At 34.8% G+C, this 288,358-nt stretch overlaps 8 protein-coding genes across 8 annotated transcripts in view; 2 read left to right on the top strand and 6 right to left on the bottom strand.

The window, feature by feature from the left end:
- The window catches only part of LOC132554852 (uncharacterized), a 13,928-nt gene extending 667 nt beyond the window's left edge, over positions 1-13,261 (bottom strand). The window contains exons 1-16 of the mRNA XM_060219178.1: positions 13,195-13,261; positions 12,441-12,520; positions 11,903-12,026; positions 11,155-11,257; positions 10,138-10,307; positions 9,501-9,631; positions 8,684-8,936; positions 7,892-7,944; positions 5,674-5,735; positions 4,215-4,467; positions 3,157-3,320; positions 2,488-2,598; positions 1,889-2,008; positions 1,396-1,537; positions 873-1,023; positions 1-139 (exon numbers count right to left, since the gene is read on the bottom strand). The exon at positions 1-139 is cut by the window's left edge and continues 667 nt beyond it. Of these exons, the coding sequence (XP_060075161.1) occupies positions 61-139; positions 873-1,023; positions 1,396-1,537; positions 1,889-2,008; positions 2,488-2,598; positions 3,157-3,320; positions 4,215-4,467; positions 5,674-5,735; positions 7,892-7,944; positions 8,684-8,936; positions 9,501-9,631; positions 10,138-10,307; positions 11,155-11,257; positions 11,903-12,026; positions 12,441-12,520; positions 13,195-13,259 (2,061 nt within the window). The 5' untranslated portion in view covers positions 13,260-13,261 and the 3' untranslated portion in view covers positions 1-60. The remainder of the gene's footprint in view (positions 140-872; positions 1,024-1,395; positions 1,538-1,888; positions 2,009-2,487; positions 2,599-3,156; positions 3,321-4,214; positions 4,468-5,673; positions 5,736-7,891; positions 7,945-8,683; positions 8,937-9,500; positions 9,632-10,137; positions 10,308-11,154; positions 11,258-11,902; positions 12,027-12,440; positions 12,521-13,194) is intronic.
- Positions 1-19,858, top strand: part of LOC132554782 (hyaluronidase-like) — a 23,202-nt gene extending 3,344 nt beyond the window's left edge. Inside the window, exons 3-5 of the mRNA XM_060219097.1 lie at positions 16,933-17,073; positions 18,462-18,687; positions 19,508-19,858. Coding sequence (XP_060075080.1) covers positions 16,933-17,073; positions 18,462-18,687; positions 19,508-19,858 — 718 coding nt within the window. The remainder of the gene's footprint in view (positions 1-16,932; positions 17,074-18,461; positions 18,688-19,507) is intronic.
- Positions 19,859-20,090: 232 nt separating this feature from the next.
- LOC132554863 (putative tRNA (cytidine(32)/guanosine(34)-2'-O)-methyltransferase) lies at positions 20,091-29,857 on the bottom strand. The gene is made up of 12 exons (XM_060219188.1): positions 29,779-29,857; positions 29,370-29,532; positions 27,331-27,494; positions 26,930-26,999; positions 25,956-26,058; positions 25,503-25,581; positions 24,745-24,797; positions 23,679-23,732; positions 23,278-23,380; positions 22,041-22,124; positions 21,725-21,828; positions 20,091-20,417 (listed from the first exon to the last, which is right to left on the bottom strand). Exons 3-12 carry the CDS (start codon positions 27,449-27,451, stop codon positions 20,112-20,114), a joined length of 1,077 nt encoding a protein of 358 aa, XP_060075171.1. The 5' UTR covers positions 27,452-27,494; positions 29,370-29,532; positions 29,779-29,857; the 3' UTR covers positions 20,091-20,111.
- Positions 29,858-31,487: 1,630 nt separating this feature from the next.
- On the bottom strand, positions 31,488-39,887 carry LOC132554948 (basic phospholipase A2 caudoxin-like). The gene is made up of 5 exons (XM_060219280.1): positions 39,803-39,887; positions 38,466-38,529; positions 37,098-37,239; positions 36,055-36,167; positions 31,488-35,551 (listed from the first exon to the last, which is right to left on the bottom strand). Exons 1-5 carry the CDS (start codon positions 39,806-39,808, stop codon positions 35,388-35,390), a joined length of 489 nt encoding a protein of 162 aa, XP_060075263.1. The 5' UTR covers positions 39,809-39,887; the 3' UTR covers positions 31,488-35,387.
- A 3,218-nt stretch (positions 39,888-43,105) lies between these two features.
- On the bottom strand, positions 43,106-45,180 carry LOC132554762 (craniofacial development protein 2-like). The gene is made up of 3 exons (XM_060219075.1): positions 44,293-45,180; positions 43,603-44,209; positions 43,106-43,275 (listed from the first exon to the last, which is right to left on the bottom strand). The coding sequence occupies exons 1-3, from the start codon at positions 45,178-45,180 to the stop codon at positions 43,106-43,108; spliced, it is 1,665 nt and encodes a 554-aa protein (XP_060075058.1).
- Positions 45,181-71,017: 25,837 nt separating this feature from the next.
- Positions 71,018-84,507, bottom strand: LOC132554751 (bromodomain-containing protein 4-like). The gene is made up of 6 exons (XM_060219064.1): positions 84,499-84,507; positions 83,751-83,873; positions 82,308-82,338; positions 81,930-81,958; positions 75,666-75,719; positions 71,018-71,937 (listed from the first exon to the last, which is right to left on the bottom strand). Exons 1-6 carry the CDS (start codon positions 84,505-84,507, stop codon positions 71,044-71,046), a joined length of 1,140 nt encoding a protein of 379 aa, XP_060075047.1. The 3' UTR covers positions 71,018-71,043.
- A 2,550-nt stretch (positions 84,508-87,057) lies between these two features.
- On the bottom strand, positions 87,058-269,480 carry LOC132554742 (uncharacterized). Its single transcript, XM_060219054.1, has 214 exons — positions 269,319-269,480; positions 260,056-260,146; positions 258,894-258,927; positions 257,701-257,830; positions 257,098-257,158; positions 256,731-256,837; positions 255,782-255,864; positions 255,095-255,153; positions 254,457-254,578; positions 253,377-253,467; positions 252,257-252,368; positions 251,786-251,960; positions 250,931-251,120; positions 250,055-250,263; positions 249,449-249,567; positions 249,087-249,301; positions 247,979-248,124; positions 246,759-246,935; positions 246,064-246,222; positions 245,565-245,707; positions 244,633-244,703; positions 243,803-243,969; positions 243,040-243,206; positions 242,010-242,199; positions 241,331-241,495; positions 238,997-239,197; positions 238,260-238,407; positions 236,461-236,625; positions 235,937-236,088; positions 233,584-233,722; positions 232,745-232,957; positions 232,255-232,485; positions 231,798-231,925; positions 231,050-231,191; positions 230,135-230,386; positions 229,656-229,698; positions 228,901-229,058; positions 228,444-228,535; positions 227,882-227,927; positions 227,239-227,487; positions 226,250-226,304; positions 224,934-225,106; positions 224,318-224,494; positions 223,967-224,197; positions 223,222-223,264; positions 222,612-222,778; positions 221,983-222,156; positions 220,559-220,780; positions 220,038-220,077; positions 219,462-219,628; positions 218,428-218,601; positions 217,475-217,684; positions 217,110-217,152; positions 215,671-215,837; positions 215,031-215,255; positions 214,543-214,795; positions 212,748-212,911; positions 212,036-212,212; positions 211,543-211,752; positions 211,200-211,242; positions 210,762-210,916; positions 209,979-210,152; positions 209,084-209,302; positions 208,246-208,288; positions 207,316-207,482; positions 206,359-206,532; positions 205,938-206,150; positions 205,639-205,681; positions 204,968-205,137; positions 204,243-204,416; positions 203,526-203,738; positions 202,969-203,011; positions 201,936-202,096; positions 201,256-201,429; positions 200,216-200,462; positions 199,640-199,806; positions 198,113-198,268; positions 197,140-197,392; positions 195,432-195,598; positions 194,682-194,855; positions 193,845-194,097; positions 192,834-192,997; positions 192,372-192,545; positions 190,708-190,963; positions 189,654-189,820; positions 188,336-188,509; positions 186,274-186,523; positions 185,757-185,920; positions 184,491-184,667; positions 183,920-184,175; positions 183,036-183,199; positions 181,900-182,070; positions 181,394-181,664; positions 180,699-180,859; positions 179,040-179,207; positions 178,102-178,354; positions 177,485-177,654; positions 176,410-176,583; positions 175,830-176,082; positions 174,825-174,988; positions 174,172-174,348; positions 173,592-173,807; positions 173,082-173,124; positions 172,528-172,688; positions 171,982-172,149; positions 171,146-171,401; positions 170,147-170,307; positions 169,284-169,457; positions 168,949-169,152; positions 168,366-168,408; positions 167,988-168,151; positions 167,553-167,729; positions 166,676-166,928; positions 166,074-166,246; positions 165,532-165,708; positions 165,019-165,228; positions 164,806-164,848; positions 163,850-164,016; positions 162,713-162,889; positions 161,759-161,968; positions 161,443-161,485; positions 160,791-160,954; positions 160,281-160,454; positions 159,847-160,056; positions 159,060-159,102; positions 158,512-158,675; positions 157,892-157,902; positions 155,803-155,926; positions 155,469-155,511; positions 154,907-155,076; positions 154,382-154,558; positions 153,233-153,442; positions 152,722-152,764; positions 152,292-152,452; positions 151,477-151,656; positions 150,561-150,776; positions 150,134-150,176; positions 149,831-149,994; positions 149,131-149,301; positions 148,650-148,862; positions 148,236-148,278; positions 147,444-147,613; positions 146,165-146,341; positions 144,062-144,274; positions 143,505-143,547; positions 143,086-143,249; positions 142,410-142,586; positions 141,828-142,058; positions 141,393-141,435; positions 140,953-141,113; positions 140,560-140,616; positions 137,758-137,961; positions 137,397-137,634; positions 136,880-136,982; positions 136,220-136,373; positions 135,410-135,636; positions 134,644-134,803; positions 133,854-134,079; positions 133,142-133,364; positions 132,252-132,440; positions 130,451-130,754; positions 129,600-129,832; positions 129,052-129,235; positions 128,792-128,915; positions 128,304-128,398; positions 127,806-127,991; positions 127,418-127,598; positions 126,334-126,506; positions 125,713-125,840; positions 123,956-124,208; positions 122,145-122,316; positions 121,571-121,814; positions 120,869-120,986; positions 120,070-120,248; positions 119,137-119,296; positions 118,652-118,849; positions 117,609-117,842; positions 117,263-117,422; positions 116,646-116,887; positions 115,994-116,124; positions 114,496-114,649; positions 113,243-113,464; positions 112,142-112,235; positions 111,542-111,659; positions 110,960-111,108; positions 110,262-110,395; positions 109,509-109,781; positions 108,486-108,770; positions 107,885-108,033; positions 107,098-107,239; positions 104,365-104,468; positions 103,669-103,875; positions 102,911-103,085; positions 101,687-101,961; positions 101,048-101,203; positions 100,413-100,641; positions 99,335-99,489; positions 98,849-99,157; positions 98,136-98,319; positions 96,999-97,201; positions 96,231-96,417; positions 95,317-95,487; positions 94,467-94,883; positions 94,087-94,237; positions 93,202-93,341; positions 92,562-92,650; positions 91,696-91,903; positions 91,267-91,384; positions 90,733-90,940; positions 90,373-90,576; positions 89,541-89,763; positions 88,430-88,739; positions 87,568-87,658; positions 87,058-87,183 (listed from the first exon to the last, which is right to left on the bottom strand). The coding sequence occupies exons 1-214, from the start codon at positions 269,478-269,480 to the stop codon at positions 87,058-87,060; spliced, it is 35,430 nt and encodes an 11,809-aa protein (XP_060075037.1).
- Positions 269,481-285,331: 15,851 nt separating this feature from the next.
- The window catches only part of LOC132554812 (peroxisomal membrane protein PEX14-like), an 11,098-nt gene continuing 8,071 nt past the window's right edge, over positions 285,332-288,358 (top strand). Inside the window, exons 1-2 of the mRNA XM_060219130.1 lie at positions 285,332-285,352; positions 288,005-288,058. Of these exons, the coding sequence (XP_060075113.1) occupies positions 285,332-285,352; positions 288,005-288,058 (75 nt within the window). The remainder of the gene's footprint in view (positions 285,353-288,004; positions 288,059-288,358) is intronic.

Genomic DNA, 288,358 nt, shown 5'->3' with positions numbered 1-288,358 from the left:
TATAAAATTGCAATAGAGTCGTCTTTTTGACCGGAATATCAAAAGAAAACTGCTGTATCATTAGGCCTGCATTTCTTGTATCCGTAGTGAGGTCTCTTGTATTGTCAGGCTTTGCGTTGCTGAAATCATTTCTGTACATCTGAGGAGAAAGAGAAGCATTTGGATAAAGGCTGTAGAATATTTATCTAGTAGTCTGATCATCACCTAATTCTTTCCTTGGAGGTAATTAAAATATTTACATATGTAAGTTGAAAGTTCATATGACAAACTTGAATAAAGTATATGAAAATCACCAGACATAAGAACATTTTGGACAAGGCCTTCTACAGAGATGTCAGTAAACATTTTACCTACTGTCAGAGTTCATGAGGTCAGTAAACATTGTACTTACTGTCAGAGTTTGTGGGGTCAGTAAACATTGTACCTACTCTCAGAGTTTGTGAGGTCAGTAAACATTGTACTTACTGTCGGAGTTTGTGAGGTCAGTAAACATTGTACCTACTGTCAGAGTTTGTGAGGTCAGTAAACATTGTACTTACTGTTGGAGCTTGTGAGGCCAGTAAACATTGTACTTACTGTCGGAGCTTGTGAGGTCAGTAAACATTGTACTTACTGTCGGAGTTTGTGAGGTCAGTAAACATGGTAATTACTGTCGGAGTTCATGAGGTCAGTAAACATTGTACTTACTGTCGGAGTTTGTGAGGTCAGTAAACATTGTACTTACTGTCGGAGTTTGTGAGGTCAGTAAACATTGTACTTACTGTCAGAGTTTGTGAGGTCAGTAAACATTGTACTTACTGTCGGAGTTTGTGAGGTCAGTAAACATGATAATTACTGTCGGAGTTCATGAGGTCAGTAATCACTGTACTTACTGTCGGAGTTCGTGAGTTTGAGCGTCCACAGCTTTCTCCATGGCGCCCAGAGCCTTAGACATTGCTGTTACTGTAGTCACTGGTTGTCTGATCATCACTGATAACTCTCCCAGCAATTGTTCACTTGTTGACAGTTCCTTTTCTAATTTTCCTAAAACAAAGTTTATGATAATCACATACACATCCATAATTATACTTTGCTATATTTCCATTTTTCCACATTTACCTTAAATAATGACCTTATAACTTGATAGTTATATGATGATTAAAATAACCAAATCAACATATTTAGAATGCAGGAGAATCATTGTGATATCATTTTTTGAAAATATAAAATTTTGCACAAATACATAATTTAATTTTTACATCCCTATTTTAATATGTCCATATGATTTCAGTATCAGTTTTAAAAAACATATTTGTTTTAGTATTTTAATATTCATGCATTACATACATTACAAATGAAAATTTAATTTCACAAATAACATCAGTGTGAACAGTTGCCTAATAAACCTGAACTTACTTTGGAGTTGTTCTTCATCATCAGGCAGATAAACACCTTGGGTAGCAATCTGGTGACGGGTGGTGTCCAGAGCATGGGCTAAACTCTCATACTCCCTAGACAACTTGGGTAAATTGGCAACAATTGGTCCTAGTAACTGGCGCTAAAACCAGAGAAATATTGACTCAAGACTCATCTCCCCCTTTATAGTGTTGTTTACTGTGATATAGGTCAGTACATGAAATGTATGTAGATTGAAAAAAATCTGGAGACCTTAATTCTTCATTTTCATATTATCTGAATTAAATGAAATAACATTTTTGTCCTTTTTTCAAGGCTTTCAGCAACACATTTTTTCTTTTATGGAAGTCCCAACTTTGTCTAAAATAACCAAAAAACGTCCTAAAAAGCACAAAATTCAGGGAAAAAATGCAGTTGAAAGAACCAAACACACAATTTCTAGTTCTGTATGAAAAATTGAACTACCTGTGTAATTGTATTGACCAATACTGACCTGTTGATCCACTTGATCGTCCACCAAATTCAGGTGTTTCTGGCGTGCAAGTCGGATATCCAAATCATGTTTTTTCTTGCGGAGTTTTTCAACTTCCTCATGTAGACTGTTTAACTGGGCCTATTCAATAAGGATAGTGGCCAGAGGATGATAGCTATTCTGTCGTTAGTTCAAAGTATTAACTTGTGCCTGTGTGGCCTTATTATTTAACTAAACTTACCAAAAAAAGTAATCTTTTTTCTTTATACTAACTAACTACACTATTGACATCCTAATATTTTAATCTACTAAATAGACAAACAGAAGAAATCACACTTTATACTGTGCGAAAAAATTCTCAGTTTGTTCAAACTAAAGTACCAATATTTCCTTAGTCTGTATTTTGCCCTTGCTTCATCAATTTCAAGTGGCGATTGAGATTCTGTTGACAAGCCCGTATTTTCTTGTCATTTTCATGAATTCATGACCAACTTAGTCCTAGTTATTACAATCATATCATAATCTGCTTTAGACCTAATGTTCTGATATTGCTATCTCTTACACCAGCTACCATTCGATTGGTCCATATTTTAAAATATTAGATTTTATATAAGGCCTACCATTTCCCGTTTCTCCTGTTCTTCGCGTGACTTCTTGGCCTTGGTGTACAAGTACAGCCACTGTGTGTACCGCATGTATAGCAAGTCCATCTGACCCTCGGTCAACTTTGACTGGAAAGTACACACAAACACAATAGGTACATAATTATACTGCCTCATCTAGGCACACACACAGTACATAATCATATGGCCGAGTCTTGGCACAAACAGTACATAATTATACTGCGGTGTCTAGGCACACAAACATTGATACTGCTGTGTTTAGGCATACACAAACACAGTACTTATTTAAACTGTTAAATCAGAGTGCATATGAATACAATGCCTATTTATGCTTTCAAGCCTGGACACACAAACACAATAATTAATCAAAAGTGTATGTATGCGCAAAGCAACCAAAAGTTTATCAGTAGAATGCTGATTTGTTTTTTTTACATTAGAAGTAAAAAAATTACAACAATGATTTAGAAATATTTCTTTATCAACAAAGTTGCTCTTAAACATGAATGAGTTATGAAATCAGTCACTTTAAACTTGAATGAGTTATGACATCAGTCACTTTTAAACGTGATAACTTGTGACAGAGATACAAACATTCAACATTGAATTTAGACATTTGAATGCAACATTTTGAACAATAAGAAAATTTGAAATTTTCCTTAAACTGACTTTGGTAGGCTGCTTTCTGTTAGAAACGTCCATCATATCAGACATCACAGAGGCGTTGGAAAGGATGGACTGTGAAAAAGGGTCATGGATGTCCCGCAAATCGGCACGTACGTCTCTTCTACCTCCATCTTTCGATGGTGTTTTTATCAACTGTGACCTATGTCCTAAAAATATCCAAATTATAAGAAAATCTAAAATAAAATTACATGAGTGATGCTGGGGTAATGAATTCAGTATTTTCATAAAGCCAATTCATGATTTTGACATTCATGAAGAGCACTTCATTTTCACAAGACCAGAGTTCTTGGGAGGGCTAGGATCGCTTACAAAATAGGCAGGGCTTCTGAGGTATTTCAGAGACATTAGATATACACTCATGTCTGGATGTGTGTCTAGAAAAATGTGATGTTTTCTCACACAATTGGCCCAGTACTTAATGAGTATGTTAGACATACCAGAACAAGCGAAGTATCTACACTCAGACGAGGTAAAGGAAATGAACATTCCTGTTGTATATCAGCGATAAACTTGATACTATCAAAGTGATGTCACAGGCTAATAACTTCAACTTACAATTAAGTTTACTGATAACTCGGTAAGAATCAAGACTTGATCATTAAAGTGCCCAATTCCAAACATTAGTAATAAGTTTACTTTTTACATGCAATACTTTACTGATGACATATGACACTTAAAATGTTACTTTTTCTTGTGACATGTAGCACATTTGCCTTGACACTTTAAATGAGACATGTGGAATGTGACACTTTGCCTGTGACCTTAACATTTGAAATTTTCTTGTAACATGTAACAATTTACATGAAACTCTTGATTTATTTACATGAAACTCTTGATTTATTTACATGAAACTCTTGATTTATGAAACATGACACATTAACAGTGACATCTGAAACTTAACCTGTGATCCTTATCATGTGACATATTCTTGTGTCAAGTGTGACTCATGACCTATGAAATATGACACATTGCCTCTGAAATAGGAGATTTTATTTATGGCATACAAAACTTTACCTACAAGTGACTCTCTGGCACTTTACCTGTAGATAAGACAGAACTATCGGCCTGTATAGCTGAGGCATCAATCTCTGTTGGGAAGATGGAGCTGTCCATCGTAGGTGTAGAGGTTTTGGCTCCGGTAGATAAGTGGGAGTTGTCAGGGGTATGGGGTCGTTCCTTTATCGTCCTTGTGGCAGGACCAGTTGTCTTCTTGGTCTTTGTATGCCGACTTGTTGGACGAGTGGAAATATCCATACTCCTACTGCCTTTACTAGACTTATCCTGTCTTGTCGACTGAAACATTTAGTAAGTACCCAATCATTACTGAGAAATAAAACATTGTTACTATGGAACAATAGGATTCATTTTTTTTTTAATGGTCGTGTTATAAAAACACATATTTTACTTATAACCTGACAATCCAATGACAAGAACTGTAACTAGTTCTCATGACAGGATAACGTATTTCAGGATATGTAATGTGAAACAAGAACAAGAGGATGTGAAGTAGCAGGAGTTTACCTCATTCTTGTCGTTTGTAAGAACTGTACATACACACATACACACAATGTTCACACACATAAGAATTGTTTCTTCTCTTACACAGCCAAATTCATAACCTTTGACCTCTGTGATCTTTGAACAAAGTATTGATACCCAGTCATCCAAGTACCTATACTGGTAAGCTACACTACAGGTAATATCATGCATCTCAGATTTTTTTCACAAATACAAAAATGTATTCTTAAAATGCAGGTAGTGTATTGGAATCTTGTGACTATAAAATGTTTAACAATGATATCATTCATCAGATCAGCAGTGTGATCTTATATCAGAAAGTCAGTCAGAAATTGTCTTTTTTTTCATATTCTGAAAACCAAACTGATCATCCTAGAAAAAGTAGAAATGTAAGCCTTGTCATTTGCAATATACAGTTTTATACAATGTAATTTTAATAAAAATACTGACTGGTTTCCATGGCAAAAAAAAAAAAAAAAAGAAAGGTTGCATGCACATCTAACACATGGTCCTCAACACTCCTGTGTAGTTTCAATGAAATTTATTCAGTAGGATAGGAGAAGCTGTCCGCACAAAATTTTTTCTATGGACAGATGGACGAACCGTACAGTCGCTATGGCAACCAGGCAACCAGGCAACCACACGTCTTTTGGGAAAAATTGTGCATTTTCATCCCTACATTGTCTCTATTATCACTATATGTAATTTCACTGTTCAGGTGAAGTTGTCCTGACAAAACTTACGATGAGAAATCCTACTTATGATGACCTGTTATTGAGGAACCACACATCTTTTGTTTGAAAAGGGATGCAAGCACATTTACACATTGTACCAAATATTTACATGTCATAAAAATGAAACTGATGCATTAGGTAAGGAGAACTTGTCCAGACAGGTATAATAAAATCCTCATATCTCTTCATGACATATCCAGTCTTACCAGACACATCAGGTGTTTTGTAAGCTTTCATACTTTCTTACCTTTTCAGCAAACAAAGAATGAGATGCTGCTGCCTGTTTGTACCTAGAAGGTATAATTCTCTCTGAAAAAGAAAAGATAACTTTTACTCAATTATTCCTCATAGTCAATAAAAACGAAGATATAGGACACCCCTAACCCTGTAAACTAGAATTTATTTGCAAAGTGGTCGAGGGTGACCTTTGACCTTTAACCTTGACCAATGGCCATGAACATCTAATCAGGTGTAGACTCTGTTGGTATAGTGTTATGGTGTGAATATGAACCAAGTCTGCTGAAGTCATTATTTTATCACAGACACATGAACAGAAAAAAAAAGATTGATATATCCGACTCCTCAACCTACCCTAAGATTTAGTTTAGGGTAGGCTAGAAGCTGGCTGGTAGGTTAAAAGACTGAAGTTTTTGACTAGGGCAGTGTGATTTTCAATGGGCACGTCTAAGAGTGAAGGTTTAGAATAAGGCAGTGTGATTTTTAATGGCCAAGTCTACTACTGAAGGTTTAGACCAAGGCAGAGTGATATTTAATGGCCAAGTCTACTACTGAAGGTTTAGACCAAGGCAGTGTGATATTTAATGGCCAAGTCTACTACTGAAGGTTTAGACCAAGGCAGTGTGATATTTAATGGCCAAGTCTACTACTGAAGGTTTAGACCAAGGCAGTGTGATATTTAATGGCCAAGTCTACTACTGAAGGTTTAGACCAAGGCAGTGTGATATTTAATGGCCAAGTCTACTACTGAAGGTTTAGACCAAGGCAGAGTGATATTTAATGGCCAAGTCTACTACTGAAGGTTTAGACCAAGGCAGTGTGATATTTAATGGCCAAGTCTACTACTGAAGGTTTAGACCAAGGCAGAGTGATATTTAATGGCCAAGTCTACTACTGAAGGTTTAGACCAAGGCAGTGTGATATTTAATGGCCAAGTCTACTACTGAAGGTTTAGACCAAGGCAGTGTGATATTTAATGGCCAAGTCTACTACTGAAGGTTTAGACCAAGGCAGTGTGATATTTAATGGCCAAGTCTACTACTGAAGGTTTAGACCAAGGCAGTGTGATATTTAATGGCCAAGTCTACTACTGAAGGTTTAGACCAAGGCAGTGTGATATTTAATGGCCAAGTCTACTACTGAAGGTTTAGACCAAGGCAGAGTGATATTTAATGGCCAAGTCTACTACTGAAGGTTTAGACCAAGGCAGTGTGATATTTAATGGCCAAGTCTACTACTGAAGGTTTAGACCAAGGCAGAGTGATATTTAATGGCCAAGTCTACTACTGAAGGTTTAGACCAAGGCAGTGTGATATTTAATGGCCAAGTCTACTACTGAAGGTTCAGACCAAGGCAGTGTGATATTTAATGGCCAAGTCTACTACTGAAGGTTTAGACCAAGGCAGAGTGATATTTAATGGCCAAGTCTACTACTGAAGGTTTAGACCAAGGCAGTGTGATATTTAATGGCCAAGTCTACTACTGAAGGTTTAGACCAAGGCAGAGTGATATTTAATGGCCAAGTCTACTACTGAAGGTTTAGACCAAGGCAGAGTGATATTTAATGGCCAAGTCTACTACTGAAGGTTTAGACCAAGGCAGAGTGATATTTAATGGCCAAGTCTACTACTGAAGGTTTAGACCAAGGCAGAGTGATATTTAATGGCCATGTCTACTACTGAAGGTTTAGACCAAGGCAGAGTGATATTTAATGAGCAGTCCAAGACGGAAAATTCTCAGTGTCAGTTTTGATTTTTAATGGGAATATCTAAGACTAATTTTTAGACTTGGACAGTGTGATTTTTAGTGGGTATGTTTAAAACTGAAAGATTAGACTGAGGCAGAGTGGTATTTAGTTGGTATGTCTAAGACTGAAAGAATAGACTAAGGCAGTGTGATATTTAAAGGACAGGTCTAAGACTGAAGGTCTAGTATAAGGCAGTGTGATATTTAAAGGGTAGGTCTAAGACTAAAAATTCTAATTGGGGTAGTGTGATATTTGATGGGCAGATATAAGACTGAACTTTAGTTCAGGGCAGCCTAATTCTTGATGGGTTAATATAATACTGAAGAACAGGTCGAAGTCTGGACTTTTAGTTCAGGACAGCCTAATTGTTGATGGGTTGATAATAAACTGAAGAAGACTTGGGAAGTGTGATATTTGATGGGTAGGATGTAAATGATGTAGTATTGGTGTTGAGGCTTTCCATTTTATCAATGTGACATACCTCTTTTCTTCACAGATGATGGTCCTTTTGTAGGTCCTTTCTTTGTGGTAGTTCTAAAAATAAATAATTTTTTGTATAATGAAATGACATAAATCAATTTCATAGCTCTAAGTATGTGTCATACACAATGCATCACAGCTATATGAGAGCAGTAGCAAGTATACAAATATATCTGAAGTTGCAATCTGTGCCATCATTTTCATATTTCAAACTTGCTTCCTAAACATTCTCTTGACCATGTTGGATTTTTAGTTTTGCTGCCTCTAAAATGATGCAATGAAACTGCCAGGTACCTGGAGAGATTCCTGCAACCTTACCAGATGAATTACTGATCACTTCTTTGAAATATAATTCATGTCAAACATATACAATAAAACTGTATATTTGTCTTAGCACTGCAATACCATTATATAAATAATCAAATTATGTGGGATTCAAGACACAATAAATGCTATCCAACATGTGACTATAATGATATTGTGAACATAGAAACAGGGACTATTCACCGGCAAAATTGCTGACAGATTACTGGAATGGATTATTTGATTTAGTTTAAATCAATTTGAAATTGGCATATAAGACAACGAAATGTGCCAAGAACATAAATATAAACACTGAACTGTCTTTTCTTGGCATTTATTGCGTTTGTAAATGCCATAGTTTTAATGGCAAACACATCATATTGCACTAGCGTGTAATATGATGTTTGTCAGCAAGGACATGGCATTTATATTAACCATAATTGTAGTAAGACAGTGCAATGATGAAGTACTTATTTCTATAAAATCTTACGTTTTAGTCGTCTTTTTCCCCTTAATGACATACTCATCCAATGAGCATACATCACTAACATCACTGACAAAGGACTGGGCATCATCTCGATCATTTTCACCCAAAATATCTCGGACTGGATTGCCAGCAATGGAAGAGACAGAAGAGTCATCAAAATTGGGCTGGGGGAATGTCTGTCTGTACTGAAGATCCTTCTCTATCTGCGTCAGTAATGGTAAACTGTCAATCGATGCTTGGTGGTGCTGTCCAGGTCCTAGATACAGAAGATAACAAAGTATTACCATGATGTCTTTTACCTCTTTGATAACTTTTGTGTCATACAACCACATTTTTAGTGACATAGCTGAATACAACACAGTTCCTTCAATACTGGTTTGGAAACAAACACCAGAGTAAAGCATCATCTCATTATGGTTCATTATTCCCTGCAAGGCTGCAGTATATTTGGTATTCAACACCATCTCCTATGGGTATTATGGAACAGAGATGTTGATGTACATTGTGTCAGGTTTTTCAATAATCAATTTGTATACAACCTATAAAAATGATGCTACCTCTGGCACCAGTATACATATGGTAGCAACATGCAGCTATTAGAATGCTGCTTTTACTGCATGAGGATATGATAAATTCTGCCACCCAAATATTAAAAGGAAACTTTCATGGAGAACACATCCAAAAAATTGGGAGAATTTTCTTAAAGAACACAAGAGTATGAAAATCATATTTAATAACTTGCTTTAGATATCCTCTTTTACACAAATGAACAATTTACAAAATACATTTCACAACCAAAGGTAGACAAATGTAAACAAACCTGAGTTTGCTTTCTCTCGTATCACAATAGGGGTTTTACGACTCTGGTTTCGCTCAGGCTCCGATAGAGAAATAGCACTACGTATGGACACATTTTTGTCATGGGTTTCCCTGGCCTTTTCTGCTGAGGCTCTGAAATGTACCATAATACAGTGTAAAGTTAATTTTGCAGGAACTAGAAAAAAAGGGATTAGCATGCATTCTTATACTTCATGTATATCATGGCCCTCTTGTTTTTTAACAAAAACTTCAAAATATAAAAAATTTAATTTGCTCATAAAAGAATGTTAAGATTTAATGACTATTCATTTTGCTGCAGTTAAAATAAAGACAGTTTCAAAATGTGACATTTAGTTTTCAATTATCCATAGAACTTTTTTAATCTAATTTTTCAGTGTAGATGTAGAAAAAAATGATTGACAGCACTGCAGAATAAGTCTGTAATCCAAATTCTTAGAATTTTACATCAAATTCTGAGAGACAGATTGAACATAAAAAAGAACATGATATGGTCGCGCAGATAAGTCAACAAAACGAAAATACACTTTTTATATAAAAAATCAACATTTACGATTGAGGTTGTAAAACCCAGTTCAACAAGAAATAATCAAAAATATACTCATAGGCTTTTTGAATACCTGAAACTAGATTCAATGGCTGAGGGTGAGTGACAGATAATTCTGACAGGCGACCTTTCAAACCCAATTTGAATGTCCACCTCAGATTCATTAGGATCCTTAGTCTGGCGTGAAGCATCAATCAGCAAGACCTCTTGTGGTTTCTGTTTGTGTATCCTTGTGGTCGGAGACTACCAGCAACAACCATAAAATGTACAGGATTATAATGACAAGTAAAATATGTAGTGTGCATTAAACTTTTTCAAGAAAATACAACTGTAACACATTAGAGATGAAATTCCACCAGCCAAGTTGAATGTCTGTCTGGTTATCATTTAACAGCCATCTAGAATATAATCAATGGATTAAGTCTTATGCAGTGTGCTTTAGCTCACTAAAATATCATATATCCAAAAAACAATGAAATTAAGTATAAAAAATCCTAAATGCACCCAAAACCTGTTTGAAATACATACATGAAAGAGTTATCAACAATTTACAAAATTTGCCAGTTTCATAATTTTCAAAATTCGACCAATTTCTGAATCTGAATATTGATCCTTATTTCAGTTGTATTTGTTTATAACTCAACTTAATATACCAGACTTAGTAACTGCTGTACTGATACTGAGAGAATAAACAGTTGATGTAGACTCCAACATTTATATCTAATCCATCGTAAATGCTTCTCAAAAGACACATTGCATCTAGTCTGACTGATGCTGTGGTAAACTCTAATGAGGAATTCTCAGGTTAGTACAGTTGCTATGTGTGTTGGGCTCATGGCTTTTCAATTTTCCATATTCCTGGTATAAAGGTTCGTAGGAAGATTACTTAAAAGGGAAACAATATTTTCAGCTTAAATTTCTTGATCTATGAGATAGAAAAATCATTTAAAAAAGATGAAATATATCATAATCAGGGTATGATATTCAGTATGATATTCAGTCCCTGGTAATCATTGAAAATTCACAAGCAAATCATTTGTAGTAAAACTTATTTAACTTGGTGTTGTAATCAAAGTACATTTTGTATTACCTTGTATTGCAAGGAAAGGTCAAGGTCACTATCAGAGAGGTCGAGATTCATGGCAGGATTGGAAGGTGCTGGAGATCGGTGTTCAGTGGCACTAGGGGCCATTCTGTAACATTAAAAAGGAGGTACAATTGTTGTTACATTAAGGATTTTTTTTCTCTCTTTTAGTAAACCTAACGATCAATAATTCACAAGATCTACATGAAGTTATACCGGTAGTTTGTTTACTGGGTTTAACACTACATGAAAGCCAGGGTCATTTTATTGTGAGTCCCCATGAGGTAACAAGTGGCTATATCTCACGATCAGTGAACACTGAACAATGGACAGGAGACCTATCGAATATTACTGTTTAAATTTCAACAGGTAACTAACATTGTAATATTACAAATATAAACATCATTCTGTCGTTTACATTTCAGCTGATATTCAATGTAACTTTTGAAAATTTCATGATTGAAGGAGTATTTGGTGTCGTCATATAACTTGATACGGACTGGTTTACCAATGAGATGCAACAGGCATGTTGATTGTGCTTAACCTATGAAGTGAAACTAACAGGACTATCTTGATAATGCCAAACTCCTATGCACTTTGCTTGTCACAACTTAGTATGCTCTATATAAAACAACAAAACTTTGGAATTACTTACATCTTCCTGAATGCTGCACATTTTTAGGTTATCATAAACAACTTTTAATTGAACAGTTTTTGTTTTTTGAGTTTTTCTTAACTTTTGATTGTACTTTACCTGCGAGGTGTAACTGTCACACTCTCAGGCTCCTGCCCAACTCGTGTCACTGAAGTATCAAGGATCTGTTTCCTTGTTGACTGTTGTGCTCTCTCAGAACAATTGCTGCTTGTTGGTGCATTTTCTGCATATTTTGTAGAAAGAAATGAAAACATGATTAATATCTCATTTGATTCTTTTATCTTCAATGATGTCATGAGTTATAAATTATTTCTTGATCAAAGATCCTAACACCTCAACCCACATAATTAGCTGTTTTCTTAATGAAACAGAATGAATAGATATTCAGAAGTTTTTACATATTATTCACAAAATTCTTGCAGATTTCCTTTTTTAAAATTACAAATAAACACCACATATGACAATTTATTAAAGTTAATGTGGACCAAAACACCAGATTTATTCAACACTTTGGTCTTGCTTTCTCTTCCTTTGACAAGATGCACCCCATTTCAATCAAAATTTTATATCGCAGACTGAAAATCTTCACAATGAAAACAATGTTTTGTGCAGGTGTTGGGGGTTTCTGACATTGTACCTTCAATTCCACTGGCCAATACTTTCTTCTTTTGACCTTCACCCCCAGCAGAAACCAGACGGCCTTGTGCAAGAGGTTTTCTGGAAAAAAATCAAGAAAATGGAGAATTAGTTTTGAACCAATGTAATTCTTGAAAAGCTGTTTTTCAGTATAATTATCTAAAATGAAATGGTATATATCATTTTTCTCTTCCCTTTTTAATGTCTTCTCTCAACGTGTCCTGGACATTTTGGAAAATGGTTATCGCCTAAGAGAAATTGGAAAGGTTTTATGTGGAAATAGTAGAAAACCGAGGAAAAAAGATGATACCCCTTTTTGTTACAAATTCATCGAGGAAATGTATGGGTTTTTTTCAGAATGACACTGCATTTGAGTAAATAACTGATTTCACAAAGCAGTAACTATCCCATGTACACCCGTCCCTCAAATTCAGGACTGTTAACTATGTGAGAGATTGTGCCCAACTTGACATCTGTATCATCTATGTGATTTTAATACAGCCGAAAATGCTTATGGAGATATCTCTCCTAAGTGTACACAACAATAATTGAAATAATCAATAAGCATTTATATCAACAAAGAGGAAAACTATATTTTATGTTCGATCACTGGTAAGGTGAGCCAGCCAACAGCGATTTTTTTTTCCCAATTTACGGAAGTTTCATCAACAGTTTTATTTTCATGGCGGGCATGATTGTTCGGAATTATTATAACTTTTTGAAACATCAAGAACTGCATAAACACAAATATACACCTGTTTCTCCTCGGTACAACATTTTGCTGTGGTGCAGGTCTGTACAGAGATCTTTTCGACGCCATTTTTCAAGTTACCCGCCATTGAATCTCGATCGGGAAAATGCTTGCTTCCAGTGTGAGAATGATTAAAACGTTACACAGCATGAGACTCATAACCACGCTAATGCGGTCGCTATCTCTAATTTGTAACGTTTGGCAACGTAAATCATTGTCGACAAAACGAAAAAGGCCTACAGGGCCTGGTGGAAATTTCTTACAAAATGTGGAAAAATAGCAGGATTATAAGTTGTATTAAATCTCTTATATATACTTTTCTCATAATGCTATGGTGAAGAATTACTTTACCAATATACTAGACTCAATTCAAACAGACTATTAGTTGTTTTTAGGTACTGCCCTGGAATGTGTTGAGCTTTGACCAAAATGATTAATGATAATAAAAAAAAAAAAAAAAATCTCTTTAATGTTCGGCATTTTATGTGTCAAGCATGCTTTGCTATATCTGCCAATTGTGAAATCTTTCAGTAGCATTCTTAATATCTTTACATCTTCAGAATTTCAAATAAAACTTTATCAGTTAGAAGTGTGGCATCTTGTTATGACCTAAATGCACCAATGCTATAGCATAAGTTTATTGACACACCTATCTGAAGGACAAGTGAGTTTTTCCTGTGGCTTGACTTCCATCTGTCCACTGGTCCATCCATTCAGTTCAACCACACATTTTCAAAGTCATGTGAGCAAAGTGTGTCTAAGTCTTAAACAAATTTTGTTCAAGGTCACAGGAATCAGTTCCTAATTTGGTAATCCAGAACCCCTGAATATTTCATCACTTCAACATATATACTATGAAGAAGAGGTATGTTTGAGATGTACATGAGTTACCAGAATGGTCTCCTTTCAAACAGAAGGCTCTAGGCATGTGTTTCAAGCCCATTGATAATTGTTTCCTTAAGGGATTTTGATAAAATAATTAGATAAAGGTAAACTACAACAATACAACAGAGGTGATAGTGCTTCAGGGTTCTGTAACACAATGGCCTTATTACGTAATGATTACATGATCATTACATGGTCCTGTTTCATTACTATTTCAAGATATGAATTTTATATTATATATATTAGTGCAACATAATCATGTTTTCCTGTGGTAGCGTAAACAATGCTAATACTGTGTGTATTGTGCATTAGGGTAATGGGTTAACTGGACGATAATGGACCATGGAGATAACACAGGCTAATAAAATAGATGGGTAGAAAGAATGAACGTACGTGGCAGTTGGTCAAGAGCCAAATAGAGTACCATTTCAAGATGGTCAAAGTATCAATTAATACAAATCAATTAAGTTCAATTTACACATTTGATTGTATAGATACAGGTCAGCCGACCTGGGGCAGAAGAAAATCAATTAAGTTCATTTACACAATTTGATTGTATAGATACAGGTCAGCCGACCTGGGGCAGAACAGGTATGCTGACTCCCGCTGGAATGTTGTGGGCAGGGGAGTTGACCAATCGCTGACATTCATATGTCACAGATATTATAAAAGCAGCCTTGGAGACTTGCGGAGTTAGTCAGCTCGGAGAACCTTTGCTGACGCCAACCTGCGGTCTCCGGCTACTCACAGTCAGCTCGGAGAACCTTTGCTGACGCCAACCTGCGGTCTCCGGCTACTCACAGTCAGCTCGGAGAACCTTTGCTGACGCCAACCTGCGGTCTCCGGCTACTCACAGTCAGCTCGGAGAACCTTTACTGACGCCAACCTGCGGTCTCCGGCTACTCACATTCGGCCATATGAAACTTAAATGTTATAGGAACTTTCGAACTTTTCGCCAAGAAAATTACTTAGTTATACACCAGTGTGACGGGTCGTCGGTCCACTGTTTTATTATAGTTGTAACGTATCCTGTTGTTATTCTCGTGGAGCCATACCTGGTGAATTATGTTAAATAAAACTTCGAACCTTTGGAACTTGGGTTGTTGAACTTTTGTCATTTCAATACGCATATGAACACCTGAAGTGTTATAGTTCCAAGGTCAAGGTTATCTCACATCTATTTAAGTCAACTACAACAACACATCAGAGGTGGTACTGCTTCTGGGTTCCAAGGTCAAGGTTATCTCACATCTATATAGGTCAACTACAACCATACATCAGAGGTGGTACTGCTTCTGGGTTCCAAAACATTACATGTCTAAAAACCCTTTTTGAAACTGTTTGGATTTTTTAAATTCTACATAACCTGAAAGATGTTGGCCTATATAATACACTATGATGTACCATTTTATTCTTTTGTGATATAATACCCATATAAGATTTTTAGCATTTGTCTTTTACCTTTTAATTTGTTTAATGCTATTTCCTTTTTTTGGATCACTGTGTTTTACTAGTTGATGGCCTTAATGACCTTTTATGTGTTGACAGGTCGTTAAGAATGTCCTAATAACAATAACCAGCTAAGCTGTCTTGTGGTGATGTTTCCAATTAGAAAATATTCCTTATTTTTTGAGAAAGCAATAAACAAAATACTCCAAGATGTTGTTTTCACTGAGGTGTAGTTTTACCTAAGATGTTGTTTTACCGGAGGTGTTGTTTTACCTGTGGTGTTGTTTTACCTGAGGAGTTGTTTTACCTGAGATGTTGTTTTACCTGAGGTGTTGTTTTACCTGAGATGTTGTTTTACCTGTGGTGTTGTTTTACCTGAGGTGCTGTTTTACCGGAGGTGTTGTTTTATCTGTGGTGTTGTTTTACTTGTGGTGTTGTTTTACCTGAGATGTTGTTTTATCTGTGGTGTTGTTTTACCGGTGGTGTTGTTTTACCTGAGATGTTGTTTTACCGGTGGTGTTGTTTTACCTGAGATGTTGTTTTACCGGTGGTGTTGTTTTACCTGAGGTGTTGTTTTACCTGAGATATTGTTTTACCAGAGATGTTGTTTTACCTGGTGTTGTTTTACCCGAGATGTTGTTTTACCTGAGGTGTAGTTTTACCTAAGATGTTGTTTTACCGGAGGTGTTGTTTTACCTGTGGTGTTGTTTTACCTGAGGAGTTGTTTTACCTGAGATGTTGTTTTACCTGAGGTGTTGTTTTACCTGAGATGTTGTTTTACCTGAGGAGTTGTTTTACCTGAGATGTTGTTTTACCGGAGGTGTTGTTTTACCTGTGGTGTTGTTTTACCTGAGGAGTTGTTTTACCTGAGATGTTGTTTTACCTGAGGTGTTGTTTTACCTAAGATGTTGTTTTACCGGAGGTGTTGTTTTACCTGTGGTGTTGTTTTACCTGTGGTGTTGTTTTACCTGAGGAGTTGTTTTACCTGAGATGTTGTTTTACCTGAGGTGTTGTTTTACCTGAGATGTTGTTTTACCTGTGGTGTTGTTTTACCTGAGGTGCTGTTTTACCGGAGGTGTTGTTTTATCTGTGGTGTTGTTTTACTTGTGGTGTTGTTTTACCTGAGATGTTGTTTTATCTGTGGTGTTGTTTTACCGGTGGTGTTGTTTTACCTGAGATGTTGTTTTACTTGTGGTGTTGTTTTACCTGAGATGTTGTTTTACTGGTGGTGTTGTTTTACCTGAGGTGTTGTTTTACCTGAAATATTGTTTTACCAGAGATGTTGTTTTACCTGGTGTTGTTTTACCTGAGATGTTGTTTTACCTGAGGTGTTGTTTTACCGGAGATGTCGTTTTGCCCAAGATGTTGTTGTTTTTACCTGTGATATTGATTATTTTTTTCACAACAGATTGCTAATGAACCAGACATTATGGAAAGCAAAAGGGATACGTGGGAATGGCAAATGGGGATATTATGGATTTCCACGGTGTTACAACTACCGGCTAGGACAAGATCAATGCGCCAACGACACAATACAATATAATAATGAGTAGGTATTTCCACTAATACTCTCAGCTTGGAATTAATTATTAGGTCTAATTCTTGCTTCAATTATAAATTATGCCCTCAAGTCAAAAGAGAATTTTTGAAAATCACTTATATCTATTTTTTTGAGCTGACATTGCTTTGAGACCTTATTTCAATTTCCATGGGGTTAAGTCTTGATGATTCAGATTAGTCTGAAGACAAATTCAATATAACAGGTAAACCAAATCATCTAATAGAAAGCATGTATTTTTGAGACCAGCTTAACTCATATCCATATGACCGTCTAAACCTAATTATAGTATTGGGACACTGCCTGCCTTCATCAGGATATAAGAGTGTTTCTAGAAATCAAATCATCGCCCTCCCATCCCTACCCACCTCCTTACTTATATAATAATTCGTATACATGTACATGTAACTACTTTTTATAAATTTTGCCAGCTCTTCAAAAATGCCATTATCATAGGTAAGTAGTATACATGCATACAAATTGTAGTTGATCAACCTTTTATTAAAAACTTTTTTGTTATACTGAAACAAGAAATACTGTCAGATTTTATTGCTGTCCGTATCAATCTCATTATTTCCTGACATATTTTTATCTAAATTAATACAAGCAAGTTCAATTATAACACACACCAAGCGTTACCAGTGTGTGAGATATTTATTATTGTTGGCCGACTAATTTTTGCCCCCTCCCCCCTCCGGTGCAAGGCTTCATCAGGGCCTTGTTTAAGCCTGATGTGGCCAACAAATATCCAACTTATGGTGATGCTTGGTGTGTGTTGAAATTGAAACTTACTTGGATTTATTTTGATATTTTATTTCACTGCCCTGACATACCTTTTGGTATCCACACTGAAGGCACAGTGCCCAACTTATCAATCAATTGACTCTAAACTGACGTTTTCTCCATCTTTTTTTGTTGAAATTTTTATTAAGTTTCAAGCTTGTTATGTAATAAATTACAATTCTCCTCATTGCTTGTCATTACTTTCCTTTCCAATGTGATTGTATAGAAAGCTAAGTTTATCATGAAAACTGTTGGTGAATTCTTTGGTTGCTGAAATTAGAATTATTTCATTACGATCTCGTACACTGTATACATGTACTACCCTGCGTGATGAAGGTGTCAGTATTGCCTTCACACATAGTTTTCTTACCACTTGTGATTTAGAATATCAATTCAACAATGTTTCCATACAAATTGGTTGTAGACTTTCTGGGTCAAGGTCATCAAGGTTATTCAAGGTCATTAAAGATTGAATCCTTAACATCAAACTTGTTCAGAGTCAATTCTTTTAATTGTCATATTATATTTTGTTTGTCTTTTTCGTTTTGAAGACTTTCTTGTTCTTTCTTTAAAAATGACTGTATTTTTGTATCCAGACTGTCCTGGCTGTTTAATGCTAGTTCAGCACTCTTTCCCTCGATCTACCTGGATAAAGACTTGTTCCCGACTATTGAGGACAGGGCCCTAAGGGTACAAGGGATCATCAAGGAGTCATTGAGAGTGAGGGAGTCGCTACTATGCCGTAATTGCAAACCGATCAGGATGAAGCCAATTTATGCCTACACCAGATATCGGTACAGACAGGAAGACTTTTACATTACCGTAAGGAGAATAATATTGCCAATACTGATTTAATTATCAAACCTGGTATGTTATTATAATATGTAGTAGATTATAAGATATAATATACATCCAAAGCCAGCTGTCCCCAAGAGCAATAAAACCTACATTTGAATCTGACACTTATGGCCCCAATTTGTGTTGGTTTTGATAGAGCAGAAGAGCTTTTTAAAATCATTTCTGTAAGAAAAGTGTCAGAAAAAAACTTCATTGTAATACATCTATTCTACCCCAGGACTGCAGGTTTTGTTTAGGACTAACCCTGTAAAACATCTATTCTACGCCAGGACTGCAGGTTTTGTTTAGGACTAACCCTGTAAAACATCTATTCTACCCCAGGACTGCAGGTTTTGTTTAGGACTAACCCTGTAAAACATCTATTCTACCCCAGGACTGCAGGTTTTGTTGAGGACTAACCCTGTAAAACATCTATTCTAACCCAGGACTGCAGGTTTTGTTTAGGACTAACCCTGTAAAACATCTATTCTACCCCAGGACTGCAGGTTTTGTTTAAGACTAACCCTGTAAAACATCTATTTTAGGGCTAATCCAGTAAACATCTATCCCATCCCAGGATATCTGGTATTGATCGATAATTTGCTTAGAAGTAATAGACTGGAAGAAATGTATTTTGGAATCCCAGGATCAAGTAGAAAATTTACTGGAATAGACCTAGATAGAAAATTTGTGTTGAAATGCAAAACTGCAAAATAAGTTGATATGTGAACAACAATCCATTAATAATCAAGTTTATCCTGCCATTGAATTGACTTATGGATGACAGTTTTTATCTTGTTGACAGCCTGACCTGGAGAATACTATTGGCCAGTCCTTTGATGCTGGGTTGGATGGTGTGGTAGTGTGGGATAGCTCCTCAAACCTCAAGAACAAGTCTGATTGTCTTTCTCTGAAGGACTACTTAGAACAGACACTTGGGCCCTATATCAATACCATTACCAGCTTTGCAAGCCAGTGTCATACAAAGTGGTGTAATCGTCATGGACACTGTGTTCGAACAACTTGGCCTACAAAACAGAACAGAACTACAGACTTTCAAGTGGGTTCGGACTTACAGACCAGACGTGAATTCTCAATGTATCAGTGTGTCTGTTCCCAGCCATGGACTGGACAACATTGCGATCAGCAAACATGAAACAGAAGTTTTTGATGAAATCAAGTAACATTCAAAGAGTTTCACCACAATATTAGATTCCACTTGAAATTGTGTGAGAATAATTGAGACAAATCTCACAGCTATGTGATAAACCTTAAACATGAATTTACAACACTGTCACACAGTGATGGTAAACAACTTGTAACTTTATAAAGGATGTAGTTCGCCAAAATATAAGTATGGTTATGTATGCTTTTTGTTTTGTTTTTATTAATGATAAACATAACATCAATTAATTATCTAAAGTCATATCATTTAGCTGTGATTGAACAGATAAGTCCTGGGGTATTTTCTCCTCACACGAAATGTTGTCATCAGTTCTATTATTATCACTTTTGTGAGAATGTTCTTCACCACCACAAGCTCCTTCCATGGCGATGTCTTGGTTATTTACAGTTGCCTTGGCAGCAGGACAAGTTGTCTGCACTTCCTGCTTGGCAAGTTGGTCAGTCTTTCTAAGATGGCATGCCTCTTTGTATGGAGGACTGATGGGAGACTGTGTAGGGGGATGATAGACATAACCCTTTCCTTCCTCCAGCTACCAAACAAAAAACAGATATTCATTTCTCTCATATCACCCTCCAGCTGTGTATCGATCAACAATGATTCATTTCACTAACTCCTTCAAGCTTTTAAACAAAAAAACATTTTCATAAACTCTCCCACAAGTTGCTAAGCAAATATCATACAGTGAAATTTCAGCAAGCTGTTCATGTAAGGGGCATGGACATTGGGTGGTTTAGGGAAAGCTTGATTTACAGAAGTGAACAAAGTTGAATGTTTCAGATGCTGATACAGTTTTTCTTTGTACATGATGTTTTCCATGCCTTAAACTCACATTGAACATTTATATTGCACATGCCCAATTTACTGAATTCAGAATGAAACTTTTTTAACTTAAATTTGATGAACTGGTGTTTTAATTTATCAGGATAACCAAATCTTTACAATAACATTCCATTACTGTTTCCATGTGCATTTTATGCACAAAATGCAATACAGCAGTTTTCTAGCTCTGGGTAAGTACTTGTTTTCACAGTGTGAAGATAGCCTTTACTGCATACTGTAAGAGACCTACAGGTTTCTCCTTAAGTAATTGGTTTATTGGTGTTTTATGTCCCATTAACAGCCAGGGTCAATTAGAGACCTGCCATTTTCGAGTGATGGGAGAAAGCTGGAGTTCCCAGAAAAAAACCACACCATCCTGCAGCCAGTACCTGACAAATGCCCCATATAGGCCTCAAAGCCATAACCCAGAGGTGGAGGGTTAGTGATGGTCTGATGCCTTAACCACTCACCTGCCAAACAATTAACACTGACACTAAACGATCAGATTGATCTCTACTTGGACAGTTACTTTCATTCTATCTGTACCATTGACTGTCAATTACTGCATATTTGATGGGTATTTAACAGAAATTTATAAGCCACATCTCATTCAACTACTGCTACTCTTAAATTACACTTTGTAGTATGGACACCAACCCAAAACAATTTTGTTTTGTAAAATTTGTTGTGGTATAAGACCATATATCACAGTATACAAGTATGTATGATCTTGCATCACACCGTTATCAATATACAGGCAAATCTCCAGTAATGTACTTGTAGAATTTTGATGGGACTTACAGAACTTCTTGCAATACTTAAATTTTCAATTGTGGGACCCCTTCATTTTAGCAATCAAGTTGAAATGGACTCAGGAAAATAAATTGTAAATTGATCACTGACCATATCCTTTGGATAACTGACTGTAAAATGGTATTTATTTCCAAGTACCAATAAAAACAGTTTTTACCACTGAGGCTTGGGTGATGATAGATAAAGGGAGATAATAACACTTACCTGGAGTGGGTAGGTTCTGTCGGAGTCAAACCCACTGAGGTCTCCACAAGCCAAGAAAGGAACTATGACCCTGTTAGGACCCTCCAGATTGTTAAAATCTACATCTGATGAAACACAACATGAAATGTATCTCAACTGAAATTTTCATGGCATTATTTGTGACTTACATACAGACAAATTTATTTGTAAAATTGACCCAAAACGTTGAAAGTTTGACAAAATACATTAATACCAAAGTATGATGTATTATGATATATGATTATCCTATACAAACTTGTAATATCAATTTTAACCATGACCTGATGGAGGTAGTTACCATAACGATGATCCAGAAGTGGATTGGACATATTGGGTTGGTAGCCTTCTGGTGGAGCATAGCCCTGACAAACAACAAACGCCTCTGAAAACAAAAGAAACTCATAACAGATATTATATAATTAAACTTAACAAAAAATAATATCTTATACAATTTTACCAACAATTTGTGTATTAAAATATAAATGTAAACAAACAAATTTTAAAAGTTACGAAATATTTTTGTACTAGGTATTATGTCACGTTATCAAAAGTGATCCAGACCCTGTGATTTAAATAGGACTAGTGAGATATTGGCAGTTATCATAGAATTTAAACACTTATTATACTTTGGCATTTAAGCATCTAAACAAATATTAGAACATTCATTGACATCCCTAAAATATATTTAAATTGAAATTTCACCAACATCCCGAAAATATATTTAAGTTGAAATTTCACTGACATCCCTAAAATATATTTAAGTTGAAATTTCACTGACATCCCTAAAATATATTGAAGTTGGAATTTCACTGACATCCCTAAAATATATTGAAGTTGAAATTTCACTGACATCCCTAAAATATATTGAAGTTGAAATGGGTCATATATCTAGATTGTGTATACAGTTGGACCCAGACTATAAAATATGTAATGTGTATAAATGAAAGTGATTGTACAGTGGATGTATAAAGTAAGTGTGCAAGTTGTGAAAACTTATGTTACTGTGATTGAATGATACCAAATTTATTTCATGGTCATATTTGTATATATAATGATGTAACCGGTATCAATTACTAAACTCTGACCATTAAAAATTACCCACTACTAAAATATTTCAATGCTATCTTTGTTAATTTTTTAAAAGTATGTCAAGTGAATGACCTCCATTCCCTTTACAGTTAATGTAAAAGGATTGAACCCAGGGCCCTAACCCTGGCAGATCTCGTCCTGCTATTGAAAATAGATTTTATTTTTCAAAAGAGAAAATATTTTTGAAAGTGTTCTAACTTTACTGACTGTTGTCATCAATCTTTATTTGACTAAAATTTTTCATCCAATCATTAATAGTGTTATTAAAATGAGTCAAGAGATTGTGAATGATTGTCTTTCTCATGTATTTGTGTATACCAGTATATATAGACGATTTAGAAGTTAATTTTTTTTCTAAACTTAAATGTTATTTTTCTATATATCACATGTCAGGCTATTCTCTTATCTAATAGGCAAGATATTGTAAATGTGTAACTCAGTCTTACCTATACTAGAATTCCGGCTACTTCTCGGCTTAAATATAGACACCAGTGGAAAAAATATTTTCAGTTGTGAATACAGCAACGTGACATCTTTGCCTCTAAATATCTGAAATATATGTCATCTGTGATTATAAAGCAATATACATATAATACAGAGCTCTTCTGATTCTACTCATTGTAACAAAGTATTGTACTTAATGATATTCAATGACTGTACTTTATGATAATCAATGTCTGTACTTTATGATAGTCAATGGATGCCAACATCACAATGTATAGAAATATGTATTTTTGGGAATTAAGATGTAACGAAAATACATCTGGTACATTTGTGTACTTGATACAGATAACTTGCAGCTAATTGCTACTGTTGCCAGTTTAATTTTGAGATCTGGTAAGGTTACCTTGGCAACAAATGTTCCTCCAGTCTTCAGGACATGAGTAGTAATGTTCAGTGCCTGAGGATATATATAAACACAACAATGATAAATGTCAATATATTTTCATATAAAGGTTTAAGTTGCTATACATTACAATTTTTTTCCCTAAACATTATTAAATCTTTTTACCCTTAGTTAGGTCTATCAAAAATGCCATTTAATGTCATCGTCTCATTACATTAAAACAGGACTGTACTGGAGACATAGACCTGAAACTTATTTACTTCATGTACATTTTATTGCAACGGGAAAAATGGTGTAATATAAACAGAGTTTAGAGATCCTTTCCAAACATATATGGGTACAATATAGTCAGTAAATCTGCTTTTGTCAGCCAGCACACAGATATCAGAATACCATAGCACTGATGTTATTATTGAATCTTACGGGTCATACAGAATTGAAAATAATTGCAAGCATTAAAATGTTATAATACTCAAAAGTCTTATAAGACAGAATATTGGAATAACCTGGGACTAGAGTAGACAAGAGGTAGGTACACTCAGAAGTCAGACTAGATAGAATATTGGAATAATCAAAGGCTAGAATAGACAAGAGGTTGGAATACTCAGTCATCAGACTAGATAGAATATTGGAATAATCAAGGGCTAGAATAGACAAGAGGTTGGAATACTCAGTCATCAGACTAGATAGAATATTGGAATAATCAAGGGCTAGAATAGACAAGAGGTTGGAATACTCAGTCATCAGACTAGATAGAATATTTAAATACTCAGGGGGTATAACAGACAAGAGGTAGGTATACTCAGCCAACAGACTAGATAGAATATTGAAATACTTAGGGGCTATAACAGACAAGAGGTTGGAATACTCAGCAATTAGACTAGATAGAATATTTAAATACTCAGGGGCTAGAACAGACAAAAGGTAGGAATACTAAACAATCAGACTAGATAGAATATTGGAATATTCAGAAGTTGGAATAGACAAGCAGTTGGAATACTTAGTGTTTAGATTAGACAGGAGTTTGGAATACTCAGGGTTGAATTTATACAAATTTCATACTTACAGCCAACAACAATTGTGCTTGAATGTATTCATCGATATCATGAAGTCCAGTGACTAGAAAAAGGATAAAACAACAGATATAAATTTTCTTAACTACTCTATATAATATTCTAAGAATAAGATGGATGTCATTCATGTCAAAACTGTAAAACCATCAATTTTTGTGGGAGATTTATTTTGTTGATTTTTTATGCACTCATGATTAACAAATAAAAATGTTCACATATTGTTAAAATTAGAACAAGTAGATTTATTGAGCTATATTACCCACAAAATCAAATATCCATGAAACAGTAATATCTTGAAAACCACAAAAATTGAACCCACAAAAAATATCTGATTTCATAGTATATATTTGTTACAACCATGGTTATTACCCCTCCCCCGCCCCATCCTTCCGTTATCCCTGTATGTAATGTATCAAGTTTTAACAACAGAGACAAAGCAAAATAAATCACTTTTTGAGTAATGTACAAAACATGTTTGGTAACTTTAAAAGGATTGAGTAATTTTCTTTATCACAACCCACATCAAAACCACTTTATAACATGCTTCAAAATTTGTGTGGGGAAACTGCTTTTCTGTTCTTTTTTAAAATCTAAATAATCACCTGCTTGACATCATGCTTGTGGGGAAAGCTACAATGCTGTTTCAGTGTTACAATGGAAGTTTCAAGAAAATAGCTAGCCAATGGCATTATGTCTCCACATAAGAGGGTGGCAGGTTACATGTAATCGGGAAACTAGATTGATTACATACCGTCTGGTGCTCCATCACATACGACAAGATCAGCATGCTCCCCTTCAAAATGGCCTATTATTTCTTGAGCTGTTGATTTCTTTAAAAAACATTTTTGAAGAAAATTAACATCACTGAATTAAGTACTTATCAGGCTATGTGTAAGACACCAAATTCTAAGGCAGAAACACAATCCTACAGAGACCAGCAAAATGATCATATCACAGGTGACAGATTTAATGTAAATCATCTTTTACTTATCATAGTAATAAGAAATAGAACTGCAAGTGCTCTCGCAGTTACATATAATTCACAATTTATCTATTTTAGCATTAATTCACCACTTTGTAATGTCCTCTTGTCTGGCACTAGGGGCTGGTGACATAACTTGGTACAATCCACATCTTATCTTTGTAATGTCCCCTGTCTGATACTTGGGGCTGGTGATCTAACCATATACAATCCACATCTTACCTTTGTAATGTCCCCTTGTAGCTGTATCACCCCTGGGATGGGTGCCATTGCCTGTAAGTCTACAGCTACTATTTTAACATCCTCATCTTTCCCGTCCTCACCTCTGTAATATGTAACAAAAGATAAGATAATTGATATTATTGACAGTTTCAGCTGCTTACAATATCATTCATATAAAATAGTAGAGAAAATAAGCTAACAAATGAAATTACTGTCAAGTTGCTGCCAATATGATTATAAACAGTTTCATGGAGTATGTTCTCAAATTATCATTTTTTTCATTTTGATTACATCAACAGCAAAATAAAGACTAAAACACAAAACACAAGAAATATAACTGTTAAAATATCAATCTTAGGCTTCCAATAATAACTGTATATCCCAAATAAGATGAATGTGGCATGTATCCTTATGGAATAAGAAGCCTTTCAAATACCATTCCCAAACTTTTATAGACTTTGAGGTGTTTGGGGGTGGGATGTTGACGCTTGGGGAATGGCTTTATATAGCTTATGGTAACACATATCTGGTAGGCTAACAAGGGCTGTCAGAGACAGGTTATGCTCCACAAATGGCACAAAATTTAAGTGTAAAAAATAACAAAAAGCAAAAAAAGAGTTATGACTTTTGTACACTGCCCCTCCATCTCGTTTAGATCTCTCTATCTATGAAGTTTCATGTTGATACTTCTTATAGTTTTAGTGAAATGCTCCAGACAAAATTTAAGTACGAAAAATAACAAATAGCAAATAAAGCCTTAATTATGCAAAAGAGAGGAATGGTTCTGATGCACTGCACTTCTCCTTGTTGAGATCTATCTACCTGTGAAGTTTTATGTTGATACCTCTTAAAAGTTTTTGGGGTTATGCTCTGGACAAAATTATGATAGACGGACAAACATACAAACGGACAGGTGAAGCAGCGACTACATGCTCTACCTTCAGGGAATATAATAAATATAATAAATTTACTACCTGAGTTTCCTTGACAACACCTGACTCCAGCTTCCTGGGGCTGCACACAAATCTACCACTTTTTTCACACCTGTAAATCACAAGTAAAATACTGAAATATATTGAACATCCTTCATATAGATCTACCCATGCCAGGATTTCCAAGGATTTTAATAAAACTAGTTGTTTGTGATGTAAAACCGGGTACCCACAGATTTTAGCACCCAAACTTTTTTTAATTGCTGTTTTGAGTGTTTAAGTTATATAACTTGTGTAATAGTACATAAAACTTAGAACAAACAAAGCTATGACAATGAATTGCTTCCTTTTATACAGAATTCAAGATTTGTTCTTGTTTTCTAATTTCCCTTATATTTGCCTCGAATCACATACAGGATTTTATCACAGCATAGTCAAATTACCTTGAAACAGGTTGAAGTCTTGATTAATCTGTAGTAGTTTAAATGCACTACGAGCTCTCCAGCCTTCCTCCTTCGCCAGTCTGTAGTACACATCTCTTTTGTCTTTACTAGACTTCCCCATACCTCAGTCCTGTTTTCACTTCCTCCACTTGCGGTATACCTTTCTAATTGAAATATAACATACATTACATGTTACAATATTAATGTTTATATGGTTTAACATTAATCAGCTGACCAAAACTTTTAGTCCAACACCAAAAACAGGGGGCCTTTGTGGCAAGTGGTTTTGGCTTCTGACAATCTTTATCACTCGCCCTCCCTCTCTGGGTCGTAGCTTTGAGGCCTACATGAGGCGTTGTTGCAAAAGGTACTGGCCGCAGGTCAGTGGTGTTTTCTTCAGAAACTCTGGCTTTCCTCCATCATACAAACCTGACACATCCTTAAATGACCCTGCTTGTTAACAGGAGGTTAAGGAACAATAAACTAAACAAACAACAACAGACCTGGGGACTGAAGCCACCATCAACAAGCTAAGATCCCTGTTAATGCTAAATACTGGTTACAGACCTGTAAATCAGGATGTCATCTCTTATTTTTAGAGATTATTTGTTTGTTCCCTGGGGTTTATCTAGTCCTGTGAACTGCTAGAGTCATTTTGAGGTGGGGTATCAGGGCTCTCACACCCCATTTTGGGACTGGGGCCCTTAGAATGATGGCTTTGCCTTACTTGGGGTTTAAATTGGGAAAAAAGATAATCTTTTGCTATCGGCCCCAAATCTGGCAGATCGAGAGCCCTGGGTATACTTATAGTAGCTGAAGGCTTCTTTACTGAACAACAAACAAGAAACCTGATTCATGCCATCCAGAGAAACTAGTGTAAAGAGTCTTTCCCAAGGACACCACCAAAATAGCACAGACTGTTCTGTTTCTCAGCTTCCTGTAGGTTGGAAGCACTGAACCCTGAACCATGAATCTTAAACCTACACCTGACATAGGTAGGTCAATGCTCTTACTGCCTGAGAAAGGAAACAACTTTATAAATAAGAAATCCACAATAAGCTCATAAATACTATCATGGCTATGAGCCTACCAACATGTATAACAGATTCATGATCACTGGAAATGACAATAACTGTTTCATCATTCACTGTAATAATATAACACCAATTCCATACTTTCCATACTTTGAGATTTGTGAGTCCAGTGGGCTTATTACAGGATAAATCTGTGAAAATTACCAGTAATAACTAAGACCTAATTTGAGAAATATCTTGGAATTGTCTATGTCATCAGGAATGTAACTCCTCCAGTGGTTTCCTTAATTTCTTTCACATCTCTACAAAGTGTGACCAAAGAAACATGTCTAATTCTACAGTAACAGAGGTCATTTTTATTTACTTAGTTCTTCCACTCAAATTTGAACCTGGAACATCAGACTTTCTAGTCTTACGCTTAACCAATCAAGTTAAAGAGAATTCTCTCTGGCTGAGTTGTATATTTTAACTACTGTTAAGCAGAGTTGCACTTACTTGAAATAGTGTCAAATTGAAATGATATGATGATATCATGACACTGGGACTGGATATTCTCTTTACATATCTGTTGATGAACTTTATTATGATATACAAAGTGAATACTACATGTAGCCAAATATCCTGTAATATTTACACAACAACACAATTTTCTCTTCATTCAAATACTCAATCATGCCTGTGTAAAAAGACTAGGCTTCTTGTCTATTCAAGTTACAGTAAATATGTAGATATCCTTAAAAAACAGGATTGCTGATCTTCATAAAACTTATTGCTGTTTAAATAAGAGTATCTGTGAAACTGCTGCATGTTCCCCCAAAATAACTTTACTGGACACAAAATTTTAACAAAGAGCAAACTTTCTGCAGTTGAGGGGTTCCAGGCATACACTACACATCCTCTCAGAGCATTTGTATGACCAATGTATACACCAAGTTTCATTATTGTAGCTTGTAAAAGGAAAGCAAAGAATGTTCTAGACACAAAAGGTTCAACAAAGGTCAATACCTAATCAAGGAGTTGCAGGCCTTGAAAAAAGCCGTGTTTCTGTTTCAAATGATCCCATGTTTTGTAGCTAATTGATTGCTCAAACCAGTAACAATCCCTCAAATGCAGACCTTTTCCCGTATGTGGGGTTGTGCCAAACTCGCCTTGATAAAAAATGATGTCTCTAAAATGATAATTTAATATCAGTTATTATGCCGTTATCCATAATTACATTTTACTGCTTCCTAACCAGTGAAAATGTAAACGTCAATATCAGCATGATAAATGTGAATATTAACTTAATTTTTGTCCAGAAAAAAATTTCGGACCAACACGACAAGCTGCAGAGTTAGCGGCGAAAAAGCATGTATGATTCTGTTAACAGTCGCAGTGATCGGTAGGGTTATGTTGACCTGGGATATCTGCTTACCAGTCTCGTATTCGTTGTTTTAAAGGAAGAGAGATAGGCTAAAATCAACTACAAAGAGAAGATGACTCCTTTACTTCAACACACATGCTGTGTACTGTTTTCATCGACTGACCAAACTTACCTCCAACATTGAAGAACTCTGGTGATTAAATACTCATTATCTCCCTTAGACAGCATATCCATGAAAGATACATGTTTAATAAACTTTTGCGAAAAAATATATGAAATTGTCTTTTATTGTTTTTTTTTTGTTTGAAAGTTCCTTCCTAATTTTATATCCAATGAATGTTTTCATTTGATACTTTGTTCGTTTTTGTCCTAGTTACCAACACGTAAACACAAACATAATCCAAACTCAAATTAAAAAAAAAGACAAAATCTGAATAAAAGAAAGATTATCATGGAGACTCCTGAAAAAGCAAAATGACAATAAGACTGGGTGTTCTGGAAGTGTAAGCGTCTTCTGCTTCATCGACGACACCCAGCGTGTAAATCCAAGCAAGAAATGTCACCTTCTCAAACAGGAAAACTAGTGAGCATCAAACATGCTCAGTTTCATATCGCACACATGAAGTATTTTTCAGTGAGATCATTACAATGTCCTTCAGACTTCCTTCTTAATTTTCATAGGCCTGCATATTTTGAAACCTTGTGTTACGAGTTTGTCCGTCATGATCAGTTGACCATTTCTTGTAAGAAAATCCTGATAACGGGAACAGACCCTTGAATATAGAAACAACTGGGATAGGTAAGCACCATAGGTTGGGAATGCTGGATGTTGCTATACAGAAATGGGAAAATTTCACAATAGCGAAATGAAACCATGCTTATCATAGAACTTGATGTAAAGACGTCCATGGTGGTTTCATTGCAGGAAAAGATGAAGATAAGCAGTTGGTAAAGAAGAGTTTGTTGTGTCCTTGACTCCTGACTTTGGGAGGTGTATGTACAACAAATGTGGTCAGTAAATTTCTCTTTTAAATACAAGACCTCATCACTATATCTGAAAATGAAATCAAAAGACTTTGCATGGTCCTTGTGACCTGTTTTGATAACCTCATGGCAAATTCAGCCTCCTATGAAACTAAAAACAAATCAACCAAAAGTGGGGCACAATTTGTTTCCAATGCTTTGCCAAGTCTGTTGGAAGTTCTTACCAACAAACTCAATGAAGATGTTGTCAATTACCTGGTAGAAACTCTATCATTTTCATGATTTCACCCTTGATATATTTCTTCTTTGATTTGAAAGCATTTTTTGTAAAAAACATGCTTCAGAATAGTTCACAACCATATATTTATACCACCGTTCATGATCACCTTTCTTGGAAAAGAAAGCTTTCATAACAAAATAATAAAAGTCATGTTAATATATTTTAAGTAAGAGCTTCCCTTTATATTCGTTTAGTTAGATACTGAAAACTTAACAATTTTATTATTTATTTAGTTTCAAAAAAATTGCTTCACAATCAGTGCAGAATGAATATGGTCCTTTATCAGAATCAAGATCGGTATTTTGTATGAACCTTTTTCTCTGTATTGATTATGAGTCAGTGATTTTTCTCAGAATATATTCACCAACGCATGTCATATAGGTCAAACTATCAGTTGTTCAGGTTGTGTGAAAAAGTATATATGTAAATAGTTGAAATTTAATGGAAGATATCATGAGAAAACAAATAACACATACAAAAGAAAATCAGAACAACATTTGAAAGAAAAGAAAGTTTATTTTGAATCTGTATAAAAATAATTCAAGAAAAAACAGGAACATCAAACCTGAAATTAAAATATCCCAAACAGCAATTTTACCTTGATCTGATAGGTGGACTGAAACTCTACCACATAAACCATTAGCCTAAAATTAAACATATAAAATTCTGTCCAACTCCAAACCATAGGTGGGGAAATTTTTTATTTAAATCGTAGTAAAAAAATCAATACAGTAGGGACAAAATCTTAATTCATTCATAGTAAAAATTTATAAGGCAGACAATTAATTTTCATTTAAATCATATTTAAATTTTAAAATACAGGTGGGACAAAGTTTTATCAAAGTTTTATCAAAGTTTTAATTCCAGGTGGGATAAAATTTTATTTCAATCGTAGTGCACTTTTGATATAAAATAAACTAAATATAATACTAATTTAATTAAAATTGAATATGGTATTAAAATTCAAATTTAAAACAATCATCAATATGGTAAAAGACCTGTCATTGATATAAACTTAATTGTTCTGGTAGTTCAAAAGGAAAAGGTAAAAAAAACCAAAAAACTATTTGCTCAATTCCTTCATCTTTTTCATAGCAACCAAACAAATCCAGACCAATACCCAAAACCATTAAGCATTAGCTCCCTTTGATTTCATAGTCAAGCCCCACAAAAATCATTTTCATGTTTGCATTACAAGTTTTAATTTTTGTCCAAATTATCAGAACAATACTATATTTTTAAGTTTTGTTTTTATTTTACCCGTACAGAACTATTAATTTCACTGCTGAAACATGCCTTCTTACAACATCAATGTTTTTAATTCATCTTTACTTGTAATGCAAACAATCAAAGGTATCAAGTATAATTGCAAAGATAAATATTATTGCCATTTTTATGAATGATAATGAAATTAACTTGTCAAACAAACCACTAAAAATTTAAAATTTGTTATAAACAATTGTAAATATGAAAATAAAGACCAGAACTTTGTTACAACTCGTAATATGTATTGATATCTGCAGTATGAAATCTTATTTACAATTTTAATACTTTGAATAGCCAGAAGAAATGCTGCCAGCATTGAAAAACTCAACAATATAGATAATGTTATGTACAAACCATTCTGTTATACAATATTCAGATAACATTTACATGTACATCCATTCTGTTGTACAATATTCAGACAGCATCTACATGTACAATCCATTCTGTTGTAAAATATACAACATGATTACAACTGTTGTGGCTCTTAGTCATTCACACAAATAAAAAAAACCAAAAAAATGTACACAAATCAAATGATCAAATCCAAGCCAAAAATGTTCAAATATAAAATGATGTTAAAAAAATCATATACTTTTCAGTAGTGACCCATTTCTACCACTAAAGTTTGCTAGTATGTACATATATTGTACTTTGCGGTACAACTGTGGCATTAGACACGTTCAAATCAGATGAAATTATAAAAAATTTTTTACTTAAAAATATAAGTACTAAGACCAAAAAAATGAAAGAAAGCCATCTCCACAAATAACGTGAATGTGATCTAAAACTCACCAAATATAAAGTGCTTCCTAGCAAGATCTTTAAGTACAAAATCAACATTATATAAACAACTATTTTATCAAAAATATTTTAAAACACGGTTAAATATGCACCAATTAACTGTAACTATAAATGTGAGATTCCTGTGTAAGTTTCAGGGCATTGCTGTGAGATGTAGACAATGTTAATATCACATACTATTCATCTACAGGGTCCTGTAACTCTCATCAATGATGATATATAAAGTATTGTATCATGTACCCATCATATAAATAAACTAAACCAACATCTGATGTATATTCATATTCTCAAAATACAGAAAAAATTGTAAGAGAGATCTAAGATCCTTTAAGCCCAGTAGATATTAGCTGAAATTCTGAACAGTACATATACAGATCATTAGAGAGAGATATGTCAGATTTTAATATTACATTTTTTTTCTTACCAGGTCCCTTCAAGTTCCAAGAATTTCACTCTCAAAATACTACAACCGTGATTCCTTGTCTCTACAATGTTTGAAGATAGTGCCAAAATCAAAGGCTCTGTGCAAGCAATCTAACAGATAAAACCATTTAACTGACTTAACATTCATCTCTACATGTGATTGGGTTAAAATGGTAGCATAAATATTTAAACTGTCAGTTTTTTCATTTGTGATACTGTGCAGCTCTGACATGACAGGGGATTTTTATTTCTTTATGTCTGGAACCAATGACGATGATTGTTAAACTTTACCATGATAAATTAAAACCCTTGGATTTAGAAGATGTGAAAGATTTTACAACTGCTACCAAGTTCTCATTTCTAAAAAACATGTTCTAATACATGTTGTCAGCTTTTGATACGCAAGTAAATTACAACAAAATGACCACCAATTTTTGTCACAAGAAGTAGGCACAAAATCTAGATCCCAAGATCCATATATTTGTGCAGTAGAGTGAATTCTGTGTAAAGAATTATGAATTAACAAAGACTGATAATTTCTTTATGTAAGTTGAATTATTAAAAACTTACAACGAATATATTTTTTCACTAATATAGCTGTGTATATATCTTAATACAATTTATATACCCACTTCTTTCAAAATCAAAATTATTTGTTAAGAAGGTTGAACCAAGAACCTTATTAACATTATACAGTAAATAAAAGCACTTAGGGATATTCAACATCATATATATATTGATACAAGTATTACTATATAATTTTCTGAATCCTCTGGACACATATATATACTTCATGTATAATGTAAACTGGTTATTAATCTGAGGTGTAATAACGGGAAGTTCCAAGCTAATTTAATGCATGGAAACACATAAAAACCAATTAGCCAATCAGGAGTGAAGTTCCTAATTAATTATGCATACACATCAACAAATGACAAATAGTCACTTACTAATCAAATCTGATCAAATATATTCATATCAAGTGAGGTTATCGGACGGAAACCGATTAATTTTGCATCAATGTCAATGAATGACAGCAGTAGTCAGATTCCGGCTAAGGGATTGTAAAATACCCATACAAACCAAATTTTATAGAAATCCATTCATACTAAGTAAAGTAATCACATGGAAAATAAAGCAGGATTGTCTAAAATAATCAAATAATCATCTGTCCTTTTCTTTGAAGAGTGCGAGTGTGTGAAGACTTACCATGTATTTATGTGGGTACAGAAATCATTAAACTTACTATACTCAGCTCATCTTATAAAAATATTTGTACTATTGCTTTTCAAACAAATAATGAAATCATAAACAGTTTCAACCATTATAACAATAAAATTTTTCTTGTTTCATTAACATCTCATTCCCTCAAATAGTCCCTAATGAATGGTGATGAGGACATTCAAAAATTAAGTACAGCACAAACACATGGAAGTACATTACAAATTACTGAGAAGTGAATCAAGTAATTTTATCACAAGAATTAAATACCAACAAGATTCTCTAGTACAACACTGTATTTACAGAGTCTGGTTAATAATATCACTCTTTTGAAAGTAGAAGAATATTTTTTCTCTTTATTGCATCTAATGGTTTTGATAAAGTTTTATATAAAAACCTAATTATATGTGCTGACACCGCTTCTTCGGAGAATTTTAACTCTGCTATCTTTAATATGTATTCCTGAGGAACATCCTGGCATTCTCTCTAACTCTGATATGTAATAATCTGCCAATCTGAGATATTACAGTTCATGGAAGAGTTTTGGGGATATTAACGAACCATTACAATTTCATAAAAGGTTAGGTGTGGGATAATTTGAATTTGCCAGTTTGGTAGAAAGTTGATGAGAATTGACAGGAATGTTGCAGATGAGTGAAGGGGTTGTCAGAGATTGGTTGAGATATTACAGTTTTGTGAAGGGATTTTTAGGGACTGGTGGTGCCTTGGTTTTGTAACAGGAAACCTGCGACATATCCTTATTTCTGGAGTGGTACTGAGCTTTAGATACACACGTGGCCAGGGCTGCATCACACTCACAGGTCTTCTTGTAACAGGTTTCCTTTTTGTCTGTTGAAAAAAAAAACTATCGATAAGGGAAACAATAACAAAATACATTATCCTTCCAGTATGAGACTTAATGACTATATAAAGATTTGCCATTTAAGTATGCCAGCCACAATACAACACATTAGAAAGTATTCTTGGTAAGCTGCTACATTAATACTTTTACTTCCTGGAACAGACCTTTCTGTCTAAGACACATTTACAAAGCTCTGTACCAGAAAATCAAATGGGCATCAATCAACATGTCAGATGTCAGGTTACATGATGAAGAAGGTATCATTAAAATTTTATTGAAGCAGTTCTTTCAATTAATTTTGTTTTAATGTCACAATGTTTTCCTGTGAAGTCCTGCAGTAATCATATTTGTAGAAGTAAGGGATAGATTTAAAGATGATACATAATATTGTCACAATCCAAAGAGTTTTTAGAGTCACTTTCTATTTAAATAACATTATCTTATTGATTTGTAATATGAGAGAGATATAAAGCTCTGATGGTGAAGTTACCTTGACAATGTAAGACTCTCTCTGGATGGGATGCAAACTCATACTTGTAATGTATCCACTTTGGGTAACAAGCATCTACTACACCATAACAGTTGTCATGCAGCATACAGCACCTAGTCAAAGAAACAAACAAAAACATATCTAATAAACCAATTGAAAAGACAATATTTTGTGTACAAACTATCAATTTTATTAATTTATTAAATAATGTCAAGAGTACCATGGGCAGAACAATATACTCCTATCCCAGACCAAAGAAATATTCAGGATTTGTTGTATCGAAAAAGATTACAAATATGGAAATGGTAATAAGTCAAAATGTCTGGAGGGCAAAACAGTGGAAAACTTAATATAATCTGCAGACAAGATTAAAATGTTGAAAGGAACAAAGGGAAATAACTCAAAAATTGTTGACTCATACTACTGTAAGTAAAACATCACTATATGTATGGGGATTTAAGCTTCATTTAAATCTTCTAAGTTTGAAAGAAATTGACTGAATATTTAAGGGAGTAGTTCTCCAGACAACATAAACATTATAAAAAAAAGCAAACAAACAAATAACAAAGGCCAGTTACTCTTTCAAATACAGTCAAATCAAACTGCAGTTCAGGAAAGTTTCAAGCCATGGTGATTAACCCTACCATATTTGAAAGAAATTCGCTGGGGTATGTCAAGTCATTTTTGACAGGCACATAAAATATTTTATACCAGTTAAGTCAGGTTAACTAAATCCTTGTTGGTTGATTACTAAATCATTGTCTTATTCAACCATATGGTTAGATCTAAATTCCTCTTCTGATACAAGTGAAGTTAGGCTAATAACTATTACATCTTATACAACCATATGATGTAAGTCCCTGCTTCTGATATAGGTTAAAATATTGTCTAACTGATAAATCCAAGGCAGCTGAATGGGTTGCATGAAACATGTTGATTCCTAAATCAAAATCTGTGATACGCCATAAAGTTTAATTATAACAGTAATTAAATAAGCATTTTCTCAACAAAATTTGTACATATATATATATATAAGTTTGTACCTATCAACAGCATCCACAGGGGCACCTTTACCTCCCCAGCCACAGTAACAACCATAGTTATTGAAGTCTAACCCACTCTTATTGGTCATCTCTTCAAGTAGTTCCACCAGCTGCAGCAGATCACGCTTTTCCCTTGGAGCACCTGGTTAAAACACAAATCTTTCCTAGAGAGGATATTTCATGTGTCAGTGAAGCAGAAGTGAGCATGGCCATCCACTAAGATTCAGAGTTTTGGATGAAGTGGATGGGATTTTACTATATAACATATGTTGTTACAGATTTACCTATCCACCTATAAACATTGTTATCCTTAATACACCAAGTAACTATAGACATTTCCTTGTATTACATTGTTCTCATTTGGAAACATGACATTACTTTCTTTCTGAATTAGCTAAAATTTACATTGCACATGCTGTAGATAAAGCAGATGAAGCTTAAACACCTGATCTATTACTCCTTGTACTTTTTTGAGGTCTTCATGTAATTCTTCCTATTTGTTCATAATGAGGTCTATGCACAAAGCCAATTATAAGGCTTCACTTTAAAAGAGTCTGTTTCACCAAGACCTAGCTATTATCATCCCGACATCCCTACCATGGTCTTTTGTCAAACAATTACTGAAGCATGACTTCTCAGTCGCTAATCTAAAATTGTTGATGTTCAAAATATCGGAGTAAGAAATAATCCGATTGGACAACAACAGCTGACATTGTTAATTACCAAAGGTCATCGGAACAATAATCCAAAATTGACTCCAACAAATCCCTGATTAACAAAGAACAGGAACCTAAGATATCCCAGAGGGATCTTCGCACCCAGCAATGCTTGATGTTTATTTGGATTTTTTAAGTAGGATTTTTTAATCTCTTTCCTCTTCTCTTCTTTGTTTTTACTTTTAATGATATAAAATTGAAAAATTTCATTACAACATAACGACATTAATCTTTAATTGCAAAATCTAAAATGGTCGCCTATCAGCCAATTTTGTTTTTCTAATCAGTCGCAAAATTAAATGGCCACAACTAGGGATCAAGAGAAACTGACAAATAAAATTTGAGAAAAATCCATCCAGTACTTCTCAAGAAATAGTGATAACAAACTTTCATTGTAAAAATCCAAAATGGCTGCCTGTCAGCCTTTTCTTTCTCTGATCATTCTCAAAATCAAAGAGGCACAACAAGAAACCAAGGGGAAAGAACATAGGAAACTAAAGAGAGATTCATCTAGTTCTTTTCAAGAAATAGCAATAAGAAAAATACAGAATGTAGTTTACAGATGGACAGATAAACCACAACCATAGGAAATTTGAATTTTTCTTATTTGATTTCATTAACACTGACATGAAGGCTGTCTTATCACCCTTACCTCCAACACAAGTGATAATCACCAGGATGACAGCTGTACAGCAAAGTGCCAAGTGTATTTTTTTCTGTAACAAGAAAAATATTCATGTTTATAAATGCTATAGATGCTTAATTCCATGCACATTGATAATGTTCCTGCATAATACAGCATTTTAGATTTGAAATGGTCAAATAAAATCAAACATACGTTTAAACATGAAAGAGAACCATTGTTATCAATATTGCAGAATGGTGACCCTTATCTAGCTACATTGGGGTACTCCACACACATTAATTTCAATACCTAATAATGGATTTTTTGGATGCAGAACATTAGTGTTAAATAATGGCCACACTACATACTTTTGTCAAAACATGATGTGATTGACCTTGATTTTTTGTCTTACCTTTCACTCATCATTATTATTACAGTATATATTATGCCTTTTTAAAAGAAGATTTTTTATTGAAGAAATTAACACTACTTACATAGAAAAATAATAATCTTATCCAAACAGCTGATTCCAATTTGGTGGGAAAGGTTGTCAGACTTGACAGTAACCAAAGAGTAAGAATTCATTTTTTGGCAATGCAAAACAGAGAATACACACAGAAAATGTAAATTTTACATCATAACATAAACAGACTTGCGGTCAAAAACCTGCCCAAAGTAAATGACAGAGATAAAAAAAAATGTATAAGACACTTGGCAAGGCTTGAACTTAAGTTTTGAACGTATGAGCAATAATTTGCTTGTAGGTTTGAAAGTTTCAAGCAAAATTAAACATCCAACAAGCAAAATAATTTAGCGTGAATATTTTATTAGTTAATTAATTTTAAAGACATTATTAATTGAATAAATGTAATTTTGTAGGGGTTATCTCCCTTCCAAAACAATATCGGAAGCCGTGATTTTAAAATAGTAGGTCTTCTTACCATATGAAAACAATACATTATTGTTTTTCCGTCTTCTGTGTATTGTTTCGGTTATCATATACTAGTTTCGAGAGTTTAAGTGTAGTAATTGGGTATTTTGGGTTTTTTCGGGATAATTCTGGGTGTTTTGTGTAAATCGTTCCGTCTTTCTTGTACCATATGAGCAACGTTTATGTTGTTTTCCCGTTTCTAGGTGTTTGGAAGTAGTTTTGGGATGTTTTATGTAGTTCTGAGGAATCTATGTGTATCGTTCTGTCCTTCAAAACATATCTGCAGTAATTAGACTTCAAAACCAATGGACCAGGATGTATCCTGCCAAGGACGGTTCCTGGATACCGTCTTCCAGATAATAACAGAAAGGATAAAAAAACATCATGTCTAAGTCAGTTTGTTAAAGAAGTATCGTTTCAACCTTTTACATACCTTCATTTTCTTTGGAAGTGACAGTCACTAACAAATCTCTTTCCTTGTGCCCTAGTCCCGAATGGTAGCCCACCGTCAACGTTAATCGTAACCGGATGTTACCTTCGAAAACGTAGAACATTCACACGCTTCAAGCGAAATGGAACATTGAATTGTTCAGGTTATGTGGCGTGACGACCCAGTTAGGATTCCATGCTTGCGATTGTATAGGTACATTTTACAGAATTTCAATAATGAGTCATTTGCATAAATAACTATTTCTAAATACGTTATCACAGAACCACACTCAGAACATCTGTAGAAGATTAATTACTTTAGTTATTTTTTCTTCTTTTTTTTTCGCAATGTGCATCAAGATACAACAGTAAGAGAATATATTTCACCATTTTGTGAAAAAATACCATTTTTTTGTGAAATTGACCAATTTATTTAAAATGTTGCTGTAAGTCGATGTCTATTAAAATAATTATTAGCTATACATAGTACATTAAACATTTTCGCTTTTGTTTTTCTCGAGTCAGTTAACCTTAGGCAGAGACGTCTCTGCCTTAGGTAATGGCTATAATGACAAATATATTCGCATTTGAAATTTATTTCATATCCCACTTTAATGAACGTACAGTCAAGCAGAGACGTATATATCACACATATATGTATGTGTGTTATATATGTCTCTGAGTCAAGTGAACACACAAACATGTAGGGAGATACCGAGTAATTTCAGTAAATTCTTCTAAATTCATTATATACCGTGGCTATTTCTACCCCCCTCCCATGAACGCGTGCCTTGTCTCACTCCTCTGAAAGAATGATTATTTTCTCACAATATTGCCATTATATGTGCACAGCTCCCATTTCAGCCGTTTTGTCTTCACCACCCTAAAACGGTCCATGTGCCACTTGGCCCATCACCATGGATTTTACCTGTGTCCTAGACATAAGTACTAATTGCTATACGCCCCAAGGCGTAACACACCTCGGCGGCAGGCCCTTTTTTTAATCAAGCGGTACCCTTTTCTTCCCAATCAAACATTAAACATGCATTTTGCCCGGGAACCTATCACAGGAGGCAGTGTCTGCTTTTCTGGTGTTCACTCTTGTGTTTGTTCATTGAGCCGTGAAAACCGTTCACCTCAAAATATATGTTGTCTTCGCAGTGACCGGCCAGAGCCAATTTGACGAACAGTGAAAAAGGGAATCTCACTTTCGTTAAAAAAAATACCAGTAGATGAAAGTGACGAATAATATAAATTACATTGGTCAAACAGAAATTTTGGAGATTTTAATGCAACGGATTTCCAAATGACTTTCTCCAATATTGGATGATATTTAAGTGGTGAATAAATCAAACATGCGTTTTGTTTTTAAAAACTAATCTATAGTAAACAGAAAGTATTTGGTAAAAAGCGAGATTTCTACTGTACTGTTTATCAGTTTGAAAAGATTAATTATGAACGTTTGGATAAAGCAGGGACGTATACTGGATAAAGGTAGTGTAAACAACGGTCATTAGCTCTAATTGATACAGTATTTTAATTCAATATATTCCATAATGCAATGGTCGTACAGAAAATATCAATTTATACGTTATAATTAGCACGTTTCTAGAAAATCATAATAATCAGATATCAAAATAGATAAAAACCTGCATATTCTAGCATCTGAAACAATCAGGAAGCAGGAAAAAATCCTTCTATGATACGTGTAACATGGTGAATTGTACATCGTATATATTTCCTTGTAGATATTCGTTCCTTAATGTTTTATCAGTATAATGCTATATAGAGATTGTCTATGTCACATGCCAGCCACGTGATAGAAATGTACAATGTAGGTTAATACTACATGCATTTCAATGATATTAATTATTATTGTTATTATATTCCACGGACTGGACCCATTCTTCCTGTGGGCTGTCGTGCCTAGGAATCGGTAAACACTAAGGGGACGTAACGCATGGTATCCCGTAGAAATACATATATTGATAAGCTGCCATCATATATTTGAGGATTTTAAGGATGAACCCTTACATCACTATTTTCATATATAGAGAGAGAGAGAGAGAGAGAGAGAGAGAGAGAGAGAGAGAGAGAGAGAGAGAGAGAGAGAGAGCACAGATTTTTTTTTGTGATTGGAGACTATGTAAGAATTATTAGATTGATGTTGACATTTTATATCACATCTCAAAACGATTTAATTGTTTCATATCTAAATGTTTCCTTTCGAAACAACTGGAAAAATACCTTCAATTACAGAGAGAAAAAAACAGCAGGAGCACTCGGTCCAAGAACCGATAGCAGGGATCTCACCACTGTGCTATCGTTACGTTATTGATTTCATCTACATTAAGTGTAAAGTTTGAAATGTCTTTTTTTTTCAAAAAGGAAATTACCTATTACCTATCCACTTCGTGCCTCGTGGCACATAAGGCCTTCACAGAAGGCTTCCATCTCTGCCGGTCTGTTGCCACTGTCCGCACCTCGTTCCAGGATTTCCAGCTTGCTTCTTCTCTCCCTTTCCACTGTTCTTCTCTACGTCATCGTCGGTCTTCCTCTTTTCCGCTTCCCTTCTGGGGCACAGGTTAAGGCAACGTTGCAGTCGTTATTTCTGTCCTGTCTCAATATGTGTCCAATCATTTTCCATCTGCGGCATTTTAGCTCCTGGCCTCATGCTCGCTCTTTTCAATATTTCTTTCGTCTTTATGTGTTCTTGCCATTGTATGCTGAGAATTCTCCTCGGGCACTTGTTGCGGAAAACATCTATCAACCAATCATCACCCATATTCATTTTCCACGTTTCACATCCATATAGTAGGACAGGTATTACTAATGCCTTGTACAGTTTCAATTTTGTTTTCCTCGGGATGTTGCTTGAGCTCCATACATGCTTGAGCCGGATAAATGCTCCCCTGGCTTTTGAAAGTCTGTTCTTAATGTCTTTCATTCCACCACCCTCTTTGCACACTTTTACTCCTAGGTATGTGAACTGCTCTACATCGTAGATGTCCATACCTCTTAGTTTGATGGTACTCTCGTTCCGTGCATTGATTCTCATCACTTTAGTTTTATCTTTGTTGATCTTAAGTCCGACTCTGCTTGCTTCTTTATCAGGTCTTGTGGTTTTGTCTTGTATCTGTTGTCTAGATGAGGAGAATAAGGAGATGTCATCTGCGAAATCTAAATCCTCCATTTTTGTTGTCAAGCTCCGTCTAATGCCGTTCTCACCGTTTCCAACTGCTTTCCTCATCACCCAGTCCATAATGACCAAGAAGATAAATCTGGACATATTGCACCCTTGTTTTACTCATGTCTTGATGTTAAACCATTCTCCTGTCTCTCCTTGGTCTTCTATTGCACACTGGAAATCTTCATAAAATAACTGTACCATTCTTACGATCTTGTCTGGTACCCCATATTTCCTCATGATGGTCCACTGGCTTTCACGTTGGATGGAGTCGAAAGCTTTTTCAAAATCTATAAAGTTCAAATACAATGTAGCCTGCCACTCGTTTGCTTACTCTGTGATGTTCCTAAGTATAAAGACCTGCTCCGTCGTGCTCCTTCCCTTTCTATATCCTGCCTGTTCTTTCCTTAGCCTGCTATCGATTCCTTCTCTTATGCGATCGATGATGATTCTTCCGAGCAACTTTCCTACTACTGACAGCAAAGTGATTCCTCTTGAGTTCTTGCATTCCTTTAGGTTTCCCTTTTTTGGTAACTTGATGATGAGCCCTTTTTTCCAACTATCTGGAATTTATTCTTCTCTCCATATTGCTTCCATTAGCTCATGGATTTTTGTACTTGAAAAGTTTGTATCTGCCTTTATCAACTCTGCCGTGATTGAATCTATTCCTGGTGACTTTCCATTCCTCAACTTCTTGATAGCCATCTGCACTTCTTCTATTGATGGCATGTCGACTGAAATTTCTTCAAATATATCATCTAATTCTACTTCATGATCTTCTGTAATGGGATCCTGTGGTTCTTCTCTGTTCAGAATTTCCTGGAAGTGTTCTGTCCATCTTGATAACACCTCTGCTTTGCCACCAATGAGGTTGCCGTTCTTGTCCAATACCGCTGTACTTCTCCTAGGTCTTTCATTGCAGAGTGTCTTTGTAAGACTATACAAAGTTTTAATGTGCTGACTCATTGCTACCTCTTCAGCGTCACTCGCGATGTTTTCTATCCATTTCTTCTTGTCTGCTTTCAGACTTCTTTTGACTTCTCTTTCTTTAACCTTGTACTGCTCTTTTAACTGTCCTTTAACCCTCTCTGAGAGTGTATACAACTTTTTCTTGTTTATTTCTCCTCTTTCAACTGCTAGCTTCCATGAGGCGTCACTGATCCATGGTTTCTTCTTCTTCCTAGGTCTACCCAATATCTCTTTTGCTGTCTCTGTGTATGTCTTCTGGATTACACTGAACTTTCTCTATACCTCGTCCTCTTTCTATCAAAGTCCTCGTTATCCAATACCTGAAACATATTTCTTACTGCAATGTTAAACCTTCTCACTGTATCCGCATCCTTCAACTTCTCTATGTCGTACTTTACCCTCTCACACCTTTTCTCTTTACATTGCTTCCTTAGCCTCAGTTTGACTGTTGTGCACACAAGCAGATAATCTCTCCCGATGTCTGCTGATCTGAATACTCTAGTATCCTTAACTGAATTCCTAAAATGCCTGTTGACTAACACATGATCTATCTGATTATTGGTGGTTCTATTTGGTGAGATCCATGTTTCCTTGTGGATGTTTTTATGTGGGAATAAGGTTCCTGTAATAACTAATTCGTTGAGGTCGCAAATTTCACACAGCCTTTCACCATTGTCGTTCCTCACCCCGAGTCCATGTCTTCCCATGATTCTTTCGTAGTGCTCGTTGTCGCTTCCCACTTTGGTATTCATATCACCAGTGATGATCAACATGTCATGCCGGTTTCTTCTTTCCTGTACCTCCTGTAATCTTGCATAAAACTCATCTTTCACTTGATCTTGCACAACCGTCAGCTTGATGTGCTCTGAGAAAAATCTTGCTAGGATGATCCTTTCGTTTACTGGTGTCCAATCTATCAGCGCAGTTGATGCTTTCTTTGACATAAGTATGGCAACACCTTCTCTGTGGATGTTATCGTCCCTTCCGGAGTAGATGATTGCCTCTCCTTCTGCTATCTGGATTTTCCATCGTCCGGTCCAATGAGTTTCACTAATGCCCATGATATCTGTATCTCTTCTTGTCATTTCTCTTGCAACCTGTGCTACATTGCCACTTTGGTAAAGTGTACGTACGTTCCAGTTGCCTATCTTCGTTGTAGATTTGGGGTGTATTAATGGCCTGGTCTGCTCGAGGGTTTCCTCTTGGCTTTCGCCCTCTTGCGTCATGGAGTCTCCTCTGATCGAAGGCAAGGCCGTATCATTCCCTGAATTTTATGGATTTGTTCTGCTTTCGGTTTCTGTAATACGTATATTTTTTAATGGAGATGGTTATTATCCCTCTGCCCAACCCCAACCTGGAGGACCAGGGGATCACATTTCGTCTGGCCCCTACCCCTCGACCGGCCCTACCAGGAGCAAACTGCCCCACCACGATAAGGTGGTGATCCCTCAGAGGCTCTTAAACTTATTATTACACTGGAAGCGTAACACGAGGGGCAATTGTCTAGTATCTTTCGATCACTTTGGATTTGTTTTAGTCGTCTCTTGGGCTTTAAATTTTCAGCCTCTTATTATCACTGACGAGAGGAATGAGGGTGAAACTATTGTGAGGTGCAGTTTAATTCATTATTTGGTTCTTCTGTATCTTACTTTTTATTACAACCACCTTCATCCGGCGTCGTGTATCGTGCGTCCGTAAACAATTTTACATTTTCGACTTCTTCTCAAAAACCCCTGATCTGATTTCAATGAAATTTTGCAGAAACTTTCTCTGGCCTAAGATGAACCAACAATTTTAATTATGCAATCCCCACCCTACAGGGGCCTGAAGGTCGGGGCTAAATTAGGTCAACTTGTCTCGGATACCCAGATTTGGTAAAATCAAATACTCTTCACGAATGGAAGCATCTTAAGGTACTTTTTCCAAAATTGTGCTTTTCATGGCCACAGGATCTCACATTTCCCCGTAGGGAGTGGGTACAACATACTATTATAGTTATTTAAGAAAACTAGATTTCCGAGCTTCATTTATTTAATTTTCATTGGAAACATTGATCCTGACTGTCCCCAGGGCCGGATAGGCGGGCCGAAAAAGGGGTAAATTGACTTCAATTTAAAAACTCTTCTTCTTAACATTAAGATATGGTAGAATCGAATCCTCTTCATTGATGAAAGCATATTAGGTTGCTTTAATTATCAAATTGAATCTCACATTTCTTTCTGGAAAGGAAGATTTTTAAGACTTTACTGTAATTTTCAAAGAAAAATAGAATTTTGAGCACAACTTTGCTTATTTCCCACTGGAAATAACTGTGTAAGAATTATTAGTATGAGATGACTGTTTTGAAGGTCAGCACGTATTGACGCTGGCTTGCTATATTTTGTGTTTCGATTTCTGTTTCATGACACCTGATAACTTCTTTTAACCTTAATATTCAATATTGCTTATCTCAGGTGACTATCAAGACTACTTCTTAAAGGACATCGTGGCGTTTGAAGGCCTGCTTTTGTAGCAGAGACACGTATATTTCTTATATGGGTTCCATAAAGTCGTGTGGGCGTACACTCATTTGCATACATGGAACACAGTTTCACTTAAAATTCAATGCAATTAATAAAACCAATCTATCTAGAGGTATTCATGTTTAAAATAACAAATTACGTAGTAATGTTTTCACGAAAAAGCTGAAATATGATGAGATTTTGAAGCTATCGTGTTCATTTGTAACTATATTTATATACGCCCCACACTAAAACTTTTCGGGTTATTGTACCAGAAACACACGTTGGTGCTGTTTAGGTATCGCAATGCACATACCCATCTGGGTTTTGATATTTATTTCGACCAGTTTGGATTTTCTCAGCGTCTTTTCAACCATTTAGGCCCTTCACCGCTAATTTCTCATAGGACGAAACAGCTGCCGGATTCATTGGGTACCAATACATATACATGTAATGAATTAAAACAAAATGGTTCCGATCCGATGGTGATAGAGTGACAAACCACATCATCATCCGAATGTCGATAAAAAGACATTTAATAACTAAAGAATGTCAAATGTCTTACTGTATGATTTACATACTTCTTCATTCCAAGACGTATACTATACTTCTCTGACTTACTTAAACCATCAAACTTTTACGACAATTAAACTTTAAATGATGTCATAGGGACATTAATTAACATCAAAAAACGTTTTCCAACTTTTGATACTGTTATTGCGATTAAGGTGTGTATAAATTTGAACAAATATAACGACAGAGACAAAACTGTAAATGATATTGATTATGATCGTGATATGAAAATATGGGCCAAGGCCTTATGTTCGCAATGTATGAAGGGCAAAGTAATCATGAAGCAGGTATATAAATACACACAGCCATCACGCCGAATGTTTGTTGATAACAGATAACGTAACATCAAATACAGTTAAAAGGAGACCGATTCCTTATCAGAACAGACCCGTTGCAGCTCTATAGGAACCAGCACACCATGAAGGGCTCCATCATCTTTGCCATTGGCCTTGTTTTCATAGCTACCTGTAAGTATTGCTCCTTAAAAATCTACATCATTATAAGCGTTAAGTATGAGATTCATCTACTTTGTTACCTATCTGCAAATATGTTGTGATGAATAATGTACAATTAGTGTTTTTGTAATCGGACCTATTCTATGAGCTGTGTTGTTTATTTAACATTATGATGCTATACGACAGTCACAGGTTACGAGAGAATTATCCAATTTCAAAACGTAAGCGCAATAGCTATTATAAATCAATGATCAAGGCAAGGAAGATGACTAAAACAGTGGTCTATATTGTAAGATGATATATATTATGTATTTACATATGTTCTATTTTCAATCTCATCAGTTTACACCGCCATTACTGAGCATGTAGCGTGCACAGACGACGCTAATTGTACTGCACCCTGTCACGACCACGGTCATTTGCACACGGAAAATCAGTGTGTAGACTCCTTTTGTCACTGTGTCACTGACCGCACGTGTTCAGATGACAAGCCCTGTGTGTGTACAGACGGATTTGTAGCAGAATGCTTTCACGGCCACTGCCATTGTACGTATACTACAAATTAGTGAATGATACATATAGGCAACCCTAAATAGGTTACAATGTCAATTTCGTACATTGATTTCAGGAGTGAAAAATATATATAAGATAAAGTTGGAGATATGTTTTTACTTGTTTAACTGAAATTGAATTAGACTAGTCTTAATTTCCTGTCATTTTCTAATTCGATTTAATTTGATAGATTATCTACAACAATCATTCTCGGGCCCCCATTGACAAGTTGGGAGGAGGGGAAGTAATTCTGGGAGACTAGATTGGCAACAAGCTAATTGTGTTCTTGTTTCTATTACTTACAGGTCACCATTAACATTAGTGACGCTAACGGGGCTCTGTGAATTCGTGAAATAAACTAATGTAATATATCTTCTGCAGTTGTTTCTTGAAATTAAACAAACGAACTTACTGTAGCTTGTACTTACCTAACGAACAGTGTACATAATTCCTCCGGCAGATCGTACAATCCTGTCGTATAAAACAGGCGATAAAACAAAACGACTGGTCTTGCTGCTAACTTGCGGTAAAGGTTCACTCAATGCAATCACAAGCAATATGTTCCCTTTCAAACATGTTGATTGACAAATACCATGACCCCAGGCTTCTTGGATAGTTGGAAGAAATGATAGATTTACACATATTTTTATGACATTGAAAGAAGTTCGACACCCTCCTTTGAGCCTGCATCGCCCATTCTGTGATTTCGTCAGACAAAAGAGATATATTATAAAGAATGTGCTATTTTCGATTCGCCTCTCAGAACCATACATAATTTTATTTTGGACTCGATTGCCTGCCGTAGTTTTCTCTACTTTCTGACAGACTTGCTTCGAAGATTAGTTCAATGAGCAAAGTCTAATAGAGGAAAGTAGTACTTTGCTAGGTGATCTTGTCTAAACTTAATGAACTTTTCAGTAAATCACCACGTTTCTGAAGATAAACACGTACGATGTACATCTGTTCAAAATTATAAAGTTTAATGAATTATGAGACAAATGCGCCTGTAAAATCTATATTTTGACAATTTTTTGACCAGTTTTCATACTCGTCTCCTAGGTTTAATCACCCGCGACACTTATCATAAATGATCGTAGAAAAGAGACACACGTGGATACCGTAACACCTTGCAATAAAAAAGAAGAAAATACCAACATGTCAACTAATCATAACCCACACTGAAAGTATATAAAACAAAGGCAAAATATGAACAAAAGAATGATTCATACAGAGACTCCCAAAAAAGTATAAAGGGAATAATCCAATGCGTTCCGGAAGAGTAAGAGTTTTTTGGCTTCATCGACGACACCCGCCATGTAAATCGTGGTCAATCCACGTAGGTAATGTCACGTTTTCAAAAGAGGCGTACAACAAAGGAACCAACAGGCAAACTAACGAGCATCAAATAAGCCTTACCTCACAAATAAAATATTTCGCACTGAGATAACTATGTTGCAAGTAAAACTTCTCTATAATTTTCATCAACTGCATTTTTTGAAACCATTTGTTAAGTGAAAATGGGAACAGACCCTTGAATATCGATTCCAGTGCGACATGTAAACACCACAGGTTGGGGTTGCAGTAATACTGTTATCCAGAAATGGAAAAAATTACGATAGGGATATTGAAATAATCACGCACCGTTAAAAGCTAGCCATGTTGGTTTCGTTGTAGGAAAAGATAGAGTTAAGTGGCTGATGAAGAAGAATTTGTCGTGTCCATGATCTTCTTGTGTTTTGACTTTATCTGTCTTCAGTCAGACAGGACAAATATTGTGACTTACTATTTGTACATTGTACCATAGTCAGGTGCACGGCCCCAATTTTTCCTTTGAAGTTACCGTGGAATATTTGTAGCAAACCAACATTCTTGTTAGCTCCGCCCCTACCGACGTGTACGTGGGACTGTCAAACTTGACAGCTCATGCAGTCTTTCCTCTATTTTAGCGGGCACAACAAAAAGTACGGGTTTGTAATAGATACATAATGGGCAGGAGTAATGTATCGGATATATGTCATACTAGTCCGAAGGATACATTACGAGTGTCAGAGATGTTGGAGCTGGACAACGTATGGAAAGACTTTAGAAACATGTTTTCGGCGATCTCGATGATATAACATTGTCACAGGCCGTCGACAAGTATGTGAACTTTTATTCAATGTAGGGCTATACAGTGTTCATGTGCTGATCTCTGTTCTCGCGTAAGTAACGGATTGTACCTTTTTTTGCAGAACTGTTTGAATGTATTAACTAACGTCAAAACGACGAATATCAATTTAACAAAATCTCTCTTGTTTTTTTGAAAATAGATTTTTTATGCATTAAAGATTTGTTCGAAATCTTTCCTATGTCTTTGTTTATCTGTCTCGCCCACTTTTTGTGATCTACGTCCCTGACCACGGTAACTTCAAAGGAAATATTGGAATCATAAAAAAACATTTCCTTTTTTTTCTGTCAATCTTTAATGAAAGAAAGTACACAATAGAAAAAAACTATATGACAATTATCAAAAAATGTTTATGAAACGAAAACTTCCCTTCCTTTTTTTTACTGAAAAACGAAAACAACTTATCATACACAGTTTTCTCCGACGATGCCGACTGAGTTTCGTGGTGGCACGATTCGTTTTGCCACGTTTCAATCCAGATCTGAATTCAAGAACATTGCAACATTTACTCTTATCTTGTTCCTCAAAACCAGTCTGATACAAACCCGTCGCACGCGTATGTTTTCCGGAATTATTTGTATAGTACCCTTCCAACGCTGCTTCGGCATGCATGTATTTCATCAAAGTTGACAGTTAATTAATACCAATACGTTGCTTACTAAACTGTTTCTTGTCTTCAAGAAGACGCATATAAAATTGATGTTCATTCTCCGATTTGTATTTCTTGACCAAATCAATGTACCCCTTGTATACGTTGTACAGCAAAACGTCGTTTAAGATGTATTTTATAGTTTTGGTCTTTTTATCCCACATCAATCGTTCGGCTTTCCAAGTCAGGGACCTGCCTTTTTTCTCGAAGCTGACACCTTCCGATGTTAGTTGCGACATTCTAGTACAAGAAACATTCCAAACTTCGAAGAACTCGAGGTTCTTGTCGTCCAGAAAGAAGAAAACCATGGTGTATCTGATGGGAAACATATTGGATAACTAATACTGAAATTGTAGAGCCATCAACCAATAATGTTCCGGACCAAATCCGATGAATTTATGGTCCTCGCAACGATCTAAATATGCCATTTGCTTGGGTGCTATGGAGTTGTGCATGCTTCTTGTTATTGTATGCTTTGTGGTCCCGTTCTTGTTGACATTGCTCTCATTTTAGAACGTGGCCTTGATTGACCAAGATTTAGTCGGCAGGTGTAGTGGATGAAGCAGAAGACGCTTTCTTTCAGGAAAACTATTATCCTTGAACTTTTTAAAGAGATATTCTGCAAAAGTTGTCTGGGCTGTTTCGTACCGTTTAAAATTTTTTCTAAAGACTTGTAAAAATTATGTCAGCATCAAAAACCTGTTTCCTAAGGCCAGTTTCGATAAACGAAATTGGTGGAAAGATCCCATGCCAATATAAAATGACTGTCTAAATATAGGACGCTGGGGAAATCTGGAACTAACTATCACGGACTCCATCATTATAAAGGGTTGTATACCGTTCACTTTGAATTTCTGCTGGGACCGGAATTCCATTGCTTTGTTTGGGTTTGGCTTATTTCTTACCGATTTTAGAATATTCTCAAATATTTCAAACTGTTCGGCTAATAAAAAACGAATTCGTTGTGGCTAAATAATAATAGAACTGATGTTTGTAAATTGGGTTGGCTGTACTATATCTGAATAAAAGTATAAAAATCAGATGGAATCTTGTCCTCAAGGGCATGTGGTAATTCGTATTTGTTGGTTATACAAAAACAATGTTGATGTTAAACAGCCACCTATTTGAGACGAAAAGAGATGGAAACATATGTATTACGATCATGATCAAATCATTTCTTTCAGTGCCTGTTACAGTAGTCTACATTCTCCATATATCGGCATAAGATCAGATCCATGGCTTATACAAAATTGAACCCTCTTCATCCGAGGATGTTCCATACCAAATTTGGACAAATTCCTTTAATTGATACAGAAGGTTTTTCAAAGAATATGCAAACATTCTCCTATTGGGGGCGCTGCCCCTCCGCCCAGGAGGGGGTGAGGCCAACATCTGTATTCATAAAACAAAAGGCACAAGTACCGTAATGGTTATCTGACTATAAAGACCTAAATATGATAAACAGACGTTACAGCAGTAGTAGAAACAGTTACTAAATGATTAAAACACTTTGGAATTATTTGGAAATATTAGCAGTGAAAGCAAACAGTACCACTAACTTTCAGCTCAGTGCCACCAGTGGAATTGAGTTTATACATTTATACAAATGGCAGCTATAATGGATTACAGATTATCAAAAATTAAGATTTCAGGCAAGCTTCAGCTCAATTTTAAAATGGGTATTGTTTTAAAGAGGCTGAACAATTTAGTTCCATAACAAATGGAATGGAAACGGTGTACTTTAGAAGTTTAGAATAAGTTGATAAGATGGTGGCCATATTGCATTCTGAACCGACCCCAAAAATAGCAACATTTGCATTGGTCAGGACCACTTCAAGATCATTTCAGGCCTGTTTTAGCAAAATACAGCTGATGGTCTGGGACTTGACAAGTTAAAAATGTCAAAAGTTGATGGTGCAGGGCATGACAGCTTTTTGATCTTGAAATGGTTTCTCCTTCCCAAAGGATTTTTCAAAACAAATCTAGTAATATTACTTTCATATCCCAGTAGGATTGTAGTATGTAGACACTTCCTTATTAATTCATCTTTATGTTTTCCCCTTCCCATCCCCCAATGATTTTCTTATTAAAACACATAGCATGCATTCATGCATAATGTGGAAAAAAAATCATTGTTTCCACCAAATCAACCCCATTATGACTATGCAATATATAAAAAGTAAAGGTAACAATGAACAAATCAACGTGAATGAAATAAAACAATGTCAAGTTCTGAATCTGTTTATTAAAAGTTTTTTTCCTATAACACACAAATTTCATTTTTTTATTTCATTGACTGAAGACAATTAAACTGTACCTGGGTGTTGCTTCTACCAATGCACTTGAGACAGCCATCATCATTTTTCGGAAACTCATATTTTATTTTTACACAATTGTTCATGAACAGTCATCATTTAAAATCAAAATTCATGTTTACGAACATATCTGTAAAATTAAGATTTCCACCTGAATGCTGTCTAGGCGAGCACTGATTGAGCTACAATAAACTGAACTTTATCTAGAAACAAATATCAAACTTTACCAAAATAAACACTTCAAAAACTTCGGAGAAATTAACAAAAACAGGGAATATAATTAGTATGTACCAGTTTTCTATTTTTAATGAAAATATTGAAAACTTCAAAGCATTAAATTCTTACTTGAAGATAACGATTAAAAAAAGCAGTTCAATTACTTTACACAATTAACTGCACACATATTCTATCAATTATTATTTAGGCGCTTTTTTGCTGAAAGTATTGCAATAAAATATGATTACATAACTTGCTGTTACTATGAATTGTTCATAAACAGCAATTATTACTGAAACGCTTATTCATCAACGCGTTAAATAACCAACCAATGATAAAGGACTAAAGTTTGATATCATTATATTACGTACGTTTATAGTATTCTGCATTCGTCTAATAGCTATTATCTATGCAAAAATAGATGAGTTAAACAAGTGGAAACAAAAATCATTTTGATGATTCAATATATCACAGAATAAAATATCACAGTAAAGCATTATAATATAAAACCTTTATAGAGAAATGTATCATTACATTCTGTTTTATAAAAAAACAATATTTCTTCGAAAGAATTTACATTAATGAGTCAGAAAATATTCAAACATTTTTTTATATAACCATGTTGATAAAGAAACCATACAACTGAAAAAGTCATTTAACTTATCACTTTATTTTATCACAGAGCAGATCATAATACAAAAGAAAGCATTCTATTTGATTATTTTTAAGAGTATCAACATAAATAAATATATTTTACTCCAAATTAATATTTCTATATCTGTCCAAGTCTTAAAGATTTACACAAATCCAGCACTTATCCGGTAGTATGCAAATAAAGTAGGCTGTTTGCACAATTTGTGTATAAATTTGAATAAATATAACGACAAAACTGTAAATAATATTGGTTATGATCGTGATATGAAAATATGGGCCAAGGCCTTATGTTCGTAATGTATGAAGGGCAAAGTAATCATGAAGCAGGTATATAAATACACACAGCCATCACGCCGAATGTTTGTTGATTACAGATGACGTAACATCAAATACAGTTAAAAGGAGACCGATTCCGTACAAGAACAGACCCGTTGCAGCTCTATAGGAACCAGCACACCATGAAGGGCTCCATCATCTTTGCCATTGGCCTTGTTTTCATAGCTACCTGTAAGTATTGCTCTCTATAAATATAAGCGTTCAGTCCTAGGCGGAGCGAAGGACAGGTGGTAAATATTGGACTGGTAGATGTTTTTCTTTTAAATTAAATAAGGGAACTCGTCTTTAAGTAATTTTGAAAGTATGTTTTGAGTAATATAGTATAAGACATGTGTACTTAGCAACACTGATGAGTCCTAGAAGGACCCAACGATTGTGTGATACAGTTTAGTTAATCACTTGGCTCTACTATTACTAATTGCAGGCGTGTTCACTCATTTTTGTGTGCAGTCATCGTAAAGACATTTTATAAGATTTTTCTCGAGGTCTTATTGAATTTGAATTTGGGTTATGATTATGTTGATATTTTTTAAAATATTTTCTGGTTTATTGTTAAAATAAAAAAAAAACAAAACAAAAACAAAAAACACGTGAATAACAAATCTCCTCTTCTAGCTTTTGATTTTCTTTCGATTTTCCTGAGTTGCCGCTTTTACTGCAAAATTTAGATCTTTAGCATCACTGACCAGTGCCAGAAGGACGAAACAGCTGTATGATGTAGTATCACTGATGAGTCCTAGAAAGACGAAACAGCTGTATGATGTAATATCACTGACGTGTCCTAGAAAGACGAAACAGCTGTATGATGTAATATCACTGACGAGTCCTAGAATGACGAAACAGCTGTATGATGTAGTATCACTGATGAGTCCTAGAAAGACGAAACAGCTGTATGATGTAGTATCACTGATGAGTCCTAGAAAGACGAAACAGCTGTATGATGTAATATCACTGACGTGTCCTAGAAAGACGAAACAGCTGCATGATGTAGTTTAATTAATTTTGGACTCTATTGTATTTAACTCTTTCAGACACAAGCGTGTATTAAAAGGTGCTGCTTGTTTGTGTGTCGTTTGAACAAACATAGGACCAGCTTATCATCTTCTTAAATTTTAGTTTTTACAGCCAAGTTGGTGTTAGCCGTTTGTTAAGACCACAAACGTTTTTGGAGGAAATAGTTTGTATTGTTCACGACTTAACTTTTTAGTAGGTATTCATTATGTATATATATATATATATATATATATATATATTTTCAACAAATGATGTAATTCATTGTGTAAAATAAAATAAAAGCAAATACAACATATTTGCTTCAAGTGTGTCTGGAAAAAAATTTAAAAAAAAAAAAATGAAAAATGTAAATGCAAATCATTATAATATGAACAGTGTTTGGATATCGTTTATATTATATATGTATTGTTTTTATACAATCTATACTTATTCACAGTGATAAAAGTATTCAAAAAGGGACCTGTGAGATTCATCTACATCTGTTCCCTGCCAATATGTTGTGTGAATAATGTATAATTCGTGTTTTTGTAATCGGACCTATTCTATCAGCTGTGTTGTTTATTTAACATTATGATGCTATACGACAGTCACAGGTTACGAGAGAATTTTCCAATTTCTAAACGTAAGCGCAATAGCTATTCTAAATCAATTATCAAGGCAAGGAAGATGACTAAAACAGTGGTCTATAATGTAAGATGATATATATTATGTATTTACATATCTTCTATTTTCAATCTCATCAGTTTACACCGCCACTACTGAGCATATAGCGTGCACTGATGACGCTAATTGTACTGCACCCTGTCACGACCACGGTCATTTGCACACGGAAAATCAGTGTGTAGACTCCTTTTGTCACTGTGTCACTGACCGCACGTGTTCAGATGACAAGCCCTGTGTGTGTACAGACGGATTTGTAGCAGAATGCCTTCACGGCCACTGCCATTGTACGTATACTACAAATTAGTGAATTATACATATAGGCAACCCTAAATAGGTTACAGTGTCAATTTCGTGCATTGATTTCAGGAGTGAAAAATATATATAAGATAAAGTTGGAGATATTTTTTTACTTGTTTAACTGAAATTGAATCAGACTAGTCTTAATTTCCTATCATTTTCTAATTCGATTTAATTTGATAGATTATCTACAACAATCATTCTCGGGCACCCATTGACAAGTTGGGAGGAAGGGATGTAACTATTGGAGACTAGATTGGCAACAAGCTAATTGTGTTCTTGTTTCTATTACTTACAGGTCACCATTAACATTAGTGACGCTAACAGGAAGGCTCTGTGAATTCGTGAAATAAACTAATGTAATAGATCTTCTGTAGTTGATTCTTGAAATTAAACAAACGAACTTACTGTAGCTTGTACTTACCTAACGAACAGTGTACATAATTCCTCCGGCAGATCGTACAATCCTGTCGTATAAAACAGGCGATAAAACAAAACGACTGGTCTTGCTGCTAACTTGCGATAAAGGTTCACTCAATGCAATCACAAGCAATATGTTCCCTTTCAAACATGTTGATTGACAAATACCATGACCCCAGGCTTCTTGGATAGTTGGAAGAAATGATAGATTTACACATATTTTTATGACATTGAAAGAAGTTCGACACCCTCCTTTGAGCCTGCATCGCCCATTCTGTGATTTCGTCAGACAAAAGAGATATATTATAAAGAATGTGCTATTTTCGATTCGCCTCTCAGAACCATACATAATTTTATTTTGGACTCCATTGCCTGCCGTAGTTTTCTCTACTTTCTGACAGACTTGCTTCGAAGATTAGTTCAATGAGCAAAGTCTAATAGAGGAAAGTAGTACTTTGCTAGGTGATCTTGTCTAAACTTAATGAACTTTTCAGTAAATCACCACGTTTCTGAAGATAAACACGTACGATGTACATCTGTTCAAAATTATAAAGTTTAATGAATTATGAGACAAATGCGCCTGTAAAATCTATATTTTGACAATTTTTCGACCAGTTTTCATACTCGTCTCCTAGGTTTAATCACCCGCGACACTTATCATAAATGATCGTAGAAAAGAGACACACGTGGATACCGTAACACCTTGCAATAAAAAAGAAGAAAATACCAACATGTCAACTAATCATAACCCACACTGAAAGTATATAAAACAAAGGCAAAATATGAACAAAAGAATGATTCATACAGAGACTCCCAAAAAAGTATAAAGGGAATATTCCAATGTGTTCCGGAAGAGTAAGCGTTTTCTGCTTCATCGACGACACCCGCCATGTAAATCGTGGTCAATCCACGTAGGTAATGTCACGTTTTCAAAAGAGGCGTACAACAACGGAACCAACAGGCAAACTAATGAGCATCAAATAAGCCTTACCTCACAAATAAAATATTTCGCACTGAGATAACTATGTTGGAAGTAAAACTTCTCTATAATTTTCATCAACTGCATTTTTTGAAACCATTTGTTAAGTGAAAATGGGAACAGACCCTTGAATATCGATTCCAGTGCGACATGTAAACACCACAGGTTGGGGTTGCAGGAATACTGTTATCCAGAAATGGAAAAAATTACGATAGGGATATTGAAATAATCACGCACCGTTAAAAGCTAGCCATGTTGGTTTCGTTGTAGGAAAAGATAGAGTTAAGTGGCTGATGAAGAAGAATTTGTCGTGTCCATGATCTTCTTGTGTTTTGACTTTATCTGTCTTCAGTCAGACAGGACAAATATTGTGACTTACTATTTGTACATTGTACCATAGTCAGGTGCACGGCTCCAATTTTTACTTTGAAGTTACCGTGGAATATTTGTAGCAAACCAACATTCTTGTTAGCTCCGCCCCTACAGACGTGTACGTGGGACTGTCAAACTTGACAGCTCATGCAGTCTTTCCTCTATTTTAGCGGGCACAACAAAAAGTACGGGTTTGTAATAGATACATAATGGGCAGGAGTAATGTATCGGATATATGTCATACTAGTCCGAAGGATACATTACGAGTGTCAGAGATGTTGGAGCTGGACAACGTATGGAAAGACTTTAGAAACATGTTTTCGGCGATCTCGATGATATAACATTGTCACAGGCCGTCGACAAGTATGTGAACTTTTATTCAATGTAGGGCTATACAGTGTTCATGTGCTGATCTCTGTTCTCGCGTAAGTAACGGATTGTACCTTTTTTTGCAGAACTGTTTGAATGTATTAACTAACGTCAAAACGACGAATATCAATTTAACAAAATCTCTCTTGTTTTTTTGAAAATAGATTTTTTATGCATTAAAGATTTGTTCGAAATCTTTCCTATGTCTTTGTTTATCTGTCTCGCCCACTTTTTGTGATCTACGTCCCTGACCACGGTAACTTCAAAGGAAATATTGGAATCATAAAAAAACATTTCCTTTTTTTTCTGTCAATCTTTAATGAAAGAAAGTACACAATAGAAAAAACTATATGACAATTATCAAAAAATGTTTATGAAACGAAAACTTCCCTTCCTTTTTTTTACTGAAAAATGAAAACAACTTATCATACACAGTTTTCTCCGACGGTGCCGACTGAGTTTCGTGGTGGCACGATTCGTTTTGCCACGTTTCAATCCAGATCTGAATTCAAGAACATTGCAACATTTACTCTTATCTTGTTCCTCAAAACCAGTCTGATACAAACCCGTCGCACGCGTATGTTTTCCGGAATTATTTGTATAGTACCCTTCCAACGCTGCTTCGGCATGCATGTATTTCATCAAAGTTGACAGTTAATTAATACCAATACGTTGCTTACTAAACTGTTTCTTGTCTTCAAGAAGACGCATATAAAATTGATGTTCATTCTCCGATTTGTATTTCTTGACCAAATCAATGTACCCCTTGTATACGTTGTACAGCAAAACGTCGTTTAAGATGTATTTTATAGTTTTGGTCTTTTTATCCCACATCAATCGTTCGGCTTTCCAAGTCAGGGACCTGCCTTTTTTCACGAAGCTGACACCTTCCGATGTTAGTTGCGACATTCTAGTACAAGAAACATTCCAAACTTCGAAGAACTCGAGGTTCTTGTCGTCCAGAAAGAAGAAAACCATGGTGTATCTGATGGGAAACATATTGGATAACTAATACTGAAATTGTAGAGCCATCAACCAATAATGTTCCGGACCAAATCCGATGAATTTATGGTCCTCGCAACGATCTAAATATGCCATTTGCTTGGGTGCTATGGAGTTGTGCATGCTTCTTGTTATTGTATGCTTTGTGGTCCCGTTCTTGTTGACATTGCTCTCATTTTAGAACGTGGCCTTGATTGACCAAGATTTAGTCGGCAGGTGTAGTGGATGAAGCAGAAGACGCTTTCTTTCAGGAAAACTATTATCCTTGAACTTTTTAAAGAGATATTCTGCAAAAGTTGTCTGGGCTGTTTCGTACCGTTTAAAATTTTTTCTAAAGACTTGTAAAAATTATGTCAGCATCAAAAACCTGTTTCCTAAGGCCAGTTTCGATAAACGAAATTGGTGGAAAGATCCCATGCCAATATAAAATGACTGTCTAAATATAGGACGCTGGGGAAATCTGGAACTAACTATCACGGACTCCATCATTATAAAGGGTTGTATACCGTTCACTTTGAATTTCTGCTGGGACCGGAATTCCATTGCTTTGTTTGGGTTTGGCTTATTTCTTACCGATTTTAGAATATTCTCAAATATTTCAAACTGTTCGGCTAATAAAAAACGAATTCGTTGTGGCTAAATAATAATAGAACTGATGTTTGTAAATTGGGTTGGCTGTACTATATCTGAATAAAAGTATAAAAATCAGATGGAATCTTGTCCTCAAGGGCATGTGGTAATTCGTATTTGTTGGTTATACAAAAACAATGTTGATGTTAAACAGCCACCTATTTGAGACGAAAAGAGATGGAAACATATGTATTACGATCATGATCAAATCATTTCTTTCAGTGCCTGTTACAGTAGTCTACATTCTCCATATATCGGCATAAGATCAGATCCATGGCTTATACAAAATTGAACACTCTTCATCCGAGGATGCTCCATACCAAATTTGGACAAATTCCTTTAATTGATACAGAAGGTTTTTCAAAGAATATGCAAACATTCTCCTATTGGGGGCGCTGCCCCTCCGCCCAGGAGGGGGTGAGGCCAACATCTGTATTCATAAAACAAAAGGCACAAGTACCGTAATGGTTATCTGACTATAAAGACCTAAATATGATAAACAGACGTTACAGCAGTAGTAGAAACAGTTACTAAATGATTAAAACACTTTGGAATTATTTGGAAATATTAGCAGTGAAAGCAAACAGTACCACTAACTTTCAGCTCAGTGCCACCAGTGGAATTGAGTTTATACATTTATACAAATGGCAGCTATAATGGATTACAGATTATCAAAAATTAAGATTTCAGGCAAGCTTCAGCTCAATTTTAAAATGGGTATTGTTTTAAAGAGGCTGAACAATTTAGTTCCATAACAAATGGAATGGAAACGGTGTACTTTAGAAGTTTAGAATAAGTTGATAAGATGGTGGCCATATTGCATTCTGAACCGACCCCAAAAATAGCAACACTTGCATTGGTCAGGACCACTTCAAGATCATTTCAGGCCTGTTTTAGCAAAATACAGCTGATGGTCTGGGACTTGACAAGTTAAAAATGTCAAAAGTTGATGGTGCAGGGCATGACAGCTTTTTGATCTTGAAATGGTTTCTCCTTCCCAAAGGATTTTTCAAAACAAATCCAGTAATATTACTTTCATATCCCAGTAGGATTGTAGTATGTAGACACTTCCTTATTAATTCATCTTTATGTTTTCCCCTTCCCATCCCCCAATGATTTTCTTATTAAAACACATAGCATGCATTCATGCATAATGTGGAAAAAAAAAATCATTGTTTCCACCAAATCAACCCCATTATGACTATGCAATATATAAAAAGTAAAGGTAACAATGAACAAATCAACGTGAATGAAATAAAACAATGTCAAGTTCTGAATCTGTTTATTAAAAGTTTTTTTCCTATAACACACAAATTTCATTTTTTTATTTCATTGACTGAAGACAATTAAACTGTACCTGGGTGTTGCTTCTACCAATGCACTTGAGACAGCCATCATCATTTTTCGGAAACTCATATTTTATTTTTACACAATTGTTCATGAACAGTCATCATTTAAAATCAAAATTCATGTTTACGAACATATCTGTAAAATTAAGATTTCCACCTGAATGCTGTCTAGGCGAGCACTGATTGAGCTACAATAGAGTCATAACTGAACTTTATCTAGAAACAGATATCAAACTTTACCAAAATAAACACTTCAAAAACTTCGGAGAAATTAACAAAAACAGGGAATATAATTAGTATGTACCAGTTTTCTATTTTTAATGAAAATATTGAAAACTTCAAAGCATTAAATTCTTACTTGAAGATAACGATTAAAAAAAGCAGTTCAATCACTTTACACAATTAACTGCACACATATTCTATCAATTATTATTTAGGCGCTTTTTTGCTGAAAGTATTGCAATAAAATATGATTACATAACTTGCTGTTACTATGAATTGTTCATAAACAGCAATTATTACTGAAACGCTTATTCATCAACGCGTTAAATAACCAACCAATGATAAAGGACTAAAGTTTGATATCATTATATTACGTACGTTTATAGTATTCTGCATTCGTCTAATAGCTATTATATATGCAAAAATAGATGAGTTAAACAAGTGGAAACAAAAATCATTTTGATGATTCAATATATCACAGAATAAAATATCACAGTAAAGCATTATAATATAAAACCTTTATAGAGAAATGTATTATTACATTCTGTTTTATAAAAAAACAATATTTCTTCGAAAGAATTTACATTAATGAGTCAGAAAATATTCAAACATTTTTTTATATAACCATGCTGATAAAGAAACAATACAACTGAAAAAGTCATTTAACTTATCACTTTATTTTATCACAGAGCAGATCATAATACAAAAGAAAGCATTCTATTTGATTATTTTTAAGAGTATCAACATAAATAAATATATTTTACTACAAATTAATATTTCTATATCTGTCCAAGTCTTAAAGATTTACACAAATCCAGCACTTATCCGGTAGTATGCAAATAAAGTAGGCTGTTTGCACAATTTGTGTATAAATTTGAACAAATATAACGACAAAACTGTAAATAATATTGGTTATGATCGTGATATGAAAATATGGGCCAAGGCCTTATGTTCGTAATGTATGAAGGGCAAAGTAATCATGAAGCAGGTATATAAATACACACAGCCATCACGCCGAATGTTTGTTGATTACAGATGACGTAACATCAAATACAGTTAAAAGGAGACCGATTCCGTACAAGAACAGACCCGTTGCAGCTCTATAGGAACCAGCACACCATGAAGGGCTCCATCATCTTTGCCATTGGCCTTGTTTTCATAGCTACCTGTAAGTATTGCTCTCTATAAATATAAGCGTTCAGTCCTAGGCGGAGCGAAGGACAGGTGGTAAATATTGGACTGGTAGATGTTTTTCTTTTAAATTAAATAAGGGAACTCGTCTTTAAGTAATTTTGAAAGTATGTTTTGAGTAATATAGTATAAGACATGTGTACTTAGCAACACTGATGAGTCCTAGAAGGACCCAACGATTGTGTGATACAGTTTAGTTAATCACTTGGCTCTACTATTACTAATTGCAGGCGTGTTCACTCATTTTTGTGTGCAGTCATCGTAAAGACATTTTATAAGATTTTTCTCGAGGTCTTATTGAATTTGAATTTGGGTTATGATTATGTTGATATTTTTTTTATATTTTCTGGTTTATTGTTAAAATAAAAAAAAAATAAAAAAAACAAAAAAAACAAAAAAAAAAAAAAAAAAAAAAAAAAAAAAAAAAAAAAAAAAAACACGTGAATAACAAATCTCCTCTTCTAGCTTTTGATTTTCTTTCGATTTTCCTGAGTTGCCGCTTTTACTTCAAAATTTAGATCTTTAGCATCACTGACCAGTGCCAGAAGGACGAAACAGCTGTATGATGTAGTATCACTGATGAGTCCTAGAAAGACGAAACAGCTGTATGATGTAATATCACTGACGTGTCCTAGAAAGACGAAACAGCTGCATGATGTAGTTTAATTAATTTTGGACTCTATTGTATTTAACTCTTTCAGACACAAGCGTGTATTAAAAGGTGCTGCTTGTTTGTGTGTCGTTTGAACAAACATAGGACCAGCTTATCATCTTCTTAAATTTTAGTTTTTACAGCCAAGTTGGTGTTAGCCGTTTGTTAAGACCACAAACGTTTTTGGAGGAAATAGTTTGTATTGTTCACGACTTAACTTTTTAGTAGGTATTCATTATGTATATATATATATATATTTCAACAAATGATGTAATTCATTGTGTAAAATAAAATAAAAGCAAATACAACATATTTGCTTCAAGTGTGTCTGGAAAAAAATTAAAAAAAAAAAAATGAAAAATGTAAATGCAAATCATTATAATATGAACAGTGTTTGGATATCGTTTACATTATATATGTATTGTTTTTATACAATCTATACTTATTCACAGTGATAAAAGTATTCAAAAAGGGACCTGTGAGATTCATCTACATCTGTTCCCTGCCAATATGTTGTGTGAATAATGTATAATTCGTGTTTTTGTAATCGGACCTATTCTATCAGCTGTGTTGTTTATTTAACATTATGATGCTATACGACAGTCACAGGTTACGAGAGAATTTTCCAATTTCTAAACGTAAGCGCAATAGCTATTCTAAATCAATTATCAAGGCAAGGAAGATGACTAAAACAGTGGTCTATAATGTAAGATGATATATATTATGTATTTACATATGGTCTATTTTCAATCTCATCAGTTTACACCGCCACTACTGAGCATATAGCGTGCACTGATGACGCTAATTGTACTGCACCCTGTCACGACCACGGTCATTTGCACACGGAAAATCAGTGTGTAGACTCCTTTTGTCACTGTGTCACTGACCGCACGTGTTCAGATGACAAGCCCTGTGTGTGTACAGACGGATTTGTAGCAGAATGCCTTCACGGCCACTGCCATTGTACGTATACTACAAATTAGTGAATTATACATATAGGCAACCCTAAATAGGTTACAGTGTCAATTTCGTACATTGATTTCAGGAGTGAAAAATATATATAAGATAAAGTTGGAGATATTTTTTTACTTGTTTAACTGAAATTGAATCAGACTAGTCTTAATTTCCTATCATTTTCTAATTCGATTTAATTTGATAGATTATCTACAACAATCATTCTCGGGCACCCATTGACAAGTTGGGAGGAAGGGAAGTAACTATTGGAGACTAGATTGGCAACAAGCTAATTGTGTTCTTGTTTCTATTACTTACAGGTCACCATTAACATTAGTGACGCTAACAGGAAGGCTCTGTGAATTCGTGAAATAAACCAATGTAATAGATCTTCTGTAGTTGATTCTTGAAATTAAACAAACGAACTTACTGTAGCTTGTACTTACCTAACGAACAGTGTACATAATTCCTCCGGCAGATCGTACAATCCTGTCGTATAAAACAGGCGATAAAACAAAACGACTGGTCTTGCTGCTGACTTGCGGTAAAGGTTCACTCAATGCAATCACAAGCAATATGTTCCCTTTCAAACATGTTGATTGACAAATACCATGACCCCAGGCTTCTTGGATAGTTGGAAGAAATGATAGATTAACACATATTTTTATGACATTGAAAAAAGTTCGACACCTTCCTTTGAGCCTGCATCGCTCATTCTGTGATTTCGTCAGATAAAACAGATATATTATAAAGAATGTGCTATTTTCGATTCGCCTCTCAGAGCCATACATAATTTTATTTTGGACTCGATTGCCTGCCGTAGTTTTCTCTACTTTCTGACAGACTTGCTTCGAAGATTAGTTCAATGAGCAAAGTCTAATAGAGGAAAGTAGTACTTTGCTAGGTGATCTTGTCTAAATTTAATGAACTTTTCAGTAAATCACCACGTTTCTGAAGATACACACGTACAATGTACATCTGTTCAAAATTATAACGTTTAATGAATTATGAGACCAATGCGCCAGTAAATCTATATTTTGACAATTTTTCGACCAGTTTTCATACTCGTCTCCTAGGTTTAATCACCAGCGACACTTATCATAAATGATCATAGAAAAGAGACACACGTGGATACCGTAACACTTTGCAATAAAACAGAAGAAAATACCAACATGTCAACTAATCATAACCCACACTGAAAGTATATAAAACAAAGGCAAAATATGAACAAAAGAATGATTCATACAGAGACTCCCAAAAAAGTATAAAGGGAATATTCCAATGTGTTCCGGAAGAGTAAGCGTTTTCTGCTTCATCGACGACACCCGCCATGTAAATCGTGGTCAATCGACGTAGGTAATGTCACGTTTTCAAAAGAGGCGTACAACAACGGAACCAACAGGCAAACTAACGAGCATCAAATAAGCCTTACCTCACAAATAAAATATTTCGCACTGAGATAACTATGTTGGAAGTAAAACTTCTCTATAATTTTCATCAACCTGTATTTTTTGAAACCATTTGTTAAGTGAAAATGGGAACAGACCCTTGAATATCGATTCCAGTGCGACATGTAAACACCACAGGTTGGGGTTGGAGGAATAATGTTATCCAGAAATGGAATAAATTACGATAGGGATATCGAAATAATCACGCATCGTTAAAAGCTAGCCATGTTGGTTTCGTTGTAGGAAAAGATAGAGTTAAGTGGCTGATGAAGAATTTGTCGTGTCCATGATCTTCTTGTGTTTTGACTTTATCTGTCTTCAGTCAGACAGGACAAATATTGTGACTTACTATTTGTACATTGTACCATAGTCAGGTGCACGGCCCCAATTTTTCCTTTGAAGTTACCGTGGAATATTTGTAGCAAACCAACATTCTTGTTAGCTCCGCCCCTACAGACGTGTACGTGGGACTGTCAAACTTGACAGCTCATGCAGTCTTTCCTCTATTTTAGCGGGCACAACAAAAAGTACGGGTTTGTAATAGATACATAATGGGCAGGAGTAATGTATCGGATATATGTCATACTAGTCCGAAGGATACATTACGAGTGTCAGAGATGTTGGAGCTGGACAACGTATGGAAAGACTTTAGAAACATGTTTTCGGCGATCTCGATGATATAACATTGTCACAGGCCGTCGACAAGTATGTGAACTTTTATTCAATGTAGGGCTATACAGTGTTCATGTGCTGATCTCTGTTCTCGCGTAAGTAACGGATTGTACCTTTTTTTGCAGAACTGTTTGAATGTATTAACTAACGTCAAAACGACGAATATCAATTTAACAAAATCTCTCTTGTTTTTTTGAAAATAGATTTTTTATGCATTAAAGATTTGTTCGAAATCTTTCCTATGTCTTTGTTTATCTGTCTCGAATGGAAATGAACCCACTTTTTGTGATCTACGTCCCTGACCACGGTAACTTCAAAGGAAATATTGGAATCATAAAAAAACATTTCCTTTTTTTTCTGTCAATCTTTAATGAAAGAAAGTACACAATAGAAAAAACTATATGACAATTATCAAAAAATGTTTATGAAACGAAAACTTCCCTTCCTTTTTTTACTGAAAAATGAAAACAACTTATCATACACAGTTTTCTCCGACGATGCCGCCTGAGTTTCGTGGTGGCACGATTCGTTTTGCCACGTTTCAATCCAGATCTGAATTCAAGAACATTGTAACATTTACTCTTATCTTGTTCCTCAAAACCAGTCTGATACAAACCCGTCGCACGCGTATGTTTTCCGGAATTATTTGTATAGTACCCTTCCAACGCTGCTTCGGCATGCATGTATTTCATCAAAGTTGACAGTTAATTAATACCAATACGTTGCTTACTAAACTGTTTCTAGTCTTCAAGAAGACGCATATAGAATTGATGTTCATTCTCCGATTTGTACTTCTTGACCAAATCAATGTACCCCTTGTATACGTTGTACAGCAAAACGTCGTTTAAGATGTATTTTATAGTTTTGGTCTTTTTATCCCACATCAATCGTTCGGCTTTCTAAGTCAGGGACCTGCCTTTTTTCACGAAGCTGACACCTTCCAATTATGTTAGTTGCGTTTTCAATGTAAATCACTGTACAAGAAACATTATATTTCAAACTTTGAAAAACTCAAATGGTTCTTGTCGTCCAGAAAGAAGAAAACCATGGTGTATCTGATGGGAAACATATTGGATAACTAATACTGAAATTGTAGAGCCATCAACCAATAATGTTCCGGACCAAATCCGATGAATTTATGGTCCTCGCAACGATCTAAATATGCCATTAGCTTGGGTGCCATGGAGGTGTGCATGCTTCTTGTTGTATGTTTCGTGGTCCCGTTCTTGTTGACATTGTTCTTATTTTAGAACGTGGCATCGATTGGCCAAGATTTAGTCGGCAGGTGTAATCGATGAAGCAGAAGACGCTTTCTTTCAGGAAACTTTTTAAAGAGATATTCTGTAAAAGTTGTCTGGGTTGTTTTGTACCGTTTCAAACTTTTTCTAAAGACTTGTAAAATTATTGTCAGCATCAAAAATCTGTTTCCTAAGGCCAGTTTCGATAAACGAAATTGGTGGAAAGCTCCCCTGCCAATATAAAAATAATGACTGTCTAAATATAGGACGCTGGGGAAATCTGGAACTAACTATCACGGACTCCATCATTATAAAGGGTTGTATACCGTTCACTTTGAATTTCTGCTGGGACCGGAATTCCATTGCTTTGTTTGGGTTTGGCTTATTTCTTTCCGATTTTAAAATATTCTCAAATATTTCAAACTGTTCGGCTAATGAAAAGCAAATTCGTTGTGGCCAATTAATAATAGAACTGATGTTTGTAAATTGGCTTGGCTATACTATATAGCTGAATAAAAGTATAAAAATCAGATGGAATCTTGTCCTCAAGGGCATGTGGTAATTCGTATTTGTTGGTTATACAAAAACAATGTTGATGTTAAACAGCCACCTATTTGAGACGAAAAGAGATGGAAACATATGTATTACGATCATGATCAAATAATTTCTTTCGATGCCTGTTACAGTAGTCTACATTCTCCATAGATCGGCATAAGATCAGATCCATGGGTTATACAAAATTGAACCCTCTTCGTCCGAGGATGCTCCATACCAAATTCGGGCAAACTCCTTTAATTGATACAGAAGGTTTTTCAAAGAATATTCAAACACTCTCCTATTGGGGGCTCTGCCCCTCCGCCCAGGAGTGGGTGAGGCCAACATCTGTATTCATAAAACAAAAGGCACAAGTGCCGTAATGGTTATCTGACTATAAAGACCTAAATATGATATAACAGACGTTGCAGCAGTAGTAGAAACAGTTACTAAATGATTAAAACACTTTGGAATTATTTGGAAATATTAGCAGTGAAAGCAAACAGTACCACTAACTTTCAGCTCAGTGCCACCAGTGGAATTGAGTTGATACATTTATACAAATGGCAGCTATAATGGATTACAGATTATCAAAAAATAAGATTTCAGGCAAGCTTCAGCTCAATTTTAAAATGGGTATTGTTCTAAAGAGGCTGAAAAATTTAGTTCCATAAAAAATGGAATGAAAACGGTGTACTTTAGAAATTTAGAATAAGTTGATAAGATGGTGGCCATATTGAATTCTGAACCGACCCCAAAAATAGCAACACTTGCATTGATCAGGACCACCTCAGGATCATTTCAGGCCTGTTTTAGCAAAATCCAGCTGATGGAACTTGACAAGTTAAAATAATATTACTTTCATATCCCAGTAGGATTGTAGTATGTAGACAATTCCTTATTAATTCATCTTTATGTTTTCCCCTCCCCATCCCTCAATGATTCTCTTATTGTCTGGATATCAGTAGTTGAAAGCGTGTACCAAAACACATAGCATGCATTAATTAATAATGAGGAAAAACTTTGGGAGTTTGTAAATCATTGTTTTCACCAAGTCAATCCCATTATGGCTATGCAATACATAAAAAGTAAAGGTAACAATGAACAAATCAACATGAATGAAATCAATGTAAAATTCTGAATCTGTTTATTAAAAGTTTTGTTTCTTTTTACACACAAATTTCACTGTTTTTATTTCATTGACTGAAGACAATTAACTGGCTGTTGCTTCTACCAATGCACTTGAGACAGCGATCATCATTTTTCGGAAACTCATATTTTATTTTTAAACAATTGTTCATGAACAGTCATCATTTAAAATCAAAATTCATGTTTACGAACATATCTGTAAAATTGAGATTTCCATCCGAATGCTGTCTAAGTGAGCACTAGTTAAGCTACAATAAAGTCCTAAATGAATTTTATCTAGAAACAGATACCAAACTTTACCAAAATAAACACTTCAAAAACTTCGGAGAAATTAACAAAAACAGGGAATATAATTAGTATGTACCAGTTTTCTATTTTTAATGAAAATATTAAAAACTTCAAAGAATTACATTCTTACTTGATGATAACGATTAAAAAGTAGTTTAAGCACTTTACACAATTAACTGTACACATATTCTATCAATCATTATTCAGGCGCTTTTTTGCTGAAAGTATTGCAATAAAATATGATTACATAACTTGCTGTTACTGTGAATTGTTCGTAAACAGCAATTATTACTGAAACGCTTATTCATCAACGCGTTAAATAACCAACCAATGATAAAGGACTAAAGTTTGATTTCATTATATTACGTACGTTTATAGTATTCTGCATTCGTCTAATAGCTATTATATATGCAAAAATAGATGAGTTAAACAAGTGGAAACAAAAATCATTTTGATGATTCAATATATCACAGAATAAAATATCACAGTAAAGCATTATAATATAAAACCTTTAGAGAGAAATGTATTATTACATTCTGTTTTATAAAAAACAAATTTTCTTCAAACGAAATTACATTCAGTCAGAGAAAATATTCAAACATTTTTTTTTTATATAACCATGTTGATAAAGAAACCATACAACTGAAAAATCATTGAACTTATCACTGACCATGAATTACGGACGGATTTTGTATACAAACAGCGTATATAATTTGGCAATGTAAATGAAATTTGATCACAGAGCAGTTCATAATACAAAAGAAAGCATTCTGTCTATTTTTAAGAGTATCAACATGAATAAATATATTTTACCACAAATTAATATTTCTATATCTGTCCAAGTCTTAAAGATTTACACAAATCCAACACTTATCCGGTACTATGCAAATAAAGAAGGCTGTTTGCAAAATTTGAGTTTTTTTCATATGCTTTGATTTCCATGACTAATACACAAAATCTGATCTTTAAAGTATAGAGCAAAAGAGCATTGGTCTGATAAGACAGAAATCTTTTGAAAACTCTTTGATGTAAGCGAGGGATAAATAAAATAAAATCATATATACAAATTGATACCAAAATACATCTGAAAAATCATAAATACTGTTCTGTTTGAATTGCTGATCATCATTCGAAAATAGAAACAAGGAAAGGGAAATATAAGAATTTAAATTATTTGAAGAATATATTTTGAAGTCTCTCTCTTATCACTTCACATGGTTTTGACCAACTAAGCCTCAGATTCAGGGGAATTTCGTTTGCCTTGCTCAAGGAACGGCTGACTTGGTGAAATGCCACCACCATCACCATCAAACGCTGGGTTGTCGATTTCCTCGATTCCGTACGTGCTATCTGTATCCACGTCAATATCAATAGGCTCTCGCTCTGGCTTGTCCCGCATGTATAGGAAAGGAGAAGGAGCACGACTCGATTTTATTCTTGGTTGAGTCTGTGATGTTGGAGACGTTGTTTGACGCTGACTGCTGAAAGAAGCAACTCGTTGGGAAGAAGACGGCACTGATGGAGTGACTGTTGGTGACTTCATAAAGGCTTCCTTAGGACGTACCACAGGAGGGAAATCTTGAAGCGGTTTGGCAGCTAAGAAAGAGATGGCCGTTGGTGGTGATTGACTGCTCTGACTCACATTTTCGATGGATTCACTATCGCCTGGACCACGGCTGCTACCGGAGTTAGATCCCTTAGGCTGTGGAGAAGCGTACGGAGGCGGTGATTCTGATGGTATACGGGACATCTCAAAATCTATAGGCGTGTGAATTTTACTTGGAAGTGGTGTTTGTCGTGCATGTCCCATATAGACGTCAACATTATCGTCTAGAGGTGCTGTTCGTGCTTTCATCTGTCTGCGTTTCTTCGTTACCTTTTTCTTCTTTTTCTTTGCATTTGCTTTCATTTTCTGCATGAAGTCATCCATGGAATATGGAGGGGGTGGTTTGACTACCTTGCCCCCAGGTTTGATTTGATAGCCAGACCCTCCCATAGCCATTGATGAAGTCTTGGTGTCTTTCAGAATTGGAAGTGGTTTGAAGTTTGAGCGTGTGTATCGTGGCAAGGTTTGGTAGTCATGGGTCGGGTGTATACGTTCTCTCAAAGGCGGTGCTGAGTTCTGTTAAAAAAGTAACAAAATAAAAAATAGGTTTAAGTTAAAAGAATGTTTTGCATAAAAACAAACACTTCATTAGCTGGCATAGAGCTCAACGTAATGTCAATGTAGTAGTAATTTTTCCCCACTTTTCCCCTAAAGAGATAAATTATACTTACATAATGCTGAAACTAAAAGATATTTCTGGGGTTTTTTAAAGATAAATACTTATGAATTTTCAAAAGAATAGAAATATTTTTCCACTCTATTTTCCCTTCATCAAATGAAATACCAATCTAAACACACACAAACTGTAATATACACATAACATGCGTCATTGATATACCATTCTGTAACAGAATAAAACAATAAATGAAGTGACATTTTTTAATTTGATCACATTAACCACAGCATGTATATCAAGCTCAAAGTAAATTTGCATGCAGCACTACGGAACGGGACCTGACAACAATTTATTTCACCCGACAAAAAATCAATTGAAAATCAATTAGAATTGAATTTCCCTAGTGGCTTGGTTTTGGAGCGTGCGCATCTGGCAAGTACCATATAATGTCATCTCTTCGAAATATTCTGAACTTTGGATCGATATTCTGCATTTGCATCGGCATTGTGTGTACTTATATTGTATATCTAAATGTTTTCTTTCATAATACTTTTCCTAGTCAGTTCTTTATTTTGGAAAATTAGTTCTTGGTCTCTGAGTACATGATTGTGTGAAGAATTATATTCATGACAACACCATCTTGCAGGTATATCCATAAATTTGATAATAGATTTCTGTTTCTTTAAAACCGTCTTTAAAACAATCCCAACTTTGTGGGTTTGTATATTAACCATATCATAATACATCGTATTATAAATGCTGAATTTCTGCATATAAACTGTTGAAATATTCACCAAACTACATATATTGGATAAGCTATGTGTAAAATTTACATAATTACTTAATTGCATTCAACATTGAAAACCAAATTAGATATATTATTGCATTACTCTTGTATAATGGAACCTGATGATATGTGCGATTGCATTCATGTTTGTACGGCAATACAAACAAAAGCTAGCATGCACATGCCACCATATACATATTCCTTCCCATAAATAATTGTATCTTTCTTACAAAACTGCGACATTTGGTGCGGAGGTGAAGTTCTTTTAAGATGGCGGTATCTACCCATTCCTTCATAGAGGAGTAAATTAGGTAAAGAGTTTTTCGTCCTTCTGGGTTTCAGCTGGAAAGATGTTTTTTTCATTTTGTTTATCATATTTTAACATACTTTTCAATGATTTCAAATTTATCCTGAAAAAAAGACTAGTGTGATAACATCTGAAAAAAGAGGCAGAAACACCTGATGACAGGAAAATGATCTAAGTTCCTAGTGTTAATGATATTACTAAAGTTAGTCTCTGAAATTTTCACTATAAATATGAATCAACAAGTTACCAACCTACACTACAGGTTACAAACTGCAATAAAATGATGCATCAACAAAATTCAAATGAAATCTAGATTGTGTTCGTCTCTTCAATTGACATGCGCTTAAGAACAAGTCAAGTCGGAAATTCAAAACAAGATAATTTCATAAAGACATCAAACGACACTCGAAACATGCATGAAAACTTCATTTCAGGACCAACCTCAGACAGCAGGTAGGCTAACTGTTCCTCTCGGTCATAGTCATACTATTGAAGAAAATATCGGAGTGATAATCTTAGTCACATTTGGTTGTCATTGAAAGTCGCAGATGGGTTCTTGCTGACATTAAGTTGAGCAGCTAGGTATTATGATCTCATTTAAAAAAATATTTTGAAGATCATAATTGGATTATATTTGTTTAATTCAATGTTAGAAAGTATTTCATGTGGACAGTATCCCAAATGTCAGTGGGAAACCCTTGTTAATTTTGCCCTCTTTTACAATACATGTATCTCAAAGGGATTAGACAATCAATGCATTATTGGACAAACTTTATCAGTATATAGTCATAGGTTTATAATGTTTATGAAGATTGAAAATTGTCTACCTACAATGTCATTTAAGTTGCATTTATGGTATGGTGGATGATTTTTTTTTCATTATCTCTAAAATTGCAAAAACATTTCCTCTTCATTCAGATGGAAAATCGAACATAAAATTTAAACAGAAATGTAGAGATGAGCTAATAATATCAACCTCTCGTTGAGAATATTTGTGAAACATTGCATCATTTATATCCCCTACAACTACTTCTTGTGGTATTAACCACAACTTCTCTTGTCATAGAAAGGAGAAACTCATGTAGATCCCCCAGGAAGACTGCATCGACAATTCAATACTGAAATAGACATTTTAGAGAAATACAAAACTTGAATTCTCATCATAGTGAAATTTGGTGCTGTTCACAAAAATGTGCTCCAGACCTCTTGGAACTGTGATACTGATTAAATACTGATTATGTTTACCACTATAGAATACAAAGTGTGCCATGTAAACGAAATCTTGTGTTTCAATACATTCTGTATAAATACCATCCTTGATGATTGTCTGATTTTTTTTATCCGTTTGTAATACTAAATACATGTGCAACTAGTGTCTGCCTGTATATCCAGACATTTTCTACAGGAAGTGTTATCATACTTACGTCTTTTAACATATTTCAACGCGTGGAACACGATAATCAATTGTTTCCTGCAGTGTTATTTTGGAAATAGAATTATTGTAGGGAAATGTCAAACTGCATTCTAACAACTATCCATGCCGTAATAAATATTTACGTCCATCTATTATGGATAAACCAGTTTTTTTAAAAAACTATTCAAAAAATTTACCTCCTGGCTTTTATGAACTGTAAATGGGTATGGACTTAAGCAAAAGTTATGATTATTAAGATTATCAAGCATTTCCTAAATATCTATTAATTCCTTCATATTCTTTTGAATCTAGAACCCAGTTATACAGTTACAATTAACAATCTCGAAAATACGAACATAATAGTTGTCAAAATATCGAAATAGAGCAAGGAATGCATTATGGGTGGAAAATTTACAAGCTAAGTGTTATGAAAACCGAAAAAATCTTTCAAAAGATACACGAACAACATCAACTGAAGAGGATATCAGATGAATAGTATGAAACATTTGTGAATATGACATAACATTTCTTTCATTACGAGTACATAAAAAAGTTTTCTTCAAAATAACCTTGAAAGAAAATATTGCGAAAATACATTTTTAAACACATAAACAAATTAATGTTCCCATAAATGTTCACGGAGATTAATTCCTCGACTTTGATAAACTAGGAAGAACCAAACATTTCTCATACTATAACTATTGGTAGTACCCGTGTGTGCTGAACTTACCCGCACATCTTGATAATAAGGTGTTTGTTCGATGTACTTAAATGCATCCTGTTGAGTATTTTACAATATAAAATAACTTTACTAACCAATATACTGTTTACTAAAACAGCAAATGAAATATAATTCAAGCTGTATGGAATATAAGTCAGTGACTATTAGTAATATCATTCCTTATAACGTTTACATTTTGATCCAAGAAAAAAATATGAAGGCTTTGAAGTGCATTGCAAGCAATCAAAGTTAAATGAGTAGTACTTCAAAGAGAAAAGTGATATGTGAAATGACAAATAAGCTGAAAAAATAGCTATCAGTGTACAACATAGTACAATAAGTTTACAACATATCACCATAAAACAACTGTCTAAAAGTACATGTTCGTGCGGAGCTTACCGGTACAACCGACTGCTCTAGATGATGTGTCGGTGGAATGTATTCAAACGGATCCTGTGAATATTGATTTATTTTTTAATTGAAATATATTCTTGAAAATAAGAGATTTCATATAAAAAGGAATAGTAATGACTCATGGAAATAATTTGACAAGTCACAACATTGTGCGGAAAGGATCATACATTTGATCAAGTATAAAAATAGTCTACCAGTATGTTTTATAAAGATGGCGGAAAGGGAGAACTTCAATTTCTAGAGAACTATGATGACATGAGATTGAGAATTTCATAATAACAATAACATGTTGTTTTTCTTTTTTTAAAGCACTCAGAGGATTAAGATTTTCAGCAATTTTTTAATAAATGATATACGAATTGCTTTTGTGTTATAGAACACATTCATATCTTAGATCACAATGATGAGTGATAATTATAAATAGTGAATGAAACTAAAATTAAGGAGAAAAATGTTAGATCCCTTGGACAGTAATGTAGACAAAAATGAAGTTCCTCCAGGAAATATACTGTGCTGGAGTGACAGAAAAAGAAAAACATGTTTATTGTAAGTGCTGTTGTCAAAATTATAAAACTTTCAGATAATTCTGTATTGTAATTTGAGTTCAGCTTGTATCATCTATCACGTTGATCCATATTTGCTTCAAACTGTTGTTATATAACTTCACATCTAATAGTGAACACTTGTATTAATGTGTGCCGATTATGTTGTCTATTAAACATTTATTCGACACTTAATCTTGGCTGAAAGATATTACCAGGGGTAACTTGTTTCATCCATAAAAAACAATATGTTGGATTCTACTGGACAATTTTTTTGATACACTCACATAATATCTCTAAAAACAGAACAGGTATTAGGTGACCATGTACAAGCATGAACACTCTTAAATAGAATCAGCACAGGTGAGTATTCATGTGGAAAACAAAGATATTATTTCTAATTATAGTAGTTTACCCTTAAATATGGGTTTGTAATAGGCTATAATCAAAATTAAGAGTATAAAATTTCCAAAAACAATTATAAATAGCTATCAATAAATATATCCATCCTTAGATGATTCTCAACATGAATTATCATGAATGAACTTATCAATGCCCAAGATATTTTACAATAGTTGATCATCGTAAATTATTTCTGGTATAAGTCATATTCTGTCTATACAAGCCAATGTGACTAAGCTATGTAGGTGTTTAGAAAAAAGATTGGGTAGAAATGAGAAGTTCAATGACGAATACATAAAGCATCAGATTACTTCCGAGCTTTGAGAGACAACATTTACATGAAACGTAACGAATATGCTGTAAAACAATAATAAAAATATTGAAGGAAATATATGTTTGTGAATGTCTTACCGGCACCTGCTCAAGTTGTTTTGACGGATAACTTGGCTATCATAGGAGAAGAAATTGGTATACCGCTTACTTTTAATATGTTAATTTAAACATAAAATGACGTTTAAAAGATACAGACTTCAATATTATCGCTGATGAACAGATCCGTGACAAAAAATACAAAACAAAGACTATCTCCATCAGTATGTAAACTTCAGGAATGATGTAAAAAGGCAACAAACATCAATTAACATTAAGAAGCACACATTATCCCAATTCTCTTTTGATACATTGTACATTGTAAACAGTATCCAAATTGTGTTATAATGTATTCTCTCACAAATCAAATCGGGATTTCTCATAACAACAAATTCAGTAGTATCAGGTTAAATATTAAATATGACAAATTTATACAGATACCATTCCATAACCAATGACAACAAATAAAGACTTACTTCAAAGACGGTACTATTTATCAAAACACACAGTTAAGTTTGTGCACAGACAAAAATTCTTGATACCAAATATGGTAAAACTAGTTAAAATCCACAGCATTAAGCAAAACAGTAATATGTTGATAATGAATAATAATAACAATACATTCAATAACTTGCAGTCTGTGGTGTATTACAACAAATATGGTCACATACAATTGAAAGTCTGTGACATCAATATGGTCGATTAACTTCACAAAGATGGTAAGCATTACAACACCAAAACGTTTGCAACAACACCCAAACTCACCGTATATTTCGGAGGGTCCTCAAAGACTGCCTCGACTGGTGGCTAAAGTTTATATATGAACAATATCAGAACCATGCATACTGCTAATGGATATCATTTATTTAGGCATGAATATGCAAATTAGTTGATGAATATTTATGAGTGACTTATGGATATGTAGATTCAAATATGAAATTTTAGAATATGAATATATGTTTCTGATAAATAGGGAAATTAGACTAGAGGGTAGCACTTGATACTCTGTTTTCAAGGACATTAGATGTAGGCTGTATTGACCATTGGGGGTATCAAATGATCTTTGATTGGCTCTAAATTGTTTTATGGGTGTATCAAAGGATCTTTGATTGGCTCTAAATTGTTTTATGGGTGTATCAAAGGATCTATGATTGGCTCTAAATTGTTTTATGGGTGTATCAAAGGATCTATGATTGGCTCTAAATTGTTTTATGGGTGTATCAAAGGATCTATGATTGGCTCTAAATTGTTTTATGGGTGTATCAAAGGATCTATGATTGGCTCTAAATTGTTTTATGGGTGTATCAAAGGATCTATGATTGGCTCTAAATTGTTTTATGGGTGTATCAAAGGATCTATGATTGGCTCTAAATTGTTTTATGGGTGTATCAAAGGATCTTTGATTGGCTCTAAATTGTTTTAAGATCACTTTTCACATGCGGTGTGATAAAATTATAAAAAGAAAGTACAAATCTGTCAACAGAATTTCAATTCAAACGCAAATTAAAAAAACTGGGACAGAACATGAACTAAAGAAAAAATTACATGGAGACTACTGAAAATGTCGGAGGAGAATCAGAGAACAATACAAAAGATCTTCATATTAAGTTATAATAATGTTTGGAAACATTGAAGACGTGATTTCAAGGGTTTTTGTAACATTACTCTGTCATTTAAATATTCTACAAAGGATCTCATTATTACTGAATGGTGTTGTACATATATTTATCTTATATTATGAAATATTTCAATATGACTAAAAATATACTTCCATCATAACAATGAATCTTAAATGAACTTTAAGAAATCAGACATGTAAATGGAACATTGCATAGTGAGCAAACACTTGTTTGGATGCTCAGATAATATATATTCATATTATTTATTCATCGTTGCAATTATTTTGTCAATAAGATTTCCTTAACAGCATGTAAATTATGCATAATATTGCTTACTTTTTTTTGATACAATAACACATCCATACACAGATATTTTGATGATAAATTACACCTGTTGAATTCCATAATGTACATTTTCATGATAAATTACACCTGTTGAATTCCATAATGTACATTTTCATGATAAATTAAGCCTTTTGAATTCCCTACCATCTTTGTTAACTATACATCAGAGATTAAATATCACCATATCAATCATCTAGACAAGTCTTGTTACATATGTTAAATTTTCTGAAAATGAGACATATCAAACATCCACATGGGTATGTGTTAAGGTTCTAGTACATCAGAACAAGACCTCCTTTACAACATACAAGTATCATAATCCTTCTAAAATATTGTTATTACACACATTTTTCATTCCATTTATCTTCTAATGCCCAACTGCTACAAACTACTACATGTTACTTCTGATTAGTTACAACATGTTTTTCATCGTCACAAATAATGGGATATTGTTTCTGTGAAGGGATATTGCCAAACAATCAGAAAATTGTAATACAAAAAGGTAAAGTTCACTTTGGTGGTTTAAGATGGTACATTTGATGTTCAAAACTGTCAATGTAATCATACAAATACAACATCAAAGTATAAGATCAATGGTATCAATCATCATAAAAGTGATCGGATATTCTCCGAATGTTTTCAAAATTGCGTAAATTAGACCTAACTAAATACCATTACCAGAACGCCGGCAGAGAACATCACATGACGTTCCATTATCTTTGATTAAACGTCATGGCTTGTAAAAAAGCAATTAAATTTTAATCTGTGTCTAGTCATTATTTAACCTTGTAACACAGATCGGGGCGAAAATACCTGTACATTGCAGGTAAATGTTTGTTCAAATTATGAGGTGTCAATGACTATGTTATCATAGATTACGATCCGTTAAAAACTTTGATACATCGAACAGTTTGATTTATAAAAATTTGATTCATAACAGGTAAGTTAGTAGTAATGTATAGGAATATATTTTTCCATACATCAAGGAACTGATTCATAGAAGTTTGACTGTAAGCTAAATATTATGTTTGAGTTTGGTACTGAACACAGCTGACAATTTCTGTAAAGTTTAAGACAAGTGTTATCAATAATAATTTTTTTCCAGTGTTTAAAAACATGTACTATATCATATTAGAGTTTGGTACTGAACACAGCTTGGTACTGAACACAGCTGACAATTTCTGTAAAGTTTAAGACAAGTGTTATCAATAATAATTTTTTTTCCAGTGTTTAAAAACATGTACTACACCATATTAGAGTTTGGTAATGAACACAGCTTGGTACTGAACACAGCTGACTATTTCTGTAAAGTTTAAGTCAAGTGTTATCAATAATATTTTTTTTCAATGTTTAAGTACATGTTCAATATCATATTTGAATTTAATACTTGATCCTGTTGGCCGTTTCTGTGACGTTAAAAGAGAATGTGATCACACCTAGTCACATAATTATATGATGACAACGATTACAAATAATTATAATATAGTCCTATATGTTTTATGGCATGCTACATGTTGTATATGAGTTTGGTATCCAAAGTCGATCATTTCTGTAATCAAATCCAGAATGTCACGGAATTTTTGGATATCTTACAAACAAACTAATATCAAAATCAAGTTTAACTTTAATTTTAACTTATAATACACCAATGTATACATTAGATCTAAAATTACACCAAACATCTACCTATTAATACTGCAACATTTATCTAATAACTAATTACCTGTTTCTCATCATCACAAACAGCAGGTAACTGTGAAGTTATAACAGTCGAGGTAAACAACACAAATTATATATATAGTGAGTCATGGAATACGTTGTAGTATATAACGTTACAAAATTGGTGATTTAAGATTTCCAATATTTTAAGTTGTTAACATATATCTGTGTGAATGATACGTAACTGAAGTGGAAATGCTTTAAAAAATGTAATGCTAACACTCACATTAATTGAAAAGAAAAACATGTACAGTTCTGTACTCTGTATAATTGTCTATATATATGACAACAATGTTAATAAACAATAACAATACGATGACGAACAACATTCCTTCATTGATACCACATTATTTGAAACACAACACAAATTTGAACATTTCAGATGTAACATTACACCAACCTTCTACTGAATTAATAGCTACAACTATCTATACTTAATTACCTGTTTTTCATCCTCATATACAATAGGTAATGGTTTCTGTAAAGTTAGAGCAGTCATTGGGACAATATATCACACACATTTTTAGTGAACAAATGAGATTTTTTTCCCCCTCTATTTTTTTGAAGGAGATTTTTTCTACCATTAATTTCCCACTTACTGCACATTCTCTGAGTTATTGATGTGATAAATGTGATTTTTTAAAATGTTTTTCCTACATCATCACTGCAAATGATATACAATCTTGGCAGATGTCCTTCTCTAACCTAAACCACTACTGTTTCAAAGGAGCTATAATTTATAGTACGATTCACAAAACTAATACAAGCAAGAACAAAGTCAAGGAAGGAAGAAAAGACACAAACTGATCAAAGGTTATTTGAATTTAATACATATAAGATTAGAATTCTGTAAAGGTTGAACTTTTAAAGGTGTTCTAATTTTTCACAATTTGGAAAACAAAATCAAAGAATAAATTAGTTTTGAAAATAAGACATATTTAGCGGTTATGGTCCATTCCATAAAATGTTATCCTTTTTCTTTCAACTTTTGATAAACTAGCAAAAATTTTGAACCCGCAAAAAAAAAAAAAGAAAAAAGCAAAGCAAAAATTATATAGTATAATGTCAATACATATATATGTATATATAATTTTACAATGTTGTAGAAGGCCTGTGATCAGTGATAATTATGTAATGGGGAAAGGAAGCAAAGGAACAAAGGTAGCTATACAGAGGTCGAGAATAACGATATACAACTAAGCATTGAATACACTATTGAATATTGCATTAATGAAAAATAAAGTAATACATACCTCGTTTGCTCCATCTCCTTCTTCAAGGACTGTAAATGATAGAACCAGTTTCAATTTTACACAGTGCAAAAGGATGAAAGAAAAGTTATTACCTGAAGGTTTGTAAACAACTGTCTACCATTTATTTCCTAGCAATTCTTAATCTTAAGAAATCTACATATCACATTAATGTAACCCAACTAATAGGTAGTATTAATCATACAAAAATGACAGTGGATTCATGGTAGAATCAGTATCAAATTTACAACCATTAACAACTTCACATATAACTAATATCAAAAGGCACATTACAGAGATCTTCTTGTCATTCAAGTGTTCTATTACACCATGTGTGCAAATATCTAATTACTAAAATTCTTTGAAAGATATTTTACTCACCTTTCTCAAAAACAGGTGCCCCTGAAGCATCCTGTAATGTCAAGAAAACAGGCTAATATCACTTAAGATTTTATGATTATAAACTATATGTCAATATCAAAACTAACTACGAAGAACAGGAATTACTTATTGAAAAACAAATATGTTTCATAAAAAGAATTCTATGAAATTTTGATAGAAACTGTTTACCAGGCAATTAAAAATCTGAAAGAAATATGTGCAGGAATAAAATCTTTTGAAAACTGAAGATAACTCGATCAAAGCTAAACTTGTAAATATGAACCTTCACATGGATTTCAAATAATATGTTATTTATTTACTTTTTTTATATGTGCACAATACACTGATTATGAGATGTTAGAGATGAAAACAAATTACTGTCAAGAAACTAGCTATTTGCGGACTGTATCAATTGTTCCAGTAGCATACAAACAATTCCAACATCATACAGAAATGCGGGGCAGTATCAATGTTCAAACATTGTATATAAAATTTTGAGCAGCATCATTGTTCCAACAGCATACAAAAATTTGGGGGCAGTATCATTGTTCCAGCGTTGTAGAAAAAATTTGGGGGCAGTATCATTGTTCCAGCGTTGTACAAAAATTTGGGGTGGGGGATGGGGGGGCAGTATCATTGTCCCAATGCTGCACAAAAATTTTGGACATAATCATAGTCCCAACAGTGTTAAAATATTGGAGTTTGAAATTATAAACTGGGCATTGTTGGTTAAGTTATTTAAATTCTATCGCATTTGTTAACATCATTTTAAAATTTCAAATATCTCCAGTTTAATACCCATACTGCTAGATATACAGAATTAAACTAGAGACTTAATGGTATGCAATTTTTCTTTGATAGAGGGATCACATTATAATTGACACTTACAAACACATAGTTATGAATCATTGTTCAGCCTTGATTAGGTGACAATATTTGTAGTGTTTAGTTGTATCAATACTTCAATATTGGTTGATCAAATTCACAACACCAATATCTTCAATAATTAGTAAAATCTTCCTTGGCAAATATGTGCCAACAAAAAAACTAAATAGTACAGTAAAGTGGTATAAATTACCATACAGTAAACTCAAAACACATCACACATAATGGTACACAATATTGTTGACCATGGTACACAAAATTGTTGATCATAATACACAAAATTGTTGACCATAGTACACAATATTGTTGATCATAGTACACAATATTGTTGACCATATTACACAATATTGTTGACCATAGTACACAATATTGTTGATCATAGTACACAAAATTGTTGACCATAGTACACAATATTGTTGATCATAGTACACAATATCACTGCCAATCAGTCATTAAACACAATCCAAGTAACCAAGCAACTCTGTGACAAAACAAACATTCCCTAATGGTTAATTTTAATCCAGATCACCACAAAATAACACCATCACTCAGTCATACCGACTGGAAAGTATGATCTGGGAATACTTCAGGTCCCAGGTCTCCTCCAAATGGATTTTTCACTAATTGGTTCAAACCATAAGGATCATACTCGTCAAAGTCATCATCTGATTCACCCAATGACTACAACATCAGTAAGTTCAAAATCTGGCTGAATGTTATCAAAATAATGTAATTCAAAGTTGAAAGGTAAAAGTATCTATTGCAAAATGACTTTCCTTTCAATACTGAATAACAATTTTAATTGATATTTGTGCAGAAGCCATGAAAAAAGCCTTTCAAACATATGACATGAAATTGATTAGGATGCTTAAAGCAAATGAGTTGTTCATTCTTGATAAATACTTTCAGACAGGTGCTCCAATGAACATTGAAAAACATAAAATATTTACAAGCATGAAATTACAGAGAATTAAATACAATGATTGAAAAATGTCTGATTATAAACAACTGTATCTGATTCTTCAGCTTTTTTTAAAAAGTCAACCAGAAGAAAACCAGTTTGAGATGATAAGTGTGATAAATGCTACTTGTCCAAAACACTCACATGCCTGTTGACTCTCTATATTTAAATCAATTGTGTTAGGTGTTAACAACTATAATCTGCAGTAATATTATTATCTCCCCTTCGTATCATCTCTTATGTAACCTTGGTTACGAACACTGTTTTGTGTTACTTTCCCATACAACATTGTTAATATTTACCTTCAATTAAAAGTCCTATATTCAGGTACCTCACCTTACTGACCTGTAACATGATACCTCCCTTTAATGTCCTGTATTGTGTCCTTTACTACTTTTTATTGTGGTACCTCCCTGTACTGTTCTCTATTGTGAAACTCCCCCTTTCTGCCCTGTGTTATGAGCTTCCCCTTACTGTTGAGTATTTTAATACTTCCCCCTTTATGTATTGTGAGACTTTCCCTTTCTGCCTGGTATTCTTTACTTTCCTCTATTGTCTGGTATTGTTACCTCCCTTTACTGTCCTGTATTGGGAGACTTTCCATTCTACCCTGTGTTGTGTAACCTGCTTCTATTGTCACCTTTCTGTCCTGTACTGTTTTACTTCCTTATGCTGTCCAGTAGAGTGTTACCTCCCTTTACTGTCCTGTATTGTGAGACTTCGACTTTCTGTCATGTGTTGTGTTACCTTCATTTACTGTCAGGTATTGTGTTTCATCATATTACTCTCTGGTTCAGTGTTACCTCCCTTTATAGTCGATACTGTGCTACCTTCACTACAGATGTATTAAATGAGTGTCCTCTTCTTACGACCATGTATTCAGTTATATCCCCTTTCTTTCCTGTTTTGTGTGTTACCTTCCCTTACAGCCCTGTTAAAAGTTATTGCCCTATTCTTTCCTGTTTTGTGTGCTTCATCCCCTTACAACTCTGTATTCAGTTATATCCCCTTTCTTTCCTGTTTTGTGTGTTACCTTCCCTTACAGCCCTGTTAAAAGTTATTGCCCTATTCTTTCCTGTTTTGTGTGCTACCTCCCCTTACAACTCTGTATTCAGTTATATCCCCTTTCTTTCCTGTTTTGTGTGTTACCTTCCCTTACAGCCCTGTTAAAAGTTATTGCCCTATTCTTTCCTGTTTTTGTGTGTTACCTCCTCATACAACTCTGTATTCAGTTATATCCCCTTTCTTTCCTGTTTTGTGTCTTACCTCTCCTTACAGCCCTGTTTAAAAGTTATCGCCCTTTTCTTTCCTGTTTTGTGTGCTACCTCCCCTTACAACTCTGTATTCAGTTATATCCCCTTTCTTTCCTGTTTTGTGTGTTACCTCTCCTTACAGCCCTGTTTAAAGTTATCGCCCTTTTCTTTCCTGTTTTGTGTGCTACCTCCCCTTACAACTCTGTATTCAGTTATATCCCCTTTCTTTCCTGTTTTGTGTGTTACCTCTCCTTACAGCCCTGTTTAAAGTTATCGCCCTTTTCTTTCCTGTTTTGTGTGCTACCTCCCCTTACAACTCTGTATTCAGTTATATCCCCTTTCTTTCCTGTTTTGTGTGTTACCTCCTCTTACTGCCCTGTTTTATGTTACCTCCTCAACATTTTCCAGGTCTGCTTGATCTGCTTTAAGTTATCTTTCCTTGCAATTATATCTCTTTATTTCCACTCTACCTGACTCACTACAAACCCATTCTAGACATGATTAATAAACCAACTTTGCACACAGCTAAACAAATGATCATTAATCCTGGATTAGAGAAAACAAATATATATCTTATCAAGCATACATTTTAATCTATTATAAAAACTAATCTGATTTTAAAAACATACACTGGTTATGAAATTGTCTCTATTACAACATGTTAAAATTTTGTTCATCAGATACATTCACATACTACATATAAACAGAAAAGAAAATTGGGGTTAAATACCTAAGACATAAAAGAGACAACGATACACAATATATATGAACTGTAAATAACATAAATCTATTGGCCTTTTGTTTCTTTGTTTTCACTAATAGATGTATGAAGACTACTGTAACCAATTTCTAAGACGAGTTGTATATGTACTAGTAGAATTGTCAATGTAACATTTATAAAACACTTCCCTGAGATCATCACATTAAAGGGCCTACTATAAAGCCACAATATGAACTACAATGTTAAATTAAACAGAAATTCTTTAGAAAACAACTGCTTGTCAAAGAGCCCATCTCATTAAATTCAATACTTACAAGATTTATATAACATAAGATATAAAAATGAGTTGGAGTGTGACAAATTGTTCATTCTGTTTATCTAAAACCTACAACTAAAAGTAGCATTGTTTTTATTACATGGTTATAAACAATTACGACAGTTACTTGTCAAACATGCTAATTCATAACAAACAATTTATATGTTATACCCTCTACAGATACATATACACATTAAGTACATTTCTCACCACAAAGGGGGCATGTTTTTCCAAAATAAATTCCTGAAAATTAAAGTTAATCATAAATCAGTTCAATTCACTAGACTAAGCTTACGACAAACTTCATAGTTCACCAGACTGACTTGAAAAAAGTTCCTCAGTTTACGGCAGATCAAGGAAAACAACTTTCAATTATTCCTGATCATGTTAAGTATGTACTTACTACTGTATATTCCTCTGTTTACTAAAAATAGAACATTTCCTTATTCCTCCATCAGAAATTAAAATTGGCTTTGTGGCAAAAGGGCTGAATTTTATTTTTTTAATTTTTTTGTTATTTGCAAAATTTAATATTTCCATATGTTGAAATTCTACACCGGGCTGAAAAAATCAAATGGCTGAAAACAGTTGTCTTTGTTGCTCACTTTGCCAGGTCAGGACTTCTTTCTCAGTTCATCTGAATGTGAACTTAACATGTCTTTACCAAGTCTAGCTAGAAAATTGACCTCTACATCAGTCAGAGGTGCAAAACGACTTGAAGACAAAAGGGCAGAAACTCTCTTAAAGGACGAAAATTGAAAATTTGCATATTGTTAAAATACCAAAAAAACTGAAAACAGCTAAAATGTCATCTTTGCTCAGTTTACTATGTCAAAGAGTAGAATCTGAATAATTTATGCATTTTATCAGGATTAACATAAGACTATTCTTCCATTTACTATCCCAAAGGACTGTTAACAGACACGCAATCATTCCTCATATTTCCAGGCAGAGAATAGAGACTTCAAACTATTTCTTAATTCTAAAGGCTTTACCTGGAATACAACTGATTATGAATAACTTTCAATTGTTAAAAATAATATATTTAACTTTTCTAAAACAAAAACCCATAGGAACAACAGAGAGTGAAAACCCTTGTCACCACAAGTATCCCATGTACTTACATCAGACAAGTCACTATCGCTCTTCAAAGACACCATGGAGTCATGTTTCTGTCGACACAAGATGTATTTTTCCACCCAAGCAAAATGACCACTGAAATATATAATATATATGTAATTGTCAGAAACCTGTAATAATGAGATTCACATTAAAGTGAAACAGAATGTATTACCTTGAGAGAGGATTTACTATGTAAAATAATGATTCCATCTGTCCAACGGCCCATGTTATTACTGACTTGGTTGTGTCCTCGGGCAAGACATGTCTATGCCAATTGCTCTGGATGGCATGCAATTGGTCTCCAGTATGTTATTAAACGAAGTAGCCACCAGCTACTACAAGGAAACCACCACACAAATGACCCTGACTGTTCACGATGATAAGTCCAATAAACAGACAATCTCTCAGTCTGACAATCTGAATCAATATGTATCTTATCAATTCATTTACTGTATATATACTTGTAATAAGTTCATCTCTGGCAATAACCCCATCACCATGTATTACAGTTTCTAAAAATGTCACCAGATGCTATTTTATCTATACCATAAAAGCTACGATGAATTAGAGATAATTTCTTGCTTTTCTGGACTCGTAAAAGAATAGGTATGACATACATAGGTAACACTGACAAGAAGCTATGCCAAATGAAGTCTGTAAAATGTATTAATAACCTATCAATTATCTTCAATAAGGAGAAAATTTCTGCTGTAATAATAAAATAAATATCAGTGGTACTTTTCACTTCAACTCAAAGTAAGGGTTAATTAAAAAAAAAAATGCAAATGTAATCAGAGGACATAAAATTATACTACACAATGTCTTTTTTTCATCTTCACCATGCCTTCCTTAAATATTTCTTACCTCTTCTTGACCTTTCTGATGTATAGACATAGAAGAATCAAGATGATGATGAGAATACAGGCAAAGACAATCAGAGCTATCATCCAAGCCTCAAATTTACAGCGGAGATCTCCATCTTCACACAGGCACTCGTACTGGTTCACTAAGTCTGTGCATACAAAAGGAGCTGGACAAGGAGAGCTAACACACTCGTCAATGTCTATCTCACAGTATACACCTGTGTACCCTGGCTGACATTCACAATCGTAATACTGGTCAAAATTACTGATGCGGTACGCATTCTGGCACGGATAGCTACTGTTGCTCTTTGCTGTAAAATGAAGGAAAACAATGAAGTTAACAATGAAACTGATTCAATTATTAATTCTTTCTTTCAATGATAATTATTTCGATGAAACTGGGTATACTCTTAAAGCATTCATCACATTTATATATATATTTCTAGACCATTAAAACATCTCTGTGATACCTAAATTCAAACATCTACTGCAAAACCAAGATTTAGGCGTGACTTTCATGGTCAGATTCAAACATCTCTGTGATACCAAATTTCAAATATCCACTGCGAGACCAAGATTTAGGCATGACTTTCATGGTCAGATTCAAACATCTCTGTGATACCAAATTTCAAACATCCATTGTGAGACCAAGATTTAGAAATGACTTTCATGGTCAGATTCAAACATCTCTGTGATACCAAAATTCAAACATCCATTGTGAGACCAAGATTTAGAAATGACTTTCATGGTCAGATTCAAACATCTCTGTGATACCAAAATTCAATCATCTACTGTGAAATATTATTCAAACATCTCTGTGACACCAAACATCTCCATGAGACCAATATTTAGAAATCTCTTTCATTCTGAGCTTAAAACAACTCGTGATATAAAGGATTCAAACCTCTCTGTAATTCTCTTTGTTACCAAATTTCGATTATAATGTCACTGCTACATGGATATTTAACTGGTATTGAAGCAATGTGATTCAAATGATTCAAAAGTACTAAGACTTAAACATCGCTGCAGCATTAAGATGAAGATATCACTATAACAAATGAAATGTTATTGTAGTAAAAAAAACTTTAGCTGTCATAGAGCAAATCACTTACGACGACATGAGCCAGAATTGTGACAAGGAGATTCCAGTATTGTAAATTGTACAGTGATGACGTCTGATGTCTTGTTTGCAGTGTCATTGAAATAAAACCTGGAGAAAACTAATCCAGAGAATCCATCCGGCTGTGAGTAGTTAAGTGTAAAGTACAACCAGGACATATTAACAGGATCATGAGGGATCTCGATGCTAAAGTTTCCACACGGGAACATTGTCGCCTGTAAAATGAAAATGATTTTTAAAATCAATCCTTACTACATGTATACCATACAAGCTATGCACTGATGACGGCCTGCCTAACCAGCTGTAGAAGAAATCAGAATGATACTGTTTAGAAACCTGGCTTCTGGAGTTGGTTCTCGTCTCTCTTTATTCAGATAATTTTTAAAAAGATTGAGTGTGTAAGATACTCCTTTATATCTTCATGGCAAATGGGACCTAACATCCCATTCAAATTGTTATTGAGTTAGAAGTCAGTATTCAGGAAAACTGCATTTTGTACTAAATGCAAATACTGACAAATATTAAGCATGATATCTGACATCCTTTCTGTAGTGTACAGCAGACAATAACAATATTAATGTTACTTTTGTGTAACTCAACTGAAACAGTCAAGGTGGCATGGCATTCTACACGGATAAACAAATGCACTTGTACCAAATGTTGAAAAAGTTTTATATAAAGTTATGTTTTGGAATTTCTTGTCTGACACGAAACATTATCCCAATAAAAGAATTAATACCTTCCATTTGATTCTGTATATAATATCATAACATTTCTGGAAATATGTGTACACTTATCCTGTTTTATGCAGCAATTAAACGTACTGTTCTGTCCTGAGGACTTGCCGGACAGAGGCCAACTTCAGGAACATCTGTATAATGTGTAGAGGATAGTATAGTGCCCACAGCTGGTTCTGTATAGGAAACGCTGAGGTCTTCCATCTCTACATCATATGCTCCAAGTAACAGGTAGGAGTCAGTAGTTGACCATTTTTCAGAGTTCCAGCTGTTCTTCTGTTCCAGGTATACCTAAAATAATTGGTAAGATTTCTGTGTTAAAAGATCTACATACTGGAAATTTTTAAATTTCAATATTGATTTCATATAACTATCATTTAAAAAATAATGTTCAACTGACAAAATAATAACAGAAAATAAACCTCTTCTTCCTTATTAAACACTTACAACAATAGGTTCAGTGACATCTTCATTAAGGACACTGTCACCAAACTGTGACACAAAAATCACTGGAGGATCATTCACATTCGTGATGTTTACAATCAGGATCACCGAAGTGTTTGCAGGTGGTATTTCTGGGTCGGATTGGACCTCAACCAATGTGATGTAAATATAGTCTAGGCCATTGCAGTCTAAACAAGGGGTGTAATACAACCTGGAAAAAAGATTAATATGAAAAATATATACATATGTGTAACAGAAAGTACTGATTCTTACAAAGCCATTAAAAATACTAGATTTAATACAGTACACTATGAGAGCTCTGCAGCCAGCAAAATCTTTCCAGGGAGTCTGCAACTCTGGTTAGCTATATGAAATAGCAAGTACACATTTTGTGGAATTTTATCTGTATTCTCTTTAAAGAGGTTCTATCTAACCATGGTGCTTCTGTAGGACAGGTTCCAATATTCCAGCAGAGTAGGCTCTTTATAGGTGCTTTCACAGAGAACTGGTAAGTTGTTGATAAAAAGATTTACTTACAAACCACTTGTAGATATTTGTGCTGTTCCCATTGTCTCATTCCCAGAGGGGATGTCAATAAAAAATTCCACAGTGTCATTCTCCAGGTCAGATGAGATTAACTGGTACTGAATAATGCCTGTAATAAAAATAATTTTTTTTATACTCTTGTATCAAATCATTGATGTTTAAACTGCTACTTTCTATTATGACCTTTTGGCTTTTTTTCATGTTACTTTTCCAAAGCTTCATAAAGAATATTGAATTAATTCTACATAAGATTCTTTCCAACTTTTTTCAAAATGTAGGGTTGATGACCAGAGAATTTCAAAATATTAATATCTTTGCTTTGTGAACAATGTAGTAGAACTTGATCAGCAGTACCTATAAATAACAGGTTTACCCTGAATCAGGTTTATTGTAACATCTACTCCATCACTTTGTACCTACCTTCATCCTCCAGCATCAGTATGTTGGGGTCACTTTCCAGGACTGGAGGCGAGTTGAATGGTTCTGCTGCCGTATTTGCTAACACAAATTGTGTTTCTGAACTAAAATAGGAGTCTGCATTTACAACTGATCGTCGACGCCTACGACTGGAGCTATCAGGGATGGAGTCGGTAGCATTTTCAACAGCCTCTCTGTGTGTTTCACAAACCTTGAAAAGCAATTCAATGATCATCCTAGTGTATTCAGTTTACTGATGAAAATAAATGGTACTTTGAAGGGCGATGTCATGTGGTATAGTCAGAATATTATCATTTTTCCGATTAATTTTGATGATGTTAAGCATGAGATGACTGACACATAATTCTTATTATATATAGTATCATGATATAACCAAGAGTAGGTCGATCAGAAATAGTTTCAGATCCTCATATTGTTAACACCAGATCAGAAATAGTTTCAGATCCACGTATTGTTAACACCAGATCAGAAATAGTTTCAGATCCACGTATTGTTAACACCAGATCAGAAATAGTTTCAGATCCTCGTATTGTTAACACCAGATCAGAAATAGTTTCAGATCCTCGTATTGTTAACACCAGATCAGAAATAGTTTCAGATCCTCGTATTGTTAACACCAGATCTACCAGAAACATCTCAGGTGACCAAACAAAACCTCTGAAAATTAATGGTTTTACAATATTGCATTCACAATATGTCATTACAAGACAATTTATATTACTTCCTTCACAATGCCTTGCCAGGAATCAAATGTTTTGTAATTATGAATGCATGTCAAACAAAATCTGTATTTGTTCCCATTTCTGCTCTCTGTATTTATTATTCTTGTTTATATTAGGTATATTTACCTTGACTGTGGCGGTGCCATCCCCGTTAAATACTTCGCGGTCAATCTCGTACTGGCATGACTCACTGCTGATTTCCCACTGGTTTTGTACTGTAAGTGTACGAGAATATTACAGTAACTAGAACAAGATCTACAAAACTTCTCCGTCTCTAATACCGCTAAGCTAGATCAAGATTTCACAGTTTAGAATGAAATGAAAAAAATATTATTGTATAACAGATTTCAAGCATAAAATATAATTTGTTTGCCTCATTAACAAAAACGAAAAAAAAAATTAAATACAAAATTCTTTTACCTGGAGACCTGATCTGATAACTTTCAACTATGGTAAGAAAACCAAAACTTTTTTCACATTTCTTTTTTTGCCCTCCCAGATTTGAGCTGTGAGGAAGTGTCCATACTAAAATGCATTTTCAATAATATGTGTGCATCTATGAGCTACAGCATTAGACTATTCATCGGTCAAGGAATTTCTAAAGAAGAATAAACTTTTCTTTTCATGCATTTGATAATAAATTTAGACTCCCACTTCATTATAAAAGCAACATGTTTTCTTTGCAGAGTCAGAAGAATAAAATCTCTTGCTTGTGTTGCTATGAATTCAGAAGTAGTTACACATATGATCACCCAGTCCTACTTACATTTGTTCCAGTGCAGCAACATGGTCCTGTTGCCACTTGTAACGTTTCCAACAGTGTCTGGGTAAGTCACCAGTAGAGGTCCTGGTAACTCAATGTGGCCAAGGGATCCTATCGCAAAGCTATCAGAATATCCGAGGAACCTACAGGATAAAAAAAACCAGTAACATACATTGTTTTAGTATTCGAAGGTCAAATGTCATAACCAGCTGTAAAAGAGAGTATATTATACTGTTTGGAAACCTGGCTCCAGGAGTTGCTCCTTATCTCTCCCTTTTTATTTAGATTACTTGATTGAAGAGAGCCCTGCATACCACTAGGTATTCACCTGAAATCCAGCACACAAACCACAGCTTCATAGGGCATTGGTTCTTGGATAATTTCTTCAACAGGAGAATTTACTCATCTGTATTACATTCAGTATTTTTCATATTTCTGTTCATTTTTCTGTAGAAATGACATATAAAACTGGCCCCAAAGAATTACTAGTTTGTCTTGAATCAAAGTCAGCGAAACTGGGGATGGTAGAAGAACAAGGACAAAAGAAAACTGAAGTGCCATGTTTACTTATATTTATAAAGCCTGAGATAATTGATGATAAACCATATAAAACATCAATGAAATAAATCAGGAAACATGCAATGCTAGAGTGTTATATACTAATCAACGAAAAGAAATTTTAGATGAAATGTTGAGTTTATTTTCTCAGTCTTATATTCCTTCTAATTTCCTTTGAATGTAAAACAAGTTCCTTTCCATAAAAACTGACTTTCCATTATGTATCAAACTCTGAAACTAATTAAGTCAACCAGTCAACATCTTAAGTTTTTTTTGCTTTTCAGTGAGAATTGCTTATCAAGATAAGCCACTTAATGAGGTAGAAAGTACCGTTTCCGTAGCAATCGTTCCGTAAGGTCATTGGTTGTTGCTGGGTCGACTATGTAAGGTACATAGGAAAGGGAAGCGTCTGACCGATACTCCTTCTGTAACGCCGCATCATCCAAGGGTGACACAACAATAGTCTGGCCTGCTTGTAACCCTGGCAACATAGTAATTAAACATTATATAATCCATTCTATCACAGAATTAAAGAGTGATGAATGAAATGTTTCCTGTTGTTAATTCAGTATCATGTACAATGTATGTGTGAATGTTTACATTTTAAATTTTTTGTAAATTTTTTAGCTTTATTAAATATGGAAGGAATATATTTTCTAGTTTCCATTTGGGTGACAAGATTGTAAATCAATCTTTTCATATATAAATACCTCCAGAAGTGTGGATATTGATGTCGTTAGTGGCTCGTTTCCTTCGTCTTGCTGATCCCAGTGTAAAGGTAATGACAACACTAGACCCATTGGAGGAGGTACCACTCATCATACCAGCACTTCCAACCACAGTGGTAGCAACAGTTTTGTTGGTACATAGCACAGCTTTATTACAGATCCTTAGATACATAACTGCTTGTCTCATTGGCTCCAGTTGAAATTTGCTGTTAGAGGGATTTGACTGATTTGCAGCACTTTCTCCAACCTTCGGAGGTCGTAACTGGGAAAGAGCCCGTATCTGCATGCCATTGATGTAAAAGTTACCATTTTTCACCTCCACCTTTGTAGTTACATTGATGGCTGAGTATGTGCATGGGAAAATGTCATCTTCTTCGTCTGTGCTTCCCACACAGAAATCTACACAATCCAAATGGAATAATAAAACACTGGATACATGGTGTCATTCCTACTCTAGACTCAACTATTAGGATCTATACTAAATTAAAACCCTGTCCAGCACTTTATGTCACCAAACAAATACAGTGACACACAATATCCTGTTATTATTTGTTTCAACAGTTTAACACTTCGCAGTCTAACAAAAACTTGAAATGGAAAAATGTATTCTTCACGAAAATCCTGGAATCTCTCTATCAATTTTTTTGCCAGGTATCTTTTTATTGCATTCATCATATTTCATTATCAAAAAATAAGAGTCTGCGAGAAACAATAATTACCCTTTCAAGCACACCTGTTATTTTCTAGTGTTCTGAACAATGTGAGACATTACTGAGTTTATCAATCTTTTAAATTTTATTAAGTGGTATTGGTAATGTGACTCATAACTTACCATAACGGTCCACACTCTCATCAGCTGTCATGGAAAAGGTACATGTGAGTGAGGTAGAGTCATTTAATACTTTTGCATCGGCAGGTATAACCGGTAGAGGGAAAGGCTCTGTTCCTTCCAGGACTGTGTTAACATCATCTATAACCGGTGGCTCCAGCAACACTGTGGTACCTACAACACATACAACAATGTAGCATCACTATGGTAACTACTATAACAATTTAGCATCACTATGGTAACTACTACAACAAGGCAAATCAACAAATTACAGTCACCTTCTCAAGGTAAAGATTCTCAGAACAGGTGATCAATTAATGCAGGAACTAATTTTAGACAAACAAATGTTTGATAAAGCCCAATACATAAATATATATGGTATAAATTTAGATAAATTAAGTAAGATTCATCTTGTTTGTGAGGTAAGTATTTTTTTCCTTCAATGCCAATAAACCCCTGCCCCCAAGTGACATGCACCTCTGCCCAATTCACAAGTTTCAGTATAAGCAGTGCAGGAATCAGGTCTGAAAAATCTGTTTTTATTTTATAGGTCAAAAGTCAATGTGACCTACTTTATTACCTTGAAAACTGCCTCACCTATATTGACACATTCCCCATGTATTAAGTTAAAGTGACAAAATCTGTTGGAAAAAGGAGTCTGGACACATTGTTTTGCATGTAGGTCTCAAAATGTATGTCAAAGAGCCCAAACAACCAATTTTTCATTGATGCAAGTCAAAGGTCAAAGGTCACAATGTAGGTAAATCTGATCATGTCGTGGCATTGTGATATTGTCAAAATATTGATCTAATATTGAAAAGTTATAATTGTTTCAAAATAAAAAAAAAAAAAAACATTTAGAATCTTATGGACAGAAGGCTTAGGGTTTATTGAACTGTATTCTGAATAAAACAAACCTTTAGTGTCATTATAAGTCACAACACTTCCTGCTCCATTAGTACACTTGACGGACACATAGTAAGTGGTGTTATGTTCCAGCAGCCCCTCAAATGTTGCGTTGATCCCAGTAGGATTCACTCCTACTGATTCCCAGTCCTGTAGATCCTGTCCTCCTACTGTTGTACCAATTGACCACTGATATTCCTGTACAATTTCAATAATCAAAAAGTTATATATATACAGGTATTTACTGTAAACATACTCTTACAGTGGACTTAGCAGCCTCACCTCACCTGTAGTATATAAAAATTACTTCCCTGTAGGAGATTTTCACTTATCTGTACAAGATTTACCTGAACAAAATTTTTGCTTACTTGTATAAAACTTATTCATCTGTAGGGACTTTCAATTACATGTCGAATATATAGAAATTACTCATCTGTAGGAGACCTCCACTAACCTGCTTACCTGTACAACACTCAGCTTTAACTTTCACTGTCCGGGCACAGCCAGATAAGGACTAGTTTTAACTTTTAAGACATTCAGCATTTTTTTCTTTTTTGTTAAATATTTATGAGACCTTCATTGTCCTCACACATTCTGGTACAAACTATTTTCAACTTTATGACACGAGGACATTTTTTAGTTTTCTACTTAATGTGACTTTCCCTGTCCACACACATTCAGCATTTTTTTTTACATTTATGAGACCTTAATTGGCCTCACACATTCAGGTAAGGACTATTTCTAACTTTACAACACAGGGAAATTTTTTTGTTTTTTACCTTTATGAGACTTTCGCTGTCCTCACAAAGCCAGATAGCCTTGATAGTGCTGTTGGAGGACTGGAAGTAAGTAGGGGTAAATTCACCCTGATTGACATCAATGTAGATAAATACATCTGTGTCAAAAGCTGGTGGTGTTTCATCAATGTAGAATCCGTTGGAAGACACCACTGCTGTTTCTCCAGAACCAACCATGGCCCTCACTGTACAAACACATGAATTTTTCATCAGACAGGTTTTTTTTTTCATTGACCTACAGTTACAAGAATCCTTATTAGTTAGTTTTTTAATGGTCAACTACAAAACTTTATTTTATGTCCAAACATTTGAATTTGTTCTCTTAGTAGTGCCTGCTCCTACATGCTATGTAAAACCAACATCACTTTCTCCTTAAATTAAATAAATGTCATTAAGTCTGGCATTTAAATTACTTTGTTATTCAATCTGGCATCAATATTACTTTGTCATTAAATCTGGCATCAATATTACTTTGTCATTAAATCTGGCATCAATATTACTTTGTCATTAAATCTAGCATCAATATTACTTTGTCATTAAATCTAGCATCAATATTACTTTGTCATTAAATCTGGCATCAATATTACTCTGTCATTAAATCTGGCATCAATATTACTTTGTCATTAAATCTAGCATCAATATTACTCTGTCATTAAATCTGGCATCAATATTACTTTGTCATTAAATCTGGCATCAATATTACTTTGTCATTAAATCTGGCATCAATATTACTTTTGTCATTAAATCTGGCATCAATATTACTTTGTCATTAAATCTGGCATCAATATTACTTTGTCATTAAATCTGGCATCAATATTACTTTGTCATTAAATCTAGCATCAATATTACTCTGTCATTAAATCTAGCATCAATATTACTTTGTCATTAAATCTAGCATCAATATTACTCTGTCATTAAATCTGGCATCAATATTACTTTGTCATTAAATCTGACATCAAAATTACTTTGTCATTAAGTCTGACATTAAATGTCCTTTGTCATTATGTTATTTCTCAGTAAAAACTGTTCCAACTATTTTTAGAAATGTAGCATGTGACCTCATAAGAAGGCCATAGTAAGTAAGATAACAGTATAATTTATCTGTGAATTATTTCTTACCTGTGAGATAGTATGTGACATCCTCTAATTGACCATGCCCTGTCTCATTTTCCACATACAGCTTTGGTTCAAGGGTGAGATTGGCGAGTGTGAAAGTTTTTAATATACGGTCGTCAGGGTTACAGGTGCTATTACAGTTGAACCGGGAACAATCATCAAAGCATGGGATACAAGGAGTGTCGATCTGAAGCATAAATACAATCCTCAAGTAATATATGGCCAGCCTTGAGCCACAACATGTCATATAACTGACCTTACACCTTTTTTTTATTATTAACTTTTTGCAACTTTTGCAACTTTACCAAATGCTTGAAGTAGTTTTAAAAATATATTTATCATAGAAGTCATGAAAAGTCCTATAATTTCCCCTACCGATTTCATTTCCAAGGCATTTATTTTTCTCAATTTCGTTCCGTCATCAAAATTAGTGAAAAACAGAACCTTTCAAAAAATAATTCATAGCTAATAATATCTTAATTCAAGAGCTTTACAACTCTGATTTCGAAAACAATGTTTGGAATTTGTTTTAACACTATTTATTTTAACACTTTATCTTACATTGTAATATACTTTGAATGTTAATGGAAGTTTTCCACTCAATAGTGTAACATAATTGGTATGAATGGAATTATAACCTGACACGAGCTTATTGCTGGACAATCCTGGAAAGACCAACGGTAATATACTATAGACAGATGTTATTAAAGCCTTACCACTCTGAATGGCTCTGCTTCAGTTCCAAGTTTAGTTGTCCCTATACCCGCTTCATACTGAAGGATTGGATCTGTTGCTCCTCTGAAGGGAATGCCATAACGACAAAGAGAACCAGGCTCTGGAGGCATAATCAGCTCCTGGATGTATGCCTTGGCTGACCATGGTTCAAATGTTGAGACAATAGGTGGGATGAAGTTGTTTTTGTTGAACACATGGAAGACTAAAAGTGTGTCAAGGGAGAACTCTGTGATTCCACACAGCTGGGCCATATATTCAGAATCTACAAACACTTCCATACACCACTGAGTCTGTTGGGGTAAAAAAAAAAATACATTGTTATGTTACCTGTATGGTTCAAAATCAAAATCAAAATTAATTTTTTTTTTTTAAATTGATGTTTTTATTTATCAAGTAAAGGATATCTTACAAACATTTATACTAAATAGTTGATGCCATAAATTCTTTATTAATTAAATATTCCTTACGTCAACAGCTTCCTCCTTGATTCCTACAAAGTTCACTTGATACTTGTGGTAGGCGGTTGAGGGGTTGAAGGTTAGATCAACAGCGGTCTTGCTGAGTTTTTCTGTGTCATTGAAATCTCGACACCAGATAACCAGCTGGTTATTAAGTCCTTCATCTAAAAACAAACTTTTGTGTTATGTTTGATCTAGAGAGACAAAGAGTAAATATTGCCTGAAAACTGTAACATAACAGATACCAGTGACAAGAGGCATTATTGTTTTTCCTACACATCACCTAGTTTAGAAGAAGCTTAAACCTTGATATGTTAAGGAGCATTTTATACACAATATAAACTCTGTTTTTCCTGCGACTGGCACTGCCATTGTTGGTATACACCTGCCACATATATATTTTTTCTGCAGTGATGGAAAACAGCTGTATTTCAGCATGTGTGTCAATTCGACAGGACTACTTTCTGAAATTACTTTAAAATTACATTTAACAATAAAAATAGCTGTTGAAATAAGCAATTTTATATGCTGTAATAACAAGGTTATCTATGGAAATTCATAAAATTGCTCTCATAATCACAGAAGTTTGCAGTTTCTGCATTGAGCAATTCTTTTGGAGTAATCATCAGGCAAAATTAAAGCATCATGTCAATGTCAGGTAAACAGAAATGGAACAACAAAATGTTGAATTGTCTGATTTTTTAATTAATGTTTCAGGAAAAACATCTGTATCTGAAAACATAAGCTGTATATTGGCTCGGGACAGAAAGAAAGAGGCTTGTCGCTTTTGTCTTTCTTCACTAATATTAATTCTTCACCCTCACCAAAATACAGCTTATATTTTAAGACACTGACCAAGTATTCTCTATATATCTCCACATATATTTCCCAGCACATATTGTTGTCCTATATGTGAACCTGGATGACAAAGGATCTTTATATATCAATGAAATTATTACATATCTTGTTCCTTTGTTTGAATTTAGTGTGAATCTCTACCACACATGATCTCTGTATCCAAGACATACAATTATACCTTTTGGGTAAAACTGGACACCTAGTGACTCTGTATCTAGGTATTACATACCTGGGTCTTCAGCATGAATCTGTACACCACATGACTTCTGAGTGAGAGGGCAGCTGGTATCTATAGCATTAACACCGTCTACGACAGTGTTGCTATCAATGACATCATAAGCTGACGTTGTGGTAGTGATTGTTGTTGTGGGGACAGGAGTAGTAGTAGTGACACTGGCAGCAGGAGCTGCTGTTAGATTATTTTGTTGTAAGTAGTAGGGACAATTGCAGGCACAGTCCTATAAATAAACATTAATATTGAGGCATCATGCATCTTGTCCCAAACGGGAAACGATATATTCACTACAGTTACTTCTTAGTGAGTTGTCTCTGCTGTTGATAACATATAAACAAAAATAGTGTTTTAATGGAATGATGTCAGGTAAAAAATGGCTCTGAATATACAATAAAATAGTCTTTTTACAATGCCAGGTACAAGTTACCCTCACCTTACAGGTTATACAGAAATACTATCCTTACAATGCCAGGTAGACGTTACCCTAACCTTACAGGTTATACAGAAATACTATCCTTACAATGCCAGGTAGACGTTACCCTAACCTTACAGGTTATACAGATATAATCTCCTGACAATGCCAGGAAGACGTTACCACACATTTACTATAAAAGTGCCAGATATCTTACAGCAGGAGGAGGATCGATAAGACAACACAAACAAAGTCCCACGGTCCAGTCTGGGTCCTCATAGTAGTCTAGTGTAGCAATTTCATTCACTGGTCCATCCCAGAACAGGATCTCAGTCACTGCCTTTCCACCACCTCCAGCAGCTTTCAGTTTCACCTAAAACCACAAGTTATATACTACTCTTATAACCACCAATTATAATATCCTGTAATCACAAATCACTTATGACATCTCCAGAACCTCTACCCTCTTCTTCAAGTAAGCTTGTAAAAAATCAGGCTGTGGTCAAAACAATGTGGATATGTTCATGCTGAAGTTATTTTGTGTTAACACAACGGTTCATGATCAGTTCTCTTTTGTATATGAAAGAGTCCTTTATTGTTTAAATTAAGGAATTCATTTAAGGGGCAAACATTTATGAATACCACAAAACATTACACAAAATGTTTTTGTCTGAATCCTGGTAGCTGCAGTTTATTTTCTAACTTTAAATTACATATTTTATTTTTTAGAATTGTATTTTACTGCAATTAGGCTATGTTCACAAATGAGCCCTAAACGAACGTTTGGTCTACCGTTTTTCACATGGGGAGGAGGATTATTTGTGATAAAATACAGTATCTTCTTTCTCCAACTGACCTGATAGTCACCGCCATTTTCCATATCAGCATTTCGGTAGTAGATACCAGCGTTGACCTTTTCTTCCTTGGAATCTCTGGCCACTTTCAGGGTGACAATGCCATCATATATGTCCTTAATAACAAAACCTGGCTTCTGGGCTAAATCCCACTCCAGACAGGTTGGATCCTTGAATCCGTTCTGTTCCATCTTAAACCACCCAGAAGCATTTACCATGTTTACTGGACGTGGTGGACAATTCTCAGCAGTTGGACTAGCAAGGTGTAGGAAAGATCCTGAACAGGATAAAAAAGATTTGGTGTAATAAACTGACATGCAAATGATGTAAAAATAAAAACTATTTATTTCACAAAAATTGTGAAACAAGCTCTCAGCTTATAATAATCACTCATGTTGACCCAGACAGAAGCAGGTGGGGGTTCTTACTGTGGAAGGACACCTGTGTATCTCTGGAGAATCAGTGTGGTCCTGTAGGTGACTCTATACCTTTTCACATCTCCAACAGCATATTCTTGAGGACATTTGTCTGTCCATCCATCTGTTGACAGTTGGTATATCAAGAGATTCCTGACTGAAGTTTTATACCCAATTTCAGATAAGTATCACTAACAGCATATTCTTGTGGGCATTTATCTGTTCATGCATCTGTTGACACTTGGTATGTACCTTGATTTAAGTTTTCAACTAATTTTCATTAAGTTTACAAAATCATCAATTTGTTTTGTTGGGGTTTAACTCCTGACACAATTATTCAATTTATTCCACTAACATTTTACACAACTTGTTCATCTTCCATTTTCAATTTTTCTTGTTGAAACATTTTTCCTCTGTGACAGGAGAGTTCCAAACAAACAATTCCATTTAAATCATCTTTGAGATATCTCCTCTATATACATACACAACAGTTTGCAAAAATATATACATTTAATTCAGCTGATTTCGTTCCATCATCTATCAGATTAAAATCATTGTATGCTTTCAACATCAGGCTCTTTTAAACACCACCAGACATGAAAACATCTATAGTTGTCTTTGTGCTGTTAGTGAAATTTTCCACAATGTATCATATCAATGAAAATCAGACATTTTGGGAATCACCCAGGTTTAAATATAGTAACTAGTAATTAGTATAGTTAGAATGATTTCTTAATATTGTGTCTACATCACAAATTAAAATCAACAGGAAGCATCCCAGATTTTTAATGTCTGGCCCAAGATACACACCTGTCATTGAAATCTTTTCATTGAACCAGACACCATCATATTGAAAGTCCAATCCATCAGACACCCGTCCTGCTTCAGGGACTGATTTGTCATACAAAATAGGTGAACTGGTGACGGTGACAAATAGGCCAGCACCATTAGTAACCTTCAACTTGACCAGGTATGGGGTACTCGGCTGTGAAATACATTATGTTATAATTCTATAGTATCTTAAATATGGCAAAAGTGTATAACAATTAACTTTTTATAATATGATAGGTGATACTCCATAACAAAATAAAGTATGAAAATAGTGCGGAAAAAAGTACAAAAAAGTACACTCAATTTGGAAATGAAAGTTCAACACGGTTCCAAATTGAGTAAAAATATGTACAACAGTACACAAAAAAGCTAATACAGTAATAATATAGTACAGACATAGTAAATCAACAGTACAGAAATAGTATCATACTTAGAAACCAAATTTTTCCTAGTGATATGGTACATGAGCTATGTCCCTGACATAGGCAAATTCTGTGAACAAAGGGGGATAACCTTGCACACTTAATTTATATATATATACAACATACTTTCATCTTGCGAAAAAAAAATAAAAAAAATTACTGGCAAAATGTAACATTTTGTTAAAAGACTTTCTATATTATAGTGTTTCACATTTGAGTAAATCATTTATTATATCTTAATGCAAACATTCAGTAAATATTTGTGAATTTGCAAATATTTACCACTAGCTATCAAGCCTTAAGTGAGGCACTCACCTTTAGCTCCAGGTCAACTAGGGTAAATTCAGAATTATTACTGGAGAGTGAAATCCAATCCATGACGAGTATTTCAGTGTTGTCGGTGACGCTACAGGAAGCATACTTGTACAAGGATAGAGAGTAACTGGTGATGTTTGATTCATTATCCTCAAAGCCTTCCCAATGGATTGTGATGGACTTGTTATCAGTTGTGTAAGATACAGGCTAGAATGAAAGATCAGGAAACAGGTTGAAGATCTGTCATATTCCATATATAACAGTATCTTTAAACACTGGGATTTCCTTTGCAAACTTTTGCTTGTGAATCGACCACTTTTCTATGCAACAATTGGAATCATCAGTTACAAAGAAGGATAAGACCTTTCTTCCTTTGTTTTCCCCTTTGTTATTATCATGACAAACTTTTAAATGTACAGCAATTTATGGACAAAAACATTGAATGTCTTAGTCATACAGCTGGTAATGGGAAATTCTCTTGAGATTTTGATAGACTGAACAATTTTAGAATATAGAGTGTGAAAATTAATTAAATGATGTTAGTAGCCATAGCAACCAATTTGTCCTATCCACAGGAAAGATAATCCTACATTGTTAGGAAAAACGACAAAGTTTTCATCAACTTAAACACAAGTGTATGAAATAAAGCGTGTCAAGTGGTTGTAGTAAATACTTCTGACAAGAAAGAAAAATCACCATATCATAGAATATGCCGGCCTTCATGCGTCCTATGATGGGAGGGGTTGTATCAGTAGTGAACTCCTTCATCGTCATTGCACATTGTCCAGACTTGTCAGTGGCTGTAACATAAACACAGTGTATATCAAAATCATTGTCATTGTACACTGTCCAGACTTGTCAGTGGCTGTAACATAAACGCAGTGTATATTAAAATCATTGTCATTGTACACTGTCCAGACTTGTCAGTGGCTGTAACATAAACACAGTGTATATCAAAATCATTGTACACTGTCCAGACTTGTCAGTGGCTGTAACATAAACACAGTGTATATCAAAATCATTGTCATTGTACATTGTACACTGTCCAGACTTGTCGGTGGCTGTAACATAAACACAGTGTATATCAAAATCATTGTCATTGCACATTGTCCAGACTTGTCAGTGGCTGTAACACAAACACAGTGTACATACATTGTACACTGTCCAGACTTGTCAAACACAGTGTACATTGTACACTGTCCAGACTTGTCAGTGGCTGTAACATAAACACAGTGTACATCAAAATCATTGTCATTGTACACTGTCCAGACTTGTCAGTGGCTGTAACATAAACACAGTGTATCATCATCATTGTCATTGTACATCAAAATCATCATTGTCTGTAACTTGTCATGGCTGTAACACAGTGTATATCAAAATCATTGTCATTGTACACTGTCCAGACTTGTCAGTGGCTGTAACATAAACACAGTGTATATCAAAATCATTGTCATTGTACACTGTCCAGACTTGTCAGTGGCTGTAACATAAACACAGTGTACATCAAAATCATTGTCATTGTACACTGTCCAGACTTGTCAGTGGCTGTAACATAAACACAGTGTATATCAAAATCATTGTCATTGTACACTGTCCAGACTTGTCAGTGGCTGTAACATAAACACAGTGTATATCAAAATCATTGTCATTGTACACTGTCCAGACTTGTCAGTGGCTGTAACATAAACACAGTGTATATCAAAATCATTGTCATTGTACACTGTCCAGACTTGTCAGTGGCTGTAACATAAACACAGTGTACAAAATCAGTCAAAATCATTCAAAATCATTGTCATTGTAACACAAAATCATTGTCATTGTACACTGTCAGTGGCTGTAACATAAACACAGTGTACAAAATCATTGTCAGTGGCTGTAACATAAACACAGTGTATATCAAAATCATTGTCATTGTACACACAGTGTCCAGACTTGTCAGTGGCTGTAACACAAACACAGTGTATATCAAAATCATTGTCATTGTACACTGTCCAGACTTGTCAGTGGCTGTAACACAAACACAGTGTATATCAAAATTATTGCATTGTAAACACAGTGTATATCAAAATCATTGTCATTGCACATTGTCCAGACTTGTCAGTGGCTGTAACATAAACACAGTGTATATCAAAATCATTGTCATTGTACATTGTACACTGTCCAGACTTGTCAGTGGCTGTAACATAAACACAGTGTACATCAAAATCATTGTCATTGTACACTGTCCAGACTTGTCAGTGGCTGTAACATAAACACAGTGTACATCAAAATCATTGTCATTGTACACTGTCCAGACTTGTCAGTGGCTGTAACACAAACACAGTGTATATCAAAATTATTGTCATTGTACACTGTCCAGACTTGTCGGTGGCTGTAACATAAACACAGTGTATATCAAAATCATTGTCATTGCACATTGTCCAGACTTGTCGGTGGCTGTAACATAAACACAGTGTATATCAAAATCATTGTCATTGTACACTGTCCAGACTTGTCAATGGCTGTAACATACGCACAGTGTACATCATAATAACTACCGGTATATCATTTCATCCAATAAGGCACTTAAACATGAAGATATGAAGTTTCCTTGGGCAATTTTTTAATCTCCCTATCTGAATAACACAAACCACTTTCAGTTTTATGAATTCCCCTTCTCAATTATTATAGAAGCTACACAATAACAGTATGTTGCAGATTTACATTTGTTCCATTGTCTTGTGTAATAAAGACATCACCTTGATGGCAGAACTTGTCTCTCTAACATCTACATTTCCAAAGCCATAAAGACAAACATTATTTCAACAAAAATCCTAATAAAAGAAATGCAATGTAACAACAGAGAAATTGTCACAGATGTCATATACATATGTACAATTCCTACATTTGTTCTCCACCTTCCTCAGTGTGTATAATAATATACAGGATGGAATTCTTGGACTCAGCAACATACCCTGCCCTGTAGGTAAGACAATTTAGGAATGGTGCCTGCTGCCTCCATTGTATGATCATAAGAGACAACTAAAGTTGGAATTGTAGTAATTTCTTTTGTTTCTAAAGACCCTTTTTACATATGCATCATTTGAAACTGCCCTCATAAAAATCATTTCAGCCTTAAGTTGAGCATTCACCACTGTGGAGAAGGCTTTGGATTCTGTCCCCTGTGTAACAACTTGTTGGCCTGTTGTCAGTATAATTTGCTCAAGTGGGATGTCCTGCTGGAGGTCTCTAGCAGTATGTCTCAGTCTGGTATAATATAAAGCTGGCCTCAGTTCTGCATTTTCACAAAAACACTTTCAACATATCCACTCACCTTCCACACACTAGGAAGCCATCCTTAAATGACACTGCCTGTTGATAGGATGCTAAGCAATATAAACCGAACAAGCAACACCTCACTATATCTTCCTTAGTACTACTACAACTTACCCATGACATACAGGAAGTAGGATTCTCCCTGTGTTAAGTTTAAGGGCTGTATCTTCATGAAGGAGTTCTTGCCTAGGTTGGTCACATTGTATTCGGTAAAAAGTTGCTGCTTCATTTGCTGTGTGGCCTTACCGCCTTCAATCTACAAAGCCATTATAAATACAAAGTAGGTCATCGAAAAACCGGGAATAAATTTTATAAAGACGTGTACTACATTATATATACTGTAAAACAATATATTCTTTCCAGTGTAATCTACTTCTGCACAAAAGTTAACTGCCATGAATTAAAACAGGGATGACTTTCATAATTACTTTGAATTCATAGGATAAGACTGGTATGTAAAAGCAGAGGTTAACTTGGTGTCACAAGAGTTAATCCCTACAAATCATTGTGACACTAAAAATCACTTAAATTAGTAGCCACAAAAGAAACTTCACATTAGGAGATTCAATACAGAAACAGGTTGTTTTATCCAGCATTATTGTGTCTTAAAAACAGTTTGTGTCACTGGGGGACAATTGTTTCTTTTACAGTTGGTGGTCAGTGTCTTTGAATGGAAACAGTTTACATCTGTATCAATTGTAACACTGGTAAACAGTTTACTTACATACAGTTTACAGTCAGTGTCACTGGTTACATAGGTAAGGAATTAACTGTTTTACTTACATACAGTTTACAGTCAGTGCCATTGGTTACACAGGTAAAGAATTAGCTGTTTTACTTACATACAGTTTACAGTCAGTGTCATTGGTTACACTGGTACAGAATTGCCTATTTTACTTACATACAGTTTACAGTCAGTGTTGTTGGCATCAGAATTGTTGGACACAGCCACATAATACATGAGAATGTCCAGGTTTGATGTGAATTCTTCCCACTGTGCATCCAAGTACTGGTATGTACTCACATAGGTTGTCAGTACAATTTCTCCCGCTGAAACAGGGCAAAATAGGGTTATACAAAAAGAGGTATCAGGTTCTGAGAAATAAAAATGTTTATAATCAGGCGAAATAGTTACAAGATTTGTTATCAATATAGATACAGATTTGCATTCTTACGTAAAGTAGAGCTGTCAAATAAATAAAGAGCTACACAAACAAAATCTTTACTGCCACTGTTACACATGATTGTGGTAAATTCTTCCATCTTTTATAGATATTGGATGATGACATAAGAAATTTTTCCCTAAACAAACTTTTAAAAGATATAACTCACAGACAATGCAGCATCACACTGTGTCACAAAGAAATTCCAATGAATTAATTTGGAAAATCTATCTGCACAGAGTCTTATTGTTTATAAAATTTATTCATATACTTCTGAATAATTGTACAAATTTACTTATATACTTACAAATAATTGCACAAATTCATTTGTATACTTACGCATAATTGCACTATCATATCCCACTCGGAAGCCGTTAGATGTGACTGTAGCTTCAGAGTAGGAAGTACTTGTTCCTTTCACTGTGACATAATACACAGCTGTTATTGGGGTCAGGTCAAGGTCATACAAAGTCACAGTTGTATTTGGACCAACATTTGTAAATGGTACAACATTGTTTCGGGTATTTGGAAATCTTCTGTCTGTTCCTATGGCAACTTCATAAAAGGAGATAAGCTGATTACCATCCTGTTCCAGGTCATTGCCTACCTGTAGACCAGGGTTACCTATGGAAGACAAGTGTTAAAACCTTTAACTTTCATATATCATTAAATCAATTCTTTTTTTCTATTGATCAGAAATCATTCATCAACATTCTATTTATTTAAACTTTATGTCATCCAGTTATGGAAACTTATTTAAAATGGTAAAATTCCTTCATTTGCATCAGCATGTAAAGGTTGCTCCAATTGTTAAATTTCCTTGATGCATATTCAACTGCTTGACCCCCAGACCAAGAAGACCCAAAACTCTTTAATGCAATAATTGATTTCTTACAAGAAAATCTTTTTTCTGCATGAAATAGTTGATTTCTTCGGTCCTAGGACGACTGATGCTAAAACTCCTGTGATGGATTACAGTGGTTATATATTTATAATATATCATGATGTTTGTATTATTAGGTAGTTAACCATGATTCTCAGTTCTGCCTCAGTTCTTAATCTATGAACCAACTAGCATTGTGTTGAAAACCAAGTAATCAAAAAGATTTCTCTAATACTGTATACAGGAAAACTTCTGCTGCATTTAGCTCTGCCCATTTTGCCTGTTCGTCAATAAGGCAAAGTAAGACAGTGTGGAAAGTTTGAAGTTATAGCAGAAATATAATGGTTATTATACTTTTCAAGCAAATTCAACACTTGGCAATTACAAATATTTTGATGAGAAAAGCCTTTGGTAAATGAATGTTTCCCACTCTGCTTTGATTGCATTAAGACTTTGAATAAAGGGATGGATAAACGTACCTGATTCAACATTTATCTGTACAAGAGAGTCAGCAGGCTGACCAAAACCCATCCAGTTGGCAGAGATGGTTGTCCTGGAGGGCAGGAAGTTAAGGTCAAAACCAGTAATGTCTCCATCAAACACTTTGCCTGGCAGTAGAGGATCTTGTTGTATGGTGACACCATCAGACCGTATAACATATGTATAGTTAAGGGCATTGGTGACCCTCAGTTTAGAGAAGTACATTTCTCGGTCCTGCATTTGTAGGCCGTCATTCACACCTACTGTCTGAGCTGAAAACAATTTACAAAATTATGTATTTCTTTTTTTAAGATTGTTCAAAAGAAATACAAGTGAATAGCACTTTTTAATACAAATTTAAAGTTAGATACATTAAAACTAAACAATGAATTAAATGCATCATAGAGCTGTTTCTTCCTTCTAAGACTCATCAGTAATGGTAAGGACCTTAAATTTGAAGCGTAGGAGGAAATAAAAAATGATCGGAAGAAAAACGTCAAAATCTAGATGGGAAGCTGCACTTACCCTATAATTCGATAAATTTCATAATTTTCATCAATCAGAACTAATCAATAAATAAATAACAACGTCAGATCTATGTATAATCTGACCTCATTAGTGATCAAGTAATTCATTGGTTGGAACAGAGGATGTGTTAGTGTCATTACATTTAGTACATAACCACAGTATAAAGGAAGATTTTACAAGTGTGAATGCCATTGATTATGGAACTGTTATGTAGATTTACTGACTCTGCATGTCCAGATAGGGCATGATGATGGTTCCATCTATCCGTTCTAACTGCCAGTAGTAACTAAGTATTGGGCAGGGATCTCCACTGACGTCCCACTCTGCTCGCAGTGTTCCTAAATCTGTCTGATAATTCCTGTCAGTACAAACACAATGATGTAAGTTTAATCAATGCACATACAACCTCAATACACTGTCCCTAAAACTGTCAGGTAATTCATGTCAGTACAAACACAGTAAACAATGTGACAAATACAGACTAACTAATACACATACGAACTCATACAATGAACAAAGGGGTATAAATCTGTGAAGAGTTGGAGACTCTGGATCCACTCATATCTGTTTTAGCAAGTGACATTCTGACATTCTAACGCAAACTTTCACAAAACAACATTCACAGAAAAACAATTATGCATAATACTATGTTCGGTCTGTCATCACGCTTTTATTAGTTTTATACATTTGTAGCAAAATGCAAAATACACTAATATTTATTCCCCTTTTCCTCTGAAAATCCCCCCTCCATTTTACATTGTTAAACATAAAAGAAAATTTTGTCAATATCTTTATAGCTCCAAACTTCACTCAAAATATGGTATTTTTATCCATTGACCAATCATTTAACAAACTATCACTTGAAAACTTATATACTACTTCTCAATAAAAAAATAAATGTAAATGAATTTTTCAAACATACACGTCTCCTATGGAGTTTTCCACAGCATCAATGATGGCAACAGGGCTAAGGGGAGGTAACCCTTGACTGAGGTAGGACATGTAAATTCCATTGGATGTTGCTACTGTTGTCAATCCTGCTCCATTTATAACTTTAACTGACACAAAAAGCTGTAAGAAAGAAATATCTATCATCCTGCGACTATTTCCAGTTTTGTGTAATATGTTGCTTATTAGTATCAATGTTCACTCCATGCTTCATATAATTTAGCTCCTGTATGAAGTGCAATATTAAATTTCTAAAACCATGACACTGGTCAAACATGTTATTAATTGTGACTATGAATCAACAAAGAAATTATTCTTAACAGAAAGTGCTGGATATATCTATAATTTTTCATATTTCTTTTAGCTTAATGTTCTACATCAAATGAGTATGTCACTTTAGAAATATATGCATGACAGCCTTTACATGTTGATGTATAAGAAATGGCAAAGTTTGGTTTCAAAAGTATTTTATAAAGCAACAAAATCATGATAAAACACAAGTTCATTTTAAAAAAACAAACTGTATCCTAGATACTGGTATACCACATGTACATACCTGTGTTTGACCCTGAAGATCAAGACCACTGACAGTGTAGTGTTTGGAGTCATTAGGTATCTCAAAGAATTGCTTCACTTGACCTCCACCAGGGGTCGTTCCAATAGCTATCTGATGACTGTGAAAAAAAATCATATCTCAGAACTGATGAATTTTCAGCCTTGGTACTACTCTCCTTTCTTACTATTATCCTCATCCTCCACATAATCTTTGGTTCAAGGTCAAAGGTCATGGTCTTATTACAGGAATATGAAATGACATCAGCCACTTACTAACTAGACAACAGTAGAAAAAGGTTTGCATATTACCACACACAAGCTTATCATTGGACAGATTTGGTACCAGAAGTTAACCAATCCTCTTCTGTTTGAAAACTATACATTTCCAGCTAAGGATTGTTTCATTGAAATATATATCCAATTGGAGGACTCCAGAAAATCCATGCATGACAGCTGTTAGAGCTGTTTGTATTAAATCATTGGTCCCTATTAGACAAACCGAGAGTTCTCTCACTGAGTAGATATCTTACTGGAATAGCCCTTAGTTAATACATCTACTCTTGAGTCAGGTTATATTTAATAGTTCTCTGCTTTAACCTACCTCACAATGTTAGATTCTGGGTCAGAAAATGGTTGCCAGGTGACTGATAGTGATGTCAAGGACTCGGTACAAACAGCATCCAGGGCCAAGCAGTCTATAAAACAGATGTAAATGTAGATACATACAGACAGGCCTAACTCCAAACTCATGTGACACCTCCAATGATCAATACTGATCAAAATATTATACATGTAGAGATTGACATGTCCTATCAGAAACAATATAATATTGTACTCCCCGTAATGTTTGTCCTATCAGAAACAATATAATATTGTACTCCTCCTAATGTTTGTCCTATCAGAAACAAGATAATATTGTACTCCTCCTAATGTTTGTCCTATCAGAAACAAGATAATATTGTACTCCTCCTAATGTTTGTCCTATCAGAAACAAGACAATATTGTACTCCCCCTAATGTTTGTCCTATCAGAAACAAGATAATATACTACTCCTAATGTTTGTCCTATCAGAAACAAGATAATATTGTACTACTCCTAATGTTTGTCCTATCAGAAACAAGATAAAATTGTACTCCTCGTAATTTTGAATTTCAAACTTTGCATTTCGATCCTGCCTTTGGATCCACAGATTTCCCTATCAATCTATTTTTACATGCAAGAGTTTATAATAAACTGATTTCCTCTTATCAGGCAGTAGTGCCAACACTGTGCACTATTACGTGGTGGATGAATAGGTCCTTTACCTCTCGCCTGGATATTCAAACGTGTGCAAGCAATTGATGAATTCAGGTATTTTAACTAATATTTATCCTGATGATGCCAAATAGTGTGAGTGAAACTCGTAGACAAACTAATAATTAACAAAGCACCTGTCAGTAAACTGTTGTAATTGATTATTCTGATCTGATTTTCTTTTCTGACAACTAACTTATAAAATCACTGCATCATAAGCTTTTGGTAATAAAATTTTGGGAAACAGAAACTATACTTACAGAATATTCACCATTCCTGTCTAAATTTGTGATTATCTACTTTCCAAATTTTGTTTTGAATTCATTAATTTCTTTATGTAAAATCCATGCCGAACCAAATTGGTTTACATTTAACTCACGGTTTTCAGTATACAAATTATATTACTCACCTTCAGTTGTGTTGCAGACTTTTCTGTTGTAAGCAACGGTGTTATCACCATTGTTTACATCTACACGGTAAACGGTGTGGAGGTCCACTACAAGACCAGCTACAGGTGGTGTTGTATCAATTCCTATTTCATTGGAGAAAGCATATATCTCCAGTCCTACTTTGTTGACAGCAGTTACTGTTACAAAGTAGGTGTTGCCATGCTTCAGCTTGCCACTTAGACCTAAGAAAGAAAGTCATAACTATCAGTTGAACAATCTCTGAGAGATATTGAAGCTAATATATTGAAGAGTCAGAACTGTTTTACTTCTAAGGGCTATTCAAGTAAAACATCCAGTTGACCCCAAAATAAATTACTTCTATCCATGGTTCATCATTTTTTTACTGATCGTTTACTCCTAATCGAATTATCAATAAAATTCTATGGGTGGTTTCTCCAAACAAACCCTGGATTCTTGGGAGGGATACAAGTTTTAAAGAAATAGCCCTTATTATTCAGTCAACTTCAGAGACAATTTCAGTAGAAGATTCTCATAACCAGACCTGTCAACATCCAGTCATTTGACTCAAAAACTATCGTTACCATCATCTTCCATGAAAAGCCTTTAGAGATTGGTGGCAACCCTCAACGAAAACTGAATACTTTGGGTATCGTACAAGGTTTACTGAAATATCACTTATTATTTAGTTAACATAAGAGGCAATTCTAATGAAATACTTTCCATACTAGACCTAACAAAGCCATTGCCCAATCAATTTTACAAGCCATGGACACAAGAGATACCTTATACATTTGTCTATCTAGAAAACCACTAAAATAAGGTCACCACTAAAATCTATAAATTCACAATTTTCAAACTATCTGTTCAATTCTAATTTTAGGGGGTATTGATTTTAATTGCCATAGATAAAACTATAATTGGCTGACCTAAAATTCAAAATGTGAATCAACCATTTTGACAATAAGGTTCATGCGAGTCATGTCCATATTCAGAAATTTTTCCATCATTCAGTTATTTGTAAAAAACATTCTAACATAATTTGAGACAGATCTCTATTCTTGCAGTATTTAAACATTGCTACTTATATAATATCTAAATTTCTTTCTACTGCTTGAGTAAGTACTAATACTACTTGTAGAGTTACTAATCATTATTCATGCACAAAATGTTGAATATATATAATTGTGAAGGTATGTAATTCAATACACCCAGTGGGAAATACACTGTCTCTGGTACACATTTGTATGTTTACCTGTGATGGAGTAGCTGGTGATGCTGCCCTCCACCTCGCCGCCATTGAAGATGTCGTCAGAGCCCTCTATCTGTCCCATGGTTATGAGGTACTTGTCTATACCACTCTCCTCATCAAAAAAGCCCGTCCATGTACACAACACAGGCGCATTCAGCTGTAAGTAGTAGGTCAACGTGACATCATATTACAACTTTTCAAGATTTCAAGACAGGAATTCTCCTGTCCTTTGCAAAGCAGAATCAGATGTAGAATCTGACGTTATGATAGGTAGGGTAAATATGAGTCAAATCTGTTGGGAGGTTCTGGACATTAATTGCATTTAATGGAATAGAATGAAGGGTCATGGGTAACACTATATATGTACAGTCCCCTTAAGCCTGAAATGGCAGGGATATAAAAACATTTTCAAACTATACAAGACATAAAACCTGTAACTAATAGCAATAGATAAATGTATTTTAAGTGTATGCAAATGATGCTACCATCCCTCAGTAGAATGGATAACCTATGGCACAATTCTGAAGTTCTACCACACTACTGAGGGACAGACCTTTTCATTTCAACAAATTTTATTGACAAAGATGGTACAGTCAGTGTGGATTGAATAACAGGCAAAGCCTATATAAATTCTCTCCACGAAGCCAAAGTTAACAAAGTTTAAGAAAAATGATGTAAATTATATAATTTGAAATGAAAGTGAATTTATAAACACAGAAAGCGAAAAAAACAAAGAAAAACAAATAAAGGGATTATCTCCCTTTATTTGTTTTTCCTTGTTTTTATTATTGTTATTATACAATATTTATATATATATAAATATAGTATACAGCAACCTACAGTTTTATACACTTGCAATAACACATATCAATGATAGATTTTATATCAAATAGATTGACAGACCTTTTGATCGAAATAATCATGAAATAATGGTTTTATTTACAATTATCTTCCCTTTTTTCCACCAAATTGTTAGATTTTTTTTATATCTTGCTACTATGATACTAAGTACTTGTTGCATGCAAAAACAATGATGCTACACAAACAATGATGCTACAAAAACCACAAACAATGATGTCGTACTATTGTTCATAGTGCATTCCTTTTGTTGAGGAAACGGTTCATTTGAAGAAATGAAACAGATTACTGCCTCGTCTATTTATCAAAAAATTTAACACACATTGACAAAGTTCTGAGGAACAAAATTATCAATTTGCAATCAAGTAGATCATTGAGATATTTAATAAAGCACCAAAACATTCAGCCGTAAACTGCAGGCTAATATATTTAAATCAGGGATAAACACACTGACCACAGAACTTGTTGTCTTTAGGATTCTGGGTATACCCTGGTAACAGTACCAGCAATATCAGTCTTATGGAGTGCAAAATTGGTTTCATTGTGTGCTTTTATTTGAAATTTCCTCCAAGACCCTGCTACATTTAAAAATATTTTTATGCACAAATTAAATAAGACATTTTCAATCTTCCTAGTACCTTACCTGTACATAATCTGGACAGGTTACGTCACCTAACTGTGGTGCAGTACTGTCAAACACAACCGAGCCAGAAGCCACACCTTCTATCATCCCTGCCTTGTTCTTTGCCCACACACTTAGAATGTTGGGCTTTCCTAAAAGTAAGGAGACTTTTTCAATAATGCATAACATTCACTTAACATCCAACATTGGTAAAAGTTTTGCAATTATTGATAATAGGAAATTCTTTTTAATAGAGTTCAAATAACATCATTCTTGAATGAAGAAACATTGGTGAAATTTTGTTGTTTGTCAAGTGAAAAAGGTCCTCAATAATTGTATTTGTCAAACTTAGCACAAAATATTTTCATTTTAAAAGTTGATAATATCATGCTTTCATGTATGCAAAATATAATATTGTTCTTTCCTTATGAAAAATATAGTTTGAAGTTAAGAAATTATGAACGAAGAACTGATCTGATGTTCAAAATTAAGTCTAACGAATGTTGAGAAGTTTATATGACTACAGAAAAAAAAGATATCAACAGAACGCAAATTAAAACAAGACACATAAACATTCCACATAATTAATTGAAATAAAGACAATGTTCTGAGAAAAAATAGACATTAAGGAAAAAGTAATATTATCATAAAATGAGGGGAAATAATCACATACCTGTAACCTCAGGTGTGATTGACCCAAGGGGCATTGAACTTAATCCAAGTGAGGTAATTTCAGCATACTGCATTGTTTTGATGTCATCTGCGAATGGATAAGTGCCCACAGTGTACCAGCTTTCCATCACTGGACTTTCTGTGTCGTTGTACTGCCAACTTGCTGTCATGGAGTCCGGGGACTCCTGGTATATGGTGGCACCCTCTGTTATGTCTGTATCGGATGCGAATTTGTCGGTCAAGCTGTCAGAAAAAGAATCTTTGTATCATATCATATAAGATACTTTAACAACAATGATTCAGTTAATAACTTCACTATACTTCTAATACACTGTGTCATCAACTTATCACACTTTGTCAGATTAACCTGATATTGGTCAGATTATAACATCCTCAAATCGTGAAAAAATTAGAATCGCCTAACATTTCTTTAATTATGGTTAGTATTAAAAAATTATAAAATGAATATTTGGATTTACTATAGTAAAAAAAATGTTCAAATATTACAAGGAACATCATCTACATAAATAATGTAATGACTATACAATAGAATTGATTATACAGTCATTTTCCAGGATGACCCTGTATTTCAATATCTATGTGATCAATGTAGTTTACCTTTCCAGTACTATACTGGGTGGAGTGAGATCAATGGTGAAACCATCGGTCGTAGACTGTAGGATGTTTCCTCCATTTGTCCTTCCTCGAATGGTAGTGTAGTAAGTCTTGTTGGCTGTTAACTGCACAGTGGCCTGAGCAAATCCACTACTGGCTACACCTTATATCATAAAATTGACACAAGAAATTAGTTCCTATGACTCATAAACTATCGACCAATTACAAATAGTTTTATTGTGAGAATAAATCTTGTATTAACAATAGTCATCACCTATATCTTTATTAACTGCATTCTCTCAAATAATATATTATAATTTTTTTATTTGGTTATTTTCTTTGAACAAACCATCTCCAGGAATGTTTTCGTCCTCCTCATGTACAATTCCTGCAGTCATGAAGGGCTGGACCTCCTCACCCCCAGGGCTGGTACCAACAGCCCACTCAAAAGCCATGACCCCATGGAGGTCACTTGTGAAGCCCTCAAACTGGGTGGTTACCACAGAGAAGTCCATTGTGTAGTCAATATCCATAGACATGATATTCTCACTCTCCAGACCCTCGGCACCATCTATAGCATAACCTGTAACAGAATATACATATGATGAAAACTCCATACCCTCAATACTCTCAGCTTATATAATTTTTTTTTTTTTTCAATATTGAACTAGTTATTAGCCAAAGGTCTGTCATACTGACCTGAGGCTGAAGACCCAATACAACTGACCGAGGTGAATCAATTAGGCCAACATTATGATTATATTATTAATTTACCCCTAATTCATAAGCGGCCTTAAATAAAACATCATTGATTGGACTTTCTTTATGATCTGCTATATTGTTTTCTTCCTTCTAATTCAATCTAATTCAAAACCAGTCACTTGATTCAACATTGGCATCTGTTGCAGTAAAGCCCACATTGAGGCAATATAATAGTTAATTTATGATACATATATATCCTGCATTGTGTCAGAGAAATCACCATTTTGGGCACTTTAGGTTTCATTTTGGATTATTTTTTTTACCAAATTCTAAATTTGGATTCTTGTTTCAATTCGAAATCCAAATTTTAGCAACATTAATATATTTCCTGAAAAAATTGTGGCAATATTTGAACATGTCTGAGGTATGTCTTCAATGTGTATGTGAATATCATTGCAATTGCTATATTAGGTCCATGGCTGAAAGACCAGTGGTTTTTTTAACCTGAATTTTATCATGGCTTATGCCTACATCAACTATAAAAGTTTAGAAATATTTCACTAATAATTGAAAGACATTTTCTTCATTGTGTGAAAATGAGACTTGTATATAAGAGAGAAACTGCTGATTTCACTTGTAAAAATATTAAACCAATCCCTACAGAAAGTAGGTGTCTTTTAGAAAACATACCTGCGGTATCCTGCTCCACGACTACAATGGGTGTAGATGTTATGACATTTCCACTCTCAGTTCCTGCACCATTGATGGCCTTGACAGAGACGTAATAAACTGGACTCTTCGTATTCAGGTCAGTAAGTTCAAGGTCAAGGTTGGCAATGTACACATCATTGTCGCTAACTTCTATGTAGTCAAGCTTGTCTGTGCCATCTAGTTTGTAAAATGATATTGTAACTTAGACATTATAATAAAATATCAAAAATACAAAATATAACACTTTTAAAAAATGTAACTAATCGTCAAAGATGTAATATGTATATGTTTTTCCATTAGAATTAATCATCAGAAAAGTACTTTGTGTTATTCTAAATATTCCTCAACAAGAAAGTATCAAAACGAGAAAAAAATATTTGGTTATCATAAAATATTTAACAGATGCTGCTGTGTTATTCTTTCAGATAAGAGTATTGATATCAATAGAGAGTTTTGTCCCTTACATTGAGTGGTGCCAACTGCTACTTTGTATCCAATGATTCCTGACTGAGGATCTGTAGCAAACCACTTGGCTTTGATTCCAGTGCGATCAGCCTGCCACACATAACCTTCAACCTTTTCCTCTAAATCATTGTTGAGGATTCCTACCCTAACCCACAATGTCTTAAAAAAAGAAATTCCGAGTATGTTATTTACATAAAATCAGACCATGCCTTGCAATAAGCCCACCTATATCTGTTATTATTCAGCATAATAAGCATACAAGTAAGAGTCAGAATTTGTATGTCAGCCAATCGGGATTATTACAGGATATTTTCATAATGTATGCATTTATTACCTTTGAATATAAATAAATTAAGCTACAAGCTGAAGTGCAAAACCCAAGGGATGTGTTTTGTATAAGTGCTATAGACTTAATTTCCTGTTAGCCCAAAGGGAAGTGATAAGGAGGAGTCCATGGTACATTGGTAAAAACACATGGTTAAACAGGTGCCCCCTTTACCTTTTCATGTTCAAATCAAGCCTCTGGTAAAAGGTAAACATGTTACCACTGCATCACCTGATCTTTTTAATTAATTATTTAAAGTTGATTCCTTGACAACAGGCCAGATTGTTTCAACAATGTTTTACCCTCCATTATTTCTATGTTACTGCTTTGTCAAATAAACTGAGTTTTTCAAATATTCCTTTTTCAACGTTCTATTCATATACTGATATACATAGTAGCATTTCTTTCAAGTATTTAAAACTACTGGATGTTACAAGACTACATCTTGTATTTAGCCCATGCCTCGTATATATTTCTGTTCAGTGAAGTCAAACTCAGACCAAGAGAAATAAGTAATAAGTTTGAACTTACTGCATGTTTAGAATGATAGATATTATTATCAGTTTAGGTTCATATAGAGCTGTAAAGAGATCTAGAATATAGATACCAATGGTGCTGAGACGTCGATAACAACACCGTCCGTTTCAAACGCTGCCACAAACCCGGCGTTGTTGATAGCTCCGACACGAATGCTGTATCTGCTTCCAGTACTAAGTGAAGATGTGGTATGAGTGAAGACAGTTCGAGCTGGGTCATCATTCAATTCTAGCCACTCCCCTTGTGTTACTGTACATAGAATGAAATATCACTCACAGTAGGACTCTGACTAGGGTACCTTCTACTGTTTTGTAAGTGAATTTAACTGATAGCATGACGAAGTCAAAACCAACGTAAAATATTGGAAATATTCATATAAGTTCTTTCCAGGCTGGAGGAAAAGTCTGTTGAAAATTTATTTCAAGAATGGTCAAAGGCCTAAGCTTATAATAACCTTCATATCTTAGAGTTTACTGTATAAAGAGAAATTTTTGCCCTCCTTTAAATTTCTCCCTTTTTGTCCATGAACCAACAACATGGGGACAAAAGTTTATTCACACATATATAAACCATTTATATAATCCTCAGAGGTCATAATGAACATGAAGTGAATCTGTGTATAATGATACAAGCAAAAAAATAGCTATTGGGACACAGTAAACCCTAATGCTTAAATATGTTTCAGGATATTTACTATATCATAAAAGATTAATAGCAGAGAAGCAAGTAAGATTTCTTGTCCATAAAAAAGCAAATGAAATTTTACACAGCCAGATTGACATATTTGTATTTAAGGATTTTGTCTGTCAAAGCAGTTCTACCATTGTGAATATTCATAGCTAGGATTATGGTGCATAACTGAGACTTGCCTGGGTAAATCTGAGTGCGAGATCCTCCTTTCTTTTCATAGATCTGGAACTTGTAGTGGTTGATGTTTGACTCGACATCCTCAAACTTGAAGTTAGCAGATAAACTGTTTGCATCAGCCTGTAACAAAAGGACATCAAATGCAGGATTATGATAAGCTTTAAAATGCATGCACAGTTTGGCATTTTAATGGCTTTATAACAAGCATCCTAGATCCTGGACTGGACCCTCCATAGATACATGTTCCTTTACCTGTTGCCTGTCATCTATTTGAAGTAATACAATTTTTCACTTTCCTAAAGATAAAACTTCCTGCTTTTTTTTAATGTGGTGTTTTCTATCTAAAACTCTCTCTGATCATGCCATTGGTTTCCTTTCTAAATAAATGACCTTAGCTGTGTCTTCTTTTAAACCAATGTTGTCATCAAGCTGTACCCTCAGTTTTCCTTTAAATTACCTTAAACTGTTGGACTAAATGACCTCTTACTGACTTCAAACAATGATGACCTTCACCCTTACCTGGAAATCTTGGTAACATTTTAACAATGACCTCAGATTTACTTCAAATGCTGACCTTACCTGAAACTCTTGGTAATGTTTTACCATTGACCTCAGACTGACTAAAACAGTGACATGGACTTAACTACAGCTATGACCTTTGATCTTTCCTTAAGCTGTAGGTCTCAATGAAACATTGACCTTACCTGGAACTGAATGTCCATTCCAGGGTTCAAACCGTCCCCTAGATAGAACAATTTGGGAGGGGTGAGGTCTACAACGTAGCCATCAGTCTCATTCTGGATAGTGTTTAGGGCTCCATTGGTTGTATTCAAAACAAGCTTAACCCTGTCTCGATGGTTCAGGTGAAAGTTCAACCACTTCACACTGAATGTTTCGTTATCAAATGTAGTCCAATCCCTCAGCAGTTCATAGTCCATACTCAAATTTCTACAAAATGTACATTCCATGTAAAAGTAATTTATTCCTACCGATTCAATAAACTAATGTCAAAATTATACAGACATTTTCAATCTATGAATAAAATCAAATTTTTGTACAAAAGCTAAATGGGCACTTACATGAAATTTCATAGTAGTATATGTTCTATTTCCATTTGTGTACAAATTATAATGTATACAAATAAATACACCATATATATAGTTGTATAATACAGCAGAGTGCACCATTAAGACAGATTTATAAAATGGCTGCAGATTTTTCCTTTATATATTTACAGATATAGCACAATAATAACACAATAAGATTTCCCCTACTTACACTGCTCTCTGCACTTGCACTTTATAGTCCTTGATATGTGACTCAATGTCAGAGAAATCTCTCCATTGACCTTCGACCTTTGCTCGTGCAGCTGTGTAAACTTGATCTTCAAAGTTCTCTATGTTACCATCAACCACTTCACCAGGTACAGGGGGAGTTAGGTCACAAACAACTGTGTAAAACCAAAGTACAAATTAGAGTACAATATTTTGAGTGCTTTATGTTTTGTTCAAACATGATATGAGAGCTGGAACTGGATACAAAATGTTGACCAGTGCAGTGCATACAATATATATATTTCAAGGCTTTTTTTCTGAAATGTTGGTGGTACATAATTATCATAACCGTTTAGATGATTATCATTTCTATAAAAAAGAACTCTTTAAAACAATAATTGTCAGAGATGGGTTATGTTCTCAGATTGGGACAAAATTTAAGTATGAAAAAATAACAAAACATAACAAAGGGCAATAACTCCTGAATTATGCAAAAATGAGTTTTTGTGCACTGCTCTTCTCCTTGCTGTGATCTATCTACCTATGAAGTTTTTATGTTCAAACCTCTTTAGTGTTTGTGTTATGCTCCAGACAAAATTATGATGGACAGACGGACGGACAGCGGGACCATTGACAGACAGACAAAGTGGAGACTATATGCTCTCCTTTCCGGGAGCATAAAAAACTAACCAAATGGGAACTTCAACTAAGTAAAACTTAAGTATTCCAAGTAGATGATAAGGTGATGTAGAAATTGAGTACATATCATGTTACTGAGCCTTAGCTAGTCGCAATTTTCCTTCAGATGAGCGATAGAGTGTCCCCCCTACAAACTGAAGGATTGCTAGTTCAAACCCCAATAGCGGAGTGATTTTCATTACTCATTCCTATTACAGTAACATTGCATGCAGTAAAACACTGATAATATTATATTCATGAGTACTGAGAAAGCTAGACAAGGCTAGCTATTCTAAGACCTCAATCAATTATTGCCAATTTTTGTGGTCAACTATCTGTTTGTTTTTTTGCTTTTGTTGTTTGTTTTTTGGCTCCCTTTTTTTGGATTATTTTGTCTCTTTATTACAGTTTCAGTCACACTACAGTGTCAGCCACTTTTAAGACTATTCAATGACTCCTTCAAAGTGTCATGTGACTGAAAGGTTATATTTATGTAGTAACTATGCTGAACAATGTAGAAACCACAGAAGGACAATTCTTACACCTACAACAGAATCGAATCTGAATCTGAGATCCTTCAATGGGTAAGAGTTGTGTAGAAGTACATTTTAAAGAAAATAAACATATATGTAGTACCAGAGAATGTCGGTAAGACAAGAACACCTCCATTTCTATCCAAACCAAAAACCTGATAACGTGTAAAAATTTGACGTCAGATACTATGGAGTAAATATGAACCATATCTGAGGAGAAGTTCTTAGAATCTGACATTGACTCAATCAGAACAGAACAGGATGAAACGACATGGAACAGGATGGGAGGGGAGGGGAGGGGATGTAACAAGTGGACATTATATCACTTTATACACTGTGCCCACATAAAATGGAAAGCGGCATAAAATGACAATTGTTTGTGAAACTGATACTGACTGCAGCAGAACAGTTAGATGGTTTATCTAAGACGGATGTTGTATATCAGAATACAGATAAAAATTGATTGTAATGTCTGTGGGACTGTAGGAAAACTTGGGGATAACCCAGTACTCCATTTAATTGAGTTTGAAGGGTTGGTTGCAGGGATTGACAAAATTGAATGGGGTTTTCGAGATAACAAAGTTTGACTGTAATTGTATATTACCTCCATCCGATATCTTTGCTACTGCTAACTGCTTGTGTCCTCCATTGTATGCCCACACAGTGACAAAGTACTCTCTGTTATGTTGTAGATAATTATCCGGACTCAGAGTGACACATGCTTCGTGGTCAAGGCGAGTGTATTGGGTAAGATTTGCTATGTCAGTAACGTTGATGCTGTCGACTGATCCCATACTCACTTGGTAGTAAGCTATTCCAGACTCTGGGTCATAAAATCCCTGCCAGTTCACACATAGCTGGTAACAAAAATAACAGATGTTTTGGGGTTTGACTCAATTTTACATACCGTACCACATCACATGTTATTTTCGTAATACCAGAATAACTTAATATATGATAATCTGATGATATAAATTTTGCAAAGAGAGGATCTTACAAGAGTGTTGATATAATGTGAAATTTCCCAACCACATAAACTTACTTTAATGTGGATGGTACGAGTTTCACTATTCAGACAATTATGGGGCAAGAATAGTGTTATTACATATGTTTTACGATACTGAATGGACTGTACAACACATGACACAACAGGCCGGTTATGTGACAATTTCAATCATTCTTGGTCATTTGATCGATAACAATAAGACTGTGGAAATTATTTCAATAATTGTAATGCAATATGCACTGTTATACTTGTGTGATATAGTTAATCGTAGCTTAGTGATTTCAAAAGTCAGTCGACATGGTCATGGATGTCACAGTCAATTAGCTTTTATTTGATTCAATTGTCACTGGTAACACATATGTATAATGTCACTGTCAACTGGTTTTTACTTATTCAATTGTCATAGTTAATCCAAGTAAGTTTCAATCACAGCAAACACCACGACTCACCAGAGCGGGTTATATTCATTGGCCAATTAGTTCCACCTCTGATGCGAGGCTTCACCAGGGTATTTTTTTTTAATCTTCAATTGTCATTGGTGCTACATCTATGCATGGTATGTAACTGTATAAAGCTGTGTTAGGTACAAGTACAAGTATGTATAAAATGACATAAATCTGTGTCTCACTATATATATTTCACGATTTCAATGTTCAAAATTTGTCAAGAGTATTCAGCAAAAAATTAGATAGACACAAAAACATCTTGTCAAATGGTAACAAAATATTACACCCAAGACTGAAAACTATTTGGTCTCTTAAAGACACAAGCTAAAGTGGTGTTGTGTTAACTTGATTATTGTTTATGGATTTAGGCTGAACCCGTTACCTTAAACATTGAGACAAAATAGTTGTGACTGATGGAAACATTGACTTATACTTTAATTGAAAAGTTAATCTGTCCTCTAAAACAGAGACTAAATTCTGGTAGCTGGTCTAACTACTGACTTCAGCTTTAATTGAAAAGTTAATCTGTCCTCTAAAACAGAGACTAAATTCTGGTAGCTGGTCTAACTACTGACTTCAGCTTTAATTGAAAAGTTAATCTGTCCTCTAAAACAGAGACTAAATTCTGGTAACTGGTCTAACTACTGACTTCAGCTTTAATTGAGAAGTAAATCTGTCCTCTAAAACAGAGTAAGTTTATATGACAAGACACTTTTGGTATATTTCAGAAAGTAAAAATGTGGATCACACCCTTTATCAAAACATTTAGAGGGATCACTGAATTTGACTTGGATTTCATGTGCATGTTTTCACAATATTAAGAGTTAGTCTTAACAGGTCTTTAGAAGAAGAGGTTTCAAGCACTGCTATCGTTCTAGAAAACATGGCTAAGTAGAATAAAATACATACAGAATCAAAGTCCTTTGTATACTCAAGGTCAACTCCATAGATAGGTCCGTCATTCACAACTCCAGGGAACGGATGTGACGTGTCAATGATGATTGGGGAGTTGGCCACTTTGATGGTTCTTAAGTCCACTGTAAAAATATTCACAAAATTAATTGATTGATTTTCATTATATAGTAACAGGTAATAATTACTGTTGTCTCATTTTAAACACCTGTTAAAAATGTAACAGTAGTAGTAGAAGGAACAGTTATAAAGTGATTAAAACAGTTTAGATTCACTATATTTTCAGCAGTAAATACAAACAAGAGACCCAATGGGCAAGAATTGTTCACCAGCTACACAGACATTCCACAGCTTACACAAAAGACTTTATCAGTGTGTAAAATAATTTCAGCAAATCTAAAATCCCATTCCTCAAGCATGCTACTACATGACTCAGGAGCTATTGCTTATTGAAAGAAGAAAAAATTCTCCACACATTGGACCTCTGTGACTTTGAAAGTGGGTCAAGGCCAATCATTTGAATTAACTAATTAACTCAATGGAATGATGATGTTCACATATACATGTATCCCATTTAGGGGCATGATGATGTAAAGACATTGTTTTTTATCTACATACCGTAATTGATGGCCTTGATCTTCACCCACACTGGAATTCCATCGGGTAGCGAGTAGTAGTGTAGGATAGAAGGGCTGTATGAGTAGCGCTCCCAGAGATTATTGGAGACATAACAGTCCCGAGTGGTTCTACCTAGACATATGTCATTATACTCTAATCCTGACTGTGGATCTCTGTAATCAAAAAAAGGTCATCTATTAGTAATCAGTTCTGTAAAAACCAATCAATCTTTGATTATAATTGGTTTTAACAATTAACTCTGTAGATACCCTAAAACCTGACAGTGCAATTTGAATAGTTTTTTGTTATAAGATAAATCTTTAAGTTAAGGGAATGCAAGTTACAGAGATGAGGATGTTTTTAAGTGGGTTTTTTTACAGGAAAAGATTATTAGTTTGCAATGTTTCTGTCTTGGAAAACACAGTATACAGAAGTTAAGGACAATAAGGCACATGTGTTTAAATATTAGAAATCAAGTAAGTTTTTTAAAACATTGGTTTTATCACATTTAGTCAACGATGTTTTGAATCTGTATATTTTTATTCTAAAGTGAATACTGATCAAAACATTCCAATTAAATGGCATGAAATAGCAATCTAGCCTGGTAAGATTATAGTTGAAATAAACCTAGGAAGAAACATATATGTTTACTATGCATTTTTGAGGAAACAATTACTTAATGTCATTATTAAACCTATTGATTCCTTTAAATATTGGTATGTTAATCATTGGTCTATTACACTAACTTCCAAACTCCATTATTTATTCTCAGTTAATTGCTAATTCAGTTTATCATCTTTCTGAAAACTTTAACTCGAAATGATATGCTATTATTAACCTTGAAATTCAGAAGATTACCTAGTATCCTGAAAAGAGTATAAACACAATTATTTTTAAATCAGTACTCAAAGTATCTGAAAAATGAATCAGCACATTAACATATGGACAAACTTACTGAAGGCACAACTATAATTTTGCACACATCATGACATATTGAAAATGTTTAAAAATTGTACAATGATATGTCCTGATGAAATAGGTGAGTATCAATCTTAATTTAAATGACTTAAATTCTATAACTTACGTAGAGTTATGCATGGCTGTGAGCAGTGTAGTGATTTCATTGTAAGTGATGTTATAGATTTCGTATATAATTGGTGGAGAGTTATCAATGATGTATGGGGTTGTGTGACAGATAGTTGTTACCAACGGTCCACCATACTCCACTTTGTTCAAGGCACGGAGGGAAATGAAATATCTTCCGTCTGTAAAATTATTCAAAAACAATTTTTTTTTCATTCAACATAGATATATTATGTTCAATCTCAACACACAATTAAATATCTGTAAAATTAATATGTTCTAATTAGCTCCAAAATAATATTATTACTTTACTGGAAATAATCTTTCGAAATTTTCTTGAACCAACTAAAAAATCTCTTTGCAGTAAACACAATTGACTAAACTCTCACCATCTAAGGGATCATAACCCGCAGGAAGTGGATATATCATAGCTTGTAAGGTCCATTGTGACTCATCAAACAGGTGCTTCTGGGGGTCGTGGTGGGGGTGAATCATGTCCTCACAATAATGTAGTCCCACTGTTATTGTGTAACCAAGTATACCTGTCTCCTTATCATTTGTACCATTCCAATTGGCTGAGAAATAAAAACAAAATATCATTATAATGTTTCTGGATTACTGTAACAGAGGTTTCTATACTTAAAAACCTGTTTTTTTATTGGCTTGCACTGCTTTACAAAATTAAGTCAAGATTAGTAACATTCAGGGAAAACATGAATGAAGAGTGATAAGTATTTATGTGATAGTTTGATACCTGGAAGTAGAGTAAAAGGTTTCACACATGATTAAATATTCATAGTTATTGATCCTCCTTTAAATTCTTAAAGAAATATAATTTTACTGAAGTAGAATCAAGCCATATTATAATAACAAAAACAAAGACATACCAGAGATGTAACGATTGGCTCGTGTATACAGCGTCTCGTCTCCAGGATCATTGCCATTGAGAATTGTAGTAGAACCTGGACCATCAATGATATTCCTGTGGGAAAAAAAAATCGTAATACAAAAAGTTTGCCATATAAAATTCATCACAGTTAAGAGGGTTAATGGGATATCAGTGTCTGCAAAAATTATAAAGGCTGACCAGACCGTAATGTTAAACAGTTATATCTTCTCTCTTTGCAGTCAACACACAGGATACTTTTATCTGACCAAACAAAATTTTACCAGACAGCAAATGTATTTAATACTATATATATGTACATGTCATACTCGGCCCATCCACAGAATTTTCTTGCTAAAGATTAAGATAATGAAGTAACAACACTGATTTGTGAAAATTTCAAGGCCATAGTTTGATTTAGAAAGCAGTCTTTTCAATTCAGAGTTCTTAAATGGAAAAGAAATGCACATTGAAATCTGATTTTCTCACCTGTGGTTATTGACTCTGTCTGACATGCCGACACAACGAGGCAGCCAGTCAGGTCTGTCTTCAGGTATCTGTGAAGAGCATGTCACGTACTCAAGACGGTCTTCCGTGGCATTCATTATGACACCTATTAACAAAAAACATAGATGTATCCCAAAACTAAATTGCTCATTCTGGTTATCTGATATGTTGAATGTTCGACTCACATTACTACATACATTATTGAATGTACCTTTGCCTGAAAGTATGATGTTGATATTTACCTGGTTCAGGAGGTGTGAAATCCGATAGGATTGCCTCGGTGGAGATTATATTCATGTATTCCAATGCGTTGACAAGGCGCAAGTTGAAGTAGACTGTCATGTTATGAAGCAGTGAGAGACCGCTGTAGGAAAACTCAACTGCAAGTCCAATTCCTAGTCTCTCATAGTGGGAGTACAGCCCAGACTAAAACAGATTGGACAGAATTCAAAGACAAAAAAATAGGTCAGAGTTCATAGACTAAAATACAAGTAAGAGTTCATTGACAAAAATACAGGTCAGAGATCAAAGACTGAGACATAGGTCAAAGGTCAAAGATTAAAACATAGGTCATTACTGTTCAGAGATTGTAGACCATTGTTTTTTCATCAAAGGGAGCATTACTCAAAAATATTTGTCAAAATTTCAAAATGCACAATGAAGCATAAAAAGAAAGAGATTATATCATGCAAAGTTTGAAGAATTTTTTTTGTGTAACTAGGCAGTCTGACGTTATCAACTCCCTTCCTTTGTTGTGGGCTGAGGTTGAAAGTAAGTCGATACAACTCACCACAGACACTTTATGATCATGTCCTTCAATAGCCTCCAGGAGTTCACAATGGCCACTCGTACCGAAGTCAAAGTTTATACTAAGGCACTTGGTGTCTGGGTAGTTGGCACATTGTCGCATGCAGTCCCCAACTGTGTTGATCTGATTCAGCTCCATGAACACTGGACCAATCAAACGTCCAAACCGACCACCATTAAACAAACCTAGTACCTTGATGTTAAGTGGATCATTGCCTACAAGGAAACAGATTTGTCAGTCTAGAGAACAGAATACTAAATCTTTTTAAAACTTCTAATCTTCATTCTGAGCTCTTTGAAGACCAAATTTCTTCTTGAAGGCCAAAGAAATCAATGCATTTGTAAAGGTTAACATCCTCCTGCATCAGGACTTGATCCAAGTAAACTTACTTATATCTACATCATGAAATCTCCTGTACAGGATAACAACCTCCCACATCAGGACTTGGTCACCGTAAACTTACTTATATCTATATCATGAAATCTCCTGTACAGGATAACATCCTCCTGCATCAGGACTTGGTCACCGTAAACTTACTTATATCTACATCATGAAATCTCTTGTATAGGTTGACATCCTCCCACATCAGGACTTGGTCACAGTAAACTTACTTATATCTACATCATGAAATCTCTTGTATAGGTTAACATCCTCCCACATCAGGACTTGGTCCCAGTAAACTTACTTATATCTACATCATGAAATCTCTTGTATAGGTTGACATCCTCCTGCATCAGGACTTGGTCCCAGTAAACTTACTTATATCTACATCATGAAATCTCCTGTACAGGATAACATCCTCCCACATCAGGACTTGGTCACCGTAAACTTACTTATATCTACATCATGAAATCTCTTGTATAGGTTGACATCCTCCCACATCAGGACTTGGTCACCGTAAACTTCACGTCCGTATCCAATGGATACCTCTGCTGAATCAATCAACGAATCGTCAAATACAACCACAGATGCTTTCATGTCCTCTGGATTACTACTGGATGAGAAATCTGCACGGAATTGTCCTCCCGGGATGGTCACATCATAAGTTGGAATCCAGCACACTGCCTTGATTGCTGTGCCAGCGTCATTGGCAACAGTCACAGTGAAATTCAATGGTAGACCAGTAGGATTCATACGCTGAGAATAAAAGTCCATATTTAAAGGTGAATCTTTAATGTGAAATAATTTGGATCATGTTCTGTACATAATAAGAATATTCTGTCTGTAGATAAATAATCGTAAGCATACTAACCAAAAGTTCTAAAAACTAACTCAAATAAATAAAAGAGAATTCCAATTTCTAAAGTTAATATGAAAAATGGAAGAAGACAGACTGTTCTGTTTTGGAGTGATTTTAGTACATGTATAAGTTTTCTACCATTATTTCAAATTTAAAGACTGAATTATCTTTATAGGTTCTTGATCTTTATTGGTTCTAATTCTGACTTTTTTTCTCTACTTTTCCCTTCTTTCCCCTTCTCTATTAAATTTGATAACGAGGGAATGCCACATATGAAAAGATCTAAATAATTTCCAGGATAAGCAATAACAAACTTCAACTTTCAAAAAGATAGTCTTTGGTCTGCCATTCTGTTTTCTTGAGCAGATGAAAATAGAATGGGCACAAACTGGAACTAGGGAAACCTGCATATCAAGTCAGATATTTCCCTGTTCTTTTTAGGAAATAGGAATTATTAAAACAATATTTAACCATCAAAATCCAAGAAATAGCGATAACAAAAATTGCTGGCAGGATGACTGACTAATACTCCCCAACCTCTAATAGACAATAGTTTAGGAGAGGTTGTCTGAACAAGATTGCTCCAAGAGGCCTTCGTTTGGTCACTATGGAAACCAAATGGCAACCATTTCTTTTTTTGACCATTTTCCAAAAATAGCACATTATATTTGTCATTCCCCTAAACCTTTTTCTACCAATTTCAGCTTAATCAGATAATATCATAATTTTGACTGTTTCATGGTAACAGATTTGAAGCACCTAATATGTCAAACTATAGGCTATAATTATCTTTAGCACCTGATCAAGCTTGAATGAAATCAACTACAGGACTAAGAATTATGGCACATTATATCAAAACCATGGCAACCCAAATGCAAATCTACTCATAGTCCCTTACATTCCTGCGTAATTTCTTTGAAATCAGTTCACAGGTTTAGGAGGAAATGACCCAACAATTTTTTTCTGATCAGGTCAGACAACTGATTGTTTTAACATTGGTTTAAATATAAACCAAATCTGTTCAGAGGTTTCCAAAATTAAACACTGATTTGGGAAAGGATGCGACAGAATGGACCTCAAAAATTATATGCTCCTTCAAAAAATTACAGGGCATGAATATCTCGAGAGTTCTCTGTATAAAACTAACTAAATTTCCAACGGGACGTAAAGACTCATTAAAAAGCTCACCATCATCAGAGGGTTGGCTTAAAATCTAACCAAACACTAACAAGCCATAGTCAAATCCTGAAAACCTGCGAATAGTGACCAATTATCACAACAGAAATTGAAACCTTTCAGAGAACAATGGTTCAGTGCAGGTAGAAAGAAAACTAAACAATACCAGCTAAAACTGTTATAAAGATCTACCAAGCAGTTTGCCAAGGTAAACACACCTCTTCAATTTGAACTAAGGGTCCTCCAAGTGGTTTGCCTTCCATCACATCTTTCGCTCCAGCCACAGTACCCACATCTAACGTCATGGTGACTTCACTTTTGTCGTCATCGGCCTGGAGAGAGATCTCTACCATTGGTTCTGTATAATCTCGCCCAGACAATTGATGGACTGAACAGGAACCTGTTTCCTGAAAGTTGAACACAAGGTATTTTAAACAATTGATATACCTTTAGACCATCAATATATTTATAGGTAAAAACTCCTTCTAAATCAGTCACAAACAAATTTGACAGCTTGAACAGTAAACAAATGTATCAAGTGAAAAAGCATTCAATCATCAAGTACTTAACACAAAGAAAAAAAACAGTGGGTACAGATAAAAAAACGAGAATTTCAGATAATTTATCAACCGCATTCTAAATTTCCAGTGAAATTTTATAAACTTATCAATTAGCCTACCCTTGTTAAAAAGATGAAAGTCTATCCCTTTGTAGTCATCAGTGAAACTTTTTGATATAAACCTACCTCAATTTCATCATCAGTGAAACTTTTGATCTCAGTCTACCCCAATGTCATCATCAGTGAAACTTTTGATCTCAACCTACCCCAATGTCATCATCAGTGAAACTTTAGATCTCAACCTACCCCAATGTCATCATCAGTGAAACTTTTGATCTAAACCTACCCCAATTTCATCATCAGTGAAATGTTTTATCTAAACATACCCCAATGTCATCATCAGTGAAACATTTTGATCTAAACCTATACCCCACTGCCATCATCAGTAAAACTTTTGATCACAGCCTACCCCACTGCCATCATCACTGAAACTTTTGACCTAAACCTACCCCATTGTCATCATCAGTGAAACTTTTGATCTCAACCTACCCCACTGCCATCACCAGTGAAACTTTTGATCTGTGGTGGAGAATCATCTGGGTCTTCCTTTGTATTGTCAATGAGTTTCTTCGAGATGGTTGGTGTGGAGTAGGTGAACAGCCTGGTCTTAAACAATGTCTTAGTAAAGGAAATGAAGGCAAGGTCAATCTCCAATGTCACCAAGGCATACAGGTTGAGTGTGATCGGGGTCAATTTAAGATACATTATCAATCTGTCAATACAAAATACATTATTATGAGAAAACTTTCACTAATCTGATGTTTAACACTAGAATATCATAAGAACATGAAAAACTACAAAATAATTTTTGACAATCAATTTTCTCGGGGATGTTTTAAACCAATCATAATAATTATGAAAGCAATAGAAAAATGCTTATAACCATTACAGCATTTATTAAAATCATTAAAACTATTTTTTAACATATTTGATACACTTCCAAACATTTATCCACATGAACGTATTTTTACTATCATATCTGAAACAGTAAAAGAATCATATTCTAAAGTTTGTTCTAGACTTTTGGAAATCAAAATATAGGTCACAATGACTTATTTATTTGATGGGCCCAAAATTTCACATTTATCTTCAGTGATATGTGAAGAATCACCACATTTTATAAATGCCCACAAAACATGACACAATACAAGAAAGCATGACTAAACACAGAGCCAGTCCATTGCTACTAGCATATACTTACTTAACATCTATAGGAAACTTCTTGAAACCAATTTCAGCTGTAGTAGGGAAACGCAGATCCATAAGGTTTCCTTGAAGACGTAGCTTGCCAACCAGGCCAAAGCCAACACCTAGCTCACCCCAAACTGTCAGTCCTCCATATGGCTCTACGCCACATATTGCTGCCATGTCCATTATTTTGGCCCCAACCTCAAACTTCATCCCATAGTAACCACCAGCACCAAAACCTGACAACACAAAATCATAAATGTACATTTATTCTTTTTAAGAAAATCAAGAAATATAAGACTACAGACAGTTTAAATAGTTGAAATTTTTACAAGTTGGGATGATTTCAGCAAAACATTCAACGATTCAATGTTTGATTTAGGAATGCTCACTTTCAAAATCAAATGAGTAATCTACATTAAGATATGTCTATTGAGTATATATCAACAGATTTTTGGACAAAATGTTTCTAATTAAGAAACCCTCAAACCACTTAAATCAACATTTGTATATTTTTACAATGGTAACAATAGTATTAGAACTCCATTCTAAATGAGGACTGTCTTGCTGTACCTACAGTTATAGCTGAATGTTTCTAAAGCTACTTTGAAATAAGATATTTTCGTAGTTTTTCGAAAAATATACCATTATGCAGACACTTGATTATAAAGGTAACTATACATCAACAGGTCAACTCACGCTACTTTTGATATTTTATGGACATATGAATTAATGGACAAGAGTACCGACAAAAATCAAACACTAATCCCCCAAGGTACTTAATGTTTTTATAGGGTACTTACCAAATGTCATAGGAACCAGTCCTCCTACCAGGAAGAACTTAGAAAAGCTGAATAGTTCAATACTTTGTCTTGGAAAACTGAAATCTCCTTTCAGCGTCACATCAAATGATTTGAAGATTCCTTCTGAGTCACTGAATAACTTCTCGATAAAGTCAGAGTACTAGAACAGGAAAATATCTATTGTTTTGATAAAATTTCACACATATGATAGAGGCCCAATGGGCCTGAATCGCTCATCTGTTCTACAGCTAACAAAGAATCATAAAAAGTAAATTTCTGTAAACTTGAAATCCTATTCCTTATACACACTACTACAGTAATAACATGACCAAGGTCCAATTGCTTTTTGAAGAAATTGTAGTTCTCAACACATTTGACCCAAGTGACTTTGAAAGTGGGTCACGGTCAAAAAGTTTGGTACCCTTTCATCAAATCATGTTACAGAACCAATATAAATAGCCTGTATCTTTTAATTTTTAAGAAGTCATTTGAAGATTTGAATATATTTGACCCTTGTGATCTTTAAAATTTGGTCAAGGTCATTCATTTAAATAAACTTGGTAGCCTTTCATGCCAGCATGCGACAGGCCTAATATACACTGGGGCTTTTGCTTATTGAGAAGAAGTTGTTTGAAAGTTTATACAGAGGACAATGCACCATGACAGATGAAGCACAATAGCTCTAGGTCAGATGGCCTAATTAACATTATCATACATATTTTAAGTCTACAAATTAAAACAGCTATGGGAGAAGTTTGATACAAACCAAAGCCTTCCCCAAGTCATTCAAGTCTTTCATCAGCTGAGCAACTTCAAAGGGGTCCACATTCTGGGTATCTAGCATAGCCTCAAGATCCCCGATAGTCATACAGGCAAGTTTACGACCAAGCATACGAACACCTTCTTGTGATAGACCCTGGCCCGCGACAAAAGCTTGTTCTGCATGACCAGCAATATCATTTACTTTCCCCAGCATTCCTGTGATAGCATCACCTAATATGGAAAAAAATTATTGGTTTATAATCCCTGAATGTATGCTGGAATCAGCAGTAAAGTTACAGCAATAGAAGGCAGGTCATGGAGAAAGTATAAATATCTTAAAACTGACATAAATATAACATGTATTTCACATTTAAATTCCATATCTGTCTATGAAGTAATTATTTGCCATATTGCATATCAGTCTTAAGTGTTCTTAACCAAATAGCTATGTGATGTCTTGACCAATTAACTAAATAAAAAGAAAACAAAACCATCAGTTCAGGTCTGTTTAAAATGTGATTATGACATTGAATTATCCTGCTTTAATTCCTACTAAATCTCACTCTCCTCTATAAAATCCATACCCATTTGGAAAATCTATTGATGTGATGATGTTCATTTGTCCACTATCATACCATTTAGGGTAATAGGCAGATCCCAAGTAATTTTAGAAATAATATTCTTGTGGTGATATTTGAAACTTACCTCCTTGAATGTTAACTTCACTTTCCAATCTTCCAGTGGTTGCTAAATAAATCCAAATTATTTAAATAATTAAGGAAACAATGTTCTTGTGGTGATATTTTAAACTTACCTCCTTGTATGGTAACTTCACTTTCCAATCTTCCTGTGGTTGTTATGGTGAGGGGGTTGCCTGTGCCCATGGCTTTGATGGCAGACTTAATCCCAATTTTATTGTCATCATCTCCCACTTCAGCTCCTTCTAGGTTAGCAAGTTCTTGTGCTTCCTGTCCAACAAAGAAAAAATCCTTACTACGTACATGTACACTTCTTATCCAATATTACATACACACTTTCTGTTAAAAATAGTGCACAAAATTCTGGTCCAGCACAGCATACCCATTTCCATCAAATTTATATATTTTCCTTCAAGGAAACATAACAAATTTACAACTTTGGGAAAAAATTGCAAATACTCTTCCTGTCCAACTTAATCTATACTTACCACCAGGAAATTTCACCTTGCAAATAAAGCATTAACACTTCCATAACATTATATAGACACACACAATTTTTTGTCCAACACAACATATACATAGACGAGATTTTAAAATTGTTCTATAAGTAGAATCCTTACCACGTAGATGAGATTTTGTTCTATAAGTAGAATCCTTACCACGACGATGACATTTTGTTCTATAAATTGAATCCTTACCATGTAGATGAGGTTTTGTTCTATAAATAGAATCCTTACCACGTAGATGAAATTTTGTTCTATAAATAGAATCCTTACCACGTAGACAAGATTTTGTTCTATAAATACATCATACTCTTCCTCAGTGGCACCTCTATCTCGAAGAATCTTCAGACCACCATTCAGGTCTGAAACATCCAGTCTGAAAAATAAATCAAGTAACAACACCATAGAGTAACTGCAGATGTATTTACCGGGTATGTTACAAATGCTTTGTATTTTAATATACTCCTAAATCTTTCTTAATTCATTACGTAACAAAGAAACTCTGTATCAATAATTGAAGGATCATCAAACTGACACCTGACCACAGGTAGAAAGTCTTTCAAGCAGTCCACTATCTCTGAATCATAAATTGAAAAAGAAGAGATTTTGCAGGAAAAATTCTTGGATTAAAAACCTCAAGACAAACAGGATTAAATCACAGGACGGGAGGACAGTGTGTCACCATACACAATTCACAAATTGTTGATACCTGAATGAAAAGAAATTTGCCATTAAGGAAAGTTTAGACAATGATTTTTTAAGGCCATGCAAGACTCAAAGATTCACATACTCCTGAGCATCCCGTTTTTGAATGGCACTTCTTCTGCGTCGGCGGCGCCTAGCTGGAGTACAGGAAGAGTAAGTGAGATATGTGTTGGTCATGATGTCATGACTTTCACAAGTTTCTCCATACAATTCACACACTTCCAAAGAAAGACTGATCCTGAATTGACTGGCTCCAATCTCTGTGACAGTGTAGTTCAACGTGAAGGATGGTTTCACGCCAATTGTTTCTGAATGTTTGACACCTAAGAAAAAAGAAAAAAATAGAACATTATAGGAAAGTGCAAACATCTGCAGTTTCTGAAGTCAAAATAGCATAAGGCAATTATTCACATCAAAATGACTTCTTGCTTCCCATCTGGACCTACCATTGATTGCACTGAGAGTTTTGGTCCATGCTTTGTTCTCAAGGCTGAAAGAAAGCGTGTCAGCACACTTGTCTGTCTCAAAAGTCAGCCTGATTCGCCGTGCGCCAGGGATAAAGTTCATACTCATACAACAGTCAACTCCACCGCATGACTCCACCATCTTACAGTTAGCAGCACCGTATGTTGTCAGATTACCAGAACAACCTGCAGGTACATGGGTACAAAGTAAACACCTGAATATTTCTTTTTTTTTATACAGTGATTAATTATGATAAAACTTTAGGGTCAGATGACCTAAAAATATATATACATCAGGTTGAGTTCTTGCCGTCAAAATAAACTAATATAATAGTTTCTTTTAAATCAAAGAGTTTAATAGACAGAAACTAGGTAAGAGAGACTCACATTTGTTTCATTTATATCATTATGAAATTTGTTGGTTGGAATTAGATGACCGATGTTTGATGACTATATTTGGAGGTTTATGAAAACAAGTGACAGGTGTTTAGTGATTTGTGCTTAATAACTGCTATAGCTCTTGATGTTTAGTATTTGGTGAGGTGGTGTTTAGCATGAAGGTGTTTAGCATGAGGGTGTTTGGAATGAGGGTGTTTGGTATGTTAGTATTTGGTAAGGTGGTGTTTAGCATAGAGGTGTTAAGCATGAGGGTGTTGGGTATGAGGGTGTTTGGTATGAGGGTGTTTGGTAAGTTAGTATTTGGTATGGTGGTGTTTAGCATGAGGGTGTTGGGTATGTGGGTGTTTGGTATACTAGTTTTTGGTACGTGGGTGTTTGGTATGTTAGTATTTGGTAAGGTGGTGTTTAGCATGAGGGTGTTGGGTATGTGGGTGTTTGGTATACTAGTTTTGGTACGTGGGTGTTTGGTATGTTAGTATTTGGTATGGTGGTGTTTAGCATGAGGGTGTTGGGTATGTGGGTGTTTGGTATACTTGTTTTTGGTACGTGGGTGTTTGGTATGTTAGTATTTGGTAAGGTGGTGTTTAGCATGAGGGTGTTGGGTATGTGGGTGTTTGGTATACTAGTTTTTGGTACGTGGGTGTTTGGTATGTTAGTATTTGGTATGGTGGTGTTTAGCATGAGGGTGTTGGGTATGTGGGTGTTTGGTATACTAGTTTTTGGTACGTGGGTGTTTGGTATGTTAGTATTTGGTGAGGTGGTGTTTAACATGAGGGTGTTTGGAATGAGGGTGTTTGGTATGTTAGTATTTGGTGAGGTGGTGTTTAACATGAGGGTGTTTGGAATGAGGGTGTTTGGTATGTTAGTATTTGGTATGGCGGTGTTTGGCATGAGGGTGTTTGGTATGTGGGTTTTTGGTATGTGGTTGTTTGATATGGCGGTATTTGGTAAGTGGGCGTTTGCTATATTAGTATTTGGTGAGGTGGTGTTTAGCATGAGGGTGTTTGGTATATGGGTGTTTGGTATGTTAGTATTTGGTAAGGTGGTGTTTGGTATGAGGGTGTTTGGTTTGTGGGTTTTTGGTATGTTGATGTTTGGTATGTGGGTGTTTGGTATGTGGGTTTTTGGTATGTGGGTGTTTGGTATGTGGGTGTTTGGTATGAGGGTGTTTTGTAAGTGGGTGTTTGGTATGTGGATGTTTGGTATGTGGATGTTTGGTATGAGGGTGTTTGGTATGTGGATGTTTGGTATGTGGGTTTTTGGTATGTGGATGTTTGGTATGTGGGTGTTTGGTATGTGGATGTTTGGTATGTGGATGTTTGGTATGAGGGTGTTTGGTATGTGGCTGTTTGGTATGTGGGTGTTCGGTATGTGGATTTTTGGTATGTGGGTTTTTTGTATGTGGATGTTTGGTATGTGGATGTGTCGTTTGTGGATGTTTGTTATGAGGGTGTTTGGTATGTGGATGTTTGGTATGTGGGTGTTTAGCATGAGGGTGTTTGGTATGTGGATGTTTGGTATGAGGGTGTTTGGTATGTTGATGTTTGGTATGAGGGTGTTTGGTATGTGGATGTTTGGTATGTGGATGTTTGGTAATGGTGGTTGGAATTTAGTGAGTAGATTTTTAGATGATTAATGACTGTAAGATGTTAGATGTTTTGGTCATTGATGACAGATGTTGATGATTGATGACTGTAAGATGTTAGATGTTTTGGTCATTGATGACAGGTGTTGATGATTGATGACTGTAAGATGTTAGATGTTTTGGTCATTGATGACAGATGTTGATGATTGATGACTGTAAGATGTTAGATGTTTTGGTCATTGATGACAGGTGTTGATGATTGATGACTGTAAGATGTTAGATGTTTTGGTCATTGATGATAGATGTTGATGATTGATGACTGTAAGATGTTAGATGTTTTGGTCATTGATGACAGGTGTTGATGATTGATGACTGTAAGATGTTAGATGTTTTGGTCATTGATGATAGATGTTGATGATTGATGACTGTAAGATGTTAGATGTTTTGGTCATTGATGACAGGTGTTGATGATTGATGACTGTAAGATGTTAGATGTTTTGGTCATTGATGATAGATGTTGATGATTGATGACTGTAAGATGTTAGATGTTTTGGTCATTGATGATTGATGACTGTAAGATGTTAGATGTTTTGGTCATTGATGACAGATGTTGATGATTGATGACTGTAAGATGTTAGATGTTTTGGTCATTGATGACAGATGTTGATGATTGATGACTGTAAGATGTTAGATGTTTTGGTCATTGATGACAGGTGTTGATGATTGATGACTGTAAGATGTTAGATGTTTTGGTCATTGATGACAGGTGTTGATGATTGATGACTGAGATTAATACGAACTTCCAGATCCCGACACTGCCGCACACTCATTTCTTCTCCAGAAATCAAACGTCATTCCTGAAGCATAAACATTGTCCTTATAAGGTTTGGTATATTAACAACATATATAGCAATGTAACAGCTGCATTATTTCTTGCCATAAAGACTGATAAATGAATATGAAAAGGACTTCATGCATGTTTCATTTAACAGAGCTTTTACAAACTTTAAATTACAAGGGATATGACTCCAAAAAAAATTAGAATAAATCCCAACTGAGTTTCCCTGAAGTAAACATCATTATAATGAAGATTTAATGAGACAAGCAGACTTGTACATCTTTAACTTTTATTGTTTGAGTTTACAATAATGTAATATTATGGTTTGACACCTGGTGAGATGATGGTATCCTACCTTGGAAGGGGAGCGGGATACTTGGATCACACACTTCATATTCCAGGTAAGTGTTGTGGAGCACTTCAAAATCATATTTACAATTGGATTGTTCATAGCACAACTTGATGTCAGCATTTAAAGAAAACCTCTTCTGACTCGGAATACTTATCACCGAGTAGCTATAACCCAGACAAAAAAAGTTGTAATAATTCAACAATCAAAACACAAATCCTTTATTTCATTTATTGACAACAATAACTCAAATCTTTTTTCAATTTGTCAATGTTATGAGCATAAAATTTCCGCTTTGTCCTTTGCATTGAAACGTTCACATTATATCAACAGTATCCATGGTCTTGAACAAATGGCTGACCTTGACCTTCATTTATCTAGAAATAGATATGTTAGAAAGTTATTTGACCTTGACCTGATGTAATGGAATATTCCTTTACTCTCACCTTAATATAAAGACACCATGCAACTGAATCTCTGCAAGTGTTCCTGTACAAAAATTGTAACAAATCTTTAGCACATAAACCAATTTAGAAGTTAAAAATGAAGTAATTCATATCACTTTAATATTGAAAGCTTATCTATCCTTGTTTATGATAATTTCCCAAGGGAGACAATTAAGTCAATTAACTGTTTGGCATTAAAAACAAATCAATTGTAAATCACATTCAATGATGCTATCTGTATCAAAATGTTTTCCTATGCAGAATAAAATACATAGAAATTCAAAGTACAGTCCCATGATTTAAGTAAAGAATTAAATTGTCCATAAATTATGCTGTAACAAAGTATATTTTTTTTAATTTTAAGTTATAATGGTCTGACATAAAAACTTTTCAAATTACACCAAATGTGAATGGCCTCATTATGGTTTTTCTTACCCCATGGATAGTTAAGCAAGTCTAATTCCTGTATGAGATTTTCCAGCTGCACTCTCAGAGTAAAGGTACAGGTGTCAAGAGTAATAACTGCACGTAAACTTCGTTGAAGTCTTTCAGCGTATAGACAGCAGGTGAGGCCATTACAGGTATCCACAACTTGACAAACTGCCGGAACTGACTCGGAGATATTGGCCAAGTAGGACATATTACTGGTGGTGAAATTAGTGCAATCTAGAAGAGACAAAATATCCACAATCAGCCAGATAAAAACAGCTGTTCTTTGTACTAGATGCTTTCAATATCACATAACTGTAAAATTGCTTCAAAATTATTGGTACTAGGTAATTTGTTATATATCTGTGAAATTAGAATGAAAATTTAACATCTTAAACTAGTAATAGTAATTAGCCAAGTAACTCAAAAATTTTAAATTAAAAATTCAATAATCTTAAGGGATTTTCATACTTTATATCATATTCTAGGAATTAATTCATTCTAACAATATAAAACCAATCCCTTTAAAAATAAATTTCCAGCCGTTGCCAGAATGAAGTTATTTCTATTCCAGCCGCCACGACTTACCGTTGATCCAGCCATACATTTCTACCTCCTCCTTTTTAGCAGAATAGTCACACAACTCCGTTGTAGACATGTAGTCATCCAATCGTAAGTCTCGTATCAACTCATCACTCTGGGCCGAGGAAAAAGTGTCATTCACATCAAGACCTCTATCATTCATCCAACTCGTCAGGGAGAATGCTGAAAGGATTCACATTGGGGAGTCATCTATTGTAATTTTCTACCAAAGGAACGATGATCGGATACAGTCCATTATCTTACCATCTAACTTTATCTGATGCAATGATCAATTATATATTTTCTTAATCGATCATCGTTACTATAATATTCTAGTGAAAACCAAATACATATTATGCATTATAGTGATGCAAATTGCTAATAAGATTCAGTCTTTTACAAATTCCATGTATGAGGTATTTCAGGTTAAAGTTATAAAAAAGATAAGAGGAAGCACTAATTGATTGATGAATATTCATATAAATATCAATAGGCCTATATGCTGGATGAATATGGATGTATTCATAAACTTATTGATTGATGAATATTCATAGACTTATTGAATGATGAATATTCATATAAATATCAATAGGTTTATTTAGTGGATAAATATGGTAATATTAAGATAGACTTATTGATTAGTGAATATTGTAACACAAATAATGGCTGACACTGTACTCACAGGAGTTGTAGAAGCCAGCTGTGTGATTACAGGTTGGTTTGTCGATTGTTGTGTCATTAAACACGGTAACCTGTTTCTCACACGGACCAGACACCTCAAAGCAAGCCTCAATCCTCATATTGAAGGAGTACTTTCTCTCTATCTGTTGGTCTATTACCTCGTACCTACAAACAATGTCATGTTAAAATGAAAATTTAAATATCAAATTGATTTAAGATATCTCTTGATTAAAACTTTAAAGCAATTTCTTTTGATCAGTAATCCTGATGTAAAGTATAAGCCATGTTACTTAAATAATTCATCTATGATCTTCAAATATACTTGCAGAACTTCGTTTTAAAATAAAGCAATGATTCAGTAATTTTTATTGTAGAAAAAGCTTTGTTTTATAAATTCAAAACAACAATACAAATACTCACACAAGTTGAAACGGTCCATACAGAGACAGAGTATGGTCCAGACCTGTAAACATATTCAATCAAACATAAGGTGTTTCTTTCTGTATTTTTGTAATTAAATATTTTTCATTTTCACTAATCTAAGCTAAAAGAATTGGTCTGTAAAATCAATTGAAGTAATGTATTAAAGGTTCTCATGAACTTATAAGAACACATTGGATAACTTCAACTTTAAAGTGAGTCAAGGTATTAAAGATTTTTTTTTAAATCAAGAGACTTTCATGCAAATCTTTCCAGAAAAACCCTGTAATATTTCAGCCAAAATAAGTCACAGAGTAGGTCTTGGATATTTATTTGAATATAGTTGATGATAATTCATCATAAGAATCTTTACAGAAACTGGAATGATCCATTGATGGTTCTTATGAAGAAGATGCTGTTACAGACCAAGATGATATACAGAATAAGATTGATTTACTGAAAACAAACATATCCAGGTCAGCAGCCACTAATGTACAGGTATGCTGATTAGGGGACACATAACATCTGGACAAATGTTGATAGAAATATTGACTTACCAAAATCAAAGGAATGAAGATCAATGTCCACTTTTATTGTTTCCAGTTGGATTTTCAATGAATTTCTGCAGGGGTCCATAGTTAGTGAGGCAAAGAGGTTTGTGTCAATACGTTCAACCATCATGCAACACTGGACATCGCTACAGGAGTCACCAAGGTAACAGGTTGTAGCTAAGCCAGTCAGTGTTGGTAGGGAGGCAATAACATGACAGTCTGTAAAGAAAGAATCAGATAATTAATTGTAATTATCCTTCAATAAGCCCATTGGGTCAAAAACACCTCTTATTCAAAGTAGTTCGGTTGGCTTTCAGGAAACAAGAGGCCCATGGGCCTTAACGGTCATCTGACAAAAAGCAAGCCAAACCTAGAAAGTGGGTTGAGGTCATTCATTTGAACAAACTTGGTAGCCTCTCCTCCAAGCATCTTACAGGCCCAATATCAGCACTCATGGACTTTTGCTTGTTGAGAAGAAGTCGTTTGTATATTTTAACATATTTGACCCCTGTGACCTTGAAAGTGGGTTGAGGTCATTCATTTGAATAAACTTGGTAGCCTTTTCTCCCAGCATGCTACAGACCCAATATCGGCACTCACAGACTTTTGCTTATTGAGATGAAGTCCTTTGTATATTTTAACATATTTGACCCCTGTGACCTTGAAAGTGGGCCAAGGTCATTCATTTGAACAAACTTTGTAGGGCTCCATGCCAGCATGCTATGGGTCAAGTATTAGCCCCCTAGGCCTTCTAGTATTTGAGAAGAAGTTATTTAAAGATTTTGACATATTTGACCCCTGCGACCTTGAAAGTTGTTCAAGGTCATTCATTTAAATAAACTTGGTAGCCTTTCCTCCCAGCATGCTACAGACCCAATATCGGCACTCATAGACTTTTGCTTATTGAGATGAAGTCCTTTGTATATTTTAACATATTTGACCCCTGTGACCTTGAAAGTGGGCCAAGGTCATTCATTTGAACAAACTTTGTAGGGCTCCATGCCAGCATGCTATGGGCCCCCTAGGCCTTCTAGTATTTGAGAAGTTATTTAAAGATTTTGACATATTTGACCCCTGTGACCTTGAAAGTTGTTCAAGGTCATTCATTTAAACAAACTTGATAGCCCTTCATCCCAGCATGCCACAGGCACAATATCAGCAATCTGAGCCTTTTGGTTATTGAGAAGAAGTTGTTTAAAGATTTTAACATATTTGACCCCTGTGACCTTTAAAGTGGGTCAAGGTCATTCATTTGAACAAACTTGGTAGTCCTTCATCCCAGCATGTCACAGGCCCAATATCTACACTCTGAGCCTTTTGGTTAATGAGAAGAAGTTGTTTAAAGATTTTAACATATTTGACCCCTGTGACCTTTAAAGTGGGTCAAGGTCATTCATTTGAACAAACTTAGAGCTCCATGCCAGTATCCTCTGTGCCAAGTATTAGCCCCCTAGACCTTCTAGTATTTGAGAAGAAGTCGTTTGAATGTAAAGTTTACGGACGGCGCACGGCGGACGGCGCACGGCGCACGGCGGACGACGACGGACGAAGCATGATGACTATAGGTCATCGGACCCTTCGGGTCAGATGACCTAAAAACAAGATAAAGCATTTTATATTTCTACTGAAATTACAAAAGATGTGTATGGGGTTTCTGCCAGGTAAACACTCGTTACAAGATAAAGATGTTATGTATGAAAGTCAATAAACACTGGCTTACTAGGATTTATAATACCTGATTAAAGTCAGAAAAAGTACATGTCACTAATTGATGATTTATCTCATTTATCTAGGAGTCTAGTTACCAAATTAGAGTATTTTTATGTGTACAGTCACTTGGTTACCATATCTAATTTGCGATAAGTTCCACAAAGAACTGTACACCTTAGCTGTTTTCTTAAATCGATTATTGGACCAGGGTTGTTCAGTCCTACTGATCTTATTTTGCTTTTTTTACTATAAAGGAGGAAATTTTGACACAGCTTATTTTTACCTGAATCTCCCTTTCACCAGAAGAAAAAAAATAAAATACGACCTTTAATTTAATGTTAATCTTAAATATAAGCATTATGTATTCGTAAATTCAAATTTAATTAAGCTGATTCACACCATCACTCCATCCATCAGTTGCCCCAGCAAACATGTCAGTTGACTGGTTACAAGGTGAGTCCATCATGAAATGGGCTACTTTAAGATCCTCCAGCAGCTGATAGGAGATGTAGTCTGGCAGGGGAGATAAGGCAGGGTCCAGATTCTTTTCCGTGAGCCAGGAAGTCAGTGAGAAAACTGTAAATAAGAATATAACAATATAATGTTTCTTTGGAGGCCAAAGAAAGTACAAGTCTATTACCAAGTAAAATTTACTATAGTCAAGGAATGGCAAACTACTAAAGCAGAGTAGTGACAGTTTTACCATTTTAAATTTTCCTTTTTTCCCTTTAAGAAATTATTATGTAATGTTTGAAATGATACATAAAAAAGAGATCCATAGGGCCTGTGTTGCTAACCTGGTTTAAATTTGTGAAAGTGGGTGGAGAAAGCAGGGTTGGGGTCAGATACACCATTGATACAAAACCAAATTCTTTTCAACCAAGGATCCTTGAGATCAAATTGTGATAAAATTGAATCAGTCCAACAGTAGGATTTTAATGAATTTGTTCAATTTACTCTATTGGGCCCCATCCTGCTGGAGGACAAATCTATTGTTTATACAAAATTGATTCCCCTTCATCCAATTACTAGGTATACTTCAAATGAAATTGGTCAAAATCTAATCATTCCTACAGGAGGAGTAGGAATAAAAATTTACTCTTTTCCCCTATTTGGCCCACATACTTCCCATCTCAGGAGGTCCAGACCTACCATTTGAAAAAAATTGATTCCCCTTCACCCAATTATACCACAAACTAAATTTGATCAAAATCTATTCATTCCAAAAGAAGTAATAGGACTGAAAAGAATTTGCTTATTTCTGCTGTTGCGCCCTACCCCAAGAGCTGAGACCCAGTGTTTACACAAAATTGATTTCCTTTCACCTAACGATGCTTATAACCAATCATTCCCACAGAAGAAAATTATTAAAAGGATTGCTAAACTTTTCTTTTGGGGCCCCTCCCCTCAGGTCCCTTGGGAACAGAAAAACTGAGGTCACTATACCTAATGATGTTTCTTTCCAAATTTGATCAAAATCCTCCGTTGTTCATGACAAGAAGTGATTTGTAGAAAAAAATTGCAGGACAGATGGCTGACGTCACAGTATGCCGTAAGCTTGCTTGGCCCTTACTTGGGGCAGACAAGTTAAAAAACATAGTTAATTTTTTTTTACACATTATCGATAAAATTTTCACAGCAAGAATTTTGCCAATAACATAAATTGACAAGAACTCACATGGATTTTTCGCTGCAAATCCTGTTGTGAAGTCACATGACTTGATTGGCAGTTTTGTTTGGTTTAAGACATTCACAATCAGATCACAGGGCCCGGCACTCTCTGTACACACCATAAGATCTAAGGTGACTTCGTAGTTACCCTCGGTTACTAGACGGTAAATCTCCAATCTGCATAACATCACAGCATTTGATTTATCGTCCAAAATATAGTCAGCATGTAATAATCAAACACATGTTTTGTCAAGTGATTTTTTTTCAAATGAAAATCAAATTAAGTGCTTGGAAACTTGAAACTGCATCCAGTAGTTCTAAATACTTAAACTCATTGAATTCAAATTCAAGAGTACATCTTCCCTGATAGACCATAGAGCAACATTAAACAAAATTAAACCAAACTGTTGAAACTTCATGCATCTTGTAATTTATAATTTCAATATTTCAAAATTAGAAAAGGTCACATCAAAAAAAATAAAAGTGTGGTAATGCTTCAAATCTATATACCGCATCAGTCATCCCGTAGGGATGTCATTTTTCCTTACTGTCTCATCATTGAAGACTAGAAGGATACCAGTTATAGTGATGTAAGTAATATCACGATATTGTGAAAATTAAAAGAACATCCTGGACACCAACATGCCTTTTCTTGTGTTATTATTTGATTTAAGATAAAAATGATGCCTATTTGAAATTTCTGTTTTAAAATTGTTTATTTTTGCAAAATATGGAAGTAAAAATTGTAAAAATCCTGACAAGTTTTAGCATCCTAATGATGTCAGGGTACCATGCTTACCTCATCCGAACAACACCCTGTAGCTGGAAGTCAACTTTCTCTCCTGAAATATCATAAATTCCTCATTAATCAGCTGAATATATCTGTCAATTAAAAGGTTCAGTTTTATTACCTGAACAAAACAGAGTATTGCAAGAAAACATGTTCTTTTCTGCCAGATTAAAACAGTCCCATAACTCTGTATGGAGACAATAAATTAGTTTTACATGAAATTCTTAACATTTCCAGTGTGTACTTGTTAACCAAATATTTATTGCTTTTTTTTGTAAGTAAAACAGTGCATGAGATGCACTAGTACAGAACAAAGAAAAGCTGTAAATGACGAGACATCTCTTGTGGTAGAATTGACAGGGGAAAGTGAGGCCCAAAAATCTGAAATTGACACTGAACTGAACTCTATGGATGCAGACATACCCCAACTGAAGCTAGAGAAAAGCACTGGTATGGATAAGGACTCCAGAGTGACGACAAGTTGATTCTCACAAGCATCAATGTCTACACCAGCATGGAAAGCATAGTCAAGGTCACTTCCAGTCATGCAACACTGAATTGAATTACAACCATCAGCTAGCAGACAGTCTGTGTTGTAAGTGGCCACCTCAGACACATTTATGGATGTTGGACAATCTGTAAATAAAAAAGGAAAATGCATTGATATATGAAAAAAATTCTAAATCTTCTAATGCTGTACAACCTACAAAAAATAACTCTTGAATACTATTACTTCAGCTAGAGAATCATTAAGAACAGTTGGCTATCAAAATGTTGTGTTATTATTATTTCTTTCTTAAGAATATAAATGCATGATTTTTTTCCCAGTGGACTGATACACTCGTAGGAATTATTGTTGGGGAGATAGGATGTTATCCACGCACAGAGACAAACATTCAATTACCTCTAACCCAGCCGTCTGTTCCTGGGACGCTGTTGCCAAAGGTCGCCTGCATACATGGTATTGATAATTTGTACCAGGACAGTCCGAGGTCCACAAACAATTTGGACAAGTCAGGTCCAGTCAGTGGAGTAGAGAGCATGTTATCACCCAGCCATGTCACCAGTGAGAAGTCTTTGTCATGAAAATACACCAAAGTCATATAAACAATACATATTAGATTTGCCCTGATGTTTACAAATTAAGTTAAAACAGACTAACCTGGATGTTTACAAATCAATTTATAGCAGACTAACTTGGATGTTTATAATTCAATTTGAAGCAGACTAACCTGGATGTTTACATATCAATTAAAGCAGATCAACCTGGATTTTTACAAATCAATTTATAGCAGACTCATGCAGACGTTTACATAACAATTAAAGGTGATTCACCTGTGTGTTTACTGATCAAATAAGCAGATTCACCTAGAGGTTTGCAATTATCTTGAAGCAGACTAACCTGGATGTTTACATATCAATTAAAGGTGATTCACCTGGATGTTTACAAATCAATTAAAGCAGATTCACCTGGAGGTTTGCAAATTAATTTGAAGCAGACTAACCTGGATGTTTACAAACAATGTTAAATTAGAATCACTTGGACAATAACATATCTGTTAAAACAGATTCCTCTGAATGTTTACAAATTAAGTTAAACTCACCTGGCTGTAGGAAGGACTGATTCCAACTACATGGCAGTATAGGTAGACGAACATCAGCCAGAACGAGGTGATTATCTTCACACACCTGGTCACTCTCACTACAGATGCTAACATTCATGGAAATCAGGTACTCCTTGGCATCATCAAAGTGGTCAATTGTATACCTGTAATGGTCAGGATAGAGGTCAGTAACCCACTATTGGTAACTTAGAAACATGCCATATCAATTACTTTCAGGGCAATCAATGAGCACAACTTTGATTTGTGATTTCACAAAGAAATTTTTCTGACAGCGTTACTTACACTAGTCGTACAATTCCTCCGAGATAGAAGTGCTGTTCTTGTCCTGAAAATCAAATTTTACATAACATGAGAACTGAAATCAAGCACTTATTTTATGTTTGGAAACATTTCACTAAAAAACAACCTGTCCTGCAATCACATCAATAATTAAGAAATAAACTCTACAGCAGCTGGGGTGATAAAAAATAATTGTCACACCATAGATCAAACAGACACATTCCTGAGCTAGAACATTAATCCGTGACACACAACACTTCCATCTCCAGTTTTTTTTTCAGCAAAGAATTGACATCCTATACAATTTTCCTTTGATAAATCAATTTCATCATCAATCCATGGGCGAAAATTTGAAATTGGAAAGTAAGTTTAGATAAAATTTTAACCCTACAGATATTTGCACACTTTAAATAATGTTTGTTCTACTTACGCCATTCTGTAAAAGTGGTAAGCGACACATTCGTGAAGAACTTATCAATACCCAGGTTTAAGTAAGACTGACACCCATCCAACTGAAGGTATACATGGAAATTTCTTCCCAGGTCAGAGGTAACACAGCATTCAACCGCTGTACACAGCTCCGTCAGATGACAGTTGATAGCCGATGATTCAGCAAGGTCAGGCAAGGTCAAGGTCAAAGGACAAGCTGTGAAAAATCATAGATATGATCAAATGGTAGAAAATTACAATAGGACAAATAAATTCTGTATATAATAGCTTACAGAGACACACTCATTACCAAGAACCTCAGGTTTATCAAACAAACTTAAGTTATGTTATTGAAAAATTTCTGTATCCATTCCCCTGAATCATATCAGACTTTATCAGGGCCGGAACCTAAGGAAATATTATTAAAATTATGAATAATGGGTAAGAAAGATTGAACAGGCAAAGCAGGTTTGTAAGTTTGCTGTGTTTGTTGCCCTATGAATTGCCAGGATCATTTTGAGGCTGGGTATCCTTGAAGTAGCTGGTGGCTAACTAAACAACATACAAGAGACCCATCACAAGCCACCAACAGAAACTAGGGTGAAATGCCTCGCCCAAGGACACAACAGCTTCACAGAGGCACACAAACGAACATAGGTAAAGAGCACAAAATGAAAGGAAAAGACAAAATCCCAAGCAATCTTTATAGCAGATTCAAACTGGTCTTTTGAAGTCTTGATTTGGGAAGAACCTCCTACTAGAAACCACTTGCTATACACATGTAGCTGAATGTATCTGAATGTAGATAGATTATTCAAAGCTGTTTGGAACTGAAAATAATCTCAATGTTCAAAAGACTAACACATCTGGTTTGTCACAAGAAAACCACAACAGAGGTATAACTTTGTAAGGTCTACCTTTACTCCAGCCTAGTGCAGGATCCGAATTATCATACAGTCCAGTTCCCAAGGCACACATAGGGTCCTCCAAGTAGCTAGCAAGGCGTAGTTTCTCCATCAGCAGCAACACTGCCCAAGTAGGTAAACTGTCTCCCACTCCAATGTTGTTCTCCTGCTTCCATGTTGACAATTTGAAATCTGTGAAAATACAAGAAAAAATTAATTAAGGGATCTTTTCAATTACTGTCCTTTTACAATAGACTTTGACAACCAAATCTTATAATGACATTCATATATCCATGAATATAATTATTTGGAAAGTTGCATTTGAATGTATTTCCTCTTTCGTCAAGTTGACTAACAATAATAAAACCTATCTAATTTCACTTCTTTTACTTATTCCTATTTCTAAATAACAGGACAGTTTAAACTGTGATGTTTAAAAAAAACTGAGATATTTGGACACCACCAATCAGTTCACTATTTTCCACTTTACTATTCTCCCCTTTTCTCTTGTAAACCATTTTCATCTTCAATAATGTTTTTGTACTGTCATACTATAATGAGCTACTGAAGGGATCAATTTACAGGGATATTGAGAGGAATTCAAATAGTTTAACAAAGATTCTATCTTTTGGAATTTCTGTATTCCAATCAAGAATATGGCTAAATAAGAAAAGAATACATAAGACTTCTGATCTACAAAAGCATAGTATCTTGTATGTAAAATAGACCAAACCAATATTCAGACTTGGAACCTCTGAACTCTTGCCAAGAATAGGGTAAAATAATGAAATAATCCAAATAAATCGTGACCCCCATAGAAACAGTACCTTGTATGTAGTAGTCTTTGTCCCAGGTACACAAAGGTTTAGGGAGTCTGGTGTTGTCCAGCACAACAATTTCCATATCACAGTTACCAGCATCAAAGCACACACTCACATTCAATGATACCAGGAAGTCTTGCTCATGGTAGAAATCATACACCTCATAGCTGAAATAGAAACAATCATTTCCTGACAATTACCCCCTTCTCTTGATTTCAATATTGTTTGTAAAGTATGCAATTATCAAACTATTGTCCACTGTGACAATGATATTTCAATATACATTCTGTGAATGTTTTTGATATCATTTAAAAAACTATCTATTCACAATCAATAATCAGCTTAACAATAGTTTTACAAACAGACTTATGTACGTCTTGTCTTGAAATCTGCATGCATAATATACGTGGCCAATAATCATGGTTAAAGATCTTACTCAAGTCGGATAACTCCTGCCATCCAGAAATGTTCCTCAACACCTGGAAAAGAAAGGAAGTGAATAACAATATTACTATATCACAAAATATTCAATTTTTTTTTCAATTTTTTTTGGTAGGAGAACTTACAAGTGATAGCTATGTATTATTTGTCATCTGCATTATGAATATCCAACAAAAAGTCATCATTTTTTTTTCTTCTTTCATTTTTTTTCTGATTTTCTCAGTTTAAGAGTTTAAGATATTTTCTATTTTGTTTCTCTCTTCGACCATTTTTTTCTAACAGGACAATGTTACAGACTTTCTTCATTTAGCCAAATGTTCTCTATTTTAAAAACTTTTTTCAGGTTTTGATAATGTGATGTCATTTAGCTATCCCTTTGTAGCCAATCACATAGGGTGAATGTTATTTGCCTTCCCCTTGGTGTCCAATCAAAAATCATGTTATTTGTGTATTGCCTTTTAAGCCAATCACAGATTACCTAACTTTTATAATAGTAAACTGCTTACCTCCTTCATACCCAATCAGAGACACTACACGTTGGAAGTTGTCTATGCCGATAGTCATCTCCTCTCTACAGGGGTCAATGTCAATAAAGGTGTGGAACGACCTGTCTACCAGATCACTGTAGATACAGCACTCATGTTTGGTACAGTCAGTCTTCAGGTGACACACCGCTGAGTTTGTCAGTGTTGGAAGGTCCACAGTCCTGGAACATGCTGGAGACAAAATCACACCATTAAAACTACTTTACTTAAAATTTCAATCTACCCTTTGCCAAATGGATTGATTTATAATAAACCTTATGGAATAAATTCAAAATTATTTGTTGAACAAGAATTAGATCTTGAGATAAAACAAAGTTCGTAATGGATGGACCATGTCAGATCAAACTTTGTCCTATTTAAAAAAATCTTGATATACTTACAAAAATCACATTTTAAATTAAACATTCAAAATCCAAATAGAATGCATTCAGCCACGCAGATCAATATCAGTCATACATTTCTCACGTGATATGTTATAATTTTTGTTTTGGATACAAAAGCTATTTATAACAATGGTCATCTGACAATCGATGAATGGATGGATAAACCACAGAATTAGCAGATGGTGGTATGACAAATTTGACTAATTCCCACGGTGGTATTTCAGACATTTGGTATAAATCCATTCAAGCATTATGGAAGAATAGCATTTTGAAGCGATATATTGTTTAACTTCCCCTTTTGGGGCCCTTCCCTAAGTCCCTAGGGGATCAAATCAACTTTCTGAATTTAAGAATTAATTGCCCACCTCTACAAATGTTTCAGATAAATTTGAATGAAATCCATTCAAGTATTAAGGAAAAGTAGCATTTTGAAGAAAAGTATTGTCTAACTAACCTTTTTGGGCACCAACCCTAGGTCCCTAAGGGTTGAATAAACTTCCTGAATCTAAGAAGTAATTCTCCACCCCAATGATGTTTCAGGCCAAATTTGAATGGAATCTGCCAAGGCGTTAAGCAGAAGTTGTGTTTTAAAAAAAAAGTTTACAGAGGGCGAGGGAAAATGCATGATAGCAATAGGTTGTCTGGACCATTTGAGTCAGATGACCTAAAAAAGTTTTGTAGAGGTTCCAGCCTTTGAAGATTTTACACAGACTTAAGACAGACTTACATTTAAACCAGCCTGTCCCATCTGATGACTGGTAGATGTTGTCTGTCCGGTCACAGGTGGGCCACAGAAGATGTCCCGACAGCCCTAGATGGTCAAGTAGATGAGCCGACACATGTGGGGCTACTGGCCGCGACATGGTGTATTGGTTTTCAGCCAGCCAGTTATTGAGGGAGAAACCTATGGAAAATATAAAGTTAGGTCATGTCAAAAGCATGATGATGGGGAAATGAAATACTTAAAAGTAAAGTCTGTTTTTTTACTTGCTTAAGATCGATGTGACTTTAGAGAAATTTGAAATATACCATATACTATAAGTTGATAGAAAATGTTGTTTTCTAAGGTTTTATCAAAAACTTGCGGCCAAGCAGATGTTTTTTTCAATAAAATTAGAAAGTAGTCTTTCGTTGTCTTCGTTTTGTTTTTAAGGTAAAAAAACATTTTCCCACAATTTTAGTCCATTCTTGAAATTCTCAAATTCATCAATATCATTTTGTTAGTTATGACTTATCATTTGACGTGACTTACTTGGGTTAAAGAAGTTCTGGTTCCACAGACAGATGGGTTTGGGAAGCAAGGTATTCTTGAACACGACGTGAATGTCAGAACATTGTGGGGAGGCTGTTTCCCAACAGTTACTGATGTTCATGTTCATTAGGTACATTCTCTCATTGTCGTAAAGATCCTCAATGATATAACTGGCAACAAGTATGACAATTATCATCAGACACACAACAGACAAATACTTTCCTACTCAAACACAGAACAGTGTACATATATCGTACAATAAAACCACAAATTGTGAACACAACAAGAAAATTCTTGGAAATAAAGTAACTGGGATTCTTATTCAACTCTCAGTAGACTTGAAGTGGCTTGATCTGTTCACATTTTGAATGGCTACATATACCAAATTTGTGTTTTCTTTAAAAAATGAAATTCTCCTTCCTGGTTAACTAAAATATATTCAGTCTATATTAACTTTAGTCGGTTAGGATTTATGCATGAAAGGTTATACTTTCAAAATGAACAATAGTGGTCAGATTTTCTGTGAGTGAATCTAGATCCTTGACTAAACTCTCATACTTACTCAATTCTGATGATCCCTTCCATCCAGAAGTTCTGCACTGTTCCTGTAGGATAAAGAAATGATGGGTATATATCACTGAATTTAGGAAATTTACAAACTGTGGGCATTCATCTTGTAATTTTTTCAATGTCAAAAGAAAACCTTTTTCGAAACATGCATGTCAAATATTTAGCTGTTAATGTAAATGGAAGGAGAATGTCGGAGAAAATCAATATAAGACGTTTTAAATCATGATTCAATACTATATAATTCATTGGATTCCGATTAAATAACTTTGTACAAGCTCTAATTGTGATATTACTCAATGTGGGAGAAAGATTTAAGTTAAACTTACCAAGGATGTCACTAGACAGTGTAGTGTTGTACATAACGTTCTCTATACCAATGCTGAGACGTGACTCACAAGGATCCAGGTTAATGTAGGTACTGAAGCGTCTGTGTATGAAGTCCACCTCCACCTACAACAAAGATTTATCTCAAATCATAGCTAACACAGGCACAGCCTACAACAAAGATTTATCTCAAATCATACCTAATACAAGCACAGTCTACAACAAAGATTTATCTCAAATCATCACTAACACAGGCACAGCCTACAACAAAGATTTATCTCAAATCATCACTAACCGAGGCACAGTCTACAACAAAGATTTATCTCAAGTCATACCTAATACAAGCACAGCCTACAACAAAGATTTATCTCAAATCATCACTAACACAGGCACAGCCTACAACAAAGATTTATCTCAAATCATAGCTAACACAGGCACAGCCTACAACAAAGATTTATCTCAAGTCATCCCTAACACAAGCACAGCCTACAACAAAGATTTATCTCAAATCATCACTAACCGAGGCACAGCCTACAACAAAGATTTATCTCAAATCATACCTAATACAAGCACAGTCTACAACAAAGATTTATCTCAAATCATCACTAACACAGGCACAGCCTACAACAAAGATTTATCTCAAATCATCACTAACACAGGCACAGCCTACAACAAAGATTTATCTCAAGTCATCCCTAACACAAGCACAGCCTACAACAAAGATTTATCTCAAATCATCACTAATACAAGCACAGCCTACAATAAAGACTTATCTCAAATCATCACTAATACAAGCACAGCCTACAACAAAGACTTATCTCAAATCATCACTAACACAGGCACAGCCTACAACAAAGATTTATCTCAAGTCATCCCTAACACAAGCACAGCCTACAACAAAGATTTATCTCAAATCATCACTAACCGAGGCACAGCCTACAACAAAGATTTATCTCAAATCATCACTAACAAACAGCCTACAACAAAGATTTATCTCAAATCATCACTAACCGAGGCACAGCCTACAACAAAGATTTATCTCAAATCATCCCTAACACAGGCACAGCCTACAACAAAGATTTATCTCAAATCATACCTAATACAAACACAGCCTACAACAAAGATTTATCTCAAATCATAGCTAACACAGGCACAGCCTACAACAAAGATTTATCTCAAATCATCACTAACACAGGCACAGCCTACAACAAAGATTTATCTCAAGTCATCCCTAACACAAGCACAGCCTACAACAAAGATTTATCTCAAATCATCACTAACACAGGCACAGCCTACAACAAAGATTTATCTCAAATCATCACTAACACAGGCACAGCCTACAACAAAGATTTATCTCAAATCATCACTAACCGAGGCACAGTCTACAACAAAGATTTATCTCAAGTCATACCTAATACAAACACAGCCTACAACAAAGATTTATCTCAAATCATCACTAACACAGGCACAGCCTACAACAAAGATTTATCTCAAATCATCACTAACACAGACACAGCCTACAACAAAGATTTATCTCAAATCATCACTAACACAGACACAGCCTACAACAAAGATTTATCTCAAATCATCACTAACACAGACACAGCCTACAACAAAGATTTATCTCAAATCATCACTAACACAGGCACAGCCTACAACAAAGATTTATCTCAAATCATAGCTAACACAGGCACAGCCTACAACAAAGATTTATCTCAAATCATAGCTAACACAGGCACAGCCTACAACAAAGATTTATCTCAAATCATCACTAACACAGGCACAGCCTACAACAAAGATTTATCTCAAATCATCACTAACACAGGCACAGCCTACAACAAAGATTTATCTCAAATCATCACTAACACAGGCACAGCCTACAACAAAGATTTATCTCAAGTCATCCCTAACACAAGCACAGCCTACAACAAAGATTTATCTCAAATCATAGCTAACACAGGCACAGCCTACAACAAAGATTTATCTCAAGTCATCCCTAACACAAGCACAGCCTACAACAAAGATTTATCTCAAATCATCACTAATACAAGCACAGCCTACAACAAAGATTTATCTCAAATCATCACTAACCGAGGCACAGCCTACAACAAAAATTTATCTCAAATCATACCTAATACAAGCACAGTCTACAACAAAGATTTATCTCAAATCATCACTAACACAGGCACAGCCTACAACAAAGATTTATCTCAAATCATCACTAACACAGGCACAGCCTATATCTCAAATCATCACTAACACAGGCACAGCCTACAACAAAGATTTATCTCAAATATATGATAGCTAACACAGGCAAGCCTACAACAAAGATTTATCCTGATGTCCAATCCTGATGTATTAGCTGCAGGGCACTTCTGTCAGACAGCCAGGAAAACACAGAGAAACCTAAACAGAACACAAAAGACTTACAGTAGAAAATGTCTACAAGATAAGAATTCCCTTGCTTCTATGTACAGAAGTAGCAATATCTGACGGATTTGCTGACGCTGTTCTTTGACCTTTTAACCTTGACTTGATGACTATTTAAACATATTGGGTGTAGAACTTAATATCATGTGCAAGTTTAAAATGGGGATACATAAACCAAATCTAAGAGGCTCTAAAGATATATCATAGATTCTGATTGGTGCTGAACATGATGGAGATTAGAAACACTATATGCCCTCATCCCTTGTTCTCCAGTATCTTACCATCAATCCTGTATTCTGTGCCCCAGTCACAAGTTTGTTTCCTAAGCAGATTATTGACCATGATCGGGATGACGACATCACACGACTGTCCAGCCTCGTAACATAGACTCAGATTCAGGCTGATCAGGTAGGCTTTCTCTTCATACAAATTGTCTATATTGAAACTGTACAACACATGAGAAAAATACACATTTGAGAACCACTCTTCAAACTCTCTTACATTATTTTAAAGACATATCTGAAAACATCGTGCTGTTCTTTTTTTAACCGCTGCCATCAATATTAATCGCTTTGTTTATCAAAATAAAAATCAAACCTTATATACCGTATTTCTTAATACTATCTTCTGTTTTAAATTTAGAAATGTTCATAGATAATGAATCTATACAAAACCAAGTTCAATTTTAATTAGTCTCCAATGTCAAGCCTCAGGCTATGAAACGCTGATTCATGCAGTGTTCTACTTAGTTAGGGGGAAATCTTGAACAAAATGTGTAAGGAAACCCAAGAATGACAAAAAAAAAAAAAAAAAACAAGTTTATACATACTCAAGCCTGAAAACTCCATACAGATCCATGGTCTGATTAGTTCCTGAGATAAACAAGAAACAGGTGTAAATATACAAGGTCTCAAGTCACACCACCAGACTCCAGTGGCACAGTGGCAATGCATTTTCTTTTACGATTGATTTATATAAGCTGATAGCCTGTTTCACAATGGTTGTAAAATAAAGTTTACATTTCATAACCCATCAATATTAAACAAGACCAAGAGAGTTGAAATTTGACTGAGGAGTGTTTTAAACAGAACTCAGTCAAATTTTAACTCTCTTGGTCTTGTTTCAGACTATGATATGTTTCATTTGTCTCTCACCGCATTTAAAGCATGACTCATGAATGCCTTTTACCGTCAGTTCCATATTTTGTACATTTAATAGTTCTATGTTTCAGGTGACTGTGATATTTATTCCTGTGTTATATTTGTTATCCATTCTTTAAGTGGACCTCCGGGTCTGTAGAATTGGAAATTGAAATTAAAAAAAAAGAAAATAATAACAATCATCAACCCACAGACACAGCACTGATATCTATATACAAAGTGTATATTCTGTCAGTTCTGTACATGTTTGTTACTAGGGATGTAAAGCAACAATGAACTAAACATGTTTCATTCTCAATTTTTCAGACATTACTTTTATAATATGATCATCACACAAACAAATATATACAAACATCATTTCATATCATTGTGCTAATAGTTTATAATGTCTTATAGAAGAAAAAACAGTAATTTGTACCAGGATGAAGGTCCTGTGGTAGATTTTCTATTACATACCCCAATTGTACTTAAACAAGGCAATGGTGAAGGTGAGTTTCTCAATGGTAACTGTCAGAGTGAAGTTACATGGGTCAAGAGTAACCGCTGTCCGTATTGCTGTGTCCAGTTGAGCCACCTCTGTGCAGCAGTCCACAGTTCCACATGAAGATGACAGATAACAATGGATATCACTGGACGGCAGTGTTGTCTTGTAGTCCACACCACATTCTACAGATATAAAAGGTCAAAGGCCAAACAAAAAATGATAGACATCATTGCATGGTAGTGCTTACTAGTAGCCTACACCAATTTTTGTAAATGCAAAAGGCTAAATGTCAAAATATTAGGAGGAAGTAATAATAAATGTCAATATACACATGTGTGAAATATGGAAGGTTAAAGGTCAAATGTCATGGTGAGTATTCTATAACAGTTGATCAAACCATTCTTACCATCCTTCCAACCATCTGTGTGTGGTGAGTAAGGCTCCAAACTGAGATCACAAACATCCTCCAGCAGGTAAACTGCTATTCCAAGCTCTTCTTTCAGTAAGGATATGTATAGTTCTGACAGTGGGTGTGCCAGGTCTTGTCCTTTAGTATTGGCCCAGCTGATCAGAGAGAAATCTGAAACAAGATCAAATCCAAACCCAGTCTTTTGTATTCACCTTATTTTTCAAAAGAATATTTTAACAATAAGGACTATAATTATATTATGTTATGCACAGGCCAAGAAAATACATATAAATGTTACAGAGAGATCAGCAGAAATATCCATTGCTCAAACAACAATTAACTAGAGTGAGTATTTGAAAAAATATACAAAGACTTCATGAATGACTAACATATTCATAATATAAACAGTCAGTTGAAACATCTATCAGTAGAAACTACACTGTATAACACTAAAATGTTCGAATGCATGAATGTATTTGATAAAAACAAAACCAAGTGAAGATTTACCGGGATTAAGAAAGCCAGTGTACCACTGACAAGGCTTCTTGTAGAGAGCTGTGTCCTTGAATATTTGGGTAACAAACTCGCAGGGCTGGGATGTTTCTAGACAAGCACTGATGTTCAAGTCTATTAGATACTTTCTGTCTTGAACCAGGTCATAGAGTACAAAGCTGTGGAGTTTACAAAGTGAAATAATTATGTCTAAATCAAATTGTTTTTATGTAACAAAATGCTAATACCTGGTAATAAGCCCACCATCTTCTGCTATTAGCAGAATATGTTATATTGTTGCACTATGTGATGACGTCCTGGGCTTATTGAATAATAAATACAGTTACAAGGGAGATAATCATTTTACAAAATAAACACCAAATATCAAAAAGACAAAAATGCAAAATACATATGTATCAAACACTTCTAAAGTAAATGTGAAAATAATACAAATTGAATCAATGTCGCAATTAAACCATGGAGGAAAGGTGATAATATTGTTCTTGTGTATTTTCAGTAACTCTGACATAACAATCTCTTATTGTAATATGGCCCATTACAGACATTCTGCTAACTACTCACACTGTCATTAAGGATACTAATGGAAGTGGAAGTAATGTTTGTAGTATTAATCCACTACATGCCAAAACAACATAATTATACTTACTCAATTCTGATAAAACCTTTCAAATAAAAGTGATCCCATGCACCTGCAAAGGTAAAGAAAAATATTTCAACACTTAAAAATTAATAAAGTTCTGAATTAAACATTTACTTAAGTGAAAAAGGCAAATCAATTACCTATTGTTGTTTATCATTAGCCTGTCTGAAGTAAAATTACGAGTGCTATTGGCATTATTATCATTTAAGGCAACTACTTTTACACTGAAAACATCACAAAGTTAACAAAATATTTGATATTACAAATTGAAAATCTAAATTAATAATCAAAACAATACTTTAGCAGAAAAAATCCAACAAACCAAATGGATAGTCGAAGAGTGTGACATTCTTGTAGTAACGGTCTATATTGATGCTGAGTTTGGATTCACACGAGTTGATTTCCACTGAAGCAGCAAAGTTGCGGTTGATCTTGCTGACATTCATACAGCAATCAAATGATGTACAGTCTGATTGGAGTCGGCAGCTCATGTGTGAGTGCAGCGAGGATACAGCAGTGGAGAGGCCACAGTCTACAACACATATACAATATATATTTCAATGCCTCCATGCTAGATTAAAGCAAGGATATCTGACTTATGCTTAAGCAATCAACTCTTGCTATTTTCTCTAGATAAGCAGTACATACCTTATGCTTAGTATGGTGTGCTCAGTGAAGCAGAAGATGCTTCCTCTCCCAGAACACCTTGTCTTATTATCTTTTGTAATTTTTCAGAAGTCTCTGGTTTATCTTTCTTTTGTTCATATTTTCACCTAGTTTTATTGCATTTATATTATGATTCTATTGACATGTTGGCATCTTCTCTGCTATCTTTATTTACCAAGGTCACATATTCCCCATTAGGAGAACTCATCAAACTTTCTAGGGTTAACAGTGATGCATATGAAAGAAACTCATGGTATTTTCATTAATACTTCTTGATTTCACAATTGGGGCCAATGTTAAATAAGTCGTCACTTATTTCAATAAAATTCTTTAGAAATTGAACCTAGATCCCCTGGCTTACTAATCTTACATGTATCCAATAAAGCTAAAAGATAATCTCTACCCGATTGTCTTAATGTTTTGAAACTTATCAATAGTAAATCCAGTGCTTTGAACTTTTATTTGTATGAATAATGTCTTAACGTGCCAAAATAAATATTTTAATTTGATTTAACACATAATATTCAAATTGAAGACCACCATGTAAGGATATGATGAAATCTACTTTGATGTGAATCTGTAGTCAATTTCTCTCCAACTTTAAGCTTACCTCGTACCCATCCATCAGAATCTTTAAGAGCATATTGACCACTTGTGGGGTCACACTGCACCGTATCCACATACGGGGAAACTTTCATGTCTTTCAATAGTTGGGCCAAAACATAATCCTCCAGAGGTGTTCCGGTAGAAATACCCTTATCCGTCAGATAAGAATTCAAGGAGAAGTCTGCAAATATAAGAAAAAAATACCAGATGTAGTGTCACATAATTACACAGGTGACATAAAAAAATCTTATAATTTAGTTTTTATGGCTGAAACTCTATAGAATAGTAGGCTTTAGCATTACTTGATTAAAATTCTTCATTTTGGGAGACATATCATCACAGCCTTTTTTTGGACACCTACTTAAGGCCAAAGCCTCTTTTTTGAATGTCTTTTTATTAAAGTTATTGCCTCTTTCTGGGTTTCTATAAAAGGCTACATCCTCTTGGGTATGTATTTAAGGCTGTAGTCCATCATTTCTACAATACTACTTCAATTCAGAATGAAATATAGTTGAAATCCTCCCACTGTTTTTTCAGGAGATAAGAAAATCAAAAGCTGACAGAATGACACTTACGTGATGAAAACATGTATATTTTCCTATCAATTTGGCTTAGCTGACCCAATAAAATTCTGTTAGGATCAACTCATATCACTAACGGTAACCCCTGGTCACAGATACAGGGTCATTATCAACATGTATCAGTGATGGTAACCCCTGGTCACAAATACAGGGTCATTATCAACATGTATCAGTGATGGTAACCCCTGGTCACAAATACAGGGTCATTACCAACATGTATCAGTGATGGTAACCCATTGTCACAAATACAGGGTCATTATCAACATGTATCAGTGATGGTAACCCATTGTCATAGATACAATGGTTCTCAACATATATCAGTGGTGGTGACCTCTTGTCACAGATACAGGACGTTATTAATACAAGTAAATGACAGTGACCCATTGTCATATATACAGGGTCATTCTAAACATATATCAGTGATGGTGACCTCTTGTCACAGATGCAGGACGTTATTAATACAAGTAAATGACAGTGACCAATTGTCATAGATACGGGGTATTTCTAAATACATATCAGTGATGGTGACCCAATGTCACATATTCAGGGTCAATACTTACCATTGATGGCAAACCCGTCGTCATAGACACAAGATGTTGATTTTGGCAGCCTGACGTTGTCAAGGATTTGTTCTTCGTAGTTACAAGTTGCATTACCTCCTAGACATACACTAATATTGAGACTGATAAGGTAGTCATTGGCTCCCTCCAAGTTGTCAAGGATATAGCTGTGAAGTATAAAAGGAAAACATGTGAAAGCTTTGTTAATTTCCAAACATTCTTGTGTGCCCTTATGGAAACCATGAGGAATCATGAGGAAGAAAACTGGAGTTCCTGAAGGAACCAATGGGAAGTGTGTGGAAGTAAATCAGAGTTCCTGGAGGAACCAGTAGGAAATGTGTTGAAGAAAATCATAGTTCCTGGAAGAACCAGTAGGAAGTGTGTGGAAGTAAATCAGAGTTCCTGGAAGAACCAGAGTTCCTGGAGGAACCAGTGGGAAGTGTGTGGAAGTGAATCCGAGTTCCTGGAGGAACCAGTGGGAAGTGTGTTGAAGAAAATCAGAGTTTGCAGACACAAGAAATCCAATCTATTTCAGATCTTAACAGCGACCTGATTCCGTCAAACCATTCAACCAGAAAAGTAAAGTAAATAATCTAAACAAAACTAAAAATAGAGCCAAGTTAGTACCAGGTGTGAGGGTTGATCAGTGGGGTGCTGTGCATTAGGTATTGATTCCAGGAGGAATGCCGGGCGATAAAGTAAAATATCAAAATTAATAAAAATAGATTCAATCATAACATACCCAAGCATCACTAATTGGTAGGTAATTTATTATTGCTGACTAGTTTCATCTCTAAGGATGAGGCTTTATCAAGACAAATTTTAAGACAATTTTCACCCTGGAAAGTTATATTCTTATACATGTATACATTACTATTAAAAAATTCTTTAGATTAAAATGCATGTTCAAAGGAAAGCTATCATAAACAAAAAGTATACTAAGAAAACAAACTTACTCAATACGTAAAACTCTTCCAAAGTTAAACTGTTTAACTTCACCTGAAAGCAGAGAAAAATTAACTTCTAACAAAATGCAAAGGAAAAATGCTCAAATGAAGACAAATTCAATGAAGAATAATTATGATTTTTTTGCATATTTCTGCATGATATTGACAAACCATATTAAAAAAAGTGTCAAATTAAAAACAAAAGCAGCAAGTTCAATATACCAAAGTCAAAGTTGAATGTGGTGATATTGTCCGAGAGATTTTCCACGCCGATGCTGAACTTGTAGTTACAGGATTCAATCTTCATGAAGAAGTTAAAGGACTTGGATAGGTCAGGTACGTAGACACAACAAGAGATTCCAGTACACTCAGCATCCAAAACACATACGGTCTCGCCAAATAATGATGACATTTGAACCGGTGACAAGCACTCTAGACAACAAATTATTAAAACAATTTCATTATTATTTTCATATTCATATCAGCTTAAGTCTTAGCCTCAAAATGTTAAAGACATGAATGAGAAAAGTTGAGATTTTTTTTTTAATTATCTAGTTGTATTGTTTGCTAATTCTTTTTAATCTGAAAGCAAATACCTTTCTATTTTTTCCTTAAGTTTACATTCCCACAGTATATGAATTTTTCATTAGTGATGTGTACAGTTTTAGTATTAAACAGGGTAATTCACCTACAATGTGAAGCCTCAACCATGATTGATGGTGACCAATCACTCACCTCTAACCCATCCATAATAGGCAGAATCGAACGGAGCCAGATTTCTGGAGCATGAGGTCTCCTTCATATACCGAGACAATCCAAATGTATTCATTAGCTGTGATTGGGCATATAGGGGTAGTGGTTCATCATAGTTTGTAAACCCATATTTGGTTCTCCAATCTGTGATGTCGAAGTCTGGACACAAAGTAAAATAAGGAATATTTACGAAAACTAAATTGGATTTTATCATATTTATAGTGGTTATCAGTTAAATATTTCAAATTTCACCCAACAAAATACTGATCTAAATATTGATTTAAAAATCACCAGTAATTTCCTTGCACCTCATAAGTTCACAATCTTTGCAGTTTTTCAAAATACTGACTATAAATATTTAAGAGTATTAAGTAAATTATACTGACCATAAAAATTAAGAATATTATGCAAATAAAGTAGATGTTTTTTTAACTAGAATGATAAACAAAAAATTTAATGTCCAATGTCTAAGTTACAGTTTGTTAAATTGTTTTAATTACTTCAGGAAAATTAATTCAACAAACCTGGATCATTCAGGTAAAGGGCAGATTCCCAGTTACAAGGAGGACGGTCTAAAAGTGTGTTTTCAAGTATTGGAGAGCGATCAATCAAACAGGATCCAGCTGATTCAAAACACACACTCAAGTACAGACTGAGCAGAAACTGATTCTGGTAATACAGGTCATCTATTGAAAACCTGAAATTTCCAAACAAAACACTTTTAATAATTTTCTTGTAACAATGATAAAACTTATGTGCTAAACAGACCTCATTTGCCTTTTTAGCAGTTCAGAATTCCAACTAAGGCTTTTTCTGTTTAAAAAACTTCATCCAATTTCATTTGATGAAGGTGGACAATTAAGGAGAACCTTACATATCAGGATTACCATTAAATTATTCAATTTGTGAAATGTGCTTGACAGGATAGAAATAACTTATGCTAATTAATTTAAGTTTGTATAAATCATTAATCTAATGAGGAAGTGGTTATTAAAATCATCTATGTGCTGCCATAATTTTATATAAACATGTGAAATATGTCTCAATTATCTAAAGACCGTCAGAATTAGAAGTTTGTGGTAAGAACATTAATGGAATGATAGTCTTTAATTAATATATCACTCACTCAAGACGGATGACCCCATTGAGGTAAAGATAGCGTGTTGTCCTCCAGGTATAGTCATGTAAGGAGGTGGTGAAGCCGTACTTCTCAATTCTCACTGTGAGGTCGTAAGTACAAGGGTCTATAAAGACGTAAGTTTGTACGAAACGTCCTAATGTTGATAACATTACACAACAGTCCACAGATCCACAGGTATCTCCAATATTACAGTACACATCATCATGTAAGTCTGGCACTGCCATGGGATGACTGCAACCTAAACATTCAACAAGGCAAACGAATCACAAACAATCCATTGTTAAGATACAAAAAAGCTGGAAATTACGAAAAAACAATATTACTCCAGAAATACCTTGGACAAAACGATGGACATTGAAGAAATGTCCATAACTCTGTATAGAGTAAAAATGAGATAAGATTTCAATATGAGACATGTCACCATCCAAAGTCAAATAAGTGTTTCACGAACTTAAACAATGGTAGGGGTGCCTTATGAGTAAATTTATAATCCTAAAAACTCAATTGACCGATAGACAAATGTACAGAGTTTAAAAATATATGGTCTTTTCAGCTAGTACTACAACAGGAAAATTATTCTAATGAAATTGCATTCCGTTTCAGAATAAATGTCACAAATGTATTTGTTAAACAACACAAAATATCCAACACATGTAGTTGTTATCAATATTAATTGGCCTCTCCAATTTACCAAACAATTATCTCTTTATACCACACTAGAAATTTTATATTCAAAGATGACTAAATCCAAAATTTCTTAAATGAATTTCAAAGATCTCCTCCTGAAACAAGTGCTGCCCAGGCATTGTGTTCCAAGAATTATGTCTTCAAACCTGTGGAATAGCTAAGATAATAAACATACTGATGTTCCATCCGAAGCTGTCCTGAGGAAAGTAGGGCGCTGCTGAGATGTTACACTCGTCATCTTTTAAGTACGGGAATAGGTCTAGAGCTTCCATCAGGTCCACAAGTGCATCTCCAGTCAATGTAGACACAGGTGTGTTTCCTGTGTCACTAAACCATTGGGTTAGAGAGAACCCTGCAAAGAAAATACAAACTATAGAATCCAAATGCCATATATCATTTTACAAGTATCTACAACGATAGAGATTTTCTTAATACAAAGGACTGCACTCTTCTTTCATGGTCTGTTGCAGTTCACTGTAAGTACGGACGACCAAACCTGAAAATTTCCAATATTTGCATATAAATTTTGAAAAAAACTACAAAATGAATTTTGAAGAGGTTGGCATTAAAAATGTTGTACCATGGATACAGAATTGTGACCCTGACTCACCTGCCACAGGGAAATCCCTGGCCCATACACATGGAGTTTTGTGGAGCTGTGTGTTGTCAAAGACAGTTACAACTTTCTCACATGGTGCCCCGCTGTCCCAACACAGACTCAGAAGGACACTCACTACATACAGGTCCTCGTGGGTCAGATCTTCTATAGTCACACTACAAAACAAACAGGTATTTGGAACTTAATACATTTAAACCTTCCATATTCACAAATGACTGCACTCCATATTTCAATTTATCATTAATGATTTACATTTTTTAAACAATTTTTTTAAATGGGTACCTTACCTACCCAGTCCTGAAAACACCCCTGAAATCCAACTGCACCTACCGCAGTCTTGCAAAATCCTCTGATACCTAACTTACTCACCCTATCCTGAAAACTCCCCCGATATCCAGCTCCTCAAGGTGACCTAATAAAGAAAATAATTCAAATTCAATATAAAACCATATAGTTTCTCTGTCAAGTCAAAGATTTCAGGAAAATAAAAGCATGCGAGAATATGCAACATTAACAAATCATTCAGTTTTGCCAAAAAAAAAAAAAAAAAAAGCACACATAAAGCCAGCAATAAAAACAAAATGAAGCAGCCCCTACACCTCCCACATATTGACTGACTGTTTTATTTCTGATCTGTCCACAGTTTGATTAGATATCCAGTACATAAACATGACAAGTAGTCGAATCTGACAATTGACTGATTACCATATCCCCTTTTACTAAGTAGGGGTATAAAAAAAAAAATTGATAACCTCAAAATGTCCTTCAATATTTTTCAAATATTTCATTTAAAAAATATAATTGAAATATAAAATGGATTTTCTATAGCTTTGAAAAATTTGAAATTCATTAAGAAGGACACATCAGGTAACAAGACTTATACAGAACAAGAGTTATCTCCCCTATAGAAGTTGTAGTCCAGAACGATATATAAAACACAAGCCAGACCTACCCCAGTTGTAGTCATATAGGGACACATTGAAGGACAGCTTCTCTATACCAATGTGTAGTTGATTGGCACAGGGATCAAGGCTAACATACGAGTGGATGTTTCTGTTGATGGTGGAATCTGTCATACAACACTCCATGTGAGTACAGTCAGACGACAAGTAGCATGTAGCATCATCCTGAATTGGAGTCTGGACACTAGGACATTCTACGACAGCAAAAAAAATTCAGATTCATTTGGTTGGTTGAAATTGCCTGATATAAAAAAGACAGAATTTTCAAAATCACACTGTGAACATTCAAAATGTTGAACTCTGTTCATTTGTGAAATTATAATACCATTATGCCATCCATCAATTGCACCAACAAATACTCCAGTGGCAAAGGAACACTCATTGTCATAGAAATAGGTAGAGACTTCCAGTTCCCTTAGGAGCCTGGCAATCTGGTATTGGTCAAGGGCCTTGTCCACTTCTACGGAGTTGTCTAGACGCCACTTGTCTATGGAGAAACCTGTACATGAAAAAAATACTTTTATAACTCTTACAAAAAATCAAGATTTACAAAATATCCAAACAAGAAGAATATATTAGCCTACTTTGAAAAACAAAAAGCACATTGGCAACATTGAACAACATTAATAGTAAAAGAAGAGAAAATCTGACAATTTACACAGTGATGTCCACTTTCACAATAATGACTATGAATCTAAGTATAAATTTTATTGACATTAAGCCAAAACACCAATAATTTGGTATCAAAGCATCAAATATATTTTAATGGTGATCTTGGTAACTGAAACATATAATACAAACATGCTACTTGATGACAATCTCTACTATAGACATGGAAAAGCTATCATTATCTTCATCGACCGATACATTTTCATATCTGACAAACAAGTCCACTCCCTTATTTTGAGTCATATGTAATGTGCCCACAGAACACGATAAATATATAGAACCCAAATGTTAATAAATGCAAGAAAATATGAATATTATTTAGTATAAGTTATATACCAGGAAAACATTTCCCTGGAATATTTTCCTTTCTTGTATAAATCTATTCATTTCACTAGCATTAAATATGCCTTAAAATACATAAATCAATGCAATGTATTGATTTGTTTTTCACTTGTTTGAAAAACTGCAAAATGGGCAAAAACTACACTATGGCAAAGATTCCTGAATATTGAATGATACCTGTGATAGCATAACCATAGTCCCAGTTACACTGTGGTTTGGGAAGTTCTACACCGTCCAGTACCACAATAGGTGTGTCACATGACCCGACGGTGAAACAGGATTGGATAGTGATGGACACACGTAATTTCTCACTGCCTGGCAGGTCAAGGATGTTGTAGCTATAGCAACAAAAACATACCTTTCTCATTAAACATAGCAACATATTACTTAACACCATATTAGGTCACAAGCAGTTAGCTTATCTAATAAGGTTTACCAGTGCTGCTAGCACCCAGGCAAATACCTAGCCAATCAGGTTAATTAGTATTAAAGTTGTTTTTAACAAATCAATGTGTAACAGATTTAACCAATAGCATTTCCATTTCCATGATAATTTATTTCCACCTGTGAGTAGAACAATAAAGATCCTATAGAAATAAGCTCTCACCTAGTAACAGAATTCTGAAACTAATAAGCCCCATTTTAAATAGATGCAATTAAAAGAGCAATAAGCCAAATTACCTAAAACGCAGATTCTAATTTATTCATTCTGAAATTATGTAGACATAACTGTCTGGAACACCATAATTCAGCACCACATTATTTGTTTGGCCTTATTTTTCAAAAGGGTGAAACAGGCAAAAATGTCAGGCTATATTAAAGATATTTCCAATATTGTTAATGTGTGTAAAATCATAGGTGTATTATTAGGCACAAGGCAAATAGTAAAGCTGACAAATCATGCTCCTCTAAGAACATACAAACCAGTAACATTCTACATAGCGAAGCCCCAAACATAAAATTTGATCTTTCATTTGTGTCCTTGACCTTGTGTACAGACCCCATTGCCTTGTGATTTTGAGTACTGACCGAATGATGTTGTCTACAGACCCCATTGCCTTGTGATTCTGATTACTGACCTAATGATGTTGTCTACAGACCCCATTGCCTTGTGACTCCGAGTACTGACCTAATAATGTGTACAGACCCCATTGCCTTGTGACTCTGAGTACTGACCTAATGATGAAGACACCTCTGATCTTGTAGTACCATGTCTCACCCATCCTGTAGTTAAATAGAGGAATCTCTGCATGTACAGCCTCAATTCCGACAAATAGCATCTTCTTGCAGGTGTCTACATGCACCTTGTAATGGATGTTTCGTTTGATAGTTGGCACATCAGAACAACAGTCCACTTCAGTGCACAAATTTGTTAAGTGACATCGGGTCCCTGAGGGCAAGGTTGGCAGGGTTGCTATATCCTCTGTGCAGGCTGGTAGGTCAAAGGTTACAAAATACAAAAAGGTTGGACGGTAACAAGAAAACACTTCCCCAGAAATACTCCTCAAATACTCGGGAAGTCAAAATGTACTCAAAGCATAGACCTAACTCTTGTATATAAATACTAGGATACAGAATAAGAAATGGATTAAATTGTGGCAGCTTTTCAACAAGGTCTGAATTGGTGTGAAAGTAAGAGACACACGTATTATTGTCAACAAAAGCTTTTGTCTACAGATAAATCCCAAACCCCACAATGCCAAAGCCTCCTACCCCATTCCTAACATCACTGTAAATGAAAGCAATAGACAAATTTGAAATATGATTATAACCGATATTGTAAAGCAAACCAATGACATAAAAACACCGTGTGAATTTGTTATTAATACAAGAAAGAGTCCGATTGGACTAAAATCATATTATCTGTCTAAATGGTCTCACCTTTTACATTTTAATATAAACAAAATTATTGTTTACAAGAGTATATTGAAATTCTTGAAAATAGGGATCAAGGATAAAAATGTCCTTTCCGTCAAGCAATCAATTAATTAAATATTCCAAGAATGACTCACTTTTGTTCCAGCCATTGACATCTGGAGAGTATGGAGCAGCTGATATATTACAGGGAGTGGTAGACATGTAGAAACCAACCTCCAGCACATTTACTAACCGATAAACCTCATTGTCAGTCAATACCGTTCCTGCACCCACAGAGGTCTTCCATGTTGCCAGGGAGAATCCTGTCAGATAAAATGTTAGGAACCAATAAGAATATGAAATCAGACTTGATTCTAAACATACAAAATGAGATTGTAAGACAATGAAAAATCAGTTTGATAAGCTAACTGGTCAGAATTAATTATCGTCTGATGAGTGACAAGAGATAGTGATGCTCCACTGCACAGTCTTTGACTGTAAGTCAAGGACATGAATTGAGTTGAAGTGGATGAAACTGTTTGACAAGTTGATTCTACAAGAGGAAATCAGGCACAGAATAATTCTGTGCCCCATTTACTGTTTCAACCACGTTAAACAAAAGTGACTGGGGATATTTTTGGCTGCAATATCATCCTTTTTAACTTGCTTGATTCTGTATGTTTAACGTCGTGATCACTTACCAGAGTCAGCCATTGGTCTGTTCCAATCACAAGATTGTTTTGGCAAGAGAGTGTTCTTCAAGATGGGGGCTGTCCACTGACAGGAGCTGGTCTCAAAGCACAGTGAGAGGTCAAAGTTTACCAGATAGTTGCCTTCACTCTCCAGGTTGTATATAGTATAACTGTGTAAACAGACCAAACATAATGTACATATCTACATCAGTACAGTTTAGGTCCAGATGTATCCACTAAGCAGTAACATTGGTTCTGCCCTTGGATGAACCCTGATCACCATATCCCGTGATAGACTATGAAAACCATGTCCAAGAACATCAATGTAAAAGTGTTCCTCTTTATATTCATAATGCTCTGATTCAGATTTCTTTAAACAAGCTTATGACATTGTCTCTATTAAAACTCTCCTTGACATTTTTTAAATATCCAAATTGCATTTATTTTCAGGTTGAATGTTTAGGAGATGTGATAACAAAGATGAAAATGTCAGAATGTCACAGATGAATGACATGTAATAACAAAAGGGCAAAGGTCAAATTAGGATTATATAGATGACTTACTCTGCTCTGAGGATGCCATTTAAGTAGAATGTCCTTGGTCTCCCTGTAAGTAAATAAATTTACATTTATATCAATGAGTAAATGTGCTAGGATTAGTAATGTTATATCAATATTTCTCTCATTGTTGTAAATAACAAACACATTGACTGTAAATAAGTAAGCCATCCCCTCTCCCATCCTTCCCCCACTTCTTTTTCCTCATCCTTCCCCTTCTTCAGCTCTGTTAACGAGCAGATAACTTGGATGTTTCAAAATAAATTTCGAAATGGAATAGATAACTTATCATATTCAATTTAAAAGTTTAAACAACTTTTCAAAATATTTAATTGGTTAAAGATGTTCGTCTCTCCTTTGAAAATTGACCACAACACAATACCTCAATGTGTTTGAAAGTTTCTCTATCTAAATCTTATGTGTTGATATATCTGTCATGATGTACTGATCTATACTATAACTCCAGTATGACTCTTAATTCAGAATTGCATTGTTGATATTCAGACAAAGACTTACCTGTCAAATCTTCAAGCAGTGGAACTTCCACATATAAATCCTCCATTTGAACAGACAACAACAGATCGCAAGGCTTGATATCAAATTGTATGAAAAGGTTCTGCTGAACAAAGCCTAATTCCACACAGCAGAGCCAACTGGTACAGGTACTTTGAAGTGCACAGGAAACAGGATAGGCTGACAGATCAGGTAGAGATTGCGGTAGTCCACTACATTCTAAAAATATCAACATTACATCAAAATGTGAGTAGTCAACAATTTCAAATTAACCATATATAGAGTTATATCAATAAGCAGTCGTTATAACTTTCTCAGATATGAAGATTAGAAGACATAGAAATTAAGGAGGACATCCCTTCCCCATCCAAATCTTCAGATGACAACCTTAATATTCAATACTCAACCTGCATTGTTAACTTCATGATAACAATACACAGATTATAAAATATTCAACAAGACATTGGTGTGGCCGTCTTTACATAGGAAAAATTAATTCTGATTTATTTTACCAAAAGTTAAATTTACATTGCAAGAAAAACATTTGACTGAATTTTCAAAAACAACAGAAATAAAGACAAACCATCAGACTTCCAGCCATTAGTAGAAGGAGTAAATGCAGATGTTGTGCCATTACATGTTGGATGTTGTATATAGCTAACCAGCGACAGGTCCTGCATTAGTTCGCTCTCATACACTGAAGACAGCTTTTCACCTGGGGCGACTGTTCTTTCCTGTAACCACTGACTTAGTGAAAAATCTGTAAAAATAAGTCACATTTGATTCATAGAAGTGTCCACTTTATACGATTAGTGATATTTGGTTCAAAGTGTATATTTTTGTTCAAGGAGTACCTTTAGGTCAAAGTGTACATTAGACTCATAGAGTACATAAATTTTAGTTCACAAAATACATTTTGTTATCAAAATTAATTTGGTTAACATAGTATGTTTCTGAACTCAGTGCATTAGGGTCAAGGAGTACATTTGGGTCAAAGAGTGCAATTCTGCTAACAGAGTGCACTTGGGTCATGAACTACACTTAGTTCACAGTACATTTGGTTCAAAGAGTACATATGGTACAGAGAGTACATTTGGTCGAATTTGGTTCACAAAGATCATTTGGTTCAAATTCAAATGATCCTTCCAATATGCACATTTCATACGTGTCTGTCAAGAGGTACAATAGACCTGTAGTTAATTTTTTGTCTATGTAATTTGACATTTTTCCTCTTACCTGTTCTGACAAACCCTGCATCCCAGCTACAATCTGGTTCTGGAAAGCGTACAGTGTCAAGGAGAGTAAAGTCCTGACTACATGATCCGGAGGTCTCGAAACACACCTGTATCCTCAGAGATACCAGGTAACTTCTGTCATACATCAAATACTCTATCTTGTAACTGAAACAAAATAAACACCAAGTTTTACCATTTTCTAAATCATATCAATTACATATACATACATCTAAAACAATTATTTTATAAAAACATGCTTTGTTCACAGACTATAACCAGTGTGTATTTTGATTCTGTAAAAGAATTTCTACGATAAGTTCGGATAAACCCTTTTACATTAAAAGGCTGCTTATATTTACAGAATTATATTTGTACAGCATTATAATGGCCCACCATTATAAGATTAACAGAATTAAAAAAAAATAGCATTTTCCTGAAATATCCATTATCCATGTCCATAATGAACTTTCTATATAAAGATGTTTTGGATTTCTTTTACCATATTTATTCTGCAAGAAGACCCAGGGGTCAACACAAAACATGACTCAAAGTAAGGACTTATACTATACTGATGTTGTATTTATTAGCTTTTTCATCACGTTTTGATAGATGGTTACTTTTAAAGTCATATCTTTTTGTGGTACTCAAATCTTCATGTGTTTTTGTATCTCTATTTTGAGGATCACATGGATAAACATAGCTCTATCAATCCATTTATACTAATTTGATTCATGGATTAAGACTACGCTTTAAAATCAGCAAAAAAAAATCTACTACAAGAATTAATAGTTCTACAGTAATTTTAGGTTTTCCGACTCTGAAACTCTTCCTATAAGTTGGTATAGTTTCACCAACAAACGTCAGTGTTCTGGCAAGGTTGTTGCAATAAACATGGGTGGATATCTGTTGTAGGGATTAGTTGCATTACTGGATAAATACAGTGAAACTCACATGAATCTGTATCACTTTGGTAACCATGCCTGTCACAATAAAACATAACACTTACACCATACGGATCACTCCATAGAAGTAGAAGTGTTTCTCTGTTCCAAACAGATAATCGATCAGGGACTCCTCATGATAGATCTTCTCAATGCTCACTCGCAGTTTCTTATAACAGGAGTCAATGCTGAGAGAAAACTGGAAAGTTTGGTCCAAAACGGGCACATACAGACAGCAGTGCAGACCAGTACACGAGTCAGGGATGTTACAGGTAATATTTTCCGAGACTGTTGGGAGGTCAATCGTCTTTGGACATTCTGTAGAATAACGAATATTTTTCCATATAACTGCTACATATTTTGTATTCAGGACAGTAGATGATATGTTCTGTATAGTTACACTTTAGAGTCAGTACAAAGTTGCATTAGTACAGGTTACATTTAAAACCTTAGATTCTTTTGGCCTGATACAATGTCCTGGCAAATTCTTGAATAATGAGTAGACACAACAAAATATGATATCTGTATTAAGATTCTGTAAACAGTTCATCATAAAACTGATTTATTTAAACATTTTATTCTCTGTACACCAGAAAATTTCTAATCTTTTTATAAATGTCAATCACCACAAACTACTTTTTATACCTGGATTCCAGATGTTTGTAGTTGCTAGGTAAATGCCTGACTTCTGGTCACATGATGTTTCATACTGGTAAGCAGCAAGTTTCAAATAGGACAAGAGATTTGACACAGTGACTGGTGGGAGGGGCACAGACATAGACAGGCCCTCAGATGCTAGCCAGGTAACCAGAGAAAACCCTGAAGTAAAATGATAAAGACATAGTAAGCACTTGTGAAGCTCTGACAGCATTCAATGACAATCAGAAAAAACACATCTTTGACTTTTGAATAATTCAAATTTTAATAATACAACTTTGGTAAAGTCAGTCTTTATCACTGATCTATGTATTAGAACAATGGGGAAGTTTCATCTTTGTTCTTTGTCATTCCTTTGATATTACAGCCTTATATACAAGTACAATACACATAACTATTACATTATACATAATTGGAACATAGTATGTAAATACATATATATGGTACATTACACAAACCCGGTATGTTGTATGTATATATATCTGGTACATTACACAAACCCAGTATGTTGTATGTATACATATCTGGTACATTACACAAACCCAGTATGTTGTATGTATACATATCTGGTACATTACACAAACCCAGTATGTTGTATGTATACATATCTGGTACATTACACAAACCCAGTATGTTGTATGTATATATATCTGGTACATTACACAAACCCAGTATGTTGTATGTACACAAACCCAGTATGTTGTATGTATACATATCTGTATATATCTATGGTACATTACACAAACCCAGTATGTTGTATGTATATATATCTGGTACATTACACAAACCCAGTATGTTGTATGTATATATATCTGGTACATTACACAAACCCAGTATGTTGTATGTATATATATATATGGTACATTACACAAACCCAATATGTTGTATGTATATATATCTGGTACATTACACAAACCCAGTATGTTGTATGTATATATATCTGGTACATTACACAAACCCAGTATGTTGTGTTACACATACCTGTTACATTATACATATTTGGTATATTGTGTTATACATACCTGGCACATTATACATATTTGGTATATTGTGTTATACATACCTGGCACATTAAAATCTGTTGCCCAGTTACAAGTCTGTTTGGGGAGAAGGTATTGATCAAACAAGGTGAAATCCACATCACAAGGCTTTGATTCATCGGCCTCAAAACAGACTTTGAACCTGGCATTGACCACGTAAAGCCCTGCTTCTACCAAGTCAATGACATTGAAACTGAGAATAGAAAGAACCAATACAGAGCTATAAATATGATTGGATACAATACAGAGCTATAAATATGATTGGATACAATACAGTGTTATAAATAATTCTGTAACCTTTCACACGTCTTTAAAGAGTGGAAATGCTTTAATTTAAAAAAGCATAAAAGTGAGAGAACTTTCGTGTTATTATTCTAGATTACTATATGTAGCATTTCTCGTGCGCAAATTTAAGGAAACGAAATTGCAATTTGTTAGGAAAGATCTCACAAATACATTGCATGATTTTTTTCAACCTAAACTATTACCAATGCATAGAAACTGTAAACAATTGCACAAAAGCAGGTTCTATCAATACGGAAGCTGACAGTGTAGCACTCACACCAGATTTGAACAAAGGAACTTATTTTTCGCATCTATTTTGTAGAAAGTTCCATTAAAATGAAATGATACAACTTACTGAATCCGCACAGCGCCGAACATGTAGAAATCATAGTCGTTTGCAAATTCAAAATCAAACAATGACTGCGTGAAGGTGAGTTTCTCTATCCCCATTTTCATTTCAAACTGACATGGCAGGAACTCGATGAACGCTTGGAAGGTGATGTCCACATCATCAGGCTTCATACAACAGTGGATGCCCGTACAATAGCTGAGAATGTGACAGGTCGCTGGTTCTGTGATGGTGGGTAGTGAGGTCAGGGAGCCACATTCTACAACAAAGAAACACCATTCATGAACAATGAGATCACAATAACTCAATCAGTAGACGTCAGATTTTGTCAAATCCGGTGAAGATCCAAAGTGTATGGTTTACTAATCCCTTTTAGAAGTGGTCTGCGCTTCTTAGGAAATGGAGAAATAAACCAACCCATGATATCATAGTTCTGTCCTTAAACAAGACATTCCACCCTGATTTCTTTTGATAGCAAACCATGGGTATCCAGTATTTTATTCAGTAATTAGGAAATATATAAAGTTATGTAGAATATATCATAAGTAGAGCCAATTCCACTGCTTCTATATAGGTAGTGAATCAATGGGTCCTACACCTTTCACCTGGAAACCCGAGGGTATGCAGGGGATTGATTAAAAGGAAGGATCTCAACTGACTACAGTCAAGTTCTTCAATCTTTTATTAGGTAGTATGTCTACCAGTTTCGCCCATTATGCTGGGCATCTTCAGGAGGAACCTGTCTCTAGCCTGTTGAGATAGATCCTTCCTGATTTAAGTTACTGTATTTTACTGCAAATAAGCCCCCCCCCCCCCCACCCAGTTCAAAAAGACTTGTCAAAAGAGAGGAGGGGGCATATTTGCAGGCAATCCTCCTGTTCACAAGATGTACGTGTGTCCGCCATCTTGGATTTTTCGTCATATGGAAGGTATGAAGAATTTACCATTGTATATTCCATTTGTAGCCATGTTGTATGGTGCACTTGTTCGCTGACACGGAGTATCCAGGAGGAAGTCATTGATCTTTAGTGTATCCATCAACTGACTGACAGAGTAACCGGTGACCGCACCAAATACTCCACGCTCACTCTTCCATTGCACAAGGGAGAAATCTGTCTCAACAATAAGCAGCATTTATTTAGTAGCATGAAGCAATATTCATAGAAAATGCCAGTTCTCTTGAAACAGGGCTAAATGGGGATGCATTGGTTTTGTCCTTTAAAATGAATTTCATTAAAAGGTTGAAATAATTTCAAGCTGGGAAACAATGATTATTTGATTGTAACAACAGGCTTAGTTTGTAGGTTAATCTTATACATGAACAAGAAACATATATCAAATTAAAGTCTAGTTTTAATAATTGTCAAAATAATGGAATTTGTCAAAAGAGCAGCATACTGCAAACAAACATATTTCCCAATAATTTCATTCTAGTACTTCCACACTAAAGTATTACCCTCAAATTATTTATACAAAATATGATCAAGCTAAATGCAGTACGTTGTTCCAATTAAAAAAATTATTGACTTCATTGCGTTAATTTGCAAAAAGAAAGTAATCATGCACTTAATATCATTGCACCAAATTAGGTTAAGGCATTTAAAGCAACAAGATATTTAATTCCTTCAAGAAATTCAGTTTAACAATGACAGGATTGTAGCATTCTCTAGATTCTATAACTTAATTTTTATCTTTCAGATATACATATTTTGATTCAGACATAATATTGCAATTTCTTCTATCCAATCAATCCTGTTGCGTTTAACATTACCATATTTCCACATTATAACCTGTGACTTTATTCCTTGGCTGTCAGGCATGTGACTTATATACCAGTCAGCTTATATATGGATGAAAAAAAATTGGCAAAAAAAGAAATAAAATAAATAAAAAATGAAGAGTACCAGTACACCAGTACAAGATGATACTGATATTTTTAGAAGTAAATGTCCATCACGTGTTTGTGACTGAAACAGATTGTCTAAATGTGTCATTTGCAATTGTATACAGGATGATTTTAAGACTGAAATAAAATAACATTCTCGTGGAATTTATTATTCATACCTTTTAATATGAAACACAATAATATCTTCTGAACTTCTGTGGTTGCTAAGGAAGTTTACAATAGCTTGCTGCATCAGGTTAAAGGTCAAATTCTAGAATGACTGCCATGCTTGTTTACAATAAGAATGGCTTGATGGAGATATTGTCAATTAAGTCCCTATATCTGTGCATAGACAATCTTTGAAGGCTCCCAAGCCAAAACGAGTTCAATAACTGCTGTTTTATGTTTTTGAAACACATCAATAAAATAAACACAGATCTATGTAAAATATAATTGCAAACCTATATTAAATGTTTCACTGATGATATTGATAAACTGCCCTCCGTTGTCCGTTATATCAATGAACTTTGGCCAACATAACCATTACCACATCGAAAGAAAGGGTTCAACTTATATTTCGATGCAGCTAATATGTAAATCAAATCGGTAAAATTGTTAAAAAAATTGGCTCTGCAGCTTATATACTGGTGTGACATATAACCCAGAAAATACAGTAATCAAAATCCTAAAAGCCTTTGGTAATAAATAACAGTTTTACCTTCATCAATGAAGCCTGCGCTCAGGTCACACACTGGCTTGGGAAGCTTGACGTCATTTAGGATAACACCAGATACGTTACATGACATAGAATCAAAGCAAACACTAGTGTTTAGAGACACCTGGAACTTCCTTTCAGAATCCAAATCTTCTATCACGTAACTGGAAAAAATAATTTCATTCATAGATAAATGTTGACTGCATATTTCTCATGTTTCAATCTGTAAACACCTACAGAAATCTGATATAATAATTTGAACATCAAATCAACCATTGTATATTTTAGTTATAGGTAGAGTTAATTAATGTGCAACAAAGCACTATTACTGAAACAAATGCCATCTAGAACCGTGACTTAACTTAAATTCAATACTTCAAAATCCTATTATATTTTTCACAGGGTTTAAATTTTCATGATTTTCGAAAAAAATACACAAACAGCTCAATAAATCTACTTTCATCAGTTCATAGACAATGTATTTGTGTCAAGAACTTTCATAAAATCTACAAAAATAAATCCCTCACAAAAATTAATAATTTTACAGTATGCAACAGAATCTGCTATTCCAAACATTTGGTCGCAATATGCATAACCTTCGACTCTTTATAATAGAACAGGATCAGAGTGGCCTTTCTGGTTAGATGACTTGAAAATACATATTTTGCGAGATATAGAGTGTTCATTTTTTGACTTACTCAATTCGGATAGCACCATGGAGATAGGTGTGGCCTATGGTGCCATAGACATAGTCTAGTAGCCCAACGATCACAGTGAACTTTTCTATTCCAATAGTCAGCTTGAAGTTGCAGGGATCAACAGTAACATAGGTGTAGATGGACCTTCTTATGAGGGCAACGTCTGTACAACATCGAACAGCAGTACAACCCGTATTGGGGTCGATGGTGTCGTACAAGTTACATGTCATCGCATCTATCAAAGTTGGCAAATCCACTGAAGGGCGACATCCTGTTAAAAAACATATGCAAATTTTTCTCAGTTAAAAAAAACTTTCCAACCACAAGATAATACTTTGCCATCATTACTTACTGTAGGAAACGGTCAGCAACCAGTAATTATTCAGATGATCATTGCTGAAAATCATAAATCAATGAAATCATTACTCAAATTCATGTAACTATTTACAAAAATGTCAGAAAAAGGATTAAATTCCTGACTCAAAATGGCCTTGAGTGCTACTAACCTTTATTCCATCCCTGGGCATTGGCAGGTGAAAAGGCACTGCGTTCACATGGACTGTCCAGGAAGTAGTAGGCAATCCCTAACACATGTTCCAGTCGGTTGATCATTGTAGAGTCCAGTGGTAAACTAATAGGCCACTGTTGAGATGTCAGCCAGTTATTGTAACTAAAACCTGAAATAGATAAATCAAAAGTAGTGATATGTATATATAACAAACTCTAAATTGGATCAAAAACAAAGACATAGTGGAGAACATCCTTGTTATACAAATTCATAATTTCTGCCAAAGACACTAATTTATTTCTTTAAAATAGAGTGAAGAGAAACTCCCAAAGGAGAAGTGACTTGTGGAATATTGCTGAAACTAACAAAAGTATATCACATCCTATCATTCAAAATTTAACTAACTTAATGAGTACTATCATTCAAAATTTAAATAACTTAACATGTCCTATTGTTCAAAATTTAACTTAATGTTCAAAATTCTAATTTTTAACTTTATTTCATCACTTCCCAGAGGTTTACATCTTCCATTTACACAAAGTTTGTATTACTAGACAAAGGAATGCTCCATTCCAAATTAGGTAAAAAATTGAAGCAGTTGAAGGATACACTTTTCAAGAGTTACCTCCTACAATCATTGTTTGGTCATCTTTATGTCAAAAACTTTGTTTCCAATAACATAGTCCAGGAAAATTCATATATAAATTTCCTACATCAAGTTATCAATTTATCATCCCTACTGAGTGATGACAAAATACCCAATCAGACATTCTAAATAAGCAAAATTGAGATTGGACTAACATTACTTGACAAATATGGTGATATGAATTGGTATCATTAATTAACTTGACATTTGACTTAAGATGAACTTGATCTTTGACCTGGAAAGCAATCAGAAAAAACTTTGATTTCTTAACTTTGATAAAATCCTTCAATGCCATTAATCTTTGGTCTACGACAAGCAACATCACCTTGACCTTGACCTCAGAACTGGTCACAATAACCTTGGCATTTAATGATGTGGATAAATTAACAAAGTAAAAAAAAACTAACGCAGCATTCGTTATCAATTTTTGACAAAGGTAATGCAGTAATGAAGGGTTGCTTAAAGAACAACGTTAAGCTTTGAATTACCTGGTATTAGGAAGTCAGTGCCCCAATCACAAACAGGTTTCTTCATCTTTACACTGTCCAGTAATGTTATTGACACTTCACATGCTTCTGCTGACTCGAAACAGATGGACATGTTGACTGACACTACAAAGCTATCTTCACTTTCTAAGTCCACGATCAGGTAACTGTAAAAAAAAATTTTGTTTATATACCGGGGATTCTCATAAGGGAATACAAAGGTGTTTGTAAGACAATATAAGATAATATCCATAACAGTTTTCAGCATTGATAAAAATACTGTATTTATTCAAGTCCCTGGTTAGTGATGATAAGTCCACTAATATCTACAGAAACACGACTTACTAACACATAGTACATAGTATTTCGGTGTCCTGTAATAAGCCCACCCCTCCACTGACTTTCAGGTAGAGGTTATAAGTTGTTATCCTGATGAGAAGTATTATATCTAAATCATAATAAAACAAACACTGGTTTGACCATTTGGAATAGGGTTATTTATTTATGAAATCAGGACGGATCAGTTGATCCTTTTTTGCTTACGGACAAGCTTCAACTAAATCTTTCAAGGCATATGTAGCAATATTTGCAGTTCCCTCCCAATTTTTATCTGAAATGTTACATAAGTACCAACAAACCAGTTTGTCCACAAAAAATGATGTCAATTAAAATTTTTATTCTTATTAATTAAAAAAAAAGGTAGTAAGAATAATTGAATAAAGAGAAATAAACAATGATACCAGTGTTTAAAGTCTAGCAAGTTATTACTTTACATTGTAATTATATGAAATCCATGTTGCCTTTTTCATGATGAAATTATACACTGAAATGTGATAATTACAGAAAAAAATGAATGTTAAAGTATCTGCAGTGTTAACTGTACTTACTCGAAATTGACAAGTCCAATGAGTGACACTGTACGACGTTCATCATAGACAAAGTCAACCAGTGTGTAGTTGAGCTGTAGCAATTCCACTCCCAATGAGAGTTGAAAGTTGCAGGCATCCACATAGAGGTAGGCATTGATGGCAAACCCTAGTGTGTCCGAGTCCACACAGCAATCTACCCCAGTACAAGTGTCTACCACCCGACATGTTGCTCCTGACCCCAGGCTCTGCAGGCCCGACGTCGTACCAGAACATTCTGTCATAAAAAATCTTATTTTAACATGATCAAATCTCAAACTGTTAAAAGAACTAGAAATAAATTGTACAACAAAAACTCACTTATGTCAGGTTATTCATATCTAGCCTAAAATAGTGAAAGGCCAGAATTTTTAAACTGAAAACGCTACAAAGAACTTGGGGAAACCAAGAAAGAATTATGACACACTTGATGTTTTACTTTATGACCTGTGGCTTCCTGCACTAATGACCCAACAAATGACTCAAAGAGATAACCTCTATAGCCGAGTTGGTAGGTCGGAGTTAGTGTATTACCAGGATTATGTATACTCACGATCTATCCAGCCCAGACTATTGGCCCCAGTGTATGGTGCCTCTGTACGTCTACATGCATCAGGCCTGATTAAATCAGATACACCCATGCCTTGGAGTAACTCTGACACGTGGTGGTATGCCAGGTTTTCACCAATAGTCATCCCACGGTTCAACTTCCATTGCTTCAGAGAAAATGCTGAAATATCAACAGTTCAGACATAAAGAGTCAACACAGAATAGAAAGGATTACTAACAAAATTTGGGAAGACTTGTTATTCTTGCCTCTATAACAGTATCAAAATGGAAACTTCTGAAATATGATGCCCTGACTCTAACATCAACAAAACTATAAAATCAAACATTGTAACTCTGAAATCCAGTTTCAAATTCTATATGCAGATCTATACTTTCAGATGCTAATTCTGCATGATTGCATCATCCCATAATGCATTGCTTCTTTTAACTCTCTACTTTCCAGTCTCTGAGTCATGGTGACTTTACCAACTGTGTGGAAGTCTAGCTAGGAAAAGTCAGAAGATAAATATATAAAGATTATATCTTTCAAAAGGACTTTTAATAGTATTAATCAGGATCTCAGTTCTATAAGAAAATCAGTAATATACATAAAAACATGTGGCTTAAACTCCAGAAACAGAGCCTATATATCATCTAAAGAAAACTTAAATCTGTAGACCATGTCTCCAAAGCGTTATTTCTGAAGATGTCAGAAATTTTAAAAGGATCAAAAATGCATTTTCACAAATTAACCTTAATGGTAGAAACATAGATTCCATGGAAAAAATATCAAGAGAGCTAAAATGGTTTTTGGCTAAGAAACCAAGTTTAACACAGTCTAGTGAAAGTGTTAACTGACATGTGACAGACGATCTGGTCAAATTATTTTTATTTCCGGAAATGTCATGCGTGAACCTTAATCAAGTGACAGACACTACTGGAATAGGAATTTTTTGTTGGGTTATTGCCTAATGAGCAGCTTGTGTCACTGGAGGCGAAGTTTCCTTGCACTACTTGGAATATGAATTGTTTGTTTGTTGGTTTATAGCCCAAGGAACAGCATGTGTCACTAGAGGTGAGGTTTCCCTGCACTACTTGGAATATAAATTGTTTGTTTGCGAAGACATGTAAACCACCACATGAAAGGGACATTGAAACATACATCTCAGATTTTCACTTGAGGCTGCATAGTCAAAAGCTATACTGGCTGTATGTATTGTTTGCTGAATATCATTTGTCAATGAGGAAAACACCATTGTACATAACTTACCAGGGTCTAGGAATCCAATGTTCCAGTTACATACAGGTTTAGGAATGACAGTGTTCTCAAAGATTGGGAAGACATGGTTACATGGCTTGCCTGCCTCAAAACACAAACTCAGATTCATAGAAATCAGGTAGATGTTGTCAGCATGGAATACATCCACAATGAAACTGAAAGGAAGAAAAACGGCTTTACAAACATGGCATAATAATTGAAACAATTCTCTTTTTGTATGAAACTTGTTTAAATATTTTATACTTGTGTACATGTGACCAGCAAGGAGTAAGTCCTTGATGAAATACAGGCTATAAGAATTTTCCAAAAAAGGCATCTCTATGTAAATCCTTTCCTCTGGTACTGTGTTATTTTCCTCAAATTCATATTATTTTAAGATTGGAAAGATTTTAAACCTGGCATGGTATTGCCTGCATCGAATAAATGCATTTTGAAACAGCAGACATTTGTAAAAAGCTTTCCAAGCAAGGCATCATTTATATTATACCTGATCAATGAGAATACTTACTCTATACTGACGACACCAAACAGTTTCGCATTATGCCAGATTCCAAAATCAAAATCACTTAGAATGCTCTCAAACTGCAACTTCTCAATGCCTACACTGATCTTGTAGTCACAAGGCTCCAACTTGACATAAGCATTGAAGCTTCTTTGCATGAAGTTCACGTCCATACAACAGCTTATTCCCATACATGTGTTGTCAAGGTAACAGGTAAGGTTGTTAGGTAAGTCACGTAATTCCACATCAAAACAGTCTACAAAGTGCAATTAAACCAAAGATATCTAAAGTCTTCTGTACGTATTGATCATGATATAAAAAGAAATGTTAAACTTTCACATTTTCAATATATCAATGAGGTCACTCTCAATAATAGTTTCTTTAAACCTCCAAAACCTGACAAAAATCAGTGTGTTTTTTTCAGGTTAAGAAAGTTTGATCACTTTACATTAAACAACAAATTGGAAGACTTTCATTCATTCAAATATAGTGACAGAACATCAAACGAATTGAGTACAAGTTTTAACAGCCTGAAAGATTTCATAAAAATTACTTAACATGAGGCCCAAGAGCCTTAACGGTTACTAGAGTTAAAATGCTGACCTTGTTTTTGTAACAACATAGAAATTATCTTGTTCCCAAAGTAAGATAACTTACACTACATTGTACATGTAATGTAAGTGTAAAATGTGTTAACATTAACTGCTATCCCAATTGTTAAGGATTCTAACCATGAGTTAAAAAGAAATCAAACTCAAAAATTTGATTTTCCTATTTTAAACTAAAGTCAAATTTAATCCCTCCTCTAGATGTAATGCGAGTCCCTTGGGTTATGAAATTCACAATTTTGGTAAAGTACTTTCAGACCCTTACTTCCATGCAGAGTATTTGATTCAACCAGGGTGTGGAGAAGAAAAATTTGAAATTTCAGTCAATTTAAGAGTCCACAAGGATCAATCACTGGGAATCAGTAAGGATCAATATGTACAAATCAAAAACCCATCATCTTGTACTAATAATTCTAATTAAGTTTGAAATTTTTTAAATGGAAATTTAACAAATTAAACAAATTTATGTTTAACAAGAGGCCCATGGGCCTTAAGAGTCATCTGACATAAAATACAAGATTTCAAATTTTGAACTTGAGAAGAAGTCGAAAATGTTTTTTCAAGATGGCGGCCATGTTGGATTTCGGACCAACCCAAAATAAACAAACTTTGGTCAGGATCATGTCACGATCATTTCAGGTAAGTTTCAGATCAATAGAACTTGAGAAGAAGTTGAAAATGTTTATGACATACGACGCCAGACAAAAGGCGATCGCAATAGGTCAGATGACCCTTTGGTAAGATGACCTAAAATATAATTTCACTATATAAAATAAAGTTACCTTAACAACCTTCCCTGAAAAAATGCAAGACCCTTGTATCATGAAATTTACAATTTTGGTGAAGAACCTTCAGACTCCTCCATAAATGAAAAGCATTTGATTCTACCGTACTGAGAATATTTTTTTGAAATTTGAGTCAAAGCCCCTTTTTCAATCTGCCCTTCAGGTCCTTGCATATAATGTAAAATTTTAGTTCACCTTTAGCCATGGGAGGTTTCTAAAAGATTTCATTGATCTTGGTTCAGAGGTTTTAAAGAAGAAGTTGAAAATGCTAAAAAAGGGCAATCGCAATAGGTCACCTTGAAACTTTGTCCTAGGTAACCTAAAATTTGTTGTTTTGTAATGGTTCTTGTAACTTTGCTTAATTCAAGAACTGAATGAAATTTTATCAATTGATAAAACAAAATAATAAAATGAAAAGAGATTAATTTAATCTGCTTCATGAATTATGTAAAATGATATAAGATGTGCTATAAGAATTTGGAAAACCTCAAACTTGAACGAATGACATAAATGAACAAGAATAAAAATGGTAAATATCATAGATGCAGTAGGAGCCTCCTAGAATTACAGTACACAGGAAAAAGTTCTTACAATTGCCCTGAAATGCAAAATACAAAAACGCACAAAATCATAGTACTGCAAACGTTTACCAGTATACAGTATGTCAGTACTGACCTGTGGTCCAGCCCAGAATAGCACCACTGAAGGGATGACTGTAGCGGTCACACATTGGGTCATTTACATACTCGCCAAGACTGAGTGCCTGTAACAGCTGGGAAACTGCAGTTGAAGATAGGATCTGGTCCGGACTGTAATGATTAGTCGTCAACCAAGTCTGAAGACTGAAACCTGCAAAGTAAAGAAAACACATATTACACAGCACTAGTATTCACCATGAAAAAGGTCACTGATCTGTGTAATGCAAAATATAAAACCTTCATGGTACACGTGTAGTAACAATTGTGGATTTCCATAACAGTAAAAGAGAAATGATAATTATAAACTAAACTCACATTTATTTTTCATTCCCTAGGTCTACCTGACCATATATATCCCCAAACATGACAGAATGTCTGCTATTCTTCTTGTAAAACATCAAACTTGACATTAAACTTCCGAAAATGTGAAACATCAGTTTTTTTCAAGCATATGACAATGAATCACAAAGAGACATTCAAGATAATCTGGAACATCAGATAGACTGATGGCCAACCCTGATGGACACACAGTTATAAGACTGATGGACGGACACTGTGATAAGACTGATGGACGGACACTGTGATAAGACTGATGGACGGACACTGTGATAAGACTGATGGCCAACACTGTGATAAAGCTGATGAAAGGACACGGTGATAAGACAGATGGACACACAGTTATAAGACTGATGGACAGACACTGTGATAAGACTGATGAACAGACACAGTGATAAGACTGATGGCCGGACACTGTGATAAGACTGATGGACGGACACTGTGATAAGACTGATGAACGCCCACTGTGAAAAGACTGATGGACGGACACTGTGATAAGACTGATGGACAGACATTGTGATAAGATTGATAGTCAGTCACTGTGATAAGACTGATGGACGGACACTGTAATAAGACTGATAGACAGACATTGTGATAAGACTGATGGACAGACATTGTTATAAGACTGATAGACAGTAACTGTGATAAGACTGATGGCCAACACTGTGATAAGACTGATGAACGGACACAGTGATAAGACTGATGGACGCCCACTGTGATAAGACTGATGGACGGACATTGTCATAAGACCAATGGACAGACACAGTTAGAAGACAGATGGACAGACACTGTAATGAGACTAATGGACAAACACTGTGATAAGACCAATGGACAGACACAGTTATAAGACAGATGGACAGACACTGTTCTGAGACTGATGGCCAGATATTGTGATCAGTACTGGAATTTAAAAACTGAGATGATTTAATCTAAGATGAGGCTTTCTGTTATGTACTTACTACTATCCAGGAAATCCCTCGACCAGCTACACACAGGTTTAGGCAGGAAGGTGTTGTCAAACACAGTGACAAAGAACTGACAGCTTGTCTGATCGTCATCAAAGCAAACACTCATGTTCATGTTCATAATAAACTTTCTTTCGCCTGTGAGGTCAACAATCATGTACCTACAGAAAATAAACAACCACTCAGTTATATATTCATAGTAAACTCACCCATTAGGCCAATAATAGGGAAAACCGAAATTACTGCATTATTTTTAAAAGTTGATAAAAAAAAAAAAAAAATACGATGATTTTTAAAGTACGATGTCCTTCTGTTGTATCAATATTATTTTCAGTTGTAGATTTTTGGATTCTCCTTCTTTTAAATCAACTTCTTTCATAACATTGTTAACTATTAAATCATAAAAGCAGTGAAAACTAGAAAATATCTGTTTGATATAACTGCCTTCTCCCTAATGTAATATTATGTTATGCTGGGTTTATCTCCCCATGAACAGCCAGGGTGATTTGAACTCAGATCTCCTAATGGTAGCTGGTTGCTATCTCACTGAACATCATGGAAGAGGCCCATTGCAAGCTATCCCGAGAAGTAATCACCCAAATATGCCAGCACTGCTTTGTCAATGATCTTTAATTTACTCAAATGTAACATAGCTAACATAACATAATGTTTTTCATTATAGTAACCTTAACCTTGAAACTCTGAAATCATATGCACTCATCTAAGGGTTTCTCAAACTGTACGTTTGTGCAAACCTAGGTCCAAATCGCTGCAGAAATGAAGTTGCCAGATCTATGTGAAGTCATATGGTTAATATCAATTAAAAATCTCTTCCCAATGCACAACTAGTAAACTTGAAGAAATATAAAGATGTCTTTTCATCTAATTATGTTTGTTAATTGTACATATTGACAATATGATTTCAACATTTTTTTTTTTTCAGTTCTATCTAACAGATATATGACGGATACAAGAAGATGTTAGAATAGTTATGTCAAGTAAGGCAGTCACACTACTCTGAGGGGTCCTGTGCACCCAAATTACTTACTCTAATGTAAAGATCTCAAACATCGTAAGGCGATGAATTGTCCCAAACTCAAAGTCAAATAGAGTGAAGCTGAACTGGAAGCGCTCAATCCCTACATGGAGTTGGTAGCTACAAGCATCCAATTCAAGCTGGGCACTAATGGTGCGGTCAAGGAAGTCGAGGTACAGACACATCCCGACACCAGTGCAGCTGCTGTGCAGGTTAGCAGAGGCCCAGCTGGGAAGTGTTGTCAAGGTAACATCCGAGTCACTACACACTATAATAGATAATAACAATGTTGAAGATATTAAATACACATAATAAGATTGGCTGTTTATCATCCTGTGAAGATCCAGGGATGTTCTGAGGTGGGTATCCTTGTAATGGCTGGTGGCTACTTCACTGAGCACTCAGAATCACGAACTCAAATGCTATGAGGAGCAAATGGGATACAGTGTCTTCATGAGACAGGAAAATGTTATATGCTACCAATTGTAAGATTTTCTGTATCATATGATCTGTCTCCTACTTTTTGTATAACATCTAGACCAAGGTGTGCCATAAGAAATAAGGAGTCATTTCTGCAATACCAACAAAGGAAGGTAATTTAGTGGAATCCAAGTAAGGTGTTGCTCAGAAACCTAAAATCATTGACAATCCTATGCTGTTGTAATACATGTAGAATCAAACTTGTCCTGGATGAGGACAGATTTACCAGCAGTCCAACCTTGTTCAGTACAAGAACAGATAGACCAGGTGTCAAACCTTGTCCAGTACAAGAACAGATTTAATTGGTAGTTCGAGATAAATCTGACCTGGAATCCATCCTGAACCAGAATGAGAACAGATTTACCTGGTTTCCATCATTGTTCTATTTGAAAAGAGATTTACGAGATGGAGTACAAATTTACTTGGTTGAGATCAGATTTACAATGAGAATTTTTTTTAATTTCAATTTGAAGACAGATTTACCTTAAACCAAACTTTATTCAGTGTAAAGACATGTTTACTTGGTTAAGCACAGACTTACCTGGAGTCCAATCTTGATCAGTATAAGGACAGACTTACCTGGAGTCCAATCTTGATCAGTATAAGCACAGACTTACCTGGAGTCCAATCTTGATCAGTATAAGGACAGACTTACCTGGAGTCCAATCTTGATCAGTATAAGCACAGACTTACCTGGAGTCCAATCTTGATCAGTATAAGGACAGACTTACCTGGAGTCTAATCTTGATCAGTATAAGGACAGACTTACCTGGAGTCTAATCTTGATCAGTATAAGGACAGACTTACCTGGAGTCTAATCTTGATCAGTATAAGGACAGACTTACCTGGAGTCTAATCTTGATCAGTATAAGGACAGACTTACCTGGAGTCCAATCTTGATCAGTATAAGTACAGACTTAGGACAGACTTACCTGGAGTCTAATCTTGATCAGTGTAAGGACAGACTTACCTGGAGTCCAATCTTGATCAGTATAAGGACAGACTTACCTGGAGTCCAATCTTGATCAGTATAAGCACAGACTTACCTGGAGTCCAATCTTGATCAGTATAAGGACAGACTTACCTGGAGTCCAATTTTGATCAGTATAAGCACAGACTTACCTGGAGTCCAATTTTGATCAGTATAAGGAGACTTACTTTTGATCCAATGTAGATCAATATGAAAACAGATTTACCTGGAGTCCATCCTTTTGCATTACGTGGTGTAAAATGTGAGCTTCCTCTGTCACATGGTGTCTCCAGCATGTATTCTAGTACTCCTAGAGTTTCCAGTAGCTGTAGGCTTTCCAGACTTGACAGGATAGCTCCAGTCAGACCACGTTCAGATAAGTAATTACTGATACGGAAACCTGTACACCAAAATATTATCAAATATTTCATAAATATTGGTAATAGACCAGTGGTAATAAATATAACTTCAATCTTGAATGTATAGAACTGGCCTACATCACATATAGCCAAATGTGGTAAAAGACATTCTTAAGCCATATCGAAAAGAAATATTTCTTTTTTAGATATTTCATATTGATTAGCCATTTAACAAACTTTCTTGTATAATTATGTGTATATTTTGTTTCTCTGTATGTTCTTTCTTTGTGTTATTATGACTGGTTTTATACCTGACCTAGTTTACTTACCCGGGATTGGGAAGTTATCACCCCAGTTACAGGCCAGTTTGGAAATCTTAGTGTCCTGCAGTAGGTTGTGAGACCAGATACAGTCTCCACCACTCTCAAAACAAAGACTCATTTGCAGATTCATCAGGTACTTTTTCTCAGCAGTGATGTCGTCTATCTTGAATCTGAGGTACAAATGAAATCATTTTATTTCGCTCCATTTAACATTTATTTTTCAAAACAATTGATCCTCTCTGTACCTTTGAAATTTGGATTGAAAGTCCTTTCTGGAGTACATTAAAAGTATGCATTATGCTTTAATTCTGAAATTGCTCAATTTCACATTTATTTTTCGAAACAATTGATCCTCCCTGTACCTTTAAAATTTTACAAAATTTGGATTGGAAGTCCTATCTTGGGTACATTAAAAGTATGCATAAGTTCTGAAATCAGCCAAAGAACATTGATGAAGTATAATTTGCTCTGAAGGAAAAGCATATACAAGCATACCAAGGACCAAACACTTGCATTTTGAACATGAAACCATTTAGCCTTTGTAACAACACAACTGGCTTTATTACATATCCTGTAGCAATAACACGTTTTACTATATAAGACAAGTGTTAGAAATTCCAAGCAAAATGTCCACTAAAATGTATCTTCTCCATCTAGTATTTGTTTGTTTGCTGTGTTGATTGTTCTAACAACAGCCAGGGTTATTTTGAGACATGGTGTCCTTGTAGTAGCTGGTGGCTACTTTAAAGAACAAAAAGTGGGAGGCCTGCCTAATGCTATTAAGAGCAAAAGGGTTAAAGCATTTTGCACAAGGACATAACTATAGACCAATCTGTGAACTTGGTTTTCCATGAAACACTAACAGACCCAAACAATGATTTAGTCACACAACTCAAATGTTCTCTCAAATTTATTATCAAAATTAATGCTGCTCCCCTCTCTTAAATTCTTGCATATAATCACAATTTTGTCTTGAATCAGTGGAAGGAATGTGTGATTTGTGTCTATCTGCAGTACCTGATAACAATCAAGCCGCCCAAGTCCATCTCCTCCCATTGCCCAAAGTTATAATCCAGAAGTATCTTGTTGACGGTAAGTTTCTCAATGGCAATGGTGACCTTGTAGTTGCACGCATCTAGTATCATACTGGCCTTAAAAGATCGTCCCAAAACAGCGGATCTGACACAGCAAACAGCAGCGGTACAGATGTCAGGAACATGACATGAGATGTAGCTAGGCAGTGTGGAAAGGTCCAGAGGTAGGCTGCAGTCTGTAAATGAAAGTAGAAAGTCAAATGCTGGACTGGTTCAAAAACTTTCCTATAAATGATATGTACTAGAAGTATGGTTATCAAAGCTCGGTGAATATGATCTGAAAGCAACATTCTTGATCTCAAGCTTTATAAGAATAGCACAAAACTTTATCACACAAACTCTACATGTTTATATATCACATCTATCAATGTGCTCAGAACCATATACATGGAGATATAATTAACTTTTTTAACCCTATGAATATTAATTCACATTTACAGCAAAAATTGTTGCTCTTATTCTGCAGAGTTGTCTGCTCTTGTGAGACGGCATTGACTGTAATGTTGTTTACCCATGATGTTTGTGTCACAAGCAAATGCTCGCAAGAGTAGGTAACTCTGCATTATGAACAGACCGGATTGACATATATATGTAGGAATTTTACATAAGTTTCTGGTGTTACAATAGGCTATATTTCATATACACAAAATACACAAAAAATATTAATGGGTATATTCACTACATGAAACAGATATCATGTGATAAATCTACATCCTTCTCCCTAATTGTATAGATTCCAGGTTACTGAAAGTTTACTCACTACTTGACCAGCCACTGGAGTAGTCTCCATATGGTCCTGTGTTCAGCGTACATGGAGTATCTTCAACTAAGGCAGCTATTCCCATCTTCTGCAGGAGAAGGTCAGTGCCCCAGGATGGCAAATTACTTCCTATTGCTAAACCTTTCTCACTCATCCAGCGTGACAAAGAGAAATCTACAAAGACATAATCAGTTTCTATGAATACCTCTCGGTGACATGTTGGTAAAATGTCATTGCTTAAGAATCAAATAGGTACACATTACATTTCATATTTTCCCTTCAACATGCTTTCTGGCAAACATTTTGGTGGAGGGCTCATTACAGGACCCCTGGGGGCAAACACATCACTTCTTGATCTAAGGCAGGAAGGTGAGCTTATTACAGAACAGAACAATCAAATAGCATTGGTTAATTATCTCATTTGACAGCAATATATATATATGGGTGAATTAAAAATTAGATCTTCGAATGAATAGTCAATCTTCAAATTTCATAATTTCATAACTGAAAATTTAAGTGCAACTCCATATCTACATTTTGACATTCCTTTTGGCTACTTTTCGTTTTCCTCAGTTGCTTCCCAACTCTTTAAGATCTTTGCATCAAATCAGTGACAAGTTTTTGAATGAAGAAACAGATGAATGTTGCAGTGGTATTCCTTATTCGACTCTGCTGAATCGGACATTATCTTTTAGGTGAGTAGATTAACATGTTTTACTGATCAAAGTAGTAGAAAGGGTGAACACCTACTTCTGTCGAGGAATCCATTGTTATAGCTGCACAATGGTTTAGGTAGTTGAACATCCTTAAATACCACAACTTCTACTGCACAAGGAACAGTGGTTTTATCCAGACAAACACTGATGTTCATGTTGATGACAAACAGATTCTGACTTGCGACATCTTCTATGAAGTAACTGATAAAAAAAGAGAGAATTTCTATTTGAAGACAAACATTCCTAACAAGCTGGCCCCAGTTGCTCAAACGTTATTTAGAATAACCAGCGGTGAGAGAAAAATCCAAGTTGTTGCTATTGGAAATACATAAGCATTAAAAGTTACTCCCACATTCAAATTATTTCAATCTGTTCTCAATAAACCTAAAACTATGACATGATAAAGAATGGTTCCAATTATGTTTAGTTCATACTTGTTAATTACCACTAACCAAGGTATATCTCTAACCAAGGAATATCTCTAACCAAGGTATATCTCTAACCAAGGTATATCTCTAACCAAGGAATATCTCTAACCAAGGTATATCTCTAACCAAGGTATATCTCTAACCAAGGAATATCTCTAACCAAGGTATATCTCTAACCAAGGTATATCTCTAACCAAGGAATATCTCTAACCAAGGAATATCTCTAACCAAGGTATATCTCTAACCAAGGTATATCTCTAACCAAGGTATATCTCTAACCAAGGTATATCTCTAACCAAGGAATATCTCTAACCAAGGTATATCTCTAACCAAGGTATATCTCTAACCAAGGTATATCTCTAACCAAGGAATATCTCTAACCAAGGTATATCTCTAACCAAGGTATATCTCTAACCAAGGTATATCTCTAACCAAGGTATATCTCTAACCAAGGAATATCTCTAACCAAGGAATATCTCTAACCAAGGTATATCTCTAACCAAGGTATATCTCTAACCAAGGTATATCTCTAACCAAGGAATATCTCTAACCAAGGTATATCTCTAACCAAGGTATATCTCTAACCAAGGTATATCTCTAACCAAGGTATATCTCTAACCAAGGAATATCTCTAACCAAGGTATATCTCTAACCAAAGAATATCTCTAACCAAGGAATATCTCTAACCAAGGTATATCTCTAACCAAGGTATATCTCTAACCAAGGTATATCTCTAACCAAGGAATATCTCTAACCATCCTATGAACAACCAGGGCCTGGATTTTTTCATTTTATAAATATGTTTGTGCCAAATTCATAAAAGGAACATTTTATCATTAACATGTGTATACTTTGAAGGTTGTTATTTTCCCATATCAAAAAAAAAATCTTGAAAATGAAATATATAATTTAAGAAATCCACCCCCTTCCTCTCAAAATGTCTGTATCATGAGCTTAGTGAAAAGTGCATCTTTTTGGTATATAAATTTGAAACATCTAAACAAAAAATCCAAACTGTTCTAGTCAAATGTTGACAAAATACTGAGACGCTAATAAATTGGTGTTTTTTAAAACATATCTTATTGCATTAGATTTCCCAATATTGCTTATTAACTTAACATTTGTCAATATCATAATTTTCCCATTTCCTCTCAATTCAACAAATTTGTTCTTCTGATAGCATATTTACTTTCAATAATTTGTACAGTGAATTTACACTAACATATCCTCTTCTGTACAGAGGCATCCATCAACTCGCATCTACTTTTAAATTTTTCATATGATATATATAAGTGTATGTTGTTTTTTACATACTCTATGTTCACCAGGCCATACAGGTTGAAGTTATCATGAACTCCTAAGTGGTAGTCAACCAGGGAAATGTTGAGAAACAACTTCTCAATGCCAATGCTAAGTTTGTGGGTACAGGCGTCCAGTAGAAGATGAGAGTGGAAGTTCCGTGCCAATTTGGGTACATTTGTACAGCAGTCAACACCTGTACAGAGGTCAGAGACGCGACAAGAGGTACTCCCTGGAAGGGTTGGCAGTGTCAGACTCTCTCCACAACCTGTAATTAAGCAATCAATTAAATTGAAGGCATATGTTTCTATAGTTTCATGAAATTTGATATAAAATAATGCATTAACCTTTAATCAATTGATACATGAGTATCTTTGCAAATCCTCAACATTACTTCAGTTTTCTTACAGATATGGAGCTGGCTCAAGAGTGACTTTGTTGTTACTTATCCTATATTTTACGATATAAGTACACCTGATATCTGAGTTATAGGTTCTGCCAACATCCAACTCAATCCTAATCTAGTGAAAGAAACTGTCAATCTTGCCAGTCTTTCAATTTGTAATTTTGTGTTTACTCTGAAAAATATGAAAATTCATGTGCAACTTTTTTCACTTTACCAAAAACCTTTGTTTTTTCTTTGTTTTGTGATAGACTGACTCTGTCTTCATGACAATCCATCTTACAGAAATGTAACCCATTTTCTACCCCTATATTCTTAAATAATATCTGACACCATTTATATTCTAATTTTCCATGGTCTGATCTACCAAATTATCTCCCCTCTTCCAACATAACTGTGACTTAATCATATGCAGAGGAGTAAAAAGGCTGTATCTTTACTTTTATTACTTGGTACAGAAAAATATTTAGGTTTGCACCATGTTTAAATCTGTAGAAAGGAGAAAGAACTGAAAATTCTCATGTTTCTTGTCAATATAAATTTCTGTCATCTTCATAATGTTGTGTGTATTTTCGAACATCATACCTGTTGACTGCCATCCAGATACACTGGCATCACACTGGCCGTCATCGAGATAATCAAATATCCCCAACTCCAGCATCAGGTACATGAAAGCTGCGTCCTGTAGGTTCTGAGCAGGGTCATAACCTCTGCTTGTTAGCCAAGTATTGAGGGAAAAATCTACAATCACAAAAACAATGATTTAAAATAATCTGTTACATTATATCAGAGTGGTCCGCACTATACACAAACATCTAGCAAACAGATCAGATATGTTCTATTAACTATACATTGACATTTAAAAAAAAACTTTGTTTTTTCATTTGTTGTACAACTATTGATTCACTTAAAAGAAAAAAGCAATCAACATTTAGTCGTTTGAATACATTTGAAAAAACTTCACAGCATCAGAGTTGCTTCTACATAAAAAACATATTAAGATACGAGAGACAGCAAACACCATTGTTTCCTTAGTTGGTTGCAAGTGTCCTTTACTCCTGAACTGGATACCCCAAGGTATGAAGAGTGACTGGGTTGAAGATCAGTACAGAATACATAATCACGAAAGCTGCAAAGTAGGGTTCCTTTAGTTTATTGGTATTCGTCCCCCTTTAAGTGGGCTTCATCACAACAATGTGGTTTTTTTTAAAACGGACATTACCTTGCTATTATTTCTGTGCAAATCTACTTTCAAGTTAGTCTTTATCGAAATGAAGCAAAAAAGGACTGACGTTATGTTGGTAAATTGAAGCCATATATTGCTCTGATAATCAAAAATATTTTAAGGAGCATCTTGATATTTTTATTAATTTCAAACAGGAGATCCCAGATAGATCTTGGAGCCCACCATTGTTTGACCTTTATTTGCTCTTTAAAAGTTGAATCTTTTTCCTTCTTTTCTCTTCTCTGTTTTTGCTCTTAATGATAAGATATTTGAACATTCCTTTGCAGATATTGCAATGATTATCGTTACCTGCCAAATCCAAAACAGCCGCCTGGAAAACATTTTGTTTCTTCTGATCAGTCCCAAAATCAAGTGGGCACAAGGAGTGATCAAAGGGAACATACATATGAAATTTGACAGATACCCATTCAGTTCTTCTTAAGATATAGGGATAACAATCTTCACTTGGCGAAATCCAAGATGGCCACCTGTCAAATACTTTGTTTATTTCATCAGTCCCTAGTTGTGCCCGTTAGATTTTGGGAAATCCAAGATGGCCACCTGTCAGCCACTTTATTTATTTGATCAGTCCGAAAAACAAACATTCACAACTAGGGGCCAAGGGCCTACATATGCAATTTGACAAAGATCTGTTCAATACTTCTCAAGAAATAGCGATAACAAAAATTGCATACAGATTGATGGATCACGGATGGATGGACAACAGACCACGGACGCAAGGCAATTTGAATAGTCCACCATCTGATAATGGTTGGCTAAAAACCTCATATAGAAATTAACAAAAATCCTTTAAAGTTATTAATGTCAATTTATGCTCTCGAAATCAGAAGAAAAAAAAGGAAATATAAAAGTTATCTATGTAATACCTGGTATCTTGAAGCCGAGATTCCAGTTACACAACACCTTAGGTAATTTGCTGTTGATAAGAACTGGTACTTTCACACAAAGATCATCATTTCTAGTGTCAAAACAAGCGCTCACATTCATGTTCAGCAGGTATGCACGTTCTGCTTTCAGATCATCTATCACAAATCTGTCAACGAAGGAGTATTAATGATAATTGTGGCTGTTAATACTATCAAAAAGATTGTTGATTAGTCAAATATGAAATCATAGGTATGACTTATTTTAAGATAGAACAATGACATTATTTTTGAGATAAAATGTTGATATTATTTGGAAATAGAACATTAACATTATTTTGTGTTAAAACACTAACACTGTGTTAAAACACTAACATTATTTTGAGATAGAACAGTAACATTATTTTGTGTTAAAACACTAACACTGTTTTAAAACACTAACATTATTTTGAGATAGAACAGTAACATTATTTTTAGATAGAACACTGACATTATTTTTAGACAGAACTTTGACATTATTTTCTGTTTAACACTGACATTATCTTGAGATAAGACATCAACATAACTATGAATACTCACGTGATTTTGAATACTCCCTGAAGTAAGAAGATATGTTCCTGACCGAATTCATATTCTATAAGAGACATGTTGAAGGAAAGTTTCTCTATGCCAAGTCTCAGGATGTAGCTGCAAGGGTCCAGTTCGGTGTAGATATGTATGAACTTGGAGATGAGAGGAACCTCTACACAGCAATCAATGCCAGAACATGATGTAGGAATGTGACAGGACACTCCTGACGGAAGGCTCGGCAATGATACACCACATTCTACAATAACAACAAAAATATCACATATAGTATCAAAATTTATATTGGCATTAAACTAATCATATATGTATTAAACTTATCATGTGTGATATATTTTTTCATGTATTGCGTCAAAGATATCATGTATTGTGTCAAAGATATCATATATTGTGTCAAAGATATCATGTATTGTGTCAAACATATCATATATTGTGTCAAACATATTATATGTTGTGTCAAAGATATCATGTATTGTGTCAAACAAATACGTTGTATCAAACTCATCATACGTTGTATCAAACTCATTATATATGCAAGAAAATTGCTCAGGCACTGTATCAAATTTGTTATATATTGTATCAAACTTATTATATATTACTTCAAAGTAAACTTTATCATAAATTGTATTAAATTTATCACATATTGTATCAAACATACCATTCATTGTATCATATATATAGTACAGTACAGTTCTGTATCAACTCACTAACAATGAAATTCTTTGTCTGTAACAAGATTGTGATGGACTTTAAAGTAATATTTCACAAAACAATCAATTTTTCAACCTATTAAAGACAAAGCAATTCCAGTAATCATCAAAAACAACCCCATCCCCACCCCCAAAACCCTTTCCCCCACCCCAAGCCCTTTCCCCCACCCCAAGCCCTTTCATCCACCCCCGATCCCTTTCCTCCACCCCTAAGCCCTTTCCTCCACCCCCAAGCCCTTTCCCCCACCCCCAAGCCCCAAGCCCTATCTTTTAATAAGAAGGGGGCAGAAGAATGAAAAAATATAATGTGAATGTGTAACTTACCATCTTTGTAACCGCCTACTGCAGGTGTGTAAACAGAATCGGTCAGTGAACACATAGGATCGTTAAGATATGGCTTCACTACTAAAACGTCTAATAAGGAGTCTGCTAGAGTGTTGGCTAGAACTGGTCCAAGTGTTCCAGACTGCTGTGTTACCCATTCTCCAAGGTCAAAATCTACCAAACAAGAAATCATCAACTTAAATATCCTGCAGCATGTTAAGTGTCACATTAGGAAATTACATTCATTTGAAATAAATTGAAATATTTCTTAAAGATTTCGTTAAGTAAAAAGCAGAAACTGAATCTATTATATGTGTAATGCAAAAAAACAAAAGTTAAAAATAAGGAATTAAAAATAAAAACAATTTTCCACATGGTAGCTAAGAAATCAGTGATATATCTTAAAAAATTGTATACCAAGGTACACATCAGGTTGAAGCAGTTGGGAAAATTTCATAGCAGCAAGATTTCAATGTCATCTGCTGTATTTTGGGTGTAGATATTTTATAATGGCAATTTCATATTTTCAAAATCATTTTCAGTATTTCTGCCAACATGAAACTAAAAAGAGTAATTCCAGCTAACATTCTGTGCATTTCGTTATCCTATCCAGATAGGATAATAAGGAATCTTCATTATAATGTCTGTTACTAGAGAGCCAGTGTTCCAATTTTCCTTACCTGGGATGATGAGGCCACTGCCCCATGTACAGAAAACTTTAGGTAACTCGGTGTTTCTGAAGACAGATTCACTCATCAAACAGCTGTCCTGGGCTTCAAAACACACACTGATGTTCATGTTGAGTTCATAGGAGGTGAGAGACTTCTCCGTGAGGGTAAAACTACAACACATCAAGGTCATACAAAGGTCACATCAAGGTCATAAAACATTACCTTGTGTACATGAGAGATGAGAGACTTCTCAGTGAGGGTAAAACTACAGCACATCAAGGTCATACAAAGGTCATATCAAGGTCATAAAACATTATCTATTGTACATATGAGATGAGAGACTTCTCAGTGAAGGTAAAACTATAACACATCAAGGTCATGCCAAGGTCACATCAAGGTTATAAAACATTACCTAGTGTACATATGAGATGATAGACTTCTGTTTAAAGATGTTAGAGCTTACTCTATCTTTCTCAGTAATAGACAAATGTCTGGTAATAAGCCCTACAATATACATAATCAGATGTCCCACTTCCCAACTTGATGGTAAGATAATAACATGATTTCATCAACCAAAACATTGAAGGCTTAATCATAATTTGATTTGTTTATTAAGAAATGACTACTTCCATCATCAGTTTTATCAACACAATAAATGTGTAAATTATTTTAAGACATAAAATATAGAGGTCAATACAGTGTTAAAATTAAAAGGGAATTGCTTACAAACACATCAATCAATACCAGATTTTTATCTTGTATCAAACCAAGGCAGCCACCACATTACCAGTGACTGTAACTCAGGAGATGGGCTTATCACAGCTTACAATAATATGGTATTTGTTTGTAAAAACAGATATGAGTATGCATTTTACTAGACATGGGCTTATTGCTGGGTCATATGGTATGAAATATCACCTAGCACTGGCAGAATTTTGTAAGGAAAAAGAAACCATATATGGACAGAAGTATGAAGAGTTTCTGTATTATCATCATTTTGTTTAAAATTTTCTGAAAGGATTAGGAAATTTTAGATACATACTCTACTCGAATCATTCCCAGCAGCCAGATTTTTTCCCTTGTACCTAAAACAGAAAGTGTAGGTATTAAAATGTCAATCACATAAAGTACTCCTACAATAGAAAAACTGGTGAATAAAATATTAAACCACAGATCTTACTGAACGTCATGGAAATATTGCAGATGATGTTATAGTGAAAAATGAAATAAAATAATGATGTCAATATGCTTAAAATGAATAAGAAAACAGCTATATTTAAGTATATCACAATATTGCATTATCAATTATATATAAAAGCAATTATAAATATTTAATATAATTCACGACAAATTATCACAAGTGTAAGATTCTATTCATCAAATTGTCAGATATCTTAAAAAAGTGTGTAATTTGTTTCTGGACATGACTGGAGAGTTTCCAATAATTAGATAATTGTAATACCTTGTGATGTCAACATTATCAAATTAGTGATTACAATATTTGCTAAACGGGTTAATCATGCTTGTGAAAATATGTTACACAATCCTTGTAGTAATCATATGATCTACATAATAAACTGATTAATAGGATAAGCTTACCCCATTCATAGCTGAACAGACTTTGGGTAAAGACAAACTTCTCAATTCCAACCTCCAGCTGATGGGTACAGGTGTTGATGAGGGCATAGGCATGGAAACTACGAGAGAGGAAGTCAACCTCCATGCAACACTGCACTCCAGAGCAGTAACTAGGCAAGTTACAACGGATATCTGTAGACCCTAGTGATGGCAGAGTCATCTCAAATGGACAATCTGACAGACAAAAGAGTAAAAACATCACTATCTATTTTAAGTAAAGCAATAAATAAGATAAATGAAGAAACAAAACCAAAATATTCAAAGGACTTCATTCAACATTTGGTCTTCCATCTTTTTTTTTCATTTTTGATCTTTTATCTTTTTTGATTTTCTTGAGGAAAGTTATAGGCACATTTGTACGTATGAGATTTTCACACTGTTTTCTTGTTTTATTCTAACATGCAAATGAACACACTTTCGCAATGTCCTGAATAGCCTAGTTCTAGAAAATCATGCCAAGCAAAGTTAAGAAATCACAAGAAGTTCAGAATTATCAACATTTCAAAAGAAATTTAATATTTTCATACAGTAAAGTGGTATATCATAAAACTATATCTAGCACTTTAAAATCTATATCACAAATGTATTATTTGAAAGATTTTGGAAAATATGATAAAAGCAGCTCTCTCAAACACATTAAGTAATGACTTAATATGAGGTAGTATAATCAGGATTTACCAGAGGTCCATCCATTGTCAGCATTAGCAAACAGATCCGAGGACAACGAACACTGGTCAGTTTTGAGGAATGAGGACAGTCCAAGTTCCTCCATCAGTTCTTGGGCCACAGCTGCGGCCAGTGTAGACCCAATTGCTATGGTTCTATTTGTGAGCCATTCAACCAGAGAGAAATCTGAAATAATTTAAAAGTGAGTACATGTGGGATAAAGTTCTTGTTTCTAAACAAAGCTGGAAATAGTGGCTATTGTATTTACCCTTTAAAAGGAGTTGAGAGAGGTAAACTCTTACTCAGACTAGGAATATGGGCTTTACAGGAGAACGATATAGTATTTGTGGACATATCTACAGAAAATGAAACATATTTAGGTTTCCTTCACAAATACTTCCTTCAAGATAAATATGTGTGGATATATACATATTTTTTCTTATTTTGCCACACGAAAAAGGAAATTTCTGCGAGACAAGTTTTTATATCTTATTAAATTTTATTTTTGTCAAAAGAAGACATGTAAGACAAGGATATATATTCATGGTGTGGTGATCTTGCCTTTGGAACACAGAAGATTCAGCTAAAGAATCATACTTTATTCAGGACAGTAGGAGACATAAATGCTTAACAAGATATGCCTCCTAACTAATATAACACTAGCTTAAAGATATATATGACAATTGAGAAAAGGATATCATGTGATGATGAATACATAGTGTTAAAATATAACTCACTTGGTATAGAGAAGTCTCCACTGAAGTCACACAAAGGTTTTGGAAGAAGTGTGTTACGGAACACCTCTACAGAGTACAGGCAGGCCACACTCGGGTCAGCATTCAGGCAGATACTGATGTTGACATCAACCTTGTACTTTCTCTCTACAGTCAGATCTTCTATCCGGTAGCTGTGGACAATAATCAACTTTTTGCAAACCTAAATTATATCATAGCACTGACAAGGGTTATATCCGGTGTGTTTTAACACAATTTTGTTTAGTTATAACAGGTCTAAATCAGTTATAATAGGTGTGTTTTAACAGTTTAGTTATAACAGATGTGAATTTGTTAAATCAGATGTATTTTAACACAATTTAATTGTAGCAGGTGTAAATTAGTTGTAACAGGTGTGTTTTAACTCAACTTACATGGTGTAATGAGGGTTACTTAACTCTGAAAACCGATTAGCCTTTTTAAAGTTTCATTTACAAAGCAAATTAAATAAGATCAGCCATTGTGTCCACATTTTGGTACATAGCAATCCTCGACTGATTTGTCAAACTGATAAATGAAAAATGACACACTGCCTAATGTTTTAAGTCAGTATCTTTGCTGAATGGTCAAGTGTTGTTACCCACATACTATTTATCAAACACTGTAACTACCAGGTATAATAAGTATATACTCACTCTATCCTCAGAACACCTTCCACATAGAGCTGTCTTACTGTCCCTAAAATAAACATGCCAGGTAAATCATACAACACTTAAAACAGAATCATTTTTCCAATCGTCTATTCTACATGCATTATTGGTGAAAGATTGTTCATAAGACTGACAAGTGAATAGCACTTTTAATAAAAATACTGTAAATGTACATATTTCATCTCATTTCAGTGCTATTTATCATTTATTTTAATATTAATAATAACAGTTGGTAACATCACTATGAACTGCACATGCTTTGTTTGTTAGTGTTTGTCACTTACCAAACAAGTAACCATTCAAGGACTCATTGAGTGCCAGTTGTTCTATTCCGATTTGTAAGGTTAGGTTGCAGCCGTCCAAGAGGATGAAGCTATGGAAAGACATGCCCAGGAAGTCAACGTCCAAACAGCAGTCTACCCCCGTACAATAGTCCGGAATATAACACGTCATCGGTACAGATGAGATATCAGGGAGAGTTATGTCCAGAGGACAGTCTACAATAGATGGTCAGTGTCATCACATAGAAATTATCTAATTCTGTATTAATCACACATAACATAACAAAAAATGAACTGCATTTATCGGAGAATTTTTCGAGTCAGAAAAAATGATGAAAACTTTGACGATCAGAAAAGAAAATTGTTTACAGTTTGTATACAATATAAATTTTATGTGTAGATAGTAGTCAGAAGATATACCTACCCTTTTTCCACTGGTTCTGTGATGGATTGTAGTAGCTGCTGACACGTTGGCAGGGAGTGCGCTGCATGTATTTAGCCACGCCCAGATACTCCATTAACTTTGCAGCATAATAACGGGATAGAGACTGACCGATGGTCAAACCATTGTTGGTTATCCAATCATTCACAGAGAAATCTAAAACATCAAGATGCACATTTAATGCACAAACAGAATAAGTATGTGGGCATTACATGGTATGGTAAGCAATTAAATTATTCATGATATTTTTCAGCTCTCATAAAGATACTGTTGTTAACATATCAAACAATTTTAGCAGTATGAAAAGCCCATGGTCCTGAATGTCTATGGTTGTTAATACACAAACATTTTTATTTTCATCTTTTTTTTTTTAAATTTTAATTCCAATCTGTTTTTAAATGGTTTTATTTTTTTTTAATTCAACTGGAAGTCTTCTTAGGAAATAAAATATATTTCCAAGTATTGATCCATAATGGAACTAGCTTTTGTTTAACATTCATCAAGATATAATAACTTCCGACTTTCATTGTTAAAGACTCTTTAGTTAAATATGAATTAAGCATTTTCAACTGCTTCCTGGGAAAATTGGTATAAAAACTGCGTCAACAGTCAAACTTTTGACCAGTCAACAGTCAAACTTTTGCCCAGTCAACAGTCAAACTTTTGCCCAGTCAACAGTCAAACTGTTGACCGGCATGGAACATCCTCATGTTCCCAAGCTTTCAAATGATTATGATGAACTGCTTTTTGATCATGATTGCCAATGTAAACAAACAGCTGGTATTCTTATTCTTGGAATGTCTTAAACTCATCTAGAGAGACAAGTGTATGACTTTCTAAGCATAAATTGCCTATATATGATAACATAGGATGATTCCGGAAACAGAAGTCACACTTTTGACTAATATCAAAGGCATGAAACAGCTGTATAATACTGACCTGGAATACGGAAACCCATGGCCCAATTACAGCCTGGTTTAGGTAATGCTGCATTTCTAAATATTCTGATGTGCTCCATGCAGCTCCCTGAAAGTCCTTCCAAACATAGGCTGATGTTCAGGTTGAAGATAAAGGTGTTGTCTGCCTCATTGTTTTCTATGGTATAACTGATATGGAACAAAGTAGTGTTATACAATTTAATCAAGAAGATGATTCAGGGTATATAACGCCTGATTAATCAGTCAAGATTTATGTTGGTTCGACCATCACAGCAAAACTTCAACAACTTAATGAGGTTACAAAACTAAATAAATAAATAAATTATGAATTCATCATGAACTACATTTATATGAAATTATAGAAATATTGATATAGCTCTATATCTAAATAGTTATCATTCATGAATGTTTCAAATGATATGTTCCTGTCTCTTAACTGTTCATCTTTAAGAATTGATTCCCAACTCTTACATCAATCCAAATTCAATTTTCACCATGAAAATGTTCCACATAATAATAGCTTTCGCATAAAGACAGTCACTATAATACAGAAAATAACAATAATTGTTGACACAGATTCCCTCTTGAAACCATCAATTTTACAATGCAAAAGAACAATGGCTCTAGTTCTAGGTTTTAAATGATTTTATTAATACCCTTGAAAAAATAAAAATGAAGTGTCCTATAAACCAAATATGGCTGGACATCCTCCAATTGTATTGAATTTATCTATTGATTGTATCTTTGATGTGTGACACTAATATAAACTTTTAATGTAATGTATTGTATTTTTCTACTGAGTAGAAAAACATACCACTTATTCAACACATATATAACAGTAGCATGTGAGAGGTTTAAAACTTTTGCCAGGAAAACATTTTGTTTATAAGAGCCAAGAGGTGAAAATGTTTAAATGAAAAGAAACACTTACTCCAATCTGAAGCCGCCATTCAAGTATATATGTTCCTGTTTACCTAGAAATTTAATTAGTACATATTAATACAAACATTTGAATCCTATTAAATTTAATAAATTTCCAGTAACTGTATATTCTCTGTTTAGAAGATTCTCTCTTTCATCATCACATCTAAAGAACCAAGCTTCTGCCCTCATATAATTTATATGGTGAACTAATAAGATATTAAGCACAACTTTCACAGAGTGTTTGTATTGCATACCAAGAAGATATTGTGTCCTTCAAACCTATATGATAACTTCCATTGCCCATTCACAACACATTTTGCTTTGAAGGTCTCTTTTCATACAACAGTTGAACCTTACTATCTCGAACTCTGCAGGGCCGAGGGAAACTTCAAAATTATCAAGTATTTGATTTAAGCGAGCTCAAATATTTTGTGTAAAGTTAGCAGGGGTCTTCATTAAATGGAGTCTTTGAGATAACAGATTTGACTATATCTCAAATTGCTTGAAGAATTGGTATTTTCCACAAGATCACCAATCTATTAAAATTTATTCAATTACCATATTTTTCTGACAATAAGCCTACATGTCTAGTAATAAGCCCACCAATATCTATTGCTGTTCTACATCACTACCAACTAATAACTGGATTCATTATTCTGTAACAAGCTAATGCATCCCTTAATTGGAGGAATAGGCTCCGAAAAGATTATTGCTGAATAAAGACAGGGTATCTTCTCCAATCATGCACTATTTCATATATTTCATCCGACATGTACAAATGGCATGTAAGTTTAACAAAAGACAAGACGATAAAATTTCTCCCAATTTTTGTGATCATGACTTACCCCATTCATATGTAAACAACGTGATTTGATGCTGTAGATTTTCAATGCCAAAACTAAGGGTAAAATGACAGGAATCCAAATCCACATAAGCATTGAGAGTGCGAGAGATTAAGTCGATATTGAGACAACAGTCTACACCAGTACAATGACTGGGGAGACGACAGAACAGGTCAGCCGGAAGGGATGGCAGTGTTGAGTTACCAATGGCCAGAGGGCAGTCTGCAAACAAGAAATCAGTCTTTTAAATTCTGATTGCTAACTAACCAAACCTACTGAATAAAACGTTTTCAAATCTTATGTCTAAAATATTCACAATACTTTAATTTCTTGTGTCAGAATTGGTCAAATATGCCCAGAAAAGCAGTTATCAACAGTTACACAATAGGTTTTACCACACTGTAGATACTTCTGGTTACATATCTCTTAATCTTACCAACAGCCAATGTATTTTTCTGTTTTCTAGAAAAAAAAACTTTCATTACTACCTAAAAAACTTTTCTTCCACCAGAAAAAAAATCCTTAAACAAATACAAGCTTTGTAAGATTTGCTGAAGACAAAAAATCTATCAATTTTGTGGCAATGTTATCAAAATTTTTTCCTATTAACACACGTTTTTCATGATTAACACACATCTTTCACAATTAACACACATCTTTCACAATTAACACACATCTTTCACAATTAACACACATCTTTCATGATTAACACACATCTTTCATGATTAACACACATCTTTCATGATTAACACACAGTTTCCACTATAACACTCATTTTTCACTGACACTCTTCCGAACCTTTATGTTTCAGATTCAGAACTTCTGGTTGAAGATTTTTGATATGTACACTGTAAAAAACATTGAACCTTATTCTATTCAAAGTGCTTAAACAAATCACCTGCGACTTTCCAGTTGTCACCATTCGCTGGTAGGTAGGTGGACATACTACAGGGTGGATTACTAAGGTAAGGAGTCCAGCCTAGTGTTTCCATCAACACTGATGTCAAGATATTACTCAAGGCTGCAGAAGCTCCCTGCTGATTGTCACTTAGCCATTGAGATAGAGAAAAGTCTGAAAATATGATTTGATCGTTATATACACTACCTGTTTTTCATATTGTAAAATTAATATTAACATTAAATTTTCAACATTGAAATCACGTTAAATAAGTACAAATGTGAAAATAATGTTAAAATTTAGTTTTATTTTAATGTAAAATAACCTTTTATAAATGTTAAAATAATGTTACAACACTGATAATTTTTTTTAATGTTTATTCTATGTTAAAATACTGTTGAAAATATTTAACATCAGATTAACGTTGTAATATAACATAATTCCAACCTTAAATTTTCTATGCTATTCCGATGATAAATCTAAATGCTAAAAAAATCATGATGTACTTCTAATTAAGAATTTAAGGTTAAGTGATGTTGAAAAAATCAAATGTCATTTTAACACTGAAATTACACTAAATTGATGTTGATATAACCTATGAAATATTGACCTAAAAAGGGATAAGACATAAAAGAGCATCCTTTGACTTGACACTGAATATAAGAAAAATAATCCCCTCCCCCTCTCTTTTTATTTTGTTTCTGTTTTTTCTTCTCTATCTTTTATCCAATATTGCTTATAGTTCAAGAAATCATTTTAGATATAAGAAAATATTTCACTTACCAGGGAATCCGACTGTCCAATCACAGCCAGGAATTGGGACATAGGTATCTGACAAGATGACTTGCTGGAAGTCACATACACCATCCGAGAGACAGACACTGACATTGAGGTTCAGGACATACATCTTATCGTCAGGAAGGCTCCGAATCATATAGCTGTGGAATAATGTTCGCCGTTAATACAAGGTAAAATAAAAGTTAACCAGGCTTAGGTTTCCTGCACTTACATAACGTTCAATTTGAAAATAATTCAAGGTCTGATGACTAGAAAATGCATTCGTTACATTTGATTTTTGTGTAAAAATCTGTTTTTTAGAATTCAAGTCCATTCAACACACCACTTGACGTCAAAAATGTCTATAAGGATCGTATAAAAAACAATAAATCTTAACGACAATGGAGGTGTTAACAAGAGACTATGGGATATTAAATTACTTACTCAATTTTCACAACACCCTTCATGTAAAATGTCTTCCATTCTCCTGAAAAAAAATCAATTAAATTTAATTTGAATTTTAAATGTAATAAACTCTCATATATTAAAAATTTGTACTTCTTAGATTCAGAACCATTAACACTAAAACTGAACCTTTAAAATCAGGGAAAGAATGCATCATGAAACCAATACTGAATTGCAGGTCCTCAAAGCACTGAACTTCAAGTTATCACAATAATAGAAGTCAAAAGCTGAACCAATGAAGGCTTCTTACTCCAGTTGTAATATGGCTACTTACCCCAGCTGTAATAGGGCTACTTACCCCAGTTGTAATATGGCTACTTACCCCAGTTGTAGTTGATCAGGAACACTGTCAACTGAAATTTTTCAATTCCAATTTCAAACTTGTTGTTGCAAGCATCAAGAAGAATGAACACACGGAAAGTCTTGGGAATGAAAGGCACATCAATACAGCACTCGATACCAGTACAATAATCGGGCACGTGACAGGACACAGGACCAGATAGTGATGGCATATTCAATGGCTGAGGGCAAGCTGTAATGAAGGATATACAATTAAAACAAGGATGACACAAAAATGACATGAAGTTTTATTTAGTTTAAATTTAGCCTCATTTATCAATCACCCTGACACCAGTTTGTAATTAATCATCTCACAAACTTCATTATTGGGCTTTCCAATAATAAGTTAAATTTTCAATATTACTATATTTTTCTATCTTGTTAAAGTATCCCTTTTGACTTTTTAAGTCCCATGAACATCAAATAAATTCTTACAGAATCCTCGTTATATACATTGATTGGAGGCAAAGGCTTACCAATATTCCAGTGGTCATTATCTGTGGAGTAAAATGGGGCCAGATCCCTTGAACACGACGTTTCTGACATGTAGGTGGCAATACCTAAAGCCTCTAACACCTGGTCAGCAATCTCATTGGAGATAACTTCACCAATAGCCTGACCCCTCTCCCGTACAAAATCATCAAAGCTGAAATCTGAAATATAAATAATGTTGTCAGTTAAATAAATTTTCTTATAACAGGTTACTTCATCATGCACTAATTTCATAATATTTGTGCCTGGTTGTTCAAAACTTGTGTTCAGTCACAACTATTTACATTTAATGAAAATTTTAAACAACCAAGCCGTGGTGTCCAACCTCGGGCATTTTATTTTAATTAAGTAATACTTTCGCCATTGAAAACCAGGAAATAAAGTTATATCCTGTAATTCCTTTTCATCTTAAATTTGCCAGTAAAATATTCACAAAGCATTAATATCGCAAAAATAGAGAAAATTACTGCAAATCATATTTTCATAGGACTCAATTTTTGCGTTTTTTTTTTTTAAAAAAAATGCTATTTTGAGAACACTTGGTTTCCTGCTACCAGATAACAAATTTGACAGTTTGTGAATCTACAAATTCATAGATTAAGATGCCCGTGAGAACATTGATGATTTTACAATGGGCAATGAATTAATCAATAACCATTCACCAGTAATCAATAATATTTCTAAAAGTAAACTTACTTGCAATGGCAAAAGTGGCATTCAAATTGCACAGTGGTTTGGGAATACGTTCCTGATCAAACATTGGGACAGAGAGAGAACAGTCACCATTACTCTCAAAACAGACAGCAATTGATAAGGACAACAGGAACTCCTTCTCTTCCTTCAGGTCAAATATTTCATACCTACAAATGAAGAGTTCGATAAATGGTGTCCTCATTCAAATGTTATCTTAAATCATTTGGATAAACATTTTATGGATGTTCACCATTTCATCTCTTGATTTAAACTGATGTCAATATGTGAAGTTTTTGGTGTTCCCTGACAACGCCATCTACATTATATGTTGGTTATGTTACCCTGTTGATCCCCTCAAAGTAAAACTGCCTGATATTACCTTAATGATATTGTCCAAGTTAAAAGTAACTCAACCATACTTATACACTGTCAGTTAAAACTAACTTATATCACTCTAACAACACCCTCAATTTAAAACTAACTTATATCACTCTGACAACACCCTCAAGTTAAAACTATATCATATCGCTATGACAACGCCCTAAAGTTAAAATGAACTTATATCACTCTGACAACGCCCTCAAGTTAAAACTATATCATATCACTCTGACAATGCCCTCAAGTTAAAACTAATATCACTCTGACAATGTCCTCAATTTAAAACTAACTTATATCACTCTGACAACACCCTCAAGTTAAAACTATATCATATCACTCTGACAATGCCCTCAAGTTAAAACTAATATCACTCTGGCCCTCAAGTTAAAACTAATATCACTCTGACAATGCCCTCAATTTAAAACTAACTTATATCACTCAGACAACACCCTCAAGTTAAAACTATATCATATCACTCTGACAACACCCTCAAGTTAAAACTATATCATATCACTCAGACAACACCCTCAAGTTAAAACTATATCATATCACTCTGACAATGCCCTCAATTTAAAACTAACTTATATCACTCTGACAATGCCCTCAAGTTAAAACTAATATCACTCTGACAATGTCCTCAATTTAAAACTAACTTATATCACTCTGACAACACCCTCAAGTTAAAACTATATCATATCACTCTGACAATGTCCTCAATTTAAAACTAACTTATATCACTCTGACAACACCCTCAAGTTAAAACTATATCATATCACTCTGACAATGCCCTCAATTTAAAACTAACTTATATCACTCTGACAACACCCTCAAGTTAAAACTATATCATATCACTCTGACAATGCCCTCAAGTTAAAACTATATCATATCACTCTGACAATGCCCTCAAGTTAAAACTAATATCACTCTGACAATGTCCTCAATTTAAAACTAACTTATATCACTCTGACAACACCCTCAAGTTAAAACTATATCATATCACTCTGACAATGTCCTCAATTTAAAACTAACTTATATCACTCTGACAATGCCCTCAAGTTAAAACTATATCATATCACTCTGACAATGCCCTCAAGTTAAAACTAATATCACTCTGACAATGCCCTCAATTTAAAACTAACTTATATCACTCTGACAACACCCTCAAGTTAAAAGTAACGTATATCACTAAGACAACACCTTCAATTTAAAATTAACTTATATCTCTAAGACAACACCCTCAAACTAAAATTAACTTATATCACTCAGACAACGCCCTCAAGTTAAAACTAATATCACTCAGACAACACCTTGAAGTTAAACCTTACTTATATCACTCTAACAACACCCTCAAGTTAAACCTTACTTATATCACTCTGACAACACCCTCAAGTTAAACCTTACTTATATCACTCAAACTTACGTTATTTTAAAGATTCCCACCAGGGTGAAGAAGTCCTCTGTACCAAATGTGTAATCAAACAGTAGAATCTCGCGGTGTATTCTCTCTATACCAATCCTCAGAATGTAGTCACATGCATCCAACTCCATGTAGAAGTGTACCGACTTACTAATCTCCTCCACTTCCAGGCAACAACTCACTCCCATACAGTTTGTAGTGAGGTGACATCGTACTCGTGATGGCAGCACTGGTAAGATTGAGATATGGCCACACTCTGAAACAAAACACCAATTCAGTCATTTTCTAATTTAGAATAACAATTATGTTTTTTTATTTTTACAAACTTTTATCACACCACATCTCATGTACCAACTCTCCAAACATCATGATCAAAATTATTTTGGAACTTAGGAAGAAATCTTCAAGTTTTTCTTTGTCAATGTAAGCTTCAAATACAGTTATCTTCTACTACTGTACTGCAAATTTTTATATTTCTATGGAAATAATACTATGCAAAATGTTATTAAATCTAAAAAGGAAAAGATTTAAGGTACCATCATTCCATCCATTAGAGACTGCGGCTGCTGCAAATGGCACGTTATCATGCCCGCAAGGTGTTTCCAGGAGGTATGCAGCCAGCCCTGTGCTCTCAAGCAGTTGGTCGAGAAGAATACCAGTCAATGTGCTTCCTGAGGGTAAGCCTAAGTTTTCTATGTAGCTATCCAAGGAAAAATCTGGTAACAAATAAAATAATACATGGTGACTCGGCTTTACTATTGGTCTGTAAATTTGAGCTTCACTCTTTTGTTACAAAAACTTCAAAGTCCACCATGATTGATCTTAATTTCACAGTATCAACCCCATCCCTTACATATCACCTTACATATTAAATCCAATGATTTCATGTCATTCTTATGATCAATATCATTTTTCAATTCCATTTTTCCTATCAATTTTAATTCTTTTCTAATAAAAGGCCAATCCATCTATCCAAAGTTTAGCGCATTTTTTTTTTTCAAATCTAATGCTAAGTACAAATCTTCAACTTCAATTAGAGATCAAGGACCAGCATCGACCATTTCATCCCAATAACATAATTGTAAAAAGAAACTGAATAAAATATTGGTCAATGCTTGTTTGCTATTGTACCTGGGATCCTAAACCCTGAATTCCAGTCACAGAATAGCTTGGTCATCTTAAAATTCTCAAATATCTGTAGTGAGATCAGACAGTCAGCATCATCTTGTTCAAAACAGATACTTAGGTTGAGATTCAGCAAATACTTCTTCTCTCCTTCAAGGTTTATCACGGTAAAACTGTAAATAACAGTGTACATTATAACAAAGGTATGAAACATGCTTCTAACAGAGTTAAATAATAACTGGGAGTCGAACTACTAGATCACAGGGTCAAACCACTGAATCATGGAGTAAAACAAACAGTTCACAAGGGTCAAAGAAATGGTTCCTAGGGGTTAAATTGGATTTTATTTTACAACAAGTTATAGCAACTGATACTAATCACTCTTGTTGGCTCAGATATAGGCGCGCAAGGGAAGGAAACAAGAGTACCCTGGGAAAACCAACATGGTCAGAGAGGTGACAACCTACCTTTTCCCCATCCACTTCCGGAATTGAACCCCTGAAGGCTAAGTAACTAATTGATAACAGTGGTCAAGCTAATGGTTCACATGAGTCAAAATTTGACTCAGGCAAATAGATCACAGGGACACAATTGATTAATTAAAGGAGTTGAAAAAAGGATCACATAGGTCAAACTAATGGATCACAGGGGTCAAACTAAAGGATCACAGGGGTCAAACTAAAGGATCAGAGGGGTCAAACTAATGGATCACATGGGTCAAACTAATGGATCACATGGGTCAAACTAATGGATCACAGGGGTCAAACTAAAGGATCACAGGGGTCAAACTAAAGGATCACAGGGGTCAAACTAAAGGATCACAGGGGTCAAACTAATGGATCACAGGGATCAAAATAATGGATCACAGGGGTCAAACTAAAGGATCACAGGGGTCAAATTAAAGAATCAAAGGGGTCAAACTAAAGGATCACAGGGGGTAAACTAATGGATCACAGGGGTCAAACTAAAGGATCACAGGAGTCAAACTAAAGGATCACAAGGGTCAAACTAATGGATCACAGGGGTCAAAATAATGGATCACAGGGGTCAAACTAAAGGATCACAGGGGTCAAATTAAAGGATCAAAGGGGTCAAACTAAAGGATCACAGGGGTCAAATTAATGGATCACAGGGGTCAAACTAAAGGATCACAGGAGTCAAACTAAAGGATCACAAGGGTCAAACTAATGGATCACAGGGGTCAAAATAATGGATCACAGGGGTCAAACTAAAGGATCACAGGGGTCAAACTAATGGATCACAGGGGTCAAACTAAAGGATCACAGGGGTCAAACTAATGGATCACAGGGGTCAAACTAAAGGATCACACAGGCCAAGCTAATGGATCACAGGAATCAAATTAATGGTCGGAAGTGAAGTATCAATTTTCCTTTTCAATCATTGCTTGTGTTGTAGTTATATCTTAGTTAGAGTAGTCTACTTACTCAATTCTGATCACTCCTTTGAGATAGATCTGTTCCTGTTTGCCTACAAAACCAGACAATTAAATTAAAAAAAACACAACATAAACACATTCAAAGGATCTGGAAATAAGCTTTTCCACATCTTATTTTTTTATAAAATAACTTTTAATTCCATTCAGTTTACCAAAATTCTGATGAAATAAAATTCACATTTTGAGATATCGTTCATCACAGTTCAAATAATGAATGCACAATATGCACATTTTGTGAACAACTGTCAGTTTATTCTTGTTGTGAACTAGTTACATAACATAATGTTAATTGATAATAAGTTCATGACCACAGACTGATATAATCAGTAACTGGTGAACATTAAATACACATACCATATTCGTAATTAAAGAGTGACAAATTGAAACCAAAGTTGTCTATGCCAATGCGAAGTTCAAAGTTGCAGGCATCCATGATGACATAAGTGTTGAATGACCTCCCAATGGGTCCGACCTCGACACAACAGTCCACACCAGTACAGAAGTCCGGGATATGGCATGTTGCTGGGCCCCGTATCCTTGGCAATGTCAGGTTAGCTGGGCAAGCTATTGGAATCAAAATTAGTGAATTTTTTCAGTGGGAATAATACTATTTCACAGAAAGAACAGAATAAAGGTTTAGAAAATATCACATTTTGGTCAAATAGTCCAATGTATATGAATGTTCAGGGTAACAGATATACATGGAAAGGACTGGATTGTTCTACATCAGCTTTAATTTGAAACATTGTGGCACTGTTCAGAACATATACATATACCCGACATTGTTCTTAATTTTTCTGATATCTGAAAATAATGAAATTTATTGAATTAAGGGGCTAGTTTTTACCTTCCCATTTAGATTTTGATTTTATTTTCAATCACTTTGGGTTTTCCTCAGTTGCCTTCCTGGCCTCAAGATTTAGGCCATCAGTAAGAGCTGTATAATGCTATTTCATTCCATGTATGGCTTTACTGTATCTTATTCTAAATTCGTATTAAAAGGGGCTATTGGCTTGTATGTTTTTTTGTACAATCTGAAGAAAAAAACTTCTTTTCTGCTTATTGGGAAATTACTGTTGGCACAAAATCAGGTTGATGACCCTGCACCAGACTGATCTTGCAAATAAGATATAGAGTTTGCTTAGTAACATATACTTTTACCTTAAAGAAAAAAGACGGACTTATCAAAGGGCAGTGATGTATCATTTGCTTGTCTATGTACTGAAACTATGATAAATGTTGAATGGCTTATTGTAATGAAACTGAGTTATTCCCAGACAAACATGGTAATGCTAATCTGTACATACCCGAGTTCCAGCCATTTTCATCTCCAATGAATCTCCCAACCTGCCGGTCACATGGTGTTGTATAAAGGAAAGGCATGATCCCTAACTCTTCTAACAGCTGATTGGCTAGAGCTGTAGTCAGACTCTTCCCCAACTCCAGACCTTTATCTGTCATCCAGTTCTTCAGCGAGAAATCTACAACATTTCTTATCTATCAGTATTCTATCATATTTCAAGGCATCTTGACATAACTTTATCCATGATAAAAGGTTCACAACCTTTTGTACATCCATGTAATTGACAGTCACGAGGATGTAGGGCAAGGTAACAAAATATTTCTATTTATTGATACTAGCAAGCTCCTTGACATAACCATTACTTTAGGTCTCGGCAAGGTAGAAACATTAGAATGAAGAAATTATCATGTTTATAGCAAAATAATTCTAGTGAATGACAAAATAATCTGATTGAAGCAACAACAATTGATAACCGACACTGGTTAAGTGCTAGAACCAATGTCCTGCTGAGCTAGCAAGCTCTCCCCCTTAGTTCAACCTGTGCAGTGCAAGACTGGTGCCAGGCAGAGTTCTTGGGCTTTATTTCTAGTCGAGGTATTAAAACATGTAATGACCTTTGTTACATTGCTACCCATGAAAGGACTTGCAAATAATATTTAGTGATACCATCACCAGTATCTCTGTATACTCTTGAAACTCAAAGACATGTTGTTTCATGGAGGGAGAGTATGGCATTTTAAGCCTGTATAATCGACAAGAGAAATCTTCCCTTTTTGCTTGATGGGTTGGAGGTAAGATATGCAAGCTAGAGGTCTCAGGTTCTATGTCTAGTGACAGAATTGAAAACAATTTGCTGAAATTGTACCTGTGTTATGTTTTGCCTAAAAATAAAATTAACTTCGTACACATGTTATTCTGCATACTGAAAATACTTCAATGTTTTGTGTCACATAATACGGTTTTTATTCATGCATCAAATTTTACCTTTCACTAATGATATTTGCCGGCATTACTTATAGACTAGGCTTTGACATATACCTGTTGGTAGAGGTGAATTCAGATCACATAGGACCTGCTGAAGTTTTGTCTGTTTGAAGATTGTCTTCGTGAAGTCACATGTGCCTTCAGTACTCGGATCAAAGCAAACACTGACATTTAGGTCAACCAGAAACTTCTTTGCCTCAGGAAGGGGTACAATAGTGAAACTGCAAAACATTACTTATTTATTAGTTATGAAAATATTAATATTAGCAATCAGTGTAACAAAAATAGTTCATATTTTCATACAATATACACTGTACAAGCAATCTGCTAATCCAGGCATCTTTACAATGTTTTTGTATGAAAATAATACCTCATGGCAAAAACATTCAGAAGGAATATGACCCAATTTTAATGTCATACAATTTTACATCAAGAAACAAGAGGCCCAAGAGGCCTGTATTGCTCACCTGGCTAATGGAGCTTTTCAGTCAAGAAAAATTTTTTTAAAAATTGACAAATGTAATATGAAATGATTTTTGACATAGTTACACCTGCACACAATGAAGTCCTGTAGAAGTTAAGTTTTCTGAACATTAAATTCTGTCCTCTTCATTGGTAATTTTAACTTACGTGATCTGTATATTCTTTAAGTTAACTGTCTCCAGTTTTCCTGTAAAACAAATGTTTTTGTTACCAAATACTAATCAACAAAACATCTAAAAACAAAGACTTTTCTAAACATGATCTACAAAAACTGAACTGAAAATCACTGTAAGAAAACAAATTTATGTTCTAAAATATGTTGGTGGTAAATGATCTGATGTTCCAAGCATCATGAAAAAGCCTTAAATTTTAGTCAAAATGTCTATGAAATATTTCTTTGAAAACTGCAAGTAATAATTAAACAATTATCTTTATTTTGATAAGACTGATAAGACTGAGCAACTATTGATACTCAATTGTTTAAAGAATTATGAGAACTTCAGATTTTGATATGATCTACAGTGGTTCCCGATCCTAATGCAGGTTTTTTGTAGGATGCAATAACCATGAAATCTTGGTAAATGAATCTATAAGATGCATGTATCATCATTACTTTATATAGCAACCCAAAATTTCTGTGTGATGGGTGAATCATGTAAAAAGCTTACCCCAATCGTAATTTATGATAGGGACAACAAAGCCATAATTTTCAATGCCACCACGGATTTCGTAGTTACATGTGTCAATGACAAGGTAAACGTTGAGAGTTAAGCTGAAAAATGAGTTGGAATACTCCAGACAACAGTCTATCCCTGAGCAAAAATCTGGGACAGCACACGTCATCGGGTAGGCTGAGATGTCCGGCAAGGTCAGGAAACTCTGGCCACAATCTGTTTGTTGCAGAATAACATGACTGATTAAAAACATGTCTGATATCAATCAAGATTTTTAAAAACTGAATGATAGTTTGAGGAAAAATTGAAATCATAGAAATAATCTATAATCAAGGGCATCAAGTGAATGTATCTTAAAACTGATTACTGTTTCAGCTATCCACACATGCCCAAAGATGTTGAATTTCAGCCATGCATGTCCAAAGTTGTTGTATTTCAGCCATGCATGTCAAAAGTTGTATTTCAGCCATGCATGTCCAAAGTTGTTGTATTTCAGCCATGCATGTCCAAAGATGTTGTATTTTAGCCATGCATGCCCAAAGTTAATGTATTTCAGCCATGCATGTCCAAAGTTGTTGTATTTCAGCCATGCATATCCAAAGTTGTTGTATTTCAGCCATGCATGTCCAAAGTTGTTGTATTTCAGCCATGCATGTCCAAAGTTGTATTTCAGCCATGTATGTCCAAAGTTGTTGTTTTTCAGCCATGCATGTCCAAAGTTGTTGTTTTTCAGCCATGCATGTCCAAAGTTATTGTTTTTCAGCCATGCATGCCCAAAGTTAATGTATTTCAGCCATGCATGTCCAAAGTTGTTGTATTTCAGCCATGCATGTCCAAAGTTGTATTTCAGCCATGCATGTCCAAAGTTGTTGTTTTTCAGCCATGCATGTCCAAAGTTATTGTGTTTTAGCCATGCACGTCCAAAGTTATTGTTTTTCAGCCATGCATGTCCAAAGTTATTGTTTTTCAGCCATGCATGTCCAAAGTCAATGTTTTTCAGCCATGCATGTCCAAAGTTGTTGTTTTTCAGCCATGCATGTCCAAAGTTATTGTTTTTCAGCCATGCATGTCCAAAGTTATTGTTTTTCAGCCATGCATGGCCAAAGTTATTGTTTTTTAGCCATGCATGTCCAAAGTTATTGTTTTTCAGCCATGCATGTCCAAAGTTATTGTTTTTCAGCCATGCATGTCCAAAGTCAATGTTTTTCAGCCATGCATGTCCAAAGTTAATGGTTTTTTAGCCATGCATTTCCAAAGTTGTTGTATTTCAGTATTTGATGCCCAAAGCTGTTGTATAACAATGATCATTACATTTGTTTTCCGTTTTGGCAATTTGATAGTTAAAATGGAAATTTGTCTGAGCAAAATAAGCTAAAAAATGGGAAAAGTCACATTCAATAAGCAATATTGTATCTCACCATCCTTCCAGCCCAGAGTACTTGGCCAATAATTGGACGATGAACGATTACATGGATTATCCCTCATGAACACATCCAGTCCCAACTGTGACAGCAGTAGGTCCACTGCTGCTTGAGACAGCCTCTGAGTCAGATCCTGGCCCAGATTGGCCATCCAGTCTTTTACATCGAAATCTGATTGAGAAATGATAAACAATAATCATAAATAAATAATTCGTAAATAAAAGAACTACTGTGTTACAATAATTACATGTGTCTAATGACAGTCATGGAATGTCTGTATGACATGACACAACAGGCCAGTTATGTGATAAATATTCTCACAATAGGAATTACTTTCAGCAATTGGCCTCTGTGTAGTAACATTGCCATCCCATTTATAACTATTTTGTACAATTTCCTGCAAATAGAAAATGTATCAACAAGTGTTTATTGCATTTTCATTACTATTATCAATTGTGACCTAATTTTAGAATTTTAAAAATACAAAGTGCTATATATTACCTAGCTATGATGCAATGGAGAATCGTACAGGAATGCAGATTCTGGCTAAAACCCTCAATTTCTGACCAAATTCCTGTTTTCAGATAGAATTTTCCCATTCATTATTTGGTACTTAAGCAACTCACCACGTAGTCCCAGGGTGGCATTGATATCACACAGAATCTGAGGTACTTCTGTGGCCTGGAGAACAGGGATCTCAATAAGACAGTCATTTGGATCTCGATCTGGGCAAAACCTCAAGGACAGGTCAATAATGAAGATCTTTCTGTTGGGTGGTTTCTGTAAGCTGTACCTGTTAACGAGACAAAAGGCTTCTTGTACTCAGGTTGATATCCCACTAACCCTTACCATCATTTAGAAAAAGGTGCATGCAATAAAAAGTGGTCAAATGTAAAATTGGACACTTTAACCTTGACTGATGGTGGCCACAGTCTGGATTGGTGTAAGATTTAGTGTAGTAGTACAATAGTGAGAATACGGCCTAAATCAATTATGAGATTCATGAGATATCATACACACAAACTATGTATTCAATAAGGATCAAGTATGACTTTTCACCATTTAAACTTGACAAATCATCACAAAAACATAAACAGATGTAGAATTTGATATTTTGATTCAATGGAGTTAATATGAAGATCCTAATTAATTAACCAAATATTAAGTTCACAAGGTCTTAGGCACAATCAGTGAAACATTAATGTTGATTTCAACATTAACTGTTTTAATACTTACGCAATGAAGACCACATCTTCAATGTTAATTGTTTCTGTTTTTCCTGTTGAAAAGAAAACAATAAAAATTATCATTCTTTCATGTATTTATATCACGTTTTACATGGCATGATTATTTCAATATCAAATATTTTATCAGAAATTACCTTTAATTGAGTTAAGTTTAGTTTATAATGTAAATTATTGATTGTTTATTGAATTATTGTAAGTTCATTTCACCTGTAATGTTGTACTAAGACAACTTTAATTTTCAGTCTCTGATAACTCTATTTAGAGTTATCTCTTTTATACAGATCTATCTTGTACAATAAGCTATCCCAAATGTATATTTTATTAAGGGTGAGAAATTCTGTAATAGTATCAAACAGTGGTTTCTTCTGGACAAGACTTAATGGCCAAATATGAACAGTTGATCTACATAGGAGATGAAATGCTTTGAGCAAAAAGCTCATGTCTGGCAATAAGTCCATCCATCATCTTACTACTATTCAATGGTGCTACCAACAAAAATTCTTTTGATGTTCTGTAATAAGCCCACCCCTGATTTTGGGATAAAGACTTTGTCTTGTCAACCAGGGCCAAATACAGAAAACTATCTGAAATGGATATTTAACAATTATATGGCTGTCAAGATTATGTCTGTTGTAAATAGGAATGCTATCTGGGTAACAGGTAAGTAACATACCTCTGTCAACCAGATTGCATTCATATCGACAATAAATACCACCTGACTGTTCAATGATTACTTGTAAAATACTTGCCAAATTCATAGTCAAGAAGTTGTATTTCAAAGGTCGTAGTTTCAATGCCACCTTTGAGAGTGTAGTTACACATGTCAATGTCAAGGAAGAACTCAAACGAAAGGCCAGTCAGCTTGGTGTCCTTGGCACAACAATAGATAGCCGAGCACCGGTAAGGGATGTGACACTTTGCAATGTCTGGAAGGTTCGGCATTTTTACAATTCCCAGAGGACACACTGCAATTAATGTATACAACATATTAAATCGCAGACAGAAAAAATAGAAAACACAAAAAAAATTTAAAAGAAGATACCAAAAGTAACAAATGCTTTAAAATATTTAACATGGATCCTTACAGTTATTCCAGCCACTGTCTGAGGAGGGAGTGTAATTTCCCTTTGTTGGGTCACAAGCCGGTTCTTTGAAGAAATCTTGGAGTCCCAAAGCCTTAAGCATGATGTCCAAAGCACTCTTTTTCATCACTTCTCCAACCTCCTGTCTCAGTTCATCAGTAAAGTTTGTGAAGCTAAAGCCTTGAAACAAAGACACTTGAATGTTTTAACTACATTCCAGATATAATTATCATACCCAACCATCATTTTAGTGGGTAGAAGTACAAGTGCTTCATATTTTTTCTAATCTAATCCTATTTAAGGGACATAACTGTGACACAAACATTTTCTGTTAGGTGGTATCTATATTTTTTTGATGATTATGCCAGTAATCTTTATACATAAACAGACTGATATAGGCAATTCATCATTAAAGACAGGTTTGCATTTGACAACAATTTGTCAAAATTGACAGACTTGTATTATCCACGTTTTGAATACAGAGCAATTAGAAAATATGTCCCTATTGCAGGTTTGATTATAATTACAAAACAGACAAGAAGACTGAAAAATTATAGAAAAACTTAAATCAATGCAACATAAAAATTATTCCTGATAGAAAATGAAAGTACAGAATTACTTTGTGTTAAGTTAGCCAAAGCCCTGGCATCACAGGGAAGCTCAGCTGCCTTGAGGAGTTCCAGGGAACTGCCATCTGGGATACAGTAATCGTTGCCATCCAATGGGAAACACATAGTCAGTCCCAAGTCTATTAACAGTGAGGTCTTGTCCTCATTGTGAGCAATGTTGTATCTGTCAAAAGACATCTCTGAGGCTTATCTATTTGTTAAGATAAACCATAGAGCTCCAGGACCAACAATTTTCAATTATTATAGTCACTATAGCGGGGAAATAGTACTTCAATTACATTAAATCAATCAGTGGTCTATCTTTGTGAAGAAACAAAACTACCAGGATTGAGACTTTTCAAACATCAGTGTCACCATAGCGTGGCAATAGTGCTTCTACTAGAGAAAATCAAACAGTCTTTGAAAGGAAATCGAATTAGCAGGATTAAGGCTTTTCAAACATCAATGTCATCATGGTGTGGCAATATATCTTTTACTACATAAAATCCAACAGTGATGAACTAGCAGGACGGAGACTAGACAATTCATAATTTATAATTCATTTCAGGATGTGGTCAGCTTTCTTATAGTAACAAACCTACAGGTAAGGAGTGTTATGATATTAATCAGTTACTAAGGAAACCTAAAGTAATGAGTGTTCTGATATTAATCAGTTACTAAGGAAACCTACAGGTAAAGATTGTTATGATATTAATCAGTAACTAAGGAAACCTACAGGTAAGGAGTGCTATGATACTAATCAGTAACTAAGGAAACCTACAGGTAAGGAGTGCTATGATATTAATCAGTTACTAAGGAAACCTACAGGTAAGGAGTGCTATGATATTAATCAGTTACTAAGGAAACCTAAAGGTAAGGAGTGTTATGATACTAATCAGTAACTAAGGAAACCTACAGGTAAGGAGTGCTATGATATTAATCAGTTACTAAGGAAACCTACAGGTAAGGAGTGCTATGATATTAATCAGTTACTAAGGAAACCTAAAGGTAAGGAGTGTTATGATATTAATAAGTTACTAAGGAAACCTACAGGTAAGGAGTGCTATGATACTAATCAGTAACTAAGGAAACCTACAGGTAAGGAGTGCTATGATATTAATCAGTTACTAAGGAAACCTACAGGTAAGGAGTGTTATGATATTAATAAGTTACTAAGGAAACCTACAGGTAAGGAGTGTTATGATATTAATCAGTTACTAAGGAAACCTACAGGTAAGGAGTGTTATGATATTAATCAGTTACCAAGGAAACCTACAGGTAAGGAGTGTTATATTAATCATAGTTCATGATGCAGTAAGTGACTTACGTGATTTGGATTGGAGGTTGGTCTCCTGATCCAATGGCAATCGTACCAGGTGTACCTGTAATGGACAATGTTGTATATAACAGAACAAAGTATGCAGGTTTCTCATATATAAACCCTTACTCCCTCACTTTTTTCTTCTGGACTAAATTTATTGACGGTTTGATATATTAAAGGTTCCATGAGATATTTTATACTTAAGTTTTTTATTTCAGAAATGGTCAAAAGTGACCCTTAACGTTGACCAATGACCACTAAAATCTTATCCGATGTAGACCTTGTTATGGTGATTTCAAACTAAATCTGTCAATGGACTCATGAGATGGAACACAACGTTATCATGGACCTACACAAAAACACAGACAAAATGATTACTATTTGCCCCTTAATTAACTGGAGTATGATAACACAATAAATCACACAAGTTGTAGATATCTCACATAAGTTTACAATTCTTGTAGATAAAAAAAAAAGTCATTTCAGTTCAAATTCCTTCCCAGGACTCTTTAACCCTCGAAAGCTTTTAATTAGGAAATTTACTGTTGGTTTTATAATTATCACAAACTCTCAAAATTAACATCAATTTCTTGAAATGTTCAATTTATCAAAATAATTAAAAGTTGTTTTTTATGGGCTTTCCATTTTTGCTGATTTCAAAAATGGTATAAATGCACAAAAGGCATATGAATCAAAAACAAAATTGCTGAAATAATGGTTTGATCAAACCAAAATTTAGTCAACTGTGTAAGTTTAAATCACATAAATACACTTGTTCTATTATACCGACTGACCTTCCAGTATCTGAATTACATTAACATCTATTAATGTCCAATTAAAGAATTAAACCTTAAACTTGTAATATCAAACAAATGAAATCTATGTAAATTGTCCTATATTACTAATACAAATGTTGAATTTCTCTTAAATGCTTGCAAATGAGCAGGGGAGATAATCAAGTACCCTTATTACAATTATCAACTGAAGAACCTTACCCCATTCATAGGTCAACAGTTGAGTCTGGTGCTGATAGGTCCCAAACTTTGCATCCATCATGAGGTCACAGGGCTGAACTATGAAGTGGAAGGGAACATTCAGCTCCACCTGGACATCTCCCAATGGCACAGTGAAATCGAGATCCAGACAACATTGTACTCCAAAACAGTCATTTGTCATCTCACAACGAAACATGCTCTTAACATGGTCAGGCAGGTATTGTGTAGGGTCAAAGGTCACAGGGCAATCTGGATATATAAATAAAACATGATATAGTTTACATATTGAATGTAAGCTCCTATTTTCACATGGTATACTATTACAACAATACTGTTTAAAGCAATACTGTCATCTAATATTCATACCATTATCAAATTGCAATCAAACATTTATATTTTTTACAATTGTATGTGACCATTTTCTGACAATATTTTATAATGAATAATCATTATATCATCATGTATTCAATATACTAGAGAAAGGGATGAAAGAGAAGCATATGTCTTTACTATGGAAAGTTCAAGGACATATTGAGGTCACAGATGTGAAATAGACATTTAATGCATCTAATTTTTGTGAATATTGATCTAGAATGTTATATTACTTAGAGATTATATTGTTTGGTATACTGAAACAACTTACTAGTGGGGCCAGCTGCCAGTACACATGGTCCATCCACAAACACTTGCTGTGATAAACGAGAAAATAATATTCGAATGACATTGAAATCTCACATCCTTACACTCATACAACCCATGAAACCTTGACAGGTTGTATATACTTTTAGTATGAATCCAATCTGAGTAACAGATGAAAAGAAGTTTTGCAGAACACTTTTTCTCAAAAATTATCTCCTTTTTGGTGTGTCTAAATTCTTCTGTCAAATCCTTTCAGCAATTTTTGGTCGAAGATCTTTCTACTACTTTTAGTATAAATCCTTTCAGCAATTTTCTGAGCAAACATTTTAATGAAAACTAGTGTACGCACACCTGTATAAGCATACCCAACATGGTCTTTCATGTCAGCTAACAAACAGTAGTCATTATAAGAATTAATTAATCATTCACTGGGTCTTTCATGTCAGCTAACAAACAGTAGTCATTATAGGAATAAATTAATCGTTCACATAAATGTATTTCTAACAAATTTTTAACATTGGCTTGAAAATAATATTTGACAATTTTTAATCTACATCAATACTCACATCTAAATCAAACGATCGAAGTATAAGTTTGAACGCTTCAGCTGTCATCTTCCCTCCCAGTCCCGTCAGGAAGTCTTGGATGGAGCCACTACCTGTATATAAGACAACAATCTCTACAACTGGTAAAGTACCAATAAGGGAGAAAACTCCAGAAATTATATTTTTAATGTATGATGTTTTCAGTGAATATATCTTAGTCATTTTCACTGATCAGTTTGACATGAATTTTATGTTTAATCATTGCTCTTAGTTTGTTCAAGATGAACCTTAACAAACCTTTCGAGACCTGTATTAATATCTGTATGACCATCCTGAATTAATCCCAAAATGTCACATTAAATGAATCAGTTTGCCTACATAAAAAATCAGCTTTAAAGATTACATATATATATTCTTTCAATGTAAGCCTAATGAAACATTATTTTGTGAATCATAGTATCTGTAACAATCCACAAACCTGGCAGTGTGAAATTTTCATTACAAACTGGGATGGGAATTTCTATGTTGGAGAGGAAGAAGTCGTCTATGAAGCAGTTGGAACCATCAGCTGGACAAACACTCATGCCAAAACTGACAACAAACACCTTCTTCACATCATCTTTACCAATGCTGAACCTGAAACAACAAATGTTATGTATCATTTATTTCACCTTTCAAGAAATAGTTGGTCTTTTTTGTTGTTTACTGGTGTGTAAAGACATTTTTAACATACCACAAATGACCGATCTTAACACATTATATTGAAATATCAACATAAAAATGCAAGTTACACAATGTTAAATTTTAAAAAGGAAAAATTATTTATAATTAATTAATTATATTTTGACAGTTATTTGTTTTATTTATGCTTTAAAAAAATGACATCTGATGAAATAGCGAAATAGAAAATTCTGTTTTCCTGGGAAAAGTTGTCAGACTTGATGTTTACAAATTGTAAGCTTCAATTTTGTTTGTAAGGCCAAATAGAGAGTACACACAGGATATGAAAAAAAAATTTGATGATAATTTTTATATATAATCGGTTTTTTAAAAATTATTTTAGGTACAAATTTTGTAATCTGTAAACTCTTGATACATTAATTTTATACTAAACAAAACAAAAACCAATGCCCTGTTGAACTAATTTAACAAATTCTACCTGCAGTATTCATCAAGATTTATAGATTAACGTTGAGAAGAGAGTTTAACTTTTAAAATAAATGTTCTACTTACTTTAACATCACATTCTGAATAAGTTCTACCGTCTCTGTTTTACCTGCAAATGAATATGTTGTTTTATAAATTTAGAAATATCAACCTAAAGCAGAAATACACATCCTTGATTTTATGTATGAGCTAAAATTCCCTTAATATTATAGATACAAGTTTCCCTGTCCTACTCACACTTTCAAAATACGCTGCATGAAAATAAGTTAAAACTTTTTCGAATTTTATGTAGTCCAATCCTTTTTGTCAAACTTTGAAACTGAATAGAAAAATGGGTCATTAATTTTAAAAGAATATGCTCTGAGATTCCATTTTAGTACAATTCTACCATCCTTATTAAAAAGTAGTTTCAACAAAAGAATGCCCTTTTAATATGATATGACCCATCATCAACTAATCTAATTACAACCATATTTTTTCATAACCTCTCCATTCTAAAAAATGGATGCCAACACAAAATTAACTGATACTTCCAATATACTTACCCCATTCATATGAAATGAGAACAATTGAAATGGAGATTTTTTCAAACTTGGCATGGAGGATAAAGTTACATGGGTCAAGTTCTACATAGGCTTTAAATGCCTTGGTATAGCTCAATCCCGCATGCTGGATATTAATGTCAACACAGGCATCCAGTCTCATACAATTGCTGGAGATGAAGTAGTGTACTATCTGCCTCAAGGTGTCACTCGCTATTTCTGGTATTGTTAGACTTGTGTTGTACAAAGAACATGCTGAAAATTTGACAATGTATTCATTAGATTCTGAGTCCAAAATATTACTTTGGGAAGACAATGGTGTCTATATAATATGATTTCTGGAATTGTTAGACTTGTGTTGTACAAAGAACATGCTGAAAAATTGACGTTTTCATCAGATTCTGAGTCCAAAATATTACTTTGGGAAGATAATATAATACAACATGGAGAATATTTCTCCAAAGAAACAACCCATATTTATTTTGTTCATCATTGAAATAATCAAACTATACTTCTATTTTTTTTTACTATAAGTTTAAATGGAAATCTGAAACTCCCTGTATAGAAGTAAATGATAACATTCCATGGTTTTCATTTATATGTTTGCGTGAGAATTAATGTATTGATTTAGTTGGAAGGTGGATTTAACCTGGGAGAAAAAAGGATGTCCAGAGAAAACTGACATAGCCAGGAAGGTCAACCATACCTTTTCATAATAAAAAAAATTATCAATGGTGAAAGCTAGTGTGTTCTCCATTGCTTCACTAAATCACATGACTCAGCATCATCAGGAAAATTTTTAAAAGCTGTCAAATTAATTTTCTTCTATTACAGTTGAATGGTGGGGTTTATATGTGGATCAAATCGCAAAAATGATACCAGTGCAGCTTATAACCTGAAAATATGTTAACTACTAACTTCTATCATCCTCGCTATAGCGATCCAAAAGTGTGGCACGATCTCCAATAGTACTCAGTCCTCGAGATGCCAGCTCTTCCCTCAACTGTAAATCTGTTCTAATCTCTCCACGAGGACAGGGATCAGTCTGGTCTAACATATCCTAGGGTTTGAAATCAAATCAGATCTTTAAATATAATGTTAGTCTGATAAGATCCAACTGTGATAAAACAAGTGTAATGTCAAATAAAAAATATTTGGATATATATCAATTTTCAAACTGAATAAAAATAATGTGAAACTAAACATAGTAATGAAATTTTGGAAAATATATTGACTGTATGAAAAGCACCTTGATCATTTTTAAATTTTACATATTGAAACAAAGTGTAAATACTGTAAAATCATCTATTTTCGTGGTGCTCTATTTTCATGGATTTAAAAAAAAACACTCTTTTGTGAACCTTTTGTTTCATGGATAAATATATCTAAATAACATTTACCTATGAACAATAAAGCAACTTAGTAAAAGTACCTACAAATCAACACAAAAATACTCCCATCCCCACAAAAATAGCTGATTTCAGAGTATGATGTTGTAATATTATTTGTTTCGAAAAAAAATCTAAGTAATATGTAATTGCTTTTAATTTAACCTGTACATTAACAATGTGCCAAATATTTTTATCAAATGTTAATTCCTTTTGTGAAGTGGCATATTTGTGTCATTTCCTCCGATCTAATTTCAACTCATGGGGAGACAACTCACTGCTGGAAGGCCCAGGATCTGAAGGATAACACTTGCAGCAGCCTCTGCTGCTATCTTGACAGCAGCAGCACCAGCCTCCTTCAAACGTTTCGCTATAGCCTCCTTACTGAAGAATTCCTTAAAATTAACTGTGAACAAGAAATAGAAATAAGGTCAAACTAATACATATTTTCAAATCTTGCGGAACTTACTCTCAATCTGATTGAAAACTTACCTTAAACTTTGCTCTGTTTTCTGACTTAGGGAAGTAAAGTTTATGAAATAGGAGCAAAGATAAAGATACATTATTAATCAAATTGAAATTGTTATGTAATAAGTTTTCAAGTCAAACCAAATAAAACAAAACAATCTCTATTTATTTTTGCACATGATTGATGGAACGACCAATAATATAAAATAAGGCAGGCATGTTCAGTAAAAGGAGCCTGGCTTAATTTGCACGTTTTTGATGACTTACCTTTGGGCCATACAACAGTACCATTGGGGTAACAAGTAGGAAGGGGAAGAACTGCTTTGTCAAGAAGGGGGAAGAAAAGTGGACACTGGGTAGGATCGGACAAACTGCACATTCCAATTCCAAAGTCTGCCACTGTTTCATAGTCAGTCTTCTGGATCTTGTATTTGATTACAAGTTCCACACCACCAAATATATCCAACTCCAATCCCGTGTATATTTCATCCTCTCGGCCTGTAATACATAACAGAATAGTCACGAAAGATTCTCACCAGTATCAAAGCATTCAAACCATATTACCAGAGCATTGCAAGGAAACAGGCATCCATAAAACAAAATGAAAACTCACTTTCACATGATTCTCCTCCAAAAAATATGGCTAGTATTCAGCCTCTAGAGAATGGCATGAAATTCTTGTTTAAAATATAAACTGTTATTTTCAACACTTAAAGGTATTGTAATACAGATACAGTGTGTTAGTTATAAAATTCACCATCAAATGAGACCCGCTCCAACGCTATTGTGTAGTTCCAGTCCTCGAGTCCAAATGAGAACTCAAAGTCACAGGGGTTGAACCTCGCCCAGGCTTTGAACACTTTAAGGAACATGAAGACTTTTGCGTTGATACAGCACTCTACTCCCATGCAGTTTTGTTGGAATGTACAGTAGACATTCTTTGGCATTGTGAAGGACAACAACGGACATTCTGTAGTAACAAATATCATCACTCTTACAACAAAACAGATCCCATTGTATATTAACTTTTTATCAACTTAACAGAGACTAAGAATTATGTAACAGAAAAAGAACACCAATCAGTGTTTGAAATGTTGTTGAATGTCAAAGACATCTTGGTTTATTATTGTTTTATGTCCTATTAACAGCCAGGGTCATTAAGGATGTGCCAGGCTTAGATGGTGGAGAAAAGACATAGTTCCAGAGGACCTTGCCACTGCCCCAAGTAGGTCTCAAACCTGCGACCCAGAGATGGAGGGCCACCTCAAAGATATCACTAGTATACTCAACATAATACTGATATTTACTGTTTTCATTTTTAAGCAGTCTAGCTCTCAGTATTGTTCCATGTTTTCCCTTGCTCTGAAGCGCCATTCAACTTAAAATTTACCTCAAACTCTTTCACATTATGAAGAAAAATATCAGCTGTACTGAAACAGCTACTTCTTAATTAAAATTTGAATACTGTATACATTTTGTCAAAGATGCTTTCAAAGTATTTGCCCGTTTTGCCCTTTAACAAATAGGATGAAAATATTTGTTATTGTTTAATCTGAAATTTATGTTTCTTATATTAAATTTAATACTGATATTTACTGTTTTCATTTTTAAGCAGTCTAGCTCTCAGGACTTCACGGCTTCCAGTGGAGTTGATTCCCTTGCTTTGAAGCGCCATTCGTAACTGTTCATCAGACATCTGTTGTGGGCCCAAGCAGGGTTTGTTGTCAATGATTCTCTGTCAACACATCAATATCAGTTTTGAAGAACATCAGGCATCTTCTGACAATAAACGTCAGGGATCATCAGACATTTAACATCAGGGATTAACATCAGGAATCATCTGACAATTAACATCAGGAATCATCTGACAATTAACATCAGGGATCATCTGACAATTAACATCAGGAATCATCAGACAATTAACATCAGGAATCATCTGACAATTAATGTCAGGAATCATCCCACAATTAACATCAGGGATCATCTGACAATATACATCAGGAATCATCTGACAATTAATGTCAGGAATCATCCGACAATTAACATCAGGAATCATCTGACAATTAATGTCAGGAATCATCTGACAATTAACATCAGGAATCATCTGACAATTAACATTAGGGATCATCCGACAATTAACATCAGGGATCATCTGACAATTAACATCAGGAATCATCTGACAATTAACATCAGGAATCATCTGACAATTAACATCAGGAATCATCTGACAATTAACATCAGGAATCATCTGACAATTAACATCAGGAATCATCCGACAATTAACATCAGGAATCATCTGACAATTAACATCAGGAATCATCAGACATTTAACATCAGGGATCATCTGACAATTAACATCAGGAATCATCTGACAATTAACATCAGGAATCATCTGACAATATACATCAGGAATCATCAGACATTTAACATCAGGAATCATCGGACAATTAACATCAGGGATCATCTGACAATTAACATCAGGAATCATCGGACAATTAACATCAGGAATCATCTGACAATTAACATCAGGAATCATCGGACAATTAACATCAGGGATCATCTGACAATTAACATCAGGAATCATCAGACAATTAACATCAGGAATCATCTGACAATATACATCAGGAATCATCAGACATTTAACATCAGGAATCATCGGACAATTAACATCAGGGATCATCTGACAATTAACATCAGGGATCATCTGACATTTAACATCAGGAATCATCTTCTGACAATAAACGTCAGGGATCATCAGACATTTAACATCAGGAATCATCAGACATTTAACATCAGGGATCATCTGACAATTAACGTCAGGGATCATCTGACAATTAACATCAGGAATCATCTGACAATTAACATCAGAAATTTCCACTAGTGTCCTTTGGTCAACCATGCTAATCTATATCAATCTATACACCATTTTACATTGAAATCCTCTTGCAATATGTTCTTATAACATAACTGGCAATACATCATGAAGCTATTTCATTGGTTGTGCCAATCTGACATTGATTGTTATGTCATCATACAGAAAATGATATTATATCATTTATTGTAAATTTGTATCCTATATATATCTCATGTACTGAAGTATAAGTTAATAGATTTTCATTTGAAAACTTGGTATAAAATTCAATGCTTGCTTCTCCATAAGTGCCCCACTTCAAAGTGTGTGACCCTTATCACTGAGATTCAATTTCTGACCTTGACCTTTGACTGAATGACATTGGAAACATAAAATAAAAAAGAACCTGCTCCTCATCTACTGTGAGATTACCGGAATATTGGGCTGTGAGATTACAGGAACATTGGGCTGTGAATTTACAGTAACATTGGACTGTGAGATTACAGGAACATTGGGCTGTGAGATTACAGGAACATTGGGCTGTGAGATTACAGTAACATTGGACTGTGAGATTACAGGAACATTGGGCTGTGAGATTACAGTAACATTGGACTGTGAGATTACAGGAACATTGGACTGTGAGATTACAGGAACATTGGACTGTGAGATTACAGGAACATTGGGCTGTGAGATTACAGGAACATTGGGCTGTGAGATTACAGGAACATTGGACTGTGAGATTACAGGAACATTGGGCTGTGAGATTACAGGAACATTGGACTGTGAGATTACAGGAACATTGGACTGTGAGATTACAGGAACATTGGGCTGTGAGATTACAGGAACATCGGACTGTGAGATTACAGGAACATTGGGCTGTGAGATTACACTAACATTGGGCTGTGAGATTACAGGAACATTGGGCTGTGAGATTACAGGAACATTGGGCTGTGAGATTACAGGAACATTGGGCTGTGAGATTACAGGAACATTGGACTGTGAGATTACAGGAACATTGGGCTGTGAGATTACAGGAACATTGGACTGTAAGATTACAGCAATGTTGGGCTGTGAGATTACAGGAACATTTTTTATTACCTTAATTGTCTTCATGACATTGGCCATTTTTTCTTTGCTTTCATCCAAACCTAAACGATCCAGAAACTCAATGATGGTTCCCATCCTTAACCTTCTTAGCGAGAACTTCTTTAAGAAACTGTCTGCTTTCTTCAGCAAGTTAGAAAACAAGCCTGAAATGATTCAAATGTTATTGTCTTGTGGTAATGAAAAATCATATGAGAAGTAGCAATGATACGGAAAAGTATTTGTGTAATAGTGGGTTGTTTTCTTCACAGGTACAGGGTTTTCCATAAGAGGTGGTCGGCGGCCAATTTGACCGCCTACTTTGATCATTTGGCCGCCTACACCAATCCAGTTCTGTAATAAATGTTCTACACACGACTACACGTACACGGCAGGCCAGCCTCCTACTTTCACTACACAGCCTACTACTAACAAAATTATGAAAAACCCTGCAGGTAAGTTTTACAGGTTTAATCAAGTGGTCTGATTAAGCAGCTTTAGTTACATAATGTCATTTTTTCTCATACAAAAACCATTACCTTTTTTCTGGGTGGTTGCCGGGGCAACTGTGGTGGTAGTGGTGGTGGTAGAAGAAGCTGGATTATACGTGGTCGGACTTGGACATTGGTCCTCAATCCCCTGGTCAAGGTCATCTGCAAGTGTCGGCTGACTGTCCTTTTTAGTATACATTCCATCTGGGTTATCTGATCAAAAGCATACATTGAAAACAAATATTACAGATAAAACAAGGCAGGAGATTGCGAAAACCATACTACATCATCCCAACTCAAACATCCTAAGAATTTAACATTAATGATGTATGAACTGAACAAAAGCTGCAGTAAGAATTAACCAATACCCAAGTGATAACAAACAAGACCTAGGTAAGGATCAAACAATACCTAGGTAAGGATCAAACAATACCTAGGTAAGGATCAAACAAGACCTAGGTAAGGATCAAACAATACCTAGGTAAGGATCAAACAAGACCTAGGTAAGGATCAAACAAGACCTAGGTAAGGATCAAACAAGACCTAGGTAAGGATCAAACAAGACCTAGGTAAGGATCAAACAAGACCTGGGTAAGAATCGAACAATACCTAGGTAAGGATCAAACAAGACCTAGGTAAGGATCAAACAAGACCTAGGTAAGGATCAAACAAGACCTAGGTAAGGATCAAACAATACCTAGGTAAGAATCAAACAATACCTAGGTAAGGATCAAACAAGACCTAGGTAAGGATCAAACAATACCTAGGTAAGGATCAAACAAGACCTAGGTAAGGATCAAACAAGACCTAGGTAAGGATCAAACAATACCTAGGTAAGAATCAAACAATACCTAGGTAAGGATCAAACAAGACTTAGGTAAGGATCAAACAATACCTAGGTAAGGATCAAACAAGACCTAGGTAAGGATCAAACAAGATCTAGGTAAGGATCAAACAAGACCTAGGTAAGAATCTAACAATACCTAGGTAAGAATCTAACAAGACCTAGGTAAGGATCAAACAAGACCTAGGTAAGGATCAAACAATACCTAGGTAAGAATCTAACAATACCTATGTAAGGATCAAACAAAACCTAGGTAAGGATCAAACAAGATCTAGGTAAGGATCAAACAAGACCTAGGTAAGGGATCAAACAAAACCTAGGTAAGGGATCAAACAAAACCTAGGTAAGAATCTAACGATACCTAGGTAAGGATCAAACAATACCTAGGTAAGGATCAAACAAGACCTAGATAAGGATCAAACAATACCTAGGTAAGGATCAAACAAGACCTAGGTAAGGATCAAACAATACCTAGGTAAGGATCAAACAAGACCTAGGTAAGGATCAAACAATACCTAGGTAAGAATCAAACAAGACCTAGGTAAGGATCAAACAAGACCTAGGTAAGGATCAAACAATACCTAGGTAAGGATCAAACAAGACCTAGGTAAGGATCAAACAAGACCTTGGTAAGAATCTAACAATACCTAGGTAAGAATCTAACAATACCTAGGTAAGGATCAAACAATACCTAGGTAAGGATCAAACAAGACCTAGGTAAGGATCAAACAAGACCTAGGTAAGGATCAAACAATACCTAGGTAAGGATCAAACAAGACCTAGGTAAGGATCAAACAAGACCTAGGTAAGGATCAAACAATACCTAGGTAAGAATCTAACAATACCTAGGTAAGGATCAAACAATACCTAGGTAAGGATCAAACAAGACCTAGGTAAGAATCGAACAATAAGACGTAAACAAAATCTGATCAGTATCTTTAGAACCTTGCAATACTATTGTAAGAAGTTCAACTTAACATAGTTAGCCATGACACAAACTGACCTTTGAGTGACTGAACAGGCTGGCCAGGATCCTCAGCAGTAGGAAGCTGGATCATAGGTTTGACATTTGTGTTATTCAGCTGCGGACTGGTGTTATTCTGGTTTTGTCCTCCTAAACCAACTATGGTTCCTTCAGCAATTGTCTCAAACTGTTTAAAAGAATTAGGAAAATATAAACAATATTAAAAACACTCTTTAACGAAAAGGAATGCTTTAAATACATGTTACTGAAAAACACAATTCTTACTATCATCCATGTATTCTTTGTGTGAAAGTATGAAAAATAACAAAGGGTAATAAGAGAGTGATTGTTCTTGTGCAATGCACTTCTCCTTTTTGAGATCTACCTATCTACCTATGAAGAATTATGTTGATATCTCATATAGTTTTAGTGTAATGCTCCAGACAAAATTAAAGTATGAAAATAACAAAGGGCAAGAGCTCCTAAATTATGCAAAAGAGTGATGGTTCTTGTGCACTGCCCTTTTCCTTGCTGAGATCTATCTACCTATGAAGTATTATGATAATACCTCTTTTAGATTGTGTTATGCTCCAAACAAAATAAGAACGAACTGACGGACAAAGCAGCACCTTTTTGCTCTCCCTTCGTGGAGGATCAAAAATATTTTTCTCTTTTGTTATAGTGATCATAAATATCATTAAAGTACAAGGAAAATCACTGTTACCGAAGGTCACTCAAGGTCTTTTACAGGACAATATACAGTATGAATTTCTTACCTTAAACACAAGTCTGTAATCATCACAATGCTGTATCCATTGTGGGATGCCTGGGAATCTTGGCTCCAAGAATCTTGATGGGTCCACTGGTTCTATCTCGTTCTTGAGGAGACCTCCCAGCTTAAACAAAGCTAGATGGATGTGATTGTTACCAGCACATGGTGACCGTGTTGCTGTACCAATGATCTGACCCCCAGCAACCTTCATATGAAAACAAAAACTGAATTAGAGGCAGGTCTAGTGAATACCAAATACAGTAAAACTCACTTGTGTCGAACACACATGAGTCGAATACATCGGACGAGTCGAGCGTTTCGTTCGATCCCGATTTTTTCTCCTCTTTATCTTAGTAAATTAAACACAGATGAATCGAACACTGTTGAATCGAATACTGTGGTTGTGTTGAATATATTTTGTGGTCTGTCCCTTCTAAATCGTACAAAAAATTCCATGTTTGTGTCGAACATTCAGACGCCACATTGTCTCAGGTAAATTTTCCTGATTGGTAACGAGTGTGATCGGTCAGCCGTAATGGTGTCAACAGGCCTACATGCACAATGTAATTTTACGGTATCGATCCACCTAATCCTTTTGTTTATGCAGGTGCACAGGTAATTATCTCATTTAACCAAGAACTATGCGATCAAACAGCCATTGAAGTAAAACATCTCATGTTTACTTTTTGCCGGGAGTTGTTGATGACGATTCTACACCACCACCCAGACCTAACCCTTCATCTACTGCCGTCCGCGATGCCTGCGACACCATCATGACGCATTTGGAGAACTCCGAGGAGTCTGACGAACTTTTGGCCATGATGACTTACATCTCCGGAAAAATTTCTATGAACTTGCTGAAGACATGTGTCCATCAACAGTCAAAGATTACAGACTTTCTTAGTGACTGTGTGTATGATGGAAACCGATAGTCTTTCTTAGTGACTGTGTGTATGATGGAAACCGATAGTCTTTCTTAGTGACTGTGTGTATGATGGAAACCGATAGTCTTTCTTAGTGACTGTGTGTATGATGGAAACCGATAGTCTTTCTTAGTGACTGTTTGTATGAGTGTGTGTATGATGGAAACCGATAGTCTTTCTTAGCGACTGTGTGTATGATGGAAACCGATAGTCTTTCTTAGTAACTGTGTGTATGATGGAAACCGATAGTCTTTCTTAGCGACTGTGTGTATGATGGAAACCGATAGTCTTTCTTAGTGACTGTGTGTATGATGGAAACCGATAGTCTTTCTTAGTGACTGTGTGTATGATGGAAACCGATAGTCTTTCTTAGTGACTGTGTGTATGATGGAAACCGATAGTCTTTCTTAGTGACTGTGTGTATGATGGAAACCGATAGTCTTTCTTAGTGACTGTGTGTATGATGGAAACCGATAGTCTTTCTTAGTGACTGTGTGTATGATGGAAACCGATAGTCTTTCTTAGCGACTGTGTGTGATGGAAACCGATAGTCTTTCTTAGTGACTGTGTGTATGATGGAAACCGATAGTCTTTCTTAGTGACTGTGTGTATGATGGAAACCGATAGTCTTTCTTAGTGACTGTGTGTATGATGGAAACCGATAGTCTTTCTTAGCGACTGTGGTCCGATGATATTTGTCTTTTGTTCAATCTTGTATGCATTATCCATGTGTTTGTGACAATGATAATTGCAGTAACTGTCATTAACCTACAATTTATTTGTATTTTGATAAAAAATAATTGTTATTATAAAATAGAGATGTTGTCTTGTTCTTTTCATTAATACCTTGCTATCAGACATGATTGGCGAAAATAGGGTCAGTTTAAATATACGATGTCTTGATTACAGGCGATAGACAAAAACATGGTTGAGTCGAACCATCGGATAAGTCGAATATTTTACTTGGTCCCAACGACTTTGACTTATCCAAGGTTTACTGTACAGTCAAACCTTGTTTTCTTGAATTCGCAAAACTAAAAGACCCTGCTTAATTCAAAGCATTTCATCAGTCTCTGCCTAACTTAACACAAAACATTTTAACTCACTAAAATTAAATACTCGGTTATCTTGAAGATTTCCCATGGTCCTGCGGAGTTTGCGAAAACCAGGTTCAACTGTAAAACGTATCTTATTAAATAGTGACCTAATAATGGTCTTAAAATTGTGTTTCTTTTGATTGTAAATCATTTTACAACTAACAGCAAACAGGTATACAATCCTATTGTTTATTTTCTGTGTGTATTGTTTTCTAGCCCATTGACAAATGTAACAATAGGGCCAGTCCTCAAGATAACTAATTCTTTATGAGTAGTACGGAAAATGTCACTGAAGACTTTTCGGACAGTCTTACTCACCCGCTTCTCAATGTAATTAGAGTCGGTGACCTTTAAGATGGTGCTGTTTGGGTTCACATTTGTAATAACTACCACGATGTCGCGGAGTGATCCGCCTGTAGCATTGATTCTCACTTCATCAGCGTTATCCGTGATGTAGACCAAACCTGGGAACGGTGCCACCACCTGTAACAAGGTACAATCAAAATACTTTGCTCAAAAGCAGACAGATTTAACTAGCAACGGTACTATAGAGGCTCCACAACTGTAACAAGGTACAATTATCATAATCAATGCCTGAACAGGTGACCATCAAATGCTAGTAAGCTAATCAAAATTACATTTCTGAAAACTTTTCAAAATAACTATGAGTAAAAAACACATGAGAATGTTTCCTGGAACTATATTCCAACACAATGAGTATACGTCATTACAATTACAGGTAAAATAACAAAATGTCCGCCATGTAGTGCCTTTACTTCCTCCACCTGAACTATATCTTCTAGATCTAATAAATAAGTGACTTTGTCATCTTAATTTAAAATAATATTGGTCGATTTTAATTTTGTGACTCGACATTGGGATTATGATAGGAACATAGCAGAGTTTCTCCTACGTGTAACGACAACATATTTAAATACTTACACATAGATTTTAAATTTCAAATAAGTCTTGCCTTCAGGCCCTCAATACCACTTACATTCTCGTCCTCCTCCACTATAAGATCAACTCCATCAAATTCGTATTCAGCTTGTCCACTTTTGTCGAGTTTGGAAGGGTAAAAGCCATCTTTACCACACCCCCCACCTTCTAGTCGTTTTCTGCGTGGAAAGCTCTTGTGAGCTTTTGGACCAAATATTCTATCAATAATTGATCGAGCAAAATCATATCTGAAAATAAAATATAAAACAAACCTTCAAAGACTGAATGTTCATTTCATACTTAAAAGTTAATAAATTACAATACAATAATTACATCATACATCAACTTTATAACAAGAGTGCCATGGACACAATACACGCCGCCACAAAATATAAAGATCAAGATAAAATGGCATAAATCTTACAAAAATCAATGAACCATAACATCACCCCTTCATGCACATCGAACCATTGTATTAGTGACATTGAGCAAGTTTTATGAAAATCTGATCATTAGTTTAGGAGGAGTTGCATTCACAAAGCTCCATTAAGGGCAAGCTACAGATACCAAGTTGAAAATGGCATAAATCTTACAATAATCAACGAACCAAAAAATCGCCCCTTCATGCACATCTACCCATTGTAGTAGTGACATTGAGCAAGTTTCGTGAAAACCTGATGATTAGGAGTTGCGTTCACAAGAAATGGACGTATGGACTGACAGACGGAGAAAATGATGCCAATATATGAACGCGTCCGCCAGCGTATAAAAACCTTGTGTCATGCATAAAAAATTACCAATTCCAGAAGTGTTACATGTAGTGTACGAAATCAGCTGATTTTTTACAGCTGTACTATAATCCTATGTACACCAAGGTTGAAAAGAGTGTGACGTGATGTTAAGTTGATGACAGACCAAAAGATACACAAGACAGTACAATGACATTTCCAACCTGAAGAATAATGTTCCAAAGAAAAGTCTGATGAAATACAATTTCCACAAATGTGCAAAAGTATCTAGTTTTTCTATAATCAAGGCTTGGTAAAATGAGAAATTTGCGACAATTTTAACTTTCCATTTAACCTTACCCTTCTTTCAGAGTGGTGTAAGCCTCCTTGATGTTCTTCACCAGAGTAAACACCTGTCCGTACTCAGTAAGGAAATCTTTGGCAATAGTTCTGAGGTCATCAAAAGGCTCCAATAGTTCATCCTTAATGGCTGTCAGGTTGTCAAGTAGTTCTTGTCTAGCTACACTCTAAAACAAAATTATTTCCCAAGGTTTATGAATTCTAGTTTTTTTTCCCAATATTTATAAATTCTAGTATTTTTTGTCCAGTCATACCCTATAACTTACAAAGGTTTCAAAAATTTGAATATTATTTCCTAATTGTGGTGGTTTGTGACTTAAAATAAATCTTTACTCAAATCCCTAAATCAGAGCAGGATTAATAACATTGCCTAATTTGTAATAATTTGTTCAACATTTGATCATAGATGTGTGAGAGTCTGTGGTCCCTCTTGTGCAAAACCTATGGGTTTACTCAATTCGGCATCAGGAAATATGATATGATGAAGTAATAGAAAGTAAATCAAAGCAACAAATTCTCCCTTCCATCTTTCTTGTTACCCAAAGCAGAGTGCACATAAAGAGTACCCTTGTCTGCAGAACTGTCATATCTTTGACCCTTTAAACATGCCTTCAGATGCAGCAGGTATATTCATTCTCTTTAATCTAAAATCTCAAGATTTTTAATTTGTAATGCTCTAGAAAAAGTTGGTATTGTTAATTTCCTTTTTTATAATTGCAGTAGGAGAATATGATATGCATGTCTATTTAAGTATGTGTTTTACCGTATTCATCTTTCCCCCAGTGAAGGTCGCGATGAGATCCTCTCCTTCCGCAAATGGCTGGTTAACCCATGCAGTACCTTCTTCTTGGATGGCATTAGATGCATTTACAGTCATTGCCAAAATAATGTCAAGTTGTTTTCCTAAGTCCCACCAATATGGTCTCTGGTCTATAAAACCAAACAGAAAATATCAAAATATCAACATAATCATAATTAGAGTCAAAATACACACAATTGAACAGCTGTTCAAACAACAAAGCAATATATCCAATCATCAATGACAGACGAACAACATTCACTGTATCAACGGGGCTCTCGATCTGCCAGATTTGGGGCAGATATTCGGCCCCATTCCCAATGCAAAATAGTATCTTTCTTTCCCAATATAGACCCCAAGTTTTCCCAATTCTAAGGAAAACGCTGCTATTTTTCCCAATTCTAAGGACCCCGGGCCCAAGTCGCAAAATGGGGTGTGAGAGCCCTGATCAAACTGTTGTATAATTTCTGCTCCACATAACAGCAAAATGCGTTATTTTCAATGGCTGAAATTTTCATGGGTTTTTTTTACCGATACTTTGATATAACAATAGACATATTCCACAAAAGTCCACAAACAGACTATAGTTTACTAACCAAATCTACATTTTATATTTGTAAGCCATCTTTGAAAATGAAAGCAAAAATTGAAAATATTGGACTGTATGCTAAATCAAAAGAATCTAATTCAAAATGAAATTTACTCTGTCTCATTTAAGAGACTGAAAATATTTAATGATTGTCCAAAGACACAAAGGCTATACAATTGTTACATAACTAAGAATATACATTTACCTTTTAAGAAGAAGCAGGCTTCCTGTGTTTTGTTCTTGGCATCCAGAAGTTCCCGAACAGACATGAAGACCCTGCAACACAGATACAACAGAGATGATTCATACTATAGTCTAGATTCATCTCCTAACAACTATGAAAGTTGGAAAATAAAAAGAGGTGGAGGAGTCCAACGTTCTGTGAGTGGTACAAGTTGGTAGATGTATCGGTAGAAGAATCCTTGGTGGATCCGAAGGATTCTATGAAAGTTCTATAAGTGATCCCAGAAGGATCTTGGCCCCTACCATCTGATGATTTGGGTTTTGTTTTGATAAGTTGTATTGTTTGCCTTCTTCTCTTCAGTTTCTCTTTATTGTATGTTGTACTGGAAGGTGAACTAGACAAACAGTAACATCAATAAACAATGGCAGTATTTATCAGAAATGTTACAACAAATTATAACTGTTTAAGACAGCATTTTGGTCCAATCTGTTCCAAACAGTACAATACACAAAAAGGAAAGGAACCTACATGAATTTAAGAAAGATCTACCCTGTAAATCCTCAAGAAACAGGAAGAAATGTTTCAGGACAGACACACAGACAACTGACCATTGACCAAAGATAAAGAGAGACCTACATGAATTTAAGAAATATTGATCCTGTGCATCTCTGGAAACAGGAAAAAGTAGTCAAAGAGACAGACAGACCACTGATCATGGATAAAGGGTGATTTGAACTGCCCACAATCTAACCATCTAATGATAATGAGCTGACAAACACAGACAACACAGAAATTTCATACAATATGTAAATTCAGTCATCAAAGCATAGCACATCCTTTAACACAAAGATTCCTACAGATTTGTTGGTATTAAGTTAAACTTTCTTGGTGTGAGTTGATATGATAACCATATATTGGAAATATAACTGTTTCCATGGCAGTATGACACTCACTGGACTACACCTTTGCCTATTCCCATGATGGCTGTCTTTGGATCCTTGGTGATGACCGAGAAACCATCAATGATATCCTTGATGGCCTCATAGATCAACTTGGCTTGCTGAGGAATGATGATTGTTATGGTTTCCACAAGCGTCTGAAATAACAAAAAAAAAAAAATAAATAAATAAATTCAAATGTATTGTATAAAAAAAAAGTTTCAAATTTTACTAAAGAGTACCTAAGTAATCATCTTACAACAGATGATACTAACGGTAGTTAACATGGATCAGATAATGTTAAAGTTTACACTGTGTTAGATCTAGGAAAGTTGTTGAATATCATCATATTTTGTTCTCAGTAATGGTAATCCGTGAAGAAAGAGCAGCATTCATTTATTTTCATGCCATTGTGAACCTTAGGTTTTAAATGAACATTTCTGGACACATGAGTCTAAAATGGCTGCGTCTCATGTGACATAATGTTATTTCATTCTCTGATGGTATTACTTACATTGTAGAAGTTCAAAACATCAGTTTTGATATTGGAATATAGTGTTGTGACTTTGTAAATCAAATTCCGAAGAGGACGCAGAAATTTTGGCAGTTCGTTTTCATCAAGCTGTCCAAACATATACATGGCTTTCACTGCACGTACCCTTAGATCCCAAACCTAAAAACAATCAGAAATATTAGTAATTCCATGTGAAGAGAGATATTCACCTTGGGTGAGGTAGGGAGCGATAGTTCCTGTGTACATAGATACGCAATTGGAGTTGGGTGGAGAAGCAAGTTTCTCTGAAGAGAGATACTAATGTTCAGTGATATGCAGGCGTTAGTTCCTGTATAGAAACTCACTTTTGGTGGGATGTCGGTGTAAGTTTCTGTGTAGGTAGATACTCACATTGGGCAGTGTGAGCATGTTCATTCTTGTGTAGAGAGATACTCAAATTGGGTGGTGTGGGGGTGTTAGTTCCTATGTAGGTAGATACTCAAATTGGGTGATGTGGGATGTTAGTTCCTATGTAGATACTCACATTGTGTGGTGTGACCATGTTCAATCTTGTGTAGAGAGATACTCAAATTGGGTGGTGTGGGGGTGTTAGTTCCTGTATAGATACTCACTTTTGGTGGGGTGTCGGTGTTAGTTACTGTGTAGATACTCACTTTTGGTGGGGTGTCGGTGTTAGTTACTGTGTAGGTACTCACTTTGCCTGGTAAAGCTTGTAGAGCATCCACAAAAGCCTGGACGATATCTTTAATAGAGAAGCTGCCACTGATGATATCTTTGAAAAGGTCCACACCTGACTCAACTGCTGTCACAATATTTTTGATGGACTTGTCAAAGTCCTTAGCAAGTTTGGCTATCTTTTTCATTTCTCCCTCCTAAAAAATGAACAAAAAGACACTAATATATCAAGATCAAGTTAAGTGATGAAAATGGCAAAAGTTCGTTTAAATAATGTATGATCCCTCCATCATCATATCATCATTCAATTACTTGAGTTAATATATAAACTAATTGTAAATCTTCATCATCAATTTAATATCTAATAATGAAGTCCATAAAAATTTTACTCAATAATTATATTACAATGTAATACATTTACACCTAACTAATGCAGAAATGACTTAATTTAATTGTGGACATTGTATGCAATCATTAAGTTGTAAGATGCTTGTTATTTCTTTAACCTACATCTGACTATGCTACTGTACACAGGAAAACTCTCTCTAGATTTCAATGCACTCCCACGCTCTACAGATATATAAATCAATTCTCAATCAAGACACATATTTCAGCATTAACTCAAACTTCAGTCCACTTTAACTGTCACACGTTTGGCAGAAGGATAAAATGGTAGAGGTTTTAGAGCTGTGAAAGTTTCCCTTTGTATAGAACTTGTTTGTGTATGTACTGTGTTTTCTGCATAATCCAATTTCATCAATGAGCATTTTTCTGCATAATCCAGTTTTATCAATAAGCATCTTTTTTACCTCTAAGTCATTCTGTAAATGTTTTTTTTTTTTAATTTATTAGCTCTGAACAGCCAAGGTCATTTTGGGATGGAGTCTCCCTGTAGTAGCTGGTAGCTACCTCACTGAACAACATGTGGAGGACCTGTCGCATGACATCCAAAGCAATTGGGAAAAAGTGTTTTACCCATGGATACAACCACAATGGCTCAGCATTGTGAAAAACACAAAATGCCAAAATTAGGGAGCATCAGACCGTACACATAGGATCTTCACCACAAGTAATGTAGGTCAAAGCTCTACCAACTGAGCTATCGCAGCCCCTGATCTGGTAAGTGATTAGCACCTTGAAATAACATCTTTAAATGACATTTGACAATGACTGCCTGTACATTGATATGATACACTGAATCGGTATCACCTGTAAATTGATTATGCAAACAATTTCTTACCTGTAAGATGTTGATGTTATAGCTGGTTTCTCCCTTGAAACAAATTCTTGCCACAAAAAAGTCCAGATTTCTTCCCAAAAGACCCAGATGTACCCTAGCGTACGCTTCATCATGGACATTTATGCGGATATGGCCACTCAAAGGAGCTGTGCAAAAAATGTATCAAATCCACTTTTTACAATTTTCAAGACAACTCATCTAGCTTATGATATACACTTTATCAAAATTGCCTTTCTTTCATCTGAATATTATAGTTTTCCACAAATAATTTGATACATTATTTCTAGACAATGAAATTTATGTTAAATAGTATCAAGTTCTTAGCAGCAGCACAGTACTGCTTTCAACTGGAAGAGACTGATATTACAATTTGGGCAATAAAAAGGTACAGAAAATATGACTTTAATATAATATAAGAGTGTTGTGTGAGTGCCTATGGAATCATAAAAACAACATATTTATTAATTATTATTTGTGTGATTTATAACTATGATGGTAAATACAATGTTTGTAACCAATAGTAACAGGGTATATTCACCATTTGTATGACTTACTGATCTATACAGCATCAAAGGTCAAGATTACAAACATTTACTTAATTTGTATACCTGTATTCATTTGGCAATAAACTCATCTATATATTGCTGTTCAGTATCACTATATACAAGAGCTAAGTAAATGTCCTGTAATAAGCCCACCCCATGGTTTTGCGAAGTAGTAGACTTTCCCAAATTAAAACATGGATGATACAAACTGATTTCCACTTGATAATACATAATTCATAACATCTTATCAATTTGAATCACCCTGAATTTATGTGTAAAACATTTCTAAAACAAATTGCTACAATCTTATATTGCTGAAATTGTGTCAATTAGTAGTCACAAAAGTTTATATATGTTGAACCCCTGAGCTAACAACAGGATAAATATAGTAGAGTTTAATAAACCTAAGACATTATTTCAGATGTTTTTCAGCTGAAGAATAATAAGATTCATTTTTACTATTTTGGGGTTTAATTACTAGAAAACACCTGACTATTGTGATATGACATTTAGAATTAAGTGTTGACTATGGAGATTTTGTTGAACCTAGTAGCTAAACTCACCAATGCTTATATCAAGGATATTGACCATCACCACACCGAAGGACGCCCCCAGTGTTTTAGATCCCAACAACTTCCGCCAATCTACACTGGGTGCCTCCAGAAAAAATGAAAGGAATTCAGCGTTTCCTCGACGACGGCGGTGGTGAGTCTTTAGATCATAAACCCCTGCTGAATACGGGTCAACAATCATGCTCGTTCCATTGGTTGTCCTTACCCTGTAATTGAAGTAGTTATATAGAAATGTTTTCTTGCAGTTTATCTGTTGTTTAAGTCTTTGTTGTGTATTTATATTAAGATAATCAAACATGACTGAAAGTATAGCCAAATTTCATCCTCAACATTTTGAAAGTCCATGTACTTGCCTGGTATCCACTGGTGCTATGACACTGGACTTGGGGTGAGCCTGGTACAGAAGAATGGCTTCATATCGTACATTTGCATCGTCATCTCCTACTGCAGCATTCAGCAGAACATTAGCAGCCTGTGGGAAGTAATAAAAATCACCCTTTATATATATTAGGGCATCATATACCTAATTGACAGAAATTCAAACCTCATTTACCTATTGTATCCTTGAGCAGGTTCCTTTTTTCAATATCTTTCTAGTCTATTTAGCTAAATAAATGGGTACTTTTGTCTACCATGGTGCAAGTAATTCTGGGATTGACTGGTACCTTTCCAGGGAAAATTAATTTATAGTCTATTTCATTTGGTGATTGCCAAATTTTTGTTTAACAGGGAAACCGCAAACTCCAACAGTGCTACCAACAATGACACCTTCCTGTGGTCACACTACATCATAAGTCTATCGATACAGATTCTATACTTCCAAGGAGTATATCACAGAAACTTTCAATATCACAGATTTCTTACCAGTATTTTTCTATAAAGAAATGGATAAAAAAGAAATTCATTTAACAATTACAGACTCTCCTGTATACATTTCAAATTCACACATTATAACTAACCTCTTGGTGATGATATTTCCTAAGAGCATGACACCCAGCACGCTTAATCCAGGGGGAGTTTGTCGTGTTGATATGTGACATGATGTACACAAAGGATTCATCCAGTCTTGCATTGCCGAGGGTCTCTAAGAGAACAACCCGTTTCCTGTCATATTCTATCTGTTCCGCTTCACTCATAGTTGCTCTCTTCGTTCGGTATTCCCAGGGGTCTGTGAGAAAGACAGTTACCATTTATAATTTTGTATTAAAACATTACAGGAAGTTGTTTTTGCCAATGAAATGTTTTAAACAAGATGCAGCAGAACTATAAAATATAAAATCATGACCACAGCAACAAGCTAACCCACACATCCTTAAGTAGACCAGGCTTTGGGTATATTCCCATCTCCATGGTACGTACAAATTCGGGAGAGGGCATTTCACAAGAGATAATGACCTGAGCATGATCCCTTTGTCATGTTAATGACATAAATTTATGCTTAGATTAAAAATGATGCTAGAGAGGAGCTAACATTTTCGTTTTATATTTCCAACAAATTACTGATTGTCAATATTTACAAAGTATTGGGAAAATTATTACATTTAATGTTTGGAAATCTACTAGGTAGAGATCTGCTCATCCTCTTAGTTCCTTCCTTGTCACTAACACCATAACCAAGATGATTACACTGATGTTATACCTGTGTTTTAACACCTGTGTTGGTACTAAATATCCAACATGGTATTTATGTGACAGTGACATTGTTAAATGAACCTTCACTAAAAGGCCACATGTCTATACAGGCCAATTTCCCCTTTTCCCTTGAGTGGCCTTAACACATAACTCACCATTGGCCCTTACACATAACTCACCATTGGCCCTTACACATAACTCACCATGAAGTCCAACCATGTCATGTATTTTGTCCATCAGCCACAGGGCACGATCCTTGTATCCAGCATTGGTCAGCTTGTTAGCTACTGACCCCAGAGCCAGCATTGTCCTGTGGTATGTATCCCGGTCATGGAAAGACTTGGGGAATTTCCAAGGGTTAAAGACAATGTCCTCCATTGTAGTCAGTATTAACTGTAATCAGAATGAAAAAATCATTAATCACTGATTCAGGTGACACTTAAACACTCCAGGAAAAAGGGCTTTCATTGATATTTGTTGTTAAAAGCTAGACATCCTCCACAAAAAAAAACAGTATCATATCTATTCAACAATAAGCCCTAGGGTCAACACATCACACCTGTAGCAAAAGTTTAATAAGGGATAAGCTTATTACTGGACAACGAAAATGTATTTTTCTACAATGCTATTAAACGACAAAAGATAAGGTAATTACCAGACATGCAGTTATTGCCAACAATGTATAGTAAATTGTGGATTTTGATAGTGAAATTTACTTCACTGAATATCTTTAACTTCACTTCCTTAAAGTAACCGGAGAAAACCACTAGTGTGTGAATGTAAAACCAGCATTTTGATGTGACAATGTGAAAATTTATTCAATAAAGACTTTGCCTTTGATGATGACATCCTAAGATATTAACTTTTTACCGGAGGATAACTTTCAGAAGGTTGAATGTTTGTTTGTAACATATAAAGGCCACATATGCTTGTACTGACCTCTGAAATTTCTCACATATCCTAGTCATCTTTAGTAGTAAATAACAGAACATCCTATATCAGTAACATCTGAATATTGGATTGTAGAGAAATCAAAGGATACATTTAAAAATTCTTACCTCTGTGGGGACAGTATCCACGCCCACTACATGTACCAGTAGTCGCTGTATGAGGACATGGTCTGGGTCAGGATTCAGGAAGATATAATTGGCCAGCAGATCCTGAGCATGGTCTGTCCACAACACTCCAAATACATCCAACATGACCTGAATATCTCCCTTGTTTCGGTGTAGACTACAATTATGAAATATCATAAGAATTTAAACAAAAAGAGGATCCTACATCTTCAAGATTCAATTTCATTCAAGATTCTCTGATTTTCTCTGTATCAGCAAACCTCCAGTGTACCAAAATCTAAAAATCTGTGCTTTGTTGCATAAAATATAAATTGGAATTAAAGATTCTGTGTCTGTTTCAATCACAATTTTCAATTTTGTTTTAACATACTCTTAGTTTTTTTCAGACTGACCTAAAATTAGAATTAATTCACAAGTGATGTTTAAGAGATACCAAAATGAAAAGATACTTACACACGGCTGATTTTGTTGAAGTAATATTCAGCAATCTTTGTCTGTTCTGTTTCAGGTAGGCTTCGTAAGATATCAACTATCTTGAAGAAACAGACGTTCAACATTGGAGAACCTGTAGATGAAGATAGGATCGTTGATCAAAAATCCTTTTACTTTCAAGGCAATTTAGTGACTTTAGGTCACATCATTTAAATATATCATAGTATTTCTTCTTTTTATCCATTTCATTTTTGGTAAGAAATTAAACATGCCAGAAATTGTCTGCAAGACATGAATGCTGTCACTTCCAGGCATCATCATCATTGCTGACTTTGTAATTGTCAAATGTGACCTTCTAAATTTGACCATTTCAATTGTAAAATTGACCTTTGATCATCTTATACAACAATGTGTAGAAATGGATGTTATGACACTACAAAAAAAATACATTAACCAAATCTACAGACTTTTATGACCATGTGTCAAACAAGGTCTAGCCAAATCGAGTACAGTATATCATTACCATCTGTGTACTTTAGAGTATATTGAATTATAGTACAGCCAAACAATCTGTGGAGAGGTTCTCAGGATATAAGATTGATTTGGAATAGGACTGGACAGGAGAGACATGGATAAAAGTTACTCTTATTCCTGCATATACCTTATGAAATGGTGGGACGGAAGAACAAAGACAGTGTGCTAACCCTCTTTCTGACTTGATGCGTACTAAACCTGTCTTAGAGGGTATTGTAACAGGCTGAAATCCTTAGATGAATGACAAATGTTAGCACCAAGAATCATGATTAATACTGGATGGTTTATGAAGTTTTAATAACTAAAAATAGACTTTATCAAAACATCCCAAATGGTACATGTAGCCTTGTTATACAAAACTTTTTTAAAAGTTCAAATGTTTTTATCTATACTACTAACAGAGGATTGCTTACCTGATTGGTGAACAATATTTTTTCTACATTATGTGCTTTTGTTAAAACTATTGATGTCAAATAAATTGATAGCAAAAAGTTAGTCTAAATACAAATCTTATATAGACGAACATGCTCTTAATAAAAACGATGGAATTGCAGGAAAGAAAAATTCAAGATTTTTCAAGTGTGAAATTTCAAAGGCTATTTAATACCTTGGTCCGGTTGATTACGCATGCAAGTTAGGTTTCCGCGGATATCTCGCCGTGCATTTTCAACATTCACTTTGGTCTTCTTTGGGTTGTACTGAAATTAATGTACAAAATTGAATTGAAAATAGAACTCTAGATTTCATTGTGATTGAAGTTACTCTGTACAAAAAAATTAGCTTACAAGCTTTAACTGGAAGTTAAAAACTACTATATTTTTAAGGCAACAAGACCAAACAAGTCAGTAATACAACCAGCCAGTGTATTTTTTCTGTCTATACGATATATGTAAGGGTTCAAAATCAGGTCCCAATCAGGGTTTTCCATAAGAGCTGGTCGCCAGCCAATTTGACCAGCTACTTTGATCATTTGGCCGCCTACACCAATCCAGTTCCGTAATAATGTTCCATACACGACTACACGGCAGGCCACCCCTACCTCACCGCGTTGCGGCTGGGGTCAGCTGGCTTTGCCAGCCTCCTACTTTCACTACACAGCCTACTACTAACAAAATTATGGAAAACCCTGCCCAATGTATATGTTGTTTATTGATGAAGCTATCTAAATTCAAACAAGAACATGTAAGACATAATGCCCTACCACCAAGGCCTTGACCTTGGACCCCTAAAACACAACCATTTCCAATGAATACTCATTACTGACCTTGTATAAAGTTTGTAAAAAGATAAAAATGCCAGGTGCTTACAGTAAATTGGGACAGGACACATCAGGATGGACCTGGGCAATTTATATGCTCCCCCCCCCCTCCATCCCCCCCCCCCATAAAAAATCTTCAAAAAGTGTTTTTAATGCGAGGACATGAAATCCAGCAGTCAATATTCCCGTTATTTCCCACTTTACACTTTTTTCTCACAATAGAATCCTATATTGCTTTATGTGGCAATTTCCTGCGAGCCAATCTATACCTATTGCTGTCCATCAGGACTCTGTGGTGTAATAACAAGTGCCAACATTCTGACTCCCTTGACATGGAGTCAGAGGTCATTTATTTAACCCCCTAACCCCACTTTCCCTGCCAGCCCCCAGAAGATAATATAAATGATAATTTAAATATTCAAGAACTACCTTGTCAATGTGGATGCTACCAACATTGATCCCAGTAGTGGGCCTCGTCCAAACATCCTCTGCACTGTATCTTGTAAGGAATTTCAGATGACCCTTACTCATAGCGGACATTTCAGGGTAGGCTAAAACATGACCATTAAAAATCTACATGCAGATTTATGATTTCAATTCTCTTTGGATTGGAAAATCATGTTCATAAAAGGATGATTAACCAGCTGGAAGATTACATATCTTAGATATTGTAAAGTTTCCATTTCATTTGAGATAAATGAGTCAAGTCTTCTAAATATTTCAATAAAAAGAGCAAAAAATATAAGATTCTGTTTATCACATATATGACTTTGATACTTTTACTTTTTGTGATTTAAAAATTGAATAACCAAGATTCTATATCTCTCTCTTTGATGATTTATAAAATGTGATGAAAGTTAGAAGTCACTATCAAAATGACAGAAACAATCAAAGCTTTTCACTAGGTGTTATTAACATAATGCATAACAAGATGCTGATTACATTGACAACAGGACAGTATTGTGAAATATGTGTTTGTGCTAAAAGGTAGGTCAACAACCTTAAAAAATAAAGATATATATGATATTTTTTCTATCTTGATCAACTGGTTTTACATGAAAATTTACCCATAGTACTGAATTCATTCACAGCCTTCACACGCCGCATGCCATAGTGAGGATCAAAGCTGAAGAAATAAAGTCATTTAATGAATTTCTAAAGCAATGTTTTTCAAGTAAAAGTTTTGGAGTACAACCCGTAGAATTTAATTGGCAATTAATTTATATGCGATAGACAGGAAACTGAACTACGGTTAGAAGTCATTTATTTTAAAGTTCTTGTGTCAAGTAGATCTTCAAACAGTCCTTACATGATGAAACTATCCTAATTGATATAGAGAAAAACTGGTTCTATATTACATTTGTATATTACTGTTATCCAAAAATTGATAATCAGTCTACATTCACCAAATGCATGTATTCACAACATAAAACATGACAAAAATCTGTGATCTGAGGAAAAATACAATATTAAAATGTGTTACATTGAGATAGGAAGTCAAAAGTACCCAACACTAAGTATGCAGGTAATTGTAATGACTTCATAACACCTTATTAATGATTTATTTTACACGTTTATCATTTCATGAACATATCCTGTTAAACATTTACAGTTACTTTTGAGCCTGCTAAGTATATACGACACTGCAGTCATCTTTGTAAGAAATCTACTCTTGGCCAGATCAACCTCAATGCTTATTTATCTGTCACTGATATTTCCTGATGGAACTCTCCTTTAAAGGAAAACAAACTTACTCCTTTGGATGTGTGGGTGAAGTGAAATCTTCTTCAACCATAACTGAGTGAATGGTGCCCAGGTCATCATGAAAATCCATTGTCTGTCAACAGGATTATTTATTTTTTTAGTTAATCGATAACAACAAAATACAGCCGGACCTCTCTACAAAGGCCAGTCACAAGGAGCAAAGATAACAGGCCTTTATAGTCAAGTTGCCACTATACTATATAAGTTCAATTACTATGTATTGTTTTGCCTTGAGAACATAAAAAGTTGTTTTCATATACAGGTGGCCATTGTATACAGGTTCAATAATTCAAATTGTTTACATAATAAACACAAGGAAAGTGGTTTTGTAGACAGGTGGCCCCAAAAGTTTCAACAAATACTATGAACTGTTTTATAACAATTAATGGGGAGAACCCCCTTGAACCAACATCCATTATGGTGTAGATAAGGCCTAGTCACAGTATCACCACACCTGGCCTCAGACGTTGTGCTCCGTCTTCTACTTTGATTTGTTTTACAACAAGAAAACGAACACATCATCGTTAGAAACTGGTGGCCTCTATATACAGGTTCAATAAAATGAGCTATTTCAAATTGAGAACATAAACAAGTGGTCTTAAGAGACAGGTAGACTGAATACACAGGTTCAACTATTATGAACTGTGTAACATAAGTAACCAAAACAATTTGCCTTTCCAAGTCACTGTGTGGTATTAAAAGAAATCCTCAAGTCTCAAAGTGAAACCATTTTTTTTAACCTTTGATCAATGGACCTAAAAGGCAATGTAAGGCAACCTGCATATGTGATAACGCACTATATCAAAATATCAAAATCAAAAAAAAAAAAAAATATCAAAAGTTTTTATCAAAATCAGATAAACAGAACTACAGATTGTGTCCAAAACATAAGTAGACCAAATATCCATGAATCTGGCAAGGGGGCATAACAAACAGTACCTTGACATATTTTCCTTTAGCGTTGGGTACAGGATGTGAATGCCGAATCTTCTTGAATGATGTCCCTTCTGAGAGTGGCAAAATTGTGTACGTAGCATTATGGTGACCTGTAAATATTTCAATTAAAAATTTATACCTATGGAAAAATAAATTCTCTAAAAAATGGATCCTAAAATGAGCTAAAGTCACTTAACTCGAGATCAAGTTAGAAAGAATGGTTTTAATTTTATTATATCTATTGTTAAAAGTTGACTAAATGTACTTGAAATATCAAGGACATGTATTTACTATCAGTACAAATTACACGTTATCGAAGCTATTACACTAAATAAAGCATCATAGTCGCTGATAAAAACACAAGACAAACCTTCATGTCCAAATTCTTCCACACTGTATGTCCACCCATCTGCACCATAATGTCCAGTCACCTGTAATATTAATGAGATAACAGTGTATATATAGGGTTTCACATTACCATAGACCTAGTTTCAGAACATCAGGTACCTGAAAAAAAATTCTACAATACTTAATATTGGTAACCATCCTGGTCCTTCAAAAATCTCATAAATCATGATGTCATTCATTATTCTTGAAAGAGAAATGAAGTCTAATATTACAATGGATTCTACAAAAAAGTAATCAAATGGATATACAATTATGCTTTAAGCAATAAAGATTTTTTGAAAAAAAATATCACAGTTTGTTCTCTTTGAATATTAGATGGTCAAAATGGTATTATCTCCCTTGGTAAAGTTCTCAATTTCTCCTCATATTTGGAGATATGAGCAAGTTGAGTAATTATCTAACCATCTACTCAAAATGTTTGTGCTGACTGATGCTCTTCCAACATCTAACATCACAGGTAATGATATACTAACTTTTGGTTTCTCATAACTAACTTTCTTTGCATTATCTTTTAATTAGTGTCCACCTAACACTCGATGAATTTTTTATCTTAAAATTGGCTAACCTCATTTTTGTCATGAAGTTTTCCAGCTAGTAGTGCTGCAAAGCCTTTTTTGACTGCAATCACTTCATCATCTTCCCGTGGATGGTACACGCGCAGGATTTCACCATGCGGGCTTATGACGAAAGAAAACCTGAAATTAAGTAAAAGGTAATATATATTCAGAAGAAATATCAGACTTGTTCCATGTATCATAGCATGACATATGTATTTTCATTGTAATAATCAATGTCATGAACATTATGGTGTCATATTTAATTTATGTTCAAATCAGATTTTTCCCCTAGAGTACAATGTGGGGTCAAATATTTGTACCGTTATTTCACAATATGGCCAAATTCCCAAATTATTCAGTTTACTCCTCAAATTTCGGTCCCAACTGATCAATTTTCTTCCCAAAATGAGATAAAAGGATTCTTTCTCAAATGAGTGAGGAAAAAAGCCCTGCACGTGTGATCAACAAGCATCCTATAATGCCAGAGACGTATATATCACGATATATATATACGTCTCTGTATAATGCAAATCAATTCATACTAAAATTTATCTAAATCACCACGACCTCGAACTGTGACCTGTAGCTCGACAACCTGTGAACATTTGAACTATGACCTCGCCTTGACCGAAGGACTTTAGATGTTTACATGTGTTACATAACTTTCAAATCGGTATATCTGTTGACAGGAAACTCTATTTGGATACATATATATTGAAAATAAATCAAATAATATGTTAATGTGTGCCAAACAATGCGAGGATAACAAATCTGCACGCGTGCTCAGAATCACACGAGTTCCTTCGTAAATTTATATAACATTTGTCTCTCTACCTTACCAAACACGTTTGGACGTGGAGTCTATGCTTCTACATTAAAACAACAAAATGCATATTATATGTCATAGTTGACTAAATCACTGATTAGAAATTACTCGTCATAATGCTTCAAATTTGTTCTTCTGAAGAACTAAGCACGAACCGAGCAATGCGCATGCGTTCAGGATGGGAGTATCATTTTGGCGGGAAATGCAATGTCGGCGTAGGACCACATTCTTTCCTCTCAGAGTTACTGCCCTTCGTTTCACTCACTCCGACTATAAATGCGGAGAGGCGTGAGTGTATTAAGGAGTCAAGGAGACGGAAAACATCAACCAACAAATGTGTAGGTCTTTGCTGAGGTAATCCAGTTCAAAACTTACCATTTGGAGAGATCCATGTTGTGTCCAGCAACACCTACGGGATGAAATATATAAACAATAAGTATTTAGAGACTGAATTAATATAATTATATATTTCATCATACGTAGAAAAAGTATGCCTATTTACGAACAAGTATGAATCAAGTTTATACCACCTCAATCTTGTCAGCACGCGTGGAAGCGCGCGACAGGTCTAACTGGATAGGAGACAACCGCTGTACCCGAAAGCCCACGTGGTCGGGCAGGCTTGTTAACCCATACCTTTCCACGTCCGATTAGGGAATCGAACCGTGATTGCCTTGGTCAAAGGTCAGAGCGTTACTTCATGCTTTTGGGTGGTCGATGCATGGACGACTCGATTATGTTTCAGGAGGGGTGTATTAATTCGAACATTATTTTTGGGTAGAAAGGGGAGCCAAGAGAGCTTAGTGACCTTTTTTATACAGATTGCCTTGTTGTTCAGTAAATATACCCGTGTCATATCTTTGTCTCTTTTGACGAACCTTTGTGTAATTCTTTGATTTGTTTCATACATTCAAATATCAATTAGAAACTCATAAAAAAGATCCTGTATCCGCCTTTAAACCAGGAAATTCGTCGGTCAGAATCCTATGGTGATGTCATAATATGAATAGTTTAAAAACTGTCAAAACTTGTTTTTATGACTTATGTGATAACTTAAAAAAAAATGTCCTGATTTTTTGTTGTTATATTTTGTCTCAACAAGTTTTGCTATAAATTACTTCAAAGACACGTTTCATAAAATCTCATATGAAATGAAAACTAGTTAGTTAGACTTTGTATATTTAACTTTGTAAAGAGTAACAAAAAATTCAGACTCTAAAATCACGACGGAAATTGTTCAAATTTGTATCTGCACATATGCAATGACGTTAAAATTCATACTGATTTCTGTAACCAGAACAGTTATTAGATCGGACTTCAAGTTTCAAGGCGAAACAGTTAAATAGCTGATATATAATACCCTTATGTATAACGAAATTACAATATGATACTTTTGAGTCTACCTACATGATTTCTTTACACATCGATTTACAATCAGAAATAAAATAAGTACATATCTTTACAGAACATTAGTAAGTTATACGGCACCCCTGTTTTGTCACGAGGGAAACAGCTGGTAAATGATATGTATGCTTACCTAGGTCTTCAGCACGGGTAAACCGGAAGCCATATACCCTCAACAGAAGCTCCTGGCCCCCTGGAGTATCTTGTATATTTGTAAAGCTAACCTGTAAACATTACAAAATAATTTTTTCAATATAGAGTGGAAATTAATCTTTGTACAATTTTGAGGAGAGAAACATGATCAATTTGGGTTATGTAATCCGCGGGCCAAGGATGTTCAATAATCGGCCAGGAATGAAGTGATCGTAACCCCAGAAAGTTCGAGAATGAGAAAACCCGAGTTTCAGAAGGTTCTTATCCGTTTTAATTACATTTATGATATTGATATCTCAATGCTGTTAGCTATTTATTTACATTTACATAGCAAGAAAGATAAAATTGTGTTTAATTTTCCAAAATAGACAACATGGCCTGTTGACTGAACAGATCGACGCACTGTATTCAGATATTAGCATTACGTTTCTGGTCATTATATTGTGGAGGAGTTCTCCTTACTCCCATTTATTGTGTGTTTAAAATTATATAAACACTGGAAGACAATAGAGGTGTCATTATAGTCTATTCTGATATATAATTCCTCAATTCAATCCAATTCTTTATTATCTTGAGCCTTGCAGCTCACCAGCTCACATTTTCAGACTTTATTTCTCACTCAGACATACAATGTTACGAGAGGTCAGTACTTAAAGCAATTGTTCACATGGCGAACAAGAATGACATACAACATATACCGGTAGGAATAACCTAGATACAGGTAGATTATTCACCTGTACTGCTCACAAATATAAATAAAACAGAATAACATATACATTGTACAGGTAGGAATAACCTAGATACAGGTAGGAATAACCTAGATACAGGTAGATTATTCACCTGTACTGTTCACAAATATAAATAAAACAGAATAACATATACATTGTACAGGTAGGAATAACCTAGATACAGGTAGGAATAACCTAGATACAGGTAGGAATAACCTAGATACAGGTAGATTATTCACCTGTACTGTTCACAAATATAAATAAAACAGAATAACATATACATTGTACAGGTAGGAATAACCTAGATACAGGTAGGAATAACCTATATACAGGTAGATTATTCACCTGTACTGTTCACAAATATAAATAAAACAGAATAACATATACATTGTACAGGTAGGAATAACCTAGATACAGGTAGGAATAACCTATATACAGGTAGGAATAACCTATATACAGGTAGGAATAACCTAGATACAGGTAGATTATTCACCTGTACTGCTCATAAATATAAATATTAAACAGTACAAACTGTGTAAATTATAGTACATTTTAATAACCTTTTTCCTGATTTGGGGAATTTGATATAAAACAGTTTACCAGATTCCAGCTACTATCTAATAAAATACATCAAAATCACTTAACTGAAAACGTGTAATTATTTCATAGGATACTGTATCAATATACTATACCGTTATAAGTATGTATAAGTATGATATTTTGAAGTTATGAAACAATATGACATTATCCAATAATGAGAGAGAATATGTATTACATTGTTTCAATGTACATAATGAGATCCATAGATACAAAGCTGTATATGAACATATTGTGTAACAAAGAAACAGTGTAAAGTGAACACGTAGCAGAGGTAAGTATAATTATCATATATTTTAAATACCTTAAATACGTTCCACTTATGGTAATTTTAGTTGAGAACTGGAATTTTCTACATGCACGGTCTTGTACAACCCGGGACCCGGAAGTTATGTTAATTTTTTTGTACGCAATAGAGCGTTATAAATATGTTTAGATATATTCACAAACAAGAACATTCAATCTCTTATTATATTGAAACCAAATCAATCGTGAAAAACGAATATACAATCGAGTTATTAGTTTTCCTTGGCTACTTCCTGGTCCAGGACTCGGTCTGGATTTTCAAACCTCGTACTATTATACGATCACTTATTTTTGTTTGTCTCAACGCTGTCAAAATCTGTACGATATAAACACATTCTTGTGTTCAGTCATGCATTGAAATTCTACTATGTTTCAACTTTCTGAGAACAATGAAACAATCCTTTCCTGCATACATGAATTTTGACTATTTTTGTGAGAGGACTTGCATCAGACTGAAATAACTTGTACTTAATCATATTGTTTTGTATCTACAGCAATAATGTATTTTTGCATTAAAATAACACCAGATTCACACTGTGTGTATTTTTCACCCTAAGCTGCACAGAAAAAAGACAGGATATCACTTTAGGATAAGATTTACTATTTGTCGACATCTCGCAATATGACTGTATTGTTTTCCATTTTTTTACTTTGCTGGTACTTGTAGAACAGTTGCAAAAGGCTCGAAAATACTCAAGATAAATGACTTGGGGTTCTTTCTGGTAGCTATGTAACTCTCGAATCCCATTCATTCATTCATTCATTTATCCATTCACCCAGCCATCATTGCTTTTCTTCAAACACCAAACACCAGCTAAACTTCTCAAATGGGTTAGAAAATACTGACTGAATTCTTTCTTTATTACTACTGTATATGCGGTTGTGTCCGTATAACAGACAGACGGGCGGCGAGGCGATCGGGCGGACGGACAGCTAAATATACTTGCCTGTATTATCCAAAATATATATCGCGAAACAATATCCATAAAGTACACGTTCCCTGATTTTCCCACATTATCACATGTACAATTATTGACATTCGGGTGTCGACAGATCTTTCCCACATTATCACATGTACAATTATTGACATTCGGGTGTCGACAGATCTTTCCCACATTATCACATGTACAATTATTGACATTCGGGTGTCGACAGATCTTTCCCACATTATCACATGTACAATTATTGACATTCGGGTGTCGACAGATCTTTCCCACATTATCACATGTACAGTTATTAACATTCGGGTGTCGACAGATCTAACTTGTTATCAAAGCATAGTCATTCTATCAGTCAGCGCCACCACAATATATTTTCGGTCTGTTATGTTATTGTCGTATCAAAGGGAAAATACATTTTGTTTGGTGTTGATAAAGACTTCACACAAATTTAACATATACATATTACCGACAATTAATGATAAATCTCTATATTTATTATGATTTTAATGACGTGCCCTTTATACAAATAATTGTATATGCACAACTATCAGACAGAAGTGGTATTTATCAGACTAAATGACACGTGTTGACCTTGGTTCATGACGTCACTATTATGCTGTGTGTCACTTTAAGTTTCATCCTCAAAATTCAACGGAAAGTGGTTTTTTTCTTTCCCTTTTCATTAGAATTGTAATTAAAACATAATAAAATATATATTAAAATGCACGAACGATAAAGCTTTACTGACAAGCATGTCCTATCCCCCTCGTGGACTCTATATTATAGCGATTGGCTGCAAAATCAGCGTGGCGTTCATATCAGCCATATATGACATATCTTAACAGATCTTTGATTAAAAACGCGCTTCTAATAATTACACACATTGTACAATGTTTACACGGTATACCATACATGTAAAGGCACGTCGTAGGTTATACATGAGTGATCGATTCATAATGATGATGAATCGGTTTTATTTTCGTAGCAATTTACTTGATATTTGCATTAATTATCTTTTTTCTTTTAATAATTTCGGTTATATATGCATAATTGTATAAATGAAGGATTCACAAGACATACACATGGGGCCAGACACACAGTTAAATACTATTTCTCCGCATTCATACAAACACCACTATCAACGTCTTTTTACTATTTGACGTTAAAATTTTCAGGCGATGACGTCAGAACTAATAATACAGATTCGGACATTTTAAGGAATACTTTTGTCGTCTAGGATAACTTTGTCGTCTAGGATAACTTTCGATTTTCTATGAAGATAAGTAAATATTGGAAAGCTCACTTCCCAGCATATGGTGTAATGGTTGGACAGTTGTAAACATACTTAGCTTTGGGATTTCGTGCCGTAGATCGCGAGATGGAAATCTCTTCCTTCGTCACTTGTGCAACAATGTCAACGTTTATATCTATCAATATAATTTACAAAAGTTATCGTTTTTTCTGATCTGGATATTTGATGGTTTGGTGGTTTTTGTGTTTGCCGTCATTGACGTGGTATCGTTACAAGTAAATAATAAATATTTGTACTTGTATACAAAAGCTCATGTCAGATGTCGGCTGAATAATCAACAATTTATTTGTGAGAATCTCTGAAATAGAAATTAATCAATTCCTAAAAACTAAATTATTTATCATTTCCAATTTTCCAAGTAATCGATTGCGACCGTATTCAATCATGCGCGACGTCAACAGATCCATTAAACTGTGACGTATCCGGTTTAAAGCTATTTCCGTTTTTATACTCACAAAAGAAAGTGATTCAATTTATTCAATTCCATTCTGTGTTAATTCATGTTTACCTGTACTTTACTTGTGGTTACCTGTGTCATTTTAAATTATCTTATTAACTTAATGTTGAACGTCAAGATTGTTAATGGTAGTGTATAATGATACGCCTTATTAACACGGTATCTTGTTATCGTTCTCTGTCGCGTACTATTTTCATGATAAAGTCGTATTACGATTCAAAATTTCTCGATATAAGGCCGACATGAGGCTAAATGGTAAAGATAATTGTATTATTATCAATATTATTACTGTTTATTATTTCGAAGTGAAAGAGGAAAATGTCCGCGTTAGGCTGAACCTATGTAAATACGAGGGGTGATTGATAACTTGTGAACCTCATATCTAAGTGTTTGACTTTTGGCGGACATATTGCATTATATTTCAACATAGTCCCCTTCAGTATCTATACACTTTTACCAGCCGTGAATGTTTAAGGACCTCATTGCTACTTTTAAAGAAGTCCTTTTCTTGGCCGTCCAGAAAATCCATATGCGACAAAGTCCGCCTGGTGTGCTTCTGATCAATTGTCAGAAGTCTCGGTACCGAATGGGCTCAGAGCTTTACCTTTGCAAGATTTTTCTTAAGAATGGAAAGTACTCTTTCCTGTGAAATCGAAACTGTACTAGATATATATATATATATATGTATGTATGTAACTCGCCCTGTAACAGCTATAACAATATCATCTACTTTATTGACCATGTATGGAGTTGCAGTAGTGACAAGCCTTCCAGGGCGGGCGTCATCCCCAAGGCTCTGCCTGCCACGCTTAAGTTCCGTCACCCACCATTTCACTGTAGCATATGAAGAGGCATCACGCCCTAGTGTTGCTACCATATCAGTATGGATATACTTAGGTGTTAGACTTTTCTTATGCAAATATTGAATCAGTGCTCTTTTAGCGATTGTGTCCATTTTACAAAAGTCGCTTGCCTTGTTTACTTTAGAATATTACCTCTTCGACACAAAGTGACCAAATGACACCAGTTTTCGGGTACCTTAAATATTCAATAGGCGAGCTGAAAATGGACATCCCTACTTAACTTCTTCAATACAAGGCTTACAACTGATCAATCAGTCACCGTACAGTTGTAGGTTTAGTCTTGGCACTGTAACACTATCGGGACACAATTATCAGTCCTACTTTTTGTTGTTTACTAAAAGCTTTCGTTATTGATTATTAATTATTTCCTTTATTTCCTTCAATGATGAAGAGTTACAGATATCGAGAAACATTTGACGGCAATTCGTACAATATTGAAAGAAAAGGAACAACACATTCGCACGTACTTGCACATTTACACAGATACGCATACATACGTTTACACGTGCACATAATAAAATTTTATATGATGTACAATTATACATAAATCGCATTCCAATATTTGTATGATTCATTTTACCAGTTTAGGTGGCCTAAACACCACTCTATCGACAGCAATTTATACAAGAGGCCCATGGGCCTTAACGGTCATCTAACATAAAATACAAAATTTCAAATTTTTGAACTTGAGAAGAAGTCGAAAATGTGTTTTCAAGATGGCCGCCATAGTGGCCATGTTGGATTTCGGACCAACCCGAAATTAACAAACTTTGGTCAGGATCATGTCACAAGTATTTCAGGTAAGTTTCAGCTCAATGAGACATGTAGAACTTGAGAAGAAGTTGAAAATGTTTACGACGGACGACAGACGACAGACGACGGACGACGCCGGACAAAAGGCGATCGCAATAGGTCATCAGACCCTTCGGTCAGATGACCTAAAAATCTCATAAGAATTATTCATTATAGTGTCAGCGTATATGTTAGTAAACAATTATTACATACTTGTTAACGATATATCTAGACAAAAACAACTACAAAATAAATAAGTAAAACTAAGTAGGGGCACATGGGTTCTTACAAGACTGTTATACGTTTTTGTACAAGCCACATTGTCAGCGTTTACAATGTAATAGCGATATTAGACTATGTAGCATATCAATATAACTCGTGAAATCTCGAACGAAATATAATTATCATCGTGACTTATACTTTGTTTGATCACAAACGGGCTTTATCTAAAGATTATATCTAATGCTATCTTTTGTTCTTTTTTTAAAGGAACGTTTTCCTTTTTAGTGTCGGTTACATCAATAAGTCGGAACTGTTTTAAGTATTGTGTCCGTCTTTTAACATTTTAGATAAGCTGTTTGTTTAAGTCTGATTTGTAGGTGACATATCATTCAATGTTATCGGATTAAGTCTTACAATAACGATGTCCATTTTAGATCGTGCTTGCACTTAACCAGATTAACCTGTCTTACCAGACATGACTACCGTATTCAGTCTCGGTCAAAGGTCAAGCTAATTGTCTTACCTATCTTAGGTACTAACTCTTGTCACAAAGGAATAGCGAAATTAATTTCCTATCTTCTGATGATTTATCAGGATTCGTTAACCCTGTTAATTTTATTCAACAAGTGAATCCACTGCGTTCTAACTTAATAGGTATGGGTTAATCTATATGATAGCTACAACATCCTGTGTCTCAATTTGTTAAATAATGTTGTTTTTCTACTTTACTTTAAATATTGTGTCATTTATACAAGTATCGATTAGTTCTTTAAGTGCAAGATAAGAAGGTGTTTTTTATTTATTTATTTAGATCGACTGGTCATTCAATTTCTTTTTGTTTGTTTTCCAAGATGTTGAGAAATGGAGAGTACTTCCTGGTTGTGTGTATTTACCATGGTGACGACAGGTAAACCAACATACGTATCATACATGTATATATCGACACTTAGACCCGGAACTAAAAAGTTCCACCCATACAGGTAGTGAAAAACTAGTGTTTCGTCATAGGGTACATTATAGCGTACCAAATGAAAGTTTTTTTTTATCTTTGCATAACTTTCCTAATGACTTTTTGATGGATAACGACTTCAGTCAGTTTCTGTTTTCAGCAACACCTAACTACATATTTGACCAAACAGCGACCACGGAGCTTCTAAACTATTCCTCTAAAGTTCCTGAAACAACAGTTTTTAGTCAACATATTAAAACTTCTATCATCCTTGAAATTACTGACCGCGTCGTCTTAATGTGCTTTTATTATCAAACTAAGACATATTTTTATAGAATTACACCTTGATATTGATAGTGTAAACAGGTTCCCAAGATCGTGTGTGTAGTTATCAACGTGAACGTTCTGATCGTTATCTCCGCGTGTCATTTGCCAATGTAAATGAAAAGTTTGAGAAGTTGACACATAATAGATTTATAAAGGGTAGTGAACTTCTCTCTGGAGTATCCTTTATTTATAAAGGGTAGTGAACTTCTCTCTGGAGTATCCTTTATTTATAAAGGGTAGTGAACTTCTCTCTGGAGTATCCTTTATTTATAAAGGGTAGTGAACTTCTCTCTGGAGTATCCTTTATTTATAAAGGGTAGTGAACTTCTCTCTGGAGTATCCTTTATTTATAAAGGGTAGTGAACTTCTCTCTGGAGTATCCTTTATTCGACTACTGGGAATTTTATTATTATTGCAGATTTCCATGAAAGCAACAGATTGATCTCAGTCTAATGGGATTCTAACACAGCACGCTTTCGTCTGACATCATCCTGAATGTCCTACTTTTAGCATTTCGAATGGGCAAAATCATGTACGTAATTCATAATGTATCAACTATTATGTAAGTTATACAAATGTTGTGTATACCTCAAAGAAATGAACACAAGTTAATATGGACTAAAGTCGCTGTGAATGTAACGTGAACTAATCACGTGACAAGTTTACTTAATATGTCTATGTTGTACTTGTTTGTTAATTTTGTCCGTAAGTTTCTTTGTAACTAAAAATTGCAAATGGACGTTACCTTCTTACACAAACTCAAGTGCTGTACATGTCACACACAAAACCTTCCGAGATTAAAACACAATATAAATTCTTATCTCCGTTTTTGAACCAATACTATTTCATATCGTCATAGTCGCTATCACAGTAGTGTTATATATAAGTCATGTGACGAGGGCTTACGTAAAGTGATAAAACTTGTGTCCAAATCATTTGTTTTATGTAATGAATACTGGCTTAGATAATAGAAATAAATCGAGATTAAGGCACTTTACCCTGAATCACAGATATACATTTGTATGTAGAAAGGTAATTTGGATCAGTTTATTTTTCGTTTTTTGCACTTCTATTCAATTTTGAAAGTTCGAGAATGGCTAATGGTAAAACAGGTCATAGGAAATTGAATCAGGTATAAGTGATTTTTGGGTGAAAATTTCAGATGCAAAGACTTTCTTAAATGCTTTTTAAAAAAAGTCTTTAATAGACATGTAACGATATGTCCAAAAGGGAAAATAGTAAAAATGCTTTGTACAAGGGAACCGATGGTTGTCATGGAAATGTGCATCGTCTTTCCATTTACAATTACGTTTTACATTAAATTTCAATTTCGGTTTCGAGGTTGCACTAACAGTCCTATAAAATCACGTTGGTGGATACATATAGGTCTTGAGGTTAAATAATTGTGTATTTTTTCAATTTTTTCAATAATTCTGTCACAAAATTATGTAATTAATTAATGACATCATCAAAACGCTTTTCTATATAAAAAAAAAAACATGACTTTGATCATGACGTCATAACATACATAGTACAAGTAATGACGTCATCCCTAAATTGATATTTCTTGAATTCTTTAATAAACAGTGATACTATCAATAAACTGATACTATTAAAACTTAATTAGAATTAATTAATTCAATATACTGTTCTGACGTCATCGAAAAGTCCTGAATGTTTTCTTTAAACTAATGATGGAACTTAAATGTAAAATTAGGTGTTATTTTTTTAAACATTTTTTCCCCTCACCTTTGACTGGACATTAAACTGGCCAACATCTTTAATGGTGGCGTCGGACTGGAAGGTATACTGGTACTCATATCCATGTTGGAAATTTATAAAACGTCCCTGAACCACACAAACAAGTACAAACATCCATGCTAGAAGAAATGGGATTTGTCGGGAAAACATACGTCCCGACAAAGCCATTTCTCACAGAAATAATCCAGAGTCTTTCTCCAGTGACACTTTTTTCGTTGTCGAATTAATTGTTACACGGAAAAAATATTGGGTATGTTGAGATCGATGTCGATTTGCATTCTACCGCTACCTGTCCTGTTAACAACTGGTCGAGTGCGGGCAGACGTACAGGTATACGGTTTGGTAGAGTAGATCTCGTCAACTTTACACTCAAGCCAGGTGTACTTACAGTAAACCTTTTACAAATGAAATGTCTATGTAGGTCATCGCAGTATTGTGTAGGAAAACTGAAGAAATTTTTTAACATCATTATTTTAACATTGTTACGTGAAGAATATTTAATAAATGTGTCAATATCACTTTTCAAGCTAACTATGCATTAATCACTGTGCCAGATTCGTGTTACGGTTGGTCGCTGAACCGTTGCTTATTAAAGGTTTGTTGTCGTTCGACCCGGATGTGGAATGTTGCAACTTGAAGTATAAATTGGGTTATTTTCTAGTGTTTAACATAAAAAAATAAACATACAGTATTTTCTAAATCATTTGCAATAAAGATTAAACGAATCATATATAATTTTGACTGTTGGAAAATGTTTAATCAAAGCATAACATTCGGAGAACTTTAAGCTGTAGTTTTGTTGGTAAGTATACAAATCTTATAGAGATGTGGGTGACAGATAGCGGGACATCTGATTGGCCGACTATACAAGCAATAGACTTGTGAATGACGTTTTAACAAATCCATTAACCCGACCATCACGTTTTAACACGATAAATATATAGTTCGATTCGAGATAACCACCCTGCTGTAAACCATAAAAGACACAGCTTTGTGTATATTAGACACACTTCAATATGATTATAACATGTCTATACATATCGTTAAGGAAACCATATATCACGGGGGCGTTATCGTCATCACTTTTAATTTCTACTTTCACTTTCACTTTAAAAAACATTATTATGACATTGTTTGTATTTAGATAGGAACACTGCATGTCTTTACAGATGCTTTGTCGAGAAACTATGTAGATACACAATATATCTCATGTGCGACTTATCTTACGTGATTAAACAGCGATTTTTTTTATGAATAATTCGTATTCACGTAAAATAACATAGTTTCCAGAAAAGTTTGAAGTTTCCAGATGGAAGTCTATACCACGAATTTATTCACGTATCTACAATATACAAACAACGATTTGGCGGTGATTCGAAGCCAGCGAGTTGTCTGTGGTATTAAAACAACACACCCACACGTACACTCCTAGCTCTTGTCCCAGTAACTGATCATAACATACTATGATATCAACTTCCACTACAGGAACAATAAATGAAAAAAAATAAATACTTGAGCATTATCTATTATGTGTCGTTTTAATTGTACTCTTTTCTTATATGTGTTCATTGTCATTAGCAGTACCTTTACAGTTTATCCGTTACATAATATCATTACAGGTAAGTCTCGAAGAATTAATTAATTGGTAAATTATTATTAATTAGTAACCAAAGATTATTGGTACAAAAGCGACGCGGTGTCATTGAGTGAGTTCCGAGTAAGCTGAAAGGTAGACGTTTGGAACACATATGACTTACACAATAAAACATACTCGTTGTAATATCAAAAAAAAGTCATATGAATTCGTAATTATAGATAATACAGTATTTTATCAAATAAAAATAAAACTGAACTATCATTCAAAGTTTGTTTTTTTCAAGCACTAACTATTTTAATCGCAAAAAAATCCTTGTGATAATATCAGAAAGTCATATTTAAGATTTTCCGTTTGAAACATGAGCTCGGTACACAGTTTTCATCGCCAGTAAGACTTCCTGATGTTAATTGCACGGGATATCGCCGTGAGATTCTAGGTTGTACGCAATAACTTTAAAACTCTTATGTGTGACACCAGAAACATATTATTCTTTTGAATACACTTTAACCGTGTTTTGATTTGTGAAGATGTCAACTTTGGATTTTTAATGAATAAAATTTATATCTAAACAGCTCTGTTCCCAAATACTTAACATGTCGTTCAATTTACTATAATATTAGTGACATACAAGTTCTTTATAAATTAAGAATTAATGTCACCATGTTTTCTATCAATATTTATTTATACCTATATAAACTTGTTAATGCAGTATATATATATATATTCTTTCATTTAACACACCGTCTCAACCGGTAGGTACCAACTGAGGCCTATTTTACACCTCCTTATCAAGTCAATAGCGGCCTATTTAATTGAACAACATGTTTGTTATATAATAAAATGTCGAAATGTATTGTCAGAAAGACTATTGTTAACATACATTACTGGTCTTGTTGATAACAATTGTACGTTTAACATACTGGTTCTAAAGGCCATTTATTCCTCTCGAGCGCTTGATATACAAGTACGCCCCTTTACATAAACTGGAACTTGGCCCAATCATAGCTTTACTCAAATTATTATGTGCGTCCGTTTATCGGTACCTATTATAGTATTGTCAGCACCTATATTATAGCAAGCTTTCCCACTACACACTTATTCAGGATCATGACCCTTTTTCAATTCATTTTTACTACAGACATTTTATGATTATATTACATTCACATTTTATTTTATTATTTTTTTAATTTATTTCTAAATATATTTTTTGGATGGGGGTGTGTGTCCCACCACTATCCACATAGTGGTATCCTCAAAGTAGTGCCGATTTGTTCATTTTTATACCAAATTCATATACAAATACCTAAAGGTGATTAAAATTTCACATGTAAATGACACAGTTATAACAATAGTTAAGATATGTCAGCTAATTACCATTATCTATTGTCTACTTATAATGAGACCTACGAGACACTCACTCATCCATCATCATTAACTGTAACTTCAGCACCGCAGAACATTCTGACACTACTAAAGACCTATTGACAAAAACGTGTTAGATTTTAGCCTAGGGTGCGAAATAAAAGCATAAGTGGTTGGGCTAACCCTTCCGACAAGCCCTCATAACAAATGTATACACCTACCAAAGTTTTTCTTGAGAGGAAGGGGGTAGGGAATTAGGAGGAGTGCATGATGCAGGCACCACTCGTCTGTTACATGACGCACGTGCACTCTACTGACTTCAAGCTTGAGTGAGTATTTCAATAGTATACTACTTATTTCAAATCAGGGTGGGCGAGCGGTGCGGGCGCGCGTGAGGGCGCGCGTGAGGGCGCGCGTGAGGGCGCGCGGTGCGGGTGCGAGATGCGGGTGCGGGCACCACTTGAATGTTACATAACATACGTTTTCTATACTAACTTCAAGCTTTCGTGAGGATTTCAGATCTGAAGCTAATAAATGTTTCTCACACCTGAGTCGGGGTGATCTTAAGCGCAAATCTTAAGCGCCAAGTAATGAGTTGTATTTCTGACGAAATTACACAAGTAGGAAGGGAGACAACTGATTTTCTCGGCTTTTATGAGATATTTGTAGGTAAACAATAAACTCTCGGTGGAAATGAAATCAATCTCGGATATTAAAGATAAGAAAATTAGTATATATTTATATATATATATATATATATATATATAGTGTTATAGTGTTTAAGAACATGAGCTAAAATACCGCCGTATTGATATTTCCTTTTGACATGTTTTAACCAAAAGATAGAAACATCACCATGGAAACTAAGAACTTTGGTTTATCACAGTCGTCTCATTGATTTCAATATTTTCCTTATCTCTTACATCACTGGTAAGTCATTCAAGGACAAACCAGCTGTATTATGACTACAATGTATCTAACTCTAAATTTAAGTGGAAATTGCTATGTTTTTACGACGCGGTGACAAGCCATTTGACCAACGTTTATAGTGTAAAGATTGTTTATTAGAAATAATGTTCTAGTTTTAGTGTTTGGAATTGACATAAACAAACCACTTAATTAGTTGCACCTAATTGGACACGATCTTCAACAGGGACATAAACGAAGTGTTAAAAAATAGCAATATTTTTTCTCGTGATCTTTATCACTATATGCTTTATTAATTTTTGTAACGTACAAAAATAATACTTTCTACTTTGAAGTTATTATTGATTTGAGAATTGAATACATTTTGTGACGTATAAAGTTACCGAGGACATACAGCGTCGCACATGCACTGATTACTCTCTCCAAATAAATGATCTTTACCATAGATTGTATATCAACATTTTAAAAAAATACACATATATCGTGTTTTTAATCAAAATTCCATAATGTATGCATCTAATTCAACATTTCATCAATACAAATATATCATCTATTTTAAAATGAAAATTGTCATTTGTAGTTAAAACTCGTCGTAATCTTATCAAAATTGTGAACAAAATAATTATTTTGACAACTTCGTTGTAAAATAAAATAAAAGCATTATTATGTACAAATTTCGAAATGTGTGACTCTGACTACGAAGAATTGCAATTTTCCATCTCATTGACAAATAAGAAATAGAAATTACTAGTCATTTTACGTGAAAATGGCACATAATTTCAGTTTTACGAAGCTCTCGATGACAGGGGAGATAAGCGCTGAGGGGACGAAACCCATGGTATCCCGTAGGGATAGCTGTCTATGATAAGACCCGTAATACTCCGACACTGGAATCAATTTCTAGCATACACAACCAGCAATAAATTCCACCAACAAATATAAATATTGACTTTGGGCGTTTTATCATAAATTCACTTCTTCTGTGCAATAAAACCGAGTTTTTTTACGTGACCAGGCCCCACTTGTATAAAACATCTCAACTTGAGATTTCCTCAATTTTCTCAAGGAACAGGAGGAAGGCATCGGGTAGGATGTCCTGAAATTCCTTGAGGAATTTTCATACAAGATATTTTCAAGCTGAGGAAAATCTCGACTTGAAGAAATCTCAAGTTGAGATGTTTTATACAAGTGGGGCTTGGTGACGCTCAGACACAGCGCGTGCTGATTGATCAAGCCTTATTGAATGTTCACATTCTTAAACAAGAAGTAAAGAGCATCTTTTACCCTCTTAACGAACACATTGTTGCACCGATAATACGATAATGTGTCGTTAAACAAAGAAAAAAGGAAACATTTTCGTTAATTATTTTTTACGCGGAGCTTAAAATTTTAATCGGATCGTTGAAATTGTTGCATACGGACTAACGGACAGAGTATAGAAAACTAGATATCCGATTTACTGAACGGATTGTGGAGTTAGTTGAACATCGGACTAACGGTCAGAGTGATATCTGATTTACTGACCGGATTGTAGAGGTAGTTGAATATCAGACTAACGGACAGAGTATCGAAAACTAGATATCCGATTTCTGACCGGATTATGGAGGTAGTTGAACATCGGACTAACGGTCAGAGTGATATCTGATTTACTGACCGGATTGTAGAGGTAGTTGAATATCGGAGTAACGGACAGGGTATCGAAAACTAGATATCTGATTTATCGAAAACTAGATATCTGATTTCTGACCGGATTGTAGAGGTAGTTGAATTTCGGGGTAACCGACAGAGTATCGAAAACTAGATATCTGATTTCTGACCGGATTGTAGAGGTAGTTGAATTTCGGAGTAACGGACAGAGTATCGAAAACTAGATATCTGATTTACTGACCGGATTGTAGAGGTAGTTGAATATCAGACTAACGGACAGAGTATCGAAAACTAGATATCCGATTTCTGACCGGATTATGGAGGTAGTTGAACATCGGACTAACGGTCACTGATTTACTGATTGTAGAGGTAGTTGAATATCGGAGTAACGGACAGGGTATCGAAAACTAGATATCTGATTTCTGACCGGATTGTAGAGGTAGTTGAATTTCGGAGTAACGGACAGAGTATCGAAAACTAGATATCTGATTTCTGACCGGATTGTAAGTTGAATTTCGGGGTAACGGACAGAGTATCGAAAACTAGATATCTGATTTCTGACCGGATTGTAGAGGTAGTTGAATTTCGGAGTAACGGACAGAGTATCGAAAACTAGATATCTGATTTCTGACCGGATTGTAGAGGTAGTTGAATTTCGGAGTAACGGACAGAGTATCGAAAACTAGATAACTTATTTACTAACGAAATTCCATTAAATGTTTAAACCTAACTATGGAAGTTGTTTTATACCGGACTTACGAGACTGTACTGAACACAGAGTATTGTAAACCGGAATGCTGGGATTGTTGTTTACTATACTAACGTGGATCAACTGAATATAACGTATTGTACACCGGACCATTGAGGATGTTGTGTACCGGAATTACGAGGCTCCACTGAAAACGAAGTACCGTAACTTGATTTTTAAGGATGACTACTGGCGCAAAATGATGCGATCAATTATATGAAGATGGCTGGGGTTAATTTTACCATGCTACAGGGGAGGGGATACACGTATACACATGTATATATATCTGAGGCTCAAAACATGCTGATGATATCAACCCCTTTCTTTTGAATTTTCATTAACATCGTTGAAAATAAATTTGAACTTTTATATCGTATGTGACAAATGTTATATAAACAAAATCTTGAGCTAAACCAGTGATTTTTTTAAATAATGCAGTCATCAAAATAGGACTTATGAAAGGATGACGTCATAATTTAAATATATACACGATATCTAAACTAATGATACAATCATGAGGTATCTTAGGTTTTGTTAGTAATTAGTAAAAGGATTTTTTCGAACACTTGGTATTTTCTGACACCAGAATATATATTTCAGAATCCTGGCACCTGTGATGAAACCTATTTTTTTAACACATTTTTTGAATGGCGTCTTTCAAGTTTGGTTTGTGTTTGTTAGTTTTCTTTAAAATACTTCGATATTTTGGTAAGCTGTTACTTTCACATGAATATTTTAAGGGATATTTTGTAGGTCAGGATACTTTGTAGGTCAGAGCCTTTGTAGGTCAGGATATGATGTAGGTCAGAGCCTTTGTAGGTCAGGATACTTTGTAGGTCAGAGCCTTTAAAGGTCAGGATACTTTGTAGGTCAGGTTATTTTGTAGGCCAGGATATGATGTAGGTCAGTAGACTTTGTAGGTCAGGATACTTGGTAAGCTGTTACTTTTACATGAATATCTTAAGGGATATTTTGTAGGTAAGGGAATTTTTAGGTCAGAATATTTTGTAGGTCAGGATACTTTGTAGGTCAGAGTCTTTGTAGGTCAGTAGACTTTGTAGGTCAGGATATTTAGTAGGTCAGGATGTTTTGTAGGTTAGGATATTTTGTAGGTCAGAGTCTTTGTAGGTCAGAATACTTTGTAGGTCAGTAGACTTTGTAGGTCAGGATATTTAGTAGGTCAGGATGTTTTGTAGGTTAGGATATTTTGTAGGTCAGAGTCTTTGTAGGTCAGAATACTTTGTAGGTCAGAATATTTTGTAGGTCAGAATATTTTGTAGGTCAGGATACTTTGTAGGTCAGAGTCTTTGTAGGTCAGAATATTTTGTAGGTCAGGATATTTTGTAGGTCAGAGTATTTTGTAGGTCAGAATATTTTGTAGGTCAGAATGTTTTGTAGGTGATGATACTTTGTAGGTCAGTAGACTTTGTAGGTCAGTATACTTTGTAGGTCAGGATACTTTGTAGGTTAGGATATTTTGTAGGTGATGATACTTTGTAGGTCAGTATACTTTGTAGGTCAGTATACTTTGTAGGTCAGGATACTTTGTAGGTCAGGATACTTTGTAGGTCAGGGTATTTTGTAGGTCAGGATACTTTGTAGGTCAGTATACTTTGTAGGTCAGGATACTTTGTAGGTCAGGATATTTTGTAGGTCAGGATGTTTTGTAGGTTAGGATATTTTGTAGGTGATGATACTTTTTAGGTCAGTAGACTTTGTAGGTCAGGATATTTAGTAGGTCAGGATGTTTTGTAGGTTAGGATATTTTGTAGGTGATGATACTTTGTAGGTCAGTAGACTTTGTAGGTCAGTATACTTTGTAGGTCAGGATACTTTGTAGGTTAGGATATTTTGTAGGTGATGATACTTTGTAGGTCAGTAGACTTTGTAGGTCAGTATACTTTGTAGGTCAGTAGACTTTGTAGGTTAGGATATTTTGTAGGTGATGATACTTTGTAGGTCAGTAGACTTTGTAGGTCAGTAGACTTTGTAGGTTAGGATATTTTGTAGGTGATGATACTTTGTAGGTCAGTAGACTTTGTAGGTCAGTAGACTTTGTAGGTCAGTATACTTTGTAGGTCAGTAGACTTTGTAGGTTATGATATTTTGTAGGTGATGATACTTTGTAGGTCAGTAGACTTTGTAGGTCAGTATACTTTGTAGGTCAGTAGACTTTGTAGGTTAGGATATTTTGTAGGTGATGATACTTTGTAGGTCAGTAGACTTTGTAGGTCAGTAGACTTTGTAGGTCAGTATACTTTGTAGGTCAGTAGACTTTGTAGGTTAGGATATTTTGTAGGTGATGATACTTTGTAGGTCAGTATACTTTGTAGGTCAGTAGACTTTGTAGGTCAGTAGACTTTGTAGGTCAGTATACTTTGTAGGTCAGTATATTTTGTAGGTGATGATACTTTGTAGGTCAGGATACTTTGTAGGTCAGTAGACTTTGTAGGTCAGTATACTTTGTAGGTCAGTATACTTTGTAGGTCAGTAGACTTTGTAGGTCAGTAGACTTTGTAGGTCAGATACTATGTAGGTCAGTAGACTTTGTAGGTCAGTAGACTTTGTAGGTCAGTAGACTTTGTAGGTCAGTAGACTTTGTAGGTCAGTATACTATGTAGGTCAGTAGACTTTGTAGGTCAGTATACTATGTAGGTCAGTAGACTTTGTAGGTCAGTATACTATGTAGGTCAGTAGACTTTGTAGGTCAGTAGACTTTGTAGGTCAGTAGACTTTGTAGGTCAGTAGACTTTGTAGGTCAGTATACTATGTAGGTCAGATACTATGTAGGTCAGTAGACTTTGTAGGTCAGTATACTATGTTTAACCAATCGGTAGGTCGGAAGATTACAACAATTTGTTTTTCTTTAGTTCTGTTTGCTCCATAAAGTTCTCACAATATCTACAGACATCATGCATAAAGTATACATATCATAAAGTTTTCAACAATGACGTCATTAAACATTCAAATCACGATGTCATTTAAACTTAAAACAAGTTATAACTAAAATCAATGATGTTAATACACTGTTCTTAATCAGTAATGAAGTCCTGGATGTTTTCTTTGATAAAATAATGGAATTTTAATGTTATATTAGCTTTTTCACTTTTACGACAATTTTTTCTCACCTTTGACTGGACATTAAACTGGCCAACATCTTTAATGATGGCGTCGGACTGGAAGGTATACTGGTACTCATATCCATGTTGGAAATTTATAAAACGTCCCTGAACCACACAAACAAGTACAAACATCCATGCTAGAAGAAATGGGATTTGTCGGGAAAACATACATCCCGACAAAGCCATTTCTCACAGAAATAATCCAGAGTCTTTCTCCAGTGACACTTTTTTCGTTGTCGAATTAATTGTTATACGGAAAAAATATTGGGTATGTTGAGATCGGTGTCAATTTGCATTCTACCGCTACCTGTCCTGTTAACAACTGGTCGAGTGCGGGCAGACGCACAGGTAAACTGATTGGTGGAGTAGATCTCGTCAACTTTACAATAGAATCTGCAGTTAGCGTTAGGAGGTGTTTCTCCACTGAGTCGTGAAGTCATCGAAACCCTTCTTTAATCACAGTTGATATCTAATAACGGACATATAATAGAACGCTTTACTTCGCACTTTTCACTACGTGAAAGTGTGTATTAGTTTCGGGTGAAAATTCCTCGCTTTATGGGATTGGTTTTAGTATCCTGCACCTTAAAACTACACGAACAGAGCTTCTTTTTATCGGATATTTTGAACCTACTCTGACACTGGTGGTTGTCTTATCCAATTAACCAGGAGTTAAAGTTTTAATTTTCTTCATCCTCTCGTAATATTTTGTTTGGATAAAACCAGTAATATCTTTATCATAATGTTAGGATTGTCAGCCAAACATCTACAAATCATCTACATCGATTAATAACCCTTGTGTCCATTATGGAAGCATAATGACAGACTTATGAAATTATGCAGAAATCAATAAAGTGTTAGGGAATGGAGCTGACGAGTGGAGTGTTTTTCATTCTCTCTCTTTCTTTGTCAATACTTTGGCAAGCCTCGTGTTAAACAACTCAATATACAGGCCCCCCCAATATGGGGTTGATTTTAAGTGTAAAACTGTAAATTCTACTGACAGATATAAACATGGTCGGTAGTTTTCGTTTAAACATATTTTATCAAGAAAACGACAACAGGATTGGATACAAGGTTATATAACATTATTAACTCCCTCTCCTGTGATACAGATTTAAAATATACATAAATATTGGCCTTGCTGGCTAAGATGTTTAGTGAACTTAATACAACTAAAAACAAGAGAGAGAGAAAGAGAGAGAGAGAGAGAGAGAGAGAGAGAGAGAGAGAGAGAGGGGGGGGGGGGCGAGAGAGAGAGAAAGTGAGGGGGTTGGGGAAGAGAGAGAGGATACATTTTCACAAATGTACAATTAACATGATTTTTTATGAATCAAACCTTCCGCTGGTCTTTATTAATCTGTGCACACTTCGAAAAACATCAAGATTGCTTTGTTTTGTCAATTCAGGGATACCTGATAATAGAAAACCTATGTTAATTTTATGGTCTATATTCATACCTTGGAACAACTCTTACCCCTGATAGGCATTTTCAGAATAGGTGTTTGATCGTGTACCGATGGGTGGTTTAAATCATGCCGATAGACACACTTATGTTGTGCAATAAAACTTTTTTCTTTCCTATTGTCATACGTAAGAGACACCAAGAAATATAGTCCGTGTTTATCAACTCTCTCCAGTGGAGTGAGTAGCTTCCGAACAACTTGCTCAAGTATGTAAACAAAATACCCGGCTATGATCCTTGGACGGCCATTAAATCATTAAATATTTATAATATGCCTGGATGTTTCTTAAACTTACTTCATTTAACTTTGTAATTTCGGTTAAACTTACTTAGTTTAACTTTGTAATTTCGGTTAAACTTACTTAATTAAACTTTGTATTTTCGGTTTAAATGTTAAGAATATGAAGAGATATCTATCAACGTTTTAATTTTGTTATTAGCTGTAGAATTAACTAAAGCTTGACTATTTCCGCTATTTGGTCTAAGAGGTGATGTAAACTTCATTCCTGCTTCGCCCCTGGACCCTGAGCAGTGGGACTAACGCCTTCTGCACCTCCGTGCATGCACAAGAATCCATACAGAGATTTAGCACGAATTCCAAACGGGTCATAAATGTGACATGGGGTGTATCTCACGAGAAGGAAAAACTTATTATTATTATTAAATATGGTTTTTCCAGGGGCCGCATACGTAAGGTCATAACTGGGTTTTTACCCAGCCCATCTCGCTCATCAAACAATTACATCTGAAAAAAAAATTCAGTATTGTCACATTTCGTTTATATGGCCCCGGTTTCCGATTGGCTAGCGCTTGCACGTTCTAGATTCACAAAGAAAAAAATCAGGCGCCATTATCATTTCTGCAAAAATTAATTTTCCCGTCCATAACCACATCTTTGTTGTTGTTTTTGAATGTTGTCCTGTGTTTGTTGTTTAGCCTGGATGGAAACCGATTGGGCCATCCAAGCAATATTAATCAATATATATATATATATATATATTGTCTCACGTGAATTGTTTGTCTGTTGCCAAAACCAGACTACTCTATATCTGAATGTCTTTAATTGTATTTTAATTTTGTTTGGAATATCACATTATATTTGGCTATGGTGTATATCACATTTAAAGTCAAATGAGTCGTGTTTGGTGTTGCTCGGCTATTGTTAAGAGTGCGATGTCTATTATCTTTATATTAAACTCAACGAGAGTGGGACGATTTTTAAAGGTCGTAACTTCAATAAAAAAATACTTTTAAGAAAACCTTGTTCAAATATTTGAATTTGGATTTTTTGAAAAATTGTGTTCGATTATTAACATCGGAAAAATTTGATATTCAGTTATAATGTTTTTTCTCAACCACCTTAAAAAAGCTGAGCCATACTTTGATTTTTTGTTATATCCTTGTGTTGTTTTGCTAAAATCTGACATTTCATGAGTGAAAAGAACTTGCTGCTTATTCATATTGTTGTGCTGAATAGTGACAGACAGTTGCGGTGGTTATCGAAGAAATGGAAGAAATACATATAACAGTTGTATGGACCATGGGTCGGGAATTCCGAGGCTGTCAAATCCAAGTGATATCTAGCTACGCCAGTGTTTACTGAATTTAAAGGTGAAATAATGTTATTTCAAACACAAGATCTCAACCTGTCCTAAACTGGGCTTCGTCATAAGTAAAGTAATTTACAAGTAAAACAAAGAAATTTTTGACTTTCTTAATGGATATTGTTTCCCCGATATTCCGGTAATTTGTCGAAAAGAAGAAAGGGAACACGACGTTTATGTGAACACAAATAAGTGGACTTTCTGGTACATAACACTATAGAAAAATCACATATAAACAACAGTCGGTGCTTGTAACATATTGTGCAATCAATCAATCAAATCAATCAATTCTTTTATTCCTCAACAGTGAGATTTACAAGGAAATATCAAAATTCAAATTTAAGCAAAAGTTCAAAAAGCTCAAAATCTTATCTTTTTACATATATATTGTCACTTTGAATCACATCACATACTATGATGAGATGCACCATCTACTTAAACATCACATCTTGCGGTTGTTTTGCGATAAAATGTTTTTGATGCGGTGTCCAGGAACTCAATGCCGTCTCTAAGGAAGAGAAAGTACTGATCGTCGGATTCGAAATATTGTTTAAATGTCGAGCAATACATCCCAAGTAACAGTATCAGGGAGTGTTCATGGGAGAGGTTATCAATGTAAATACAAATATCCGTTCCATATGAAACAAGGACATGTTCCATGAACTTAGTTCTACTTTCCAGTGTCACAGAACACTTAGATGAGAAATGGAGAATCGGATCAATGTACAGTTCTTTGCATTTTTCACATTCCGATTCTATCCACGTCGGAGTATATGTTAACATTTTTGCAACACATCTTGAAGATTTTGAACACTTTAACTTCCATAGTATATGAGGTGAACAGTAAGTATGGTGAGTATCGTGATATCGTAAAAAGTCACGGTCACAGTGCATTCTTTCTCTTAATAAAGTATCTTCTTTTCGATTGATAGCATCTCTGACTAATTTCTTCCAGGGAAACTTTTGTGGAAAAGTGTACGTTTGAAGATATGATTGAAGGTACTTCAGAAGATCATAGTTTGATAATATTTTTACGATATCCGGTATGAAGCCAGCTTGATGAGTTGGACTGTTTTCAAGGTACTGATACAAGCGCGACAGAAATATTTGCTTTGAAAGGGTGTTCGTAGGGAGATCGATCAATGAGCGAAGGAATAAAAGTTTCTTTCTGTATAACTCCGCAGTTATTCTATGTATGCCGAGCATGGATTCGGCTATGTCGGACCGCGTTAACTTACGAAAACACTGAGTTCTTTTCGCGATTTCATGTTGGAAGATATTTAGATTGTTTATATCTTTTCGCAAAGGATTATTCCAAAACTGTGATCCAAATAGTACACTCGGTAAAATGACTTTCTTATAAAGGTCAGCTGTTATGATTGGACTTGTAGTTTTACAGTCTTGACCAAATCTTGTCATAAGGTTAAATGTTCTTCTTCCTTTTTCGTACCCGTTGGTAATCGCCTTCTCAATTTTTAGATCATTCGATATAATCATCCCGACGTGTTTATATGAATCACATATTTTCAATTTTATTGTGTTTAAAGTCCATTCAAAGTTTGTTTTATTTCTGATTTTCCCAAATATCAAGATAGCGCTTTTACTTGCGTTATATTCAAATTTCCAAGTTTTTGAATATTGACTACATAAGTCGAGGAGAACCTGTAGCGAGGCAGGATTTGTAGCAAGAAGAGCAAGGTCATCGGCCAGCGCTGGATTACCACAGTTAATATCCGAGATACGGGCTCCAGCTTTTGAAGATTCAAGCTCAACTAGTAAGTCATTGATATATATGAGGTATAGAAATGTTGACGTCACTCCCCCTTGACGTAATCCGGAACTGACCGAGAACCACCGAGAGCGAATCCCGTGGGTCATCACGGCACTGCAGATATCCAAATAAGAATTACGAATGATTTCAAACATGTGTCCTCTTATACCAAAGCTGTGTATTTTTCTGATTAGTCCCTCCTGCCAAACAGTGTCAAACGCTTTCCGCGTATCAAGGAAAGCGGCGAAAACATTACTGTGTTTTTCAATATTGTAATGGATACATTCTCTAAGATTGAATGCAACAGTTTCGCAACTCAAGTTTTTCTGAAAGCCTTGCTGCTGGGTACATAGTTTGTGTTCGGTAAGTTTCATCCAGTCTTGCAGTCTCACATGCATTACTTTTTCTAAGAGTTTGTATAACACCGGAAGTAAGGAAATTGGCCTGTAATTGTCAGGGCAATTTTTAGATTTTTTACGGTCTTTTAGAAGTGGGATGATAATTCCACATTTCCATGTTTTCGGTATGTAATGCTGTTCTTGTATTGCATTGAATAGACGAAGTACACACATCAGTAAATTGCGGCCACCATAACGTAAATGCTCATTGCATACATTGTCGACGCCAGGAGCTTTGTTAAGTTTCGTATCCATGACAGCATTCCTTATTTCCGCAAATGAAGAAAGGGAACACGACGTTTATGTGAACACAAATAAGTGGACTTTCTGGTACATAACACTATAGAAAAATCACATATAAACAACAGACGGTGCTTGTAACATATTGTGCGTTTCCCGGAAGAGACATATCAAGATGGCGGCGACAAAGCAGCACCGACATTTGCTGTCTCAAGCCAGATATATATAAATTGTAAGAGACATTTTAATTTTCGGAAAGTCATCAATTTGTTGCCCTGATTTAAATTAATTATAACTCGGTTTCAGTCTAGGCTTACAGATTTTATATGTTGATGTCGATCGAAGTTTGCAGTTATGCTGAAAGCGTGTGTAACGATTCTGTAAAACTTGTCCTTAAAACGCTAGATAAATGGCCAGGGATTGGACATTCGTGCGAAGTCCATGTGGGTACACATGTAAATGCATCGAAATCCAGTATAATGTTATTAGAAACAACGGACAGGAAAGCGAAACATATCAGTGCTAAAAACTGACGTTCGAAATTCTCATGTCATGTTGATGAAGATTCTGGCGAAATTATCGTTTCCTTACGCGATAGGAAATTGGTTCGCTGTTATTTGCCTTGTTCTCGTATGGGGACGTGGAATTACTAATTGAACTTACCATTATTTGCATGGCCGGTGTCCGGCATCGAAGAAGTAAAAGACGTTTACCCTTCCGGAAAACCTGGTCTTCTTCTCATTGTATTTCATTCAGGAGTCTCCGTGTATTTTTTTCTTTTGTTTATATCTTACCCGGGTTTTATCGAACGTAAGTCATTGAATTTTCTGTTGACATGTCAGTATTTTGTCTTAACTAAGTTTAACTTAGTTTCTTCTGAACGCAGGCATAACTGCCTCTATATTTAGATTCAGAAGACAAAAACCTGTCAACCATTTCGTTGACACCCGAGCTTCACCTCCACTGCGACTAGTTATACGCTACTCCCCTGCTGACTGTTTACGATATGTCCAAAACGAGTTTCAAAATAAAGTAACAGATATAGTCTTACACTCCGTTCATAATTTGGTCTATTCTCGTTCCGTATTCCGTTCCGATTTTTACTAACACTAAATCCAATATGGCGGACGATGATGGAAAGGTTTGTCAACATTGAAAGTCTTACTACGCTTTATGCTTGTTTGAGAATCCAACGTCTTGTCACCAACTCGAAGAAAACCTAGCAGTTAGTTTATTAGGCGAATGGTGTTAAATGAATATTTAATGTTACCTAGTGCTATCTAAGTCCACAAGACAGGTAGTTCAAAGTCCACAGCTGTAACTTGTGCTGAGCTGTGTGTGGGACCTGCTTTACTGAGCTAACAAGTTTCTGTACTAAACGATACTTTAGCCTTGTATATATGTATCAGTTTTTGCAAGCCAAGATGTTGCCATTTTGATTTTTAATCATACTCGGATGTGAGAGAATGCACTGGAGGATAATGATATACATTAGTGTGTAGAAGTTGATAGTACAGATCGCCTTATTAGCTTAGCCTACTGGGAATTTCCCTATAGTCGAGCGGTAGAGTGTCTGGCTAGGTACCAAAGAGTCGCTCGTTTGAAGCCCACCCTTTTTGGCACAGTGTTTTTCTTTAATCCTTCCTATTGCAAGTATATCTCTCGATTCTGCCACATTTTAGACTTCAATTCCTCGCTGGAAATTATATTTTGCTTGGAGATGGAAGCTAACATGTAAACAATACATAGAAATACATTAGTCTCCAGGTAATATTGGTATAAATAGGTTATTATGAGTGTAATAACATTTATTAATTCATACATCGTAAAAGAGGACATAAATTATTTCAATGCCTCTGCTAGGATCAAACCCAGGATTCCTGGCTAGTCTGATCTGAACTGATCAGACAGAGACATATACAACACAGAGATCAGAAACTCTCACAGTTCTTGTATGATTGTGCATGACTGAATTCTCTACTTGAAGGAAATGTAACAAGTGCAAAATTTGGTGGTGTGTAGGGTGTGTGAAAAAAACAGACCCTTTTGTAGCTTCAGTTATTGAATATTATCAGGGACATGTCACAACAATATTGAGATTTGTGGTAAGTGATTGATATATCATGATATTAAAACCTGAAAATCATTCTTAGACCAACAGCGAGCAACCAAAATAATTTGTATTACCCTAAAATCAAGAACATCACAGATCACATACACACCCTAGGGACCATGTGAGAAAAACTTTGTTATGAAATTACCAATGTTTTACAACTTTGTCATCAAACTTTATCGGTGACATGTCACATCAAGTCTTGTATTTCTAGTCAAATAATTATCTTACTATTAAGATTTTGAAATTATCTTAAATGGAATAAAGTACAAAAGACAGAACTCACATTTATCCAAAGCCAAGAAGAGAGGCACTGATCACAACCACAGCTGCCATGTCAAATACAAGTTTGTTATGGAAATGTCAACTTTTCTCTTCATAATTAGTAAATATCATTGAAGATGTAACACAACATTACCAAGAAGGACGATAAAAATACTGTAACAGAACAAACATATGAAAACCAAATTCAGATCAAATAAATACTGAAACAGGATTTCATGTATTCTATAACAAGAAAGTTCATGGACATGCTGACAACACACAAAAACAACATTGGACATGCAGAAATTTCATGTTTTTTTTTCAGAGAATTAATCTGAACAAATGATGAATCAAAACTCATCAACATCACTAAATTGTTGCAGAATAAACATTATATATTACAACATACATTTTCTTCCTAAGATATTTTTTGTACCTATTTCGTCCTTCTAAAAAGTCACATATACAACAGTTTGAAGTGAGGTGTATAACCAATATGACGTTTACAATATGGCAGAGGTTTCGAAAGTCGTGCTTACATATGGTTACACGCAACTAACGATTATTAGTAGTCACCTGGTCTTGTGTGACTAATGGTTAACTCAAGAGGAAGTGTCTTATCTTTGTGTTATATATGTCTCTGTTAAAAAGTTCTCCCTTTGCTGATTTGAGTTGTGACAAGTATTTACTAAGGTTACATATTTTTGTTCTAGAAATGAACTCTTCATAGAGTTGTCAGGGATCAAAACGATGTTTATTTTGTAGAGCATTTCTAATTATTTCTATTTATTTCACACACATCTCTCACACAGGTCCCTTTGTGGGTGCCAGTGTAACAGGGCTGATTATTGTTTTTCAATGCCACTGCTAAGATTGCACTCAAGCTATTAATCTAAAGAGATCTCTGAAGCCAAGTGGTATATTGCAATTAGTATGTATGTACTGGGGTAGCAGGTTACATAGTCCACCTCCAGAAAATATATCTTGCCCACAAATTTTCAGGTATCTGAGTAATACAGTCTTGTGAAAGTTAAGCTAATATTACTCCTGAGATTCTGCATAGTCATCATTGTAAAAAGAGCTCATTATTTATTGCTTGCCTCCATAACAATTTGTCTGTAGCCCCTTACTTACTAGTTTTTGATCAATAAAGCTAAAGGAAAGATTCCTCTGAGTGATATATCACAGTAGTATTTACCAAGGTTTCCACAGTCAAAAGACCCAAAATCTGCCTAAAGGCCACCTATATACGTACAATAATGAATGTAACAAATGCCTGTCAGGTCATTATAATTTAAAGTCCTAATGCAACACAATTTGTTACATACTTAAACCTTTTTATAAAGACCACTCTTCTCTACGCCTTTGACTTTCCTTTAATGACAGATTTGACAGTACTTTGTTTTCTTTCCTCAGGTTGAAGTGACCAAAGATGTGTTAGCTCCTGCTGAGGGAGTTCGAGAGGAACTTGTATGTATATTGATGAAGTTTTACCACTATTTCTTGTCTTGAATCTGTAGACAATTAAAATAAAATGAAATAAATGATCAGCTTCCAGAACTAAGACATTCTAGAACAACAGTAATTAGTTATTACCTTGTACTTCTACAATATCTTTGATCCAATTGCTCCATGCCTTCACCTAATATAACTGTACATACAGGTATGTATATCTCGTGGTAGGGGCATGTATACATATATATATATACATATTGTATAAAAAAACCTATACAATGAGAAAGAGATCCAATATCTAGGTACATATTTACA

The sequence above is a fragment of the Ylistrum balloti genome, unplaced genomic scaffold (assembly GCF_031769215.1).
Source record: "Ylistrum balloti isolate Yb309-2 unplaced genomic scaffold, AGI_CSIRO_Ybal_v1 Utg369642, whole genome shotgun sequence".
NCBI classification, from domain to species: Eukaryota; Metazoa; Mollusca; class Bivalvia; order Pectinida; family Pectinidae; genus Ylistrum; species Ylistrum balloti.
The sequence above is the reverse complement of the archived record's forward strand: the minus strand, read 5'-3'. Positions and strand labels throughout refer to the sequence as shown.

What these genes read in the sequence shown, in the direction of transcription:
- LOC132554863 (XM_060219188.1), bottom strand. Translation starts at nt 27,451, where the DNA reads ATGGGGAAGTCTAGTAAAGACAAAAGAGATGTGTACTACAGACTGGCG. An exon ending in TAGCCGGAATTCTAGTATAG is followed by an intron (nt 22,125 to 23,277) that starts GTAAGACTGAGT and finishes TTTTGTTTTCAG; the next exon opens with AGGCGTTTGTTGTTTGTCAG. An exon ending in ACAGAACCTACCCACTCCAG is followed by an intron (nt 20,418 to 21,724) that starts GTAAGTGTTATT and finishes TTTGTTTGGTAG; the next exon opens with CTGGAGGAAGGAAAGGGTTA.
- LOC132554948 (XM_060219280.1), bottom strand. An exon ending in GATTATCACTTGTGTTGGAG is followed by an intron (nt 37,240 to 38,465) that starts GTAAGGGTGATA and finishes TGTTTTAACCAG; the next exon opens with GTGCTCCAAGGGAAAAGCGT. An exon ending in GAGAGTCTTACATTGTCAAG is followed by an intron (nt 35,552 to 36,054) that starts GTAACTTCACCA and finishes TTTTTTCAACAG; the next exon opens with ACAAAAAGGAAACCTGTTAC.
- LOC132554762 (XM_060219075.1), bottom strand. Translation starts at nt 45,180, where the DNA reads ATGACGCAAGAGGGCGAAAGCCAAGAGGAAACCCTCGAGCAGACCAGG. An exon ending in TGAGAAGGTTTAACATTGCA is followed by an intron (nt 44,210 to 44,292) that starts GTAAGAAATATG and finishes AGTGTAATCCAG; the next exon opens with AAGACATACACAGAGACAGC. An exon ending in GGCAGATACAAACTTTTCAA is followed by an intron (nt 43,276 to 43,602) that starts GTACAAAAATCC and finishes TGAACTTTATAG; the next exon opens with ATTTTGAAAAAGCTTTCGAC.
- LOC132554751 (XM_060219064.1), bottom strand. An exon ending in GGCACCTGTTTTTGAGAAAG is followed by an intron (nt 81,959 to 82,307) that starts GTGAGTAAAATA and finishes TATCATTTACAG; the next exon opens with TCCTTGAAGAAGGAGATGGA. An exon ending in AAGGAGATGGAGCAAACGAG is followed by an intron (nt 75,720 to 81,929) that starts GTATGTATTACT and finishes CAATATTCACAG; the next exon opens with GATCCGTTTGAATACATTCC.
- LOC132554742 (XM_060219054.1), bottom strand. Translation starts at nt 269,480, where the DNA reads ATGTTTTCCCGACAAATCCCATTTCTTCTAGCATGGATGTTTGTACTT. An exon ending in GAATGAATTCAGTACTATGG is followed by an intron (nt 254,579 to 255,094) that starts GTAAATTTTCAT and finishes GTCATGTTTTAG; the next exon opens with CCTACCCTGAAATGTCCGCT. An exon ending in GCGTAATCAACCGGACCAAG is followed by an intron (nt 252,369 to 253,376) that starts GTATTAAATAGC and finishes CTTCATCTACAG; the next exon opens with GTTCTCCAATGTTGAACGTC.